General features: G+C 41.3%; 3 protein-coding genes and 1 long non-coding RNA gene across 8 annotated transcripts; 1 reads left to right on the plus strand and 3 right to left on the minus strand.

The window, feature by feature from the left end:
- Positions 1-11563: 11563 nt before the first annotated feature.
- SLC7A14 (solute carrier family 7 member 14) lies at positions 11564-128712 on the plus strand. 2 transcript variants are annotated; one of them, XM_059163490.1, is made up of 8 exons: positions 11567-11876; positions 71692-72148; positions 93689-93925; positions 95613-95830; positions 104066-104212; positions 106772-106980; positions 109260-110137; positions 121961-128712. In XM_059163490.1, exons 2-8 carry the CDS (start codon positions 71845-71847, stop codon positions 122281-122283), a joined length of 2316 nt encoding a protein of 771 aa, XP_059019473.1. In that variant the 5' UTR covers positions 11567-11876; positions 71692-71844; the 3' UTR covers positions 122284-128712. The 2 variants fall into 2 exon arrangements, with proteins under 2 accessions (XP_059019474.1, XP_059019473.1); XM_059163491.1 differs by lacking the exon at positions 93689-93925 and having other exon boundaries at positions 11564-11876.
- A 24676-nt stretch (positions 128713-153388) lies between these two features.
- On the minus strand, positions 153389-169058 carry CLDN11 (claudin 11). The gene is made up of 3 exons (XM_059163493.1): positions 168640-169058; positions 164064-164228; positions 153389-154675 (listed from the first exon to the last, which is right to left on the minus strand). Exons 1-3 carry the CDS (start codon positions 168863-168865, stop codon positions 154443-154445), a joined length of 624 nt encoding a protein of 207 aa, XP_059019476.1. The 5' UTR covers positions 168866-169058; the 3' UTR covers positions 153389-154442.
- A 17237-nt stretch (positions 169059-186295) lies between these two features.
- On the minus strand, positions 186296-215051 carry SKIL (SKI like proto-oncogene). 4 transcript variants are annotated; one of them, XM_059163497.1, is made up of 7 exons: positions 214648-215051; positions 211251-213030; positions 196758-196855; positions 194736-194968; positions 192059-192300; positions 191622-191777; positions 186296-190705 (listed from the first exon to the last, which is right to left on the minus strand). In XM_059163497.1, the coding sequence occupies exons 2-7, from the start codon at positions 212346-212348 to the stop codon at positions 190547-190549; spliced, it is 1986 nt and encodes a 661-aa protein (XP_059019480.1). In that variant the 5' UTR covers positions 212349-213030; positions 214648-215051; the 3' UTR covers positions 186296-190546. The 4 variants fall into 4 exon arrangements, with proteins under 4 accessions (XP_059019480.1, XP_059019477.1, XP_059019478.1 ...); XM_059163494.1 differs by having other exon boundaries at positions 191553-191777; positions 214648-215046; XM_059163495.1 differs by having other exon boundaries at positions 191553-191777; positions 214630-215046.
- A 1334-nt stretch (positions 215052-216385) lies between these two features.
- LOC131824876 (uncharacterized) lies at positions 216386-221839 on the minus strand. The gene is made up of 3 exons (XR_009351016.1): positions 221571-221839; positions 219154-219220; positions 216386-216637 (listed from the first exon to the last, which is right to left on the minus strand). It is a non-coding gene; the product is annotated as an uncharacterized LOC131824876 (long non-coding RNA).
- Positions 221840-245383: the final 23544 nt, after the last annotated feature.

The following is a 245383-nucleotide window of genomic DNA, read 5'->3' on the forward strand; positions in this document are numbered from 1 at the left end:
TTAATGAGATGGTATGTGGGGGTAAAATTTGATAAAATGTACAGTACTGAACAAATGCAGAGTGGTTCTTTTAAGAAGAAATTTAATCACAACTATCACTGTCGTCAATACGGCCGGCCCCAGGGGTATAAAAACCACGCAAAGCATTTGTCACCTTTATTTACAGACAACTTTAATGGGGTCAGTTAAGAATTTATAGGCATAAGACCATGATTGTTATGAGACATTTTTTAGGGACCAGATCACTTGAGACTGCATTTACCCAAGTATGTTCTACTGAATAGTAATCTCAAGAAAAAAAGGCTTCTATAGGCAATAAAGTGTGGAAAATTCTCCAGTGTTCTCACCTACCTATAATCTTTACTTTCTCCTGATAACTGTCTTTTCCCCACTCCAAGCCCATGTGGTTTATATGGTTCTAATCTCTTCTCCTAGAACTATAGTGGGCACTGGGCATAAATCAGCCAATTAGCACATTCTCCTTCCCTGAATTTACTGATTAGTAAAGGAATAGGCAAATGACATCAGTCAGTCCAATGAGAATCAGCCCTGGGACTTGTGCTGGAACTATTAAAAATAGTTACTCTCAGGGCACCTGAGCAACTGCCTTCAGCTCAAGTCATGATCTGGAGTCCCTGGATGGAGTTCAGCATTGGGATCCCTGCTCTGCAGGGGGTCTGCTTCTTCCTCTGACCTTCCCCTCTCATGCTCGCTCTCTCTCATTCTCTCTCTCTCTTAAATAAATAAATAAAATCTTTAAAAAAGAAATAGATACTGTCCTTCCACTGGAGTTGTTAGCCTTTTTCCAAAAAAAGAAAAAAAGAAAAGAAAAGAAAAAAAAAAAGAAAGAAAAGAATAAGTGAGCCTGGGGCCAGTGGTGGTCATTTGCCACCTTAGAGGAGAGCTTGGCTGAGGCAGAAGCTAACTCAGAAACAAGCAGACAAACACTTTGTGATGGTCTTTCAGCACCTGAACCTGGCTATATCTTTAGTCCCAAAATTTTCAGTTACTTGAGCCTTCCATTTAGAAAACCATTTACAAGAAAGATTGCAGAGGCCAAATCACAGCCACCTTCTCCTTACTGCTCACTCTATTTCAGATCACACCAAGGTGAACTAAATTGCTGGATACCAACTGACCCTCACTTCTACCTACTCTTCATTCACATATGTCATTCGAGGGTCTATATTTAAAAAAAATCTCGGGGCGCCTGGGTGGCTCAGTTGGTTGGACGACTGCCTTCGGCTCAGGTCATGATCCTGGAATCCCGGGATCGAGTCCCACATCGGGCTCCCAGCTCTATGGGGAGTCTGCTTCTCCCTCTGACCTTCTCCTCGCTCATGTTCTCTCTCACTGTCTCTCTCTCAAATAAATAAATTAAAAAAATAAAAATAAAAATAAAATAAAATTTAAAAAAATCTCAGTTCTACTAAGCAATTCAATTTTAGGAATTCTGGTTTTCCTCGTTTTCTTTTATCACAAAGGCCCATGTTAGTCCCAAATGACATCTGTCTTTCTCAAATCCCATCAAGTCAGCACCCAATATGTGTTAGCCTTTATAACTTTTTTTAAAGATTTTTATTTAATTATCTGAGAGAGAGAGAGAGAGCATGAGCATGAGCAGGGGATAGGGGGGACGCTGAGGGAGAAGGGGACTCCATGCTGAGCAGGAAACAGGGTGCCTGACTCAGGGGCACAATCCTAGGACCCTGGGATCATGACCTGAGCCAAAGATAGACGCTTAAACAACTGAGCCACCCAGGTATCCCTTTCATTTTTAAAAATCTTCTAGTTTTCTCAACCAGGCTGAAATCACCCCAAAAGATGCATTTTTACTTGTATCTTCCCATTTTGCCCAAATAAACATCTCTTCCAATAACTGCGTTAAACCAGCCCACGTCTTCTCAGAGAAGGCTTCAGGTCATAGCAGTCATTTCCATATCTCATATCACTGAAGATTATTTTACTCCCAACATAAACACAATACATAACATTTAGGGTTTCTTTATCTTGTAATTCACTTACCCAACACAGGGAAAGGATATGATTCTCACAATCCTAGTGCTATTCCCTTAACTAGACACATACCTGTCTCAAATCCCAGAGGTCATGTGCCTTTCTTGACCTCTCTTTCATGTTGACCATTTTTCTCTTGTTTTATGAGAATTTCACACCAGCCAAAACACTGGCATGTGTGACATTGGCCCAAGTTTAATACAGAGCAAAGAATTTGGGATATTAAGCTGCTTACAGAATTCAGAAGAGATGGGCACTTGCTGGTTAAACCAGCCAATATCAGCAACTGTTCTGGACAAAACAATTACAATCTTTAAGCTTTTATAAGATGGGATTAATTTTGTCTCAGTTCCCACAATAGCTTAAAGAACCTCTTCTGATGATACATTAATCGGTACAAATGTTTTCAAGACTAAACATAGTGAAAAGGACAGCAGCTGGTTCAGCCTGGGTAGGGGGCTTGGAGTACTGGCGAATGGGAGGAAAGGTATCAATACTGTTACTGCACTGCCATCATCATCATCTTCATCACCATGTCTTCATAGCAGAAGGTGGAGATTCGAAGGAATAAGAAGAAAAGACCAAGACTAAAAACAAACATCCTGGATGAAAGAAACCTTTGCAATTACTTATCAGGACAAGGTAGGGGTAAAGGAAGCAAACCTTATTTCTCACCATTTCAATAGAGATTCAAGCCTCTATTGAACATGGATATATAAACATAGATCAAAACAAGGAACAATTCAGTATATCTCCTATACAATAATACAAGGCTTGGCTAGATCATTAAAAGGGAGGCCTGTAGGGTCAGAACCTAGAAAGCAGTGAATTTGAGTCTGGTTCAAGACTTGGTCCCAAAAAGAGATGAATAGAGCACAGAAAATTTTTAGAGCTGTAAAAATACTCTGTATGCTATTACAGTGATGGATATATGTCATCATACATTTATCCAAATCCACAGAATGTATACCAGGAGTGAATCCCATGGCAAACTATGGACTTTAGGTGATAATGATATGTAGTGTAGCTTCATCCTTGATTAAAAAAAGAAAAAGTACCACTCTGGTGAGTGAGGAAGGCTATGCATATGTAGGGGCAGAGGTTATAAGGGGAATCTCTGTATTTCCTTCTCAATTTTGTTGTAAATCTAAAATTGTTCTAAAAGAATTCAGTCAAAAAATAAAAATAAAAAAGACTTGGTCCAAGGGCTAAGTCATATTTCAGGATCTGAAAGTTCATCAGTAGTTCCCCCAAGCCACATGGAGGTGTCCCAAACGGATCTGAACACAGAATGAAGGGCCAGTGCCTAGGGGGTTCACCCAATCTGAAGACAGAGGGCTGCAGTCCTCCAAGCACTTGAACATACTGACTCTTGCTTGAATCAACTTATAGGCACCCCTATACCTGATATGATGGACATAGAAAGCCTTAATGCAAGGATAACTGAATACTATAACATTTTGTTGAAGGAGAAGGAGTGGGGCAGCCAGGCTATAAATTCTCCCTCCCTGGGGATTCTGAAAACAGGTATCTGTGGTCATTGACTTAGGCTTTCCTCCACTAGGACCTGGAGGAGATGAAGACTGGAGCTTCATTGCCTTTTCTAAATTATCTCATAGCTTTCATCTACTGTGCTTGAATGCTTTACAGAGTCTTTGGTCTTCTTAAGAGCTTTAAGGAATGAGTAAATGGAATAAAATATTCTCATTTTCTAAAAGTCATTGAATTAAACAGGAGAAAGCTCTTACATAGCAGGTGAATACATATCTTTAAAAGGCTGACAATAAAATAATCACTGTTTTACACGATGGATGTTTACTCAGAGCATAGTAGTCTGCCTGCCCATTTCATGAAAGGAATGTGCTGTGGACATTCTTGACCCACTACCGATAAAATGCATCCTTTGCATGGTGGCAATAGCAAGGGTTGCAGAGACTGGAGCAAGCTTACAAATCCATTAGTGTGAGCTTCATTCTTCTTCCTGTATTTCTCTCTGGTGTTTATTGATTGTTTTGTATTCAAATCTGCTGCTGAGGCTGCTGTCTCTGTTAATAATGTGACTTTCTACATGCAAAGTTGGCTAAAAAGAGCGCCCCTTGATCCATAATCATTTTTACATTGCCTGTTGTAATGGGTCATTGGTTGATGGCAATAGCAATAAAATCGCAGCAGTTTATTGCTGTCTGGGGCTCAGGAACTCTGACGATGGGCCCAGGGACTCCTTCATTCAGCACGAACTTTTCCCCTTCTCATTGCTGCACTAGGTGTGACTGGTCACCTGGACTATTCCCTAGCTTTCCACAGGAGAACTCCATGACTCCAGGTTCATTGACTTGAGTCTATGGGAGAACTCTCAGAAGAAGAAGAAATCTGCTCCTATGCCCTCATTTTTCTGAAGAACAGATGAAGACTCAGAACAGGAAACTGCCATAGTTAAACCTACTCAAATAATTGGAGGTTGAGTCTCTTCAGTCTCTTTCACATTCATCTTCTTTTTACTAATAACATTAACAATAGCCATTGATGTTGAGCAACTGTATGCAGTGGGCAGTTTATGTATATTATTTTCATTCTTCATCATAACTCTGAAGTTGGGTATTATGACCCCTTTTTACATATTGGAATACTGAACCTCAGAGAACTTCAATGATTTGCCACATGCCAAATGCCACCTCTGTAACAACGGCTCTGACTCCCATGTCCCTGCTCCTTCCCATGATGACCTCAGCAGCACATGGGACAGTTCTAGACCACATCATTCTCAGGCTCCAGAGAAAGACCCCTCAAGCGGTGCCTGGGTGGTTCAGTCTTTAAGCATCTTCCTTTGGCTCGGGTCATGATTCCAGGGTCTTGGGATGGAGCCCTGCATTGGGATCCTTGCTCTGTGGGAAGCCTGCTTCTCCCTCTCCCACTCCCCCTGTTTCTGGTCCCTCTCTCACTGTGTCTCTCTCTGTCAAATAAATAAGTAAATAAAATCTTTAAAAAGAAAGAAAGAGAAAGACTTCCCAATATCCATGCTAGCCCTAACTATTACATCCCCCACCCCAGCCCACTTAGTGCTCTCCCCTCAGAAGAAGTTTGGCCTCTGGGGAGGACTGTATAATCCCACATAGTAACTACAATGACATCAGGATGTCATTGTCTGTATGTCTGCAAATGCCTACTGCAACAGTGCCAAGTCTCAGGAATTCGAATGTCACTGTGACCAAGTAATCTATTCTCCAGGACCAATCTTGCCTTGTTCTGTAAGAGTGACTTTCTTAGACTTCCTGGGAGACATTCTAGGTTTACAGCCTGGCATTGATTCTAATTTACTCTCTGTGTTGACCTTGATAAGTTATATAAACCCTCTGGGCCTCTGTTTCCTTGAGTGTAAAACAGGCTAATAACAGCTTGATGGGAATTTTTTGAGGACAAAATCCGTAAATGTCCTAATAAAGGGTCTAAAATTTTCCAAGCCCTATAGAAATGATCATTTCGTTTCCTTTCCTTTTTCTTTTTCTCTGGCCGTTCCCCCTCTTACACCATAACTTCTTTCCCTGACTGACCTCTTTCTTTTGATGCCCCTGCTATCACTGAAGTTTTCTGGCATCCTACATTCTCTACAATTAAACTTTCTTTTCTTTCTATGTGATACAGAAGGACCCGGGAGAGAAATGGACTAATGGTAGCCCTGTTAGCTTGGGGAGATCATGAGAAGAAGAGATCTCATCACAATCAAAAGATTGACATTAGAGAATCATGGATTGTTAGTGATAGGAAAACTATATTATTTGGTAGAGACTGTGAATGTTCACTGTTTCTGATTCTACTCTCATTCTAGGCAGATGGAAGTATTATTCCTCTCCAGCCACTCCTTGTAATTGCAGGTGAGTTCTACCCAATGGGTTGTGGGCAATGAGGATGTGCATCACTTCTGAGCCAGGGCATTCAGTTGCTGGTACAAGGTCCTCCAGCTTTGGTCCTGTGAACTCTGAAGTATCACATGTCGGTTGGAATGGGGCAACATAAAATGGCATAGAGTGACAACTGGAACAGAGCCCATGGTGACCCACAGTGGAAACAGAATGTCAACAATAAGTAAACTAATTTTAGGCTACTTCCAGTTTGGGCATGTTTGCTACCACAGCATCACCTACAGAATACAGCAATTCAAATTGGCTTTCCTGTCACTGCCCGTTGAAAAACGTGGGTTTTTGTTTTTTTATTTTTTTTCCTGAGTATCAAGTCAGGGACTTTACAAGTCTTTCAGGAAAAAGCACTAGGCTAAGAGGCAGGAAGCCCATGAAGTGAGTTTTAGTCCTGCCTTATCTACCAACTATAGGACCTTAGGTTACTCATAAACTCCAAGTCCTCACTTTCTTGTCTGTAAGCTAAGAGTTAGCATATCCCCAAACATGAGACACATAACACCACTGGTACTTTAGGTCCTTACTACTCAAAGAGTGGTAGAAGAACCAACAACACTAGCATTCCTAGTTGTATTATTAGTTGTATTCTACAACTAGTTGTATTCCTAGTTGAAATTGTATTAGAAATGCAAGTCCTGGGACATCTGGGTGGCTCAATTAGTTAAGCCTCTGTCTTTGGCTCAGGTCATGATCCCAGGATCCTGGGATCAAGTCCTGCATGGGGCTCCCAGCTTAGCGGGGAGTCTGCTTCTTCCATGCTTGCTGCTCCCCTTGCTTGTGCACGCTCTCTCTCTCTCTTTCTTACAAATAAATAAGTCTTTTTAAAAATAAAAATAACTAACCTGCTGCTAGGGTTCTACCAATTGGACTGGGAGTTTGTAAGAAAAGAAATGGAAGTCTTGGGTGGACCCAAGGATAATAAGTCCAATTCTACATTTTTAACAAAATCCCCACATAATTCCTATGCACATCAAAGTTAGGAGAAATATAGGGGCACCTGGGTGGCTCCGTCAGTTAAGCCTCTGACTCTTATTTTGGCTCAGTACATGATCTCTGGTGGAGAGATCACACACCTCCCTCTCACCCCTGGGGACTCTGAGCCCAAGGGGACTCTGTACCCGGAGTGTAGAGTCTGCTTAAGATTTTCTCCCCTCTCCCTCTGTGCCTCCCCATTTTGAGTGTCTGTGTGCTTCGGCTCTCTAAATAAATACATACATAAATAAATAAAGTTAGGAGAAATGCTGATTTAGATGGTACTAGGACTCAACACTAAATGGCGTATAATCACAGAGCGAGAAGTTATTCATGTTCCATTTATTTTTCAATCTTTCTGATTCCTTCATGGAGAAAGTCTCAGTTTGATGTCAATATGTCTTTAATACTTCTCTACAGTTGCTAATTTCCTTCTTTAATAAGGAGAAAAAAAGCCTCAGGTTTCTAGCCAGGCAACAGTATTTAGCTTGACTATAATAGCACTGTTTTATTTTCATTGTGTTTATTTAAGTGGTTATCTTGTATTTATGGCAACTGATACCAGCTTTCTATTTAAAGTAGTAATAGAAACCTCTTCAAAATAAATTAATTTAAGTAGAAAAGTGAATGCATTTAAGGAAAACATAACAAATGGAAAGAAGTGTTTGCTCTAATGTTTCCCCCATGTCAGGGAACTCCATTGTTTTGACTCTCCTAACTCCTCTCCACAGCTTCATCATTAGAGGACTTTATTCACTCCACATGGTTGGGAGTGGAAAAAGTGATGTATGTCATTGTAAATTTGGGAAGAATGAAATGAACACGCTTAGGACAGAATCCCCCTTCTTCCTCTTAGAATTTAGATACCCAGAGTATAATTACTCATAGATAATTGACTTACAAACTCCCAGTCCAATTGGTAGAACCCTAGCAGCAGGTTATTTATCCAATATACCTTTATCATGTGTCTATGACATACTGGGCTCTTCTTTTCTCCTCCGACTACCTAGAAATACCTCTCCCTTTGGATGGGTTTGGACTAGCCTCTGACCAGGCTGTTGTGGTGCTTTTGATTTCTCAGCTTCTAAATATGCTCAGAGGAAAATGCCAGTAGCATTGATGGACTTGGAACCCTTCCAGAAGAAAGAATCAGGTACTCATTATCATAAGTCATGAGACAAAAACCAGGGAATTGTTCTTAAGGCATCTAGCCAATTCCTTCAGAGCCTAACCATAATCCACCCAAACAGGTCTATCATGAAGGATTTTCATGATTACCCTGCTAATGACACAGAATTTTGGCAAAAAGCCCTTATATAAAAGGGTATTACCCCTTTCTTGCAGAGTAATCACTTTCATGTCTGGACCCCTGCATTTTCCTTTGTCAGTTCCCCACCATTCAATACAGCGGTGCCCCTTTACTCCTGTTTATAACACTCCATTTTGCTTTTATCATGGTGCTTATCTCTACTTCTTTGTTTTCTTGCTTAGAGTCTGACTCTCTCCCTTAGATTGTAAGCTAAAGGAGAGCAGGAGTCATCTCTGTATCGTTTGTGGCCATATCTCAAGTGTCTAGAACATGTTGAATAAATGATTCAACCCTCCCATATTCCAACTGGAATAAATAAGCAAGGATGTATACTTTCAAGGTCTAGTTAGCAGTCACTCTGTAGTGTCATTGCTGAACCCTAGAACTGAGATATGTATCAAGTTCTCCTACTATGTGTGACTCTACACATTTTTATCTACTGCCTTTCTATTCGTTGGCTCATTTATGCTCTGCCAACAGCTGAAAAGTATCTCCACTGGCTTATGAAGGCAACAGCCAAGAGGCAAAAGATAAGAGCTTATAAGTAAAGGAGTAGGACCCAAGGGAAATTTTATCAAGAAATCATTGTTAAGGTATAACCTTTCTATTGCAACCAATCCAACATCTGTTCCCCCAACCTCCTTTTTCTGCCCTTAGCTGGGTAAAGTTGATTTGAGTATTCAAAACTGGTTCAAAAAAAAATTATTCAGAGTGCCAGAGAAATTTCTGGTGAAACTATTCAAAATTCTCTAAAATGTATACTCATCAGAGTAACTGCTTATAAAAGCACCATTTTTGAGGCAAATTATTTCATACTTACTCTTCCATTTCTCATGTTTTGTCGTGACAACACAGAAGTGGGTAGGAGTCAGAGGCTGCATTTTACCTAGCCTGGACAATATTTTTAAATGATATGTTTAGAAGCATGAGTAGGCACCTTCCAGTCTTTTGCTCTCTCTAAATTTAAAGAGGCCTAGATTGATACTTTCTAAGGAATATTAAAAGGAAATAAACCAGATAACTGGATTAAAGTCTGTTTAAAGGTAGGGGAGCTTCCTCAGAGGTTTCTGGTTTGTGTGAGGATTTCATTGGATTTATTGGCAGTGGATTGGAGATTCATATCACCATTTAGGTGTTGATTAATAACTGGAAATAGCTCCTGGATGCTGAATATTTTTTATTTTGAAATCAAACCCATTTTGAATTTCTGACGCAAATCAATTTTACCTAGTAAAGACAGAAAAATCTCAACTCTACTGTCCTGAAATACAAGCACTAACTTATCTCAGATATTAAGTACTCAAAACCCCTGTGACTGTGGTGTTTTAAAAATGAAAGGCCAGGGGGGAAAAATGAGATTTAATCCAGCAATCCATCACAGAAGAGTGAAAAGGAAAAAGCACAATGCTCAAAACACCACAGCCCCTGAGTTGCATACACACACACAGATTTACAGAAATACATTCACATCTTAATAGGTGCCCATCTTATGACAAACCCTATCTTCCCATCATGCCTATAATGCATCTAGACAAATTCAGGGTTTTTTCCGTCCACATTCAGTCCATAATATTAACAGCTTGCATTTGTTTACCTTTTTTACCTTTTACAGTGTGTCTTCTTACACATTATCCCATTTTAGTATTACAACTATCTCACAGAGAAGGCAGATAAACATTCTAATCCCATTTTTTTGAAAGATTTTATTTCTTTATTTGAGAGAGAGAAAGAATGAACAGGGAGGGACAGTGGGAGAGAAAGAGAAGCAGACTGTCTGCTGAGTAGGGAGCCTTATGCAGGGCTCCACCCCAGGACCTGAAGATGGTGACCTGAGCAGATGTTTAACCAACTGGGTCACCAAGGAACCCCTCTATTCTCATTTTAAAGGTGACACTCTGAAAGCTTGAGTGATTTGCCAAAGACCATACAATAAGTAACAGGCAGAACATGCACCAAGACTCTAAAATTCTGATTATTTAACTCTATGACTTTCCTTTTATATTTCAGAGCTTCTTGGGTATCCCAGGAGGTTTGAAATACCCTGCAAGACTCTCATAATCTTTAGGGATGTCTCAAGACTTCAGATCTGGATCCAAGATAGTAATGAGCTTGAGCTAGGTGTACTTACCAAGACTGTCCTGGCATCATTCAGTCAGTTTTCTGGGGAGAACCAGAGCCTCTAAACTAAAATCCGCAAACTAAAGGTAGATTTGAACTGCTCTATCCTAGGGAGAGGGTATCAGTCAGCCAGTATTCTTCTGAAACACAAGTCCAGTGAATTTATTTCCAAGGGTAGAGAGTTACATTTCATCAGTATCCATGTATTTTTGAGGGCTTGGACCAAAGATGCAAGAATTCATGTGGGTAGTTCCCATCTATATCAGTCTACTCAGTGCATGTTAAATAATTCTTTCTCTGATGAGACCAAACATGCCTGGATTAGTACAATGTAGTCCTCATCCTTTTGAGTCGTAACATAGTTCTGGGATACTTACTATAATGGAACCAATGAAAAATATAAGTCTGTGTCTCTCCTGCCCCATTTCAGACTGGTTATCTCTCTAGCTAACCTCACCGATGCCCATCCCAATTTCATAGAAAATACTTGCATTCTGCTGGCACAAATCACAGTGTTATTGTTTTCTAAAATTTATTTTAATAGGGGCAAGGGAAGAACTCTCATTTATTGAGTTACAAGTATGTGTCCAGGACTGTGCTAGGCAATTTCAAGAAAATCATCGTTTAGAATTCTAACAGTCCTGTGAGGTGATCATTTCACAGATGAGAGAAGAAAGCATAGGAGTTAAGTAACCCAAGCTCACACAGACTAGAATTCCTGGTGGGTCTTCAAATCTCAAACCCACAGTCTTTCCATTCATAAGATGCTGAGAACCCAAAGATGAATTTGACCTACTCGAGTTTTGGAGAAGGAGGAGGGTCTTATCTTTTTTTAGGAAGAGAGATGAAATCAATCTCTCCCATCCCTTCTCTCCAGTAATGCTGGGGAAGTGGAATAAATTTAAGAGCAGCAAGGCTCAGCAAAGGAGGAGGGAAGCTTTCAGAGGGTAGGAAGCAGGTCTGGAGAACCTGCGTAGTTCAGCGCCAAGTCCAGCAAAGGTGGAGCTGCTGGAGGATGCCTTCTCAACACACTGACACTGCAGACTTCTGCCTGGCCCTGCTTTCTCAGGGCAGGGAACAGGCAAGGGGCCCCCTAAGCCTTAGGACAGCCTGAGATACCGGAAACGGCACCCGGAAGCTCAGTAGACCACAGAGGAGTTGAGAGTGACATAAAGCTGGGTGTGTGTGTGTGTGTGTGTGTGTGTGTGTGTGTGTGTGTACGCGCGCTCCCGCGCGCGTGTGCGTGTGTGCGCGCTGGGAGGCGGGGGCGTCTGGAGAGAGGCCTCAGCTCAATAATGTAATGGGCCGCCCACGTGACTCCAGGAAGGCGGAGACAGGCGAGCTGGAGTGAAGACTGACAGGCTGCTTGGAGGGAGGTGAGGAGGGGGTCGAACTGAATAATTGAGGAGCTGTTCAGCAGCAGCGGCTACCTCCTGCCTTCCTTTGCCACCGCCACTCCGCATCACAGTGGGAGAGACAGACTCTGGCGCTGTAAGTGCAGACGACTAGCCACCAGTCCCCGCAGCCTGTTAATCGCCTCCAGCCCTCTGGTGAGTTAACGTAACCCTTCGCCGCAGTCTGTTCCCCTCCACAAACCCTGCACCCAAATTAGACCCCCACTAATAGGATGGTTGCTTCTTGTTGAATGAACGAGGGAGCAGGAGCCAGAGGGAGGGGGGAAACAGGAACATGGCGCGGAGGCTGAGGGCGCCCTCCGGGAAGGGGTCCTTTGGAAGAAGGAAGGAGCTGGGTTGGGGTCTCTCTGTATCTGGCCAGGAATGGGGTCTGGACAGTGTCCGGGGTCTGGGGACGCCAGGTTCCGATTCAGGGGAGGCGGGGTTGGGGCAAATGCAGCCCTGGCGCGGCCGGCGTGACACAGAGGAGGGAGCTTCGAGCAGTGTCCGGGTCGCCTGGGTCTCCACAGATGCCGGGCCTGTCCTTTTCTCCCTGCCTTGTCATACACCCAGCTCCCGCAGCTAGGTTATGGGCCTCGGACTGAGCCCACGGAAAGGAAGGGACGTTTTTCCGGCCGTAGCCCGAGGGGAGGGCGGGGACAACGTATGTCCTTTTACCTGGGAGCAAAACTCTTCAAAAGGACTCCAGCTGAGCCTGATACCCAGCCTAGGCTGGTCCCCTCCACAAGGGGTATCTGTCCCCAGAGAGTGGTGATACGTGGCGGGGCAGCGAGAAGGACGTGATGGGAGAAATGTCCAGGGAAGATCTCTGGCCAGAGAGAGCAGCCCCGGGGAGAGGATTCTCGCCCGCACTTATTCACCCCGTCTGAGCTTCCTTTCTTCCCCCATCCCAAATACATCCGTTTCTTACAAATCCAGAGGACTAGAGTAAGGCAGTGTGGCCTCGCGTGATGGAGCCCCCAACCTTCTTCCCTCTCGAGAGTCACCCCCCCCACACACACACGTGTATTTTAGATTGTGATAGAAAAGTAAGATAGAAGTCGCCAAATGACTAGAAGCAAAGGGAAAACAGAGGAAAGACAGAAGGAAAACTAGAACAGCAGGGCTCTCTCCTCTGCTCCTGGCACTCCTCACCGCGCTGTCTGTGCGAGACTCCATTCAGAGTCCTGCCTGAACTGAGAGTCTTGAACTGGATGCAAATTCAGAGGAAAAACTTGGGAGGGGGAACAGATGGAATCTTCGGAGTGATGGGGCCAGCCCCTGGAAGGAGTTGGCCAAGGACCACAGAGTGTAAACCCGCCTATCCCCCTGGGTAAGGGGTCCTGAAGAACATCCTAGGCAGCAAAGCAGCACCAGGCTGGAGCGTGGGCCTGAGAGCGAGTGGACAGCAGGGGTGGGCGCTGTCCGCGGTGCTGAAAGTTCGGCGAGGCCGGGAGCTAATAACGCGGGAGAACTGGCGGCTCACCGCTTCCCAGCACTTCCCGCAGGCAGAAACTGCGTTAGAACCATGTAAGGAGGATCAGATGGAATAAGCAAACTGGAGAGACAGGTATAGGTGCTCTGCGTTCCGCGGTTCTGTGCCTTCCCCCGGACTCCTCTTGGAAGGAGGTACTCCGGACTTGGGTCGAGGAGCAGGGAGTGGGTGTCACTCCAGAATCCATATTTGCTAACTTCAGGTCGGAAAAGGATGGGTGGCTCCGCTTTCTATGTCTTCTGTCTGTGCGGTGAATCTTCCTACTGGCAAAGTGTTGGAAAAGCAGTTAGGTTGTTATTCTGATGAACACTTTTGTGGCTTTCAGGAACCAGAGAACTGTGAGGCTTCACTTTATTAATGGCGAGCCTGGGCTATCTATTCCTGGCTATGGTTTTTTCCTCTCTTTAGTACCCTTCCTTCCCTCCCCTCCCCAGATTGTTTACATCCTCTAGATATAGATCTCTAAGCAGCCCTGCATGGCTGTTTCTTTGGTTAGTCTTTTATATTATGGGTAAATGAGAAAGAATTGAACCAATTTGGGGAGGCCAAGTTAAGAAAATATTTACTGAACATCTACTATCTGCTGGGTAATATTACCTCATTCAATCTTCGTAATAGCTGCTAACTGTAAATATCACAAGGATAAGAAAAATGAAGTTAGATGTCTTGAATCTAGAGCTTGGATTCAAATTCAGGTCTGCTTAACTCCAAACTCCAAGCAATTTTCATGCCCTCATTTTGGCATTTGGCTTTGGATTGCTGTTATTGGAGAATTAGCAAAAGAATGCCAAAAGAGGAAGGTCTACTTTCTTTTGCACACATGCTACTCTCTTCCAACCCATTCCTCTTTAATCTGTTCACCTACCCACTGTCACTCACTCCCACCATACCAACTGCTTTTGTGCATGCTGATTGAGATACCACTCTTCACACAACTTGATATTTAGGATTACAGAAACAAGTTAGAGGACTAAAACAATAGGCTTTCCTGATAGAGCAACAAAGCTTCATGGGATCTGGAAGACTAGAACCCACAAGTGGTTTCATATTTAGAATTATGCTCTTGAGTTTTAGGGCTGGAATAACCGTAAAGATCATTCAGCATCATGCAGATCATTGTTTTCCAAGAAGGGGAATTTGGGGACCAAAAGATGATGATTAGTCTAAGTCTCATGATTGAGAAGTTAGAATTGGAATCCCAATAACTCGATTCCAAGGTCAGTGTCCTTTTCACTACCCTCGTGGTGACTCGAATATTTTTCCCTGCTTCTTTCTTTGGTTATTTTTGACAAGAACATTAGCATCAGTAAAGTACATTCAATAAAAGCCACAGATACAAATACCTAAAATACAAACACTTGTGTTACCTACATTTTCTTCTTATTCTTCCCTCTGATCTCACTGTTTCATTGCTGTCTGACCCAACGTACCTGACCCACCTTCAGCAACAGTTCTCCTTATGGTAGTAATTTGAAAATGGGGATGTGGCTATGACATTTCTCTACTTGCCTTCGTGTTGCCTGTACTTCCTCTTCTATGGTCTATTCCCCCAAAATAATTTTTCAAATAAATTATCCTAAGCATTTTCCTATGTTCTCACAGGTACTTGGAAGAGGCCTTAAAAAGATCCAGGCCGAATTAAATGATCATTAGAAGTGCTAATATCAATGAACTGTGAGGCACTATCCTAGGTCCTTTCATAAATAATTTCATTGAATCTTCACAATTCTGTCAAGTAGATAATTTCGTTAGAGGTGGTCCTACAGTTCTAGTCCACTCTAACATGCAGCAAATCTGATGTTCTATGTATTTCTTCTTGTTTCTCCTTCAGTCCCTAATAAAATCTTAACTTTATTAACTGGATTCTTGTAACCCTAATATTTGTACTGGCAAGAAGAAAATTTTTATATTGAATTGAATTGTTCTGTCCTGTTCCAATGTGTAAAGTTTAGAAACTCAAATTCAGCTCAAATGGTAATGTTCTGTTCTTTTATCTCAATATTTACCACATCATATTTTCCCTTCATTTGTTATCTTTTACTTAAAGGTCTCTATATACCTTCTTAATTTTAATATTAAAGATTTGCTTCAAACCCCATCTAGAACCAACTAAGGCACAATTCATAACTAAATACATAACTTCTATTATGCCCTCACAGACTGCTCCTGTAAGGATGTTGTTGCTGGGATGCTCTGGGCCCTGTAAACCATAATCTTAAACTGTCTAGAACCATTCTGCCCAATATGGTATCATTAGTCACATGTACCTATTTAAATTTTAATTAATCAACATTAGCATTCAATTAACTTTAAATCTTCAATTTTTTAATCACACTAGCCATATTTCAAGTGCCCAATAGCCATATGTCTCTAATGGCTACTTAATGGAACAATGTAGATATAGAACATTTCCAGCATTGCACAAAATTCTATTGGACAATGCTGCTTTGGAAATTGCTGAAAACATCCTCATGGGAAATGAGAACTTGAAGAACCGTGAAGAAGAAATAGGGATCGTGCTTTAAAACTTCTTCCAACAAAGGAGGAAAAGGTACTTGTAGCCTAGGACACCCCCAAAATCCCAAATAGACTCAAGACAATAAGTCTAGCAAGAACAGTACATGTCTCACTAAAGGAGCTGGCAACCATGGGATTTGCTTCATATAGATTCCATTTTACAATGAAGTGAGACCAGGAATAGGTCTTGCTAGTTTCCTGGGTTCCAGCTTAGAAATAACCTGGAAGTTCTTATTCAAAATTCAGGTTTTATACACACACACATACACACACACGCACACACATATACACATATGCATATTAAATATACATGTAACAACATTTATATATGTGTGTGTTTATGTGTTTATGTCTTAGTAAGTATGGTATGATAAATATAGAAAGAATACAGGACTTAGAGATAGTAGTAAGTGAGCCATTTCCTACTTGGTGACATTATATGGCCCTCTGGAGCTCCACTCCTTCATTTGTAAAATGGTGATGAGAATTGCTACACCAATCTCAAAGGGTTATTGTAAGACTCAAAATAGGTAAATGAAAGTCCTTTTCAGAGAGCATGATTGATATGTAATGGTTGATAATTCTTATAGATATTGTATAGTATATAAACAAATAGGGTAGTTTAAACTGAATGCATTTCTAAACACTTTTAATCCCAGATAAATATATTTTGTTTTTTCCCCATGTAAGTGAAGTTTATTTTCAGTGAGCTAGATGACTAACACTATCCAGTTATGAGTGGTAGGAAAACTATGATGTGCAGATTTCTAAATATGTTAAAATATGGTGGTATATCAAGGAATAAAATAAATTACACTTCACATTGAATTTGAAAAAACATATTTTGCTTTTGTTGTAATTTTTTTCCCTGAAAAGTAGAATGCTGAAGAAAAAATCTTCTTGGTTAATTCCTATGAACTGAAATACTGTTTATTGCTCATGGTTTACTTTATTTTGCCCTGAATATTTTCCTTTTTCCAGAAAAAAAAAAACCAAAAACCTAGAAAGTCTCAGTGGTTCTGAAACAGCTTTTACCCTTTAACTAACAGTTTTTTAAAATCGATTTATTTATTTGAGAGCAAGAGGGCATGAGCTAGTGCATGAGCAGGGGGAGGGACAGAGGGAGAGGGAGAAGTGGACTCCCTGCTGAGTGGGAAACCTGATGCAGGTTCAATCTCAAAACCCTGAGATCGTGACCTGAGCCAAAATCAAGAGTCAACCTGAGCCACCAGGAGCCCTTCTTTAACTAAAAGCTCTAAGTCAATTGCCAGCCATTAACCAATCATGACAATAGTGGTTCAGATAACAGAAAAAGTATTATTGACATTCTTCGCATGGATGGGTGAAGGAGATGATTTAATGAGCTTCTACCCATTTCATGAATTAATGAAAACAAAAATAATTCTATTTCATGCATTGATTAACCCAAAATAAAAGTAAAGACTATCAGTTTGACTGAATTCTTAAAGGTACATTAGGAATTCTGATCTTACATAAAGGGTCTCTACACCATCCCTTATCTAAAGTGAAATCTGTTGGGGGTCGTAAGTGGAAGCTTAGCTTACTGACAGGGGAAATTGGGAGGCCAGAAGATCCAGGGCACGATGCAGTTATTCTCTACCCCCTCTGAACCTTAATCCACATCTCTTATAGAACAAAGGGCATTGTGGTGAGGTCAAGGGGTAGTTACCTAAAGTGGCACACCTGTGTGCCAGTCATCTCTATTGGTCATCCGAAGTGGAGACCTCTGTGTGCCACTTCAGGGAAGGTCAGAGCAAGCCTTCCCGTATTCTGATCAAGACACACATTAACTTCTAAGGGGCCTGGAACACGGAGCCCTAAGGAAGTTCACTGTATGGGCACGAACGAGATAAAAGGCCAAAGATGGAGACAATGCTGTCAGCACTCCTACAACTTAGCTAACATTTACTGCCAAACCTGGCATCTATTGCCTATTCCTAAACCCTGATCTACAGTGTTTATAACTCAAGTAGGAGTGCTTTCTTATACCCCTGACTAGGTCAGGAAATTGCAGACAAAAACACAATCATGCCTTCTTTAATAGATTGTCATTTTGATACTTAAATATTTTTCTCTTATAACACAAAATTAACACAATGCTCAGGCATTATAGAAAATAAACCTGCAAAGGAAGCTATTCCATTAGCTGAGTCTTAACTGTATTATGTTTGCTATTAATCCTGAAAATTCAATGAAGTAATAATTTTGTTTATTGGGGGGACGGGAAGAAGCACCTGAGAAATCAAGCTGAGTATAGCTAAGGGCTATAGATTCTATCTCTAGTTCCAGGAGCTCCGGCAAGTTACTTCCTTTTCTGGAACCTAGTTTACCTTTATCCAGACTTTGTTAAGGCACGAGTGGTAATTTATAAGATTCTATGCCAAAGAAATAGCTGAAATCAGCCCCAAGTGTGCCATTCTCAGGCCTTTGTTGCATATGAAATTATATTACTAAAGGGAAAATTAGTTAGATTGTCAACTCTGGTCTCTAGTAGCTCATGCTGGCTTTAAAAATAGACACCTTTTGTTGGGAATCATGGTTTATTCATTTCATTGGAATTGTTTGTCTCTCAGAAGGACTTGGATTTTGGAAGGAGGAAAATACTCTACCTTGGAGCTGAAAAGAGTTTACTTTTCACTGTCTTTAGCTTGGGAGATTTCAATAATTTTATATCTCAGAAAAGGAAGAGAATTAACAATGTAGCTTTGAAATTTGTGCTGCTAACAAGCAATCATTTGCTTGATAAAATAACTGAGGCTTGTCCTATATTGGTAATCATGGGTGTTTGGAACTCCTATAGCATGGCACATGAATGCTCAATAAACATGTTGAATTAAGGCCATGGTTCAGGTCAGTTCATGTCATACACTCATCTAGCCAAGAAATGAGTATACGCTGTGGCATTTTCCTTTAGCAAATAAAACAGGAGATAAGCACAGAACATCATATCTTACCCTGAAAACCACACTTGTAACTCTTTTGGGAGTGTAGGTTGTGGTGGGCCAAGACAGACTGCTCCTGAGAATTGGGTCTTGCTGCTTTCCTCCAGGAAACAAGGGACACATTAGCCGATGGTCTCACATTTCACTGCGATGAGGCAACTCCATAAAGTCAAAGCTTAAATAGAGTTGTATGTTATTTTCCACTTTTACTTTAAAAAGATATTTATTATTTCCTTGACAAAGTATTTGACTGGTAATTACTATTGTTCCTAAATTCAGAAGGATCTTAGCTTAGAATTAAAGCACATGCATTAATTAGAGAGCTTTGACATCACAGTCTAGAAGATCACAGAATATTATCCTTTTCTGGGAATAATTGGGCCTTCCTGTAAGAGTTTTAACGGGTTGTTACTGACAAAAATGAAAGAAAAATCGATCATTCTATTCTAGCAAATCAATAACCAAATGCCTAGAATTAACTGACTCTCACTTGCTGAAGGCAAAATATTCCAACCCGATAAACTGTCCTACAAATGAGCAAGCTAGCTTCCATGGCCTGTTCGTGTATTAAATTGTTATTTTTCTTTGTTTCTTAAATAATTAGCAAATTTAAAAAAACAATTGCATTCAGGTGTTTGAACATTCTGATGACAGAATAGTCTTCATAATTATAAAGACTTAATGGTTCATTTGAGACTATATTTGCACAATATATTATCACATCAATGGTTTGTAATAATCACATAACCCAACTCTCTCATTTGACAGAGAAGAGCCTGAGAACAGTCACCCAAGTTAACAGCAAAGGCAGAAGTAAGATTTGAGCCTCCTCTCTCTCCATCCACTGCTCTTTGCAACTTTCAACCTCAGGCATATTTTCATTAGTCATAAAAACCTATTTGATCAATGAGGTTAGCCACCAAAATTTACCAGGGTGATTAGGAGTAGGAAAGTATATGTATTTGGATTTCATGGTGTCTCCATTTGCCCCTTCAGGTGAAAGAACTTCTGAGTCAAAGATAGTCAAGAAGTAGAAATTTCATGGACAATGAGCCAGAAGAAAAGCATCAATACCCCAGATCCTTGTGAGAATCTGGGCTAGGATTTAAGGGGCACATTAGCCCTTAAACCATTATCTCCATCATTTTCATCTCTAAAAGATTTGAATTAAATAATTTCAGATCCTATGAGCCCTAACATTCTATGGTTCTATGAAATGAGGCCAGGATTTGAATTATCCATATTCTGCCTCATTCAGCCTGCATAAAAAAAACAAATCAAGATTCTTATTTTTATACCATTACTTATTGGAGGCTCACATTTCATGCTAATAATTTACTCAGTAACAACAATAATAATAACAGCTCTAATGACCATAGCTAACAATTATTGACTTATACTTACTATGACCCTATAATGTTGATAATACTAATATCCTCATTTTACAGTTAAGAAACCTGGGTCCCAAAGTAGTTAAATATCTGCCCAAATTGATAAAACTTTGTGCTTTGTGCACACTGCCTCTTTGAAAAGCACTGGTCTCTCAAATAACTGATGGGCATCACTTATAAGCCACTTAACACACAGGTCCCTTTTCTGGGGGAATTACTGTTTTACCTATATTTTCTGGCTAGAACAGCAATCAAGAGAGTAAATAGAACTTCAGGTCTCTGGAGCTGATGAAGCTGTAGAGTGAGCTGCATTGTCTTTCTGCAAGACAGCTCTTGCCCTTTTGCAATCATGCCATTGATCAATTTTTTCAGAGGTTTCATATTGAATATCGGTGCTTCGCCAGCCGCTATGTGTATTGAAGACCATTCTGCTGTGTTTTTCCCAGAACATGTGGACTGCTTGCATTGCCACAAACACAGGGATGCTGGTGCAGGATTCAGCACCTTCTAAGGCCACAGAAGTCACCCTACCACATCTTCATTATTCAATGGCATCTTCTGGCTTTTGTCTCTAACTTTTTTTTTTTAAGATTTTATTTTTTTATTTGATACAAAGAGAGAGTTCACAGGTAGGCAGAGAGGCAGGCAGAGAGAGAAGCGGAAGGAGGCTCCCCACTGAGCAGAGAGCCTGATGCAGGGCTCAATCCCAGGACCCTGAGATCATGACCTGAGCCGAAGGCAGAGGAGGCTTAACCCGCTGAGCCACCCGGGCGCCCCTTGTCTCTAACTTTTTGACTCAAAGTAACAATCTAGACAGTTTTTAAGGTTGAGGAAGAGAGAGTTTCCAGAGTGTTACTTCCTGGTGGTGAGATTCAGTCCCCCAAAAAAAGACTAAAGCTTTCAAAATCGTGTGTGAAACTCATTTTCTTCTGAGTAAGCCTACCTTACCAAATTACTCATAAACACAGTACACCACAGTTCCCATCTATTTCACTGTAGATTTCAACAGGTACTAAATCTGTTCATGGACATCCTGCGCTTAAAATATCATATCTAATAAGTCAAGAATGCTCTGACAACAGCCTAGTATGTACATATATTTTATTCCAGAAATACAGGATTATATAATAATTTTTAAATATACAAATATTTGTTTATGTATTTTATATGCATTGTTTTATTCTTTATAAATTTTAAAAAAATTTTGAAGTTTTCATTTAAATTTGAGCTAGTTAACATACAGTGTAATATTAGTCTCAGATGTTCAATATAGTGATTCAACACTTCCATAAAATACCCAATGTTCATCACAACAAGTGCACTCCTTAATCCCCATCACCCATTTCACCCATCCTCTCCCCACGTCCCCTCTGGTAACCATCAGTTGGTTCCCTATAGGTAAGAGTGTATTTCTTGGTTTGCCTCTCTCTTTCCCTCTCTCTCTCTTCCCTTTGCTCATTTGTTTAGTTTTTTTAATTTCACATATGAGTAAAATCATATGGTATTTATCTTTCTCTGACTGACTTATTTCACTTGGCATGATATTCTCTAGCTCCACCCATGTTGTTGCAAATGGTAAGATTTCGTTCCTTTTTATGGCTGAGTAATATTCCATTGTATTTATATATACCATCTCTTCTTTACCCATTCATCAGTTGATGGACGCTTGAGCTCTTTCCATAATTTGGCTACTGTGGATAATTCTGCTCTAAACTTTAGGGTGTGTGTATCCCTTTGAATTAGTATTTTTGTATTCTTTGGGTAAATATCTAGTACTGTCATTGCTAGATTATAGGGGAATTGTCTTTTTACCTTTTTGAGGAAACTCTGTACTGTTTTCTGGAAAGGCTGCACTGGTTTGCATTCCTACCAACAGTGCAAGTGGGGGGTCCCCTTTCTCCACATCCTTGCCAACACCTGTTATTTCTTGTGTCATTGATTTTAGCCATTCTCACAGGTGTGCAATTATGTAATAATAATTTATATAATACAGTAATATATATTATGTACTTAATATATATTATTTTACATATTTTATATATTCTTTTATTCTTTAGCTCTAGTTCTGACTTGCTAAACTAGCTACATATCCCACCAATACCAAAACCAACTATAGAATGCATAAGTTTACTTCTACCTCTGTTTTTTCTAGATACTTTATAGAGAGTGGGATGGTTTAGGAGTCAGCTGAGACCTGGTTTCCAGTCTCCACTTTGAAATGGCCGTGAAACTTGAGCCAGCACCACTCACCTTCTTCTTTTTTTTTTTTTAATAATATTTTATTTACTTATTTGTCAGAGAGAAAGAGAGAGAGCACACAAGGAGGCAGAGAGGCAGGCAGAGGCTGAGAGAGAAGCAGGCTCCCTGCCCGAGCAAGGAGCCCACGCAGTACTCAATCCCAGAACCCTGGGATCATGACCCAAGCCAAAGGCAGCGGCTTAACCCACTGAGCCACCCAGATGTCCCATTCTTTAAGACTCAGTTCTATACCTATAAAATTGAAGTAAAAGAATATGCTCCTCATATCACAAGAAGGGCCAATAAGATAGCATTTGTTAAAACTCCTTACAAACTATAAAGTCTATATAAAAGAAAGAAATGGGGTTTCCATCCTTTCAGTCTTTCTCAGTCAAAAATAACTCTCAAACAGAATAGAACTCTCAAGTTGCTGATACCCAGTCTTAAAGTTCATAGTTAAGCCAAAATCTTATGGGTTCAGAAGACCTTGGATTGAAACATGCATGTCGAGAAAGTGATATTTATAATGTGGGAGTCCTTCTTCTTCTAAATCAATGGTTCTCAACCTGGAGCAGTGCCACCTCATTAAGGGGTATTTTCTATTGTCCCAATCACAGGGGATCAAAGGATGCTAAATATCTCGCACTAGGCAGGACAATCTTGCAAAATAAAAATAATATGACTCCAAAATTCCAACAGCTCTTCTTGCAATGAGAAAGAGTGCTAAAAGTAATGTGCTGTTCTTCGTCCCTAAATCCCTAATTGATATGGAGAGAATTTACTTTTGATAACCTCCCCCAGGTAAAATCCAGCCAGTCACACTCATGTGAAGTCTGCAGCAGCTCAGAAGCAGCACTGAGCTTTCTATAATTTTAAGAAGGAAAATATGAGGTTAGAGATCAATAGTTTTCAAACTCACCCTCAGAACCTTCTACAAGAATCCCCCTCTAACATCAGCAGAGGCAAGGTGTCCCAAGAGGTTAACATGCCATATTGCAGGGCTCAGACTAAAGGCTGGCATACAAGGACCCAAGATGGGTGAGTCATGGTTCTGAAAATCTTTGCAGTTCATTGGTGAAACACTGTGACTTACTTTGTGACGGGCTTGGGTCTAGCTGAGCACTGGACACAATCCCTCCCCTCAGCAACATTCTGACAGTCGACAGATATAATCTCCACTAAACATGTGTGCAACATATCAATATATGTTATGACATGTTATGAGGAAGTCTCAAGGACAGACCAGGGAACGATTTATGTCCATAGAAGAAGTACAATGGAATTGTACTTTGAATGATATGAAGTATTTCCTCATGTGGGTAAATAAGAGGGAAAGCCATTGTAGAAATGGGAACATCATAAGCAAATGCTAGAAATGTGCATGTAAATGACATTATGTGCTGGCTGATGTCTTAGTTAAAGACCTAGCTGGGAATAGTGGAAGGTCATACCGGAAAGACTGACGAAACTTGAATGCAGCTGGGAGGATGTATTTTTTTTTTTTAATTTTAAAGATTTTTTTTTTGTTGTTTTTGTTTTTGACAGAGAGAGATCACAAGTAGGTAGAGAGGCAGGCAGAGAGAGAGAGGAGGAGGAAACAGGCTCCCTGCCGAGCAGAGAGCCCGATGCGGGACTCGATCCCAGGACCCTGAGATCATGACCTGAGCCAAAGGCAGCGGCTTAACCCACTGAGCCACCCAGGCGCCCCAGCTGGGAGGATGTATTAATTCAACCTGAAATTTATCCTTCGAATAGAGTTTTTTATGAGTATTTTAAAAATACCACTGAATTCAGGGGTGGTTCTGGCCAACACCAGAATCATCAAAGTCTAACTTCATGCCTAGAAAGAACCTCAGAAATCATCCTAGCCTTCCCCTTTCTCTATATTTTACAGTTGAAGTAAAAAAAAAAAACCAGAGATATCAAGTGACTTGCCCAAGTTCAGCAGCAAATTAGTAACAGGACAAAAACTAGAGTCTTGTCTGTCCTCTTAGTCCATAGCATTTTGTCCTGCTCTGTGCTGCCTTCGGGAATTTTATTCATCATCTGAACATAATCCAATGTAACACATAATGTGATTATTAAGTATTTATGAAGCTCCAAGTTTTCCGTTGCTCGCTATTAAGATATAGTTCCCTCATTACAGCCAGATGATAGATCAGATCCTGAGCTGCTTCTACATGAGCGCATTTTCTCAGAAACACAGACAAACGTCATACCAAACACACGGGCATGACATTCTTCCCCCGCCTCACACGCCCTCCCCTGCCTCCTCATTTCAAACTGCCAGAGATTACAGAGGCACAGCCTGAACAAGAAGCCATCTTAATCTCCGGTGGTTCTGTAAATAATATGCTATTCATGCTTGCATATAAATAATCACAGCCTCTCTATTTTCTACATGAGGGATCCTTCAGAAAAATGAAGTTGCTTGCACACATAGCACATCAGAGAGGATTTCAGATCCGAGAGCATCAGACCTCTTTGTAACAGGTTTAAATTTTTTACCCATCTGCACACTCCTAATAATTTATCCAGGCTTGTTGTCTTAAATTTATTTCATAGTGTACTTAGTCTTAAATTTTATTTCATAGTCTACTTAATATGTGCATATTTAAGTTCTGAGATTGGTTATTCCCTACTTCTTTTTCTCTGGCCACCTTTCCTCCACCTCTTATTCAATATACATCCAATAGAAATCATCTAAATTAACCCATTCATTTTACACAGTGGAAACTGAGAACCAAAGAAGTGAAGCCACTTCTTCAAGGTTGCACAGTCTAAAGCAACATTGTGGCTAAACTCCCTGACTCCCAGGCTCATGCTATTCCCTCCACACAGCTGATCCTTTCTGAGGGTTTATTTCTAATGCTTTCTAACACAGCATTTTCCCACTCTCCACCACCCCATCCCCCAATTCATTGTAAAATTCCCTAAGGATGGATGGAAATGACTAATTACACTGCCCAGGAGTTCATTCCAAAACCTTATTTAGAATATCCACAACTTACCACCTCCCATACTATACTGGCCCATCTATCATATTAAGAAGCTGGTTATGGAAGAGCTTGGCACAGTTTCTAGTCTAGAGGATATATATACAATCATGGCCATTGCTCAAGTACAGATTATCACAGAGAACAGTGTGCCCCAGAGGAAAGAAGACAGGGTCCACGACTCCCATCATTTGATAATAGACCGAAGTTCATCCAAAATTCATTATAAGTAACAGGTTATTAGATTCATAATCCCAGAAACCAGACAATTGGGTGGAGTTAAGAAAAATTGGTAGCTCTCAAGAAAATGAAAAAAGACAAATCCCACACCATTTCTTCTTTAGGAGTGAAGTGTTTTGCCTGAATTGATCAGCATGGTGTGCTTAGTTTAGTGTACATAAAGTTTACAATGATACGTTTTTTGTTTTTAGAAAATCAATGGAATTCACACTTTCTGTTTAAATTCCTTCTGGTGAGTCATTTTAAGACAAAAAAACAAACCAAACAGGTGGTGTTTGAGTAAAAAGCAGAGAAATCCAAGAACTGGCTTCTCAGGGAGACTGTCTCACAGTCTGACCAGGCACATTAGGTAAAGAAACCCAATTTTGTCAGTTCTATCAAAAGCTCTCTAGCTCTGCAGAATCGAGCTATGCCCCCCAAACCCCAAGAGGCTGATTTGCAAATAAACGCAATGTGGTCAGGTGCGATGGCAGGAAGCTGTAGAGCATTTCCCAGGTCATTCCCTTCCTGGTATTAGGACAGGAAGAAAACTAAATGTGTGATCACAGATAAGCTGTATGCACCAAATAAGGATCAACAGCATTAGACAGACAGTCTCATGAAACGTCCTACCCAGGCTGCAACAGACAAAATTCTTTCAGATTCCACCCAAGAACACCTTTCAGAACACTGGAACACTTGTGTCCTTCAAGTGGACCCTCACAAGAGGGCCTTGTTTCCACATTTCCTAGTGCTAGAGAAACTTCAGTGAATACTTTCAGTAGGAGACAGAGACCATCTAGTCTCTGTGCAGTCCTCATCCTCTGTTAGGATATGCCTTCAGACATGTGAGGGCTTGTTAATTCATAGCCTATCTCCTATTAGTTACATGCTAGTCTCCTTTAGGGAGTTCTGGTAGATGTCCCAGTTTAACCACCAATCCATGAATAAACCGCCCTAGGATTTTTCTGTAAGGTTAGGTTAGGTTATTTCTGTAAGGGGCACATCTCTTGTACTTTGTGCTGGTTCTGTTTATTCTGCTTCAGACGGTACCATGATCTGACCTTGCTCTGAGAGCATAAGGGTCTGGTTTATCCTTGTCAGTAATCTCCGTGTATGGACTCTGACATTTGAAAATCTATCCGTTAGTCACTCTCAATACAGAAAACATTCATAGGTGGCTATGACTCATCCACAAAGTGCCAAGGAATCAACTTTTAAAGGGTTTAAAAAAAAAATCAGACAATTACTGCTGAAAGAGGTCAAATAACCATTTTAACTATTTTTATTGTCCCTTTGACCTGACTGGTTATCCTGGTGCCATGCAGGCACAAACTACACAGACAGTTTGGGATTCATTTTAAATTCATTTCTAGTCACACAGACTTTTGACACACTTTCTATTCCAGCATCAGAATACAGAGAAAAAAAAAAATCTGAATGAGTATAAACTATTGTGCCAGAAATAAATTCTTAATATAGACAACTAAAATATGCCTCTATAGAACTTCGCTGTCAAAATAGAAACAAAACTTCTCTGTTTCAATACTATCTTAGTGACTAGTCTGTGTTCTTCCTTTCTGCCCCCGAGTTATACTTATAAATAAATACTATAGTGCCATCGCACAGTACGTTAAGAAGCTGGTGAGAACTTGTCCTCTTTACATATGTGATTCCAATACGGCCAATTATTGAGTATTCTTCTTTAAGTCAAGAATAACAAGATAGGGGCGCCTGGGTGGCTCAGTGGTTGAGCCGCTGCCTTCGGCTCGGGTCATGATCTCAGGGTCCTGGGATCGAGTCCCGCATCGGGCTCACTGCTCAGCAGGGAGCCTGCTTCCTCCTCTCTCTCTCTCTCTGCCTGCCTCTCTGCCTACTTGTGATTTCTCTCTGTCAAATAAATAAATAAAATCTTTAAAAAAAAAAAATAAAATAAAATAAAAAAAAAAAAAAAAAAAAAAGAATAACAAGATAGCTACATCATAATACTTCTAAATAGAATAGCTCACATTTACTCATTTAATCTTATGAAGTAGGTGGGATTATCCCAATTCTACATATAATGACTATCACATTTAAATGACTTTCCCAAGGCTTTACAGCTAAAGAGCTTTAGGGTTGAGATTCAAATGCTACGCCTCCTGACACCAAAATCCTCCCCACTCAGGCTGCCCAACCACAATTTGAAAATTCTCCCTGAAAGAGACCAACCTCAATGTGTCTCATATGAGCAGATGGTTAATAAGAATGATCTTGCAGGTCTACCTTCATGGTCCTTCAGAGGATTAAACTTGGGGGTCCAAAGATTTAGTATGGGACTCTGGGCAACTCATATCTTTTTTTGGCCTCAGTCATTCTAAGAAATGACTATTTTCTAGAGAAAAATAGTGGCTCTTTATCTAGTTAATTTTTCATGCATTCAACAAATATGCTTAACACTGAAGCTACAATGGGAAAAAAAAAAACAGACCAGGAGCTGTTAGTAAAAATAAGAACCACTGTTTAGAATATTGTTACTAAAATAAAAAACAATACCAAGTTCCCAGTGCTCATGATATGGGAATCCTAGGATTGCATCCAAGATTGATTGTTTAAAAAAGGGGGGGGGGTGTTTGTTTATTTAAAATTTAATTTATTTATTTGACAGCAAGAAAGAGAACAAGGGGAGTGGCAGAGGGGGAGGGAGAAGCAAGTTCCCCACTGAGTAGGGAGCCTGATGTGCTGCTCAATCCCAGGACCCTGCCGCCAGGACTTGAGTGAAGGCAGACGCTTAACCAACTGAGCCACACAGGCACCCAAGAATTGGTTGTTTTGCTTTAGTTTTCACAGTCAGTGAGGTGATTTGAATTCTTCTCATGAAATTGTCAAATAAATAATATTTGGGGCCAAACTAACCAATTAATGCAAGCTATTACTTATAAAAACAGAAGCCTGGATCCTGAAGATTCTTGTGGATGGTCTCTGGAAGACAGATTTGCCCTAAAAGTATCAGTAATATAAATTGCATCTAAAGACTTAGTAAATTCGTATTCTAGAAATTCAGAGTTTACTTTCACTGCCCAAGGAACTCATTCCTTTCAGCAACAGCTAAGAGTATTTGATTGTCCCAAAGCAAGAACATAGTATAGGAAGACTAATAAACTGTAATGGGAGACTGACAGCAGAGAGATATTTATTAAGCAAAACAAAACAGGGGATTTGAAAGAAAGAAAACTAATTTGAAAGGCAATTTTCAGATTAAGTTTAATATTGTTGATGGACTAGAGTATATTAAGGAAATGTTGAATGAGAGAGGAAAAAAAGAAAATGAAGTCAATGAAAAAAAGGAGAGGGAAAGAAATTACATTCATTCTAAGGCACTTTTCCTTAAAATTAAGTTCTTTTGGGGCGCCTGGGTGGCTCAGTAGATTAAGCCTCTGCCTTTGGCTCAGGTCATGATCCCAGGGTCCTGGGATCGAGCCCCACATTGGGCTCTCTGCTCGGCAGGGAGCCTGCTTCCTCCTCTCTCTCTGCCTGCCTCTCTGCCTACTTGTGATCTTTCTCTCTCTGTCAAATAAATAAATAAAATCTTAAAAAAAAAAATTACGTTCTTTCTGAGTACTTCCTCTTTAAAAGTCATGTGGGAGATAATTTGCTGGGCAGTGAGAAGGGAAGAGACATTTCATTCCACCTAATCAAAACCTTTGCCAATATCCCAGACTTGAAAGTAAAAGGTACACCTCACACATAAACAGATAATTGGCTCTTTGTCAGTTCTGCATTATTCAATTTGTCACCAATTTTGTGAAAGGCATCATCACAAAGCCATTATCTAATGACCCCAAATGTACCAAGCCGAGAGGCCTAATTTATACACAGGGAACTATTTGGACTTTCAAGGTGATTTTCCCCTTAAAACATGGAACATTAAGTCTTTCCTAGCATAAGAAGAAAAAAAAGTGGTGGGGGAGCAAAAAAAAAAAAAAAAAAAATCAAGGAAAAACGACTGTCAGAAAATGAGGTAAATTTGCCAGCCTATTGTTACAGCTGAGCTTACGTGCAGGGCCAGTTTCCACCAAGAAGTAGGATAATATCCACTGTAAATGTGGATATTACTACATCACATCTCTCAGGGTGGTCCATTTTAACTCCACTTTTAATATTAAAGCAAAGGTTTCAGTGCTAACTGTTTTGGATTTTCTTTTTTTGAATAAACTATATAGTGATCCTCACCAACATTCGTTTGGGGCTCAGCTTTTTGGGGTTTTTTAGAGAAGCGTTTCATTACAAATTCTGTGGCTCCAAGATGAGTAAAACTCATCTCTCCTGGATCTCGAACACAAGACAAAAGACATTAGGCTCTAAGCCACAATCAGTGGGAGGTTACCGTGCAGAGGCATTGTGACCAGAAGAGTGACGGAAGTTTCCAACAACAGTGAGAAGGATAGATCGGGGAAACACAGAGAAAGGGTGGAAACAGAAAAGCAAGTCAGGAGATAAAACTGCAAAAAAATGTGCAAGAGAGGGGCACCTGGGTGTCTCAGTGGGTGAAAGCCTCTGCCTTCAGCTCAGGTCATGATCTCAGGGTTCTGGGATGGAGCCCCGAGTCAGGTTCTCTGCTTAGCGGGGAGCCTGCTTCCCTTCCTCTCTCTCTACCTGCCTCTCTGCATACTTGTGATCTCTGTCTGTCAAATAAATAAATAAAATCTTTAAAAAAAAAATGTGCAAGAGGAAAAAAAAAATTTCATAGCTACAGAATCAGAGGCCATTGTTGCTGTTTCTAGGCTGGTATTGAACCCTGTAACCCAAATCTTGTTTGAGATGAGCATAGCACCGAGGGGACTAGGGAGAGAGCACTCCTCTCTTCTTGGCTTCTCACCTGACATTAGTGGTCCCACTTTCTCTCCGCAGACAGAGCCACTCTCTGCTGGTGGTGAGAGGGTTGGTAGGGGTGGCAGCAGTGCAGAGAAAGGGGAAACCAGATAAGATTTGCATGCCTGGAACCAAAACAAAGCCAAGTGGAGAAGTGTTGCTGGGGAGTGATTCGCAGCCTCTCCAGCTGTGGGTGCCTCAGCTCACACAGGTCCTTTTGCTTTGGGGGGCCCAGAGATGTCTCATCTATAAGACAGAAAGTCTGCCATAGATAATTGCCATGGTTCTTAACAGCTAGAAAATTTTTAACTTCAGCAGCACATTATTAATTTAAAGATGCATTTCATGGATCATTTTCAATTCAATTCAATTCCAGGGTAGATCATTGCACAGAAGTCCAAAGCCCCTAAGGGCTTGATTTCCTCACTTTATTTTTCTGCCTTCCATTTCTTGTTTTTTTCCATTACTTCTCTAAGGCAGTACTTTTCCCCTCTTCCATTTTTTTTTCCTTCATTCTCTGGTGACAACAGGGAAGGGGCTGTTTGAGTAAGACAAGAAGCTGAGGTCATTTGTTTATCCACAGGACAAGGAGGACCCAGTGCTGAGGCAGCCCACCATTCTGCTGCTAAACCTCAGTCCTCCCCAGCAAGAAGAGAAAGTCTTACTCAGCCTCTCTTCTGACTGATTTTTTTTTTTTAAATCATTGCTTTCTCTGCCAAACTGCAGGCTCGCAGATGTTCTAAGCAACTCTCTCTCACTGCTGGCAGGCCAAGCCAGGTGATTGCTGTCACCCCGTTCTTGTAGGAAAAGTATTTCAGAGGGAGGTGATTTGCACAAGTCTTGGTGTGGTTTTAGCTTGGTGATAACCATGTAAGATGCCATGCACGCAAGCACACCCAGGGCCAGTATCCCTTCTGCAGCTGCCTCTGTTTAAACTTGGCCTGCTCAAATCCAGCAAGTCCATAGAGCCCGTGGAGGTCACACTTCCTAAGAAAGAACTGGACCTTGAATTAATCATCTTCTAGTCTCCCAAGCTACATGTGCATTTCAGAATCATCACCTCCTTGCCTTGCTCATCCCAGTGGAGGCTGAGCTCAGGTAGGTTCTCCCCTACCTTATCACCTTTCTTCATCCCCACCCCCAGCCCGAGCTTCTGCTTGAGTGACTCATTTCCTGCACTAGCCTGGTTTTCTCTGGAGACAACTGAATATGCCCTTGAAAGATGGGGAAGAACACAGAATTTCTTTCTGCTAGTCCTCAGAACCAGGGGAGGCTGGCGATTTCCTCCTAATGACACAAGAACTAGATTATTGATTACCAGAGTCCTTTAAAAAAAAATTGATTCCCAAGAGAGGCAATAATCCTACAAGGTGGGCGTGATCATCTCCATTTTTTAGATGAAGAAACCAAGACTCAGACAGACTATAAAACCATAATAGTCAGGGTGGGGACTCTAACACATGTCCACCTGACTTCAGAGGCTAGACCCCTATTACTTCTGTGAAATGGTAAACCACTAAAACTTAATAAAATAAAACCAAGGCAGACCTCTCAAGTCATGGAACCACTGCCTCTCACCAGCAGCGTGACCCTGGGCACATCTTTTGGGTTTCACTTTCTTTGTCCGTGAACTGAGAATGCTGGATCCAATTATTTCTTCCAGCTCCTGCACCTGGGAGTGTGCTTTCTCGTCCCTGTGTCTCTTCCACAGCAGCCAGCAGCTAAAATCTTACCTCAGCATAATAGATGTCTAACAACAGGAAGTGCCACTTCAAAGGCTCTGGAAGTGACTCAGATAATAATTCTGTTCTCCAGAGAGAACCTATCATTTATATGACTTCGGTTACCCATGGGTCAGGGCTGGCTGAGGTCACATTCACAGCTGTTTATTCTGTGGCAGGAATGCCTCATGGCATTCTCTGCTGACTTTGGAGAGAGGATCTGGGCTCAATAGTTGTTATCCCCAGTTTAAAGATTCAAAAGTAGTGATTCAAAAGTGAAACAGAGGAAAAAAATATATTACACACTGACTCATACTTTTTTAAAAAGATTTATTTATTTATTTTTAGAGAGCAAGAGCGTGCACGTGCAACCATGGGGAGGAGGAGAAGGGCAGAGGGAGGGAGAGAATCCCAAGCACGCTCTCCACTGAGTGGGGGGTCTGGTGGACCCCGTGATCTGTACCCCAAGATCATGACCTGAGTTGAAACCAAGACTCTGACACTCAACCAACTCAGCCACCCAGACATCCCCATTCCTACTTCTTATGTGAAAACCTATTACAAGAACGTGGTACAGGTAGATAGAATTATTTAGCAGCAAAGATTCTTCACTTTAAAAAAGGAATCACCAGAATTCCTCAATAGTGTATATTTAGTCTGAATATTAGAGACTGAATTTGATGGAGAAATAGATAATAGATCCAATGCTGACTGAATACAGATCATAATCAAAGGGGGGAAATGTGTTGTTTAAAGGGAGAAAATGATATCCTATTTGCAACAGTTTGCTTTACACACAACTGTTAGGAACCAGTGTTTGTTAAACTGAGGTGAATGTATCTTTTGTGTGGCAGGAGGCCCACTGGTGTAAACTACACAGGGGATCTGGGTGTACACTGGTAAGGGAAAAGAAAAGGAGGTAAAGACCAGATGTGAGTGAACCCCATTTCTGCCTAGAAAAGCATCATGGTGGCAAATGTTCTACTGACTTAAAAAAAAAAAATTGGAATGATGTTATTAAAAGGGATGATGACATTGGTGCAATTCTTACATTAAACAGCTAAAAATGAAGCTTTTTCTAAGCCATCTAGAATAACAGTAAGACTCCTTTGGTCAGTGTATTAACCATTAAAGAAATTCTGACAAGTGAAAATAATATTTCTATAGCATAGCCTGTAATAATGCCAGAATAAGTAATATTTCCCAGGAGGAATCAGGAAATCTTATTACTGCCTCCTGACCCACAAACAATAACACAATATCAACAACACCCATGGATCGACTTTTAATACCAATTTTGCACATGGCATTTCTTATTTAATCCATGTCTCAGTCCTGTGGGGGTAAACAGAGCAGATAGACTATCTTCATGTCGGAGACAGAAAACACGAGATCCAGGAAGGTAGAATTATTTGCCTGAAGAAACACAATTTTGCTATAATAGATTCATCTAAAATCCTGGCCTTCTGACTCCTTGTCCAGTGATCTCTTTACAACACCCCAATAAGATCTGAGGCTTAGAACACTCCCAACTTTATCAACTTAATTGGAAAACAGCTTATATATTTTTTGTGAAGATACACACACAGCAATTACCCAGACTGGTGAATCTGTAGATCAGAGAACAAATATTTGTTGCAGGAAGGTTGCTAGGTTTTACATTGCCTTGAAAAAGCCTAAAACATGGGTGATATGCTCAGCAAGCTAACAGTTGTGAGGTCTAGACTGTGAAGGGACTTGAAGCCATAAGATGTATTATCAGAAGAAATATTAGTAAAAATTAAGGCTCAGAAAATGAAGAGACAGAAGAGTCAGAGGAAAGAAATGGAAGCATGTTCTTACAGGTAAGGATGAGAGGAGGAAGAGTTATAATACCCAGGAAAGGGTACTGATGCGTAAGGACTTGGATTTGAAGGCCCATGTAGGAAAGACATGGAAGAAGGGAGTTGGAACTGAGACCCCTACATGAAGCTAGGACCTTCAAAGGACTTCATTCTCAGTGAAAAGGGGGGGCTAGAGAAACACTCCCTGCATCACTGATCTTCAAGGAAGCGTGTCCCTGCCCCAAGTTCTGAGTAAAGGACATACAATGTCCTGCACGAGAAATAAAAAATCTTAAGCCTTTCCATGTAAGGGTTTAGAGTCCAGGTTCATACTACTCACATGATATGAGACTCTCAAGGCTGAGAATTTAACATAAAAATCGAGCATGGGTATTTGTGAAGCACCCAGCAGAGGGAAAACGCAGAACAACCCTGGAGGGATGTACTTCCATAACCCAGGCTAGACGGGATACCCCAGAGAAAACAAACCCTGCTGAAGTTAGCTCACACACAAAAAGTCAAGAAACATACAAAATTCAGAATGAGTAAAAACAAAGAACTGAAGGTTCGCATTCCAAGAGCCTTATATAAAAGAAAATCTGAAGGAGACTATGAAATAAATGAGTTTGAAGTTATTAAAGAGCTAAAAGAAAGGGGGCAGGGAACCACAAAGTAAAAATAAGAGGTCATGAGAAAAGTAAACTGTTTTGAAAAGGAACCAATTGAATATTTAGAAATAAAAAATACGGTCCTGAAATTTAAAGCTTAAGCAGATTATAACTAATTAGAAAGAGGCTTGGTGAGCTGAAAGATTTTAAGGCAATTGCACAAGATGCATTAGAGAAAGATTAAAAAGCTAAGTATATGAAAATACCATTAAGAGACAAGAAGAATAAAATGAGAAGGCCAAGCATTTATCAAATAGGCATTTCAGAAAAAGGGATCAGAGAAAATTTATAGGCAGCTATGTTTGAAAACATAATGTCTGAGAATTTTCCAGAATGCTTAATGAAAGTACAATTAAAGAGTATTCTTAGGGAAGAAGGAGATTGAACCCAAAGGAATAATGAGCAAAGAAAGAAATTGGGAAACTTGCCACAAATCTAGGAAAGCAGCTACTTGTTAAAAATAAATAAACGAATGAATGAAAAATAAAGGATGATTATCAAGGCAGTGAAGTCTTGAAAACAAGGTGGGAATAAAATAGTAGGCAATAATAATACTGAAGGACAGGGGAAATTAGTACGAGTGAAAGGAGTTAAAGCACTTGTTTTTTTGTTTGTTTGTTTGTTTGTTTTTTTAAGATTTTATTTATTTATTTGACAGACAGAGATCACCAGTAGACAGAGAGGCAGGCAGAGAGAGAGGAGGAAGCAGGCTCCCTGTGGAGCAGAGAGCCTGATGTGGGGCTTGATCCCAGGACCCTGAGATCATGACCTGAGCTGAAGGCACCTGAGCCACCCAGGTGCCCCTAAAGCACTTGTTTTATGCAGAAAGTAGGCAAAGACACTGACCAGCTTCAGATTTTTAGTCAGTACTTACTCAAATGTTTAGTCAATATTTACTCAACATACTTACGAATATTTAAGTTAATATTTGTAACTTACAAAAGTAATATATTCTGTAGCAATAAAATAAGTAGAAGGGAGAATTTATTCAGTCTATAGAAACATCAAGGGAAGGGGGCAGAGGATGCAGTGAAGAAAAGGCACAATAAATACACAACACAGTACAATGGATATAATTCTAACTATTCCAGCAATCCAATAAATATAAATAGATTAAATGAACAATTTTAAGGTTCTAAGTTATTTTTAGTATTTTAGTTATGAGATATACTTGAAAAACATAAAAGCACAATAAGTGGTAGAAGGGGTAGGAGAATATAATCAACATTTTTCAAATTCTGATTAAAAGAAGCTATTGTGGGGCGCCTGGGTGGCTCCGTCAGTTAAGCCTCTGCCTTCAGCTCAGGTCATGATCTCAGGGTCTTGGGATCAAGCCCCATATTGAGCTCCCAGCTCAATGGGGAGCCTGCTTCTCCTTCTCCCTCTGTCGGCCACTCCCCCTGCTTGTGCTCTCTTTCTTTCTCCAATCAGATAAATAAATAAAATCTTAAAAAAAAAAAAAGAGGCTATTGTAGCTCCATTAATATCAGACAAAATAATTATAGGATAAAAACGTGATCACTATAAATAAAAAATGGTAATAACATAATAATAAAAGGAAGAACTTACCAGGAATATATATTAATTCTGAACCTCTATATCCCTAACAACATAGCCTCAAAATATGTAATGCAAAAATTGTCAAATGAATAAAGTTCCCAAATGTAAAAAAGTAAATTTTAAAACTTCTAGATCAATAGATAAGATAAAATCCTTATGACATCAGAAGAAAAAAGGATTTCTTAAACAAATCACAAACACACATACAAAACAGTAAATCATAAGGTAAAATGGTTAATGACTACATTAAAATCAAAGACTTCTATATAAGACACTATTTTAAAAAAAGAGAGATAAGCCATAGACTCATTATAGCTGTGTATTATGAACCACACATAAACTAATAGAATGCAGTGTAAATGTTAAAGTAGAAAATAAGACTAGCTCCCACAGCTCCTCTAATATGTAAGAATTAAAAAAAAAAAAAAAAAAAATGGAGGCAACTGGCCAGCACTGTTTTTTACAGGTCAACACTGGAGTTAAATGTGTGTGTGTATGTGTGTGTGTGATGGTGGTTATATATCTGACTGAGGCAATTTCAATGTATAGGCTAAAATAAAATAAGTCAAATAGATTGGCTGAATATCATTGTTTTTGAAAATTAAAAACAATGTCCAATAATGCTCAGGATTTTCCTGAAAAAACCGTATTACTATTTTTGAGGAAAAAAAATATTGTTATTGAGAAGACTTACAAATGCTAAGTGTCCCCCCCCTTTTTTTTTTTTGCTGAGCCACTTTTTGATCATACTATTTTCTTCCATGAACCAAAATCTTGCTCCATTATGTGCAGATTATGTGTGGCTCTGTAGAGAGACAGTGCTTGCTTTATCTGTCACGGAAGAGACTCATCTCCCAGTTAAATTATTTCTTTTGGCTTTAGAACATAGGTGTCATTTTAACCAAAAACACTTTTGCAGGACTCGAGCTGTTTTGAATAAAGAAAATCCAATCCCCAATCCCATAATTCCTTTTTTTTTTTTTTTTTTTTTTGTAAAATTTCTCTCAATGGCTTGAAGAAGTATGTAACTAAAGCATTACCTCAACTAAATTCTCTTTTAAAGCAAGCTTCACATTAGCTATCAGAAGTGGTAGGAAACTGTACAGGAGGTCTACAAGTCTTAAATAATTTTATCATCTTTCGTTTTAGTTTCTGAAAGAGAAACTGCATCAGAAAGAAAACTCTCTTTAATTTTTAGGATTCTGTCACCAAAATAAGTGCTTTAGTTGTAAGTCTCCTTGACACCATGATAAAAATATACTTTAAAAAAAAAGAAAAAGAAAGAAAAACCACAGACCTGGGGAAGATATATTCAATGTCTATAACTAAGAAAAGATTAGTAGAAATCATATGCATCTTTAAATTCCTTCAGATATACAAGAAACAATGTAGAAGAAAATGAACAATGATGTGAATAGGCAGGTCACAGAAAAGGAAAATCAGATGGTCAAAAGTTCGTGAAAAGACCCACTTGACTAAAGGAAGAATTAGAGAGATACAAATGAGACCATGGAAGCCATTTCAAACCTATCATATAAGCAACAGTTTGAAAGTCCAGTAACAAGAGGTGTTTGTGAAGTTACACATTGCTGGTGAAAGTATAATTTCTGCCCCCACTTTTTTTTTAAGACTTTTTTTTTTTTTTTGTCAGAGAAAAAGAGAGAGAGCATAAGCAGGGAGAGCAGGAGGCAGAGGGAGAAGAAAGCTCCCTGCTGAGCAAGGAGCCTGATGTGGGACTAGGTCCCAGGACCGTGGGATCATGGACCTGAGCTGAAGGCAGACACTTAATCAACTGAGCCACCCAGGTGTCCCATTGCGCCCATTTTAAAGAACAACTTGGCAAAATCTAGTCAAGTTAAAGGTCCCCCCAGCTTAAAGCCCAGAAGCAACCCCAACCACACATGTCAGGAGACATGTACCACAAAGATATTCACTCCAGCTCTGGGCTATTCATGGTGAAAAGAGAAGCAACCAAATTCGCAGCACTAAGAGAATGAATCAATAAACTAGTATATTCACAAGTGAGATACTGTACCTGAATTAAGATAGATTATTTAGACCAAGAGACAGGTAAATCTCAAAAATTAAAATTTGAGTGAAAAAGCTAGTATATACTGCCTAGTATAAATATTCTGGATATTTACAAAACAATAATCTATATGGATACAACTTGTGATTTAAAAAAAAAAAAAAAAAGTGTTAAATATCCATGGGAATGGTGCATAGGGTCTCTAGGATAGCCGCTCCCTCTGTGGAGGGAAGAGATGAAATGGCTGGGTCTTAGTTATTTACTTTTTGCCTTTTCTTTCTTTTCAGAAAGAGTGATCTAAACCAAGAATGTTAAATAGGACTGGCTATGACATTGCTCTCTATACTTTCATATATGTGTTAAATACTCGCAATTTTAATAATTTTATTTTCATGTATTTGGGTTTCAAGATTTCTTTTCTCAAGGAGAGGCACCGTGCTTGGTCCCATATCAGAGTAGGATGGTGTTGGTGAGCTTGGGGGGGATTATAGAAAAGTCTTCCTGACAATTCATGAGAGGGTGGAGTTTTGGAGGGCACAGTCCCATGGAGAGAGATGGGGATGGTAAGATCCTCAGGCACCCCAGGCAGGGCTCTTGCACACTTCAACCAGCCCTATTCTAGTCGTGCTTGTTTCTTCAAAGACTTAGGATCCTGGCAGCATCAGCCACAGGTGCTTCATACTGAAGTTCTTCCTCCTGGTTACTGCTGATCCGGATGGATGACTTAGCCAGGCCGAAGGGGAAACACAAACTGACCAGTCCTTCTCACCTCTGAAATGCCAGGGGACCAAAAGGGTGCAGTGGACCAATTGGTTATTAATTACACATTGTGTGAGACTGGAATTCTGAGGACAGAATCAACCCCCAGTGAGACCTCCCAAATTCAGGAAAGAGAGAGCTAAAGAGGAAGGGAGAGGGTGATGGAGAGAGAGATGTATGATGCCAGTTTAATCTATTTGCTTTTCTAACTCAGGTATTAGAATTTGTAATTTTTTTCAAAATCTGTGGCATTTAGTTAGAACATGGAGTAATCAGTGTTAATGAGTGGATTAATCCCTTTCTTGAATAATGCAAACTAGTGAGTATTCAGGGATTTAAAAAAAAAAAAAAAGATTTGCCAGAGAAAATGAGAGGAACAAAAAATGACTCTGTGAATGCTGCACGTCTTACATAAAAATAATTTAAAAGCTGTTAACAGTAGGCACATTAAAGTGATAGAGAATAGGTTTTTTCCCTACTTTCTAAATTTTCCATAGTGATAGTTAATTATTACTTTTATAATAACAATTTTTTTTTAAGAAAAAGGGGTAACATTGCATTTCTGACACCAATTACTTCTACTGATTAAAAGAAACATCTTTTCGGGGCACCTGGGTGGCTCAGTGGGTTAAAGCCTCTGCCTGTGGTTCAGATCATGATCCCAGGATCCTGGGATTGAGCCCCACATGGGGCTCTCTGCTCAGCAGGGAGCCTGCTTTCTCCTCTCTCTGCCTGCCTTTCTGCCTACTCCTGCCATGATCTCCGGCTGTCAAATAAATAAATGAATAAATCTAAAAAAAATTTTTTTTAAAGAAACATCTTTTCTGCTATCCAGAAGACAATTTTATTTTTCCTTTTTTTATTAATTATTTTTATGAATATATAATGTATTATTTGCCCCAGGGTTACAATTTTATAATCTCTTTAGGAGTTGGTTTTAATTTGGCAACAATCTACCTGTCCAAAAGAGACTAGAATCACATTCTGTATTCTCCCCCTGGACAAATTTAAAATTCAAAACAATCCTTTGAAACTACTAACCTGCTGTTTAAATAGGTCCTTTATCAGTATTAATACTCGCAATTGGTAAGAATGTATTAATTAGTAGTTTTGAGAGGTACAACTTCAGAAAGCCCTGCCTGTCGTTTGTGGGTTGTGTTAACAGACTTGCATGCCGTTGAACTCCTATATAAGCCTCCTAAAACAGTCACTTGTCCTGGCAGCTACTCATGTGAAAATCAACAACTCAGCTCAGCAGGGCCACACACAGGGAAAACTATTTATAACAAGAAGGAATTGTCACCCCTCTGTTTGAGATGTAAGGAGAAGCTGAAACCAGCCATTCTCATACTATAACCTTATACTTACAGCCAATGAAAAGCCCCGTCATGGAAACCCAACTTTGCAATTCTCCATTCAGAATGACACTGTAGGAAAAACATCATGTTTAACTCTGTCATTTGACATTTTTCATATGCAGTGGGTGTGTTTCCTATTTGAATTTCAGCCATGCAGCCTTATTACTGAGCTACTCACATCTACCATAGTGATCTGAAAATAAAACTGGCTAGTTGCCCAGATATCTCCGTGTACAAAACACAGTAAATTAGAAGTAGCCTGGGGATTTAGAACTTAAGAATTGTAAATCTGAAAGAGAATTTAAGTAGTTAACCCCTCCCACCAGGCTTTTTCCTAAATTGAGAATATCAAGGCTCAGAGAACTCTTGCCTGAATCTGGTTGTCACGGTTTCCCATTGACACTGACCACGGGACAGGGGACACTGAAGTGCCCTGGGGGAGCTCCTATATTCTCAATATGCCCTTCCTACCCACAGTGTGTTTCAAACCCAGTTTCTCCTTGACAGTCAGGATCAATCAGCCCAACCAAGATAGTAACCCCCTTCTTTCCCTTTTGACTCAGAGGCATGAGTCTTGCCTGAGATTTTACAAGACTATTCAGTGGGAAAGGACTAGAATTCAGGGCTCTTGCCTCTCAATCATTGGTAATAAACAATATTTCTTGATACCCTGCATTTTCTAAGCAAGTTCCACGGAGCATCTCATTTAATGCTTACGGTAATACTTTTGGGGAAGATGCTATTATTACCTCTATTTTACAAAAGGAAGATATCAAACTCAGATGTGATGAGTTAAGGTTACAAGCGCACACAGCTGGTCATGGACAGAGCTGGGATGTGAATGAAGGTAGTTGGACCCAGATTTCTGCTCTTATCCACCAGGTCATATACTCTTTCGGTCCACGTCTCCCAGTCCAATGGCATTTCCACTACACAAGCTAGAAGAGCAACTGAGTAAGAGAAGCCTGAGGACAGTCCCCTTCATCTCCTGTTCCAGCACTCAACTGACTCAGAATCCGTGCTCATTACGCATTTGATAAATGGGATTAAACTCTAGGTAACAATTGGGCAACTCCAGACTCCTGTTCTTAAAATCAATATGGAATGACAGAACTCAGGGAGAGTTACAAATGAAGGCTGAATGCAAACTTCCTGACCTGAAGCCATGAGATTTTAAATAATAAACAGGTTCATTTGTGAGTTTGTTTGAGTTTGTTTCTTTAGCACTTCCAAGAGCTGGGACTGGTGCTAAGCACTTCAGTAACTTGTTCCATATTAATTGTTCACAACAATTCTGCAAGACAGGTGCTATTATCTCCTCAATTTACACACAAGAAAACTCAGGTTTGGAGGACTGGAGTAATGTGCCCAAGACCACACAGCTAGTAAATGGCTAAGACAGGATTTTTTTTTTTTTAAGATTATTTATTTATTTATTTGCCAGTGATAGAGGGAGAGAGAGTGTGCAAGCACAGGCAGACAGAGAGGCAGGCACAGGCAGAGGGAGAAGCAGGCTCCCCACCGAGCAAGGAGCCCGATGTGGGACTTGATCTCAGGATGCTGGGATCATGACCTGAGCCGAAGGCAGCCACTTAACCAACTGAGCCACCCAGGCGTCCCTAAGACAGGCTTTTAACACAGGAATGTCTTATTTCAAATTGGGCATTTTACTATCATAAATACAAGATCTGTGTAAATCTAGCCATGTTGACTTTTTTCCCAAAAATCTCTTTATCAGTTGGTGAATATAAAGATTCTTGTTGGGCACTCCCAACACCACTCTAGTTGTTCAGAGTGGTCTTTGGGGCCCAGTGGCTAGAAAGAAGAAGCCACAAGGACAGTGACAAGCTCCCTCTCCAGATATGATTGGGCCCTTTCCTCTGAGGTACCAATAGTAAAGATGTAGGTAATGCCCAGGCAGCAAACATTAAAGGTACTTATAATATGGCCCTGCCCTCCTTAGCCTGGGCCCAGCTCAGCCTACTGCCTCTGTTGATAGAGTGCCTACATCTCTCCACCCTGTTCCTTGTGGACTCAGGCTCAGCTGAGAACTGCCCGCCGTCGCTGCATGACTTCTGTGAAAGTGGGCTCCATGCTCCACAGAATAAGCTTACCAGTGAACCCCCATAATACAACACATTAGAAAGTCTGGTGTGGCCTACACTGAGGAAAGGGGAAAAAAAAAGATTCATCCCTGAAAAAGCAGGGATTTAGTACAGAAATATACTTAACAGTATTGTGCTCCATAATCTACCTGGAAGCCACAGGAAAGAATAGACAGTGAGAATTCACAGGAAGCCCAACACATCTCCCCAGCTGATTAGGACAAAGAGACAGGTGAAGAAACATGATTCCTTGAGGTACCAGAAAGGCCTCATGAACACTGCTGTTTTGTTTTGTTTTAATTTATTTATTTTCAGCATAACAATATTCATTATTTTTTCACCACACCCAGTGCTCCATGCAGTCCATGCCCTCTATAATACCCACCACCTGGTACCCCAACCTCCCACCCCACCCCCGCCACTTCAAACCCCTCAGGTTATTTTTCAGAGTCTCTCATGATTCACCTCCCCTTCCAATTTCCCCAAACTCCCTTCTCCTCTCTAACACCCCTTGTCCTCCATGCTATTTGTTATGCTCCACAAATAAGTGAAACCATATGATAATTGACTCTCTCTGCTTGACTTATTTCACTCACCATAATCTCTTCCAGTCCCATCCATGTTGCTACAAAAGTTGGGTATTCATCCTTTCTGATGGAGGCATAATACTCCATAGTGTATATGGACCACATTTTCCTTATCCATTCGTCCGTTGAAGGGCATCTTGGTTCTTTCCATAGTTTGGCGACCATGGCCATTGCTGCTATAAACATTGGGGTACAGATGGCCCTTCTTTTCATGACATCTGTATCTTTGGGGTAAATACGCAGGAGTGCAATTGCAGGGTCATAGGGAAGTTCTATTTTTAATTTCTTGAGGAATCTCCACATGCTCTCCCAAAGAGGCTGTTTTTAAGTGAGACACCCATTTATTCGTGTATTCCTCTGGGCTCTTATAGGACCTTCTTGTTTTTCTCCTCAGTGCTTCAGTGGTTTTAATTTTACGTTTGAGACAGGAGTTGGGGAGAGCCTGATAAGTTATATTTCAGGAAGAATAATGTACTTCTTAAAATTATTTACCTCAAATATCTATGAACTGGCTTCCTTCGGTGTGTCTGTGTCTGTCTAAGGTGGGGCAAAATCAAAACTAGTTTCTCTGCATTTTCTGGGAAGTGCCCAAGTAGGCCCTGTGTCCAGATTCTGCCATTACAAACACACATGTAGAAAACAGGCTTAGACAGTGACTCACCATTTAGTATGCTGTTACAGAAAAAGAGAATTAATTCCTTCCTTGAAGACTAACCCCAATATAGCAAACTTGTGTGTCACCATCTAGAGCACATGGTGCCTACATGGTTTATTAAAATGTATATTACAGTAATAGCTATGATAATTCAAACCCACTATTACAAGGAGCCCTACATGCATTATCCCATTTAGTTCTCCCATCATCCTTGCAAAGTAGGCCTGATTAATAACATTTACAGAAGAAGACCTGAAATCCAGAGAGGCTAAGGTACTTTGCCATAGGTCACACAAAGGAGAAATTGAAGCTGGGGCTGATGGAATGCAAATCCATGGCTTTCCCAACTTGTCATATTGCCTCTCACCAGCTAGACCCAGTCATCATCCAGGCTGTAGGACATCCTGAGCACCATGGAAAATTAGCTAGCCATACCAGAAGAAAGAAAAAGAAAAGAAAAAAGCTATGATCACAACTATTTGTGAATATGGTATCTTAGATAAATGTTATTAGCTCAAGTCTGAAGGTATAAAAACCATAGCATGTCTTTGCTAAAAGGTAACATAATTCAATGCTTCATTTTACAAACAAAGGGAACTACTGAGGAAAACTGAGACCCAGGGAGGTGAACTGCCTTTTATTTTAACCAACATTTTAGTGCACCTGCTCCGGACAGAACTTTATGCCACTTTACGCAGGATAGGCACACATTTAGAAGGCAAGATAAAACAAATACTCCAATTATTAAAATAATAGGTAAAAGAGATGTAAGATGTCATCTTTTAGGAATCTATTTTAAGCAAAAAAAAATTACATTCATCAAAGATTTATATGTAAGCAAATTTATTTTAGCATTATTTATAACAATGATGATAAAAATGGATAGGAACCTAAATGTCTAACAACACCCAACAGTAGATTTATGATTAAATTATGACACAACTAAATAGTGGAACAGTGAATGAGGATTCAAATCACATTTTATAAGAATGTTTGAATAGTCTGAGCAAATGTCCAGGATATAATAATATGTAAAAACATAAGACCATGATATTGTGTGTACGGTTTGAGCATAATTTTGGACCATTTTGCACCAAAATGTTAACAGTGGCTAATTCTAGACAGTGGGATATGGGTGATTATTTGCTTCTTTGTACTCCATGCATTTTCCTACTGTCTACAATGAATATTATGAAAGCCTAACTTTCATAATTAGCTAAAAAAACAATATATTTTTCAAAGTGCTTGGCAGCCTTTTCACACGTTACTTTCCATCTAGAGACATCTGAGTGTCACAGAATATAAGACAGGAAAGGCACATTGTGACAAATAACTTGCTAAGGGTGTGAATTTCATTCCTTTTGCATTAAAGGAACTGTTGAAGTTTTCTGAACAAAGAGGTGATAACCAGGGTTGGCCTTTGGGAGCAGTGTCTGTGCTGGGGCAGAGGTTGGGGTGGAAGGAACTGAAAGCAGAAACTGATCTAACTTCCTGTTAGAAGTGGTCAGAGTAGCCGTGGCTCCTAAAGGCTGACATGAGTGAGGGCTGTGGCAAGGAAAGACGGGGTCATACCAGGGACTCTGCATGGACCTGATGGAGTTGAAGGAAAAGCCACCCTCCCCACCAGTGAGGAGAAGGAAATGCTGAATATCAGTTAAGGTGCATTTTCAACATGACATGACACCTTGGATTTCAGACTGAACAAATGAAACATAGACACAGAGGAGAATATGTTGAATTAATAACCCTTACAAAAATCATTTCTCCTCAGCTTAAGGAGCCATGAGCTGCCATCTGACTCAGTTAATTTTGTTCTGGTCATTCTGAATTGCATTACTGACGTCAAGCCTGGGCAATGCAGGATGTAATAGAATCAATATTCTAATCACTCCTAGCCATACCCAGCAGAGTCCCAGATGGAGAAGAGCTGACAAACTCTGCAACGGGTTTTGTTTATACTTTTCTTGGTCTTGCTTTTTTTTTTTCTTTTTCAGCTTTGAAATTCACAGTTTTCCCCAATGACTGACTATCAAAGCCACACCAAGGAGGGGTTAAAAAAAGAGGGAGAAAAAAAAGTTACTGAAAGCATGTACACCAGAATATTCACAGTGCCATCTGTAGGCAGTAGGATTCATGATGGTGGATGTTGCTTCATTTTACTTAACCATATTTTTTAAAGATTTTTCCAATTAATGTGTATTAATTTTGGAAAGAAAAAATTAATTTTAAAGTGTCAAGTCATGCAAGGAAAAAAATGATTAACAGTGGCTGAGGCATCAGAGCTGACACAGGAGGATTTGTGTCCAAGGTTGACTCCAGGGCCAATGTTTGGAAACTGACCACTTAAACATAGCAGTTGCCACTTCAGACAAACTTAGTCTTCCAAATGTTTCTTTGTAGGGACCTCTGCGCTATAGTTCCTTCTAGATCCCTAGGGCCTCCTCATCTCTCCATTGTCTCTGCTTATCTTCCACTGTCCTTGAATATCTTACATGAGACTTTTGGGTTTTAAACTGTCTCTTTACTTTATAAAACTAAAAGGCTTTGCCCTGTTAGAGAATTTCCAGTATTTAAAAGACTTTCTGTGGGCACCTGAGATCAAGCCTCCACATCGGGCTCTTTGCTCGGCGGGGAGCCTGCTTCCTCCTCTCTCTCTCTGCCTACCTCTCTGCCTAATTGCAATCTCTGTCTGTCAAATAAATAAATAATCTTTTTTAAAAAATAAATAAAAGACTTTCTGTTGTTGATGATGATAATGATGGCAGCAGGGGAAGGTGGGGGAAGAATGTTGATGTTTTGAACCAGGAGCTTTCTTCCCTATTCTGTGAAATTACACATAAAGACCCCTATCTATCTTCTCAAATAAAGGCAGGCACATGATATAAATAAATGGTCATAAATCCTTATAAGCTGCGAGGCTAAGCAATGTCTCAGGAGACCTGGAGCAGTAAGAACTTATGGTAGAACTGCGGATTTATTCTTTCAGTCAAAATTCCCTAACCCCAACAGTATGTCAGGCAGTGCACTTGGCATTGAGGTGGAGCCAGGGTTGCCCAGATGAATAAGGCAGGGCACTTACAGCAGTAGCAGAAAGAGAATTCAGCTCTTGCATTTCAAAATGATAATTGCTGGAATGGAAGTCTCCCAAAGGTGTTTTGAGAGCTCAAGGCAGGGAAGCACCAGCTGGAGTGAAGACCCACAGGTCTTCCCAGGGAGCTGATGAAGCTGATCCCAAAGGATGAATGTGATTTCCAAAAAGCTGTCAATGTGCCCAACGGAGGGACATTGTCTACTGGCAAGCCCAGTTCCAGAGGCCAGGTGGCATGCGGCATGAGGATTTGAAGGGTCATGGAACTGATGGTCCAGGTTGAAAATTTTGAGCTTCATCTCACAGGGCATAAGGAGTCACTGAAACTTTCAAGGAGGGAATAACCTAGAAAGACTCCTATTTGAGCCATGTAGGAGATGGGCTGAAAAGGCAGAGAAAGAAAGATACTGAAGAGTGCAGAAGGTAACTTTAGAGAAGCAGCTCTCAAATGTGGCATTAACTTTTTTTTTAAAGATTTTATTTATTTATTTGGCAGAGATCACAAGGAGGCAAAGAAGCAGGCAGAAAGATGGAGGGGAAGCAGGCTCCCCACTGAACAGAGACCCCGATGCAGCTCGATCCCAGGACCCTGAGATCATGACCTGAGCCAAAGGCAGAGGCCTTAACCCACTGAGCCACCCAGGTTGTTCTAGATATACACAAGACCTTTTAAATGTCAAATTGGTTGGGGCACACTGACATTTTGTTAGACTGTAGATATATTGCAATGGGCCACACTATGTGGAACTATGCCTAGTTCCACACTAGGAAGAATTGCCTTCCCTCTCTCATGACTTTCAAATGCCCACAAAACAATCATACAGGTGAAAGCCTATTAATAATTGTCTGAATCCAGAACATAATTCCATTATACTTGTAAATGTTGTATGCAAATTTTATATATGCTGTAGATGTACAGATCAATAGAATAGAATTGAGAGTTCAGAAATAAACCCTCACACTTATAGGCAATTGATTTTGTCAAGGACAGCAAGGCAATTCAATGGGATAAAAATAGTCTTTTCAACAAATGGTACTGGAGCAACTAGATGTCCACATGCAAAAGAATGAAGCCGGACTCATCTCAGATCACATACAATAATTAATGCAGGATGTATCAAAGGCCTATAGTTTTAAACTATAAAACTCCCAGAAGAAAACATAAGCATAAATCTTTGTGACCTTGAATTAGGAAATAGTTTCTTAGATATGACACCAAAAGTATAAACAATAAAAGGAAAAAAGAGGTAAATTAGACTACATTAAAATCAAAAACTTTTGCAATGAAAATGATGCCATTAACAAGGTGAAAAGATAGCCCATTGAATGGGGAAAATATTTGCAAATCATATAACTGGTAAGGGTCTAGTATCCAGAATATATAAAGAACTCCTATGATTCAATAATAAAAAGACAAATGACACAATTTTAAAAATGAGCAAAGGAGATGCCTCGTTAGCGCAGTAGGTAGTGCGTCAGTCTCATAAAAATGAGCAAAGGATTTGAATAGACATTTCTTTAAAGGAGATATACAAATGGCCAACAAGCATGTGAAAAGATGCTCATTATTTATCAGGGAAATGAAAATCTAAACCACAATAAGATATCACTTCGCACTAAGACAGTTATGGTAAAAAGATGGACAATAATAAGTGTTGATGAAGATGGAGAGAAACTGAATCCTTCAAATATTGCTGATGGGAATGTAAAATACGACTGCTGCCTTGGAACACAGTCTGTAGTTCCTCAAAATGTTAAACATAGATTGCCATGTGTCCCAGAAATCCCACTCCTACTATATAGCCAGAAGACTTGAAACCATATGTCCAGACAAAAATCTGTGCCCAAATTCTCATTACAATTTATTCATAATAGCCAAAAGATATAGATGACCCACATGGCCTCAACTAATGAATGGATAAAGAAAATGTGGTATATCAATGCCATGGAATTTTATACAGCCATAAATAGAATTGAATTTCTGATATATGATACCATATGGATGAATTTTTTAAACATTGTAAGTGAGAGAAGCCAGACAAAAAAGGCCACATATTATAATATTGTATGTATATAAAATGTTCAAAATAAGCAAATCCATTGAGACAGAAAGTAGATTAGTGTTTTCCGGGAGTCAGGTGTAGGGGCAATAGGCAGTAACTGCTAATGGATATGGATTTCCTTTGGGAGAGGGGTGGTAAAAATGTTCTGAAATTAGGTCATTGTGATGATCTACAACTCTGTGAATATGCTAAAAATTGGTGAATTATACTCTTTAAAGGACGAATTTTGTGACTTGGGTATTATACCTCAAATTCAAAAATTTATATGTGTTGAATTTTTCAGAAAAACAACTAACATACAAATCAAGGAAAGACGGTATTAGGTGTAGCCTGGAATTTTACATGAGTTGTTCACCATTTCACAAAATCACTTCATGCCTAAGCGCTCATCCATGGCGTCTGAATCACACTTGATCGTGTGTGGCTGTTGAGATCACAGGGACTCGAATGCTCGGAGGCAAGTTTGAGGACTTCCTTATAAGGAGCTTGAGCATCTATAATTTGAAGAGCATGTTTCTTATAAATTAATTGTCCTCCAGTTCTTCTTCATATTATGAGTGCACTGTATTGATTTTTCTTAACGAATACCTGTGAATTGGTTACATTTTCTATGAATCTCATGTGAGGAGAGGCGTAGGTGTGTGTGGTGCGATGTGTGCTGTGGTAAAAGGTGGCAGGGGGGCTAGAAAAATTGAGGTCCATTGACCTATTTTCAGATCACCCTCACTAAGCACACTGGTCACAAATACCATTTAATTGTAGCCCCAGGTCTTCCTCTTTTCCCCTCTGCACGTAAAATCGCCAAGAAGCAAAACCACAGCAAGCCCAGCTTTGGCATTTTCCTAGACTGAAGCTTTCACCTATTGGGCCTCTGCCCCTGAAATTATAAGGATTTCCTTGTAAAGAGCTTAAATTGCTTTCCGGTCTTCACTCTCATTCAGAGTCCCCCCGCCTCTGTGGGTATGGGAGGAAGCTGAATTTTTGCTGATTGGTCTACATATTTTTATTCCCTCACACACACACACACCACTCACATTTTTAAAATGTAACATGAAAGTAACCAGGGTAACGACTGTTTATTCTCAAAGGATGTGCTCTTCGTGTCACTGTTCAAACTAAGTGCCTCTCTCTAGGATGCCAGATGGGGATAACTATTAGCATTTTCAATTCTGAAACCATAATAAAGGTCACCCTAGGGACACTTAAACAGATGTCTTTCACGTGGGCTGAGTATAGAAGCTGTAGAGGAGGGGCGTGGACAGGCAGAGAGGGGCTGGCCCAGTATTCAGAAGGCCAGTGCCCAGGTCTACCTCAAGCTGTGTCAACACTGAATGAGTCACTTTCTCTCTACAAACTTTGGTCTTTTCATTTGAGAGATGGGGACATGCCTGCACTTCCTGCCTTACAGACATAGGACAATTGAATGTGAAAATTTTTACAAAGTGTTTATAAGGTATGTCTACTCATTTATTCTTACCTGTGTCCTGAGTGCCACCGACTTGACAGCAGGCCCTGAGTACCCAAGAGAGACACAGCTGTGCCTTCATGGAACTCAGAGACTAAAAGGGACACAGACTCTAATGAGTAAGGACACAATTCATGTATTACATGGAGTGGGGGCTCCAAAGGAGAAGTGCAGAGTGCTACGGAAGTTTACAGTTGGGGTAGAATTCAAACCCACTCATAGAACAGAAGCGACATGCAGACTAAGATCTGGGGATCAGTAGGAACAACCTAATCAGCGGTTCCAATAGTCTGGTCTATGGTTTTGTTTAAAATACTGATTCTTCCCAGAGATAGAGACTCAACAGCTCCATAGGAAAGGCTGAGGAGCTGTGTTTGTGCTTTTGTTTCTTTAAGGTTCCTACATGATTCTCACAGCCAGGAAGGGGAACAATTGAGCTAAGCAAAGAAGGGGAAGAACAAAATAGGCAATGGGAACAGCTATTGCAAAGACCCAGAGATAGGATGGAGCCTTGCTGCTAGATGCAGACCAACTGTATAGGCACAAGAACCTTCTGGAAGCTTCTTAGAAATGCAGAATCACAAGGCACTTGGGTGGCTCAGTCCATTAAGTGTCCAACTCTTGGTTTCAGCCCGGGTCATGATCTCATGGATCATTGGATGGAGCCCTCTGTCAGGCTCCCCCCACAAGGAGGAATATGCTTAGGGATTCTCTCTCTCTTCCCTTCCTCCCCCCTCCCCAAATAAGTAAATAAATCCTTTTTAAAAAGAAAAAAAGAAATACAGAATTACAGGCCCCATCTCAGACTTACAGAAGCAGAAACTGCATTTTATCAAGATGCTTACATGATATTTATAAACATTAAAGTACCCAGAAGCACTAAGTAGAAGAAGGCAAGAATTCTGGCTTACATGGCTTACATGTCATGGTGCTCTTAGCACCCAGCACATATTAGGCACTATGTAAATGCAGCTTGAATCAAGTTTTACAGATGCAGATTTTTGTTTTATGGTTTCTACCTATTTCAGAGACTGTTAAGACTGATGGGAAATGGGCACAGGCATGTTATCCTGGGGATCGTGTAAACTGATGCAATCTTTTGAGAGGACAGTTTGGCAAAGGCCTCATAACATCAAAGATACATACCCATTAACTTGGTAACTCCCCTTTTAGGTACTTAGAGTAAGGGATTATACAAAAGTGTCTGCAAAATATATGTCCACTGAGGCATTGTTTATTAGAGCAACACAATGAGAAGAGTTTCAATTTCCATTTAAAAAAATTAAACTAATTATTGAACATACATAAAATGAGCAACTCCTACAGTTCTTTAAAGGGGTATTTATCTACATTACTGCCATAGAATGATACCTCTGATACACTAAGTGAAAAAAAGAAAGATCATAAAATAATGTCTCAATTTTGTAAAAGTGTGTGTGTGTGTGTGTGTGTGTATGGATAAAAAAAAGAATACTTGTGTCTAGAAAACATTCTAGAAAGTCATATACCAAAATCGAATTCTTATCTCTAGTGGAAGGTAATGAGTGGTTTGACTTTGTTTTTTAGACCTCCAAATTGTTTGAAATTATTTACAATAGGTATAGATTGTTCTGTTTCTAAAGGATGGAAAATACTTTCATGTTCATAAAAGAAAAAACCCTCCCACACACTTCAAAAGTAGAAGCTACCTGTTTGGCTCATTGAGTCACTGCAGTAGACACTGAAAAGGGGGAAGGGAAGGAAAGGGGCCTCCTGACAACCTGAGGCTGCTGGTTGCTCTATATGTTGGTCTCAGCTCTGGCTGTGCACTGCGATCACCTGGGGAGCTCTCCAATTTCATCCATGCCAGGTTCCCACCTCAGACCAATTAAATATGAATATAAATATTTTTTTAAAAACAAATAAATATTAAATAAAAACTTGGAAGTGAGACTGGACATTGTTATTTTTAGAAGCTCCCAGGTGACTCAAATGCTTATAAATGATTTTAAAGAGTTGAGAACCCTTGGTAGTCTAGCTTGAAAGACCAAGGAGTCGTGGGCCTCATTCACTTGCATGTGATATTATTCATGGTGCTATGGCTCTCACCAGCAATACTAGTTCAAGTCCAGCCTTTAAGGTGAAAAAGAAAAATGACTGGACTCATGAAAAACTGATCCAAATCGCCTTCTAGAGCCGGCTGCCCATCTGTATGAGGGTCCTTCCATCTGATTGCTTTCTAGGTGGATGCACAAGGAAACAGCACAGTCTGACAGTGGGATTGCTCCAGGAAGTGGCTTGTACATCTGATTGGGAATAGAAAACTGTTTAAAACTACAGTGCTAGATGTCATGTCTTGAGAAATTATAAAATGCCTTCTTTTCTGTTGTGCTACCATATGAACTCATTCCCTCTAAATGAGTCAGTGGAAGTGAGAAAACTAACTTACGTTAATGTTCTGGGTTTCTAAGTACCATCAGATTGGCTATACTGGCATTACTCCATCATCATTTGAGATTCCCCAAGTCTGGGATCTGTCACAGGGCAAGTAGAAGAATCAAGGAGGCCCAAATACAGATGTCCTTTCTCTCCATTTTTATAATGTCCTAAAAGAGTCCTGCCTCTGTCTCTTCTCAAGCTGCTTTCCAATGGACTTTGACTTTCCAGGTCATTGGAAATACTGGTGTGCTCCTTCTCCACCCCCGGAAACATTAGATTCTGCCTCCTTCTGTCTGGGACCTGCGTGAGTCTTTGTCTCCAGATAAGACAGTGATCACATCTTGTGATCAGATGGGCAGACTGCTATCTGACAAGTAACAGCATTTCTTTTTCTTTGAAGCCAAAAAAGATTGCCTGGGTGCTTTTAAGCCTGGGTGCAGTATTTGAATTGGGTTTTTTGTTGTTGTTGAACAAAGTTCTGTTTTCTCTGTTCATGCCCAGTGGTTAAATTGAGGTTTCCTATTCAGATAATTCCCAAGTCACTAATGGAAGGTAGAAAAAGGCCAATCAATGAAATGTTAATCATTGAGAGATTACTGGGTACAAGACACTTGTCTGGCTCACCATGAGTTAACAGAAGGTTGGTTTATTCAAAACCATGCTTTAAAAAAAAGTGACAGTCTTCTAAACCATTAATTTAAGGTTGTATTTTTTTCTTTAATAATAGTATTTGCCAACATGAACCTAACAGGAAGAAGTTTGTTTTGGGAGTAGGGGAGCAAATAGCAAAGCTTGAAGTAGATAAAACTTTAATACTTTTAATCAAAGGTTGTTTGATTCTGCAGCATATATTTCATTACCAATGATGGGAGAATTGGGGTGGGTTGGAGAAAAGAATAACAGAAGATAAAGACAACAAAAGAATAGCTTGGGATCAGCATTCAAGAATGTTAACAATGAGTACACCGCTTACCGCTTACTGCTTATTACCAAGTTAAGCTATTACAGTTTGGCCAATTAGACTCTACGGGACCACACCCCCTCCCCCACGCATGTTGCATGATGTTCTGCTGCCATGTGCTACTCTTCTACTGTTACTGCATTCATAATAGAGGAAGGGAAAAAGGCTTTGATAAGGGTGAAGGAAGAAAGATATGCTTTCCGATCCTCTTTGGAAAGAGATGCAGAGCCAGAGGGCGGGGTGTGCATCTCTGGTGACCAAAGTATGTGGTGTTAGAGGCTGGCATCTTGGCTTTTCGACATTCTAGCTTCAAAGCGTTAGATAAATCCCCTAAATTTTCTAACACTCGGTGTCCTCTTCTATAAAGGATACCATTACCTTTCCGATGTTATTTTGGTAGTTATGAAGTGCAGGTTATATAGCTTCTAGCCACATGTGGCTATTTAAAGTTAAATTGATTATAAATACTATTGATATAATTGTATAATTGATATAAATGCAACTTAAATTCATTCCTTCAGTGGCACTAGCTACATTTCAATGCCTGATAGACCCATGTCGTTAGTGGCTACCAGCAAAAGCACGCATAGCAGACAGCACAAAGAACATTTCTATCATCACAGATCTCTACCGAACAGGGCTACTCCAGCTGGTTCACTGTTCTGGAGCTCCACTGCCTCCACTGAAAGCTCAGCTCTGCCATTTAGTAGCTGCATTCATTGCCCTGTGCCTCAGTTTCTCCCATTTAATGTGGAGGTGGTTAAAAATATTAGTGAGAGTAGTGTTATTGTAAAAGTAATACAGGGATGCCTGGATGACTTAGTTAAGCTCTTGACTTTGGCTCTTGACTTTGACTCTTGACTTTGGCTCAGTTCATGATCTCAGTGCCTGTGGGATTGAGCCTCGCATTGGGCTCTGTTCTGGATGAGGAGCCTCCTTAAGATTCCTTCTCCCTCTGCCCCTACCCCACTTGTACTCGCTCACTCTCACACTCTCTCTTAAATAAATAAATCTTTTGTAAAAGCAATGTGTGTGTGTGTGTGTGTGTGTGTGTATCATATAAGTGATGGTATTATTTAGGTGAGAATTACCCAAGATAAGGCATGGGCAGTATCTGGCACATAGGTGGAAATGGGCAAATATTTCTACCTCAGGTGTGCAAACAGAAGACACAGAGGGAAGACACTCTTATTTAAGTACTATGATTAAGTACTATGATTTGTATTTTAGGTATATCACTACTTAACATATCATTTTTAAGCATTGCAATAAGAAACCCTCTTTTTGTCTAGAAACAGAATAAGACTCAGAATCCAAAACAATAATGGAAGCTGTTTCAAACCTTTAACATGCCCAAGGGTAGTTCACCCTTTTCTACTTGGAGATTCCTCACAAACTGAATGGAATGGGTGTTCCGGTCTGACCTAAACCATAGGCAAGAAGGACTTACATGTTCAGCCCTTGCCTATGGGAGGTAGAACTAATTAAGCATTCTGGATACCAGGCTCTGAGTGCAGAGGCTCATTTGTTGGGATACTCTTCAGCTGCCAAATATAAAATGCAATTTGGCATATCTTTTTCCCCCACCTCGCTTGGTTCTAGAGAGATTGTGCTTCTTACAGATAAAGGACCATGTACTCATGGACACCATTGATGCAGAACATGGAGCAATGGGCTCTTCCTGTGCTGATTCTAAACAGCAGGCATCATGGCCTTCCATAGAGAAGGCATAAAGGAATAGGTCAGATCTGGGCGAGTGTCTTCTGAGGGAAGGGAAGAGGTCAAAGACACTAGGGCTGCAGGTGTACTAGCCTCGCTTGGCAAGCGGACTGTACATTTTCAACCTGAGCTTCAATCTCATGGAGGGCAACAGCCTCAGACAGGTTAGCTTCAAGCATGGGTCAGGTGCAGAGATGGCCAGATAGTCCAGGTGGACATGAAAGTTTGTAAACCACTGGATGCTCTACCTCAAGGATTATTTGTATTCTTGTTCATATTGTCAAGCAATATCTCTTTACACTTAGGGACCACTCTTTCAGCATGTCTCTTTACACTTAGGGACCACTCTTTCAGCAAAGACATTCCAGGCATCAAGACACAATGGTTTCTTGATATTGACTCACACCAATATATGGTCACACCGGAACCTCATTGTGTAGACTCCATATTGAGAACTAAAAGCCTACAAGCTGTAAAGGTCTTCTGGGGGATGTGTTCTTCCTTTTAAAATCTTATTACACTGGGGTGCCTGGGTGGCTCAGTGGGTTAAGCCTCTGCCTTCAGCTCAGGTCATGATCTCAGGGTCCTGGGTTCGAGCCCTGCATCAGGCTCTCTGCTCAGCAGGGAGCCTTCTAACCCCTATCTCTCTGCCTGCCTCTCTGCCAACTTGTGATCTTTCTCTCTGTCAAATAAATAAATAAAATCTTTAAAAAACAAACAAACAAATAAATAAAATCTCATTACACTGAATAAGAAAAAAAACCCACAAGAGTTTATTCTCAAAAATATGATAGGAGGTCACCGTCCAGTTATAAAACAAGATCTCGTCCACCTTGCTAAATCCAGTGAACATATTATAGCCTTCCTCCCTCTCACCTGAGGTGTCAGAGGCATTCATTGAGTCTCAATGACTGATAAGATCCAAAGAAGTGGAGATAGCCCCTAGGACAGGAGTTTAAGTGTGGCAGTAGCTAAAGAAGGTGTGGTGTTTGGGTGAAGAAGAGTGTTTTTACTTGTTTTATAAGATGAATATAGTAGAAATAATTAGAATTTTTACAACCGTTCTTGAAATTATCAGAATTAGTTGCCTTTGGGGGGTGATCAATATGGAAAGAAAGAAAACGAAGCTATGAGAAAGCAAAGTGATAGGACTAAGGTATTTGCTTTAGGGACTGATAACTATCTTTCCAGCAGGGAGGCTGTTCTGAGCTTCATATAGCAACTGGGAAAATCCCACCTCCAGGATTCTGGTAATCCAAACTTGCTGTGTGAAGCTGATTCTGTAACCAAGCCCAAACTTTCCCTGGGCCTAAAAATTCTATCTCCAAAGTGAAAATAATGGTAGTGATAACAGCTAATCTCATTTTATGGGAGAACAGATCCTAAAACAGTTTTCCGTAATAAAGATGCATAGACACGACATGTAACTACAGAAATCAAGGATATCTCTCCATGGCCAAAAATAAAATCAGCTCATCATTCTGGGAACGTCTGTGTTCTGTTTTGGTTTTTAATTAAATATTTCTTTTTTTATTTTAAAAGGATACATGCTGCCCACAGGGAAAAAAAAAAATGAAATAGAAATCATTCCTACCACCACACTTCGGTCCATATTTTTAACATTTTGGCGCATTGTCCTCAGAAGGAGAGAATGAAATTGGATCACACTCAATACTCAATGCTTTAGTAACTTTAGTTGATTTTTGTGTCATTAAATATTATTTTAGAATCACACTTTAATGATGCTTAGTATTTTATTCTTTGAATAGCTCATAATTGAAATCCATCCTTAGTTTTGGGCACTTAGATTGTCTCCAGTTTTTACTACTATAAATAATATTGCAGTAGATGCTCTTGAAAAAAAATTTGCCTCTGAATATTTCCACATGATATATTTACTTTCCGAAAACATTTATGACAGTTTATACTTCCATCATCAGTGTATGGCGATATCCCCACCATCAGGAATGAGTGGGTTTTTTTTAAAACCTTTGCCATGTTAATAAGTGAAAATGTCTCCCTTTTTTGGCATTTCTTTGAATACTTGTGATAATGGACATATTGTCTCATACTGTTGAACATTTGTATTTGTGTTAACAGTTGCTTTTTACTGTGCTCTATGAGGAATACATTCAAACGCAAGAATTTGCAGTCTGGAAAAATTTGAACTCAACAGTTTGGTAGCAAGCACTTTTCAGTTGAATAGCTTGTAGGTTGGAAATTCATTTCAAAGTCTCCAACTGAAACCTAGCATTTTTCTGTGAATTAGTGGTGTTGGCATTGAAAGATGCATCCCCAGCTTTCAGATTCCCTAAGGAAATGACTGATAACAGTCAGGAAAAGAATCTACCCCAAAGAAGAATTTTCTGGGCTGTGGATCCAGAAAATACTGAGGGCCTCCAGACTAACCAACCCTGCACAGACACCATTCTCAAAAGAGGCTCAGAAGTTAGACATGAATAGTATACCCACAGGGCAAAGCACATCTCTATTTTTCAAAAACATGTTAAATTCCCAGACTATCAAAAGTCTCAACTATTTTCCTCCCAGATAGGGGGAAAAAAAAAAGCAATAAACCAAACTAAAAAATATACTTCTATGGTGCATACTCTATAATTTAAGAGGTTTTTGCTGCTCTGGTTGGGAAAAAGATGAAGGTCTACCAGTTGCTGCATGGAACATCCATATCAAAAAGTACAACTCTAACCTTAAGTGGATTTTAATATTTTAATATTGTGTATTTCTCATTCAGTCTTCTCTTGACTTAATGAATAAAAAGAATCAAAAAAATAAAGAGACAATTTATTTATAATTAGACATATTTACTTATATAGATAATTTAGTTTCCCAAAGGGATTTGTGAAAGCATTCAACAAAAAGAATTTTCTCATTCGTAAAATCTGATACTTGGACCAGTTGATTTCTCAAGTTCTGTGTTCTGTGATTTTGTGCACAAAGAGTAATTAACAAAGAATATCATCTTACATTGCACTGATATCTCAAGATCGCAAGGATTATTACATACTGCTATTATAGGGTGCCTGGGTGGCTCAGTCATTAGACCTCTGCCTTCAGCTTGGTTCATGATCCCAGGGTCCTGGGACTGAGCGCCACATCAGGCTCCCTGCTCAACGGGAAGCCTGCTTCTTCCTCTCCCACTCCCCCTGTTTGTGTTCCCTCTCCTGCTGTCTCTCTGTCACATAAATAAAATAAAATAAAATCTTTTTTTTTAAACTGTTATTATAAAATATACCTTCTATAAAGAAATACTTCATGCCCAACTGTCTTTTAACCACTGTGGAGGAATTGTTAATTTACAGTACTTATTGATTACCTCGTATGTGCCAGTTTCTGCTGTGGTCACTAGAGATTCAGCAAAATACAAGATGGACAAAATCCCTACCTTCAAGGAGTTTACAGTCTAGAGGGAGAATATAGATAATGAAGACAGAAACAAATAAATATCAAATAGGGATAAATTACTCAAAAATAGGTAGATAAATGGACAGATGGATGGACAGATAGAACACGAGGGAAAGAGTACAAAAGACAGGGCTACTTCTAGCTTAGGTAGCTCAGGAGGGCCTCTTCTTGCAGGGCAACACCCCAGCTGAGATGAAATCGCGAGAAGGACAGAGCCACTCAAAGACCTGGAGCAGGAGATCCCAGGTCGAGAAAGAAGTGCAACTGCTGAAATACCAGTCTGCTGTGTTTGAAGAACAGAAAGGAGGACAGCATGGCTGCACCAAAGAGAAGGCTGGCAGAGATGAATTCAGGGGTGAAGTAGACACCAGACTGTGTAGGAGTTTGGAGTTCATTTTCTTTCAAAAATCGGAGGGTTTTAAGGAGTCCTCAAGTGTATAACAATCTGTGCAAGGCAATTGAAAAATACATGTGGACTTGGGGGCTCCGTAGGAAATCAGAGAAGAGGAGGCCCAAATGGTTAACACACATTTAATGGCAGATGGAGGACAAGTTGGGTTTCAAAAGAACAGGAAAATGTGGAGGGCTGCGGGGGAAAGGTGAAAAAAACAGCAAAAAGAAAGGCTAAGAAATGAAGTCATTGTAATCAGTGGGGAGACATACTGTATCACACTCGCTGGTCACTTCCTTGGCAGGTAGGAGCTCCTGGTGGAACAGGGCCATCTTCTTCCTCCTTCTGTTCCTGCATCTTGCCCACATGCTGCCAGACATTTACTGACATGCTCCAAGCCCATTGAAGCAGATGGTGTGTATTGAGAACAGTACACACAAAGAGGAGAGTGGGGCCGGGTATGTGGAGGCAGGCTTTGTTCAGAGCTGGAAGTTCATGGAGCATGGAAAATGACCTACATCGATTAAAATTAAGAGTCTGTGCACTTGTCTGTTTATGGCTGTATTACATAAAAATGGCCATTATCAAAACTTGAACGGTCCACTTGAAATGATCTGATTTAAAATGCAGACTCTTTAGAAGAGTAGAAATTTCCTTTGGGGACAGCGGATGGAAACTCAGAGAAACAGGTGACTGGTCTCTGGATACTGAATCCACAGTACAAAAGAGTCCTGGGTATCTGTTAAGACACAGTGAATGAAGAAAACTAAACAGTTTCAAATATGAGCTCCACCCCCAAAGGCACAAAGTTGGTTATGCAGTTGTGGATTTGTATTTAGCCTCTCTGGGGAGAGCAGCTGCAGGGATGCACCTACTGAAGGATTTTCCTGAGCAACCCTGGGGAAGCTAGCTGGTTTTCTTGTGAATAACAGCATTTGGAAGATTCCTGTAAGAGCCATGCTTCTCCAAACTGGGGGGAGGAAATGCCCAGTGAGGCCAAGCCACCAGGTAGAGTTCTGCTTATTTTCCTTGGGGATCATCCCAAGCCTGGCATGGGAGTGATATCATACAAAGAAAATACAGGTAGCTCCAATCACCTTCTTTTTTTTTTTTTTAATTTAACTTAATTTTATTTAAATTCAATTAATTAACATATGGTGTATTATTAGCTTCTTAAATGCGGAGCAGTAGGGAAGGCCCAGGGTGGAGGAAGGGAGACCCACATCACCACATTACCTGGTGCGTGGTCTTGGGTATGTCCCTTCAGTGCTCAGTCACCAGAACTGCCCATCAAAAAGTAGCTGAAAGTAACTGAGTAAATTACTCTACCGAGGGTATTCTTTTTTTTTTTAATTAAATTTATTTATTTTCAGCATAACAATATTCATTATTTTTTCACCACACCCAGTGCTCCATGCAGTCCATGCCCTCTATAATACCCACCACCTGGTACCCCAACCTCCCACACCCCCCGGCCACTTCAAACCCCTCAGATTGTTTTTCAGAGTCTATTGTCTCTCATGATTCACCTCCCCCTTCCAATTTCCCCCAACTCCCTTCTCCTCTCTAACTCCCCATGTCCTCCATGCTATTTGTTATGCTCCACAAATAAGTGAAACCATAGGATAATTGACTCTCTCTGCTTGACTTATTTCACTCAGCATAAACTCTTCCAGTCCTGTCCATGTTGCTACAAAAGTTGGGTATTCATCCTTTCTGATGGAGGCATAATACTCCATAGTATATATGGACCACATCTTCCTTATCCATTCATCCGTTGAAGGGCATCTTGGTTCTTTCCATAGTTTGGCGACCATGGCCATTGCTGCTATAAACATTGGGGTACAGATGGCCCTTCTTTTCACTACATCTGTATCTTTGGAGTAAATACCCAGGAGTGCAATTGCAGGGTCATAGGGAAGTTCTATTTTTAATTTCTTGAGGAATCTCCACACTGTTCTCCAAAGAGGCTGCACCAACCTGCATTCCCACCAACAGTGTAAGAGGGTTCCCCTTTCTCCACATCCCCTCCAACATATGTTGTTTCCTGTCTTGTAAATTTTGGCCATTCTAACTGGTGTAAGGTGATATCTCAATGTGGTTTTAATTTGAATCTCCCTGAGGGCTAGTGATGATGAACATTTTTTCATGTGTCTGGTAGCCATTTGTATGTCTTCATTGGAGAAGTCTCTGTTCATATCTTCTGCCCATTTTTTTTATATGATTGCCTGTTTTGTGTGTGTTGAATTTGAGGAGTTCATTATAGATCCTGGATATCACCCTTGAAAAACAAAAATAAAACTGAGGGCAGCACGTTACCTGATTTCAAGCTTTATTACAAAGCTGTGGTCACCAAGACAGCATGGTACTGGCATAAAAATGCACAAATAGACTAGTGGAACAGAGTAGAGAGGCCAGATATGGACCCTCAACTCTATGGGCAAATAATCTTCGACAAAGCAGGAAAAAATATACAGTGGAAAAAAGACAGTCTCTTCAATAAATGGTGCTGGGAAAACTGGGCAGCTATATGTAGAAGAATGAAACTCGACCATTCTCTTACACCGTACACAAAGATAAACTCAAAATGATAAAAGACCTCAATGTGAGACAGGAATCCATCAGAATCCTAGAGGAGAACATAGGCAGTAATCTCTTCGATATCAGCCACAGCAAATTCTTTCAAGATATGTCTCCAAAGGCAAAGGAAACAAAAGCGAAAATAAACTTTCGGGACTTCATCAAAATCAAAAGCTTCTGCACAGCAAAAGAAACAGTCAAAAAAACAAAGAGGCAACCCATGGAATGGAAGAAGATATTTGCAAATGACAGTACAGACAAAAGGTTGATATCCAGGATCTCCCGAGGGTATTCCTAAAGGAACAGTAGGCAAATATAGTTTGGGTTAAGTTTTAGTTGGTAATATATGCATATATATATACATATGGAACTCTGGAGAGAGAGTACAGAGAAAGCCTGAGCCAAGTATTTTCAGAAAAAGAAGAAAGAGGTGAAAGTATGCCACAGTATGGGCCTATGAAAAGATATATGTAAAGAGTTTGAAAAAAGGCGTGTGGGCTAAAGAATGACCCCTCCAGAGATGTCAACACCTAATCTCTAAAACCTGTGACTAGGTTCCTTTACATGATAAAGGGGATCCTGTGGAGGTGATCAAATTAAGGATCTTGAGGTGGGGATATTACTCCTATTAAATGAATGGGCTGATGTAATCACATGGATCCTTATTAGAGGGGTCAGGAGGAGAGGAGAGAAGATGCTGTGCAGCTGCCTTTGAAGATAGAGGCTCAAGCCCCATTCCTGATATTCTGTGCCTTGTAGTAGTTTCTTTTATGGCCATGACAGCTACCATTGAGCTAAGTGCATAGTAGAAACTCATTAAATACTTTTGGCAATGATTAATTTAATGCAATTTCTTAAATCTTTTCTAATGGCATGGAGAAATTAGCTGATTTTCTTGTGTGATTTGTCCCTTCTGAAAGAAGTGTTCACCCAACAGAATTTGAATAGTGCAGAGTTTTGCATTTTCCTGGGCTCTGGTTTTGTTCATATTGCCATATGTACAATAAGTAACACAGGATCCTGCCCAGAGACCAGAGCCCCTGGACCTGAGATCGGTAGGAGGGAAGAGTGGAAGGTGACATGAGGCTGTGAGATCCTCTCTGACTGGGGTGTTGGAGGAAAGATGTGGTATCTTAGTGCTTCTCCTTAGTTTTCCCACTAAGTAGATGCCAGTCATTCCCCTTAGAGTGTTTTCACAACAGTTTCTGCCAAATATGTACATAGATAATATTCTCTTTTGACAAACAAAGAAGAAGAATGGGAAATTTTAAAATCAGAAATGTCCTAGACCAGGTAAAAATAAATTATCTTCATAAGGTTAAATAAATAATTATATATACATATATATGTATCTAGCATTCAAGGTTAGAATGACTTCCCATTGTTTTGTTGTGCTTGGTGTCTCTCAAAAGCTGATGAATTTTGGATTTGTACTGGTCATTAAAGGAAATCGATATTCATACCTTTACAGAATTAATTGTGGAAGTACAGAAATGAGCAAATCAGAGTCCCTAAGTTTATATACCAGACAGATGGACTTCTACGCATTCCAGAAAAACTAGCCTCAAAAAAAATTTTCAATGCAGTTGCTTTGCCTAGTACATAGTAGTACATAGTGAGAGAAGTTATATTACTGTCACAGCTTTTCATATCTTCCTTTATAAGAAAAGTATACGACCTCACACTTTGCCATCTGATTTAACCTGTCTTCAATGACAGCACTCTACATCCCACCACATTAACTCTGAGCTTGGTCATGTGCCTCACCTTAACCCATAGGAAATCCATGGAGTTCCTGCTCTAGCCAAAAGCAGAATAAGCATCATACATTTCCACTAGACCCTCTTCTTGGCCTGTGCCACAAATCAACAGCCTGTGTTAGCTAGGGATTGCTCCTTTAGCCTGAATCTCATGTCTGAGAAGACATGCAGAGACTCGCCGTCCACTGTGAGGAAAAACCTTGAAGTCAATCCACAGCCCGGAGTAGAGTCATAGCAAGAGATAAATGTCGTTTTTGTAACGTATTGAAATTTGATGTCATTTGCTATGGCAGCAAAAGCTGATTAATGCACTCAATAACATTTTAGAAACAGAAAAAGAAACAACAGTATTTGAAAAGGAAGCTGAATGGAAACAGCATTTTTGCTTAGCTACTCAACTGTCATAGATCCAGACCCCTCTTTAGAAACATTCTAAGCAAAAAAAGCCAGCTGGCCTCAGGCTCCACATACAGTATAAATGGGGTAGCATGTTGTTAAGTTATACGGTAGGTGACCACAAGATACTTGAAGTGGGTTCGATCAATCCAGCATTTCACAAAGACTAACTGGGAAGATTAGTAATCTAAAGTCAGGAACCCTACTTTTGAGGTCGACAGTATCTCTGAGTTGATTTGTCAGGGACCAGCATTGTGTAACTTAAGACACACACAGCGCTAGACTGATCAAAAACATCTTCCTTACTGCTTTGCCATGGTCCCAAAATGTCAGCAATGATACACTGCAGCCTGCCCAAGAAGTATAAATCAAAATGTGACTGATTTAGAAGCTGTACCATGTGAGACACTGCTGATCACTGAAGAAATTGAAGATGTTTAGTCTGGAGAGGCTAAAAGTCCCAAGAGATATGTTAGTTGTCTTCGAAACCCTGAAGAAGTTTCCTGTAAGCAGATTAACCCTAATCTGTATAGATACAGAGAGCAAAACTGGGGACGACAGGAGAAAGCTACCCGGACACAGATGTCAATTCCATTTACTAGGATGTTCTGTTAGGGAAGACCCTGGGATCAGACACCCAGCATACCATTACAGTGACTGACAGGCAAGTGTATCCACAGTCAGGGTGCAAACAGAGAGCCATATCTGGTAAGCTTGGAAGGAACAGAAGAGCAACAGAAAAGAGGACCTCAGCAGAAGTTCCACCATCAGAGACTCTGGCTGCAGTAAGGGATGGAGATAAAGGTCAGAAGTGGAGCATGTTTTCAGGGACAGAGTGATGACTGTAGGTGAACACATCATGTCCTAGCCACCTCATGGTGTGTGTGTATCTTTCAGAGAAAAGTCAAGGGCATAAAAGAATGAGAAGAGATGTAACACCCAAAGGCCCAAGCAAATCTGCTAGGAAGCCCATTTTGATAGTGAAACATAGGAAAGGAGAAAACCATTCTTTACAAGCATGAGAAAGGGAAGCACAAATCCTTGGTGGGAAGGTCAGCAGCCAGAGGAAACCCAAGGGAGTTTCGGTAGAGAAAAGCTCTGGGTGAGGTCTGGGCTGCAGGCCAAAAGTCCTCCGAAAACTCCCTAGGGAGGTGAAAGCAGTGGGAGGGGGTGTCAGCAGTAGGGGACAGAAAGACCTGGTCAGGGAGCAGGGTGATGCCAGCTAGGGCTCTCAGGCCCTCACACTGTGTGAGGCACTGTGCTAAAATCTTCACACTCGTGAACTCCTCTGCTCCTTGCCACAGCCGATGAGCTAGTACCATTATTATCCCATTTTACAGATGGCAAAACTGAAGCACAGAAAGGCTCCATGCAAAAACACTTAGCTAGTAAGGGCAGAGCTAGCACTCAAACCCAGAGAACCCAGAGAACTCAACTCCTGAATTTATGTTATTAACTAGGAGCCAGAAGCTCAGCCCAGAGGAGAAGTAGGAGGCTATTGGGGAGGAGGGTTATCTCCAGATCCCAGGATACAGGAGTGGGACAGGCCTCAGAGGGCTCCTCCAGATCCTCCAGGTGGGGCTCATCAAACCAGGCACCTTTTAGTCGAACAGTAACCTCGTTTTGCCAGGGGACACTGATTAAAAGAATTTTGCAGCAATCCTGACCCCCCACGTCAGGGGCGGGTGAAGGGGCTGCTTCCATCAGCCCATGTTCCCTGCTGCTCCAGATGTTCCAGCAAAGGCTGGATAGCTATTCTCAGGGGATGTCACGGAGGGATTTTTGTAATCCCTTGGTGTATTTACAAAATCAAGCCAGAACGATGTTTGGCTGTTGACTGTTTTGTTAGCCTTCATTTCCTTCCTCTCCTCACTTCCAAAGTCAGGCTCCAACCTAATTCGATAATCCTACCTATTCAGTGAACTTCTTTTTTTGAAGATTTTATTAATTTATTTGACACAGAGAGAGACAGATCACAAGTAGGCAGAGAGGCAGGCAGAGAAAGGGGGAAAGCAGGCTCCCCGCTGAGCAGAGAGCCCAATGTGGGGCCCAATCCCAGGACCCTGAGATCATGACCTGAGCCAAAGGCAGAGGCTTAACCCACTGAGCCACTCAGGTGCCCCATTCAGTGAACTTCTAAGCCATGATTATTTTCATCCCAACACAAACCTGCTTTTACCATCATTAGACTTGGGACTCCGCTGAACCCTCAAGCACACCAGCAAACACCACAATGATGACTCTCCCCTCCCAGAGGCCCTGTAAGCCTTTCTTAGTTATCGCTGTGAAGTATTTTGAGAAACCTGAATAAAAGTGCTAGAGAAAGCACAACACACATTTGTTGCTCATCTTGGAAAGACAACAGCGGAGAGCTTCCAAAACTATCTTTGATTAACATAATCTAAGAGTAATGAATATGGAAATTGTCAATAGTCACTTAGAAGCATGTTTTCTCGTACATTTTGTTCTCTCCAGTAAATTTCCAACCGAGAAAGAAAATGCCCCAAGTCCCTGTTTGCATCAATAAAGCGAACACTCAGAGGAATTACACAGAGGAAAGAGAGCCCAGGAAGGAACGCTCACTACCCCCAACCTGTGTTCCCGTTGCTTCTCTGTGTTTTCACCATGCTTATGATTACCTATCAAATAAAAGCGGTCACCTCCCTAACAAGCCTGGTTCATTTCTCAGTGTCCATGCGACAGTTTCTGAGGAAGGCTGCTCAGACAAGTATCCCAGAGGGTGTCTCCAGACCAACAGCATCCGTAGTCACTACTTGCAGGAGACAGCTGCCAAGAGGCCCAGCTACCTGCCCGAACAGAGAAACAGGATGTACCTGTCTGACTTGTGGCCCCATGTGGGAAATGACAATGTATTAGGGTTCTCCAGAGAAACAGAACTAGGACATCTACAGATACATATGAAAATCTGGATTTATTACAGGAACTGGTTCCCATGTTACAGAGGCCGAGAAGTCCCATAGTCTGCTGTCGTCAAGCTGGAGACCCAGAAAAGCGTAATTAAATCTGAGTCTGAAGACCCAAGAATCAGGGTGGAGGGGCCAATCATATATACCCCACTCTGCATCCAAAAGCTCAAGGACCAGGAGCACCAATGCACGAGAATCGAAACTGAGTGTCAGCTCCTGCAAAGACAGTGAGCTCACCCTTCCTCTGCCTATCTGTTCTAGTCTGGCCCTCAGAGGATCGAGAGATGCCCACCTACATGAGGAAGGAGGACCTTCTTTCCTTGGTTTACAGAGTCAAAGGCTGATCTCCTCCAGAAACCCTATCACAGATACATCCAGAAATGTTTCACCAGCTATCTGGGCATCCCGTAGCACATAAAATCCGTCATCACAGGAAAGTCCTGGTTTTCCACACCCACCACTTTAGTCTTCCCTGGTGGCATGTGGACCCAACTGGGCCTTGCTAGAACCAACCAGGGGAGCCTTACAGAATGCCCATCTCCAGACCACACCTCAGGCCGGCTGAACGAATTTCTGGGGTGGGAGCCAGGCGGCAGTGTTTCTAGAAGAACCCCGGGCAATTCTAGACTTCAGGGAACCACTGCAAAGGGATCAGGAGATCAGAAAACTCTGTAACGATCCTTCAGAAAGCCAACATTAAGTCTTCTGCCCTGCCCAGACATGGGCCCACTCTCCTCATTTCTGACACAGGTGACCCGTGAAGCTGTACCTGGCCTCCAGATGGTTGTCCCCATCCCCCCATGTCCCTTGTCCTTGTGCACAGGCTGCTGTGTAACTGCTCTGGTGATGGTTCTCCGTTGGCTGGTCTGTCTCCTCAGAGGCCAGGCCATTCCTCATGCACCTTTTTACTCCATCTTGGAACTAACTTATCATTAGCACATGATTCTTCGGTTAACCTCACAGACACTAAGAGGAGACTTTTTTTTTTTTTAATTTTTATTTATTGTGTTACGTAAGTCACCATGAAATGCATCATTAGTTTTTGATGTAGTGTTCCAAAATTCATTGCTTATGTACCACACCCAGTGCTCCTTGCAATACATGCCCTCCTTAATACCCACCACCAGGCTCATCCAACCCCCCAACTCCCCCCCCCCGAAAATCCTCAGTTTGTTTCTCAGAGTCCACAGTCTCTTAAGGTTTGTCTCCCCCTCCAACTTCTCCTCTCCATCTCCCAATGTCCTCTGTGTTACTCCTTATGCTCCACAAATAAGTGAAACCATATGATACTTGACTCTATCTGCTTGACTTATTTCACTCAGCATAATCTCCTCCAGTCCCGTCCATGTTGATACAAAAGTTGGGTATTCATCCTTTCTGATGGAGGTATAATACTCCACTGTGTATATGGACCACATCTTCTTTATCCATTCGTCTGTTGAAGGGCATCTTGGCTCTTTCCGCAGTTTGGCTATTGTGGACATTGCAGCTATGAACATTGGGTACATATGGCCCTTCTTTTCACTACAGGAGCCTTTTAAAACGTAAATCATATCATGTCACTCACTTGAATAAAACCTCCAGCACTTCTCGCTGTGCTCAGAGTGACGCAAGCCCTGTCTTAACTCCGAAGCCCTCTGCAGGCTGACGCTGTAACTCAGGTGAGAGGGCCAGGAGGAAGGACATGAGTTCTCAAGCAGGTGTCCCAGGGCCAAGGGCTAGCACTATGGGCTCCTCGACTCCGGAGTTGTTACTGGACCTCTCCCGGCCTCCCCTCTAAAGGCAGATTTGTCGTGAGGATTAAATTAGCTGGCACACGTAAAGCTCTGACAAGACACTGGAGTCCTCCTCCTCACCACGCCCCAGCTTCATTCAGTCCCAGGAACGGGTCACACCCGCTCTCGCACTGGGACCACGGCGCAGGACCGCTCTCTCCTGACAGCTGGCACAACTGACTCCCCGTCACTCAGGGGCCTATGCCAATCCATGGCCTCATAGACCCTCTCTCACCCCTTCACAACTGCGGTTAGCTTGTGAGGGCCGCTATAACCAAGCACCCCAAACTGCGCATCTGAAAACCGGATATGTATTGTCTCCCTGTTCCGGAGACTGGAAGTCTGCGATGACGGTGCAGCAGGGTGACAAAAGGTGTGCTCCGCGGCGCTCTCCCAGCCTCTGGGGGTTTGCTGGCAGCCCTTGGTGTTCCTTGGCCTTTAGATGCATCAGCCTGGCCTCTGCTTTCATCTTCACACCTCATTCTGTGTCCAAATGTCTTCTTTTCACAAGGACACCTGTCAGAGTAAGTGCCCACCCTATTCCAGAAGACCTCATTTTAACTAATTACATCTGTAACAACTATTTCCAAATGAGGGCACATTCTGAGACCCTGGGGATTAAGACTTCAACATACGAATTTGGGGGGTACACAATTCAACATCTGATTTGCCCGTCATGTCTCCCTAGAATGATCAGATTTTATTTATCATCCTGCATATTGTGTTATATTCTTTCCTCTCTGAACAGCACTGTTTACGTTGTCTGATTTTTCTGCGGTAGACATCGTATGGCTTTATAATAAGAAAAACAATAAAACATAAGCTTCTTAAAATATTTTATTTATTTATTTGACAGAGAGAGGGAAAGAGCATAAGCAGGGGGAGTAGCAGGAGCAGGGAGAGGGAGAAGCAGACTCCCTGCTGAGCTGAGACACCCCTGCCACAACATGAGGCTTGATCCCAAGACCCTGGGATCATGACCTGAGCCAAAAGCAGATGCTTAACTGACTAAGTCACCCAGGCACCCCTAAAAAATAACCTTTTCGGGAAAAAACAAAAACATACCTAGTCCTTGCCTTGTGATTTAGGTGTTCATCACCTCGCATTCTAGATTGAAAGCTCCATGCGAGCAAGAACCGTGTCTTTGTACCCCAAATCTAAGACCACGCCTGGCACATAACAGATACTTGGTATATGCTGGCTGAGTCGAAATTAAATAGATATATACATTATTTCTCACAAGAGCTCAAGCAAAACAATTGTTCTTACAGACTCTCTGGTATATATGTGATACATTTTCTGAAAAATCTCAAAATCTTAGAAAGGAAGGAAGGAAGGAAGGAAGGAAAGAAGGAAGAAAGGAAAGATGGAAGCGAGGGAAGGAGAAGAAAAGGAAAGGAAAGGAGAGAGAAAAGAGACTGCGGACACTCTAGACTGCTAACTCTGCCATATACAATGGCACTATCCACATGTACTGATATTTAAGGTGTAAGAATTAAAACACAGCATGAAATAACACTATCAAAATTAGGAAGAAATCAAACCAGTAGGTCCATTGCCCAACCCCTGTAAACCAAACTGCCTCATGTTGTCTGATTATTCTAATTAGGTTGTGTTTGTAAAGCCTTTAAAAGCAGACAAATGTTACATTAAGCATTAAGTAGTATTAATTAATAATATTGGTAGATTACATGGGCTGGTACTTCTTGTAAATGTGAATGTCCTAGGCTGGTCAGCACCATAGTTGGAATTAATGTTCCGCTATACCTGAGCAGGTCTTTATAGAACTGTATAAAACTTCTGGTTTCCAAAGAAAGTAGCTTCATATCATCTCAGCATTCTCTAACTTGTCAAAACTTGGGAAATCATCTAATATAATAGTTCTCAGCTCTATGAAGACCAGCACCTCTTTTCTGTAATAAAGGCTTTGTTAGACCACCCCCTTTTAATACCCTGAAGCAGAATGCATGAATAATCTACCTGTATAGAACATACTTGAGTATGGAAAGACTCAGGCGGGCACCCAGAGAGCTGTCAGATGCTTTCACTGTATACAGAGTCACTGTCCGTGTGCTGCTTCCAAAGGGCAGGCAGGCAGTCACAGGTGTGCTGCATGGGAGATCCATGCGTGGTGTTGAGAGGGGGCCTTGAGTTCCTGAAGCAGTGAAGAATTCCTTTTTGATTCCAAACCAAAGAATTTACAATCATCCTTCCATTTACTCTATAGTTGGATTCCTGGAAAAGTCAATGTATATTAAAACCATCCCTGAAAACCCCATGTGTTTATACATAAAACTATTAGCATTTGGGTTCAAATTATCATGAGCAGAATTTTCACCTACAAGAATGTCTGCAAGATCCATGGAAAACTGGATGACACCTTCCCACCCAGTTAGCATCTCTGGGGCTCACCCACCAAAGCCAAGAACACGTCCTCTTCTTCAATCTTTGAGAGCAAAAAAAGGCTCAAGACACTTTTTATTTTATTTGAGAGCAAAGTTCCAAAACAACACTATGGGGTGGAATTGTCCCCCTTAGAAGTCACAAATCTAATTTTACATCTTTGTATTTAAAAAATGAGGATGTTTCTTCCCCCAAAGAATATGTCCAAAAATCACAGACCAGGTCTACCAAGGAGAAGCAGCAAGGTAAATCTTGGCAGAGCCAGGCCAGGTGAGCATTTTCCATGTGCCAGGCCTTGTCTTAGGCTCTTTTTAGATACTAATCTAATCTTCACATCAACACTAGGTGGAAGGTTTTCTTAACTCCATTATACAGTTGAAACTGAAGCACAGGGAAGAAGGGTGACTTCCCTAAGGTCCCTCAGCAGTAAGTGGCAGAGCCCTGACTCAGACCATCTTCTTCAGAATGACTCAGGGACAGAGTGCAAATGACAGACTGTTATTTAGGACCTGAGGTAACACACAGGAGAATACAACTCTCCCGCACTGTGAGTACACAAGACAGACCTATTTAAACGGTTCAGTATATCGACCTCCAACCAATGTCTCCAAGTGATCGTTTGTCCCTGCTTAGTCTCATCTTCTTCTTTCCTGTGTTTTTCCTGCAGACATTCATGCCCAGGAGAAGGCTGCTTTGGGTCCCTCTGGACCTTTCCTAAAAAGGAGATCCCTACTCACTAGATGAGTTCCAGAAGCACCCACTAAGGTTCCCACAGACCCTCTTTCGTCAATTGACCTTCACCGAAACCCTATCACGCAGGATGAGTGGCTTCCTTGCCTCCCTGGACCCCCGGCGGGTGCAGTGGGGAGCCGCCTGGTACGCCATGCACTCCAGGATCTTGCGCACCAAACCAGTGGAGTCCATGCTGGAGGGAACTGGGGCCACCACAGCCCATGGCACCAAGCTAGCTCAGGTGCTCACCACCATGGACCTCATCTCACTTGGCGTTGGCAGCTGCGTGGGCACGGGGATGTACGTGGTGTCTGGTCTGGTGGCTAAGGAAATGGCAGGACCCGGTGTCATTGTGTCCTTCATCATTGCAGCCGTTGCATCCATATTATCAGGTAAGTGTCTCAGTACAGTGGAAGGCCTGTGGAAAGTGCACTGGCCAGTCTGTTACTTCTCATCCCACTCCTCTAGAATATTCAGTGCTGAGAAGTATGAAGTGTCAGCAAAGGGGTCATCAGGCTCCTTTCTTGCCTTCACTGCCAGAGAGCTCAAGATTCAACTGTAATAGCTTCTTTTTTCTTCGGTTTTTTGTTACAGATAATTATTCTGGTGTCTGACCACCTCCTAACTTCTCATTCCCTGTAATGTCTTAATGGCTCCGTTTTTATCATAACTCTCTCTTTCAATGGAAGATAGGTCAATCCCTTTGTGGGGAGGTGGATATAGCTGGATTATAAATAATACATAAAGGCTAGGCAGAGTAGCAAAATGACAAGTCCTAAATCTGATATGATTGGGATTTGATGAGCCAAAAACTGGCATGGTGACCCCCAAGCAGGAGGAAACCAAGCTAGGAAATATAAAGCCATCATGAGAATCACAAAGCACCATCTGCCACAATCACTTCAACAGATTGTTTTCTACAGGGGTAGTTCAGCCATAGCTGCCTCTCTCCTTGGGAAAGAATCATAAAACTCATTTTTTTTAATATAATTTTTTATTTTTTATAAACATATATTTTTATCCCCAGGGGTACAGGTCTGTGAATCACCAGGTTTACACACTTCACAGCACTCACCAAAACACATACCCTCCCCAATGTCCATAATACCACCCCCTTCTCCCAAACCCCCCCCCCAGCAACCCTCAGTTTGTTTTGTGAGATTAAGAGTCACTTATGGTTTGTCTCCCTCCCAATCCCATCTTCTTTAATTTATTCTTCTCGTACCCACTTAAGCCCTCATGTTGCAACACCACTTCCTCATATCAGGGAGATCATATGATAGTTGTATTTCTCCGCCTGACTTATTTCGCTAAGCATGATACGCTCTAGTTCCATCCATGTTGTCGCAAATGGCAAGATTTCATTTCTTTTGATGGCTGCATAGTATTCCATTGTGTATATATACCACATCTTCTTGATCCATTCATCTGTTGATGGACATCTAGGTTCTTTCCATAGTTTGGCTATTGTGGACATTGCTGCTATAAACATTCGAGTACACGTGCCCCTTTGGATCACTACGTTTGTATCTTTAGGGTAAATACCCAATAGTGCAATTGCTGGGTCATATGGCAGTTCTATTTTCAACATTTTGAGAAACCTCCATGCTGTTTTCCAGAGAGGTTGCACCAGCTTGCATTCCCACCAACAGTGTAGGAGGGTTCCCCTTTCTCCGCATCCTCGCCAGCATCTGTCATTTCCTGACTTGTTGATATAAAACTTATTTTTTACATAAGGCACCAGGACTTATATATTGATAATTTGTGAAAAGGCTCCTCTATTTTCCTTTTCCTCTTCCCTACTTTTCTCTTGATCTGTGATCTACAGTATCTTCCCAGGAGTAGGTCAATAGATAATAATTTGAAAAAGAAGGACAAAGAAAACATCCTGCTTCTTGAGAGTTGTAAATGCAAAAGCATTTCGCTGGGGTTTTGGTGGCAGATCGTGTAGGTCAGCTCCTGTCCTGGCAGGGAACATCATGGCCTCGTCCGTTGCCTCAGCAGCAAGAAAATATATCAGGATTCCTGTATACAAAAGCACACCATCACAAGGGAAGTTCTACATGAATATTGTCTGTCTAGACTAGCCTTCATCCATAGGGGATGCACAGCCCAGGAACATACAACCAGAAAGTTTATATCATTTAAACTTAATGAGGGAAGTAATTCCAAACTGATTTTATTTATCTCTTGTCAAGGCTTACTTCCCTATTGGTTGTACAAGTATCCGTTTTCCTGAAGTCATCTCTAAGACGCAGGAATAGCCTAATAATTGAGGTTCCTTCAGAACCTATGTTTCTTATAGATGAAAATAAATTATTCACATGATGAATTCTGTGGATACTTCAAATGCTATTAACCCAATGGCAATCGTTTTCAAGCTTATTGGCAAAGAAACTATTTGGAGGAAAGTGCCAGATTCTTACTCACTATAAATTTATAGATCTAGAAGTATTAGCATATAGAACAAATTAACGATAGTAGGACAAAAAGCAGACATATAACCAGGGGTCCCACCGAAGGCATAGGCCAGACAGCTGAGTCCTGGCCAGTTAATGCAGATTGCTCACTCTCCTCTAGGTCCCTTCTGTTATGACCCTATCTCCCATTCCACAATGAGTCCTACAAATAAGCCACCCACATTTTATCCTTTGTAGTGTTACATTATATTTAGAAACAAGAACAAGGCTCAGTTGCATTCCGGAAGGCTGGCCCCTGCCAAGATGTTTGTGGCACTACATAGCTCAGAATTTTCTGCTGCTCATATGGAGGACAAAAGACTGACCCAGCCAGTGCTGTGCTGGGACCAGCTTGTGCCAGCTGCCAAGAGCCATAACTGTGCGCACATCTCCCTAATTTTCCATTGTTACCCTGAAATTGACTATAGTAGGAGTATTTACACCACAAAAATTGGCAAGTGCTCCCAACAGAGTCTGGTGTGTTGCCTGGTTTCAGAGAATCCATGGTTGAGAATTTGCCAGCACACCAATGGCCCAGCTCTACTGAAGGTCTTGGAACTGCCCAGTAGCTGCTGCCTTCACCACCGCACCAGACACCAAAACAAAACCCTACCTCTTTCCAAATCAAGGACCCCCCCCCCCCCCGCCTTTCAACATGTGGCTGTATCCATACATTTCTCTACACTAACTGAGGCCAGCCAGAATTCTCCAATAGCTCCCAGGCAGAACCCGGGCCAAAATAATTTGTGACAAATTTGTGCATATTTATAACACGTGCCTCCAACCAGGCCTCTCATTCCATAATCCCTTGTCACTAAACTGAGGGAAGTCCCCCTCTGCTATCTTCTTTCCACTCCTGTATCATCATCGCTATATTTCATCTCCCCTGACCAAACTTCCCATCACTTCTCCATATCACAATATTCAAACTCCCCTCTACCTTCAGACTTTTAAATACATGCTCCTTTCTCCTTCTGGCCTTACCAAAACCTGGCCCAACCATGAGGACACCATTGAAAATACTGAGAAAGTGCACTAGAACAGTAGACATGAAGCCAAAAAGCAGGATGTTGAAATTGAGATTTCAGAAGTGGTATAGTAGTCAGCAAAGTTAAGCTTAGACTTGGGGGGCGCCTGGGTGGCTCAGTGGGTTAAAGCCTGTGCCTTCTGCTCAGGTCATGATCTCAGGGTCCTGGGATCGAGCTCTGCATCAGGCTCTCTGCTCAGTGGGGAGCCAGCTTCTCCCTCTCTCTCTGCCTGCCTCTCTGCCTACTTGTGATCTCTGTCGGTCAAATAAATAAAATCTTTTAAAAAAAGAAAAAAAGATTATACTTGGATACGGGCTGGGCCACTGGCTGGCTGTGAGACCTTGAGCAAGTTCCATAATTTCTCTAAGCCTCAGTTTCTCCACCTTGAAAATGGTCATAATGATATCTCCTTCACAGAGTTGCTGTAAAGATTAGAGATGCCTGGGAGTGTTGTGGCAATGCCTGGCACATAGTGCTACATAAGCAATTGTTATTATTGTGTGCCAAATCCTGTATTTGGAGCTTGTTGTACATTATCACATTTAATACTCATAACATCTCTGCACCACACCTGGGTGGTGGGTTGAGCATCAAACTCTTGATTTTGGCTCAGGTCATGATCTCAGGTTCACGGGATCAAGCCCTGAATCACATTGGTCTTCACACTCAGGAGTCTGCTTGAGTCTTTCTCCCTCTCCCTCTGCCCCTCCCACAGGTCCGCTCTCTCTCTCTCTAAAATAAATAAATCTTTAAAATTAAAAAAATTCATAATATCTCTTCAAGGTGGGTTTTATTATCTTCAGTTTCACATATAAGAAAACTTAAATTTAAATACCAGAACCTAGATTCAAATTTGTTATACCAACAACATCTTTCGATGTTGGCTATGAATTTAAATCACTTGGGGAATTTTTTTTTTCCTAAAGAATCGTTTGAGGGAGAGAAGTCAGCTTTACTGATAAAATTACATACAATAAAATGTATCCTTTTAAATATACAACTTTATGAGCTTGACCGACACAATTACATAACTGCCACCACAATCAAGATATAGACGAGTTCCATCATCCCCAAATAATTCCTTCTTGTTATCTCTTTGCAATTCTCCTCTCTTCCACCCCCACCCCTGGCAACCACTAACCTGTTTTCTGTCCCTATACTTTTGCCTTTTCCAGAATGTTATACACATAGAATCATTCAGTATATACTCTTCTAATTTGATTTCTTTCACTTAGTATGATGCATCTAACGTTCACTCATATTGTATGTATCATTGGGTCATTTCATTGTATTTTTTAGTAGGATCCCTTTGCATGGATATACTACAGTACATTTATCCATTTACTAGTTGAATGTTGAACTGAGTTGGTTCCAGTCTGAGATCATTATAAATAAAACCATTACAAGTATTTATGTACAGGTTTTTGTGTGAACACAAGTTGTTAGTTCTCTTGAGCAAATACCTAGGAGTGGAATTATCAGATTGTGTGGTAAGTGTAGGTTTAACTTCATAATAAACTGCTAAACTCCTTTCCAAAGTGACTGTATTATTTTTCATTCCCACCAGCTCTACCTGAGAATTCTAGTTGTTCTGCTCCTTGCTAACACTCAGAATTGTCAGGTGTTGCTTTTTCTTGCTGCTTTGTTTGTTTGCATTTTAAAAGGTGTATAAAGGTGTATAATGATATTTCAATGTGGTTTTCATTTGCATTTCCCTAGTTGCTAATATTTTGAATAACTTTTTATGTGTTTATTTGCCATCCATCTTCTTTGGTGAAGTGTTCACATCTTTTGCCCATTTTTTAACTGGGTTCTTCATTTTCTTATTATTAACTTTTAAGATTTCCTTATATATTCTGGATACAATTCCTTTATTACATATGTGATTTTGTAAATATTTTCTCCTGCTTTGTGACTCATCTTTTAGTTTTCTATTAATTCCTGTATAGTTCCTTTTTAAAATGCTGATGCCCAGGCCCTCCCCCAGATTCTAGCCCTGGGGTGAAACCCGGGGAATGGTCTCTTTTTAAGAGCCTCAGAGGATTTCAATGTGCAGCCAGGGTTAAGAACTACTCTGTCATTGGCACCAAAACTTAACTCCTGCTTCAGCTATGACCTACAAAAAGAGAAAGCATATGTTAGAATATAAATTATTTGGCTAGCAGATTCTTAAGAGATTTTCTTGGTCCTATGGCATCATCTCCTGCGTCCTGCAAACTAGCTTATACCATGAAACAAATCTAAGACAGAGAGCCACTTCCTCTATAATTTGACAAGAGCCAAAGTTACAGGAACCTCCCAAGCTCCTCCTACTAATCAACATCATTACTGCCCACAGCCCTATTGCAGGTGGAGGGAAACTTATCAGAGGAAGCAGCTTGTGGAGCAACATTTACCTCGGTCCATAAGGTCTTATCTACTCTTTAATAGTTCAGCAGGTCACAACCAGACCCCATGCTCATACCAAACCTTAAAAAATCTTTGAATACACCAGATTAAATAAACGAGATAGGGAAAATGGTTTTTCTTCCTGGTTCCCACCTACAACCATATTGAGAGACCGAGGGACGAAAGCTGGATGGCTTCCAGAGGTTCTCTAATTCTGTTGACTCAGGATGAAACACAGAGCAAAGCCACCATGCCGGTGACATCTGGCCACTCAAAGCCCTACAAGCCTCCTACAACTTGAGTAAGGTTGCCTGCTTTGATTCTTTTTCTGAAGCTTATTTCCAGTTCTCTTTTAAGATTATCAAATTTGAACCTTAAATAGAATGTAGTTCTGAATGACTCCTAAGCTCATGCACATCCTACAATAACCCTTTAGTCCTGTATCTCAGATTGTTTTAGGAGGGATGAAGTGACAGTGTGCTTACAGGGCATCAGTCCCCAGTCTGATCCACAAAACCAGTGAGTTTCATCATTACTCATAAGAAATAGTTGACAAAAATCTAAGACGATGTGGTTCAGTAAAACTGTATTGTGTGCCCACCACCTACCAGTTCTGAGGCAGTCCCAAAAACAAATAAGAAATTTTTTCTACTCTAAAGGACCCATTGCTTATGGATAAAGATGAACACCCAATCTGATGGGTAAGTATGACAACTGTAGTAGCATTAATAGTAATAACAACAGCAACAACTAACATTTACTGAGCACTTACTATGTACTGAGAGTCCTAAGTGTTCAACAAATTATGTTACTTAACCCTCATATCAGCTCTATGTGATAAGTGGTGTCATTGTCCTCACATTATACATGAGAAAATGGAGGCTCGTAAAAAGTTTGGTAACTTGCTTAAGGCACCTGATTAAGAGGTGACAGAGCAAGGAATGGAGTGAAAGCAGACTGATTCCAGAGCCCACAAAATCACTTTGCTCATCTGCCACTGTATTAGCAGATTAGGGTCAGATCAATCACATACAACAGAAAAGCAAAAATGAGAAACAATATCACTTCTTTCCTGTGTAGAAAGAATCTGGAAGGAGGCTGCTATTGTGGCTCTGCAGTCATGGGGACTCAGACCCTTCCATCTTTGTGTTCTACCATAAAGGATGCTCGGCTTCCCTCCTTAAGGTGACTTCAAGATCCCAGAAGGCTGCTGGAGCTCCAGTCAGTGTATCCGAGTTCCAGAAGACAGGAAGGAAAACAGGTTGAGGCAGGTCTTTTCCCATATTTCTGTGTCCTTTTTAAGAAACTTTTTCATAAGTCCTTCTCTGTAACTTACATTGGCTGAAACTGGAACACTTGGCCACAGCAGGGGAGGGTAGGAAGTGTAGTCTTCTGACTGCATATATTGTCAACTCCAGTATTAGAGGAGCTCTGCTGAGGGGAAAGAAAGGAACTGTCTGTCACTCCCACATTTAGAGTGGATGCCCAACTTTTAAGCCCTCCAGCCTGCTGAGATCAAGTTGTCCTAAAATGTTTAAGTAGAATTGTCCCTGATTCCCTGTAATGTAGAATTGGAAAATCTAGAGTCCCCTTCAATATCTCAATAGGGAGTTGTGAAACTTACTTTTTCCTAGTTGTGCCAACTCTGAGTCTCTGTTCCCATGGAGTCTCTGTCTCTATCTCTCTACAATTTCATCCCTGCCATTCTCCGCAGACTATTGTCCCCTAACTAAAATGGCCCATCAGGATCATTCATTAAACAAAGTGGGTTCTTGGAGGAGAGACTTGGGGGCCAAGCAGGAAGGCCTGCCCCTCAGGATAGACCAAGAGATCATTCTGTCAGTGGAGAAGTTCAGTGACACAGCCAGAACCATGCTGTAGTAACACAGTGGGGAGAGAGTAGAGGTGGAGACATTGGTTATGCACGTATTGTACAGAACAGGCGAGAGATCACGAGCAAGAGTGGAAGGAAGCTTAGGATGGAGAGGGTGTGGGCATGGGTGGACGAGGGAGGGTGTGGCAGAGGGATAAATGCTCTCTCTAGCTGAGAAGACAGAACCAATGAAAGTATTTTTGAAATAATGTCATTAGAATAACAGACTTATAACACAGCTCTGGTGACAGAAAGTGAAAGTAGAAGCAGGAAAGGGGACACCACAGAACGCCACAATAAACAAATCTACGTGTCCAAAACACCACAGGGGAGCTCCCACATAACAGCTCCTTCCCATCCTCACCAACACAGTGGAGGGAAGAGTGATTTTATTTCTTTCCTCAACTGAGGAGGCAGACAGTCAGCGGTTCAAGTAACTTCCTGAGGGGCAGGTTGATAGTGGCAGGGTCAAGAACTCTCACCTCAGAATGCAGGATTCCAAAGCTCATGCTCTTCCGTTTCAGCAAGCTGCCTCTGGGATCCTTGAACCCAAGCATCTAAAAGGCAATTCAGGCCATCAGGCTGAGTAGCATTTTTCTTGGCATTCTTAGTTTATGGTTTGGCACTAGAATTTCTAATCTGTGCTTCCTGCCTTCTTCATTTGCTATTTGGCATCTTCTAATCCATCATCAGGTGAGACCATGGGAACCGAATCTCTGGGGAGGTGGTGAGGGGAGCAGTGCTCCATCAGGCAGATGCCTTTCCCACAGGCAGAGCTCCCCAGCTTCCTCCCTAGCTGGGTCTTCACAAAGCCTAAGCAGAATCTGCCCATTGCAGTATTCATCTCACATTGGATTCTCATGACCAAAGAAGATTTCTAAAGATTCTGTCTATTTAGATAATTTGCTAAGTTCCCTTGTTTTGTTTTTTGCAGAACAGACCATTCTCCCCTCCTCAAATTGACTAGAGCGATGAACACAGGACAGTTGGCCCTTTTGCATGGCTTTAGATAATCTGCTAAGTTCTCTTGTTTTGTTTTTTGCAGAACAGACCATTCTCCCCTCCTCAAATTGACTAGAGAGATGAACACAGGACAGTTGGCCCTTTTGCATGGCTAGTCATTCTCAGGGATCAAGGATCACACATTCATTCCACAAGCTTGCGTCTCATTGTTCACCCAAACATATCGGAGCTCTGCTCTGAACCACACTGGCTGTGGGAGAGGCAGGAACACTGAAAGGGTAGAGAGGAAGTGCAAAGACAAACAGATGCGTGCCAGTGTTCAAGCCTCTAGAAAAATAGCTCTCCAAAATACTGTCCAAACTCATAGCTCTATGTCGTAATATTGATAATGATAGCAACTACCCTCAACATTTATAAAGTCTCTAAGGTATAATTTAATAAGCACTTGGTAAATGTAAGTCATTATTACTGGTATTGTTTTTATTATTATTAATCCAATACTGTGCTCCAGGCACCATGCACTTAATGCTTTCAGTCTCCCTACTGGGTGACTATTAGTGTCCACATTTTATTAATCATAACAGCTAAACCCCTGGGACTTCTGACATGTCTGGCACTAGCTGCACACAGCAGCGTAACTCTTCCACCAAATCCTGAAAACTGACATTGTATATTTATTTTGCAGATGACAAAACTGAGTAACCCTCAGAGAGGTAAGGTGACTTGCCCAGTTCCTTAAGGTAGTCAGTGGCCAAGGTTGAATCTAACTTTGATTCTGCTGGCTCCAGAGGCTGTAACCCCCAAGCTGCCTCATGCAGACCTGTGCCCCCAAATTTAAGAGCTCACCAAAGGGAATCAGGCATATCAAGAAGCCCTTCCCTCTCACTGGGGTTTCAAAAGATCTTGTAGCCCACCTTATTCTATTGATGAGTTGAGCGGTTTTCTAGATCATAACTTTTATAACCCAGGTCATGAAAGTGCATTCTAAGCTCATTGTTTTCCTGCCACCTGTCAGCAGTGAGAAGGGTGTTGTTAAGTTCCTGTAAGCCTTCTACACAGAGCTGGATTGACAGCCCTGTAGGAAGGATGTCAATTACCAGTTCAGAGAAGGTGAGCTCACTTTAATGAAACTTTACAAGTCTCTTAAATTGATGATTCTGAAATGAGCTTTTCTCCAACAAACCAAGGGGAACCTGGGCTCCTTTCACATCTTCTACGGCACCTGGGAGAGTGGACAGCGCATGTCAAGAGCAGCTAGTGTGTTGTGGTAGAGACTGACCCCCTGCTTAGGGCTCAGCATCAGGGCGGATGTGCTGCAGAACGCAGGAAAGAACCCTGCAACATCCGTACAAAGAAACCATACAGGCACACGTGAAATCATCTTGAGCACTAATGGGGACCACAGGGCCTGAAACAGAAGTCAGGACACCCGAGCCCCCATTCCAGCTCTGTTCTTTGGCAGCTCAGGACATTTAGGCAAGTCCCTCACCTCTTGAATTCACTTTCCTTCTCCACAAAATGAACAGTTCAGATTCAATTGCCTATAGGAGAGTAAAAAAAGAACCCAGGGAGGAGAAAGATTTGTATAGACACATCCAGTGTCTCAACACACACACACACACACACACACACACACACGCACTTTCCAATCCCAGGTAGCACCAAGGTGCCAGTTGGGGTCAGCCTCCAGAATGGATCCAGCGCACTTCAAGCCTTGCTCTGCCATTTACTACTTGTGTGACTTGGGAAATGTACTTAACCTAGACCCTCCCAAACGAGTTTGCCAAAAGTTATAGCTGAGCTGTGATACTGATCCCTCACTCGGCCCTCGGCACAGCTGGAAGGTGGCAGAGGCCCTAGGCTTCACCGCTGCCTCATCCTGTGCATACTGACCTCTTCATCAGAGCCATCCAAAGGTGACCATTCTCTGGGTGTGTGCTGTGAGGTGGGAAAGATCGGGAAGTCCCAATAGCCTGTCTAGATCTTGGATTTGTCAACTGTAACTGGAAATAATAACAGCTTTGCATCAGAAGCATCTCATGAAGAGTGCATATGAAATGTGCTTAGGATAGCCAGTGTGCGTGACAAATGCTCAGTACCTTTTGCTCATGTTCTTATCACCACTCCCACACTATTTGCCGGCTCTCCAACCTAACAAGGCTCCATGTGTTCTTAATGCAAATGAGCATCCGTGTTTCAGATTCTGACGCCCCTCTGTGCATGCCTAGCAAAAGACCCAGCAGGCCTGCCTCCTATCCACACTTTTGCCAGATGAACTTTGTACAAAGAGCATTTTTTGGATCCTAAGGTATTTTCCCAAGAGGAATTCTCATCTCTACCAGGACAGCACAGTTCAAGACGATTGTGCTTCAAAACATGCAAGGAGGCGATGACTCAGAAAACAAGTAAATGAATACATATAGCTACAAATTGTGGTTAAGAGCTGTAAGGAAGTTAAACAGGCCCCCACGACAAAGTACACCTTCTGAGGAAGAGATATTTAAGCAGCCTCAACTCTGTGCACTGAAAAAGGTGCTTGAAATGAGTGAGGCATGACCACCATGAGATAAAAGAGGAGTGACACCAAGCATCGGCCCTCGCCCTAGGGGGGTCTGGTACGAAGCCGACTCAGTGCGCGGCGGCTCAGGAGATTTGCACATGCCCAGCGTCCGCTCTGTACACCAGTGCCCATCTTCACTTTGCCCTTCCTGCATATTAGCCCTGTCTGGGAAGAAGCTGAGATGGCACCCCTCTTTTATGGAGGGTGGCTCAGATCTCTAGGAATGTCCTCCACAGGGAACATATCCAGGCCCATGAGAGATCCGCTGTGTCTCACACTCCCAGACATCTGCAGGGAAGGCAGCCCATCCCAGGGGAACCCGGACCCCCCTGCGCATCAGATGGGTTGAGGAGTCACACGAGGGTTGGGGCATGCTGTCTTGGCACTCTGCTTTAACCCCAACCACAAAATCCTCAGGGCAGGAAGGAATGGCTTCGTCCCTTCACAGAAAATTCTTACGTCTGTCCTTGCTGACACCCTTTTCATCAGCTTCAGAAATGGGGGTACTGCCTACTCCTGGAGTGTGGTGAGCTGAAAAATATCTGGGTGCTTGAGAATCGCCAGCTGGCACGTTAGTCCTGTTCTGTCCTCTCTGCACAAAGCCTTTCTAGCCCAGTTGTCAGAATCCTCGAACAAGGGGCTGGAGGCCTCCTGCAGAAAGGCTGAGCAAGTCAATGGGAAATTTCTCTCCACCCTCACAGTCTCTAACTGGACCTGGAAAAGAGAACATATGCTTCCAGATTAAATATTTAGAACCTAAGAAGGAACTTTCCCGGGTTCTGATTTAGAAGTGAATTGGGCCCACAGAGGGCTTGGTCTAGACTTCAGATGATTTCTGATATCCCTGCCAAGGCTGAGCCTCTAAAACCGTCTGCCAACAATTCTTGTTTCAACCCCTTTGATCCCACCCACAAGGCAGAGGGTTCTGCATGAACAGTCAGGAGGCTACTGCTAAGAAAGTCTGTGCGGTTCCCTTTCCTCTTCTGTAATGATCGCCACGGCTCCCACTGGAGGAGGGTCCACTGCATGACAGAACAGTGCATGTGTTCCTTTACAGACCGTAACAAAGCCCTAGCAGGGATCACCGTTGCCGCTTTCCAGATGGGGAAAGTAACACTCAGTGAATTGGATGCCTTACTCAAGGCCACAGTTAGTACTAATTATAGTTGTCATTTAGTAAACACTTGCTCTGTGCCAAGCACCGGGCAAAGGGATCTGCATGCAGTATCTCATTTAGTTGTCATAAGCACTCTCGAGACCTCTCTCCAGAGACTGGGCGGTTTCTATGACACTCACTGCTTCTCCTAAAGCAGAGACGGGCTGCTGATGGTGGCCTCAGCATTTGCGAACAGCTGACCAGAGCATGAGATGAAAAACCATGTACAATGTGCCTAGCACAGGTAGATGAAAAAAAAAAAAAAAAAAAGGTGCTTTTCTCTTTTGTAACATCTTTTTCCCTCCAAGACTGCCTCTGACGTTGACCTAAGGTCACCGACATAAAAATGTTAGGAGCAGAGAAAAGGGCAACCCCAGCCCACCTGCCGCCACAGCAATGAAGAGGGACCAATCCAGGTCAAATGGGTTCCAGGAACAGCTAACCCTGTGGGTCATTTAGTTGAAAGCAACAGCATGAGCATTGTTTTCATCATCATTTGATAAAGCAATAAAATAAACTAGTGTACACTAATGATATTAAAGATAGCATGACCAAATGATACAATATTCTAATTCATCATGCTGTAGAAATTGTACCTCCAATGAGCTCTAAAATATTTTCACGGAAGGAGATATAGAGAAGAAAATCAACAGATAGTCTGGTCACATTTAATCAGTAAATTACTAAACTTCCTTGACCTGCCTCAGGGGTCACTTCTCTGACTATGAGAACTGCTTCCTTCCTTCCCATGTACGTGTTGATACATCAGTGCTCTGGTTTGGGGCCCCTGCAAACCCTCTGTTCCCTACCCAACTTAATTGAAGCCCTGTCAGGTTCTGTAAAGAACAGTGTCACACACACACCATGATTGTTGATGCTACCCTTCCCCTAAATACAGGCTCTTCCTGTCCACCTAGGGCCTGCTTTGACAGAAAAATTACAAGTGTCTTCTTAGACGCAAAAAGACGCAGAGAAGGGAGAGGGAGAGAGAGCCTGATGGATTCCTCCCGGGGAAAGAAATAGACAATTTTCTCCGCTAATCAAGAGTGTTGGGAAGAGGAACCGGGTGCAAGATGGCAAGCTCCCACATGCCAGGGGGCTGAAGAGAGGCTTCTGAGAACCCAGCAACCTGCTTCTCAAGGGGAACAGCAGTGACGGGGGATACTTCACTGCTTACCATCTGGAATTCGGTGTCACAAACAAAACAAATGTTTCCAAGAGAATTCACACTCTATTTCTCTCTGAGGTCCTGTGATTTCTCCTTACAGCCCACTCCCAATCCGCATTTAAGCAGTGCTACCAACCACCGCAGTATAGAAAATGTGTCTTAGCCCTGCTGTGAATTTATAAACAGAACAAAGATGTTGTTTTTTTTTTATTTTTTTTTAATTTTTTTTTAATTTTTTATTTTTTATAAACATATATTTTTTATAAACATATATTTTTATCCCCAGGTCTGTGAATCACCAGGTTTACACACTTCACAGCACTCACCAAATCACATACCCTCCCCAATGTCCATAATCCCACCCCCTTCTCCCCAACCCCCTCCCCCCGGCAACCCTCAGTTTGTTTTGTGAGATTAAGAAAACTAACAAAATGAGAAGGAAATGAGTAACAACCATCATGTTAAATGCTGTTTGGTGAAGACAGGTTTGGGCCTAATTGGTGGGGTGCACTGGTTCAGTCCAATGGCTGATTCCATCCTGTGTCTGGGAGATGGCAGCTAACTGGTATTCAGAAGTAACTGACTTCATGACTGAGAACACTGATAGATAATGTGTTCAAAGTAACTGCTCAGACCTGCTATCTGTGACCTTTGGCCAGTCACCCAAGACAGCCCGATTGACCCTCTGAGCAACACTACCAATGTTACAGATCCCAGACGTCTAAATAAAGATGCAGTGTTGGCACATTGTCTTCTTGGAGACCCCTCTCCACCCCTTTACTCATCTCCAGATACCCTCTTTCCCAAGGGAAAGTCCTTCTGGCTATCCCAAGACCTTACTTCAGAACTCAACTTTGCAGCTCTTTAAAGCAACACCTGCATTTTCCCCCAACCCCTGCAGTGAATATCTCCTCTGTTATTTTATTATAATTGTTGGTTTTCTTGTCTGTCTTGTCCACTAGAGCATAAGGCCCACAACAAAGGAACTGTGTTCTTCCTCCTCACCTCTAAATGTCGGAAAGCTAACATGGATGCGTAGAGATCGAACCTTATAAGTGTTCTGACTGGATGAATGAGTTGGAAAGTCCTAGGACTGCATATCAGTAGGCTTTGATTCTAGCCATTAATCTCTGTCATTATTCAAAGGGACAGCTTCAGGTCTGGGGCTCAGGCACATCAACCATCAAGAGAACAACCCCAATAAACAGTTGACACCTATCCCCCCCATCCCCGCACATGCTCAGTGCAACCCTGTGAGTCCACGGAAGAAGGTCAGAGCTTCGGGAAAATATGGGATGAGGGGGATCCTGAGCGGACCAGCCTCAGGCCTCCCACCCCCTCCTCAAAGAGAGCCACTGGTTTTACTTATTTTCATATGAGACTATCAAAAAGCACTATGTGCACAAAGAGGGTTTTACAACCAAGACAAAGCTTTAAAACTACAGAAGTAGACGAACTGGGTGGATTTTTTCAGCTAGATTCCCCCAATTTATTAAAAAGGTCTCACTCCCTCAATCACTTGAACCCAGTTCACCTTTGCAGACTCATCCTCCTCAATCTCTAGAGCAGCCCGCATGTGCCATTCCAGCTACCCCCTTCCATCTGCCTGAGACCACCCTTACCCATCTGGTTTTGCTTGGAAAAGCCCAACTGACCCTTCGATAGGTGATCAGAAGCTTACCCTTCATCCCGACTTCCCCAGCAATGAAGCACTGTGTTATCTAAAAACTGCTCACCCCCTTGGGCTCCCAGAGCACCTCATAAATACTATATGGTATTAAATACTGGCTATGTGGAATCATCTGTTTATCAAACTCTTTCCTGATTGGAATATAGATGCTTTAAGGTCAGGAGATCTCTGTCTCTGGTATTCATTTCAGGGCCTAACATCGTAGGTACTTAACCACATGTGTCACTTCGGGGTGTCTGGATGGCTCTGTTGGTTAAGCATCTGACTCTAGTTTTGGCTCAGGTCATGATCTCAGGGTCATATGATTGAGCCCTGCATCAGGCTCTGCACTCAGTGTGTTGTCTACTTGAGATTCTCTCTCCTTCTCCCTTTGCCCCTTACCATACTTGCTTTCTCTCTCTAAAATAGGATAGGGGCACCTGGGTGGCTCAGTGGGTTAAAGCCTCTGCCTTTGGCTCAGGTCATGATCTCAGGGTCCTGGGATTGAGCCCCACATCAGGCTCTGCTCAGCAGGGAGCCTGCTTCCCTTTCTCTGCCTGCCTTTCTGCCTACTTGTGACACCTCTCTCTCTCTCTCTCTCTCTCACTCTCTGCCAAATAAATAAATAAATAATCTTTTAAAAAATAAAATAAGATAGAATAATGTAAAATCTTTTTAAAAAACAACAATGGGTGTCACTTAAAAGAAACTAGGAAGTCAGAAGTTATTGTAGGAAAATGGTATGTTAGTTGATAGATAGGTTAGGGAATTAGTCAATAAGTTAAACTACCTGTTAGTGGGAAAGTGTCTATTTAAGTAGAGTAATTGGAATTCAAGTGTGAATAACCTCTAGATGTAATCTCTCCAGGTGAAAGTACACTTTAAAAGCACACTTTTAAAAAGTACTGGTGTGTAAACCTGGTGATTCACAGACCTGGGGATAAAAATATATGTATATAAAAAATATATGTTTATAAAAAATAAAAAATTAAAAAAAAAAAAATCAAAAAAAAAAAAAAAAAAAAGTACTGGTGTAGCTAATGGCTTTCTTTAGTGGAATGTGAAGGGAAATAGAGTTCTTGAATGGAGAAATCCTTGTCTTTCACCTACTCCCAGGGGGATCTTTCTCTTTTACACCTTCCTAGGATGGAGAAGATGGTTCTAAGAGAGTAAAGGAGAGGCAGAGCAGGCTATGAGTGGTGGGAGGCACAAACAGTAATTATTTTGACTACTGGAGGCATCATACTGAGCACAGTTTGGAAAGGTCAACATCATAGGTGGGCTCTCTGGGAGTACTTAGTGTAAGGCGCGTTGATTATACCTGTATGGGACAGAAGCACAGACTCTCTGAGTTGGAAAGACATTCACACTGAAAAGGACCAAATTTCTCATAACTCCAAATTATACATCACTTACGGCACTCAAGAGGAGATCAATAGAGAATATTTCAAATACCGAATCCCCTTGCTATCTTATCTCAAGCCTCTTTTCAATGCGTAATTCCTAAGTTTGACTTCTCTTTAGGCTGGCAGTTTGTCAATTTAACCAAAAACAGTCCTGGGTATAGAAATAAAACAATAGGGAAGTGACAAAATATATATTATAAACATAATATACTTAAAGAGCGGATCATTTGAAAAGGGTATCTGAGTTGCAGGCCATGAGAAATCACTCTGTTCCCTCTTGTTCTGCTCAAATGAATCCTCTGTATTTGTCAGGGATCAGGACTTGCCATCTCTGAACAGCTCCATTGGGAAACTTCCACCCAATGGTCTGCAGCAGGCGGTCACTCATGATGGCCATCTGTACCCCAACATTGCACTTCATGTTGATTTTCTCCAGGTATGCAATTACACTTTTGGAATCAATATGTCTCTCCCTCTCCAATCACTTGATGGTTAGCCAAGAGATACAGAATCACTTTGATAATAGCATAAGGGATATATGACTCAGAAGATAACCCCAGGGGAAGAAATTTTTTAATGCATTACTAAATTGAATAGGGAATAGTTATAAATTTTTCTCTCATTTAGAATAATGATTCCCCACCCTAGTATACCAAATTGACTTCAGATAATAAATACTTTGAAATTCTTCCTTTGCTACCTTAAAATACAAACTAGAGATAATGCTATCTTCCTACACAATTTTTAATAGATATTAACATTAAATTTTATTTTTTTAAGTTTTTATTTAAATTCCAGTTTGTTAACATACAGGATAGGGGCACCTGGTTGGCTCAGTCAGTTAAGCATCCGCCTTCAGCTCAGGTCATGATCCCAAGGTCCTGGGATCAAGCCTCACATGGGGTTCTCAGCTCAGCAGGGAGTCTGCTTCTCCTTCTCCCTCTGCCTGCCACTCCTCCTGCTTGTGCTCTGTGCATGTGTGTGTGTCAGATAAATAAATAAAATCTTCATTAAAAAAACATAGAGTGTAATATTAGTTTCAGGTATACAACACAATCAGGTATACAATAAGACTTCCATAAAACACCCAGTGCTCATCATAACAGGTGCACTTCTTAATCCCCATCACCTATTTAACCCATCCCTCCACTCAACTCCCCTCTGTAACCCTCAGTTTGTTCTCTACAGGTAAGAGTCTGTTTCTTGGTTTGTCTCTCTCTCTCTCTCTCTCTCTCTCCCTCTCTCTCTTTTTCTCTTTGCTCATTTGTTTTGTTTCTTGAATTCCACATATGACTGAAATCATATGGTCTTTGTTTTTCTCTAAAGACAGACACTGGGACTGTTTCCATAATGTGGCTATTGTAGATAATGCTGCTATAAACATTGGGGTGCATGTATCCCTTTGAATTAGTATTCTTGTATTCTTTGGGTAAATGCCTAGCAGTGTTGGATCACAGGGTAGTTCTATTTCTAACTTTTTGAGGAAACCTCCACTGTCTTCCAGAACTACAAACTTAATTTTTTAAAAAATCAATATGCCATGAGTATGGAAGTTAGATGAAAGAAAAGTCACTTCTAGTAAAAATAACATTTCATTGTACTTAACCTGAGGCATAAGCGCATTAAGAGACATAATGCACTTATCAGAAATCTGCTGTATTTACACAACTGCTGTTGTGTAAATGTGTAAATTTACGCAACACACAAGTGTGCTGTTTGATGTCCAGAGACCATGAGTCATGTTACTCTTGATGATATGGTTTTCCAAAATAATGGCCAACAATTGGGAAATTCCAAACAAATCACAAATGTCCCTCAATTTACCCAATTGTTGTAGCCCTGGAAAATTCAATGTATATAATATCATTTTTATAAAAATGTGTTAATATATAAAATGGAGATAGATTCAGGCTCAGAAATTATGCACAGGTTTTTATACTTTATAAATCTGTTTTTATAAACAGGTCCATTGGGACCCTCAGGAGTTATGGAAGACACAGGACAATGCCTCATTCTGTGGGAATGTCTAACATTCTGTTAGAATGTCTAACCACACAGGCTCCTCCCTCCTCAATGCTTCAGGTGTCCACAATCATCATGAGAATGATGGGCACCCCCACAGATTTCCAAAATGTCCCTAGGCAGCAATATCACTTTTGCTGAGAACTACTGGTTTGCTGTTTTTTCTCCAGGGCTGCCCCCACTGACTCAAATGACTGAAAGTTGATTCTAACTGTGAAACCAAAGAATGATAGCACTAGAAGGGACCCTAAAGTTTATCTATCTGGCCCCCTCCCTTTACCCATGTTAGGTAAGTAACTTGCCCTTAGATACTCAGTTATTAAACAATCTAGGATAAAAACCATGGTTTCCCTTTGGTTTTTCTTTTTTATTGAAAATAGAAAGATACCTTTGAATATGTCTCTCTGACACACCAGATATTTTTAAAAAGTTGAGTGATTGAAAATATTTTCTGGTTTTTTTTTCAGGACATTTGGGGTTGAAATCATTCCTCACCACTGAGCTTCAGTGTCAGGCTGGATACTCTCTAGTGCCCACTAAAATCCTGGATTCTTGCATGCAAATAAATCAGAAAGATGCAAAAATAAAATCCTTTACAAAATGTCCAAAAGACTGGCCTCTAGGAGCAGAATTGTCTTAGCCGGTTAGTGTCCAATTGGTTTTCCCACTATTCTTCCCAAACTCCAGCTATCAGAATCTAAGCAGGACCTTGGGAACTAAGTAACTGACTTCATACGCTCGTGCCCTGCGCAGGGCCTCTGGCTCTGCCATAGGACAGCAATGCATGGGTTCCTTCACATGACCTAAGGAAGACTTGGCTATTTGCCAACTATCCTTGGCGAGTGGGTTCTGATGGTGAATTGGGTATTTTTACATCTAATTTGGCAGATCAAATTAAGGAAAGAAACACTGATTGCCCAAACTTCATAATAATGGCTCTCCAAATTAAATTTAATGCCAATTTCGAAAGCACTGGCTGAGAAACTTCAATTTACAAGACTTGTGCACTATCAGGAGTAAAGAGGGTGAAGAGAAGAAACTCATAGGATATCAAACTTATTGGGTAAAGCTGTGGATCCTACACCAAAGAGTAGAATTCGGATTGCCTCCTAATCCTTTCCTCACACCACACTAAAAGGGCAACCTAATGTATATTTGCAAACCCAACTCTCTTCAGGAGATGAAAACAGAAAAGTTCCTTCAAGCATTCAAGAAAACACTATCAGGTCCTCATACTCAGCACTTATACACTCTTTCCTCACAGAAAAATTCTCCAGCCCTTCCTTCAGAGAATAACTCCTCTTAATTTTAGACTCATTCTAACAATTTAAAGAACAGGTGTTGAAAACAGCAATTTAGAAAAGGAGGTGGTCTGCCTGCTCAAGGTAATCCCTGTGACAGCAACAAAAAGAAACAACTGACAGACCTCCAGGAAGGAGGTGGAGAACTGTTTTACAAAGGGGCAAGGGGATCGACATAGGAATTCAAAATGAGGGGCCTAGAATGGCCTAGGTTATTCAGTGCAGAGACTGGTGGCTTTGCTAGCCCTGAGAATGTCTCCATATATAGAAAAATATAGTAAACGATGTAAGGGGGAAATATGCCTAATATATTTAGCAGCAAAATCTATAAAATCCAATGAAACAAGTAGAATCCTTGAGTGTCAGAGTTGGAATACCCTTAAGAGGACATCCTTATCTAATTCCTTTATTTTACAAAAAAGGAAACAGAATATAAAGGAATGAGCAGGGTCAAGGCAGAGTTGAGACAAGAGCACAGCCACGCTGGTCCAGTGCTGGTCCACACAGACATCCTGAGAGCTGACAGCTCTAAGGGGTAGGAAAAGAGATGTTGCATCAACTTTAATCATTCATTTGTGTCCTGGCTTCTGACATCTCTGCTTTAGCTTCCTTGCACTGATTTTACTTCCTGATTTGTGATGAGAGAACCTCAGTATTGGCCCTGAAAATTGGGACCAAAGGTCAAGTTTACCTTGAAATCCTTCCTACATCCCATTCCTGGTGTGTTTTCTTCAAGCCGTCCTATGTTTGTCATCTGGCTTGGCACCCCACCCGCTGGCCTCACACCCAGACTTCCCAGGATGATGTAGGAAATGCTCCCAACTCCCAGAAGCTTGGCATAATCCCAGTCTCTTCCTAATTTGATCTATAATTCCATCAAAGAAAGAGGGAATATGGTAGTGTTTTTCAATAGTAAGAGGAGAGCTTGAGAAAACATAGATTCCTGATCCTCATCCCTAAAATTATGATTGAATAGATGATTCTAGTGGAAGTGGGTCTTGACCCACTTTGGAAAACACATGGCTTCTACTTACCTCTCCAGGCTCCTCTGCCCTCAGTCCCCTCCTGCACACTCCCCTCCACCCAAGTTCTTCAGAATGCACACCCACCATGTCTTCACTTCATGTTCCACCTTCTTTGCCCAGTTAATTTTTCCCTATACCTCAAAACCAGCTGATGCACATGTCTCTCCTCTCTGCTTTCTGTATTCCCATATGCCTCTGTATTATTAAGTTTATACAGCCTCTCATGGACACTGACTTTTTGGTATATCTCCCCTTGAGGTCAGGTTCACGTCTCCCTTGCGATTTTTATTCCCACCATTTAGAACCCTGCCAAGCACATAGTGCGCCCCCTATAAATGTTCATTAAATTATCTTTTCCACTTGCTAAATTTCCTTGTTAAAAACTAGTCACTTACTTAGATTTGCATTTTTTTGTCAACCCCACCCCCCACATACAGTACAAAATTGTCACAGACAGCTTGAACCCAGGATCCTGGGATTCTCCTCATTCTCAAATGAGGAGCACCTTCCGTCTTATGTAAAAATGAAAGAGAAGAATGTTAACATAATGTAACCATGAAGTGCAGAGGTCATAATGACCTAGGCCTTCATTCAGCATCTCTGACACCTGCGGAACATCACAGAGACATATACAACAAATAGGAATTTTTCTAAATAAAGAACAGTTACCAATAGTTCATTAGAATTATTTCTGATGCCTTCCCAGACATTCAGGTTAAAAGTTTTTCGGAGCTGACATTGAAAGAAGTTAGAATTGGCCTTGAATTTTATGCCTATACATATGTAAATTTCAGGTGTTTGTTCTAAGATCGCAGAGGCTCCCAGTATTTCGTACCCAAGATGGTTAAACCTCTTGGTGAAGAGGTTAGCTCCTCTCCTGAAGTCCACCACCCACGTGTGCTTGTCCCATGCAGGCGTCTGCTATGCAGAGTTCGGAGTCCGCGTCCCCAAGACCACTGGGTCAGCCTATACCTACAGCTACGTCACTGTCGGGGAATTTGTGGCGTTTTTCATTGGCTGGAACCTGATCCTGGAGTACCTGATTGGCACTGCGGCTGGCGCCAGCGCTCTGAGCAGCATGTTCGACTCGTTAGCAAACCACACCATCAGCCGCTGGATGGTGGACAGCGTGGGAACTCTCAATGGCCTGGGTGAGACTGCCATGTCCTCTTACCCCAACCAGCAGACTCACCCCAACAAATAAATGGGTTCCCCTTTCAGGATTCCATTTGGCAAAATGTACCAAGAGCCTTAAATATGTCTTTTTTTTTTTTCCAAAGTAGTTCTGTGAATCTATCCTAAGGAAATCATCCTAATTTCCATAAAAGCTTTATATGAAAAGATACTTATCGCAGCCTTATTTGTAATTTAAAAAATTTAGAAACAGCATTAAAGATTCTACAGTGGAGGAAATGATTAAGTAAATTGTGGAAGCATATTGTGTAGCGATTAAAAGGATGATTAGGAAGACTGTTGTAATAACATGGAATCCATTTTTGATATGATGTCAAGTGACAAAGGATACATATTATATATACATCATGCTTATAACTATATAAAAATAAAACCAATGCAGAAAAAATAATTGTAATGAACTTCTCCAGTGGTTTCACCACATTTTTTAAGATTTTCATAAATAAGCATGTGTTAAATCTTAAGTGACAAAATATACTTTTAAAAGGGACAAAACGGATTCAAGTCTAGCAGAAGTTAAGGAGGGGCAGTGTGACTGGGTAAATACTAAATCATCAGAACTTCACAAAACAAAGACCAGGCGTTCCATCCATCACTTGCTCCCACTTTCCATCCTGATGTCTAACTTTACCCTCTCTGATATTCATGGGAAGCCAAACAATAGTTGAGGAAGATTGGGGGTCTTGCCCCCAGAACTTCCAAGTACAGTTTCGGTGGCTGTGAGCCACTCGTGTGACTTTGATGTCCCTATCTCAAACGAACTGATAAAAATGTTGAGCATCCAGATACCATGAGAAGATAAAAAGTATGAAGACCACACGTCTGCACAGTATGCTGATTTCATGGCGTATTTAGCTCTGGAAGGGCCTCCAAAATCAGGCAGTGCACACCCTTCACTTAACAGATGAGGTCCGGGGAACTGAAACATTTGCCCAAGAACACCCAGCTGGTCGTGAGCAAAAGTGCAACTGAGATTCAGGAGCCTCACAGCTGCGGCAATGCCTTTTTCCCTCTATAGAGGGCAGGAGTCCACTGGCCAACAGACCAGACCAACCAGGTGGGGGTGTGTCCACGGCTTCTTTTCTCTGCAACCACATACACATAAATGCAAAGAACACCCTTGTTCCAACAGTTTTCAAAGATACACATTTTAAAACTTTCTAAAAGTGAAAAGATTCCTGGAATGGAGTGGAAAATTTATGGACTATAAAGTGAACAACAGTGAAGATAAACCACTTTTCAAATAACATGTTAAACCCATATATACAGCATGAATGTCTCAGGACAGTTCTGACTTCAGGTGTTCTATGCCATGGTTCCATAGACAGTGTTGTCATTGTCATGTCATATAGCACAATTTTGGGTCCGGGATATCAGGTCGTCTTACCTACATACCAAAACCTTCCCATTTGCAAATAGACACTTGTGGGCCACAATGTAGACACATATGCACACACATATATACTTGCACACAAACACACACGTGGACACACATGCATGTCTGCACATACTTGCTTCTCCTCCCTCCATGATAAAGTGATCACCCTTGCCAGAGCTGAGATCAAGTGCCCTGACGGGGTGCTGTGAGTTTGCATGGCCCTTTTTTCCCTCTGGACAATGTTAACTCATGTCTTTGCCCCCTAGGGAAAGGTGAAGAATCGTACCCTGACCTTCTGGCTCTAGTGATTGCAATCATCGTCACCATCATTGTTGCACTGGGGGTGAAGAATTCTGTGGGCTTCAACAACGTCCTCAATGTGCTGAACCTGGCAGTGTGGGTGTTCATCATGATCGCAGGCCTCTTCTTCATCAATGGGAAGTACTGGGCTGAGGGCCAGTTCTTGCCCCATGGCTGGTCAGGGGTGAGTGCATCTCTAAAGCTTCATAAGGCTACTGCACATTCTACCTTCAGCCCTGTGGCTGAAACATATTTTCAAAAAATGCTGCTCTGTCCCATAATCTTCATGTCATCCTTTTCATCATTTTTTATCTGAATTTAATGGGAATGCTCTGAAGCGGTTCCCATATCATTTTTTTACTTGTTTCACAAACATTTATTGAGACCCTATTTTATGCAAATAACCATAATAGATTTGATGTTTTGGCCATCTGAAATATGCCTAATCCTATGTGAAGTGCTCTGTATGTAGTATTTAAGTGTCCTAATAACTTTGGAAGGAAGATATTTGTATTCTGGTCTTACTGATGAAAAACTCATGCTCAGAGAGGGCAGGGGGCTCGCTATTAAGCACACAATGTAAGTGGCAGAGTCAAAACCCAAAGCCAGGACTGTCTTACTCCAAAGCCTGTATATGAACAGCTTGGTCCTAGAGAATCCCCCTAGAGTATTTTCAGAGAGACAGATAGCCCGAAATAGGCAAGGCAGTAAAGGAGCCAGAAGAGCGGGTAGGTAGGTAAGGGATGAGTGTTGCCTGGGTATAGAACTAGGGGAAAAATAGTTTTTAAATTTAATCCCTAAGTTTGACCCAATGTGGAGAGCCCCATTAAGGTCTAGGTACAGTTGAGTGCGCACAGTGCGGGCTGGTCATAAATCCCACTCTAGTGGCATGGCTCATGGCAGAGAAGTCTACCTAGTGTGGTCAGAGAGTTGGCCAGAGAGTGGGCTGGACCAAAAGGACATTTTCAGATCTCAATCCCCTGATCTGGGTGGTGAGGTTTACACTAAAGAAAAATGGGAAGGTCAGGGGGCAAAATCTTAATACTGACAAGGAGTTCTAAATTGCGCCTGGATCCTTTTTCTGGTATGACAAAAAAATGCTTACTTTATTAAATTCACTGGTAAAATTCAACCACCTATTCCTTTCTTGAAAATAGTAGAACATAAGTCAGAGAATTTTGAGCTGGAAGAGATCTAAAGAATCACCTGCTGCTACCCCTCATCTAGCAGGAGAAGAAACAGCCAAAGGGAGGCACATCTGACTAGCCCTGGCAGAGAACAAGTCTGGGACTCCACCAGACTTGCTTTTGTAAAAAGCTCTGGCTTAGACTGGTTTCCCTCCAAGATGTCCAGGGACCAGAAATCTCTCCTGGAGAGCTCAAAATAACTCCTATTTATTCTGAACCGTGCCACACTGTTCAATGCAGAGAAATAAGCAAGAGAGCAATTCAAGCCAAGATTTCTAGTCTTCTGCTTATCTGTAAGAATTCCACAGTACCACAAATTTCATCCCTCCTCCTTAAAATGCATAAATCCTGAAACTGGTCAAAACCAGAAGAGACAAAGACGCTGTTGACCCCATTCTTGATCCCCGAGTCAACAATTTCTTCCAATACATATCGTTCCTTTCCTATCAAATAAAAGAAACAACAAATTACAAGAGTGGCAAAGAAAAAGTGTTTTTCCGGAACTCAACTGCATTTTTATCCTAGCACACAAAAACGTTCTCACCATTTTTTTTTTTTCATAATCTAAGAAATTTTGAGGTCATGGACTTATTGTTAAGACTTTGGCCAACAGCTAACTTCTGTGCTTTCGGATTTTCTCATTCATCACCTGGGAAAACTAATTGTACCAAAAGTTTGCCAAAACGAATAACATCCTGAATGGTTTCTTGGTGCACCTTGTGAGGTTAATAATAGTGATGCTTATTATCACTATTTACAGTTTAGAGTTTATCAGTTATCTATTAGGTGCCCAGCATTGTGTTCTAACAAAACTTTAAAGCAGGTACTGCTGTGCCCAACTTAACAGATAGAGAATCCACGGCTCAGAGAGGCAGAACGCATTTAGCCAGGGTCACTTAGCCAGTCAGCACCAGGGCTGAAATTCCTAGTTGGGTCTATGTGACTCCAAATTGCTTCCTATTACATGGCCGTTCCTTGCTTCTGACTCTTCTTTAAAAATGTAATAAGATAACTAATCCAACATGTTATGTTCTCCCTTCCTTTAAACTTTCACAAAGCCATAGAGTCTTAGAGTTAGAAGAAGCTTTAGGACATGATGTAGCCTCTTTTCTTACCTTCACATGGGAGTGTAAACCAGCCCAGACCAAAGTACATTGTTTACTAAGACATCATAGCAAAACAATTTGAAAACATTTTTTAATTACTCAGTTCATGTCTAATTTTCAAAAATCTAAGAGCTCACCCAAATGGCACACATTATAGTCTAGGCCCCATGTAAAGACTGGAAGCAGTTAATGTCTTCTTTCCAAATACCCTTTGTTCATGCTGAAGAAGATGAACCGGTCTTTGAACTGTCCCTCTGTCTTTGTTCTGGGGTCTTTTTCTCTCTGGGGGTCTCCTCTTCACACTCAAGGGCCCCATATCCCTCTTTGGGATAGTCGGGAATCTACCCCATCAAGGAAGGAACTAATCAAGGCAGACTTAGGGGCTCCTGGGTGTATCCCAGGTTTTCACTAGTTTTTGTAGCAAGAAAAGAGGATCAGAAGGCAGACATAAAAGAAAGGAAAGGAAGGATGCCATTCTTAACTTGCCATTATTTTTGTGACACATGCTTTCATATACACTTTTCAGGTAATCTTCACTAGAGCCCTGATTTCTACTTTTACATCAAAATACCTTAAGTTGAGGAAAGTTAAGGTTATAGATCTAGATCGTAATAGAGCTGAAATTCAATCCCAGTCCTGGCTGAGTCAAAGTCCTTATTTACTCCACTACTCCCCCGACCTGGGTTTGGACACATGAAACCAATTGTCTCTTTTTTGCACCTTCGACCTCACTAACCTCATTCCAACCCAACCTCACTGTCTTGAGTAGGTTTGTCACTGGCCACTAAAAAAGTTTGCTGGGATTTTGCCTTTTTCACTGCAAATTCATTATCCCTGTAGGAAATTCAAATATGTGTTCTAGTGGCTGTGACGAAAAGCATCAGCTGAGCACAAAGGATGGCCCAGTTTGAGGATGGTGCTGACTCATCCTCTTTCCTATCCGCCTGGCCTTGGGTTCCTCCGCGGTACATTTCCTCCCTAGCAAACTGGCCTGGACCTGTTCATTCTCAACTTTGTTTTTCTGGTAACCCTTCCAATCCAGTGAGGCCACTTTGGTTTTGGTTTGGTTTTGTTTTATTTTTAAGTAAGCTCTATGCCCAACATGGGACTTGAATTCATGACCCCAAGTTCGATTTTCATGTTCTACTGACTGAGCCACCCAGGAAACCCTAGCAAGGACACTTTGAATATGGATCCTAATTTTTAAAGTGTGACACCCTCTCATGAACATGTCATCTACCACGTTAACAAACACACTTGCTACTCTCTTACCTAACAATTGTCAACAACAAGGTGAGTTGCCTACTTGGCAGCTGAATGGTCTTCTCCTTAGGGAAAGCCTGTCCTCTACCCCTGACAAGGGGCCTAGTTCAGAGTTCTAATCCACTTCAGGTAGGAGGGGGTGGAGAAGATCATTGTGTTGGAGATGGTTTTATAAGGATACCATTACATGACTTGAAACACAATTCTCACGTACTTTGAAAGGGCTAATAATGAACAGTCTATCCTCTGGCCATGGACCCCTCATAAGCTTACTCTTTCCCTGCTCCAACCACATCCTTCCAAAGAAAATAGCTTAAGGAATGGTTTACTCACTTACAGGTTCTGGGTCAAATGCTTCTTTGGTCTTAAAGAGCTTAAGAACAACAAACATTTTTCTCTAGATCAAGTAACTGCTGGCCCTCTGCTGAACCCCTGCTTCCCTCTACAGTTCCTCAGCCCCTGAACATTGCTGGATGTGTATTCCCTGTATGTTATTTGTTCTCGATGATATCTTATGGTTTTTCTTGAACCAAATGAGACACTCTACCCGCACAAATAGCTCCCAGGAAAATGGTCCATAACAAGTATTTGTGGGGAATGCTGACTGCCTCCAAACAAAGGGAAAGTTGTTTTTCATGTTCTCCACAATTTAATTCACTTGCTGGAACCTATTAGCACATTCCGCTGTCACTGTGGACAGGGTGCTAATAGATCTGGAGCATGAGGGTGGTAGAAAACGCTATTAAAGTCAGAGTTTTGTCTTGTTACCTTGGGAGTGAATTATATAAAGGTACCTAATTAGCTCCTAGGCATCTGGCAGAATGGCCAACGCAGAGTATGGAGAGCTGCCTCACGAATATCAGTTCCACATAGGAGGCCAGCTTTTAGGGACTCCACACCCTGAATAGCATGCCAATAACGACATCGCTTGACAGCTAAATAAGCAGCAGCCAGCCCTCCAGCAACTGAGGCACATGCTGCTTTCCCCACTAAAGCTCTCTAAGGGGATGTGCTGATTTGCGTCACCCAGCTGAGAAGCTACACCAGCTTGACTTTGGAAAACCATTTCTGCTTATGTCATCAAATTAAAAAGTTAATTTTAAAAGTTGGGATAAAGCGCCAGTGAACCTAGAGACACACATAGACACACACTTCACCCACCAATTTCATTCGGAGATGCTCATTCCTAAGTGCACACACATTCTTCCATACTTGGAAGGAAATCCTAATCACAGATCCCAGTGGCCAGATCTGCGGTCTGGATAGAGCGAAGTGGAAAGTAGTTTTAGTAGTGGTCTTTAGGGTAGAGACACACCCATACACAGTTTCATTTCCTGGCTCTTTTGTATTCATCAATCAGGGATCATTTGTTTACAAGCAAGAAAAACTCATTCAAACTAACTTAAGTAAAATAGGTGAATTTATTTGCTAAATTTATGCTCTTTTCTTCGATAATCTGTTTATTTGATCTATGTCTTGTTAGATCAGAATCTGTTTGATCTTGCAGATTTGCCCCCCACACACACCAGATCCATTATTCACCCTTCATACTCTGTTTTATGCTCCAGAAGGAGAATAAATGGGGCCTTCACTGAAATCGTTTCATTCAAGCCATCCGAGTTAAATTCTGATTCCTACCTAATGCAGTGGAACCTCTAAACATCCTACCTTTGATCTGCCAGTCGTCCTTCAGTCATAATGGCTTTCCAGTTCTACATAGCAAACTCAGGCTGACAGACGTTCTCTCCGCAAACTTTCCGCCTCCATTCCCAACTTGACCAGAGTTAGTCAATATTCAGGTAACCCATAATTACCAGTAATTGCCATCTATTCTTTAAATTGTTTGGAAAATAGTAACATTTGTATCTTACAAAGAATATAAACACCTAGTAATCTTGTTTAATTTATTACCACAGTCAAGGTCACACGAGGTCTTGCAGTGTCCTCTAGACTCCAAGCCCCAGACGGTTAAGCTCACGGCTGTATCCATATCACAAAATGCCTGTCAAAATGGAGTAGTTAAATGGAGTAGTTAAATGCTGTTAGCAAGAGCTAATATTTATTAAGCACCTACTGTGGTCTATGACTGAAGTTCACTATATTATCTCATTTAATCCTCATAACCACACTATGAACTAAATACTATTTTCATCTCCATTTAAGAAAATGAGGCTCCAAGATTAGGAGCTTGTTCTAGGTCACCAAGCCTGTGTGTGACAGAACCACCCTCAGTTTGATAGTCCACAAAATCTGCTCTCTTAACCAAATCCAATGCCCGCCCCCAACACCCCCACCCTCTGTATGGCTTTGCGATTCCCTCTAGAGCCCACAGTATACTTCTCCTCCAACTGTTTCATCGTCAGTACGTCAAAACTATAAGGTGTCTTCCATGTCTTTCACTAAGTTTTCTTTTCATGTTACACATCTCTAGGTCCCCAGTGATTCCTCATACAGCATGGCTTACAGACCTCTCCTCTCGTTCTAGTGTAGACGTGCCCCAAAGTTCTTATTTAACACACTTCCACCCTCCCCCTTCCTCAGCAGTGAGGGCTGGCAATATCTATTAACTTTCCATCCAGAACCGACTACACCAAAGAGGCATCACACTGTCTCCCTGGGACCCCCTAACTGGGAGCAATACATCATCCAACTGATGGGCGTAACAGATCCATATGATTTACAGGAGTCGTGTGTGCACGCATGTGCATAAATGTGTAAGGGAAGAAGGATGTTAAAGGAAGAGAAAGCAGAGCCTGTTTTCTGGAAGCTGTCTTGAAGCAACACTTTCCTTGATGGGGGCAGTTTAAGGAGTCTGCAATCCCAGCATCTGTTCATCCTTAAAAACCAAAAACATTTCCTAGACAACTGAAAACAAGCATGTTTCCAAACCTGTGAACCTCCATGCACAATGAAGTGAGATCTGTTTTCTGTCCTTGACTGGAGATCCAAACACTTTCCATTCCCTGAAATGAAAGACTTACTGAAGTGAAATGAGAGTTATCTCCCCTCCCAGAAAGCAGCCCCTATAACCTGACAACAACTGCTTGTTTGAGAAGTTCTTCCTACCTGACTTATTAGAATAGACCAGGAGCTCTTTGATTGTTCTGTGCCACGTGCTCCTTGGCAGTCTGGTGAAGACTCTGAGCTCCTCTAAGAATCGTGTTTATAAATGAAGAACCTAATTACACAGGAATTAAAAAGAAATCAAATACATTTAAATATATTAAAATATAGTTATAAAAATATTTTTAAATTGTGATATAATAAAAATGTGCTTCTTTGGTGTTTTAAATATTAATATCTATGTCTAATAACTATCATAATTTGGAAGTAGCAACAAGCACAAACGATACTTCAACATCTCTAGAACAATCTATTATGGAAAAAAGATCTGATCGCTATTGGTGACACAGTCACAGGTACTGTCTGTTACCTACATTCATTATTAAAAGAAATGCTGATGTTCAGTCAGAGGTTAGTAAAGATAAAAAGGTAATCTCTTCCCAGCAAAATTCATAGACCCCCTGAGTTGAATGGACCCCAGGATAAGAACCCCCAGTTAGGAAACTGAAACTTTAGAAACCTGGAAGGGGGGAGACTTCTGACCAAAACTTGCTTCTGAGGTTTGAGAAGATCTTCAGTTTGTAATGTACCGGTAGGTTCCAGTACTTAGTATTTTGTCTTTTACTTATTGAGAAACCAGTAGGATAGTTTAAGAGTGAGAATTTGGACACAGTTTCTCCGCTTGGCACATGTATTGAATTTCAGCATTTATAAGCTGTATGTGGAGAAAAGAGGGGAAATGGTCTATTCTGTAACAAATCTCATTTCTGAACCCCTGGCTAGAGCTTGCATACTGCCAAGGCCCCTCACCCTCTACACACAAGCCTGGAAAAAGCTCTCTCACCTTCCCCTAAAAGGACATTCCCCAAGCATTCAAAGAGGCCTACTTTTTCCTTTCAGCTGACATTGCAAATGGTTAGGTGGGGGAAATATTAGTTGATTCCTTGGAAGAAAGTAACACTCTCATTAAGGGAAGATTTTCACTGACATCTTGACTATCAAGTCCCAACCACCCTTGGAGCCAGGCAGGCTCCTGTCTGACAGACATCCAGCAGATGTCACTGGATACTACCTCCACAGCCTACAGGGCCTCTTACCACACATCCTCTCCTGCCTTGTAGCCCAACTAAGTCACCAAGCCTCCATAAGAGCAAAAAATCCAACTGTCTCTACCTATGTTCCCATGAAAGACAATAGGATATCTGAAGATCTGAACATCTTTTATAGCATTTCAGATCTAGAAGTTACCACAGAAATGATCTATCGGGGCACTAATGGTAATTTGGGCAGGACAACTTCTTGTGCATTAGCATTTGAGCCCCATCCACTAAATGCTGGAAGTGCATGCCCCATGTCTCTGTGACCCTCACAAGTAGCTCCTTACATTTCCAAACATCCCCTAAGGGAGGTCACACAGCCCCTGGTTGTGGGTCAGAACCACTGAATGAAAATGAAGCACAGAGAGCTTTCATGAGTTCCCCCCAAGACATAGGGATAGCCAACTTATTGGTTTGCTTATAACCCCACTTATTTTCCAAAATGATCTGAATGTGTTGAACAACCCAGTTTTCATTTAGCCAGAATTTTCCTTATCTCCATTTTACACATGAAGGAATTGCCCAGGGTCGCACAGCTAGAAAGTACAGGAGATCAGAACTCAAGCTTTGAGCACAAGTTCCACTATGTTACTCCCGCTGCTGCTCAGGAATGTCACCAGACACGGGCAGTTGCTGGTACCGTGTGTTAGGCCCTTGTGCTGCCCTGACACTCTGAGTCTGAGAAATGCCATTATCCCACCAGGTACTGCAAGGAGCAGCCACGTGTTTCTATGCTTTCATCGGCTTTGACATCATCGCCACCACTGGAGAGGAAGCCAAGAATCCAAACACGTCCATCCCTTATGCTATCACCGCCTCCCTGGTCATCTGCCTGACAGCATATGTTTCTGTAAGTACTACATCCTTTCAGGACCATCCTGATGGTCTTTTCATATCTGACTTTAAAATGGAGCTCTGGGACTGGGTTACCTTCTGTCAGGAAGTGGTCCTTCCTTGTGCAATCTTGGTAACTGTATGTATGTGTCCACACATGTTCTATCCCCATCCACACGTGACAAGAAGAAAATCAGGACTGCAAACTGGACATGTGAGCAGCCCTGAGCCCTCACTTCACCCTTGGTCTCTGAGTCTCCATCCCCATTCCTCCCCACACACACAGGCTCTGGGTGTCCGCTGCTGCCCAGGGATGGTGTACAGGGAGTGGGCTGCTGTCCAAGGAGCTCAGATCATAGGCTGGCAGTAACGGGTGGGTGTGCAAGCAGAGGCATTGTGGACCTCTGTGCACCCTCCTCAATGCTCTTCTGTCTTCTGGGAACTTCCCGGCAGCGAGAGGCAAGGCTCTCCCAGAGTGGGGAGAGAGAACACATCATCCTCTAGAGACACTCTTCCCCTTAAATCTCAGAGGAAATTTCTTTTTGCTGTTGCTCCCTCTTTTTACACTGGCCCAAGCTTCTTTTTAAGGTTTTCTGACTAAAAGAAATCTTCAGAAGGAAGCCTTCAGCCTTGTCTTCTCAGGGTCACTTCCCTGAGACGATCTTCACACTCCTCCTGTGTCATTTGTCAGCTCCCATCCCAGAATTTCTATCACAGAAATAGTTCACTCACAACCAACATACCCCCCACCCAACCCCTGGCAATGGAAAGAACCAGTTGAGAAGCCAATAGGTATGTCATTACACCAATGCCCCAGGCCCTGCGGGTCCCACTCACTTCAGTTACCAGAAATAGGAAAGAGCCAGCAGCTGGGGACATGTCCTATCAACACTGCTACACCAGCTGCATAGCATAGGAAAAGTACCTTTCTCCCAGCAACTAAAGCAAAACAATAACATCTTTAGCAACTAAGGAAGCCAGACCAGTGGCTGGCTTGATCATGATGGCAAGCTGCAAAATAATATTGTCCTGGACACCAAAGGAAAACACAAGAGTAGCCTTCAATGTGGTTTATAAGGAATTCACCTGCTCCTCACAATTGTTTTATGGGTAGGTCAATTATCACCTCGCCCTATGCACACACACACAAGTGGCTTCATTTTATCCATACCCTAGTTATCCCTGCAGACAGCATGTTTAGGGAGTGATGTGGGAAGAGCAGCAGAGACACTCAGCTCTGCCTTTCCCCTCTTATTCCTCCCTCATATCCGTCTGCCTCCTCCTGGGGTCAACTCCTGTGGCGCACACAATAAAGTTAATAATCACAATTCCTTTCATAGAACAGCACTTTATAGACTACAGAGTACTTCTATGCATCTATCAACTTTTTGCCCATCCTGATATAATGTGAACAGCAGGCACAATGCAAATTGCTGTAGGGATCCGTCCCACTCTCCTCTAGCCCACCCCCGAAGAGGATGTTGCAAGTGGTGAAGTTGCTGGGAAACATTCTCTTTTACAACACATGGCCCTTACCCATGACTCAGGGGCTGTTCGGTGTTGTGCTGGTCAGCAGGCTGTCATCCCACCATCAGAAGAGCCAAACCGTGGCGCTGTGGTATTCCATCCTCCTGTCCTCCCTAGCAGCCCACAGCTTCGCCGGAGGATTTTGGCTCCTGAGAAATATGCAAAGAAGTGGTCTAGAAATGCACTGCCCTCTCCCTTTCAGGCTCTGAACTCCCTTCCTGATGCCAGTATTGGCCTCTGAGGCCAGGGAAGACCTGGCCTTATGACCGGTGGCTTCATGGCCCAGGGCCATGAGGAAGGGATGTTATGGCAGATTTATCACATACAAAGGATGTTATGGCAGATTTATCACCTATATTTATCACATAGGTCCTGGGAGCCAAGTGACTCCTGGCTAAGCAAAACCACAATAGCCTTACAAAACCAGAGTAGAACTGGGTTCCATCCCAGTGCCATAATTTGTTTGTTGGTCTGCTTGGCTCCTGGCACTGAGCTGCAGAGAAGAAATGGAAATATAAGCCCTTATCTGGGTCACATCTTTTAACTGGCTATGGATTTCCAATCACTTATCTTTGGAGTTTCTATCTCTGGTGTTCAGGGTAAAAGGGAGTATATAGTTAAGACTGTATAAGACCCTGAAAGTATAAAACAAATGAGAGTCTGGGCTATGTGGGCAGTGTGCCCATGGTCACTGCTAGGCCCTGGCTCCAGTGCCTTTGGCTGCCATTCCTTCCATCTGGTAATATCTGCCCTTCATTGGACTGTCAATGTAGTTCTGCTGTTGTGGGGCTTACATACCTGCATACTTACTCCTCAGTTATGAAAGGGCCCGAGAGATACTGAGGATCATCTCTCCAAGACCACTAAATTCTAATGGGAGGAGAAAATACTGAGACCAAGAGCTCTGGAACCCAAGTGACTGGTCTAAATTAAGGGCATATGCCAGGAAGTGGCAAATCCAACATCCAGATCTCTATTCTCCTGTGGAACATCCATCCATGCTGACCATCCTCTCTACCTCCAGCCATGCTTTCTCTTGTTTTAACAGGTGAGCATGATCTTAACTCTGATGGTGCCATACAGTGCCATCGACACGGAATCCCCGCTCATGGAGATGTTTGTGGCCCATGGGTTCTACGCTGCAAAATTCGTAGTGGCCATTGGGTCAGTTGCAGGACTGACAGTCAGCTTGCTGGGCTCCCTCTTCCCAATGCCAAGGGTCATTTATGCCATGGCTGGTGATGGACTCCTTTTCAGGTAAGGGCTATGCTCCATGAAATGTATTCTATTTTGCCATACCATACCTGTCCAGGGATAATGTCACTCACAGTCAGCCTGACTATAATTTTTTTAAAGATTTTATTTATTTATTTATTTATTTGGCAGAGAGAGAAATCACAAGAGGGCAGAGAGGCAGGCAGAGAGAGGGGGAGAAGCAGGTGCCCCACTGAGTAGAGAGCCCGACTCGGGACTCAAACCCAGGGCCCTGAGATCATGACCTGAGCCGAAGGCAGAGGCTTAACCCACTGAGCCACCCAGGTGCCCCAGACTGACTATAATTTTGATGTGAATGTAAGTTGCATAGACTATGGAATTTGTCACATACCCTAACAAAGAATTTGAGTGAAAGGAATATAAGCCCTGAAAGGGTCCCTCAGTTTGACTCTGGGTCCCTCAATCTAGCACAAACTAGTATGTTCCCTTAACTGCCCAATCCCTCTTGTTCAGCATTGTGTGTTACTTTGTGAAGATTCTGGGTGTCCAACTGTCACACTGGGGCGGCTTCCAGAGGGAAGGATCCCAGGAACATCTCAGGCCTGCCTTCAAATTGAGGCCTGGTATTGCCCATCTCCCCACAGCCCCTCTGAAGCCACAAACATTCCAATCTACCATCACAGGGAGGATAAGACCATTCCGAACAGAACCTAATATCAGTAGCAACAATGGATACCATTTATTGAATATTTGTGTATCCTAGGTGCTTTGTATACAGTATTTCAGTTAGTTGTCATAATAACTCTGTTTTGCAAATGAATATAGAAGATGAGTATACACAGGTGAAAATAACTTGCCCCAACACCCAGTTACTGAGTGGGGGGCCAGGATTTAAACTCATGACAGTCTGACTCCAAAGACCAGATTTTTAACTACACTAACATTGGCCATGAAGTGGCCAATCTGTCCATGGACACAAAGGGAATGTACCCCACCTCTTGGTTCCCAGTGCCCACCATATGAGGACATGCAGTGAAGGCATTCTTCAACTGCACGAAGCAAGGAATAAAGCATAGAGATCAAGGAGTTCTCAGGGGTATGGAGAGATCTCCTCAGGGACTTTCTGCCATCAGCTGTCATCTTCTGCTTCATTTCTTCTGCATACCCTCAAAGTCATCACAAGGTCCGAGCTGCCATGTTTGGGAGCTGGACTGATCCAGAAGAGGCCAATTATCATGGAGATGTAACAACTTCACACATCCAAAAGGGTTTTCTGCTCTCAAAGAAAGTTAAGTGGAAAAATCCCAAGCTCAGCCAACAGTCATGTGTAAAACACAAAAATAAGGGAAAGGAACCTGGATGGCTTAGTCAGTTAAGTGACCAGCTCTCAATTTTGGTTCAGGTCATGATCTCAGGGTTGTGGGATCAAGCCCCATGCCATGCTGGTCATGAAGTCTGCCAAGATTCTCTCTCTCCCTCTCCCTTTGCCCCTACCCTCATTCACACTCACTCTCTCTTTCTCTCGGAAGGAAGGAAGGAAGGGGAAAAGGAAAAAGAAAAGAAGGGAGAAATGGAAGAGAGGAGAGGAGGGAGGCTTAGGAGGAGAGTGAGGAGGAGAGCAGAAACCAACTTAAGGCCCACAGGAACTACTAAAATAGTACCTGCCATTCATTCACCTTTGTTGGTCTTCTCCAGTTGGTAACTGGCTGGATTTAGCTGCATCTATGAGCACATGTTCTGAATTGTGCTGTTTTGCCAGCTAAACCCCTGCACTTTCATTATAGAGCAGTGCTTCTCAAGATTTGGCATAAATCAGAATCCTCAGGAGGTTTTCTAAAGTATAATTTGCTAGGCTCCACGCCCAGAGATTCTAATGTAGTAGGTCTCTGGTGAAACCTGAAAATATACATTTCTAATAAGCTCCAAGGTGATACTGATGTTGCTGATCCATGGACTGACCACACTGGGTAACACAGGGAACCCCAAGCAGGTATGTGAATTCTCCATCCATCACTTCTTCCTAGGAAAGCTTGCACTTCAATTCAGGTTTCTGACATACTTCCTAAACTCAATCAACCCTTCACATCACATAATGAAGTAGGAACTTTAATAAAGAAGTTTGCCTCAAAACCAAGGCATTCAAGTAAATTCTTTTTAAATTATACTTCGAACACCAAATCCTACGGTAGGAATAGGAGCTGAATTGAAACCAGTGAATCCAGAAGTAAATTGGAGGAGCAGAACCAGGAGGAGTTAAACCACGTTAGAGTCTGTCACCCTCTGTAACTCACTGCTAACCCTCTGCTTGCCCCTCTCTCCAGGTTCCTGGCTCACGTGAGCTCCTACACAGAGACGCCAATGGTGGCCTGCATTGTGTCAGGGTTCCTGGCAGCTCTCCTCTCACTATTAGTCAGCCTGAGAGACCTAATAGAGATGATGTCCATCGGCACACTCCTTGCCTACACCTTGGTTTCTGTCTGCGTCTTGCTCCTTCGATACCAACCGGAGAGTGACATTGACGGTTTTGTCAAGTTCTTGTCCCAGGAGCACACAAAGAAGAAGGAAGGCATCCTGGCTGACTGTGACAAGGAAGTTTGTTCTCCTGTGAGTGAAGGGGAAGAGTTTTCTGGCCCAGCCACCAACACATGTGGGGCCAAGAACCTACCATCTCTGGGAGACAACGAGATGCTCATAGGCAAATCTGATAAGTCAACCTACAATGTGAACCATCCCAACTATGGCACTGTGGACATGACCACAGGCATAGAAGCTGACGAATCTGAAAACATTTATCTCATCAAACTAAAGAAGCTGATTGGGCCCCGTTACTACACCATGAGGATCCGGCTGGGCCTTCCAGGCAAGATGGATCGGCCCACGGCAGCTACAGGGCACACGGTGACCATCTGCGTGCTGCTGCTCTTCATCCTCATGTTCATCTTCTGCTCCTTCATCATCTTTGGTTCCGACTACATCTCAGAGCAGAGCTGGTGGGCCATCCTTCTGGTTGTTCTGATGGTGCTGCTGATCAGCGCCCTGGTGTTCGTGATCCTGCAGCAGCCAGAGAACCCCAAAAAGCTGCCCTATATGGCCCCCTGCCTCCCCTTCGTGCCTGCCTTTGCCATGCTGGTGAACATTTATCTCATGCTAAAGCTCTCTACTATCACATGGATCCGGTTTGCAGTCTGGTGCTTTGTGGGTAAGCAACTTCCTTTGGAGCCTTGAGCATTCCCTCTCAAGGCCTTGAACAGGCTTATCCCAAAATTACCTCCTAGCTGGACTAGGTTTCTCCATTGCAAGAGAAATCTGGCTGGTTCTACGGACACTTGCTTTCTGCATTAGAGTCAGTAAAGCCAGTTATGCCCTTTCTGCCTGTTAGGGTCTTGGTCTTTGGTTCTGAAGAATGATGCTGATCAATCCATCACTTTCCATCACCTCACTGAATACCATTACCGGACATTCTTTTTATGGATAATTAATTCCATAAAAAGTCCACTTAAAACGAATCCACATAATAAAGAGATAAAAATAACACAGTAAAAGTGAGAGTAGAAATGTTCAACTGGAATTCTACCTTGGAAACTAAAAATTATGAAACTAAAGTTTAAAAAAGCATTTTTCTTACATCGGACAAAATTAAACTAAAACACCAATCATGCCCTAATTTCTTTAACAAGGAGAGTATGAATTAAGTGTGGATTTTTTGGCATAATATTTCTGACTAAATTATACCATTTCACATCCCCACTTCATATTGACTTTTATAAAATATCAAAGACTTTTTCATTTTTTCCCAAGATTCTTTCTTCATCCTTCAGATATTCTAGTCATTCTCCTGGGAAGCACCTATCATGCCATCAGGCTTACTGATTTTCTCTTCTCCTGTTGGTAACTGATGTAACTCTGCCAGCTCCTCGACCGTCCACAACTTTGGGTGTAAATCAGAAATGCTCTCTCCAAATTCACATTTATTGCCTTCGAAAAGTCCTGCAGCTTTCCCAAGATTTTTAATCTCCCTTTGTGGATGATTTATATTATCACATGTTTCTCACACCTAACAAGCACTGATGTTCGTGAGATGGCTGGGGATTGGTGCTCATAATAAGTTGAGAGGGAGGTTTAAATGAAGTCTAACTTGAAAGTTCCTTAGTCACCCTCTTGAAGTTCCCTACACAGATTGTAGCCCTGAAGCCCCGTCCTCTCCTTGAAGTCAGGAATATGGGTGTTGAGCACCGCGTCCTCTGTGCCTAGAACACAGCATGTGCTTAATAAATACTCCTCTCTGACTACTGTTTCGATGAGAAAAAAAAAAACAATAGCTGGAAAGAAGCATGAGGAGGCGGAATTTAAACTGTAAGCCTGGAAGATAAGATTTACATAGAGGGAAGTAGGGGAGAAACAGTGCTCGGAGGACAGGGCTTTGGTCTTCCAGCAGATTCCTCACTGCTGAAGACCAGCCTGTGTCTTCTTGTAAGCATCCTGGCCCAACTTTTCACGACTCTAGGTCTCATCCTTTGTTAGGCTTTCAGAGGAGTTCTTGAGAGAACCTCACTAACTTGTCAGGGTTTTAACTACTTACATGATTTATTCACAGTTTCTCTTCTCCATTTAAAACTATTTCTATTGGAACATGTAGCTAACCAATGGAAAGATTTGACTAAGAAGGGAGAAATGTTTCACTCATGTATTTGTCAAATGACTGAAGGCATAGACATGAAGACACAGGCATTCATTCCTAGAGTGTTAAAGCTGGAAAGGACCTTCTCTATCTAGTACAGTGTTACCCACAGGGTGGTGACCAGTCTATTGATAATATTTGGGCTGATTTTAGAGAGTCTAGGAATGAATTTTTTTGAGTTTTTAAAAATATTACATAGTTATTATACATTTTCACACATACTAGAAAAAATAGATTTGCTCACACCAATCTGGTAATTATTTTTAAATTTAAAATGAGTCAAATTAAAAAAAAAAACATCAGTACTAGTACAGGTGCCATGATTCATAGTAATAATTAACACTTAATATAGCCCTTAGCACATACCAGCCATTATGCAAGGACTTTCCTCACATTAATGTACGTAACCCTCAAAATGACCTTCATTTTACAGACGAGGAAGCTGAAACATTTGACTGAGGTCACATAGCTAGAATTTGGTAAAGCCAAAATTAGCAGTTAGGTGGTGTGGGTCCAGGGATCGTGAGCACAGCCACTACACTAAGTACATGGTATTGAAATAATGGAAGTTGGAGAAACACCAACATCATCTATCCCTCCCCACTTCTCCATCTCTTGGTTTTACAGATGACAAAACTAAACTTCCAGAAAGTTAAATAACATTCTCAAGGTCAATAGGAATAATGGGAAGCTCTTGACAGGGCTATTACTAAAACCCAGTGTCTCCACGCTCAGCTCTGCACCTGGTACCGCCCCACCACAGTGCCCCTGAGCATCCTCCTTACTGGAACAGAAAGTTTGATAAGTAGTTCCTGCATATTAACGTCTAATGTCAGGGCTGACTCCGCAGGTGCACAACCTCTGCACACAGGGCCCCACATTTGGTCTAATGCTCTGCTGCTGCTACTGCTGCTTCCTTGAATTCTTACCAAAATTTTTTCTTCTTAACAACTTTTTCCCAAGAGGCTCTATGATCTCATTTTGCACTGGGGCCCACAAATTACATTACCAATTCTGCATTGTATCTGTGTTTTCTGGAGCACCAGAGGCATTTTGCAAAAGTGGTAAGGTGGTGGGGATCCTTGCCTTTGGAATCAAACCACCCAGGTTCAAATCACAGCTCTGCCACCTCTGTGTCTTGTGACCTTAGTTAGTTCACTTAGCTCCTCTGCGTTTCAGTTTACTCATCTGTAAAAAATGCAAATAATTCACTAGTCTTGATCTGGTTGCTCTTTGAGGCTTAGATAAGAAAAGGGATGCCTGGGTGGCTCAGTTGGTTAAGCATCCGACACTTGATTTCAGCTAGTCTCAGGGTTGTGATCTCAGGGTTGTGAGGTCAAGCCCTGGACCGGGCCCCATGCTGGGTGTGGAATCTGCTTGGGAGTCTCTGTCTCCCATTCCCTCTGCCCCTCCCTGCCTCTCCACTCCAAAAAAATAATTAATTAATTAATTAATTAATTAAAATTTTAAAAGAATATATTGGGTAAAGTGATACGGATTATTTCTCTCCTGCCCTTCTTTTTAAAATCTAAAAGGATTCTTGTCCTCCAGACTAGCTATCACATGCCAAAATACAGCATGAACCTGTTCTGACTCAGGTTGCCCTCCCAGTTATCAGGCAGAAGAAAACTCCCAGAGAGCCTTTTGCAATCTTGCTGATAGCATAAACTTCAAACCTGTTCCAGAAACGGATACTCCCTGACATGGGAGGAAATCACCCTGCAGCCTGGGGCTGCCCAGAGGGCACAGGAGCTCACAGCTCAACAAGTACCCAGCTGCTAGCCACCAATTTCCTTAGCATCATGGTCTTTGAAGACTGGTACATGAGTAAGCTTTGCCTAAAACAAAAATTCTCAATCTCAACTACACAGCAGAATTGCCTGATTGCTGAAATATTCTGTGCCCAGGATCCCCCCCTCAGAGATTGTCTCAAGTACTGGGCATTTTTTAAGGCTCCCCAGGTAATCATGAGCAGTCAGGTTTAAAATGATCTAGAACAGTGCTTCTCAGAGTTGAGTCCTCGACCAACAGCATCAGTATTACCTGGGAACTAGTTAGAAATGAGATTTTGAACTCCACCGCAGACCTACCAAGTCAGAATCTTGAGAGCAATTTAGGTTTTAACAAATCCTACAGAGTATTCTGATGTATGCTCAAATGTGAGAACCACTGACCTAGAGAGAAAAATAAGAAGATAATTAGTGAGCAGGATGGATAATTTAATTATAAAAACTCCCTGTTTTCCAAAAACAAATTTTTGCCCATATAAAATATATCTATCCCACAACCCCATATTGGCTTATAAAATTTTCAGTGCTCTCATAGAACAAAGATTCCACCTCTAAACTTCTGAGTCTCCAAAATGTCAGATTTTTCTTCCTAATTTCTCTATTCATAGTATAACTTTCCTGGGGAGAACAGAAGAGATATTTTTAAATGGAACTTCTTATGAAACAGCAGCTACTTTTTTAAAAAGATTTACATGGTTGAGCTGAGTCATAACTTGATAATCTTCTTGGGCACTTTTTTTTTTTTTTTTAATCAGGCTTCTCTAAATGAATCTTAATTACAACATTTTTCTAACAATGTTTTGCTAAGCTTTTGACCTTCAGATGAGCACGACTCATAGAGTAAAATAAGGCACAAGTCCCAACAAGATTACTCAGCACTTGTTTCTTTTCCTTCAGACAAGAGGAATAACACAAATAGCAAATGTTTGATAATCCCAACAAAATGAGCACAGAGAAGCCTGAGTTTTCCTTTCCTCTGCTGATGTGTTTTTGTAAAAGAACACCTCAAGGGGTTGGGCAGAGTCTCAGGGAGTCTGAAGCTAGCAGTGACCAATGATGATACTACTCCGTGGCACTGTCCAGCCCTACGGTTCCCTGTGGGACTTGGTTAAAAAGTAGCCATCTGGTAGACCAGCTCATGGGCCCCCTCACCTCAAGGGCTGCCAAGTTCTTGCCTGCATTTTTTCGGCCCCTCTGGGAAAGCAAATTCCTGTCTATAGATGTAGAGAACAGACAGTGATTTGGCAATGAACCTCATCAATCCTGTACTAAGACATAATTTCCAAAGAGAGGACATACCTATGGTCTTTACCTTTGCTATCATTTGAAAATCCTTTTGGAAATGGACTCAAAGCAGCCGTTGTCAAGAAAGGAAGAGGAGGGAGGAAGGGGGCTGTGAACTGGGGGCAGAGGGCATCAAGACAAATCAACTCCTGAGGATATGTCCCATAAATAAGCTTGAAGCTCTCCCTGTAGGCAGAGGAGAAAACAATTGGCAACTTCACCAAATAAATGATGCTCAAAGGGGGAAAAAAAACCATGAAGGCCGGGATGAGGACGGTAACATAGCCAGCGCAACTAGGAGTGTGGAGGGGATCCGCTACCGCCCAGGCTACCTGCTGGACGGGGCTGCGCATGGAGGAGGGGGCCTGGGGATCTCATGGCTCTATGCCCAGCGGCAGTTGCAGGGATGGCTCTCCTTTGAGACAAAGGAATGAAGGGAGAGGGGGCCTTGGCAGAGACAAAGGTCCTGGGGCAGGTGTGTGCAGCGTGCCTGGGACACAGAGCCATGACACAGTGAGCTCTGGGCACCTTTCCCTCAACATCATATTTGTAAGATTCATCCATGCTGTAGGTTGTGGTTAAGTTGTTGGTTCTCCTTGCCCGGCAAGCCTTCCCCCGTGAGAATAACACACTGTTCTCGTGCTCATGAACATTTAGCTGGCTTCCAGTCTGGGGCTCTTACAAATGGAGCTGCTGTGAACATTCTTGTACATGGTGTTTGGTGGACACGTGGGGTTTCTGTGGAGTTAGATGCGGAATTGCTGGCTTGGATTACTGGGTTTTTAAAAATATTCCTTTACAAGCTTGTATTCTGTCTCCTGGCCATTCTAGCCCCTCAAATTAAAAAAAAAAAAAAAAGGGTCCCCAGTTCCATTTTGCGGATGGGAGACTGAGGCATAAAGTCATGTGACTTTATATTTGATCTGTGGCAGAGCCAGGGAGAGAGTCTCCAGCGCCCCCCAAACCCCCATTCAATCCGAACCTGCTCCTCCTGGCCACACCAAACTAAACAAACCTTATTGTTATTCTAATCAACAGGGCTTGTGGCGGTATTTTAAAAACTAACCAGCAAAGTGGGAGTTGGTAGGGATTGCAGCGGGTGGGGAGGACACCTTCTCATCACCATCCCGTCTTCCTTTCCGCACTGGCAAATGTCTGTTTTGGAAAGCTGATCCCGGGGTAGTAAAAATAAAAAACGCTCTGCGCATAACAAAGTGCCTCAGTTATCTGCAGCGGGCAGGGCTTCCTGCTGGAAAGTGAGCCCCAGGAAGAGGCCGCTCCACCCAGCCTGAGGTCGAGGTCGGGTGGCCCTCCTCCTCTGGCCGCCGAGCCTGTGACTGTGTACAGAGGACAGGAAGCTCCCAGGGGACTCTGGAGATCAGGCAGCTGCTCCTTAGCCAGGGTTCAGGCCAGTGGGGTCAGAAATCTGCTGTTACTGTCCATCTCCAGGTCCCCCCCGGGCTCTGTGCAGAGCTGAGCTTTTGTTCAAGGTGTTTCCCCTTGACCACCTTGATCCCCAGAGATACCTCCCCCCTCCTCCCAACCGCCTCACTTGTAGGTTTGGGGTCATTTACTTAATTTGCCCAGGTGGAGCCACACAAGCAGAGTAAATGGGTGTGTTGCCCACCCACCCACCCCACTCCCCTCATGCTCAGGGATCCCAGCATCTGAAAGCAAACCTGGCATTTCTAACCCTTCCTGGCGGTGCCTGGGTGGGTTGGGAAGAGCCATCAGTTTAGACTCAGGAGATAGAAGTTCCAGCACCATTTCAGTCACTGATTTATTAAACAGGTCTTAACCTCTCTGGGATGATCAATGAGAAAGGACTTTTCTACAAAGGGTTTTACGATCACAGAGTGTTCTACCACATAAAGAAAGCCCATTAAATTGCCAAAGGCTTGATTCTTCATCTTGTCTAGCCTGAGTCTCTCTTGGGCACGTTCTCTATCAGAGAATATCTGTCTGGAAGAAAAGCCAAGGCCTCCTTTCAGGTATTTCCCTTCACTGCAAACAGCCTTTCACTAGACTCATTGCCATTACCTCGGAGAAGGCCTGGCATTCGGCCCGTGTGCCTGGAGAACAACCATGTCTGTTTTTCAAATACTGAAACCCTTCTGTGCCTACTGCTAACTAGTGGGTGCCCTAGGTCTCTGTTCTCCCTAACTCAACAACTCAAAAAAATAACTCCAGCCTAGCCAGAGGGTCTGCAAGACCCCCTGCAACACAAAAGCTAATTCCCTTCTGATTTTTAACACCACACATGCCTTTTGCGTATTAGAGCTAAAGGATGTATAACTACAAAGCAATGGAGCTGAGTTTTTAAGGAACAGCAGGATTAAATATGCAAATATCAATTAGCCTTCTCATTCTTGAGGCATGGTTCCAAATGACTTCTGCTTATGCGGAAAGCAAATCCTCTCTGAAAAGTAAAACTTTGCCGTGTGTAAGGGTTTATGAAAGAACATGATGCCCGTCCCAGTGACAAATAACAGTGCCTGAAAACTATATGAGGCAGTAATAGTGTCACTGGAGTGAATCTATAGTCTCATAAAGTGAAGAATTAGAATTTTTCCCCACGTGCTTAATAATTCAGGGAAATTTCAATAATTCTGGATATCAGAAGATACTAAGGAATTATTATCAGTGTTTAGATGTGATAATGATCTAAGTTTTTAAGTCTATTTTAATGATACGTACTTAATTATTTACAGATGAAGCATAGGATGGAAAGGATTTGTTTCCAAATGATCTAAAAACAAGGACTCAGGCGGGTGGGTGTCAGGCGGAAGCAAGTGATGAGTATTTGGGCTTCTTTATACTACTCTCTCCACTTTGGTACACGTTTGGAATTCTTCAAACTAAAAAGCCAAGCAAAATTGTTTTCAATCAGTCTATTCCTCCTGGCTAACCCTGGTAGGTGAGATACACCCTGGATGGGGACCCAAGGAGCCCCTAAGAACTCACAGGCCCAACACCATCCGTGTTGCTGTGGAAAATCTTTTTTTGTCCTATACCCCCGTTTCCTGTTTCTGAGACATATGTAATCCTAACCTCCCCACTCCCTGCCCCCCCCACACACTCACACACTCTCACACTCACACTCACATGCACATTCCCAAAAAGGCTGGGAGGAATCTAAACAAGATACCACGTATAATGTTTTGAACTCCTTGGGAGAAAGATACAGCATAAATCACGCATCATGAGGACCTCAGCACCCAGAAGTGCTGTGAAGTTCGGTTTAGATGATTCAGAATTCCCAGAATTCCCAGAATTCCCAGAATCCCCACAGATTTTTCAGAAACTACCTCATGCTTAGTTTTCTAAGCCAACTGAAGAAAGAAAAAAAAAGAAGCAGAAACAAAACACCCTGCTGCTACACAGGAGGCTTTTAGCAGCTCTGTTTACTCCTCCTACTCCTCGACACAAAGCCTTTGTTTATGTGTGACAGATGGTCGTCCATGCTTGTCTCCTCGCTCTCTCCACCTCCCTTCCACCCTCCCTCCCTCACTTCATTTGATCCCCTCTGCTGTTTTGTGCCCCTCCATTTTTCCTTTCCTCCAATCCTTGGTGCCTTACACCATTTTCCTTGAACTTACTCAAGGGCCAACAAGAAGCGTCAGGCAGAATGCCAGTCCTTTGCCCGGGCTGACCGTTGGCTGTGTGGCTTCCACCAGGCTGCACGCACACAGTCACTTCTTGGTTCAGACCACTCATGTTTTAAATATATATATATTTTTATATATATTATATATTATATATATTATATATAAATTATATTTATTTTTAAAATATATATATATATTTTTTTTTAATTTATTTATTTGAGATCGAGAGAAAGAGAGCATGGTGGAGAGAGGCAGAGGGAGAGAGAGTCTTGGTCAGGCTCCCCACTGAGCACAGAGCCTGACCCTGGGCTCGCTCCATCCCCCCCCCAGCCCCCTCCACCCTGAGATCATCACCTGAGCAGAAAGCAAAGAGCCAGCAGAAAGCAAAGAGCAGAAAGCAAAGAGCCAGCAAAGATGCTCAGCCAACTGGGCCCCCCGGGCGCCCCGAAATATATTTTTAAGGACAAAATAACACCTTTGAAATTATAGGAGGCTCAGAGCAAACATTAAAAGGCCCATAAATACTTACACGACAGATTTCCATGGGTTGCTTTTTCAAAGTCATCATAGTCAGTGCATTCAGGAGCACACGTTTTCCTCCGGATACCATCATTCCCCAAGAACAAAGAACGAATGCAGCCATAACCCCTTATTCAGGGCATACTGTGATAAGCACAGTCTGTAAGCCGGACCGAGCTTACAAGACTCTTCTCTCTCTCTGTGCAAATGCGGTTTCGGCCCTCAGCCTGCTTCTTTTTTTTTTTTGTAAAATGAAGGTACTCAAACAGATCTAGAGACTCTTTCCAGCTCTAAATATCTAGGATTCTATGAGGCTCTTCGAGAATTTCCATAAATCAGTCTACCTGACACCACCACACCTGGTGGGGGCAAGGGAAGATCTGTCAGAATAGATGTCAGACCATCTGGAATGATGACCTGTGTGATGGCAGAGCAGAGAGCTTAGAGGCAAAGGCGAAAGAAAAGAAAGGGTATTAAGTTCAATAGGGAAATAACTCACTTATAAATAGGGTCTGAGAAGGGGGTCAGATGGAAAGAATTGATATAATAGAGACAAAGCAGGAATCAGAGGCAGGATTTGACCCCTGCCTCAAAGCCTATGGGGAAAGATAGCAAAAATGGGCAAAAAGAGCTGTGTGCCTGTTGATCCCACCTGGTCTCCTGAAATTTATTCTCAGGTCTCAAACATGCTTCCAATAGAGGCATTCTCCAACCAAACATACTGTCCCTTTTAGAAGGGACCTTAACATGATGCCTTGTCCTGCACAAGGGTAATAACTATCCCCCATGGCTACTCCCCCCCACCCACACACACACAAGAAAGAGTAAAGATCCGTGTTCAGAAAAATGAAGTCGCTATTTGAGAGTAGCTACATCTGCAAATGATTAACTCTAGGATTTATTACCAATTAGGACTATAAATCTCTGCTTACTTTGGCTCCTAGAAAGTTGATTTCACTAGGGGATGGGGCAGGGGGTAAGGAGAAAGTCATTTGAAACAGAGAGGGAGAAATCCAAGTTGAAAAAGACCCACTTCAAATTCAAAAGGAGCAGGATTTCTCAGGCACCAAAGAGGGAAACAGAACAGAAGGTGACCTTGTGGTTCTGAGCAAACAGCTGTGCAGATGCCTGCAGGGTTAGCAAAGTCAAAGGGATGAGTGCCACTCAGAAGAGGGATTCTGGGGTTTGGAAGGGAGTTGTGTAACTGAGTGGCATCCAGTGGCCAAGCCCTAATATGGCCAGTGTAGACAACAGAGTACAGGTCTCAGGAGCTTTATGCTCCTGGTCTGAAGGATTCCCAGTATTAGCTGCCCATTTGACTCACCTGTGAAGCTTTAAAACATACCCATGCTAAGCGAAATAAATCAATCAGAGAAAGACAATTATGTCTCTCTGATATGATCTCTCTGATATGAGGAATTTGAGGGGGGGTCATGGGGGTTAGGGAGGGAAAAAATGAAACAAGATGGGATCAGGAGGGAAACAAACTATAAGAGACTCCTAATCCCAGGAAACAAACTGAGGGCTGCTGGGGGGTCAGGGGGTAGGGATAGGGTGGCTGAGTGATGGACGTTGGGGAGGGTCTGTGCTATGGTGAGTGCTGTGAACTGTGTAAGACTGATGATTCACAGACCTGTATCCCTGGGGCAAATAACACATTATATGTTAATTTAAAAAATAAAAGATATAATAAAGAGGGGAAAAAATAACCATAGCTATGCTTCGATCACACTGCAGACCCATTAAATTAGAATCTCTAGGGGTGGGGCTTAGGTGTAAGGGCCATTCAAAAACTCCCCAGGTGGCCCTCCAGCTGAAGTCAGAGTTGAAAGCCACTGCTTACCCATTTCATCCTCATGGAACCTCATGTCATAGGTGCAGTGACTATCATGAAGAGAAAATGAGGCACAAAGAAGCTAAGTAACTGGTCCGGGGTTACATGGCTAATAGTGATGGAGGCAGGATTTGAACCCAGGGCTCACCCTCTTAATCATCATGCCCTATGACCCCCCAAGGCTATGATTCTCAGCTATTTTAAACTCTGAGCCTCCCTGAGCTTTTCAAGATAGAAAATGGGGGTTGTTGAACAATGTTTTAATTTTATTTATTTATTTATTTATTTAGAGAGAAACAAAGAGAGCATGAGCAGGGGGGCAGAGGGAGAAGCAGAGAATCCCAAGCAGACTCCGAGCTGAGTGGACCCTGAGATCACCATCCAAGTGGAAACCAAGAGCTGGATGCTTAAGGGACTGCCCCACCCAAGGGCCCCTCAAACTATTTTTATACTTAATCACAGAAAAATTATAATAGAAATGAAATATTAGCCCTAATTAATGTTCCATATTGCCTAGGAAAACAAGTTTCTTCCCTTGGCTTGGAATGACATCAGCTAAGGAGGTTGCAGTGGAAATTTCATGCCCATCAGAAGTTCTCACTCATTCATTCATTCAACAAAGATTAAGTGCCAGTTTTCCGCAGAGTCTTAAAATAGAAGCACCTCCCTGGGCAGATAATCACACCGTAGGCGTTCCAAGGGCCCTAAGAGTGGCAGGCAGCAGACCCTTTGAGAGCGAACCGCTCTGAACGGCAGTAATACAATACTCCTTTGGTGAGTGAAAAATGGCGAAGTAAACCGTGGGGCAGTAGAGGTGCACTGCTGGGTGGGGGGATGAAAGATGGCTCCCCTAACGGGGGCGTGGGGTAATAAAACGCTGCAAGAAGGTTGGGGAGACACTGTGGGCGATTCACAAATATTTCAGTGGGGGCGGAAAATGCAAATTCCTAGTTGGCACCTGCATGAGTGTAGTGATACAGGGAGGTGGGCCAGAGGTAACTAGAGAGTCCACATTCTGTCTAAACAGGCAGCTGGCGCTCACCTCCCATCACACCTGCCATATAGGAATGTGGGAGTAGGGTCGTGAGACCCTCTGACGTTTCTTAGGGGAAGCTGTAAATACGGGTCGCTTCATGCCAGACAGCCCAGTTTTTAAATGACACTTAGCTGGAGTCTCTTCCAGACACGATGTAGACCAAAGAAAACACATCCACCGCGGACTCCGCTTTCACCACTGAGCACACCCCCCGCTGGTCCCGTGGATCCCCGAAGCAACTGCTTACGGGCCTGTGCCTCTCCCTCCCTGCAGGTATGCTCATTTACTTCGGGTACGGCATCTGGAACAGCACCCTGGAAATCAGCGCGCGCGAAGAAGCCCTGCACCAGAGCACGTACCAGCGCTACGACGTGGACGACCCCTTCTCGGTGGAGGAGGGCTTCTCCTACGCCACGGAAGGCGAGAGCCAGGAGAACTGGGGCGGGCCGGCCGAAGACAAAGGCTTCTATTACCAGCAGATGTCAGATGCCAAGGCCAACACCCGGACAAGTAGCAAAGCGAAGAGCAAAAGCAAACACAAACAGAACTCAGAGGCCCTGATTGCAAATGATGAGTTAGATTACTCTCCAGAGTAGGAGTAAACACACAAGAAATGTGTAGAAACGGTGGTGATTCCTTTTCAGTAACTTAAACCGTGGGCTAGAGGATGAAAACATTTTTGGCTCTCATTTCAAAAATCCAGCCTTCCCCAGAGTCAGTCCCCAGTCATAGCCTGTCATTTGCTAGTTTTGCTCTTCCGGATAGTTCTGTCGAAGAGTTTAACCTGGGTTTCATCACTGATCCCCTTGTTTAAAAAAAAAAAAAGAAGAAGAAGAAGAAGAAGCTAAACCAGAAGCTGCAAGAAATTCTGTCTTAGGTGTGACCATCAGAGCTGATGGCGGCAAGTGTTTCCTAGGCCTTTGCTTTGCTGGTTGAATCTTTTTGCTTCTTATGGAGACCCCAGAAGCAGGGGGCTCACTTTGGGGGCCACCCTGAGGCTGCAGCTCCTCCTGGAGATGTGCCAAAGCAGGTGGGTGTGGGTGTGGGCAGGTGGACGTGGGCACTTTCTCAGCAAGAAACGTTTGGTCTGAAATCTCACAAAAACGAATTCATGGAGAAGACACAGGCTTCTTTTTATTCACCAAGGTTCTCCCAATCTCCAAACTCTCACTTTAGGATCCAGCAAAGGTTAGGGACTCTGAGACCATTTCCCCCAGAGGTCTGAGAGCTACCCTAAGTCAGCCTTGCAGATCCAACAATGTGGTAAGAAGCACCATCAAAGCACTACTTGAATGCCCAGGAAAAAAAAAAAAAAATTAAAAAATCAGCTAACTATCTCTTGCAGTGAAGGCCAGAAGGGCACTGGCAGAAGTTAACTCTCTATCATACCTTTTCTTTTACCAGCCTCTTGGCTCCTGCTGATATCATGAAAGGGGCAAAGTCGGAGCATGATTTCATGGCATTATTATGCCTTGAAGAAGTAGGCCGTTTGTTTTCTAATCGGATAAAAATCTTTACAAGGAGAAGTGACCCAGCCACTGAGATCACATTGCAAATTCTATTTCAGATTTCCAAAATTATAAATTGCGTAGTTTGTTGAGATTTGCCACCGCGTGAGCCGCGGGGGCTTCTCTGAAAACAGAACTGTTGAAGCTCGGCTTGTGAGGTAATGGCATTCCAAGAGATCACATTTCACTTCTGAACCTTACTCTCAGATACGAGTAGCTTGCTTTTAGATACGTATTTTGTCTGTTCTTCCCAGAGCAGGTTTACCGAAGCCCAGAAAAATGCCTACCTGGTAAGGTCTGCATCAGGCCCTAAGAGGGGCTCTTAAAGGAATTTTCTTCTAAATAACCTAGGTGAGAGAATGTGTGGCAGGAAAAGAAACACACGGCTTATCAGTTCTACTCCTGGGTCCCCGGGATTCCCGCGGCGGCCCGCAGTCTTGCACACGTCAACGCGAAGGCACGGTGGCAATCAAGCTACAGTCTTTATGGGGGTTTTCTGAAAGGGGCGCAAAATAGCAGATTTCTTGCCCTCCCTCTCCTGGATCTAGTACTATGCCAAAAGTTTTCTAGACTACATCAACTAATGTGAAGTCTATTCTCTGTTGAAAGGTTGAGGTTCGTGCCATCTTGGCATACCTTAGGATTACAGACAGGAGGCAGAAGTCCATTTTTTCACTCAGTGAACAGTGACTGAGACTGTATCAAGTGCGAAGCAATGGGAATAGAACAAAGTGTAATATTCTGCCCTTGGAGGCTCCCAGGGCAGGGAATGAGCAGCGTTGGCATCTGACAAATGCAGATAAAACCACCAAGCCTGACAAGCCTTCCTGGCTGATGCCCTGGGCTTTAATATAGAATAAAATAGAAGGTCAATTGAACCTAGTTGTTGTTGTTTTTTTTTTTTTAAACGTGCTTTTAAGTAAATTGCATATTGCACCTATGGCCAACGAATGCCAGTAAATTCAAGTAACGCCTATTTTCTAGAACTTCTTTTCCATTCTTCTGTATGAATTGTTTAGAATTCTGGTTTCCTGGGGTCATTTTGTCAATGTAACGCATAGCAACACCATGTTTTTTTCTTCCCTAAACTTACCCCTAAAGATACAGTGCCTGGTCTGTGAAACACACCCTTGGGGATGAACTATGGACGAATTATCAGTAGTTTTTGGTGAATACAAAGTTTTTAACTAGTTTTGAGACTCAACAAGTCTGCCTAAACTAAATACAATGTGTGAAGCCTGAAATATCCAGATAGATGGCCGGGTGGGGGGGCTATATTCATTAAAAATGTTCAAAAAGAAATATGGGTGTAAAACAACAAAATCTTAACGTAGCTGAAAGAGCTCCCTTTCAGTAGTGAGTGTTAAGTATTAAGGTCACGATAGTTTGCTGGCAGATGTATGGAATTTCTGTAGCATGAGGAAAGAGAATACAGAGTGAACACCGTTGGTATTGATTTTGTGAAGACTCTATGAACTCTTCTGGTTCTGGAAACATTTCTCCCAGGTTGTATCTCCTTTCTATAATCTTGGTCTCTTTATTTCTCTAAAGTTAGACAACTCCCTAGCAATCTTAGTTTAAAAAAAAAAAATTAGTATAATAGAGAAAGTTTTTTTAAGTAAATTGACATGTTTTTGTTCATGTTTCCCAGCCTCTATGAAATGGTCCCAGGTTTCACAATGCAGTTTCAAATACTGTCAATTACTAGGATGATTATATTAGTGTTTCCTAGCAATTTTCTCAAGACCGCGTTAGTGGAATCACGTTAAAAGTAAGATCACCTTATAATTACTGTAGAAACTTAGCCTTCTTGAATGGGTCCAAGGAAGACCTACATTTTATTGAATTCTTCTCTCCTGCAGGAGCTTTTCCAGGAAGGTTTCATTGTGTGAATTAGTAATGTGAAACCAATTATGAACTTTTTTGTAATTGTATTCAATTTATTGGTACCCTGCTTCCTTTCAGAAGGATTTCAAGGTGGCTATTAAAAAACATATAATGCAAAAATAAGCGAGGAGCTTGGGTAAATAAAAACAGAAATAGAAAGGATAATATGAGGCTAGAGTGTGTTCAGTGCACAAATGCAAAATCTTGATATGCATTGCTAAATTTTCCAATGAGGTAGCAACTTGAAAAACACTGAAATTGTTGGGAAGGACAAGACAAAATACTCCTGCATGATAAGAACAAATCTTTCCCCATGAGGGCAGAGAACAGCATAGATCTTTGAAACCCACATACAAGCTCCAGGCTTAGATTTTGCCAGCTCCCCGTGCCTGGCATAGAGTGGGTGTTCAGTAAAGTATCTGATGATCAGATGGATGGCTGAATGGACAAATGAAAGGAAAAGGAAATATCACCTATTCAAGAATGTTTTGTGGAGTCTTTATCTGTGCTATGGTCTAAGACATGGGGGAACCAGGACATATAATATATATCAATAAAAACTATAGAGAAGGTGACATGTAAGATGAGGGAGTTACAATGTTCAACAAGAGTTCAAATACAGAAAAGACCTCCTTCTGCTGGGAAAAACAATAGCGAATGTAGTCCTTGCATGGAGCCCTGTGGAATGGGCAGAACATTTCCCTCAGGTGGAAATAGGGGAAAGGTTTGCCAAGTGGAGAATCAGCATGAGTAAGGCAGAGATGGGCTAACAGCAGTCTCTGACTAATAATGTGTACTGTGCCTCCTGCATGGGAAAGCAAGAAGCTAGTTTGAAAGGAGCTTATGATATACGCATGGTTGAGCTATGGAACAGTAAGAAATAATGCTGAGAGGGTGGCGATGGCTTATTCACAGACAGACTTGAACAACGAACTAAGCTGGCTGGCTCTCCTTGGGTGGGGAGGCACCAGGGAAATGATGAACGTATGAATCAGGGAGGACTGGGCTTTAGGAACCCAGGGCAGTGGCTTCATCCACTTGTGTAAGGACCTAACAGATCACGCACACACTTCGAATAGATTTAATATGTTAAAGGGGAAAAAATATCCAAATTTTAGCAATGTATGATTGATTCCTCTTTTGAATCCTGTCTGATTTCATCCTTAACCTAGGAGAAGCATAGTCATTTAACATGTAGACAGATAATACCAAAGTTGTTCACAGCCATTTTAAAGTTTTCAACAGTAACTTTAAACAAACCTACCTATTTTTTTCTAGCTAACTAATCTAAAAAGTAAAATCTTAGCTCTAGATTTTATTGAGCTTGAGCACAAGGCCACTTTGAACTGGTGAAAGGAATCAGATGATAGAATTCAGTGAAGAATCCAGTTCTACGGCTTAGTCACTAATGGCTAATCAAATGTCTACATCATGATCATGATCATGATCATGGGGGGACGGGAAGCTGTTGAGATTAACAACACATGTCTGTACATACAAACCCAGCAATTACTGGGAAACAAAACACAAGCTCCTCCAAAGAAATGTCTTTCCCCTATTCTCCTGAAAAAGACTGATAGACTTAATTTCCTTCACATCACATTGTTGGAAGTTTACCTTTTCTCTGCATTTTCAATAGAAGCTACAGGAGTATGAGAATCAGCCCACAAGACTAGTAGAAATGTGTGTCCCCTCTCCCCCGCTTTTACCAGGCACGGAGATGACCATGGAAGCTCATGGGTGGTCAGCTACAGGTTCACGTAAGTTTGTATCTCAGAACAGAGAAGTCAGAAGTCGGGGAGCATGTCCCAATCCTGGGCTGGAACCAACTCACTGAATCCGGGCAGAGTGAATGGCCCGCTCTTGGATGTAAGCTTTCAGGCTAGCAAACAATCCAGAGATGGCCTTAATTTCTGATGCTGGTGGAGAGCAGAGGAGCGAAGGAAACACACACTAGGGGTGTATGATAGCACTCCATTTCTATGCCATGTGGAACAAGACTAGTCAAAGAAGGTGTTTCTAACCAACATTTTTCTCGGAGTCTCGGTTTCTTCTGCATGCTTGTATCTCCCTGACACCGAGGACCCATTTGTCTTCAAGGGTCCTTTCGAGTCCCCAAGAGAGAGAGAGGCACCCACTGCTAACCACAGATGGTCTGGCCGTGAAAGAGCCAGTGCTTGTCATTAAAGAGCAGGCAAAGCCAGGAACCACATCCCAAACTACAGGAACCCGGATGTTGTTCATTGAAGGGTGGACTTCGTATTTCCCAGTTCCGTGGTGATGGGGAGCAAAAAGGCCCCTTTCCTGTACATAACAGTTAGTGCTGTGTCCATTTTTCTCTCTAAGACTCCAGGAGGAGAAGCTATTGTAATTCCTTTTTCTCCTCAGGAGCTACCGCTTTCGAAAATGCTTTCCTCCTCTTGCTTGGCTTGACTAACACACGCATCATTCTGAAATACCTAGGCAGCTGCCTTTTGTCAAAATGATCTTTCTTAGAAAATGTCCTTTTTTTCTTTTAGGACTTAAAGCCTAAAAGGGATTAGTGGAAGTTTTGCAGCCCACCAAAAGTGAACGTAATTCTGCAGTATCAACTAAAATAGTGTTAGAAACCATTAAACAGTATTCTACATGCGTGGAATTACGAAATTTGCAGAGAACGTTCACAAAATCAGCTTTGGGCTTGAAGCCTTCCGAAAGCAGGGAGCTGTAATTCCTTACCCTCCGAGAACTTATTAGTACATTCTGGTACAATATGGAGAGAAAATGGCTTTGTGTAAGAATGAAGAAACAGGGCAGCCTAGATTTTTTTCATCAGGGACCCCCTCTATGCTTTCTTTCTATGACGCTTTCCTAACACGGACACTGGTGACTTTGGCTTTTAAAGAGAATGTGGGTCATGTAAATTTCCCTTGAAGCACAGACTTTGAAGGACTGTGTTCCTTCAGAGAGTGAGATGAGGTGAGTGCTTCTTGCACATCTCCTGGTGGGTATCGGCAATTGCCAGTTCACGGGTCTCACTCATTCATGCTCCTGGAAACAAGAAGCTACACCAGAAATCATGGACTCCCCAAAGCAAAGACATGCTATGTTAATGCTACAATAGCGCATAAATACCTCAACTGTCTGGGCTGATAGAGGGGCTGCAGGTTTTAAGAGAGCAGATACTGTCCTCCTCCATGTAGTCACACCATCTAACGACAGGACTCAACATTCTAGCTTTCTTCACTGTGGAAAAGAAACGTCACTGTTTAATCCGTATCCAAAGTTCTAAATACAGCTTGTAAATTTTACTGACTTGTTTCCTTTTGTTGGGTCCTTGAGAAGTACAACTTGCTTTTTGCAGATGGTAATTTCTAGTGTCTTTCTCTGCTATATTTTTTGTTTTTGGTATGAAATTGCTGTATTTGTTAAAGTTTGTTCGTTCTGTGGTTTTTAATTCCCATTGGTGCACTGTACAATGGGGTGTTGTAGTGTATCATCAAGAAAGAAATAATATGCCGATATGTTATGGAGTGTGTTTTATTTTCAAATGACTCTGTGGTGTTGATGATATATTGATTTACCAAGATACTAAGGGAAAATTCTAAATTTACCAAAATGTGTATATTTTAATAAATGTGTAAAGCTTTATTGTGTGCCTTTAAATTTAAAAATGGGTTATAAAGAAAGTCAGAAACAAAAGTGTCTTACTATAAATCCATAGCAATGTAAAGCTTTTACACAGAAGACTACCAAAAGAAAAAAAAGAAAAGAAAAAGGAGCTTTCCCATATTTTGTTGACCTTAACCAGTATCTGAAGTCTGATATTTTCTTTCCATTCTAAAATGGAGAAGAATAAGTGAATCTTGCCTTAAATGTTTCAATTGTCCTTTGTAGAAAAGCCAGATAAATGAGCTCATTTCTTTTGGAACTAAGTGCATTACTGTGGAAAATTCATTTTCAGAATAAAAATATTTTTTAAATTACAGCTAATTGACTATTAAAATTAAAATTTGAAGAAAGTCAGTGCTATCCTACAGTTTTAAATTCACTTCATTTCCATGAAGAGAACAGAAGTTCTTCTTTAGTGGACTCTTGGGAGAACAGCAAGTGACCTGATCTCCTTTTGACTATTTTCTTCTAACATGGTCCCGGACTCTGTCAGGGACCCCCTCTACACTGCCTCCTGAATGACCCCATTCCCAGTGCCTGCTCCTAGGCACAGCCACACCCCTGCCCTGCACCCTTAGCACCAACCACCATTCCAAATCCTTGCCCCCATTCATTTTTTTTTTCCTTTTTTAAAATATTTTATTTATTTGTTTGATAGTGAGAAAGAGAGAGAGAGGGCACACACACAAGTAGGGGGAGTAGCAGGCAGAGGGAGAAGCAGGCCTTCTGCTGAGCAGGGAGCCTGATGCGGGGCCCGATCCCAGGACCCTGGAATCATGACCTGAGCCTAAGGCAGACACTTAACGACTGAGCCACCCAGGAGCCCCGCCCCCATTCATTTTAAGGACAAATCAGAGGAACATTATCTGCCTCCAGATAGCATTTGTGGTGGTTTCTTTTGACTTTTTGACCATATAGTGGTGACATCTGGAGAAAAGGTAGAGGTGTAGGGTCACATAATGTCATACCCCATGAGCTACAAAGAATCCGCCATGTTTTTATTTTCTCCAACACATTGCTCTCCTTTGCAAAGGGCTACCCGCCTGAGCAGCAAGGAGAGAAAAACAAACTTTAAACGCGTTAATTTGCAGAATCACAGTTGTCTTCCAGTTTACACTCCTTTTACACGATCGAGTCTCTTTGGGATAAACGCTCAGTCTTCTGGATTTCCTGCCCTCGCTCCCTCTTGTTCCGCTCCAAAATGGCATCTGGGAACAGAGCCTATTGAATCTCAAAGAAGCGAGGTTGTGGGGTGGAGACTGGGTTGTGGGATGGAGGGGCTGTGGGGTGGAGACTGGGAGAGTGATGAGAACTGGGGTGCTCTGGACCCTTGCTGCTGCAGAATGGCTATGTGGACGGCTCCCTGCATGAGGACCGCTGAAGGAAAAGTGACTCATCCAGCCATGTGGGTTTCATATGACATTCACTTCCAAAATCCACAAGTCTGGCTGGCCCTTAACCCCAGTTGTGAAGTTCCCTGCACACACATGCTCCTTTGTACGGTTCCAAGCCTCTGCTGGTCCACCAAGCCCTCAGCACTTTCATTTCAGAATCCACTGCATGCACTCTGGGACCCGGGGAACCAGGAGCACCACCTCGGGTAAAAGTATCCAGCTACTTCCCTCACTAATGATATGTGATCATTTCCGGACTCTGCTCATTGATGCTTACAGCCCATGACTGCGGCTTACAGCCTGTGATGTGCGGCAGCCGGCTCCCAAGAATAATCGTTAACTTTCATATCTTTGGCCCTGTTATATGCCCTGTAATTCATTCTTACTGGTGGAGGAGTTGCCCATTTGCCTATTTACAAATAGTCTCCAAGAAGAGCCACAGGACAACCTGGAACAGAGGATTACCAGGGTCAAAAGTAATTGGATTCATATTCCAAAATACAACCTCATTACATGGGTCTTAATGTTGAAAGGTTACTTAATGACAAGTGTTATTGAAGATGGAGAAGCTGGAATACTTATGCACTCATAGCAGGAATGTAAAATGATGCAGCAGGCCCTATGGGAAACAGTGTGGCTATTCCTCAAAAAAAAAAAAAAAAAAAAAAAAAGAATTGCCCTATGATCCAACAACCCAACAACACCACTTCTGGGTATATAACCAAAAGAATTGCAAGAGGGGTCTCAAAGGCATTTGTTTTCACAGCATTACTCACAGTGGCTTAAACTTGAACGCAGCCTAAGTGTCCATCAATGAATGAATAGATAAACAAAATGTGTTCTTATATATGTTTGTATATATGTAATGGAATATTATTCAACCTTAAAAAAGAAGGAAATCCTGGGCTCCTGGGTGGTTCAGTGGGTTAAGCGTCTGACTTCAGCTCAGGTCATGATCTCAGGGTCCTGGGATCAAGCCTCACGGCAGCTCCGTGCTCAGCAGGGCATCTGCTCATCCTTCTGTCCCACCCCTCCTCTGTCTCGCCCCCCTGCCTTCTCTCTCATGAGTAAATAAAAATCTTTATTTAAAAAAGAAAGGAAGGAAATCCTGACATGCTACATCATGGATAAACTCTGAGGACTCTATGCTAAGTAAGCCAATGCCAAAAAGGTAAAAAGACTATATGACTCCACTTATGTGGGGTACCTAGAGTAATCAAAATCAGGGAAGCAGTAAGAAGAACAGTAGTTGTCAGGGGCTGGGGTGGAGGGGAGAGCAGGGAGTTATTGCTTATGGGCTTACAGTTTTAGTTTTGCAAAATATAAGAGTTCATGAGATAGGGCACTTGGGTGGCTCAGACAGTTAAGTATCCCACTCTTTTTAATTTTTTTTTTATATTTTATTTATTTATGTGACAGAGAGAGAGATCACAAGCAGGCAGAGAGGCAGGCAGAGACAGAGAAGGAAGCAGGCTCCCTACTGAGCAGAGAGCCCGATGCGGGGCTCTATCCCAGGACCCTGAGATCATGACCTGAGCCGAAGGCAGAGGCTTAAGTGTCCCACTTAATAGTGTCCCACTCTTGATATCAGCTCAGGCCATGATCTCATGGTCGTGAGATCAAGCCTGGCATTAGGCTCTGCAGTAAAGGGGGACAGTCTGCTTGAGATTCTTTCTCTCCCTCTCCTCCTGTACTCTCTCTTTCTGGCTCTCAAATAAATAAATCTTTCTTTAAAAAGAGTTCACATGCTAATCGAGTTTTGGCCATGCAACAATATGAATGTACTTAATCCCACTGAACCATACACTTAAAAATGGTTAAGATGATACATGTCATGTATATTTTACCCCAATTTTAAAAATTGAAAAAAAAATTCAAAGGTTATTCAGAATATCAAAGCCACTTAAGAGGATTTTCTCTTAGGCCATAACTCGAAACCATTTTAAAAATTAAATACCGGGGCGCCTGGGTGGCTCAGTGGGTTAAAGCCTCTGCCTTCAGCTCAGGTCATGATCCCAGGGTCCCGGGATCAAGCCCCACATTGGCTCTCTGCTCAGCAGGGAGCCTGCTTCCTCCTCTCTCCGGCTGCCTCTCTGCCTGCTTGGAATCTCTGTCTGTCAAATAAACAAATAAAATCTTAAAAAAAAAAAATTAAATACCCTATTGAAAATGTCAAGGGGGCACCCAGGTGCCTCAGTCAGTAAAGCATCTGCCTTCAGCTCAGGTCATGATCCTGATCTCAGGGTCCTGGGATCGAGCCCCATGTCGGGCTCCCTGCCCAGCAGGAAATGTGCTTCTCTCTCTCCTCCCCATTCATGCTGTCTCTCTCTCTCTCTCAAATAAATTTTTTTTAAAAAGGATATGTAAGGGATCCCCATAACCTAAACATTAAGCTGACAGCTCTTCTTCATTTTATTTCCAACTGTGAGCAGTCCAGTGACTGGCAATGAGAGATCTTTCTGTGTCCAGTTCCTTTTCCTCTCTTTAGCCTACAAGCATCTCTTCTTCTACCCGAGGATAGGTGTTTTCCATTCTCACACCAGCCTCAATCAAATCAAGAAAATCTCTAAGCTATGAGGCTCAGAAAGAAAACCACACCCACCCCATCTCTATGCCCTAGAAATTTGAATTCTCCAAGCTTCTATTACATCTATGTGTAACCCTGATGCCTACCCATCAGAGCCATTTAGAGGGTTTTCAGAAAGGGATGAATCCTCTATAAGTCAGTTAACTGGCTGAGATAAGTACAGTGCAGGCTTTCCTTCTGAGAAGGGAAATAGAAATGATTTGTGATTCTAATTAACTTCAAACACAGCAGCAGGAATACAATTTGGCACAGAATCCAAAGAGGAAATAGTCCATCTAAATTCAATTCTGGTGCCTGGAAGACCTTAATTGAATTTCCTTCCTAGCAGAGACACTCCTCACAGGGCAGGATGGGGCGGGGATAGGGGTTTCCTAGTCCATGGGGTTTCCCTGTTCTGCGAAGCTCTGGACCCAAAGCAGCCCCTTGAATGTCCTGGAAACGGTTCAAGGTATGGATACAATGTCCTCAACTTTGTCACCCAGCTTTGTCAATCTTGTACAAAAAGGTGGAGATTGGGCTGACCAACCCCATGGAAAGGGCATGGGAAGGAGATAGGCCGTGAGCCTTGAGGACCAGCAGAGGGAGGGCACGTCTGCCCTATCTGCTCCTTGACGCCCAAACGCGTCCACTGGAAACAAAGTCTGACATTCCTCAATGAGAAAGAGATCTTTAAATGCCTCCTCAGTTAACTCCCCTTGGAAGAAGGAACACAGTGTCTTAACTCAAATCAGGTTGAGATAGGAATGACTAATACCAGTTTCTTCTCAGAAACTGGATTTTCGGGCGCCTGGGTGGCTCAGTGGGTTAAGCCGCTGCCTTCGGCTCAGGTCATGATCTCAGTATCCTGGGATCGAGTCCCGCATCGGGATCTCTGCTCAGCAGGGAGCCTGCTTCCCTCTCTCTCTCTCTGCCTGCCTATCTGTCTACTGTGAACTCTCTCTGTCAAATAAATAAATAAAATCTTTAAAAAAAAAAAAAAAAAGAAAGAAACTGGATTTTCACTAGTCATGAGAAAAGACTGTAATATCTCTGGGCGCCTGACACGGGGTGAGGAGATGCCAAGAGGTGAAATGACACCAGGGTCCCAAAGACACACTTGGCCCCATTCATTTCACAGCGTTGCTGACAGCTAGATCTGAACACATCAAGGCAGAAGACACCATAAGCCCACCCTGAACGGAAGCCCCCAAGATCCCTTGGAGGGGACAGACGGCAGGTGGGGGTGCAAAGAGGCTTGGACTGCCAGACAGAAACCTTATTCCAGTCTAGGATCTCCATGGATGGCTCTGGAAACTGTTTCCTCATCTGTAAATAAGAAGTTGACCTGTGATTTCTTTTTTTTTTTTTTTTTTTAAGGTTGTATGTATTTATTTGACAGAGACATAGTGAGAGAGGAAATACAAGCAGGGGGGGTGGGAGAGAGAGAGGCAGATTTCCTGCTGAGCAAGGAGCCCGATGTGGGGCTTCATCCCAGGATCCTGGGATCATGACTGAGCCAAAGGCAGACGCTTAATGACTGAGCCACCCAGGTGCCCCTGACCCATGATTTCTAACTTTCCAGACCGCTGCCATGAGAGCAGTGAACACACCTCTCTTGCTTCCTGCCTCACCTTGGCACCTAGGGCAGAGCCTGGGATGCAGGGGGCATTCACAGAATATTTGTTGAAGGGGTGAATGAATAGAGGTTGAGTTTTCCTTCACCCTCCAGAGGCCCTCCTACACTTTGGCCAAAGTGGAGAACAATTTCAATTGCTCTATTTAATTGACAATTCACCTCCCTTGAGATCCTTTAACTCAACTTTTTAGAAATTGATCCTAAGAAAATAAATCATCAGAGATATGGTCAAAGGTTTATGGCAAAGAATATATCTATGGGGCGCCTGGGTGGCTCAGTGGGTTAAGACTCTACCTTCAGCTCAGGTCATGATCCCGGGGTCCTGGGATCGAGCCCTGCATTGGACTCTCTGCTCAGCGGGGAGCCTGCTTTCCCCCTTTCTCTGCCTGCCTCTCTGCCTACTTGGGATCTCTCTCTGTCTGTCAAATAAATAAATAAAATCTAAAAAAAAAAAAAAGAATATATTTATAATTACAGGGGGGATATGCCTAAAAACCGAAGTCAACCTAATGTCCCAAACAGGAGTTCATTTAAGTAAATTAAGGGGTAACTGTAGAACTCAGTACAGCACAGCCAACTATAAGTGTGTTCACAATGTTTCATGACATGAGAATCTTCATTTGTTATTAAATTTTAGAAGTAGGATGCAAAGGTTATATGTGGTATGTTTTTAGTTTCAAAAATGTATGTATTTTATATGCATAACAAAAGATTTAGGAGAATATGTGAAGTGCTAACCATGGATACCTCTGAGAAGTCTGATTTGGGGTAATTTTGTATTTTCTTTTTCCTACCTCCTCTGTTTTTTCCCAAGTGTGCTTTAAAAAATATTTTTACTTTTATTTGCAGAAATGACTTTTATTTCCTATGAGGGCTTTTCCAAATATTTGCCATGTCCTAAATGGCAAACCAAGAAAGGACACAGACAGATTTCCCCCAAGCAATATAACACAGTAATAGAAGCTATTCTCTTAATGTCATGCCATAGGCATTTCTCTCTCTACATTGGCATGTATAAATTGAGGATGCTTCTATTTCTTCAGCAGAGGAAAGCCATACTCAAGGAGAGTTCATCAGCTTGGATACCTGGCTCACATATCCATTGTTAGGAATTAAATACTAGTGTCAATTGGTTCCAGATGTCAAGAAGATTAAAAGACATCATAATTTTGAAGGACAAATGCAGATATTTGCGTATGTAGTTGTAAATATTCAGTTTGATGCTTTTCCCGAGTAAAATGTGTGCCAATATAACTGTATGTTGCCTTGTGGATACTGACTGTCATGCAGAGAATGATCGATAATTATTTGCTAAACTTGATAGAATGGAAGTTCATCCACACCTGCCAAAAATATAATTATTTTCAAAATGTCCACACTGTTCATGATTTATAAATCAAATGTATCTTTCTCTAAGGTCATTCCTCTACTTAAAATCTCCACCGCTCCCATTTGCCAATAGAATGCAGCTCCTTCCAGCTAAACCCCAGCCCTGTCTCCAGTCGCCCGTCTAACCCTCCCCCAAGCATCATATATTTTGACCCCAAAAGACTCCTGAATGTGTTCTAGGCACATTCTCTTACCCTCTTATGTCTTTCTGAATGTCCTTGACCCTCTTGCCCACTGGGCAAACTCCCATTCATTCTTCAGGCTCTTCTCAAGGGTATCCCCTCTTTGAATTTCTGGGATTAAACCCCTGCCTTACCCACTCCTCCCCCAATAGCACATTCCTCTAACATTCTTTTCTTCTTAATGTATATAGCATTTTATATGTTGAATACAGTTATTTGTTTATATACCTCTTTCCTGCTATAGATCAAAAGAATCCAAAAAATATAAAAATATATAAAAAATATTAAAAAGAAAATGTTAAAACTATTTTTCTAAAAATTTTAATCTGGGTGGCTCAGTCGGTTAAGCATCCGTCCTTAGCTCAGCTCGTGATCTCAGGGTCCTGGGACGGAGCCCCGCATCAGGGCTCTCTGCTCAGTGGGGAGTCTGCTTCTCCCTCTGCCCTTCCTTGTGCTCTCTATCACTGTCTCTGACTCAAATAAATAAAATCTTTTTTAAAAAGGTAAATTTCTTTAAAAAAATAAAATTTTAATCTAAATAAAAGAACAAGATTAAGCCTTATATTCAATGGTTATAATGTACATTAACATACAATAATAATATATTCAATGTGTGAAATATAAGGCTTAATTTTATTTGTGTTCTATTGTATTAGGTGACTTTCTATGGATTATGTTGAGCCACATATTCATCACACCATCTCTCTGAGGGTCTAACGGTCATCTGGGTCCCGAAGGGCTTCTAAGACAGAGAACCATGGTGGTGGGGCAGACCATCCCACTCTCACAACCCTCACCATTTCATTCAGGTTATGATATTTTGTATATTACAAATACCTATTGAGGGGGATTGCATTATCTGTTTTATTAAAAATGACCCCACAAAAAGAGCTGGTCATTTTAAAAGATTCCTACAAAGAAATCATAAAATGGTCAATTGTGGCCAAAACAATGAAGCCGAAAGTACAAAAGTTTGCTATCTAACAAGAATTTAAAATACAGGGCGCCTGGGTGGCTCAGTGGGTTAAGCCGCTGCCTTCGGCTCAGGTCATGATCTCAGGGTCCTGGGATCGAGTCCCGCATGGGGCTCTCTGCTCGGCAGGGAGCCTGCTTCCCTCTCTCTCTCTCTCTCTCTGCCTGCCTCTCCGACTACTTGTGATTTCTCTCTGTCAAATAAATAAATAAAATCTTAAAAAAAAAAAAAAAGAATTTAAAAAACAAAGTACAGGGCACCTGGGTAGCTCAGTCAGTTGGGCATCTGCCTTTGCCTCAGGTCATGATCCTGGAGTCCCAGGATCCAGCCCCCTGTGGGGCTCTCTGCTCAGCAGGGAGTCTGCTTCTCCCTCTCCCTCTCCCTCTCCCATTCTGTGTTTTCTCCCACACACTCACTCTCTCTCTCTCAAATGAATAAATAAAATCTTTGAAACAAAACAAAATAAACATGGGCGCCTGGGTGGCTCAGTCAGTTAATCTTCCGTCTTGGGCTTTGGTCATGATCCCAGGGGTCCTGGGATCGAGGCCCACATCTGGCTCCCTGCTCAGTGAGGAGTCTGCCTCTCCCTCTCCCTCTGCCTCCCTACCCCACCCCATTGTGCTTTCTCTCTCTCAAATAAATAAATAAAATCTTCAAAAAGAAAAAAGAAAACAAATAAAAACAAAATAAACATTGTTACTCTGTGATCTTATAACAACTCATGAAGAACACTGCTTTTAAAGGAAATTAGTGCAATGGAGTGATTACTTTGAAAATGGGTATTTGGACACGTATGTGATTTTATTACTGAAAATAATATGTCTTACCATACATAGAGACAACTTTAAATTTTAAATCTATTTCAGAAATCTTACAAATGAAGAACCTCTATGGGTTTTCAAACACTTTCTTAGAAATATAGAAATGAAACCTATCTCATTAGTTTACAAAAACAACTAAAATGCATCAAGGAAGATGGAAAACTGCCAACTTTTAACAGGAATATTTGCAAAATAGACGCAGGCGGTTAACATGAGTATAATTATTGAGGAAGACAGTCAATAATATATTTTTCCTATATTATTCTGTATCCTCATAGAAAGTATATTTTTCAGCCAAAGCAGCTATTAAAACCAAACAGTAAAATTAACTGACCTAAGAATCAGACTTTTGAATATTTTTATCCCAGGATTAAAAAATGAAGTAGGTTCAAATTCATTGCTTTAATAAATTATTATTACCAGTTCAAAGAAAAGAGAAAATTGACATTAACAATGTATTTTCATAAATAAAATTAAAATGTTTTTTCATTTTTTCCCATTCTTTTAACATTTTTGTATACATCTAATACTGCACATAATACTTTAATATAATTATTCATCTGGGGAGATGTGTCCATAAACATATGTGCCTCTAGAAACAGGAGGTAGTTAATAAGTTTTGCAGAATGAAAATCTTCTTATAAGATTTAATACAGGATATAAAAAGGGTCCATGAATCCTATGCACAAAATCTGAAAAAATACACAAAGGGCTGGGTCTCCTAAGTAAGTCATGGTATGTTTATTCTGTAATAATCAAAGGGACAGAAATCGTCTCTAAAAATTTTGCTGTCCTAGAATTTAAGCTATACCACTGAGTAAAAGACAATAATGTGGCATTATATATCCAGCTACAAAAATGTATTAGAGAGGAATTAAATTTTGAAGAGTAGTCGCATTTTCTGGCAAACTCTCAAGATGTAATCATGATATTCACTTGACCAAACAAAGGCACATTCTAGTATTTTTCCTAAGAACACTCTAATTTGAATTTGTGAATATGATGAAATTCTCCCGTCTCCAGAAAATGCCCAGCCAGTTAGTGAAAAGAATATAGAGGGAAACTAGAGGTATTTTGGTCACTTAACCATGATAGAGCAATATAGGGCTTTAAAAAATGAGATTGAAACATGTTTCGTTTTCTTCTCTCAAATTCTGGGAACATTTTGTTTCCACTTAACAGATTAGCACAGGGATGCATTGGAGTTAATCCACTGTTGCTATGCCCAGATCTTCAACTTGCAGAACGTTCACCTACCTTCAAGTTGCAGAATGTTCACCAACCTTCTTGTGCAAAACCCACCTCTCCAAAGCTGCCCCTTCTCAGGGGCTGAGATTGATTTATGGAGCTAGGAGATGAGGTGAGCAAATGAGGTGGGGACCACTGGACCACTGTATGATGAGACAAAGCAAGCAGATTACAGGAAACAGTTTGAGGACAGATGAGAAGAATCACTACTCTCCCCTTGGGGGTAAACATATGGACCGCGTTAACTCTAAGTGACAGTACACGCTAAGGCGGGGATGGGTTCAAGGAGGGTTCAGACACGTTCATGGAAAAAGCTCTCTAATGAAAGTTAGGTGTGCTCAGGGGAAACTCCAGGGTTTGGAGAGGGACCCCAAGGAGGACACAAACCCCACTCCTCTCCTTCGAGAGCTCGCAGCTACTCCAGCCAGACACAGCCAGATTCTTTCATTCTTATCATGACATCAGAAATACATTCCAAATCCGAACACACAGAGGGAGTCTTTGATAGCTTTCTGGTCTTGGCATTGGGCCGCACCCCCCAGCCCCTTGGGCTAGAAGGAGAGGTACAGGACTGAAGAATCAGGACTCTAGACTTCCCTGCCATCCTAAAGCCTTTTTTTTTTTTCTTTTTTTAAACCAAAGTGAGGCCCTACTTCCCTTTTAGGAGTTTTGCTAGATTGAAAGTAGCTCAGAATGACCTCCTGACCTAGAGTGCTCTCTTCTTTAATTTTCAAAATTTAAGCCCAAATGGGTTCACTTCAAAAGGGCTCTGTATAAAAATCTTATTGTTTTCCTAAGGAGGTCTTATTGAGTGATTGATATTCTGAGGGCTTTCCAGCCCAATGATTTCTTTGCTAAAAACAGAGTGTACTCACTCATTTTGGTATTTGTTTGCAAACCAAACCCATAGTCTGAACCCTGTCCATGTCCCTGCTCCATCCCCACACTTCCCCATCTGCCCCATCCCCCTGCTGATCAGTAGTGGCCAGAGTGACCCAAACCTAGCTAAGGGCGCTCCCATGTGACTTTACTTTTTACATACAGATTATGATCTGTCATTCATTAGGACTTCAAAGCCTCTAAGAGTTTACTCCCTTCAGTAACTAATTCCCCTTATTTCCTGAAAAGTCATGTGTGGCGTGGTGGAGAATATGAGTCTACCTCTCCTCTTTCCAGAGGTACAAATATTCAATAGCCCTAATGCCACAGAGAAGTTTGAGTTCCCTTTATTTTCCAGTTGACTACAAATAAACAATCCCTTTCTAAGAATATTTGCTTTGAAAATAGGTCCAGAATTTAACTCTATTCCAAAACTAACATTTTCAGTAAGGAGAATATTTATGTTAAAGAATCTTGTGCTAATTTTGGGAATCCGTCCTTTCAATAAACAGCTTTCCACAGTAATTCACTCCACTTTCTTAGGAGGTAAATGACACTTGAGGGCTAGAATACTGGTTAATACTTCAGGCTTTACAGGCAGACTGCAAAGGTTAGAATCTTGGCTATGGAGCCTGAGGCAATTTATTTAACCTCTCTGTGCCTCTGTGTTCTCATCTGTAAAATGGGTATATGAGAACCCCCAATTCCCGGAATTGTAAGACTTAAACGAACAAAACATGTATGATGCACTCTGTTACCATTTTAAGTAAAATTTATACTTCTCTTTAATGTCCTGTGAGAAAGATGCCTATTTTTGACATTTTAATTCTGCCCTATTTTGTTAAATATAATTTAACTTCATTTCATAAACCCCAAGTATTCTGTAACAGTATGAGAACAGGCCTTAGCTTTAGAACACCTGGATTCAAATCTTGATACTAATAAGCTCTATAGCATTGGCTCTTTACTTCATTTCCCTGAGCCCTGATTTCTTCACATGGGAGAAAGGGACTGATACCTATTGTTGAATAGACTGATTTTTTGTGCCCCGTGAATTCATATGGTGAAGTCCTAATCCCCCAATGCGATGATGTTTGGAGAGGGCAACTTTCAGAGGTAATTAAGTTTAGATGAGGTCATGACAATGGAGCCCCTGATGGAATTTGTGTTTCTATAAGAAGAAAGACTAGGGGCACCTGGGTGCCTTAATCAGCTGAGCAACTGATTCTCGGTTTCCACTCAGGTCATGACTTCGTGGGTCATGAGATTGACCGTGCATCAGGCTCCCCACTCAATAGAGAGTATGCTTGAAAATTCTCTCCCTCTGAGCCACCCCCTGCCACCGACTCTCTTTATCTCTCTCTCTCTCTCTCTCAAAAACAAATAAGGAAGAAGGAGGAGGAGGAGGAGAAGGAAGAAGAAGGAACCATGACAGACTCTGGACTCTGGGAAACAGACTGAGGGTTACTGAAAGGAGGGATTGGGGGGATGAGGTAACTAGGTGATGGGTATTAATGAGGGCACGTGATGTGATGAGCACTGGGTGTTATATGCAACTAATGAATCATTGAACACTACATCAAAAACTAATGATGAACTATATGTTGGTTAATTGAACATAATTTTTAAAAAATTAGTTTAAAAAAAAAAAAGAAGAAGAAGGAAATCTAGAGCTCTCTCGTTTGCTTGCTCTTTCTTCCTACCCCATGAGGACACAGCAGGAAAGTAGCCATCCACAAACTCTTGCCACCATATTTCATACAGGGCTCATGATGCCCCATGCATACAGCATTCCAGTGGGCCCATGACGTATGGAAAGTCAGCAAGATTCAAAGCAAATTCAAAGGTGAGAGTGTGTAATGTCTATGACTAAGTGCCATGGTGTGACTGATGGTGTACCCCAAATATTCATATGTTGAAATATTAATCACTTAATACCTAAGTGATGGCATTAGGAGGTGCTTAAGTCCTGGGGGTGGAGCTCTAATGGGATTAATGTTTTTTATAAAGGAGGCCCCAGGGGGCTCCCTATCCCTTCCACTATGTGAGACAGCAGCAAGAGGACTTCCTGTGAACCAGGAAGAGGGTTCTTACCAGAACTCCCCCATGCTAGCGCCTTAATGTGGGGCTTCCAACCTCCCAACTGTGAGAAATAAATCTCTTGTTTCTAAGCTGCCCAGTCGGCCGGTTTGGTTATGGTGGCCTGAAGAGACTAAGACCTTGAGTAAGCAGGTGCATGGACCATCTCCAGAGGCCATAATTACCATTGGAACCACAACTCACTCCACATAGAAAGAAGGACATAGATCTAAAAAACTGAAATGACCAAAGAAACCCATCATATCCTTGTGTTAATTCCCTGTATTCACCAATCACTTCACACTGAAAATGATGACAGAGAGGGAAGGGGGAAATGGGGCAACTTATTGTCCCTTGGCATTTCAGTCTTTCCTGACTCATCAGGAACCCAAAGGTAGAGAGTGTTGGTAAACTGTGTGCATATCAAGAAGTAAAAACAAAAGACCGTTGAGTTAGCTTTGTGCAATGTTTCCACAGTTCTAATAAGAATTAAATACTAATACGGTATATGAGCTACCGAATACAAACTGTGGAATTTTGAAGTTTCTGCATAAAAGTTAAATGTTCTTTTTATTTTGTTTTGTTTATTTATTTGAGACAGAGAGAGAACATGAGTGGGGAGGGCAGAGGGAGAGGGAGAAGCAGGCTTCCCTCTGAGCGGGGAGCCCAATATAGGGCTTCATCCCAGGACCCTAGGATTGGGACCTGAGCTCAAATCAGACACTTAAACAACTGAGCCACCCAGGTGCCCCAAAAGTAAAACGTTCTTATATTTGCCTTTTTTTTTTTAAGATTTTATTTATTTATTTGACAGACAGAGATCACAAGTAGGCAGAGAGGCAGGCAGCAAGAGAGGAGGAAGCAGGCTCCCTGCTGAACAGAGAGCCTGATGAAGGGCTCGATCCCAGAACCCTGAGATTATGACCCCAGCTGAAGGCAGAGGCTTTAACCCACTGAGCCACCCAGGTGCCCCTTATATTTGCCTTTAAAACAGACATTGCACAATATAAAGAATAATAAGGGGTGCCTGAGTGGCTCAGTTGGTTAAGTGTGTTAAGTACCACATTGGGTTCAGCTGGGAGTCTGCTTCTGCCTCTCCCTCTGCCCTTCCCCACACTTGTGTACTCTCTATCTAATAAATAATCTTTAAAAAAAAAAGTATGCTAAAATTCATACTAGTAATTTAAAATTTTAATTTTTCTCTACCTAGAACATTAAATAACAAAAACAAGTCTAAAGAGAGACCATAGAAAAAGGAAAAAGCTTTACGTTTAGTTTTAACACTTTTTTCCTGCTTTTTCTAAAAAGAGCTCCACATTTTCATTTTACACTGGGCACTGCAAATGATGTAGCCCACCCTGAGGAAGAGTGTATTTCCCAGCATCTCCAGAGTCTAGATGTGGCCAATGACTGACTACAGTCAGACTCCTATGGCAGCTTCAGGGAACTCTCCTAGGACGCAGTGGACAAGGGCCTCTGCCCTTTTTTTTTTTAACCTTTTCCCACCTGCAATGGAGATGCTGACATCTAGGACCATGAGTTTAAGGGTTGATGAAGCTGTGTGTTGGAAGGATCTTTGGGGGCGGGGGGTCTGTGGGGAAGAACAACCATACTGGGCCAAGACGATGGCTTGCCACACTTTCGCAGTTGGTGAGATGGATTTCGTGAAATGACTCATGTGGTAGCATATTGCCTGTATGAGTCACTCAAGAGATGCCTAGATTTTTGTTTCTATTGTTCGTTTTTTAACCGACGGTGAAAAGAAACACTATTCTTCCTATTTTGGAAGCACCCTCAGCCCACCTACAGTTTCCAGCATGGAGGTCAATGGCTCCACTTTACTCTGTCCGTGGTACCTGGTCACACTCTTTCTGTCCGTGTCCGTGCCAGCTGACGCAGCTGTTTCTGAGGTACTATCACAATGCAAACTGAGTGCCAACACCTAGGGAGGAAGTTTTTAAGTCAGACTAGCAAAGAGTAACACCTTCCACTAAATGCTATCCCTAAAAAGACACAGTGTGCTCTTCTACAGAAGGTCTCAACGGGACATTATGCGGAGGCCTAGGGAAGGCCCTTTCTGCCAATTCCTCACTGTTCTGCTCATAATTAAATCAATAGACTTGATGTAGTTAAGGGATTGGCTGACTTTCAGCACCCATAAATAAAGGTGTGAGGCTGAGAGAAAACCTAATCAATACATCTTTACATATCAGATATTCTGCAAACACTTATCTTTAACTTGCACTAATGTGCGTCTGTTGGCATTTTATTTTCCTCTTTCAGGCAGGGTGTCAGTTTCCAGAGTAGATTAAAGATGACCATGATAAGAAGCTAACAGCATGCTTATTCGTGATGTATCAGACTGTGCCCCTAGCCAGTGAGTTATCTGAGAACTGGGACTGTCTCTGCTTATTTTTTATATCTAGGGGCTAATGCATGGCTGGCACATACAGACGCTCATTAAATGCTTAAGTAATTAACTAATTAACTGAATCAATGAATGAATAAATAAGTGATATACTTTCAGCAGATGTTCTTAAAATCTATTTTAGATGATCGAAATTCTAAGAGCTCGTAAATTTTTTTAAAATAATAAACAAGATTTCAAATCTTAATGTCAATAAACTCTACAGAAGCCCAGATCTTAAAACATGTGAATTATGTAGCTAGCATCCTACCCTAAAGGCCAACTTATTCAGAATTCTGTTCTATTCTGAGCAACACTGAGAATGATATTTTCATTAATAATAGCTTTATTGAAAATATAAATAGCTCTAGGGAACAATTTTAAAATTTGTAATAATTAACCCTCCAGGAGATTGTTCTTATAAAATGTCCCTTGTTTAGTGGTGACTGATTCCTTCCAGAAGATTCTCTAGATGAGATCACAGGGTAATAAGGTAGGGCAGGTAATGTAAAAGAAGTTTCGTGATTGAATAAACTTTTGGATATTGGTGAGTGTGATGGAAATATATTATTTTGGATTCTCTTAGCATCAATGTGTCCTTCTCTGGTAAAAGCACCTTAACTTCTATTGGTGAAACCATGCTCTTTCTCACCCAACAGGAAAAGAAACATACACAGAGCATATGACCCAGGCCTGCTCCAATTCCCCTAGCTTCAGCGATGGGCTCCAGAGCAGACACAAACCCTTGTAGCCCAATCAGATATTCCCTTCCTGGTATTTGAATCTTAAGCTGAGGGACAAAAAAACTAAACATAACTAGAGTTCCTTCATCCTAGCAAAAGAGCCCTTGTGAAACTGTCCTTATGCTTGCCTTTCTCGAAGTGTGGTTTTCCTGAAAAATTATGTCTTGTTCTCCAAAATCTCTTTTCTCTGCCCCATCCTTGTTTGTTTGTTTGTTTGTCTGTTTCATCTATCCAGAGTCTGTTTCTCTTACTCATAAACAAAAACCTTCATCTAAATCTATTTAATAAAAGCCAGGTATCCGAAGGGCATGTTGTGAAGCCTTGCATGCCAGGCTAAGGCATTTGCACTTTATCCAGTGGACAAAGGGAACACATCAAAGAATGTAAAGCCAGGGAAACACATGTTGCTGAGATTTGTCTAGATGTGAAGCAGAAGATGGGTAGAAGGAAGACAGGGAGGAGTCATCCAGGAAGGAGATGATGTAGTCTTGAGGCAATAAAGAGACAGTGAGAATGGACAGATAGAAGCCCCCCCCCCCCCGGTGGGGGGGGTTCAACCAATGTAGCACCAATGGGAAAGGAAATGGTCCAGAATCTTCTGGTTTGGGTTCTAGGGAACACAGTAAAAGAAACAACTTTGTCTCTGAACCTGAAGAGAACTGTGGGACATGCTGAATGCTATCAAGAGCAAAACTGGTTCCAGCAAGGAAGGTAAATTTGGGAATCTGTTTTGAATCAATATCTTAAACAAACCCGGAAGTACTTATTTGTGAAGTACTTACAGGCAGCCTTTCAGAGAATGCCTACCCACCCACCCCCTGCCCCCTCTCTGCCCTCAGCAATTTCCAGACTTTGATTCTCCCTAATCCTTGGACCTGCTCCACCATATTCAGACTCAACAGCTCATGTGCCCTGAGAACTATTTCCTGCCCTTCTCTTACACTTCTATGTACATTTCCCAGGCTCCTTTGACCTCTGCTGACTTCTGGCAAGTTTTGCCAAAGAGAAGCACTATTAGAAGACCAGAGGGTAGGAGGAAGGGCAAAACCAGAGTATTTCTCCTTCTTTCACTCTGCTTTGGTGCCTTCTTGTTAAAAACAAAAACAACTTTTTTTTTTAGTTTTTTTTTTTTTAATTTATTTGAGAGAAAGAGAATGAGAGCACACACAAGCAGGGGAAGGGTAGAGGAAGAAGCAGACTCGCCACTGAGCAGGGAGCCTGACATGGGATGTGGGACTGGATCTGAGGGTCCCAGGATCATGACCTGAGCTGAAGGCAGACATAGAACCGACAGAGCCATCCAGGTGCTCTGCTTTGGTGGCTTCTTGAGCGGGAGTTGAGTCTCCTCCATGGCCCCAGATCCCACAGAACAGCCCCTCCTTCTGTCTCAGCCCTTACCCCTAACCACAGCAGTCCCAGCCCTAACTAGATGGCCCCAGCTTCTGGGTTCTGGTCCTATGTCCCCTTCCCATTGCTTCTCCATCCCCTGCCAGTGTCTTCCTTCTACTACCAACTCTGTGTTACCTCATCATCCCAACTGGCTTCTCAGCTGTACCATATCTACAACCAGTTCCCTGTATTAAAATCTGTTTGTAATCCTAAAGTGGTTTCCATCTTCCAGAACCATGACTTAGCAGTTAGTTTTGAGGGGGATGGGGAGGGAGGGTGCATGGAAGAGAATGGTAGTGGCTGTGAGGAGGGTGTCTGTGGGTTTCAGTTAGGGTTAACACTTGTGATGAAACCACAGCCGTCCACCCTACATAAATCTACCGCAAGCAGCAGCCCAAACAGGAGACGGCTTCAGGCTCTGAGTCTAAGTCAAACCATTCATGGGGCGTTCTATTAGAGAGGACTTCTTTTTATTACAAATGACAGCACCCTAGCTCAGATTAGCTCTAACCAGAAACAATGGTGGTGGCTCCCAGGTCTCCTGCAACCAGACACCTGAATGCTGCTGGGCTCTCTACTCGCTATCTCCCTCTTCTGCTCTTTCTTTCCACTCCCACAGACAAGGTGCTTCACAAAGGTGAGGGACACTATGGCCACTGGATTCTCTCCTAGATGTGGAGGAAAGAGACTCTCTTTTAATTTCAGTTTGAAAAAGTCCAGGAGAGAACTGAGAACTTGATTGTCCTGACTTGGGTCAGGCATCCGTCTTCTGGACCTTTCACTGTGGTAAAGGTGTGCCATGCAGACCACACAGCTAGCAAGAGGGAAGGCACAAGGCCCAGAGGAAGAGGTGAAAACCAGCATGGACATTGTGGGAACTGTGCCTGTAACTACAGCCTCTGCCTCATCAGAATTCTTTGGGTTGCAATGGACAGAATTCAATTAAGAAAGTAAAGGTGCAGGGGAAGGGGGGTGGTGCTGGAGGTACCAGCTTGTGTAACCAAAGAGCATTTGTAAAACTGGCATCAGAAATGACGGAACTGGGTTCCCTAGGCTCAGTTCTTTTACCACTACTTGTCTCTGCATCTGGCTTCGTTTTCCCAGGTTCACTTTTCCACAAGGCTGGAAGCACAGCTCTGAGAACTTGCAGTCTCACGTCATCCCGCTCTGGTTGTCCGAGAGGAATGTGCTCTGACCCCCCAGCTCCAGTAAAGGATGGGCTCCAGTGAGAAACCGTAACTGACTGAACCTGAGTCAGGGGCATGCTCCAAGACCAGGGAGGAAGGGTTGGGTGAGACAAAGGAAGACCTCAGTCTCATGGAATGGCTAGTTCAAAGAGGGAAGAATTCTGGGGCACCAGGGTGACTCAGCCAGTTAAGCATCCGCCTCTTGATTTCAACTCAGGTCATGATCTCAGGGTTGCAAGATCAAGTCCCTCGTCGGGGCACTGCACTCAGAGGGGAGTCTGCTTGAATCTTCTCTCCCTCTGCCTCTCCCCTGACATGCATGCATGTGCTCACCCGCTCTCTCTTTCTCAAATAAATCTTTTAAAGAAAGGAACAGTTCCCCCAAACCACAGCCCTAGGCAAGTCCTAGGAAATGAGAAATGACTCCCTAGAATATGGCCTTGGGTAAATCACCAACATTTGTGGCTTCTGGTTTCTTCATCCAACTAGATATTCTTCTAGTACCTACATTCACTGAAGCTTTTTCAATGGTTCTAAAACTTTGGGGGTACATCAGAATCACCTGGGGAGTCAATTAAAATGCAGATTCCCAGAGGTACCCGGCTGGCTCAGTCAGTAGAGCATGTGACTCATGATCTCAGGGTTGTAAGTTCAAGCTCCACGTTGGGTGCAGAAATTACTTAAAAATAAAATTTAAGGGATGCCTGGGTGACTCTGTCTGTTAAGTGTCTGACTCCTGGTTTCAGCTCAGGTCATAATCTCAGGGTCCTGGGATCAAGCCCCGGCTCGGGCTTCACATTCAGCACAGAGTGTGCTTGACCCCCTCCCTCCTCCTCTCTCTCTCTCTTTCAAATAAATAAAATCTTTTTTTAAAAAATTTTTTAAATAAATAAAATATTAAAATTTAAAAAATAATAATAAGTGGTAAAAATAAAATGCAGATTCTCAGGCTCCCCCCCACACTGTCTCTGTAGGTCTGGGATAGGACCCAGGAATCTGCATTTACTGAATGAGTCTTATGCTGGTGAACCCTATGCCATACCTTAGAAATAATGAATGCAATGGTTTGAGATCCTTGCTTAGGCAGTCTGTGACAGAAGCAAATATGAGCTGTGTTCTGGCTCAGGAAAGACCAATATGAGAGGGGAAGGATTTCGCACAGCCCAGAACTGAAGGAAAGAGCAACCCTCCCGCCCCCATATCGAGCTGCGGACTGGAATGGTTGAGGGAGGCCCCCTAACTGTGTGCTGAGAAGTTCTGCTCTGCACATGGAAGCCAAAGTAGCACCAAGGGAAACACCCAAAGGTCCCAGGCTGCCTTCATCCCCAACAGTCCTGGGCCTTTTCATGCCTTTAGAAGCTCTGCTTTATGTGCATTTTTTCTGACCCTTTGTCAAAACATAATAAACAAAAGCAGTGCAAGGGAACCCAGGTCAATTCTCTTTGTAGCATATGCAGAGGGTTAACCTTTAGAAAGTTTGGGGTAAAGGCAAGTGATTCATTTTTACCATGCTTTATTGTTGCTGTGTCATGTTTAATAGATTATTGGACGAAGAGGGCTGGCAAATACAACAAGGAATAATGATTCAGCAAGCCATGCTCCCAAAACTTCCCACTCCTAACCAGGGTGTCCCAACACAAGGTCTCCTGGAAATAAAGGCTCATGTCTGCACTCCCTATAGACCAGAGTCAACTGAAGCAGAATTTAACGCAGAAAGCTCCCCTCTCATGCCTTTTCTCCCATCGTGATCTGGAATTTTTCCGTTGACTTTTTTTTTTTTAAGATTTTATTTATTTATTTGACAGAGAAAGATCACAAGTAGGCAGAGAGAGAGAGAGAGAGAGAGAGGGAAGCAGGCTCCCCGCTGAGCAGAGAGCCTGATGCTGGACTTGATCCCAGGACCCCGAGATCATGACCCGAGCCGAAGGCAGAGGCTTAACCCACTGAGCCACCCAGGCGCCCCCAGTTGACTATTTATTACCAGTATTTCTTTGTATAATTCCATATCAATATAACTGAAATGTTAAATATCTCAAATAAGTTTTCTCAAACAGCATTTATTACATTGATAAACTACAACCTATTACAAGACCTGGGTCACTCAAGGCGCCCCTTTATCAAAAAAATGAACTGGTCCTAAAACACTGGCTGGAATATGTGACCTGCCATTCCTTCCTAGGATTCGATCTATAAGGGACCATTCGTGTGTATGTGCCAGACTTACCTAGAAAGATGTTCGTGGCAAAATTGCTTTGAAGAATTAGAAAGAAACCGAGATAACTGAGATATTCTTGGGAAATGCTTGAGTAAATTACTTTGCATCCAAACAATGGAAGATTATGGAGATAGTAAAATTTTTGTTTCAGAAAAGCATTTAATGATATAAAGAAATGTTCTCTACATATTAAATTTTTTTAGAGTAGATTACAAGCTATATGTATAGTATGTTAGAGATTTTTGTTTTACAATGAAACAATGGCCATTGTTTCATTGTATATATATATATATATGTATATATATATATTTATATATATATATTTATATATAAAATTGCTCTAATGATAAAATGATGGGTAATTTTTTTCTTTTCTTGTCTCATTTTTCTTTATAATGAGTATGTATTACTCCAGGTGCGAGGCTATGCCAAGAGCATCTCCCGAGAGCTTGTTTAAAATGCAGAATCCCAGGCCCCACCCCAGATCTGCGGGCTCAGAATCTGCATTTTAACAAAACTCCCCCACCTCCACCCCCGTGATCTGTATGCTCGCTATAGTTGGAGAAGCCCAGCTCTCTATAACTCAGCACAAGAGAAAAAACTGATTTAAATCAAGAAAGGCCCTAGGCCATGACAACTGGATGCCCTTTGCTATTTGGAAGTGAATTCTGAGGTAGGGCAGAAGCAGTTCCCACCTTCCAAAATCCAGAATCCTCTAGAAATGGCTTAACATTTCCACGTTTTTCATTTCAACAATGGGGCATGGAGCAGTGACAAGTCCCCCCATCTCCGTTCCCTCCCCCGGCCACAGAGCCACAAAGCCTGAGCTCTGAGCGTCTGCGTGAGGGAGAGGAACATAGATTCCTCAAGAGCTGCTATTCAAGCCATTAAGCAGCATGTGCCAAGGCTACCCCCACAATTCTGGGTCAGTCTCCATTAAGCCGCACATCTGGCTGTCACACACTCTTTTGTGGGCACAGCTCAATGGCAGCACTGATGCAGCCTCTCCTCAGGGCCAGCCCTACAGTGGCCTCCCTGTCCTCCCAGCATGTGATGTCAGGAGCACAAATGTCCTGCCAAACATTTAAGATGTTGCAGTTCACATTGTGTACATTGTATAGAGAAACACTGACGGGCAGATTTGAAATTAAAAAAAAAAACCGCACACGCAGGGCCAAGATACAACCAAACTTTGTTCCATTGTTGTTCCAAACCACCAATTCAGCACAAATATGTAACTTGTATTCGTTAAGTACACAATCTTCTCTTTTTCTGTTGCGTTGTTGTAACTGGCATCCCTAGATACAGAGATTTCCTTGAAACATTTTTTCTCTAGTTTGGTGGCTATCATATTCTTGGAAAGCATGAACACAACCAGTTCATTTCAACCCGAAGATCCCCTGCATGTAGTCTCTTCAGAAAAGGCCAAAAAGGGAGAAAGCTGGTTGTATGTCTCAAACTCATCTCTCCTCCAGGGACCATCAAAGCAGATGGGGGGTGGTCAGCTGCACGATCAAAAGGCATGAGGAAGAGGTCCTTCCCTCACTGTTGCTCAAGTGGGGCAGGAGGACCATCGCATCAGAACCAACAGGTATGCAAGCAAAATGCAGATTCCTGAGTACCAGCCCAGAATGACTGAGAGGTCTCTGGGGGTTAGGAGAATAAACCTGCATTTTATCTGACCTCTAGCAGTGAATCATAAATGAGAGTAGGAGGGCTTCAGAATTAGACAGACTTAAATCCAATTTTACTCCCCTCAGGGGCCCTATGAACTCGACAACCTGAACTCTCTACTTCCCATGTTCTTCTCTATACAGTGCAGACAGTGGGGAAGATTAGAAGTGTGAAAGTCCAGACACAACAGGTCCTGAGAGTGTGAATTCCCTTTCCCCACTTATTCAAGTAGAGCACATTGGGTCTGCTCTTTTATCTGTGATGAGGGGTCGCTGTTTTCCCCGGGCGACAATTATTGTCACTGTATCACCAAGTTCCAGTGGAGCTCTACCAAGAGCAGATAAAATCATCAAGACTGACTCCCTCTTGCTGATGGCTGGAGTGGAACCTGTTGTTCTATAGCTGCGCTCTCCAATCTAATAGCCACTAGCCCGTGTGGCTACTGAGCCCTGAAGTTGTGACTAGTCCAAATGGAGACATGCTGTAAGTGAGAAATACACATTGGAACCCAAAAAACGTAATACAAAAAGAAGGACATAAAATACCCCATGAGTAATTGAGTACATATTAAAATGACAATATTCTGGATATACTGGATTAAGCAGAATATATTAAAATTATTTTCACTTGCTCATCTTTAGCCTTTTAATGTGGCTTATAGAAAATCCTAAATGACATATGTGGCTATATTATATTTCTACTGGACAGTGCTGTTCTGGAGGAAGAGCTACCCCGCCCTCCCTCCCACTCTAGCACAGATAATAAGACCCAACCTTGTAGTTATGACCTACAAAATGGGATTTCCGAACTAAGTGGGCAACGATCAGCTAGGAGAGATTTGGAGTGTCTCTTCTCTCACTGCACAGAAAAGTGGGCTCATGTAGTGTACATACCCCCTCAGGTGAGAAAGCAAGCAGCAACCTCAGGGAACGGGGCAGCTGACCAAGTACATACATCCTTAGGAGAAGAGAAGAACCATCTGAAACACTTGAGATTCAAGCCAACAATGCTAAGGAGAGGGTATGTGCTGCCTTGTCCACACCCCCTGTATGCTTTTGCTCCATTCAAGCTCACAGTCATTACACCCTGACAAGATTTTATTAGAGCAAATCCTCCAATACAATTACATGACTTATATCCTTATAAAACCTTATCATAACTAAGCCAACATTTGGGTCAACATGAAGACTGTCTCTTCTGCATAAATAATTTAGAAATAGTTATAATCACCTAATGTACTCAAATACCTACCAAAATGACTAGCCCAAATGGATATTTCCAAAGAGGAAATGTTTGCCTATTACATTATCAGCTAATGAAATTAATATTTTCAGAAAAACACCGCCAAAGTAGATTGTAATCTGTGTTTTTTAGAGCAGATTCATAACTTAATAGAGTTTCTGGAATAGAAAGCAAACAAGAATTAACTTGATGTGTCTATCTTTGTCTAAAATTTCCAAACATCTATGTGCATATGTTTGAGGAAATTACATATAGATATCATCACCAAAATATCCAATATAGGGGGTTTGTTTTATACTTTCCTTTATACGTAGTCAGTTTCTTTACTAAGTGTTCAAAGTAGATGAAGGCATTTATCTGTGTAATGCTAGGGACTTGGTTTCTGATTGTTAATGTATGACCTAAAGTTGATCCACTAAAGAAACCTACAGAGCACCAAGATTTCACGTTTATAACCACATAGGACCACCGTGGTCCTGTGAATAAGACCAAACGTTTTTATTCAGGGAGCCGCAAAAATGCCTTGTTCCTGAGTCACGACCAGGTTCCCTATAAATTACTAGTAGAGATTAATGAAATCGGTGAAAATTCATAGATGGCCCCTCTGGACACGACAGAATATGGAGGTCACTTTTGCACACAGTCTGTTATTTTATTGCACGGGTTTCACTTAAAGAACAAAATGCACCATCATTGTTTGGAGAGTTTGGGGTCTTGGATACTGATACACTACATCAGTGTTTACACCCATAAAGCCAAATTCAACAGCATGATTTATGTTAAACAACACCACTGCAAGATGGCTAACAAAATGAAAATAGAGAAGGGGAAGAAACTTTAAAAATGTGTTAAGTTGAAGCATATGCAAGTGTAGGATTAAAAAGTACATCATACAAACCCAGAAATCAAAACTATTTTGTGGTATGTCAGTTAGAGTTATATTCACTTGGACTGTTATTTATCACATAATTAAAGCTTATTTGGTTCATTTCCTTCATACTGATGAACTGAGAATTTCAGGAAAACCATGGTTATAAAAATGATCAATCTTGAAAAAGTATGTACAGATAAATGTAAAATCACAAACTAAAAAATATCCCCACCCTCGCCCTCAACTTACAAAAGGGAAGTTTCCCATGGAGGGAAAGTTCCACAATCCCTTCCCTCCCCACCCCACATCCCCGGTTCTATTTTTCTCTATCGCTTATAACTAAATGACCTTGGAGCCGAAGAGGAGGGAGCGAACAGAGAGGCATATTTATGAGGCTCCCATTGTCATCTGTAACAGTTTGAAAAGTGTCTTTTATTTCTCTCTCTACACTCAATTCAGCAATGTTTACAAGATATTTAAAATTTAAAGAAAGAGAGGAAATATATATACATATACATATATATGTGTATATGTATATATATATATAGGTGAACAACAAAGGAATGCCCAAGAAAAGAGCTATTAATGGGCAAAACCATGAGAAAAGTGTGTGGGCATTTTCTGAACTTAAGATCTCTTTTAACGCAACAAATGGGGAGGGGGTATTAAGACTAAAACATGCCAGATGGGATGCTTTTCTACAGCTTTGGCTTTGGAGCCTGGCAGTGGAGTGGGCTTCCCCCGCCTGTGGCAAGCAAAACCGGGGCCACGGGCCCGGGATCTGCAGCACCTGGGTAGGCAGGCAGCAGCCCTCTTATACGTGGGCACTCTTGGCATGAGTCGGGGAGCTGGAGCCCGAAGAGTAGTAGAAGCGGTTTTCACCAAACGACTGGGCATCTCCAGCGCAGCAGACGATGACACAGCCACCCACGAGGCACAGCACAGCCCCGATCCAGCCCGCATACAGGGAGTAGCCAAAGCTCACGATGGTGGTCTCGCGGTGGGCGCACACAGGGAACCAGATGGTGGCGACGATGGCACAGAGAGCTGGGGAGACAAAAGAGAGCTGTGACCGGGCATGCCCGTCCCACACCAAACACAGCGGGCAGGCTCCCCTTCACTCTGCAGACACGCTCCCTTAGCTTCCAGCCAACTGCAAAAAGCTCCGTACACACAGCTCTGCTCCCAGTCCAAGCCCATAGGTTTGCATCTGTTTAATGCGCCGATCCAAAGCTGGGTCAAACTGCTAGGTCCTTTATTTTTTCAACAGACACCAAAGAACTCCAAAGTTAAAGCCCAGAAATAAATCCCTGAAGCCAAAAAATGGGTATTTGCGTTTACCTACATATCTTCACTTTATGTATCTATACTTAGAATTCTATGATGATGCTTACCTAATCATATTATAATTATTCTTTACATGCCTATTTCCCATGCCAAGTCCTGAGTTCCTTGAAGGCAGGGGCCATGTCCTCCTTATGCTTGTAGACTCAGTGTTTACCTCACTCTGAGGCACAGAGTATGTGCTCACTACACACCGGCTGAATGACTAGATGGCCTGATGTATTCGGAAATGAGAAATAAAAGGATGCCCACCTCATTTTTCCACTCTGTTTTCTCAGTTTGGTCAATTCATATTACAAAGACCTTGAAGAAGCTCCGAGAGTTCTCTTGCTGTGGTGGACTGTTGCCAGACATCAGTGGAGTATCGGCTAAGAGTCTGAGTTTGTGTTACACTGCTTGCAAATACACAAATAATGCTCGGAGTAAAAGAATTCACCTGTGCAAGGATTTTACGGTGATATCTGTTGTGATGAGTCACAATGGCAGAATTTTATGGTCTTCCACCAACCAGTCTAATTTTCAGACTTGGTTTAGGTTTTAAAGAGCAGGATAAGAAACAGCTTCTGCATCATTTAGTTCTTCCTCTCCTCCTAAGCAATGTAGCAAAACAAGGACAGGCAGGAGCCTATGAAAATGTTAAAAAAATATTTAAACCTCTACACAAGCATTGTCACATAAGGTAGCCACAAGCGACATGGGCTCTTAAAAGTTTCTCATGGGGCTAGTGAGATCAAAAAACTGTGTTCTGAATTTTAATTAATTAAAATTTAAATAACCCCATGTGGCTGGTGGCTAATGGGCTGAAGAGCACAACTCCAGACAAAGGAGCTCCATCACATCCTGTCATCTGATTTCTCACAGCCACAAGCAGGAAAGAAATTTTAGTTGAAGCTTGAAATGGGGATGACCCATTAAAGTTGGCAGATCAAAAAAATAATGGTGATGAGGTTGCCAATCATTAGCCATAGAGCCTTCGATAAATTCAAGGCAGGGCACTGCGACATTTGCTACCTGGAGGATCCTTGTCACTTTCAACTCAGCAAGCGTTTCTGATGGAAATCAAAATTTGATAGAATCACTCACCCTGAGTGATTTTCTGACTGACCTCTACGCCCACAGAGAAGAAGTATAATTTTTCTTTAAACAGAAGCACTCAAATCTAACAGCCTCATCTATTAGTTCTAAACTGAAGAGAAGATTGAAGTCTTACCCACTTTGAAAGACCTCTTCAGCCATCTTAGTGCATTTGTGTAGCTTGTAAGAGGCTCTTGTTGACAATAAAATAAGCCCACCCCACAAGCTGGGCATAAATACACATACACAGATGTGATTCCTATTATTAAAAAGCATAGATCCCTAGTAGAAGTTAGAGGAAAGAAAGCTAATTTGGGGGGTTTTAGTTGCTCAATTTGACTTTCTAAGAGCCAAAATTCACTCCATTAATCATGAACTATTCACTACTTCAGAAGTTCTTATAAATTACCTAAGAAGCAAAAATCTATCCATATGTTAATGGCTTCATTTTTTCTTAAAGAGTAAGAACAATCATGCCACGTTCTGTAATAGGTTTGTATGAGATACTCTGTGGCGATATATTGTCCTTCCGTGAACGAGTGTTCTCAAAAAGACCAGTATCAACTGAATCTTCCTTTCCAGCCTAGAGCCTCAAACGCCTGAGATACAGGGAAAAAGTCTTTTTCTCTCTTCCTCCAGCCACATATTCCAAATGCTTCCCTCACTGAGAATGCCTTGGCATACCCTCAGCAAGACACAGAGAAAGAAGAGAAAAAAAGTCTTTTTCTGAGTCAGGACAAGAAATAGAAACTCCTTTAGAGTGTTTCAGCCGGAGAGAACTATGCTAGCTTCTTCACATCAATACACAATCCAGCTACATAACCCTGGACCCCCAAAGGGGGGCTCATTCTGCTTGAGCAAAACAGCAACCTAGCAAAGGTTTCCAAATACCCAAGCTTGATTAGAAGGAAAAGGTGAGGAGGGAATAGCTGAATTCCATAGGAAAAAATATATATATCTGATTTCCCAAACAACTGATTTGGTTCAATTCAACTGATCTTTCCCATAAACAATTAGCCTGGTTTCAAAACAGCTTCTGGTTCAAATTAAGTTTTATATTTTTCAGTTACTTCATATTATACATACAACACACACACACACACACACACACACGCACACGCACAAGGATTCCCCACACTTCATGTAAACCTAACTCAAATGTAGATTTGCTGCAGATTTTATAAAATAAAGATATATATTTTTATATATGATCTGTATATATAAAATAAGATAATAAATTGCCTAGTTCTTCCCCTCTTCTTAAGCAAAATAATGAAAGTATCTTCACATGGGGAAAGAATCAGGCTCAATATTCCAAAAATAATCATCAGCCTTGATTTCAATTGTTTTAGGGATTTTGTTAGATTTTATTCTAATGTAATTCACTAGAAGAAGGAAACATCAGGAAAATGTCTGAATGCTTAAATAACGAAACTAAAGGACTGAATGGGGGAACAGGTGGATGGACGGATGACAGTCTCATTTCAAGTCTACTTTCCACTTCAAACACATCAAAACTGACTTTCTAAATCATAAAACTGCAATGTGACTTTAACACACTTAAAGTTACACGCTCATGATTTACCTCATTAAAGACTTCCTTCTTTTATAATCCATGCAAAACAAGGCAAACGAGCGGCAGCAAGGTCACATTATTTCCTAGTAGATAAATGAACTCTGGGTGGATTCCTGTGGCTCTCAAAGTTGAACCACATCAAAACCACTAAAAGATGACAGGCCGCCACACAACATGAAGGGAAATGAGAGGTTCGCTGGAAACAGTGACCTTCAAGTGAACTCAGAATGAAGAATGTTTAGAAACTAAAAAAGAAGAGTTTACTCAATTTTGGCATGGTTTGAAGGGAAAGGGGGATGTTTTCATCAGTGAAGTTAAAATGCAAGTTAAGTCATTACTTAACTAAAAGATGTGAAATATTAATAAAACTGGCAATAATGTTTGGCTTTTTTAATGATATAGAAGGCTGGCTAGATTTATTTCTATTTGCACACACACACACACACACACACACAGAGTTTATAATTCTTCTCCCAATTATTTGGAGAAAATAAAGAAAATGCTTTCCTAAAAAAATCAGTTATCCATAAGGCAAAGAAAATTGAAGAAAGAAAGAGAATCTTTGTTGCTTTTCTTTTCATGTCAGCACGATGTATTTTTTTTTTAATATTTTATTTATTTATTTGACAGTGAGAGATCACAAGTAGGTAGAGAGGCAGGCAGAGAGAGAGGAAGGGAAGCAGGCTACCGGCTGAGCAGAGAGCCCGATGTGGGGCTTGATCCCAGGCCCCTGAGATCATGACCTGAACCGAAGGCAGTGGCTCAACCCACTGAGCCACCCAGGCTCCCCAGCACAATGTATTTTTAAAGTAAGTCTCTAACAGTAACTCAGATTTTTCAATCTATTTCTCTTCTTCTACCTTCCAAAGATGCAACAGTTAACCGCACATGGGGGTGGGGGGAGCAGGAATCTGTCATTTGGGAGGGAGCAGAAAGTGAAAATTGAGAAGAAGGAGGAGGAGGAAGAGGAAGAGGAGAAAAGAATATTAAAGAAAAGAGAAGAGAAGAGAAGAGACAAAAAGAAAGGAAAAGAAAAGGAGGAGGTGGAGGCGAGCAGAGAAGAAGAAGGTTTCACCGTGTAGATACAGATTTTTCCAGACTTCGTGCTCTCACAAGTAGAACTCGCTGCTCTTCATGGAATAAAACTGTTTGCCTCTTTTGGTAAGTTTCAAATAATGTAATACAATGTGTTCATTAGTTCATAGAATATAGCCTTACTAAATTAACAATGATCCTCATGTAGCCAAACACAGAAAATAGTTGGAGAGGGAACTGTAGAGCAATGAAAGGTACTTGCAGCTTTTTATTTCTTTAGGGATTAGATGACATATAGTAACATAGTTAAATAAACGTGATGAAGTTAAATAAAATTAGTAAATGTGTGTTTGACTTTCAAGGCAATTTAGAGAGAGAGGGAAAGACTGACAAAGAGGTCCAAAAAGGCAGAAGAGCCCAGATTCTGTTATTTCTTCCTTTCTCCAATGAACACCTCTGATTTCAGGCTTTGTCACTTTCCAAGCTAAGAACTCACAGTACCTTTGAAAGCATTATTTCTAGCACAAAGAAATATTTCCATTAAAATCACATAAATTATTCTGAATGATATAAGTAATACTGGAAGAAAATCTTCCTTGATATTATATCTGAGATTTGCTTCAAAAAAACTCTGGGGACTGGAAGAAAAAAAACACATAAATGAAACAGATTAGCCATGAGTTCATTATTGAGAATGAGTTTGGGTTATATTATTTTTTCTACTTTTGGGTACATATGAAATTTTCCACAATAAAAACTGTTTTTTACATCTCTCTCCCAAGGCACCTGGGTGGCTCAGTCATGATCCCAGGGTCCTGGGGTGGACCCCCATATCAACTCCCTGCTCATTGGGAAGCCTGCTTCTCCCTCTCCCACTCCCCCTGCTGTGTTCCTTCTCTCACTGTCTCTGTCAAATAAATAAAATCTTTTAAATAAATAATCAATCTCCCTCTATTTAAACATTTGACAATGCACTTATTGCTGCCTTCTACAACTGATGCTATTATCTAAATAGCAACTAACTTTAGCTTTGTTCCAACTAACTCAAGGCAACAAGTAAAGATTTCTAACAAGCTATTGGAGTCACATTTATTTGTTGTTTCCTGATAATCTGAATCTAGAAAAATTTTAGTTTTTCTTTTTTCTTTTTTAATTTGTGATTCTCTAAATTTTGACTTAAGAAAACATAGCTGCCAAAGGACATACTCCTCTTACACAACAACTTTTATGAAGATCTAATATTTAAAACAATCATGAAGTCAATGGAATATTCGACGACATTATTTTCCTGGCCTGCTGTCGACATTTTTTCCTTTTATTTCTATTTCACACATCATTATCTTTTTTTTTTTTTTCCCATAACTTTTTTTAAAAGCTGGTCCGATGGTTATTTGTTGTTTTTTTTTTTTGTTTGTTTGTTTGTTTTTAATCACAGAACTTAGGGATGGGAGAGACTTCATAAAGCAGTTAATTCTTCCAAGTGTACCGACAGGGCCATTTTAAGGCACAACCATACTAAAGATGCCACAACCTTTCCACTACCTATATGAAATTTGATTTACATTATGAGCTTGTTTGTGTAAAGCTAATGAGTTTAGAGAAAGGCTCTTTCCATCTCTTCTCTTAAGACTCCATCCAGGCTTGAGGGCATCACTATTTACTCCAAACTGAAGGGTGGCTTTTCCTAGGACATCTGATTCTGTGTGCATGACAAGATCAATCTCTCCCACACTTGCACACACCCTTTATTTTATTGCAATTCCATTACTGACCTGTAAGTTCCAAGTTAAAAACAGCTTTTTTTTTTTTTAACAAAATACGATTCCTACGGCCATAATTTGAAAGAGGAGGAGAGAAATGAGAGGAACCCACGGAAGGAGGAATATATACTTCCTCTCCTTCCATTCCTTACCCCGTCTCCCCAAGAAACACCCCAATCAAGTACTTTCTAAGTCACAGTGAAGTGAGAATGAGATCAGACCAGAACTGAGCCTGACCGTTTTTAGGTGGGTAGTTTAACATGACTTCCTATGATGGGATAGGCAAAAAAACTCCCAACTATTTATTGATCTGGTTTTTACAAAGCAAACAATGGAAATGTCTCCACTAGACCAGGAGAGGACCTAGCATTTCCAGGAATAGCTCCCTGACTCTTCTGACCAGTGTCATGTATGGAGATTACCCCGCAGGAATCAGACATGATCAAAAGAATACTCAATGGCCCTCTGGGTTAGCTCTCTATTTCCTCTACGGTTAGAGGACTGATAACAGTAGCGATGATAATAGCAACCATTTGCTGAGGACTTACTATGTGCCAGACACCAGGCTAAATAATTTGCATACCTCCTTACACTATTCTTACCAACCTCAGATATAAGCATTACCTCTTTTCATATAAAGGCTCAGAGACATTAAGTAACTGTCCCAGTTCACACAGCTGCAAAGTAGGAGATCTGAGATTCCGTACAGTTGGTCCCACTCCCAGTGATAAGATAAAGCAGCTCAGGCACCTCCTGTCTTGGTAGGGGCTCTTAAAAAGACACCGATGAGATTAGCCTGGATCCATCCTAGCTCTGAGGAGTCCGCTACATCAGGCTCCCATTCCTTCCCCCAAAGCAGGACCAAATCCTCACACCATTAAACTTAAAACTATTGAGAAGATAAAGTTATTGTACAACAGACACGATTTTTTAAGCTTGTGGAAAAATAAAACTTTTTAGGGTCAGGAAGAACTGACTTTAATTAATAGTGCATACAGTTTCCATACCCAGATTAGCTTCGGTATTGTTTTCAGTGCCCAGGCCCCAAACCCCCAGTGCTGCCCAGTCCATTTTGGTCAGGGACCACACCTCAACTGGGGCATTACTGGTGACCCCTAGGATCCAACAGGGGCCCAGCACTGGCTTCCCAGGGCAGGCATTAGAAGCCAATCCCAAGCAACACAAAGGGAGCTTTCACTCACTCTAGCTCCTCCCACCCACTGCCAATAGGGGAACTGAGGCACTAGGCTCCAGAGAAGACCCAGAGAGGCCAGCGGGTGCCATGACTGGTTCCAGTCAAAACAACATCCAACCTGAAGGCAAGCCGTGACCCACTGAGAAATAAATCTGACAGGAGCCATCCAAGAGGCAGCAGGTAACACTGGAAATTCAAAGCTACAAGAGGGTAGTGTGCTCACTCCATCCTAATAGCGAGTGGCCAGAAGGTTGCAGTTGCCCTGAGAAAGTCCGAGCCCTCAAAGGCCCTCCATGTGTTCACTCCAGGCAGTAATGGGGGACTGAGGAACTCACATCACTGCCGGTCCACCTCACGTTCCTCTCTACGATTCTGTGCACGTATACCAACCAACCCACTCGGAAAAGATAAAAAAAAAAAAACTTTAATTCAGCTAGGAAGTTTCAAACAACTGGTTGTTATTGTTCGTTTGATAAGCCTCATTACTCATTCGGATGATTCAGTTGTTTTTAGGGTTTTTTTGAATACCAACTCATCCATACATACTTGATTTTAGATCTTTATTTTCCACAGGGTTTGGGTTTTTTTTTTTCTTTTCCATATATTCTCTTAGTGGATATTCTATGACTCTCATATGGAAGGCCAGAATTTCTAAAAATGAACAGCTAACCCAACAGATTCACCCGCTGGTCTGGCATCCTCAGAGACAGAGAGAGCCTAATGTGAGGCAGGTAACAATGGCAACTGCCTAGAATGAGAATCCTCCTGGATTCCGCACACCAATTTACGTGTAGAGCTTTGTTCTAACTGTTGGAAAGGGAATTTGAATGTAAAGATCTGACCTCCAAAAACACTGTGACAGAGGACCCTGTGAGTTAGGGGAATCACCTGACACTGATTCTGTATTCCCTATGGCGCTCCCACACAGATTCTTTGTGCCTGGAACCAAAATGTCCATGCCCAGATTCTTCTCCAGAAATGACAGTGGTCCTCTGGTCTTTTCACCCCTGTTGCCCAGTCCCACACACACCCACACAAGCCCCTCCTCTGAATTCTCTGTGGCTTCACAAGTCCCTGAAAACCTCCATCCCTTTGCAGTCTTGTGAAATAGCACCCCTCCCTCTCACGTCCCCTTACCTCACCAAAGTCACTGTGGCCAACCATTACTTAGTGGCACTGACCCATGTCACGCTGACCCTTCCCCTTCAACATCTAGTCTGATACCAGTTGGGGGATGGGAATTCCTGGACTCAGGAGAAGCTGACGCTATGCCTAACCCACAGACAGACCAGCTGCTGTTCAGGAATGTATCAGTGCACTTTGCAACAAGAGCTGGTGTTCTTAAAATTCATGTCTTCTATTAGGACTTAAGATGTGCTGGCAGAATTAGCATTCAAGAAAAAAGTAGAATGAAATGAAACCACTGAAAAGAGCAGAGCTAGAAGGATCCTCCCTAGGTTGTTAAACCCTCTGTGTGCAGGTGCAACCAGGAAAACTGAGAGAGCTCATGCCATTTCCTCGGCCTGGGGCCGTCCCCCCATCCTCCCTTCAATCCATGATCTTGACTACCTTCTCTTCGACCCTCAACACTCATCACTGGGGATCTCCAGTCTGGCTCAGGTTCCTTCCTATGTGTGTGCACACCCTCTGCGCCATTTTTAGATGAGCCCATGCCACACTCTATCGAGATGTCCAGGGACACTCAAAACAGAGAATGCCTTTCTCCCCCTGTGTCCTCAATGCCAACCATGATGCCTGGCCCTCAGATGCTCCATGAGTCCTTACTGAATAAAAGATTAAGGGACACCTGCCTGGCTCAGTCAGTAGAGCATGTGACACTTGATCTTGAACTTGTGAGTTTGGACCCCACACAGGGTGTAGCAATTACTTAAAAATAAAATCTTAAAACAAAATAAAATAATTGAATCATCAGTAGTGATCTACCACCCTCTGCATCTTTCTTTTCTCTTGCCCTCCTCTTTCTCTACTCTTTCTTTACATATTAAATGAAGTTCTCAACTGTAGCTACAAATAAGAATCACCTGGAAACTTTCAAAAAACCCACTTTGCTTGGCCTGATGCCCAGTAATTCTGAATGCTGGGATCTGGGCAGAGGTGTTCCCAAGAAAGGGATTCCACTGTGAAGCCTGAGTGGACAGCCACTGTGTCACTCTCTTCTGTCCCCTGGTCTCTCTCTTAAGTATACCCTCAAAACCCTTTTTTCCTTTTGCTTTTTAATTTTTTTCATGTCCAGTGACTCCTGCAGACATTATTTATCCCTCTGCCTCAACAACCCATGAAACATAAAGAGATACACATTACGGGGGGTTTTCCCGGGTGGATACACCCAGCTGCCTTTCCCATGCCTCTTGAACTCAATGAAGCAGCAGCAAGATCTGAGATTCATCGCATTCACTCCAAGTTGGGGAGCTACATAGAAAACTCTCTTACCCAGCAGAATGAGCAGCACACCAGCCAGCTGAGCCCGCCTGTACTTGGCCACACCGGGCTCATGGCCCATCCGAATGCAGGGGAGAACCGTCAGCAGCAGGAGAATGGCAGGCAGCCCCAGGACCGAGGCTGCAATCATCAGGGCTCGGCAGGCCTGGACATAGCCTGGACACAAGAAAATGACAGGAGCATTAGCCAAGGGTCCCCTTGGAGCCTACACCATGGCTCAAGGGAATTCAACACCATCCACCTTCCTCTGGCTGCATTCCAGGACTTAGCATGTAAATGCTGTCGAAGATCACTTCACATCTTCAGCATTTTTTTTTAAGATTTTACTTATTTATTTGACAGAGAGATCACAAGTAGGCAGAGAGACAGGCAGAGAGAGAGCGGGAAGCAGGCTCTCTGCTGAGCAGGGAGCCTGATGTGGGGCTCGATCCCAGGACCCTGAGACCATGACCTGAGCCGAAGGCAGAGGCTTAATGCGCTGAGCCACCCAGGCGCCCCACATGTTCAACTTTTAAAGTGACCAACAAGGGAGGCAGGAGGCTGGAGAGACTGAGTGGAGACATCTGGCTCCCAAGATCTAAGGGGCCAAGAGTCCAACTATACCATTACATCACCTTACCATTACATCACCTTACAAAAGAGTCAGATTAAAACTCAAGCCCTCCCAGATGCCTTCTGTGATGATCTGTGCTGATTCCAGCCTGCTCCTGATACGTTCTGCCTGGGTGACTGCGGGCAAGTTACCAAGGGCTCTCCTCACTGATCATGAAGAAATGGTCGTAGTGCCTATATCTCTCTAAAAGAATTCAATTAAGATTAAATTAGTTAACTCATGCAGTGTTTAGAACAGTGCCTGGCACATCTGAAGTATTCCAAAAAGATTAGCTATTAGTATTGGTGTTATTTCTCTGTGGCAGTGCCGTCATTTTATCTTCGGGTGTACGAGGTGATTTTGTCCCTAACCATGTGCTTTTAATTCCCATTGTATATAGTATGTGGTCCTAACTGAACTAAACTAAGACTCTGGATTCCTCTCTTGGTTTTTCCCCCGATGCTGCTGTGCTCATGAATCCTGACGCCTGCTGATGGTCAGGCGCCATCTCCTGCCTCAGCCAATCTCCTGGGCATGTTTCCACAACCATCGGCCATCACTTTAAAGGCGTCTTTCCAGGGACACCTGGGTGGCTCAGTCGGTTAAGCATCTGCCTTTGGCTCAAGTCACGATCCCAGGATCCAAGGATTGATTACACATCAGGCTCCTTGCTGAGCGGGGAGCCTGCTTCTCCCTCTGCCTGTTGTTCCCCCTGCGCACGCGTGCTCTCTCTCTCTTTCTCTCTCTCTCCCTGACAAATTAATAAATAAAATCTTTACAAAAGGAAGGAAGGGAGGGAGGGAAGGAAGTAAGAATAAAAGGCATCTCTCCAGCCCCCAAAATTCCTAGAGGACAGACACCTGCCTTGGTCTTCGTGGAGCTAACACAGTCCCACAGCAGATGATATAAACATACAACTATGAAAAAAAAAAAATACAAGTATGAACGAAGGAATAAGAAGTTGAATAATAAGAGTGGAGCAAAACCAAATGAACTTTATGCTGTCATACAAAATGCCAGGTAACAACTTCATTAAGAAACAGATTACAATATGTGCAATATTTATGTGAAATAAATCTGACAATATACTGGCAGAATATGGCAGACTTAAATGTGTTGTTTCTCATTAAAACACTCTCCCTCCTCCCAAAAAAAAAAAAAAAAAAAAAAAGGAGGGGGTTGTATTTGTTGCTCTCCCTTTTTCCACTCAGAGGGAATTAGGGCTAGTGGCCTGGGGGAGGTAAAGTTAGAGACCAAGCCAAAAATGAGTCCCGATTTCTGCCTCACACACACAAGACTCTAGTACCAAATCTGGCCAGCCTGCCCTGTGCACTAAGCCCCAACTGCAACACTGTCTTTTAGCAAGATCTAGTTTGCCAGAATTCAGGGTTACTCTTCTAGCCACTGCCCATCTCAGCTTCTTTAAAATGAAAGTTAAACAATCAATCAACTGTCTGTTGACTTGAAGACCCCCCTAGGGAAGAGCCAGAGGATTCTGCGGCAGAACCTCTGACCGAAGTCCAGTGCCCCTGCAGCTTGTAGGAAAGCCAAGGTGAACACAGGAGGTTCTGAAATTCATGGTGCAGGCTATGTACTCAAGGCCAGGGCCACGTCTGAAAAATCAAAGATGGAGACCAAGATCTGTTCCTATAACCACCCAAGTACAAGGTAGGGGGATAGCAGGAAGGATTAGACTCTCCCTAAAATGTACTCCATCTGTAGAATGGTCTGTTCTCTGAAAATAAACCACTTGACTCTGAATGCTCAGGAAACTTATCTTTGGGGGAAAGAAAAAAAGAGTAATTTTATGCCATGCCCAGATTTTAATTAAAAAATTACAGCAGCAATTTATGAAGCTTCTACTATGTCAAGGGAGGTTTACATTTCTCATATCATTTAATCCCCCAAAACCACTCTGAAAGAGAGGTGGTTGGTTTCATTTTGATTTTTAAAGAAGACAACTGGGGTTCCCAGAGATTACTAGTAAATTGTTCTAAATCATCCAGATGATGAGCATTGGCTCCCAGAGTCTAACCCCGGTCTACCAAGGCTGCCATTGGGTGAAGGTGAGTGCAGATCTGGGTTCCCGGGACCTCTGTCATTCTGAAAGTTCAAAATGGAGTAGAAGCGGTGCCTATATGGCTCAGTCAATAGAGTAAGTGACAACTGATCTCGGTGTCCTGAGTTTATGACCCATGTTGGGTATAGAGGTTAATTTAAACAAACAAAAAAAAACATTTTTTTTTTATTTCTAAGAAATGGAAAAGAAGATAGTGCTTGGCAGGACTGACATGCACTGTGTGCACCAGCTGTATTCCAGCATCAGTGCCTGGTACAGAAGATGCAAAGAGAGCAGGATGACATCTCTATCCTTAAGGAATTTATAATGTGGTACAAAAACTTGACTCACAATGAACAAAAAGTCAAAATATGCCCTGATGATGATAAGACTCAAATACTAGGACAGCAAGGAGGAAGGGGAGATTGATTCGAGCTCCAAGGACTGGGAAATAGGAGAAACTTGTGGGGAGGCTTAAAGTGGGGAACAAAGTCTCCAGGGAGCTAAAGGCTCCCCCAGCAGATGGCACAAAGCCAAAGCCTCCCAGACTGGCATTGGAGCTCAGTTACTCCACTCATTAAGGAAACTAAAATAGGCCTTTAACCAACTGAGCCTTCCAGGAGCCCCAATTTTTTTTTCAGGATAGGCCTTTAAATGGGTACCATCAGGATGCGGGGGTGGCTCAGGTGATTGTCTGTCTTCAGCTGGGGTCATGATCTCAGGGCCTGGGATGGGGTCCCCCCAACTAGGACCCCTGCTCCCTGGGGAGTGTGCTTCCCCCTCTGCCCCTCCCTGTCCCTCCACACCTCCCCTAGCTCGGGCTCTCTCCCTCTCTTGTCTCTCTTTCTCAAAATAAATAAATAAAATCTTTAAAAATAAGTAAGTAAGTAAATAAATAAATATGCACCATCCTCAAAGGCTAGCAGGAGAGAAGGCAAATCGTGTATAGGTTAAATCCGCTGGCAGGGCAGAGATAAAGAGCAAAACCCCGAAGGGGAGCCTGCTACCTAGCCAATCACCCAACTGGCTCAGGGTTACATCTGAATTGAAACCATTGCCCAGAATTGTTCAAGGAGAAGCAAGTGAAGATGGGGGGCTGGGGGGAGCGCCAGCTGGCGATGGAGGGGTGGAGGCCAGACAACTCTCTCCTCTTCCCTCTCAGAGACATCTAGATGGGAGCGAGCGACCCACGGCAGATCCCCCCACCACCACCACCGCAGGATGAGCGCGCCCTCCGGGAGGCAACACCCTTTCCCTATCAGACTATCAGAACCGAGAGGTGCAGACCGGGGGAGGAGAGCGGACCTACATTTCCACTGCGGGGGGCAAGGGGTGGGGAAAGCAAGACAGGCCCCCGGGTCCACTGACTGGCATGCACTGGACTGACATGCACCAGGGAACCCACCTGCTGGGAACTGGGAGGGCCGGGACTCCTCACCAGTACCACGAAGACCTGAGAAACTCGGCTTGCTACTGTTCAGATGGCTGGAATGCTAGCTTTTCCCTTCTCCTCGTCCTCGTTCTGGGTGGGATCTAACTCAAAAGGAGGGAGGGGGGCTTACAGTTCTTCTGACCCACTGAGGGTGGGAGCATGGGGTAGGTGGGTGACAGTTATTAACATGGACAGAGCTCCAAGTATGTGTCCACGTCTCAGTTCAGTAACTTCTCAGGGTGGCTCAGCCAGGAGCCCTACTATCATCCCAAATTCCAGACAAGAGAAACTGAGGCTGGGAGAAGTTAAATTCAGGGCTACCTAATCCCTTTAAGACATGGTGGGACTGAAGGTGTCAAAAATGTGTCCATCAAGGCCTTAAAACGTTTCTGGGATACGTTCCTGGGAAACGTCAAATGCACCCATCCCTAGTCTGTCCCGAGGATCAGGGTTAGGAGCAGCCACTCAGAGGTGGGGTCCTTACCCGGCAGGATGAGGATGTCCACCAGGGGCTTGCAGTGGTACAGCCCCGTGGCCATGACGCAGTCGGCCCACAGCCCCTTGGAGCCCAGTTCGTCCAGCTTGCGGCAGGTGGGGATGGTGTAGCCACAGGTCACCACCCAGTCATTAGTGGACGTGGTGACGATGATGCCGATCCAACCCACGAAGCTCGTGACGAAGCCCACTACCTGCAGGCACGTGGCCACCATCGTGGCCGCCACCCTGGCGTCCCCGGGCCTAGCCCCTCACTAGCTGTGCCCGCGCCCGGGACCGGACGGCGCCTGCCCGGGTCCTCTCTCCCCTGCGCTCGCGAGCGGCTGACCGGCGACGGCCGGCTGCGGGACGCTGGAGGCGGCGGCAGGCCGGGAAAGGCTGAGAGCCGCGCTCCGACGGCACTACGCGCTCGGCGGGGACAGTGGCGCGGCTGGGCACTGCGCCCCCGCCCCCCTCTTTAAACCCCGTGGACCCGGCCGGCGAGCGCCAATCGGCGACGGCCCGGGCGAGCCGGCCAATCGCGGGGCGGGGCCTGGGGTGGGATGTACGGGGAGCAGGGTTAGGGAGGGGGGCGCTGAGGCCTCGGCGCTCAGCCCCGCGTCGCGCGGCCCGGGGTTGGGAAGTCAAAGAATTCGTTCCAGGTCCAAGAAATGGAGAGAACATCAGGCGTGGGCTCTGTTTTGCTGCAAATTATTTCTCTTCTTGCCGCCCGTCTCACATCTCTGGCTCTGGGTCTCGTCTTCGCTCCGGTCTCCTCTCCTCCCCATTCGTCTGCCCGCCCAGCTGAGAGCAAGGACTGGCGTCCTGGAAAGGGGGCCTGGTCCAGTTCCTCTGCCGCCCAGGAGAGTAACAACGGATGAACTGAGAATTGTCCTGAGAAACAGAGGCGAAGCGCCCAGCATTCCAGGGATACTAGAGGAAAGAAAATGATCCTTTACTGTGGGTGACAAGCGTCACAGGTGGCCATGGCCATAATACCAGTGTCGATAACAATAACAACTTATCCAGCTGTACTGCCATGTACTGTGTGCGTGCGTTTATATTCCTGTATCACCTCATTCTCATAACTACCCTCTGTGATAGGAACAAATGTTTACCCGTAATAGGCGTAAAGAAACAGCATGAGAGATTAAATTGCCCAAGGTCACTCAGCTAGGAAGAGGGAGAGGTCTTGGGCCCATCTCACTTTCCCTGGTTAACCATTCCTTGGCACCTCTCCTGATTATCACTAAAAGGCTCAAGTTCCCCATTTGACACATTCAAAGCTAGGCTGACTGTAAGTTAATATTTGCGCTCCACCGAGAGCTCTGCCTAGCCTAGAGTGAGCATGCTAGGAGTGTACTTATCATCACTGTCACCTTTAAGCCTCCTTCTCTCTATGAATCAAATAAGACCCATTATATGTCCGGTTTTTTTTTTTTTTCATGCAGAGAAGTCCTTCTCAGCTGTGTTTACATTAAATGGTTTCAATCCCCTTTGATACATTTGGCATATCTTATTATATCCCTCTATTAACAATCATGAGATCTAAAGATGAGGAGGGTTTCAGCAGACACAAAAACTTCCTATTCAATCCTCTAAATCTAAATCTAAGATATGGATCATAAATCACAGCTACTAAGCTTTCCCATATCTATGCTGGGTGTCAGGGCCAATCACTGTCTTCTAGGGAAAACTAGCCTGGAAGAAAGCCCAAAGAAATCCAACGCAGGAGCAGAAAAGGCTGACAAATAGATGACAGAGCTTCAAGCCGGAGAGCTTGAAGAACACCCGGAGAGCCCAGTGGTAACAATACAGACTGGGTGCCTGGCTTCAGATCCTGGCTCAACCACTTTCTAGCTGTGACACCAAGTTGCTTCATCTCTCCCGGCCTCAGTTTTCTTATTTGTAAAATAGGGATGAAAATAGTGGCTACCCCATGGGTTTCTTGATTATTAGGTGAGTTAATATACATACAGAACTTAAAACAGTATCTGGTACAGAGTACATGCTCAGTAAACCTGCATAATGATTCAGAACTCTTGCTTCTGCATCTTATGTTCTCCCTGCATTCATACAATTTGATTTGTGGAAACTACTGTACAAGAATATGTCTGTTTTTTGAGGAAGCCGTTGTGTTTGGGAGCATTTTGTCACCTGGATGTTTTCAGATATTTCCTCACAACATTTTAAAAAGAGAGAGAGCACTTTTGTATTAAGAACAATAGAAAACATAAAACCCATGCAACATCAATTCATTGAGAAAGCAACTGTGAAATCTGCACTCTTGTAACTCCATTAGCATTTAACGTTCTAACAGTAAAGATTCAACCAATCAGAATTTAACAATGTTCAGGTCAACCACAGGTCACACACTCAGAGGTATTTGTAAAGCCAAATTTCAGAACTCAAGACACTAAATGGTAGAAAGAGCTGTCAGGTTGTTAAGATCTTGGAATGGAACCTCCTGAATTTATATTCCATTTTTATCTCTGTGTTGTCCCTTAACCTATGTAATTCTCCGGTACTCCATCTATAAAGTGAGAATAGCAGATGACTCATAGGGTTATTGTGAAGGTCAAGTGAGAGGACTTATACAAAGTTTTGTATATGTATATATACATACATATACATACACACATATATATTATAAATGTTAACCACTGTTAATATAGTCATAAGTAAAATGGATCAATGGAAAATATGAATTGCTTTTGATAAAGACTAAAGCTAAAATAATTGGGCCATAATTATCATTATCTATTAACAGAAGAGAAATCCTAAGATGAATGTCTAAAGAATCAGATGTACAAAAGGCCACTGAAGGAAGACCAGCAAAGTGTAACCTCTTTGAATAAATTAGCCACAAATAAAGAGAGAATCTGTCCCTTGGAAAGGAAGTAGGGCAGCATGGACGTGCAGGAGATGGTATAGTGGCGAGACTCCAAATTGCTATGTACAGTGAAGTCCCTGAAGCTATTTTTGCTGAGGAACTTTTCCAAAAATCATCCAAATTCCTTGGCTGTGGTGACTTTTCTCCCTGAGACTTCCTTTTGATTAAAAAACGACTTCCCACATAGCATAACTTAATAAACTGATCTTCCTAGTCTACCACAAACCCAGGTACCATTTTAGTTACAAAAGGCAGTTTCTCAGAGTCCAGTCACCCCAGATAATTGTCAACAGTGGGTCCCCAGTACTGTGAGACAAGGTCTATCCAGTAAATTTTCTCTCAGAAAACTTTGTCTTGCCAGCTCCTCACATTTCGACTGTATAGCACAGAACTAGTGACATAAAGCTGAAATCCCATTCCAGGTCTTCCAACCCTAAGTCCAATATTCTTTCCATTATTGAAAGTGTAAGAAGGATCTTTCCTTCCTTAATCTTATTCAAAAATAGGGGTGCTTAGTCGGCTAAGTGTCTGCCTTCAGCTCAGGTCATGATCCCAGGATCGAACCCAATGTTGGGCTCCCTGTTCACTGGGGATTCTGCTTCTCCCTCTCCCTCTGTCATTCCCCCTGCACATGCTCTCTCTCTCTCTCTCTCAAATAAATAAAATCTTTTTAAAAAAATCTTATTCAAAAATATGTAAAGGAGAGCGTGAGAATGACGGTCACTGACCTAAACCCCACAAGTGTACTGAACAAAGAAGACGGCCTGGTTAACTGTTCTTCTATCATTTCCACCTGAACATAGTCAGTCACATGCCTGTGATTCAGTTAGAGCATGAACGCACATGCCTTTGGCAAGCGGGTCTGCCAACAAGCAGCAAAAGCCGACCTAGAAAGCAAAATTTGGGCCAAAGGAGTGAGCTTGCAGCGACTACTAGTGGTTGTCTTTTATCATTGCATGGTTGGTAAAAAACATTTTCTGTGTAAAGTAGCCTATGAGTTGCAGAGAACCAAGATTAACAGCAACTTCCCACATGCCAATGCGCAGTCATTAGCCCCAAATGCAGTATACACTTCTCTGTAAAAAGCTTTCCTCATAGGGATGCCTGTATGGCTTAGCTGGTAGAACCTGCAACTCTTGATCTCAGGGCTGTAAGTTCAAGTCCCATGTTGAATGTAGAGATTACTTAAAATCTTAAAAAAAAAAAAAAAAAAAGTTTTCCTCACATATTAAGAAATATGCTTCTCTTTAGAAAACCAAACGTGAAAACATAGGACATATACGATACCACTTGGATGAGATTATTCATTTAAAAAGTAAATACTTCTAGTAGGACCCCCTTTAAAAGGATAATTCCTCTAGTTGTAACACAAAATTTCAAAGACACACACATTTTTAGAAATATTGTAGCACAAATTCATAGTGTAAACAAATGTCTCCAAAATTGTAAGCAAATGTCTCCAAAAAGTCCATTCATAGACTTTAAATGAAATGCCTGTGAGTTTGGGGGTTTTGTCTATTTTGTTGATCACTGAAATCTGAGTGTGGCCCAGTGTCTGGCAGACACAGAGGCACTCTGTCCATATCTCTTGAATGGAGCTGATTGAAATGTTCTCCCAAAAAAGGAGAGACTTCATTTGGCCTCCAAGTTTCACTAGGATGCTGTCTTAGTCTGTCCCAGCTGCCATAATGGAATACCATAGACTGGGTGGTTTATAGACAACAGAAACATTTCTCACAGTTCGGGAGGCTAGAAGTACAAGATCAAGGCACCAATCAGCAGATTCTGTGTCTGGTGAGAATCCTCTTCTTGGTTCATAAACGGCAGTCTTTTGGCTGTGTCCTTAGATGATAGAAGGGTCAAGGGAATTCTCTGGGGTCACTTTCGTTAGGGCACTAATCCCATTTAGGCGGCCTACACTCGCGTCACCTAATCACCCTTGAAAGATTAGGTTTAACCGGTGATTGCAGGAGGACACAAACATTTAGTCCATAGCAGCTGGGAATCTGAAGAAGAAGAAATCAGGAGGTAAGGATCGGAACTGGTGTGAGAGCAGGTAAGAGGCAGACTGAAGGCCCTTTGTGGTCTCAGTACCCACCTGCTGTGCTTGGTAAAGAAGAGCTTTCTCCAGTAAGGAACGTGTGCTTCTCAGGTCTCAAGCAGGACAATCTCTGATTACCTAGAGATCCTGGCTCAGTCAAGGTATCTTCACTGAGAGCAGAGCACTTTCACAAAGTTCTTCCATCTAGAATTTCGACTTCAGCTACTGGGGGTAGGGGGGTTGCCTTTAGGGTCCCATTTCTTGGCCTGCGTGATGCAATTAAAAACCATTCCTGCAGAGGCCATTTTATTCCAGATTTCCCCTCCTTCCACTTAAAGATGAAGCAAAATAATGAAAGGCTGCATCTGGATTGTTAGGTTTGAGCCCTTTCCAGAATGTTTTCTGTCCTCTGCCTTCAAACGGCTATTCATCTGCTTCTGTATCAGAAGTTTCAGAATACACTGGACGCTATAAACTCATATGTCCTAAAGACCAGTCGCAGTCCATATTTTTAGTTCAAACTGGAGATCGCATTTTTCTGAAAGTAGAGTTGTCATGAAGTATGTAAGTAATAAAAGAAAAATGAGACAATTGACTCGAAGTCCACACTATTAAATTCTCTTTGAAATTAAATTCTCTTTCATTTACCCACCTAAGACATCAAAATATAGAGCAATTTGTCAAACTGTAAATCTTGCACTGAAGAATGTATGAGTTACAGAATAATCAAAATCATCATGTATCCTCTTGTTATTCATTCAATACATGATATTAGATTATAAATTACGTTATCAACACTATACTGTTCCATAAAGAATTACTAGAAGAGAAACCTGTCTCAATTGTACCAATTATTTTCTTTCAATTTTTCATTAGTTTGTTACATAAAGTTTCTACTTTATGAATTATCCTGAATGAGAACATTCCTGGACACTAAGATCTAAGGGAGACATTAGAGCAGGTGGTTAAGAGCACTGGGTTGGAATCCTAGCTCCATCACTTACTAGTTACTTAACTAGTTGAGCAAGCTATTTAACCTTTCTGTTAAGTTATTCTGTTTAGTAACCAATATTCTATTTCTTACTAGTAAAATGGTATTTAAAATAGTAATTATTTTACAATAACCATGATAATTACTATATGTAAAATCCTTGGAGCAGTGCCTAACACATATAACCACTCAATTAATATTAGTTTTTATAAGTAGTTAATCAGCTTGTTTTAAACCTGTTTGAAACAGCATAATCTTCATATAACAAAGCAGTGAAATTCAAAACATTTCATAATCTGGTAGCAGATGAACAAGAATTTGAAAGGAAAGCAAACCGCATCTGTTCTCTAACTAAAGGAGAGAAGGCCTTTTTAACAGCCAAGATATTTCTAGCACTTTGCTCTTTTTGTCATTAAAATTTAACAACTAGATACAATTCCTTTTTAATTCTACCGTTGGTAATATTTTTGCAGAAATTAGCTTGGCCACTGGAGGGCTCTCATGGTCTCTCATTAATGCTATATAAAAGTGATACAATAAAAACAACACAAAGAATGAACGCTACAAAATACTAATAAAACATGATATAGGGACACCTGGGTGGCTTCATTGTTTGAGCATCTGCCTTTGGCCCAGGTCATGATGATCCCAGAGTCCTGAGATTGAGTCCCACATGGGGCTCCTTGCTCAGCGGGGAGCCTGCTTCTCCTTCTGCCTGCTGCTTCCCCTGCTCATGCTCTGTCTCATTCTTTATTTCTGACAAATAAATAAATAAAATCTTTAGAAAAAAATTTTTTAAATATGATACATCCTTTCACAAAAGTAATTCAGCAATATATAGCCAAAGGCTTTAAATACGTATATTCTTTGTTCCAGCTTCTAAAGGTCTACTAAGAAAATCGTTAAGAGTGTATTCAATTCGGTTTTTTTTAAAGATTTTATTTATTCATTTGAGAGAGAGAGAGAGAGAACATGAGCAGGCAGGGAGGATGAGAGGGCAGACGGAGAGGGACAGACAAGCACAATCCTAACAGAGCAGGGAGCCTCTTTAGGGACTGCATCCTGGAGACACTGGGATCATAACTGAGCCTAAGGCAGAGGCTTAACCTACTGAGCCATGCAGGCACCCCCAGTTTTTCAATTTACATTTCAATTAAGTGTTCAGTTCAGAAGCAAATATGTTGGGGTGCCTGGCTGATGCGGTCAGTAGCATGTGACTCTTGATTTGGGGGTCATGAGTGCATGTCCTATATTGAATGTAGAGCTTACCTTTTTTTAAAAAAAGTAAACATATTATAAAATATGAATTTCAAAATGCAAATCATTAAATTGCATTTAGAAATATCTAGACATCCAATCAAGAAATGGGCAGAAGACATGAACAGACATTTCTGCAAAGAAGACATCCAGATGGCGAACAGACACATGAAAAAGTGCTCCATATCACTCGGCATCAGGGAAATACAAATCAAAACCACAATGAGATATCACCTCACACCAGTCAGAATGGCTAAAATCAACAAGTCAGGAAATGACAGATGCTGGCGAGGATGCGGAGAAAGGGGAACCCTCCTACACTGTTGGTGGGAATGCAAGCTGGTGCAGCCACTCTGGAAAACAGCATGGAGGTTCCTCAAAATGTTGAAAATAGAACTGCCCTATGACCCAGCAATTGCACTATTGGGTATTTACCCTAAAGATACAAATGTAGTGATCCAAAGGGACACATGCACCCAAATGTTTATAGCAGCAATGTCCACAATAGCCAAACTATGGAAAGAACCTAGATGTCCATCAACAGATGAATGGATTAAGAAGATGTGGTATATATACACAATGGAATACTATGCAGCCATCAAAAGAAATGAAATCTTGCCATTTGCAACAACGTGGATGGAACTAGAGCGTATCATGCTTAGCGAAATAAGTCAAGCAGAGAAAGACAACTATCATATGATCTCCCTGATATGAGGAAGTGGTGATGCAACATGGAGGCTTAAATGGGTAGAAGAATAAATGAAACAAGATGGGATTGGGAGGGAGACAAACCATAAGTGACTCTTAATCTCACAAAACAAACTGAGGGTTGCCGGGGGGAGGGGGTTGGGGAGAAGGGGGTGGGATTATGGACATTGGGGAGGGTATGTGATTTGGTGAGTGCTGTGAAGTGTGTAAACCTGGTGATTCACAGACCTGGGGATAAAAATATATGTTTATAAAAAATAAAAAAATCAAAAAAAAAAAAAAAAAAAAAAAAAAAAGAAATATCTAGACAGTTGGAGATTGGTTTTTAAATACATACAGATATATTTGGAAAATCAATGCTGAAATAACAAGCAGTTCCTTCAGGTAGTAAGATTGAGGGTTCCTTCCCTTGCGCTTGTTCTTTAGGCATTTTCCAGTTTTCTGTAATACGCATGAGTTGATTTTAAAATAAGGAAATAAATTTAATTTTTTAATTTAAAGTGCTTTCAATATTTTTAAATATCCATTACCATAAGGATCTATAAACAGTACTCGTGTCCCTATATATTATGTGACCATCCTGATGATTATGTCACTACTTCACTGACAGTCCTTTTCACTTTTGGAACACATTCCAAACCCTTTAAGATGCAAGAGCACACACACCCTTTGTGAACAACCCTCTCAGCAACTTCTCCCTTCCTTTTTACAGCCCCCCACTCCAAGTAACAGCCATACCTGTTATAATGAACTTTCTAGCAGTTCCTCATAGAAGAATGCCACACTTTCTCATTCCCTGTGCTTTATACCTGCCCTTCACCCTATAGGAAAGGACCTTCTTCACGCAACTATTTTCCAGTCACCCAAACTAGTTAGCTCAAGAGCTTCCTATGACAGGAATTTATGTGCCTTTTCCTTTGAAGTTCTGAGGTGTTCCCATAGCACCTTTTGTATGGTTATATCAAAACATAAATTACTAGCATTATACTGTTAAGATTCAAATTAAACTGTGTGACTTGTTCTTTCATAAAGTATAACATTGTAATCCTTACTATCCGAAAGTAGATCCTTCCACCTAGAAGGTTTCCCAACACAGCCACAGCTCTTCCTCCCCAAATTCCCATCTCTCAAAGTTCTGTTCAGTTATCATTTGAAACAGGAACACTCCTTGCCTGTCATGTTAGGCTAAGTGCACTCTTCATGTTCTCCTAGCCCTCTGTATAGAACTTAGACATGCTGCTTTGAAATGATCCATTCAGATGTCTGGGAGTTCCTCCAAGGTAGAAGTTGTGCTTGACTCATGCTGATAGGTCCAGTATCTGTGTCAGGCCAGGGCAAACAGTAATCATTGCTATCTAAGCCAAACACCTCCCCTTAAAACTTTCCAAATCAAAGTTCTAGCTATAATGTATGCAACTCTGTGGTTTCAACCAAGATTATTTTGGTTATATGTATATTTTATTATAGATATATTATTATATTATTGGTTATATGTGTATTTTATATATATATATATATATTACCTATCCTGTGGTAAGCAACCTCTAAGATAACTCCCGGTGGTCCCTACCTCCCGGTATTCACTCTTGTGTAGTGCCCTCCTACACTGTTCCACAGTGGGTCTGTATGAACAATAGCATAGGACAGAAGTCATATATCACTGCAAGATCAGGTTATAAAGTGTCTATGGCTAAATAGGACAGTGGTAAGTCAAACAATGAACCTGGATGCTCTAAGCTCTCATTCTCCCACAGAAACATTTAAAAAAAAAAAAAGAAAAAAAAAAGCAACTGGCAGCATCAACTTTGTCAGTACTCTGGAAAATAGCAAAAGCTTTAAGCAACCAAGCAAGCACCCAATTAAAAAAAAAAAATCTTCTAAAATGATAAGAATGTTTGGGGATGTTTTGTTTGCCCTTTTTATCCCCTCTCTAGTGTAGAAGTAGTCTTGATCTTAAAGCACCAGCCCAGTTTCCAGATCCCTCCCTTGAACAAGAGGGAGCAGAGAAAACCTTATTTGAAAATCATCATGTACATCTGGGGCGCCTGGTGGCTCAATTGGTTAAATGTCTGCCTTCGACTCAGGTCATGATCCCAGGGTCCTGGGATCAAGTCCTGCATTGGGCTCCCTGCTCAGCAGTCTATTTCTCTCTCTCCCTCTGTCCCTCTGCCCACTTGTGCACTCTCTCTTTCTCAAAGAAATAAATAAAAATCTTTTAAAAATGAAAATCATTGTGTACATCTGTTCTGACTTGTCTGGGAATACTTGAACTACTGATGAAGTTTCTCATCTTCAATATGCCTGATTTGGAACTTAAGTGGAAAAAGCAGTGGGGATTGCTTATAAACAATGCAAAGGTGGACTACAAATTCACAGATGCCTGGCACAAGAGATAACAAGGTAGAAATGAACACAGACTAAGTACTGAAGGAGAAGCTAGGATGAGATTCTTTGGGAAATTAGAACATTCAAAAGCAGCTCTGTGTGTGAAAGCCACACACGTGCCAGGCAAGTTACATGCCCAGAAAAGATCCAAGAAGGCCTTAAACTTTCATTTTGGGCTGACTCCTAGGATGAGAGCAAGTATAGCTTAGTGTTGAAGGAGTGCTCCAACACAGAGTCAAACTGCAAAGACTGGGAGAAATGCTTGTACTTCTTTGTTTGCTTTTGTTTCTCTTTTTATATTTTTTGTGAGTTTTGTTGTTTTGTCTGTTTAGCTCCTGACATTCAAGGAAATCTTTCAAAACATTAGCTGAACATGAACTAAAGGAACAGCTACTTCAGTGACCACACAGAATAAGGAATAGTCTGCAAAATAGTGTGGAAAAGTCAACCAAGAAATTTATATTTGGCAAAACTGTCCTTCCAAAATAAGGGAGAAATTAAGACATTCCCAAATAAACAAAAACAGGAAATTCATTGATACTAGACCTATCCTACAAGAAATACTGGAAAGAATCCTTCCAATTGAAACAAAAGGACACTCAATGGCAACATGACACTTTAAGAAATAAAGATCTCCAATAAAGGTGAATTCTTGGACAAATATAAAAGTCGATATTATTGTAATTTTGGTTTGTGGTTACACCCTTAGTTCCACATGATTTAAAAAAACAACTGCATTAAAAATAATAAATCTATGTTATTAAGCACACAATATATAAAGATGTAATTTGTAACATCAATAATAATAAAGTGGGGGAATTTAGTGGCATAGGAACAGAAGTTTATATGCAATTGAAGATCAGTTGGAATCAATTCAAATTAGATTGTTGTAAGTTTAGGATGTTAAACATACACCTCATGGAAACCACAAAGAAAGTGTTTACCGAACATTTTCACAAACAAAAAGGAAAAGGGATTCCAAATATGTCATTACAAAAAACTCAACTAAAAACAAATTAAGGCAGTAATGGAGGTAATGAGGGACAAAAAAAGTAGCAAAATGATGATAGTAAGACCTTTCTTTATCAGTAATTACTTTGAATATAAATGGATTAAACTCTAATTAAAAAACTGAGATTGGCAGAATGGATTTTTTTTTTTTTTAAGATCCAAGTATATGCTGTGTACAACACACTTTAAAACTAAAAATACAAACAGGTTGAAAGTGAAAGGATGGGAAAAGATACAGAAATACCTCAGAGATATGTGGGCTCAATTCCAGATCACCCTGATGAAACAAATATCACAATAAACTGAGTCAAATGAATTTTTTGGTTTCCCAATGCATCTAAGACTTATGTTTACACTATACTATAGTCAATTAGGTGAGCAACTCCATTTTGTCTGGAAAAAACAATGTAAATACTTTAATTAAAAACACTTCAGAGTTACCTGGGTGGCTCAGTCAGTTAAGCATCTGTCTGTGGCTCAGGTCATGATCCCAGAGTCCTAGGATTGAGCCCCTCATTGAGCAACCAGCTCATCATGGAATCTACTTCTCCCTCTCCCTCTGCTCCTCCCCCTGCTAGCGCTCTCTCTCTCTCAAATAAATTTTTTTTTTTTAAAAACCACTTCATTGCTAAAAAATGCTAATCATAATCTGAGCTTTCAGTCAGTCATAATTACTGATCATGTCACTACAACAAATATAATAATAATGAAAAAGTTTGAAATATTGCAAGAATTACCAAAATGTCACTCAGAGATGTAAAGTGATCAAATGTTAGAAAAATGGCACCAGCAGACTTGCTTGATGTAGGGTTGCCACAAACCTCCAATTTCTAAAAATCGCAATATCTGTGAAATGCAATAAAGGTTCAATAAAACAAGATATGCCTGTAGTCTGTGAAAATAGTAATCAAAAGACAGCTGGGATAAATGTGCTAATATCAGATGAAACAGACCTTAAATCAAAAACTGTTACAAGAAACAGGGGATATTATATATTGATAAAAGGTGCAGTTCATCAAGATGATATAAGAATTGTAAACATATACGCACCAAACAACAGTGTCCAAAATATATGAACCAAACATTGACAGAATTGAAGGGAGAAACAGTTCTACAATAAGAGTTGGAGGCTTTAATACCCTGCTTTCAATCATGGATAGAACAACCAAACAGAAAATCAATAAGGAAATAGAGGAGTTAAACACCACAATGAACGAATTAGACCTTACAGATATATACAAAACATTCCACTCAATAACATCAGAGTACACATTCTTCTCATGTACATATGGAATTCCCCATGATAGAACATATGTTGAGCCACAAAATGAGTCTTAATAAATTTAAAAAGATGGAGCTCATGCAAATTTTCTTTTCTAATCACAATGGAATGAAACCACAAATCAATAACAGAAGGAAAATACACAAATTGGAAAATAAACAACTCAACCTTAAACAACCAAGGAGGAGTGCCTGGATGGCTTATTTGGTTAAGTGACCAACTTTTGATTTTGGCTCAGGTCTGATCTCAGGGTTGTGAGATCAAGCCCCATGATGGACTCTACACTGAGCATACGGTCTGCTTCAGATTCTGTCTTTCCCTCTCCCTCGCCTCCCCCTGCTCATGTTCTCTCTCTCTCTAAAAAAACAAACGTACAAACAAGGAGTCAAGAAGAAATCACAAGGGAAATTAGAAAATAGCTTGAAACAAATGGAAAAAAAGAAAAAAACACACAACACTACATACCAGAACCTATGGGATGCTAATTAAATTTCTATTCTAAGATAGAAATTTATAGCTGTAAAAACATCCATTAAACAGAAAGAAAGATCTAAAATCAATGACCAAACTATAAATCCTGAGGAACCAAAAAAAGAAGTGCAAACTAAATTCAAAGCTAATAGAAGGAAATAACAAAGATTAGAGTGGAAATAAATAGAGAAGAGAAAAATCAATAAAATCAAAGGTTGGTTCTTTGAAAAGATCAACAAATGAAAAACCTTTAGCTAGATTGACTAAGGAGAAAGACAACTCAAATTCCTAAAATCAGAAATGAAAATAGGAACATCTCTACTTATTTTACAAAAATATAAAGGATTTTAAAAGAACACTATGAACAATTACATCCCATCAAAATAGATAACTGGGGTGCTTGGGTGGCTCAGTCATTAAGCATCTGCCTTCAGCTCAAGTCATGATCCCATGGTCCTGGGATCAAGCCCCATGTGGGGCTCCCTGCTCAGCAGGAAGACTGCTTTTCCCTCTCCCTCTTCCTGCTGTTTCCCCACTGCTTGTGCACTCCTCTCTCTCTCTCTCTCTCTCTCTCTCTTTCTCTGTCAAATAAATAAATCTTAAAAATCCAAAAGGAAAAAATAGTTTTAAAAAAATAACCTAGATGAAAAGGACCGATTCCTAGAAACAAAATCTACCCAAAAAACAACTCATTTAGAAACAGTAAATTTGAATAAACTTATAACTAGTACGGAGATTAAATCACTAATCAAAAACCTCCCAACAAAGAAAAATCCAGGGCTTCACTGGTGAGTTCTACCAAACACTGAAAGAAGAGTTAACACCAGTCTTTCTCAAACTCTTCCAAAAATTTGAAGCCCAGAGAACATTTCCTAACTCATTCTATGAAACCAGGATTATCCTAATACCAGGACCAAAGACATTACAGAAAAAGAAAGAAAGAAAGAGAGAGAGAGAGAGAGAGAGAGAAAGGAAGGAAGGAGAAAGAAAGAAAGAAAGAAAGAAAGAAAGAAAGAAAGAAAGAAAGAAAGAGAAGGAGAAAGAAGGAAAGAAACTCCAACTAATATCATTTATGAGTATTGATGCAAAAACCAACAATCTTAGCAAACTTAAAAAAATACAAATGCATCAAATTAACATAGTGTACACCTTAAATTTACACATTGTATGTCAAGTATATGTCACTTACATAAATATATTCACCACAAGCAATGGGATTTATTCTTGGAATACAAAAGCTAGTTCAACATACAAAAACCAAGCACTATAATACATCACAGTAATGGGGGGGAGCACATGATCATCTCTAGCACTGCAGAAAAACCACTTGACAAAATCCAACACCTTGTCATTATAAAAACACTTAATATCTTAGATATAGAAGGAATTTCTTCAAGTAAGCCATATCTGAAAAACCCACAACTAAAAAAAAGGGGGGGGGGGAGAATCCACAGCTGATATCATACACAATGGTGAAAGACTGAAACCTTTCCCTCTCAAATCAGGAACTGAACAAGGATTCCTGCTTTCACTACGTCTATTCAGCATAGTATTGGAGGTTCTAGTTAGAGCAGTGAGGCAAGAAAAAGAAGTAAAGCCATCCAAATTAAAAAGGAAGAAGTAATTTTTAGATGATGTGATCTTATGTGCAGAAAACCCTAAAAATTCCACACAGTATAGAATTGTTAGGGTTAATAAATAAATTCAGACAAGTTCCAGGACACAAAACCCACAAAAATTAACTGCATTTTCTACACACTAGCAATGAACAATCTGAATGGAAATTAAGAAAAATCCCATTTATAATAATCAAAAGGAACCAAATATATAAGAATAAATCTGAGGGGAAATTCTTGTACATGGAAAACTACAAAATATTGTTGAATATATATATATTATATATATAAAAATGCATATATATATTAATGCATATATATATAGATATATATATATCTATATATATATAAATGCAAAGCTATTCTGTGGTCATGGACTGGAAGACCTAATATCATTAAGATGACAATACCATCCAAAGTGACCCAGACTCGGGAAATCCCCATAAAAATTCCAATGGTGTTTTTTGTAAAAATAGAAAAACCCATCCTAAAATTCATATAGAATATCAAGGGACCCCAAATAGTCAAAACAATCCTGAAAAAGAATAAATATGGGAGACTCACACTTCCTCATTTCAAAAATTGCTACAAAACTACAGTAATCAAAAAAGGGTGGTACAGGCATAAGGAGAGATACATAGACCAATAGAATAAAACAGTCCAGAAAGAAACGTTCTCATATAAGGGCAGTGATTTTGGACAAAGATGTCAAAACCATTCAACAGGAAGAACAGTTTTCAACAGATGATGCTGGATATTCATGCACAAAAAAAAAAAAAAAAGGAAGGAAGGACGAACGAACGAACTTAGAAATTGGACCTCTTGGGCGCCTGGGTGGCTCAGTTGGTTGGACGACTGCCTTCAGCTCAGGTCGTGATCCTGGAGTCCCGGGATAGAGTCCCACATAGGGTTCCCAGCTCCATGGGGAGTCTGCTTCTCCCTCTGACCTCCTCGCTCATGTTCTCTCTCACTGTCTCTCTCAAATAAATAAATAAAATCTTTAAAAAAAAAAAAAAAGAAAGAAAGAAAGAAAGAAAGAAATTGGACCTCTTACATCATGTACAAGAAAAAAAAAAAGAACTTAGAAATTGGACCTCTTACCTTAAATCATTTACAAAAGCAACTCAATGTGGATCAAAGGCCTAAATGTATAAGCCTTTTTAAAAATATAAAATTCTAAGACGAAAATATAAGAGGAAAGCTTTCTGACATTGGATTTGGCAATGATTTCTTGGGTAGGATACTGAAAGCATTAACAGATAAAGAGAAAATGGGTAAATTGGACTTCATCAACATTTAAATGCTTTGTGCATCAAAGGACATTAAAAGTGAAAAGACCACCTACAGAATGGAAGGAAATATTTGTAAATCATTTATTTGATAAAAGATTAATATCCAGAATATATGAAGAGTTCCTCTAGCTCAACAAAAACAAATTATCCAATTCAAAATGAACAAAGGACCTAAGCAGACTTTCTCCAAAGATATACAAATGGCCAATAAACACATGAGAAAATGCTTAATGACTCAGCCATTAGGGAAATGCAAATCAAACCACAGTGAAATAACACTTCACAATCATTTGGATGGCTATTATTGATAAAATGGAAAATAACAAGTGTTGGTGGGAAGATGAAAAAACTAGAACCCTTGTGCATTACTGGTGGGAATGCAAAATAATGCAGCTGCTGGGAAAATGCTTGGTGGTTCCTCAAAAATGTTAAATGTAGAATTACCCAATGATCCAGCAATTCCACTTGTGGGTGTATACTCAAGAAAAGGCTCAAAAGCAGGGACTTAATCAGATACTTGTAAGCCAATGTTCATAGCAGCATTACTCACAAGTTAAATGTGGGAACGACCCACACGTCCATCATCAGATGGATGCATAAACATGATATGCACAGATATATAACACTTATATTTACAATAAAATATTCAGCCATAAAAGGGAATGAAATTCCAATACATACTACAACACAGATGTATCTTGAAAATATCTAAGTGAATGAATAAAATGGAAGTCAGACATAAAAGGACAAGTATTTTATGATTCCACTTATACCAGATACCTACAATAGATAAATTCATAGAGACAGAACATACAATAGAGGGTATCAAGAGCTGGGAGTGGTGGGTAAAAGAAGTTGTTTAACAGGTACAGAATTTCTGTCTGGGTTAACGAAAACCTTTTGAATATAGTGGTGATGGTTGAACACTGTGAATGTAGCTAATTCCATTAAATTACTCTTAAAAATAATTTGCCTTATTTTATGTATATTTTGCCATTAAAAAAAAACTGGGAGGATAGAATAATCAGATTCTAGGATGGCCCTCAATAATCCCTTCCTCCTGGTCCTCCATACCCTTGGTAATACCCTCCAACTGCATATGGGCTGGACTTGTGACTCACTTAAGAGTCTCATTAATAGAAGAAACTGGCATCATTCTCTTTTGGATCATTCATTTGGGGGAAGCCATCTGCCATATTGTGGGGAGCTCCATGGACAAGTCCATAGAGGAGGAAAGTGAGCACCTGTCAACAGCCATGTCAATGAACTTAAAAGCAGATCCTCCAGCTGTCAAGCTTCCAAATGACTTCAGCCCTAAATAACATAGTAACTGCACACACACTTGTAAGAGCTCCTGAGCCATCACTCTCAGCTAACCTGCTTTTGAGTTTCCGACTATCAGTTACTGTTTGAGATATGTTATTTCAAGCAGCTATATTTGGAGTAATTTGTTACACTGTAATTAATAATAATACCAGAGGTGGGAGTAAAGGAGTAAGGGAAAGAAGTGAAAGCAAAAGACTCTATATCATGAAAGAAAATAATCACAAAATGCTGGTATGTTCTATACCTGAAATATTGCATAAAATTTCATAATTTGTAATTTAAAAAAGATTTCTCAAGTTAATCACTTAGTGTGTAATGACTAATAGATTTGAAGGAACAAAAGGAGAAAATGTCAATCTTAAGGGACAAGAAAGTTGAGCTCACACAGGATACTAAAAGGGCTTCAATCAGTTTTATTGGCATTAAAAGTTTTATTCTGAATTTAATCCACAATCTATACAAGTTATTTACAAGCCATGAAAATGGAAAACAGCACAAAATACAATTGAGGTATAAGCTGAGAGCACAGTATGTCATGTTTCAATAAATATAATTCAAAATTTGTAAACTAAGTAACCAGATAGATGAGTCTTGTTTTATAGTAAAACCATATAAAATATTTATTCCACGTGAGGTAGAGGACAGTTTTGTGTGTCATGTGATGCAACCAACCACAGCAATTTAAACCATAAAACTGTACATCATTGGCAAAATTTTAAATTGAATTGTGGTCAATGTAGTCAACAACTTGTTTCAACAGTTGCAGAACAATTTTACTTACTGCCTTCACAGGTTAGAAATTCAGAAATAATTTAAGACTACTGTGTTGGCTTAAAATTATCAGGATAAGCAAATACTTCTAACAGGATGGTTAAAAGCAAGTATATTTTATTTCTCCCAAACTATAATTCCCCCAAAGTTGTCCTAGATTAAGCAGTTCTTTTAGCAGGACTTTTTTACTAGAACTACTTTAAGTATGCTGTGCTTTATTTTCAAGTGAGGTATCTATATTGAAGAAAAAAATCTTATAAATTTCTTTTACATTCAACTAACTTAATATACTATTTTGTTTTCTGGGCTTAATTTTTAAATTTCAGTTTTTACATTTGATCACTTCCTAATTCAAAACCAGTAGCACTATATAAGACATTTAATTCTATTACTAAAGAAACAAGCCTCAGACTGCATTACAGTTTTAGAAGCCATCTAAAATGGAAAGATCTTCCAAAAACAAAACGAAATGAAACAAACAAAAAACTGTCCTTTTAAACAAGATGTAATATAGAATACCCATATAAATTTCTTCCAGTAATGGAAATGCTTCAGTATCTTATAATAGAAAATAATTTAAGCTGTTTATTCAATCCCACAATGTATAATACAGCAGTAATGTGTCCCTTATTGCTGACAGCTTCAGTTAAAAATTAACAAGTAGTTCTAAGCACAGAAACAGATGTACAGTATGAGCACAACTTTTCATTACACTGATTTTTAATGTCCTGTCGTGCAGATTAAATGTGTAAGAGCAAATGAAAATGCGGATTTTCCCCAAGGCAATCAAATCAAATCAAATCAAAATAAGTCACTGAGAAGAAAAACTATAGAAGCTGATCAAAAACCTTCAGCACCAGCTTGACAATTAATTTTAGGGAAAAACCTTGAACATATTTCATATTATTGGGGTTTCCTTATCATTCTACTTTCCTTCAAACAGAAGCCAGAGATGTGCAAATAAATTGGTTGTTTTGTCATGACTTCTAAAACCTATGGATGACTTCCAAATATCATCGTACTCGTCTATTTCACCTACTTTAGTAACTGGTTTTTAATTCAGTATGTACAAATGATTTTATATCTCAACTGGTAATATATGTTATAAAATTAGTTCAAGAAGCATAAAACATCCTGACTCTCATGGACACAGAAATTCAAGCAAAAGAATATGCTTTACAAAACCAAAGCACAAGCCAAACTTATGTTGTTGGTCAAATCCTTTCATAGTGTTACAAGCTGCATTTGTAATATCAGGCTGGTTTAGAGCTTCTTCAATGACAGTAGGTTTTACATTTACTACCTTTATAGATTTGGTGCCTTTTACTCACAACAATTAAAGTACAGAAACTATCATCACCCATCACCCAGTAAGTTAATATTCTATCTTTTCTTCCTTCTTAAGATGCCCTAGCACCTCTGATAAGCCGTTCCTTTAGTGCAGCTTTTTAAAGTAAATATTTTTATATTTTTCGTAAAAAGAATATTACAAAGTCTGAGGAAAAATCTGCTTACCTAATAAATTGGCACACAAAAACTAACACCAAAACAAACTTTAAGCTAGCAACCAACACACAAAATGAGCATGCAAAGAATAGAAGAATAAGTTTATATGGATAGTTCAGCAGAGGCCACTTTTAAAGTATTACAAAACCTCTCTATTTTCAACCTATGTGGTGCAGTTTAACTTAAAATTACTTTTAACTAGAATAGGTAAAATATTTACAACTGTCTAAAAAGCTCTATTTTCAAGGAAGAAGACAGAAACCTATGGCACATCAATGTATCTTCTAGAAAATGAAGACTACACAATTTTATGTGGCAAGTTTTCCTAATGCAAAGGACTAGAAAAAATATTTCTTTACTCAATTCTAACTTAAGAGTTTATGATAATTTAAAGATGGTTAAGCACTGCTTAGAGTTTTAAAATAAACTATCTCAAAGATTAAGCAATGTATTTTAGAAGTTTTGGGTTGAAACTTAAGTAAGCTTGTCATTTACATAAGCACAAAGATTTTTTAATATATCAGAAAGATGAAATTATAGGGGTTTGAGTTTGTCTCCCAAAAAGATTAACTGTGACACAACTAAAATGAACTTTATCATAAAATGTCTTTGTGATTCTTCTTTCTCCAGATCTAAATAAAAGATATTAGGAGGGTATATCATTTTTAACATTTGTTCCTCCTTGAGGAAACCAAGAATCAACAAATTAAATTGGAGGGTAATATAGTAAAATTTAAATGGAAAATAGAAAATACACATTTACATCACACTCTAGTAAAGAAACTATACTTTGAGAAGTACAAAAATTCTTTTAGGATATGTAAGTACCATTAAGCGAAATATGAAAATAACTGGCTAAATGATAACCTACTGGTTTTTGAAGTTTTATACCAGTAGAGCATCTATCGTCTACACTGGGAATAGTATACAACCTTAACTCTAACTGATTTATTTTAAAAATAAACTTAGCTCTCAAGTAATTTCATACAGTACCCTACATGAGAACATAAACATTAAATTCCTGGAATAATGATGTCAATTAATGGTAGCTTCAGGAAACTTCCTTTAAAAAATGCATACTAAGAACTTTACCTAGTATCTTTTAAGCCAAGAATTAACGAATATGAAATTTGCCATTAAAGAATGACAGACTTTTCTGTGCAAAAAAAAAGTGCAGAAGATTTGTCCCTCCCCCTAACTATGGAATTCCTTTGTCTTCTAAAAATTATCTAAAAACCTTTTAGTAGCAGAACTAAACTTCCCTATATTACCTATCATACACTACCAGCTGACTGTAAATTCCTGATTTTGATATTAAGTAGTAACTGAAAACGGTCCATTTGTGCAAATATTGATAAGACTTAACATTTAAACATACAAAAATCCAAAATAAACGTCACGGTGTTTAATATGTTACAATTTAAGGAAAAAAGAACCCATTAAGGAAAACAGATCCATTATATAAATTTCAGTAAGACCCATAACTACATATAAAAACTGTACAGGAGGATTATGGATTGTATACAAACTGAAGTACATCAATGGTATCAGTTTTTCTCAAAAACATTGATATTTTCACACCTCTATTAACAACATAAACAAAAGTTCAAAAATCATTACATTTTATTCCCTCTTCTAAAGTTGCTACATAAAAAAAATTCTAAATAAAACCACATGTAAACCAAAAAACACATTACAACTGCTTCTTGTATTTAACAGCAGTATATAATAAAGTATGTTATTCTTCCTCATTACGCCTATGGGGTGTGCTATAACCTCATCAATGAAATTCCTCTTTTGACAAAATGTCTCTTAGGAGACATTAAAAAAAAGAGAACTGGTGGAAACTCATTCTATAATATAAACAAAAGAAAAGCAGATTTTATGTGTAATGACTATATCAATTTAGAAAGGAGACTGTGTTAATGAAAAACATGGAGATTCAATTCCTTCAGTAGCTCCATATATCTGAAATATGGAGCCACCATTATATTAAAATTGAGTCTGAAATATGGGTAACAAAACTGACCGCAACTATCCATCACACAATGCAGCTTTTAAAAAGTATACAACTGCTAAATTTGCATTTGAAATATAGGCAGATTATATAATAGTTCAAACCATATAGTACTGTTTCTAAGCTGGCTGAAAAAAAGAAGTACAAAGAAACATACATTTTCATTCATTTGGAAAATGTAAAAATTTATGTACTAATATATAATCTCTTCACTTTCTATGATCTACAAATGGATAGGATGCCTAGTTATCTTCATGCAAACAAGTTATTCAGAATTCAATAACCAAAGCAAATAAACAAACAAAACTAAACCCTGTTGGGAATACACAGATGAATCTCTTTAAAGGTTTCTATTCTTTCGCAGTCTTAGATGATTTCAAAATTTGCAACTTTAGCTCTTTTATCATCATCTCTAACTTTTGTCTTGCCTCCCGTTCCTGTCGAAGTTCATCTTGGAGTTCTTGCCTATCAGCCTCAGCATGGTCCAATCTCTGTCTCAGTTCTGCCAACTGTGAGATTTAAAAGACTGTGTCAGTTTTCATTGTTTTGTTTTTCCATTTAATTTTCACACCGTGGCGAAGATCTACTTTCAAAATTACTTTTTAAAAAATGAACTACATTTGTAACTTCATGCATATACAATCCTTGAATATCTAATAATATTCATCCAATTTTGACATAACATCGAATGGGGGGGGTCAAGAGAACTAACACCTAAAGCACTTTCATTATGCCCTACAGTTTAGTATACCTCTCAAACAGCCTGCTCGAGTTAAGGGTTATTTGTTCATCTTCCCCAAGTTGTGAGCTACTATTCATTTTTGCTCAAGTGCTTTTAAACATTTGAACAATTCATGTCTGTTAATTTGTTGATTTGAAAGCCCATATACTACATTAAGGTAATTTAACATTTGACATTCAGAGAGCTAGAGATTAGCAATTTGGGCAACTAAAATACAGAAACCTAATGAAAGTTTAATAAAGCAATCAAATTCAAAAAATCTCTTGGGGGGCACCTGGGTGACTCTTAACCATCTGCCTTTGGCTCAGGTTGTGATCCCAGGGTCCTGGGATTGAGCCCTACATCAGGCTCCCTGCTCAGCTGGGAACCTGCTTCTCCTCCTCCTTCTGCCTGCCACTTCCCCTGCTTGTGCTGTCAAATAAATATATAAATGAAATCTTCAAAAAAAAAATCATGTTGGATGATACACCATAAACTTGTGTTGAACAGAATTTTATATATTTTGAAATCTTGCCCAATGAACTGAACTTGACAAAAAGTAATTTTAATAGGGAAGGTACAGCTTCAATCTCCACACCGAAAGGGCAACATTACACAAACTGAGTCATTCTTACCTGCGCTGCATATTCAGCCTCTTTGTCTTTTTCTAAATTTGAATCACAGGTACATTTTTGCTTCATTACCTGCTCTAATTTTTTCTCTAAGTCTTTCTGTTCAATATAAAATTCTTCCATTCTATGAGCATGTTCATTCTGCAAAGATTCAAGCTCTTTCTGTAAATTCTGCTGTTCTTCAGTGAGTTCCTTCATAGCTTTTGAACTACTCAACATTTCAACTTCCTGTAATACACAGAATCACATTACAATTTTTATTTTATTTCCATCATGCTAAAAATTTCAATACAAAAAAAAAGGGCAGAAAATATCTAAAATTCAGCTGTCACATCAGTTTTATATATAAGTAATTATCTTGAAAAAACTATTTTCTCTAAAAATTTGAAAGAAAATTGCTTATGAGCATAGAACTCTAAATCTTAAATACATTTAAAACCTCTCTCTTCATTTTTCTTGAGAATATGCAAACGTATCTTTATAATAGACTATCACTTTAATAATTTTACCATCTGAAGTTGTTGCTTCTTCTGCAAAATTGAGTTGAGTTTTTCCTGTTGTTTTACATAAGTTCTCATTACTTCTTCCATGATCTTTCCCTTATCATCCTCACAAATGATATCTTTGACAAGAAGTGGAGATGAAGCTGCAGTATCACGGTCTATTCCTGCCTTGCTTGTGTCTCTGATGAAATTGCAAGTGGCAGACTCGGGTTTCTTTTTACTTGTAGAATTATTGGAGATTGATGGATCTTTGAAAAGCAAAAATGAAGTAACAAAAAGTGAGCATCACTGTGAAAAAGTCACTAGAACCCACAAACTAAATGAAAAAAAAATTCCTTTTACTAGTGAAATAAAAAATAATGAAATAGCTAAGAATAAATTTAAGAAAAGTAGTATAAGACCTATTCAATAAAAACTACACAACACAAAAGATCTGAACAGATCCAACAAGACACAAAAAGGTACTCAATATCATTAGTCATTGGAGAACTGCAAATCAAAACCATGAGATATCACTTTATAACCATTAGGATGGCTATAATCAAGAGAGACAATAACAAATGTTGACAAAGATTGTAGACTGGAACCCTCATCAGCTGTTGGTTGAAAGAAAAATGGTATATAGCTGGTTTGAAAATATCTGACAACCCCTCAAGATATTAAACATGACCCAGTAATTTCACTCCTAAATATACACCCAAGAGAAATGAAAACAGGTCTATGTTAAAACATGTGCATAAGTGTTCATAGCAGCATTATTCATTACAGCCAAAAAGTAGACACAATTTGGGGCACTTAGCTGGCTCACTTAGTAAAGCATGTGATTCTTAATCTTGGATTCATGAGTTCAAGCCCGAAGTTTGGCATAATATTTAGTAGTAGTAATAAAAAAAAAGGGGACACAATTCAATGTCCATGAGCTAATAAGTGGATAAACAAAATGTGGTATATTTATCTATAAAATAGCAGAATATTATTAAACCATAGAAAAAAAGTACTAAAAAAGTACTAAAAATATGCTACAACAATAAAAGGTCACATATTATATGATCTCTTTCATATGCTATGTCCACAATAGGCAAATATATAAAAACAAAAAATAAACAGAGGCTGGGGAAAGAGGAAAATAGAGTGTAACTTCTAATGAATCACAGGGATTTGGGTGGCAGTGGGGGGGGGGGGGGGGGGATGAAAATGTCCTGAAATTAAATAGCTGTGACTGTTGAGAATTTACTGAAAGTCACTAAACTGTACACCTTAAAGGGATACATTTTATGGTATATGAAATATATCAACAATTTAAGTCACTAGAATTTGGGAAATGAAATATAACACAAATATGACATAAGAGTACATTACTAATTATTGTTTACCATATTTAAATTCAAAGAAAGCTGAACTTCAAAATTAAAGTACAGAAATCGCTCAAAGAATCTCAGCTATCTATGAAAACAGTTAAATGACTAATGGACACTTTAGCTACTCCAAGATAGCTGAAATAACTGTCACACTTGCCTAAGCTGGAAGCAAAGCTCTGCTGCTATGTAAAGGGTAAAACAGGCAGCATTTGTGTAGACATGTCTCCTTTGCTCCACAGTACTTTAAAAGGCACTGTAACTAGGCAGATTTTTTTTTTTTTTTAAGATGCCCAGCCAGCAGTCTGCTTTTTATACCATCTGCCAGGCTCCCACACCTATTGAGTTTTCGATCTTTGCTTATCACATGGCTAAGTTTCCCTGAGTCCTATACCTAACTACTCTTATGTACTTCTTAGCATTATTTTTTTTAAGACTTTTATTCTTGGACATCTGGGTTGCTCAGTCATTGGGCATCTGCCTTTGGCTGGGGTCATGATCCCAGCAGCCTGGGATCAAGCCCCATATCAGGGTCCCTGCTTAGCGGTTAGCCTGCTTCTCCCACTCCAGCTTCCCCGGGCTTGTATGACAGACTATCTCTGTCATAAATAAATTAAATCTTTTCAAAAAAAATTTTTTTTAAGTTTGGTTGTTTTTGTTTTTGTTTTGAGTAATTTCTACATCCAGCGTGGGGCTCAAACCCAGAGACCAAGAGTCACATGCTATACTGACTGAGCCAGCCAGGCACCCCATTACATACTTCTTAGCATTATAAAATGGTTTCTCAGTTCAAAGCAAATTAGAAAGGGCCTTCTGAAGAAAACTAACAGCAAAAAAAGGGCAGGAAAGGAAAAAAACCAATCATGCAAAAACCACTTACAGTATGAAACCATGTAGACTACATATCTACAGCATTAGCATCTATAGCTATAACTGTTCTAAAAAAAAGTTTAGGAACTAAGGTTCTAAGTAGTCACTCAGAGTTTTGAAAGGTGCACTTTTTTTTTAAGATAAAAGCTTCAACTGTCTGGAACACTCGCTTAAATAGAAATCCTCTTTGTAAATGCTGAATGAGGGAACCTGGGTGGCTCAGTTGGTTAAGGTTAAGCAGCTGACTTCCCCACAGGTCTTGATACCCGCTCAGCCGGGAGCCTGTCCCTCCCTCTCCCACTTCCCCTGCTTGTGCTGTCTTTCTCTGTCAAATAATAATATTGTTCTTAAAAGAAAGAAAGAGAGGAGAAAAAAAGAAAGAGAAACAAAGAAAGAGAAAATGCTGAATAAATGTGTTTAAGTATATGATTTTAAAAAAATTTTTTCTGAATACTTACCTAAACGGCTATATAATTCTCTGTTTGTTTTTAAATCCATTTTCTCCTGTTCCTCCAATGAGACATCTGGGTAAGACGCCAGTTTTTGATGTTTCCCACTACTATGAGGCTTCTCTGACTGTCTCGGTATAGATTTACTTGCCTCTGACTTTGTGACCTCTTTAGACTGGGATACAGCAGAAGTAAGGGACACATTTGGAGCAACCACTTTATCGCACATGTATAAGTAGTAGCTACAAACAAAGAAAGGCAAAATAAGATATATAACACATTTGGGTAAAAAGCAAAATACATTAAATCTATTTCTATGGTTAAAAAATTTTATACTAAAACAGACAAAATAACTCAAAAAATAAGGACTGTAAGGGTAGGCATTGTGGGGAACCCTGTGTATTGTGTAAGGCTGATGAATCACAGGCCTGTACCCCAAAGAAATAATATATTATATGTTTATGATTTTTAAAAAAGAAAATTAGATCATAGAAAAGAATTCTTTAAAAATTCAGTACTTTAGACAATAAGTGCAAAATTATGAATAATTTTTATTATATTGCAAAAATTTCTAAGCACTGAAGAGACACTCACTGGCAAAGAAAATTACAGTCTCATCTCCTTCCCTCAAAACCACCTGAGACTAAAAGCATGAAGCACTTTAGGGCTGTTTAATAGCCCTGAATAGGTAAGGCTTATGCTAGAAAGAAAACAGATCAACGCTACTTGAAAAACCATTTTCTTGACTACCACCCGTGAAAGCAAGGAATCCTTGCTCTTTGTTATAGAGGCTGATTCAGTCCCATACTACAAGGCTATGCCCTGATTCACCATAGGCCCAATGAGTAGCTCCTGGGGCCTTTCTTATAGAGCACTCAATACCACCCAGCTCCTGTTCCTGGGCAGTCAGTCCTACTTGTTTCAAACCCCACACAGCAGTCTTCCCAAAATACATTAGTATTTCCTAATTTGATTAAAAAAACAACAACAAAACTTCCATAGTGAGTTGCACAAAACTAAGACTGAAGGGATAACTACCAATTTTGCTCAAAGCTCACATAAATTGTTCAGCAGATTATCTGAGAGACCCATGGAATAAATTTGAGCTAGATACTGAAGCACTGTATTATTAGCTATAACCTGCATAACCTTTAGCCAGAAGATGCAACCATTTAACTGATGTACTACATAATACCTTAAACTCTAAATGCTCTCCTCTTATATCTTATTTTCTTTATCCAATAATCTATATTATTCCTCTTTACTAATTACAAGAATTCTGAGGATTAAAAACTCTGTATTCTGCTAAGAACACTGACAGGTTTAATAATGTCCAAAGACTTACTTCAAACACAATAGGAATGGTAGAAACTGTGCAAATGTAAATTAAGACTGCGATTCTTCATCACCATATTTGGGGGGAATATATATCTACAGCACTAAAAATCTAGAAATCAATGAACAGTTTATCATCTAAGGTGCATTTTTATTAAAACTATGAAACTGGATTTTGAGGGATGTGGCTACTATGAAACTTCTAAGTTTCAAAAAATTTGTAAAACACCAAAATTGCATACCAAACTCCTGAAGAGTTGGTTTACCTCTTCTAGGGAAGCAAGGAAATTAAAGGAAAACTTCCAGGGGTAGGGGGAGGGTGATTGGGTTATGGACATTGGGGAGGGTATGTGCCAAGGTGAGTGCTGTGAAGTGTATAAACCTGGCGATTCACAGACCTGTACCCCTGGGGCTAATAATACATTATATGTTAATTTAAAAAGATATATATATAAAAGGAAAACTTCCAATTTTTACTTTAGAGAGAAAAGGAAATGACAAGTTCCTAGAAAGAACATAAAAACATCAAGAAAAGGTTATCTCAAATATTCAATGCAATTTACAATTCATTTAACAAGCCTAAAACTAAAAAATGAATTCTCAGGAACTAGAACAGTACCTGACATATAGATGTTGAATAAATGAATGAACAAATGAATGAATGAACAAACAAATGAGCTAATAATACTCACTTACCTGGGGTGTAAAAATGAATGTGTCTGAGCAACATGCTCACCCTCCTGCTTTATAACAGGGTACCATGACTGTAATTCCATTCCTGATGGTGTATCTATCTGTAGAAAAATGCAGAAGGGAAAAAGTTCATTGAGAGAAGATGTGATGGTTAATTTTTTATGTCAGCTTGACAGGGCCAGTGCATGTCTCTGGAGAACCCTAATAAAAGGTATATTATTTGAGAGTCCTCTGCTAACAAGGCAGCCTTCCCTTAAAGTACCAAATGTAGTCACTAAAAATTATATGAATTATCCTATCACAGAAACAACTTTAGTATGCATATTAACATGGACTATCAAAAACGATTTCATAAAACTTCATACTAAGAAATCTATTTTTAAAATCCATTATAAGGGCATTTGGGTGGCTCAGTCAGTTAAGTGTCTGCGTTCAGCTCAGGTAATGATGCCAGGATGCTGGGATCAAGTCTGGCATCATCAGAGTCCAGTATGGTCGGGGCTCCCTACTCAGCTCAGCAGGGAGTCTGCTTCTCCCTCTCCCTCTGTCCCCCCACCTCTGCTTGTGCACTTGCTCTCCCTCACTTGCTGTCTCTCCCCAATAAATAAAAATCTTTTTTTAAAAAAATCAAATTAAATGAAAATTAAATAAATAAATAAATCCATTTTAAATAGTACCTTGCAAATGTACAGCATCAATAAGTGCGGATTCTTCTTGCTGTGACAATCAGCTAGAATGTCCCCCTTCCCTACTGTACTTGTTAGTGGATTAGATAACATTCTATAGCAATAAATACTTTGCCAGGGGAGAGATGTCACGAAGATGGCAATACAGGTTGTTCTTGACTTCACACTCCCTCACAAGAGAAAAAACATCTATTCAAGAACAAGATACCATAAGAGAATCCTGTAACATGGCAGTGTGGAGTTGGTGAAGCTGAAGCACCCCACCGCACCTCAGAGACTGAGACAAACTGCATTACAAGGATGGATGTTAACTGAACCTGCTGTGGTAATCACTTCACAATATACGTAAATCAAACTATCACGCTGTATGCCTTACACTCATACAGTGATTACGTTGATTATTTCTCAGTAACACTGGAGGGGGAAAAATGTGGACAGACAGATAAACAGGTAGATTTATAATAAAAGATGTATGGTGGAATGTTAAAAAAAAAAAAAAAAGTAAGAAAGAAAAAACAAAAATTAGAAAGACAAGGGAACCCAGTCAGAGCCTCACAGAGTAACCTGAGTGGAGAAGACAGGGTACAACATCCAGAAAGACCAAGGCAAATCAAGTCAGCAGGTCAGAGAAAGCTGCCCAGAGAAAACTCTACAGATCTGAGGTGGAGGATCCACCTCAAGAATTCAGCATAAGCACCTGAGCAGCACTCGCTCATGAGGAAACTCCTTAAAGCTGAATCCTGCCTTTCTCTGGACAGCTGATATGGTCACTGATACAATGGAGGTAAAGAGCTGTGGAGACCAAAGGAGTAGCAATTTTATCCTAACATGGTAAACTCAAATGGCCATTATTCACTCCACAGTTCTCTACCAACTTGGCTGAAACACTGATGGGACTGCATTGCACATTTTACCTTCCCTCCACACAGTCTCACTTCCACTCCCTTCCTTTAGCAGGCAAAAAACAACTCCCCAACAAACACCTTACACACCAAAAAAAAAACCCACAAAAAATAACAAAAAAAAAAAAAAAAAACTTCACCAGGTTAAACTTGAAATTACTTTGCTTGCTAACACTTATTGGTAAAACACATTTCCTCATAAACTACACATGTGAATAAAGGAAAAGAAGAAACTAACTGGCTACTTAATGAACATCTATCTACCTGATAAGAACTTTATAAACCCTACTTACTTTTTTTTTTTTAAGATTTTATTTATTTATTTGAGAGAGAATGAGTGAGAGAGAGCATGAGACAGGAGAAGATCAGAGGGAGAAGCAAACTCCCCAAGGAGCTGGGAGCCTGATGCGGGACTCGATCCTGGAAGTCCGGGATCATGACCTGAGCCGAAGGCAGTCGCTCAACCTACTGAGCCACCCTGGCGCCCTAAACCCTACTTACTTCTAACAAGTACTCCTTTATTAAATGGGTATCGTTAACTCCATTTTACAGATTAGTAAACCGAAGTTCAGGAACTGAAAAAGAAAAGAATAACCTGTGACTACGAACTTCTCCCTTATTTTGGTTTGTTTTATATGGCCTCTCCACTACCACCAACCACCAGCACTATTATGCACATGCACAGTATTTCAAGTCACAGTAATTACCCTGTTATTTTTGAAAAAGAATATCTTAAAGGGGGACAAGACACAGTAGAGAAGGGAGCTAAAAGGACATAAGGTTTGGGTGAGCAACAAAGACAGGAGGTTAATGGACAATCCCAATGGAGTAAGAGAGGATGGAATTGAGACTGAGATAAAGGAAAGATGAAACAAAAACGAAAGCTGGATATTCCTCTGAATGTCTCCTGGTAAGATGTGGGAGAAATGACATCCTCATCCAATAATCCATAAACACAGCACTCAGGGGACAGCCACTAAATACTAAGAGGTTAGGAAAACTATTTTGCCTGATGTCCCAATATTCCAGTTCAGAACAAAGAAACTACATAAAATGGAAAAGAAACAAATCTCCAGATGCTAAGCAGTTATGATTAAAGCAAAATCAATTCATAAACTGTCCACCATTTGACTGGGGATACCCTTCTAATGGGGGAAAACAATTAGGATGAAGAAACTCAGGAGAAGCCTGATAACCCTTGGCCCCAACAAAATGGGTTGAAAATGAAAAGGAAACCACTTCTGCAGCAAACATTATATGTAATTTAATCAATCAGGAGATGATTTAAGACCAATGAAAAGCCAAAAATAAAAATATGGTAACTTCAATTGGTGGTAAACGTTAAGAATGAACAAGGAATTTGAAAAACTAACGAGACCACAAGATTAAGGAAAATGATGGTATTTTCAAAGGATTTAAACAGTTGATTATTCAGTGAGGGCCTCTAGGCTCTATACAGTTAAAAAAACAAACAAACTCAGGCGCCTGGGTGGCTCAGTTGGTTAACTGTCAGCCTTGGGCTCCGGTTGTGATGCCCCACTCCCACACCCCATACCCCCATTCCTGGCATCATGCCCCACCCGCATTGGGCTTCCTGCTCAGTAGGGTCTCTGCTTCTCCCACCTCTGCCCTTTCCCTAACCCCCCATAACAAGCTCTCTCTCTCAAATAAATACAATCTTAAAAAAAAAAAAAACACTCACAATCCAGATCAATTATTCTAAATAAGTTCAGAATCTGAGGCAAAATCAAATGCTTATTCAGAAAATAAGCCAATCACTTGTTCACACAGTTTCTCAACCTATAGTCCAGTTCTACAAGTAAATTAGAAAGGGTGGATGCCAGGCAACAGCTGATAGCCTAAAGAGAGGAGAATTATAAGATCCAAACACAAAACCTGATTCAAAAAGCAAGACAATCTGAGGGCTTTATCATAGGCCAGGACAAATAATTTAATATATCTCAATTGTCCCCTACCTTCATCACAACACAGTACAGTAACTGATGTTTAAGAAGTCTTGAGTTAACATGACATAAATTATAGTCTATATTTATGAGATATAAATAGTACACTGTATACACATACACCATAACTATATACCTACCACATAGACTGAAAACTAAGACATTTTAGAATGCATTAAAAAGGTTAAAGTTTGGGGCGCCTGGGTGGCTCAGTGGGATAAAGCCTCTGCTTTCAGCTCACGTCATGATCCTAGGGTTCTAGAATCGAGTCCCACATCGGGCTCTCTGCTCAGCAGGAAGCCTGCTTCCCTTCATGTCTCTGTCAAATAAATGAATAAAATCTTTTTAAAAAAAAAAAAAAAGGTTAAAGTTTTTGGGTTTTTTTTAAGATTTTATTTATTTCGCAGAGAGATAGAGAGAGCACAAGGAGGCAGAGTAGCAGTCAGAGGGAGAAAGAGAAGCAGGCTCTGGACTGAGCAGGGAGCCAGAACTGAGCAGGGGGCCTGATATGTGGCTCAATCCCAAGACCTTGGGATGGTGACCTGAGCTGAAGGCAGACACTGAACTGACTGAGCCACCCAGGTGCCCCAAAGGTTAAAGTTTCAAAAAAACACTTCTATAAAGAGTAGCTTCCTCATCCAGAAAACTCACTTAGGCAGAACATTTTTCACCACAACACTGTATAACAGGAGGTGTTTACAAGCATGGATAAGCTCACTCTAACAGATCAATGAAATAAAACATCAGCTTGAGTTAAATGATAATTTCTTTTCTAGAAGTCATTTGTTAAACTCATTATTTAGAAAATAAAGCTCCACTTTTTTTTTTTTTTAAGATTTATTTATTTATTTATTTGACAGAGAGAGAGATCACAAGTAGGCAGAGAGGCAGGAAGAGAGGCAGGCAGAGAGAGAGGAGGAAGCAGGCTCCCTGCCGAGCAGAGAGCCCGATGTGGGACTCGATCCCAGGACCCTGAGATCATGACCTGAGCTGAAGGCAGCGGCTTAACCCACTGAGCCACCCAGGCGCCCCTAAAGCTCCACTTTATATCACTTTTATATCCAAAATAATTCTAGATGTACTGCCCAAGATACCAACTGTTTCCAGATATTTTAAATTCAAATTACTAAAATTCACTTATATATTCAAAATTTTTTCGATTATAAGCTGGAATCCCCAATCTTCAAAATAGCAAGTTCTAAACTTCTTCACCCAAAGATCTTGACTTGAAATCTGAATCAATATTAAAAACAAACAAACAAACAAACAAACTGACTCAATTTTGATCACATTTCAAAACTCTACAGCCAAACTCAGCATATCTTCTTACTTCTCAGTCTTTAAACTTCAGATGTAAATAATAGCTAGCATTTTAAACATCCATCCCTCTCTAATTTCTTTCCTTTATTTTCTAATCTCACCCTATCCTACTAAAAAAATCACAATCAATAAATTCTAAAGAAATCTTCCTTAAAGATCACTTAGTGTAGTCCCCTAGTCAATGTCTGAATTCCCCATTCAAAATCCCTAACAAGAGGCTATCAAGCCTCTGCTTCAATTGCAGCTTGAGGTCAAGGACCAACTTCCTTACTTTTGTATTTTCAGTACCTAGCACCATGCCTGACATATAGTAGGAACTAATAAATATTTGCTGAATGAATTCTGAATGACAGCTTAGCTCATTAATTCCCAGAGTGGCCTTTTATCAGGTTACTCCACTACCCTGAAACTGAGAAGACAGTTTCTTTCACACTCAATACCCTTCTACTCCATGAGGTACCAAAGAAGCTCAACCATTTCTGGGTCATATTTTTAGAATCAGATCTACAAATTAAATAATATAAATGATAGGGAAATGTACAACACTGACCATGATAAACTGTTGGGATTTAATTTTATCCAACATGTGGTAAGCCATAAACACATTTATAACAACTTATCCTAACTGTGTGTTAAAGACAATTAAGAAAAACACATATTATACAACAGAACATTCACAGGCATGCCAGATTTTCTCATCTATTCTGCATTTGTGTCAACATACAAATTAGGTCTTCAAAAAAAGAACAATATAATTAAATGGCACAGCAGTAATGCTAGCACTGATCAGGAATAAAAATTAGATACCAAAAGATACAAGCATCTATTCCCTCTTATCTTACCTTTAAATGTAGGAAAACTTCATTCACTTTGTATATTTAAACATTAAAATACATTACTTGGCAAAGGAGAGAAATAGATCCCTTAGCATCTAAAGTTGGAGTCTTAAACATTTTAAAATGCTTTTATTGCCCAGCTTCCCTATCATTATCTATCATAAAATGAACAGATGGCATCCTCATCCAAAACACATAAGAAATTTTTCAGACAAATTATTTCATTTCAAAGGTTCTTTCTCTAAGTCATAAAACAAATAATGTCTATGAAAGCAAATTTTAAACAATCCCAAAATGTATAGAAGAATTCATTTTAAATAAGTAAAAATCAGGAAATGTTTTATGAAAATTTCTCTAAATTTCAACTGTATTATGTAGGCATGAACCTTTGATAGACTTCCTAATAAAGAACAACTGTATTCTGGTAGTACACTGCTTATTAGTCTCACAATGACAAATAATTCAGAGAACTTGATTTCATTTACCAAAAAAAATAAATAAATAAAAATAAACATTTAGTTGCCACTTTCTAGACACAAAACAATCCTACCCACTCAGCACTATTCATATACAAACCCAATTTATACTTAAATCAATCAACCAATCAATCAATCAATCAATCAAAACCCTTTACAATTCCTAGACTTATCTCTGATAATAAGCTTTGCTTTTAGGTGGCACTCCAGTTTTTCATTACAATATCAGATTAATACTATCTTTAATGAAAAACAAATATTAATGAACTAAAGAAATCAAGGCAATACCTCAACATATTGGTGAGACTTCCAAATATCACCAAAAGTCAGAATTAAATTTTTTCAAATATGTGGAAAAATTATTTTTAAATACAGAATTTAGAAAGAGCTATAAAACATGTAGATTAATTTTTACATTGTGGTGTTCAGAAGACAGTAAGCATACAAAGAACTAGCAGACTGGTAAATTTAACAGGTTACCTAATGATGTGCTTATATAAGAAGTAATACATAATGCATATTAAATTATCATTACTTTGTACAAGCCCAACATAAATCATTAGCAACCTTACTAAACACATGACTGAATACATAGCTAAGCAACAGCTCCTTAGGTATAAAGTGAATATACCCGCCAGGGTCTTCTTACTGTGTTATTATAATACTAAGACATTCAAGTGGCCAATAAACGATTTCAGAAGGACACAAAGACACCCTACCACACAGCTGCCAACAACTCTTACTGAAAGAAATTCAATCTCTCACTAAAGGATCAGCTTTCCTCAATACTTCCAACATGTTGTGAATGAGTGTTTCAACAACTGAAACAGGAATAGTGCTACAAGTAGCAAATAGCTACTTAGAGAGATCTTTAAGACTAAGCAAGGCTTAGTCTTGTGCCTTGCTTCCTTGTAATTATTCAAATTAATCAACCCAATGAAAACTGAAACAATAAGGGCACTAACTGCCCAAAAACAGATCTTCAGGAGTTATAGGAATGTCTGCTACTCCCTCACACTGAAAGATACCACATATCTCACAAAGCCAATTTTAAGTTTAAAGTGCTGAAAAATGCTCATCAGAAAAACAAAGACTCACATTTTTATAATGTGCAACTATTATCTTAAATCCTTTATGGAAACAAAACCACGTGAAGTCCATGTGAAGTAGCATGGTATCACGCCCATTACAATGTGAAGGAAAAGGAGCAAACTGATAAAAAAATCCTGTTAATAAAATCCTGGTACTTTTAAAAATAATTTAAGTTTATTTATTTATTTAAGTAATATCTACACCAAATGTGGGGCCTGAGATCAAGAGTCACATGCTCCTCCAACGGAGTCAGTCAGGAACCCCTAAAAATAATATTTTTATATTGTAATTCTACAGTGTCCAATCCATTTAATATTACAGTAATTTAGCAATCTCCATGTCATATACATATTTTCACTAAAATATCTGTATAAATATAAGGTTTTGTTTTTCTATCCCATTTCAGCATACATGCTTTCAAAAAATGATCTCAGATTATTTTGGTCTTGAATTAATGCATATTGACAATATCAAAATGTAGATTAATTTTATTATATGCAACATAGTCCATTTTTTATTTTACTCTATTTCATTTTATTTGAATGTGGATGACCCACTAAATTGATTTCATAACCCTCCTGGCCCTTCTCAACCGTGGTTCTCAAGAGACAAGCCCAAATGCCCCAAGGCATCCATTGTATGCAATGAATTAACTTCACTCCAAAGCATTTAGAAGGGTACTATATACCATCATTGGAAGAACTGATGAAACCATCACTCAGGTAATTTTATGTAGGGCTTAATTCTCCCCTCATGGCAGCCCAGATGAAAAAGGCTGAATGAATGAAAAATTGCAATTTGAAAAACCTTGCTCTAAGTGAACTGTCTAAAAACAGGTCCAAAAGTATTATTTCAACAACTGGTCCTGTATTTAATAACACCTGTGTACTGTGCAGGTGCTTTTGCACAGATTTACAAAGCATTACATATGTAGAGGAATTATCACTCTATGCTGCAAGTATGAAATTTTTTCTTTGCACTTGTTTAGGATTTACTACAATGAGCCTATACTATTTTAATATTCACACCAAAAAAACTTTTTAACATGGAATAAAAGCCGTAGTGTTACCAAAATAAACTGCAGTGAGTTTCCTAAACTTTTGTGTTCCTTGTCCCCAAAACCCAAAATATGCACTTTCAGTGCTATTTGAAATCTCAAAATAAACTCAATACCATAAATAAAAACAAAATGCTACTTGCTTTAAAACTAACCCTGGTTTTCTCCTCGAAAATCACTGGTAACTTTATAGGGCTAGTAATACTTTTCATTCAGTTATTCAAACCTTTATTAAACATCTACCACATTCTAGATTCGGAAACTAGAAGATAAATTCCTGCCCTCAGGGGCCTGCATTTAGTCTTTATGTACATATTTCTGTGACCCACTTCTGAGTCTATAAATCAAAATGAGTTTTACAGGGTGCCTCGGTAGCTCAGTCGGTTAAGCTTAAGCAGCTGCCTTCAAAGGCTCAGGTCAGGATCCTGGGGTCCTGGGTCCTAACACCAAGCCCAAAAGCCCAGGAGTTGGGCTCTCTGCTCAGTGGGAAGCATGCTTCTCCCTCCCCTTGGCCTGCCACCCCCCCTGTTTGTACTCACTCTTTGTCCAAAAAAAAAAAAAAAGCAACTTTATATTCTTTCTAGTCATTCTTCTGCCTAGAATGGGGCTGTAATACTTTATTTAGTGATTGAGGCAAACCGCAGCTTAAGAAAAGGTTTAGAATTTAATTATATATTTTCTTTTTTTGCTTTCTGTTGTCTAATAAAATCCTTAAGTTTTTTACGTATGAACCTTCATTAGACTAAAATTCTGCTTGTGGACAAAATACAGGTTCCTGCCATTCCTAGAGCTATTCCCAAACTAGTTCTACCTCTTTACTTGAACAAACTGGGTTCTGGCTCCATAGTTTCCTCTCCCAGAATTCCAAAGGAACTGAAATTAACCCAATTCTTGATTCCTTCCTTGTTCTTCCAATGGCATAAATTATGACATGTGCACAACTATGAGAACACTATTGGTTGCCTCCACACTGATTCAGGTGTGCCCTTTTTCTTCTTCCTTTTTTCCCATTTCTCAGACCAAAAAGAATAAATTCCTAAGTTTTTTATCAAAGCCTTTTTAAAAATGTTAACATTTATAACTGTTTTATTATTTTTTAGTGGTAAAAACAAATATAGGCTCTGTATTTTCTAAACCATAAGGGGGCACTATTCCCAAAGCCATTCTAAAGATTTCATTTAATAGTCCTTAACATAATTCTTATAACAGACCTGTTTCACACTTTTCTTCTCGCATAACTTTGTTTTAGTAAGTAAATATCCAATAGTATAATTACTGTGTACAAATAACGAAGAGTGAGATACATCTGAACCCAATACTCAGTTATTTTATTTGTATTAGAAATATATTCCTATAATTCTAAATTAAGACAAGAAGATATATGGGGAAAGGAAAAGTCCCCAAATACGTATTAGTAAATATTTCAATGATAGTTTGAAGCACCACCCTGCATTCCTAGACTCTTAACTTCAAAGTGCTTTCACTTCCATTCTCTTACTGGATAAGTTATCTCATTCAACAGTTTATCTGCAAATTATATATGTGTTTATTTCCAGATCAAACCATCATTAAAAAAAAAAAAAAAAAACCCTCCACATATTCTGAAATATAATGTTGTTTTTCAAAAATCTATTCAGTTAAAAAAAGGAATTTGCTGAGTGCATCTGACATGCCAAGCACTAAACTATGTTCTGGGAAAATAGGAAAAAGATAGTCTCTAAACTCATAAAGTCAGTTATTAATTTTAGAAAGTTAAACAAAAATATTCATACTGGCACCCTATATGAGCACACTTTATCTGATGCTAACCTTATCCCCACTTGATCAAAATTTATGCTAATCACAAAATGCACAATCTATCACTGATATATCAAACAAATTACCACCAAATCTGTCCCAACTATTACTAGAACACATTTTGTCTCAAACTACTGTTTGTAGTTGCCCATTCTCTCAAGTGTATTTCCTCACTTCATTTAGGTTTGGAATAAGAAACGCACTTCCTCAACAGAAGAAACAGTTTACAAAATGGGAAAATTTTTTTCTACTATTACTATTATTCCAATGACCTCTGCAGAAATGATGAACTGAAAGTAAAATGCAAAACTAAAAGTAGTAAAATGTTTAATGGGTTTTAAGAAACAATTTTGTTGATACCTTTAGGTCATCTATTTGCATCACAGACAATCTGTAGGGGTTTTTTACCCCTAGGCAGAGTAAAACCATATTCTATTACTTAAAGAGTTGTCAAGTCTAATTGTTAGAAAGCTAAATTTTAATTTAAAAAAATATATATCAGGGCATGGGGCACCCGAGTGGCTCAGTCCCTTAAGCAACTGATTCCTGGTTTCCTCTCCCATCATGATGTCATGGGTTGTGGGATGGAGCCCGACTCTGGCTCCACGCTCAGCAAGGAGTCCTGCTTAGGATTTCTCTCTCCCCGTGCCCCACCCCACCCCGTGCACACAGGTGCACATGCCCTCACATGTGCACACACACTCTCTCCCTAAAATACATAAATCTTTAAAAAAAAAAAAAAAAAACCATAAGGGCATACACCATCTTAAAGATTATCTGCCACATTCTGTAACAGTAAAGAACCACCTATGACTACAAGTGGACTTTTCTAGTGTGCTTAAAAATATTCTTAAGTATCACCCTTCAAATTTTATTTACAAATAATCAATTTGCAGGGTGTCTGGATGGCTCAGTCGGCTAAGCATCCTACTCATGATTTTGACTCAAACCATGATCTCAGGGTCATGGAATCAATCCCTGCATCAGGCTCCAGGTTTGGCATGGAGTCTGCTTGGGATCCCTTGAGATTCTCTCTGCCTCTCCCCACTCACACAAGCTCTCTTTCATTCTCTCTCTCAAATAAATAAAATCTTTTTTTAAAAATGGGCAATTTGCTTAGCAATCTTTTTTTCCATAGACAAAAATGTATGAACAACAAAATCAGACTTAGATCAAATAAATAATACTCACTGAAGATTTGGAAAAGAAATATGACATTCTTGTATACATTCACACACTGTAAAATACAAGAACCATATTTCTAACAAAAAGCTCTGGTGATATACAGAAATAAATAGTTTAAGAACACCATGTTGCAAAGCCACCTAGGCAGTTCTAAAATCAAATGTGTTTCTCGTCGTGACCTGAGTAATAAAGAGTTCAAAATATACCTTTAATTTCTACAGAGCCAGTTCCTCCTTAGAACACTGACCTTATACCACTTATTTCACCCATCTAAATATAGGTACTATGCAAATTAAATGTAGTATTAGTCATGCAAATAGTTTGGTGATCATTACTAATATAATTTCCATCCTTGGAAATAATTTAACAGTTGCCACATTTCAATCAACTCCTATGGAGTTTCCTAATTTTGTTTTTTAATCTAAAACAATACTTTGACTACATTAACTATATAAACATATTGAATTACATTAGTATTCATACTAAACATAAAGTTCTTTATATGAGAGGTTAATTTATTTAGTATATTCTACTATTTAAAAAAAAAAAAAAAGCTTGTCTTGACTTTTCAAACACGCTTCCTCTAGGTCTATTTGGTTTGTTTGGCAACCAACTCACTGACTCAGAGAAGATAATAAAAAATGTTCCCCAGTCAAGCAGATCTCCTAGCCCCCCTCCCAGTTAAATACCTGAGTCTATAATTCAAGTTAATACAGAGGTTATTAACCAATATACTAAGAGAAATTGATAAGAAAAGTTAATGTTTCTCAAAATTAAGTTTCTACTACTAAGTCTGCTTTAGGAAAAAGCACTAAAAATTACTAGACATCAAGTCTGAAGAAATGCCTCATTCTACCACCCAGTAAGTTATACAACCAGAACATGTGACCCATCTAGGACTGGTTTCTCATGAGAAACCTCACTCACAGACCTTCAAGCAAGAACTACCTCACAAAGTTTTAAGGAGTAAATTTTCAAAACATGAAGTGACAAGCACAATAAACCACTTAAGTATGTATTACACGTGAACCGAAAAAGACTTCCTTCTTAAAGATTTGATTGCTAGAAATTTTCTTAAATTCCATTAAATTGCTTAAAATTCACATAAAATTGGAAGAAATACACCAAAACACTGAAGTAAATCCTGCAAAAAGGTAACACAGACAAAAGGTGGGGGGGAAATCTCACATCTTCCCCCCAAAAAAATTATTCAAATTAGTAATTTCTGAGACAATAAAGGACTACATCCAGATGAAGAATGGTTTCCTTTTTACCCAAACCCCAGCACATTCAGTTTAAGTAAATTCACATCTTCTTTTTAACCTTTATCTTGGTTCTCAGATGTTCTTTTCTCACGAACATAGAGCAGAAATATCAGGCAAAGTAGTTTATCCCAAAAATGCTTATGTCAGGGGCGCCTGGGTGGCTCAGTGGGTTAAAGCCTCTGCCTTCCGGCTCAGGTCATGATCCCAGGGTCCTGGGATTGAGCCCCACATCGGGCTCTCTGGGCTCTCTGCTCAGCAGGGAGCCTGCTTCCCTTCCTCTCTCCCTCTGCCTGCCTCTCTGCCTACTTGTGATCTCTGTCAGATAAATAAATAAAATCTTAAAAAAAAAAAAATGCTTAAGTAAGAGCAATGAAGACTGGAGCAAGGACAGGCGGCAAATAATGTGGTCACCTATGGACAGGTAAGGGTAGAGCCCCTAATTAGCTTAAGGCAAGATATCATAAATATCAAAAGGGCATTCCACATTTAGAGAATTTCCAAGCACAAGCCTCAGCGTGGGACCAATCCAGCTGTGAGCAAGTCCAGCAGTTTGAGAAGTGGCTTGAAGTCAATCCTGCTTCAAAATCAGTCAATAAATGCACATGAATAATATAAACTTATCTAGGAGCCACAGGCAAGGAACTCCAAAGCGCTGACCCTTTGGAAGCAGCAAGTAGCAAACTCTCCTAAATTAGAGTCTAAAATTACCTTCTTGAGCTTCAGAAGCAAATCGCAGTTTTAAAACTAAACTGTAACTAAATTTCCCTCAAAACGTTAAAGGTACTATAATAAAGCACTCAACACCAAATCTAGCCCAAGCTCTAATATTGCTGTGAATAAGCTTCAGTCATTTAATACGCCTCATTCATTTCTTCTGTGAAGTAGAAAAGGCAGAGATTATTTCAAGAAATAAAACTAATAGTGGAAAATTAGATTCTTAAGATGAAACATGGCCAATCTTTTGTTGTAGGAATCAAATAAAATTATATATGTAAAGGCTCAAGAACAATGTTTGCCACGTTGTAAGTATTAAACAGTGCTAGCAGTATATTGGTTTTAATCAAGTAGAAAAATATATATAAAAATCAGATCAACAAACTGGATATTTAATAACCCGTATCTTGTTTTACCCAGACATTCAAACTCTTAGAATGAAAATCTTAAATACCAAATAATGTGGTGGATACATAATGTTTAAGATCTCTTTGTTGACAGGTTTTTACATTAATATTTAGTTAAAATAATCTTTTTATTCTAGCTGTCAGTTTTTTTAAGTTATTTCTTTAAAGAAAAAAACCTTGCTTACTAGAACCACAAATTCTTCAGATAAATCTGCCTTAACCATTTATTTTCAATACCAAATAGCCAGATATAGAAACAATGTCAGAAATCCGAGATCTACCTTTGAATAATGCTGTTTGAAGCCCACAACCAGAATTGTTTTGGCTAGCTATTATACCATTTGCAAATGGAAATAACACCAAAGTGTAAATTATCTTGAGTCTTAGGACAACAACAGATCTAGTCATCAAAAAGCAGGATGTGTGAAAAAGAAAGAGAACATGACTTGAGAAAGAAGCCCTAATCCTCCACTCCCTGGCTATATAATCTTGGGAAAGCCACTTGATCTCTGAGCCTCATTCTATTTATCTGTAGAATGGGAATAATCCTAATTCTTACAACAGGTTGTTCAATTCTTCCAAATGAGCACACACGGAGGAGAGCATTTTATAGCTTAAAATGTGTAATACAAACATTATGCATTACATAGATCAGTATTTTTTGTTATTGTTGCATTAGCAGCAACAGTGTCTTAATGCACAGGTTAAGTAATAGTCTAAATTTGGAATTGATTTCAAAGTAAACCACTGCCATTATTCAAAATTACTATTTAAAAAAGCAAAAACAAAACTTGCCTTGGATTGAGTTCTCTTTCCATTTCTCATGCTAAATTTCTCCTTCATTTCTTCTAAAATTATCTTCAGTTTCTTTTCTTCAGGTGTCCCTAAGTATTTCTGGTTTACATGAAGATAGCAATGCCATTTGGCTGACTCAAAGCCCCAGTGGCAAGTCCTTTTGTCAGGTGATCTGTGAGAATGCATCACAAAAGTCTGGGGCGCAAACATTCCACAGCACTCCAGACACTGAATACAGGGAGCATCGGGCTGAACATAAAACTGGGGTGCAAATAGACCCTGACATTTGCCCAAGCATTCGTGTTCCACTTCAAAGGCACTGCCAGTTTCCTTTAACTGGGCCAATGAGTTTTTAGCAGGAAGTACACTACCATTTTGAGGAAAAGTGCGTGGCCGCAATAAAGCATTACATAGTCTTTGTGCATCAGTTAATGTGATCAGCCCACAGGATGGGGCATTGAATGGAAGTATTCCCAGGACCTTTAAGATATGAAGCTGGTCTGAAGTACACCGTGAACAATAGATGTACAATTCATCACACACTGTATTTATTTGCTGGAGTGAAAATTCTCGGAGTACCGAATTTAAGACTTGGGGCAAACAGAGTCTCTTTTCTCCTCCAACCTGAAAGCAAGAAATAGACTCTCCTTCCAACACAGTCTGGGTGAGTTCTGTGGAGCTATCAGAAGGGATGAGCAGTGGGCCAGGAAGAACCTGAGGAGATGGAAGAGGCAGAAATACAGTAGGTGACATGCTTTCTTGGGAATATCGAGCAGAAAATGCTGCTGGTCCACCCAGGGAGCTCTGACTACTTAAATGGAATTGCGCCAAAGTGTGTTTCAAACTGGGATTTAAATGTAAAGGTTCAGGCACAGAGGCACAGGTTCGCTTGACATGTTCCCCATCAGTTTCCATTGGCACTTCATAGTCATCCAAGTGTTCCTTCTTTACTGCTGGCATCTTGTTGATCATCATTTTCCCATTTGCGTGGATGTCTGTCATCATTTTTTTCACTGGAGGGCCGCCATCATCTCCCATCCCATTCAGTTTTTTATTTGTGCCCTGAACCAAGGAAAAATTTGTCTGTAGGTTTGCCATGGCTAAAAACTGTTGTGTTAAATAAATAAGTCTGAAATTTGCATTGTTCTTTAATCACTCATTTGAAGAGAGAAAAGCAATGCATATCAATACTTATGGCAATTACTCTCATAGAAATTTAAATTTTCAAAGAGAAATCTCCCTAAATTACTCAATAGATTTTGCAACTTTTATTTTGTTCTGCTTCTACTCTAGTATAATTTCACTGCCAGTGCTATAAACTTTCTTCTTTTGTCTCTAATAATAATATAATAGTGAGGCACACATCTGAGGAAGCCTGTTTTCGTAATTCTTCAAATATACATTAAAATAAACTTATCAATTCTCTCAGTTCAAGAAGTCCAGAATCAATGCAATGGTTTGGTTTGGTTTTAAGCAAAACATGTGAAAAGCTTATGTGATTACTTGTGTCATAAACCGTAGACACAAACACAGATCAAAATGTCACATCCAAATTTAGGTTTTGGCACCAAGGACACCAAAAAAGGGGGAAAAAAGGTATCTTCTCTAAAAGTGATGATCTTGTTGGTCTGTGTTAACAAACTGAAGGCTTGTATAAATCCTTGCACCAGTAAGAAGAGCTTCTGACTCCACTTGAACTTCTACAGTTAAAAAATGATACCTAAAGAAAAACTGCCTGGGGAATCTTCATGGATTACTGTTCATTCTTCTTTTAATTAATCTAGAAGAGAGCGGGGTGGGGGAGAGTTACATTTGAATTTGCTCCAGAAGCTGAAGGGTTGGTTTGAAACTAGTTTCTTAATCTTATACCCAGTTCAATTTTACCAAAGGTGACACTTGAGCAATTTCTTCAAATCTAACACCAGTTAGATAGAAGAACTTCATTTAAACAGGAAAGCAATTTGGAGAATGAGTAATGGGGGCAATAATATCCCTCGAAAGAAAAAGGGCTACCTCAACTGAGAACAGGGAGAACCTTAAGTAGATCATCTCACCCAAAATTCAGTACCAGAGGCTTTCTCAGTTATGCCATTTTAATGATAATAATCCCTTACTACATCTCTTAATATAAAACAATATATACCAGTTTCATCCCCCCAAAAAAATCAGATACAAGTTAACATATCTACCATATGAAACTAAGTTACAATTTTAAGTGCATTAATTCACCTAGTCGGTGTACGCTATTTTTCTGGAATGACTGTAGGCAAAAATTAACTTTCCCTTTAAAAGGTGGGTGAAGTGGCTTAATGGAAGCCAAAAGCTAGACTCCACTCCTGGGAATCTCCATCCTTAACAAGACTAATCCCGGGGAAAAAACACAAGGCAGACAGACCTCACAAAGAATGCAAATGGAGGAAGAAGGAAAAAGAAAAGATTCTTCTTCCACTTCCTTCTTTTCCGAAAGAAATTCGATAAATAGAAATTTTTGCCTCCCGAACTCCCAGCAATCTACCTTAAAATATACCCTTAGGGCTACGGACCAAGGCCACCAGCCAATGTTCTGACTTTCGCCCACCACAGGAACACCTCAGCGAACGAAGGCTGAGAAAGAGGGCAGGAGGCATGACCTACAGTGGGGGAGCCCCCAACCCTGAAATCCTCGGCCCACGCAAATCCACCCACCCATCACAAACTCGAGGGGGAGGACGGAGTGGTGGGGGGATATGGGACGCTTAGGCTGTGCAAGGGGGGGTGTGGGAAGTGGAGGAAGAGGAGTCCCCCAACCCCCACCCACAGCCTCGGGACAACCCCAAGTGCCCTCCAACACTGTCCCACTGCGGGGGCCGCGGGGAGGACTGTGGAAATCCCCCGCGTACCCTCTCCCCGGGAAGTTCTCGGGTGTTACCCCAGCACCCCTACGGCTGCACCTCCCCCGCCTGCCCGGGGCCAGAAGGGAGAAGGGTCTGCGAACGGGTGGGGCGACAAGTCGGGATCCTCGCGCCGCAGGCAGCCGACAGACGCCGGGGGCATCCCCGAGGAGTGCAGACAGGCGGCTGGGAGAGGGTGGGGGAGTGACGGGCGTCCGGGTCTCCGGGGTCCCGACGGCTCCGGTCAAGTGCAGCGCCCTTCCTGTGTCCGCGCCCAACGCCTGGGGTTAGCGAAGCACGAGCCGCCCTGGGACACCCGCCCTGCGCCCCCTGTGGCCCCGACCCCACCCGGGACCCGCGCATCCGGACCCCTGACTCCGGCCTCCGTGCCGGGAGTAGCTCGACGAGCTTTGTTAACTCCCCACTACCCCGAGCACCGCCGTCGGGCTCCCCCGAGGCCGCGCGCCCCTTGCCTCCCGCCGCGCCCGCCGCGCCCGCCGCGTCCTCACCGCGAGCCGGGGCCGCACCTGTGCTAGCCGCCGCCGCTCGCCCGCTCCCTTCGGCTGTGCCGGCGCCGCTCCGAACCCCACACACATCGCTACACACAGCCCTCTGACGTCACCGAGCCCTCGGCCCGCCCACGTCACTGCGGAGACACACGGCTTCCCGCAGACGCCGCCGCCGTCTCCGGCCGCCCGGGGGAGAGAGAGGGCGGCGGGGAGGGGGAGGGGTGGGGAACGGAGCCAGCGGCGGCACCGCGCGCGCGGTCCCGCCGGCGTCGCCGCCGCCACCGCCTCTCGGCTCCCAGCTCCTCGGGGACGCGCGCGCCGTCTGGCCTATTGTGGCTCCTCAGGGCTCCCAACTCGCCCCGTCGCCTCGCGCGCGCGCCCCTCCCCCCAGGCGCGCTCCCGGCGCTCCCGGCGCTCCTAGCCCCGCGCGCCGTCTGGGCGGCTGGCGCACGGCGCTGTCTGCGGTGCACCCGGCGCAGACAGGATGTTCCCTCCCCGCCCCACCCCCACCGCCACCCTCCCTCCTTCCTTCCTCGAGTCGCCCAGCCGGCTGTCTGGGGCCGCCACCGCCCCGCCCCCGCCCCACCCGCTGCTCTGTGGTGACGGGCCAGACCCGGGGGCGCCCTGGCCGCTCGGCTGCCGCGCGACAGGGAGAGAGGGGGCAGGGCGGCCGCGCGGTGCACTGTGCGCGACCCCAGCTGCCAGCAGGGCGGAGGTAGGGCCCGCCCGGCAGAGCGCCGCCGCCCGAGGTCAGGCACGGGCGACCCTCCCCCCGCGAGGCCGCAGCTGGGCCGCCCCGCCCCGGAGGCAGCCGGGTGGCGGCCGCCCAGCAGCGCCCCGGGTGTGGGCCCTGCTCCCCGGGGCGCGCCGGGGCTGCCCCCCGCCCCCGCGGGGCCTCCAGCCAGCGAGCCGCCCTGCCAGCTGCCTACGCTCCGCCCCACCTCGGCGGCCCCCGCCTCGTTCAGGCGGCCTCCGCCCAGACGCCTTCACCGGGCTGACCTCCATCCGCCATCCGGCCGGGCTAGAGGGCTGGCCAAAGTTCCGGCAAAACCGAGAGAGAACATTTCTGTCCCTACTTCTCAGCCTCCCTCCTCTCCCCTCCCCACTAGGCTTCTCCCTCGGTTTCAAAACTGAGCTAGAAATTACAGGTTTCTACAGTGTTTACTGAGGGCTTATTATTTGGTTTTTGTTTTAGAAGGGAACACGAAATGAGATGAGGAAAGGTACGACCTAGGAGCTTTTGGCTTTGACCATCGGGCGAGCAGTGTGGTCTTCCTTGTTAGCGTTCCCAGGATAGCCAATTAGCATATTAAACTCTACCGAGTTGCTCCGTCATATTTCGAAACACCAAGAAATCCCCTTTTCTCCACCCCACCGCAAGATCAGGAACCGAAATAGTTCACCGACTTGCACTGCACAGAATTCAAAGGACTCGAGCTTCGCCCCTGGTTGGTTTTTTTTTTTCTTCTTCTTCTTTTTTTTTTTTTTTTTCTTTTTTCCCTTTTCGCTCCTTTTCGTCCAGTGTCTCCTGGCTTTACTGCTTCGAGGTCGCTCCTACGGGGTCCGCATTTGGAGCTAACCGACTGGGAATAGTCCTGTGCTCATAGATTTTTTTTCCCCTCTTTTCCTCCCAGAAGGCCTACCAGAGGCTCACAAACCTCTCATTCGCCCCACTCCCACGTTCCCTTCCTTACGCCCCCCAACGCCGTGCTCCCGGGTCGTGCCCCCTCGCCCACCCCCCACCTTCCCCTCCTTCTTGACTGCCTCCTTTGCTGAACATGAATAATTCCGCAGCACTTCCCATCTGTTATTGCCATAGAGACAGAAGCTCGGCAAAGATAATGATGTTCTGTGCAGAGCCAGTGGGGGGAGAACAGCATCTGTGAGTCTGGGGGATAGATTTTCTAACCGCGAGAATATTTAGAAGGCCGGCTGCAGATCCAATGTGGAAGACTGGACAGTCCTGGGACTTGGCATCCGGGCAACTCGTGGCACCTGGCTCGTGTCTCTGGAGAAGAAACAGTTTTGGGGAACCAAAATGACAATTTTTTAAAAAAGTGATTCTAAACTGCAATTAATGACAAATGTTTAGTAGTCGTTCGATCAGCCATAAAAACAAATACTTGCTAGCATGACCAAAGGCCTAAGGACCAAAATAAACTGGACAGTAAATAGACTTTTGAGAAATCGAACGCATTATCCCCTCCACTGTTCTTTTGATTTGTTTTCCCCAGGAATCTGTTTTTTGAGGGAAGGATCTTTTGTGCCTGTTATTTTATGTACAATAGTTTGAGAAATAGTGACAGGCAAATGTAGCTAGAGCCAATCAAGCTTTGAGGGCATTTTTTTTTTCATTATTCATCAAAGTACAAAACGTACCAAATTAAAATTCACTTTACCCTTGAATTCCCAAGGTCTCAGCCTCAAAGGTACAGGTTTGAACACAAGTGAAACTAAACAGGGTATATTTACACAGTTCTGATGCAGCTGAGGAGGCTCTTCCTAAGCCACATTTTTGCAGGCTTACTTAAAGATTTTCAGGAATTATCAGCAAAATTGTATAATATGAAAAAAACACACAGAAGCAGATAATAATGGTTCTTTATCTCAGAATTAAGTAGACACAGAGAATACAATCCTTAGAAAAAATACGCACTGTAAGGTAATGAATATTATAATTCCCATATACTGATGGTCTTCATCAGTGTTGAAAAGTCACCGCAAGTATTGGTTAGTAAATAGCTAGTAGATAGGTTTCAATTGCCTCCTACCTCATCCTGCTCACTGCCAGTAGGAACTAAGCAAGACCACTGTGAGAATGTGTGCCTGTGTGCATATAGTGTGTGCAAATGATTGGAGGGAGGAGCCGCCTACCCGTTGTCTCATCTTCCACTAAGCAGTCCAGCTAGAAGATCCAAACTAATTGCTACTAGATGGTCTAGAGTTTCTTCTTCATTCGTTATGACCCTCTGGTAATAAGAGAAACCAAGAATTCAAAGACTAGTTCTGACCTGTGACCTGATACATGATTTGGTGCAAATGCCTTCCTCTTGTCTCCATGTACCCATCTATTGATAATGACCTACCAATATTAATTACGAAGAATATGAAAATGGAAAGGACAGGGTAAAGTGCAAACACTCATTGTAAATTAATTTTATTTTCATGAAGGAGGGGGAAGAAACATCAGATAAACGTTAATAACGGAGCACAAAAACACTGGCTTGTGTTTTTGTTTACACCCCTTTGTGCTCTTTTCCAAGGAAGAAAAACCAGTTGTAGCTTGATGGTTCTAGTGCCTCTTCTCCCGTCTCCCTTGATCTTCAACAAAAAAAAACTTGTTTGACATATTTTCTAGCAGCAAATCAGATGCTACAAGGTCCTTCAGTTTCACAAAAGAATCTCAACTATTTCCTTTTCAACCTTATTTTTTTCTGTAGCTTTTCATTTATTTCTACTTGTCCGAATTATGATGGTTCTGATCCTCTTTAACTTCCTCACAGCCCTCTCATCTTTTTCCTACCTATCCCCTCTCCCCTACTCTCCTGCCCCTACCCCCACCCCCCAGTGCACTTTAAGCCCCATATTAGTTTAATGCTACTGTCCCTGCTGGTGCAAAAATCCTTCCCCTCATTGACTAGGCTTTTTCTTCTTTTTTTTTTTTTTTTAAAGATTTTATTTATTTATTTGTCAGAGATAGAGGGAGAGTGAGAGGGAGAGAGAGCGCGAGTGAGTACAGGCAGACAGAGTGGCAGGCAGAGGCAGAGGGAGAAGCAGACTCCCTGCAGAGCAAGGAGCCCGATATGGGACTCCATCCCAGGATGCTGGGATCATGACCTGAGCCGAAGGCAGCTGCTTAACCAACTGAGCCACCCAGGCGTCCCTAGGCTTTCTCTTCTTATCTGCCAAATCAATACTATGCCTACAAGATCCTAATCCCCATTTTCATGTCTTAAATAAGATAAGAATAGATGTTTAAAAATTATTAACCTCCTTTTCCTGAATAGTGTCATGCAGCACTTTTTTTTTTTTTTTCTGGATTTTAACTTGGGCTCTGTGAAACTGGAAGGGAAATATGAAGAAGAAATCAAAAAGGAATAGCCAGAAAGGGTAAAAGAGAAAAAGATCATGTTAGAAGAGTTTGAATTTTTAGCGTATAAATTGCAATGAACCCTAAAATCAATGTAATGGACACATGGAAAGTGTATTTCATTGTGAATTCTAGGAATTTCATGAGTGTTTAGAAAGTGTGGCAAAGTTTGACTTACTGCAAATCAGAGACCTTTTCTCTTTTTCAGGGAAAAAAGTCATAATTAGCCCTGTGATATTGCCAAGCTAAGATTTGAAAACTGCGTAGTGCTAGGACTGTAAGTAGTTCAAAATGCTTCACATTTTCCTATGAAACACAGACAAGAAATTCCCTTTTTAACAAAAGAGAAGTTGAGGCAGAGTTTAGGTTACAAGCCTAACCACTAGGCTGATAAGTGGCAGAACAGAGGTTAGTAGGACATGCATTTGACCCACCATCACTGGCGTTTCCATTCTTCATTTCCTCACTCTTCTTGGTTCTCAGTCCCACATGCTGTAAAGGCTGTCAAATTGGCCAAAAAAATCCAAATATTGAAATTTACAGGTAGGTGCATTGTACCAAGCTTCAGAGAATATTTATCATCACCCACAATAATACTGTTCCTTCCTATGGAGTAATGCTCTGTGATAGTCTACTCTCTATTCTGAATCTTTGAATTTCAATTAGCTACTAATACATGCAGCCTACAGTTTAGGAAACAATGCATTAAAGAATAATAGCCAGTGTTAACATTTATATAGTATTTACTATTGCTAGGCTCTGTTCTAAGCATTTTAAGTATAACTCATTTAATCCTCAAAACAACCCAATAAAAGAGTGGCTATTATTACCCCATTTTACAGATGAAGAAACTAGCACAGAGTTATGCTCAAAATCATACAGCTAGGTACATCCTTCCTCTTCAAATTATGAAAAATATTATCTACATGATTTTCAAATCTGAGTTCTATGTAAGACCAATCTGGAGGTAAGAAATAGGATTAAGGTTTATGTTATATGATTTGAAGGTCACAGAAGATTCTATCGTCCCCACTGCCTTTCTGACATAGTGTTTGAGATTCCCATAATATATTATTTTCACTAATATTCAGGTTAAAGTGCAAATGTATTACATAGAAGGGAATAAACATTATTATTATTATTAGTCTCTATTATTATATAATTATTAATCTCACAACACTGTCTCAAGTTAGGTAATATTACCCCTACTTATCAGATGAGAAAACTGATATTCTGGGTTTAGGTTATATCTTTGCTCTGTTTTGCCATCTATATCAGATTTATTGGTCACACAGCAGAATCCTATTATAATGCCACACAAGATAAGGAAACTTTGATTAGAGGAGGACATAGAAATAGAAAGTATTCATGTATAGCTCAGGAAGGGAAAGCGCAGGTAAAGAACCAAAGCAGGGAGTTCTGGGCCACCAAATGGTAGACTGAGAATTTAGTAGCTTCGCATAGGGTTGGCTGCCCAGCTATGCGTCTTTTCCTGGCTCCTATCCCACTTCCTCAACCACGTGGCTTCTTCAACTACGAATGACCTTCCCTGCAAACCTAACCAACTGGACCCAGAATAGACACCTGAGCCAAGCTAGACCAATGAGCACCTTCCCAGAGGGGTTTGGAATGAGCACTAAGAGAGTTTAGCCCCAGCCTGGCTGGTGTACTGAATGGAGAAAATATAACCTCCAAAACTTTTGGTGGTCCTGCTGCCATATCGTGAGTGGAAAAGCAGTGTAAGCCATCTGCCAGAAGAAACCCAAATGAGGCAGGTGTAAAGAGGAGAGTGGATAGAGTGCTGATAAGACTCAAGGTTTAGGCTCCAGTGTGTTCCCATGCTGAGCTATACTCCTGTCCTTGGATGCTCCTGCAACCCTGAGCTGAATCCACTCTTAAGCTTGAGCTAGTCTGAGTCCTCGCAACCTAGAGTCAGAAAGAAGTGGAAGAATGGGGTAGTGGCAGAAAAACCTGTCTGCTTCCGTTTTACACAGCTCTGGACTTAGTGTTAACTACTAAATCTCACTAGACTTAGATTCACCAAGAAAACAAAAAACCAAACAACAACAAAATATCTATTAGAACACCCCATCTGGGACTCCTGGGTAGCTCAGTGGGTTTAAGTGTCTGCCTTGGGCTCTGGTCATGATCTCAGGTGCCTTGAATGGAGCCCCGTGCCTGGCTCCCCACTCAGCGGGGAGACTGCTTTCCCCTCAGCCTCTGCTGCTTCCCCTGCTTGTGTGCTCTCTCTCTCTCTATGATAAATAACTAAATAAGTAAATCTTTTTAAAGAAAGAGGGGGATAAAAAAAACTTTAAAAAATGGGGAAGGAAGGGGGAAAGCGGAGAAAAGCAAAAACACTATGAAGACATAAAATGGTTCTCTGGGGCCTCCATTGGTTAAGAGTGTGACTCTTGGGACACCTGGGTGGCTCAGTCATTGGGCCTCTGCCTTCAGGTCAGGTCATGCTTCCGGGGTCCTGGGATGGAGTCCTGCATGGAGCTTCCTGCTAGGCTGGAAGACTACTTCTTCTCCCACTCCCCCTGCTTCCGTTCCCTCTCTCGTTGTCTCTCTCTCTGTCAAATAAATAAATAAAATCTTAAAAAAAAAAAAAAAAAGCATGTGGCTCTTGGTTTCAGCTTAGGTCATGATCTTCCAGTCCTGGGATTGAGCCTATATTGGGCCCAGTGCAGAGTCCGCTTCAGATTCTTTATCCCTCTTCCTCCCCCTCCCCCTGTGCTTCTCCCCACTCTCTCTCTCTAATAAATAAAATCTTTTAAAAAATAAAGAACAAACATAAACATAAAAAATAAAATAAAATAAATGGTTTTCTGATCAGAATAAAATTTACCTGACGGCAGGAGCGCTGGTCTGGCTCAGTCCATAAAACATGTGATTCTTGATTTTTAGTGTTGTGACTTTGAGCCCCACATTAGGTGCAGAAATAACTTAAAAAATAAAATCCTCAAAAAAAAAAAAATCTTCACCTGATTGCATTAACAAGCCTACAAAATAGAGATATCCTTCAGAAGGCATAACTGGTCAGGAAGATTAGCAAGGCTCTCTCAATTGTGGAGATGAATGAATGCATCAGCCTTGAGGTATCCAGAGAACAAATTGTGTTCCTTATTCTGAAGCAAACTTCTGATTATACTTGAGCTTCCCAAACCACTGGTATGTGGAGAAGTCCATGTCAGTGTAAATGTCCAGTTCCTTTCTGACTATAAACAAATGCCTGCTATGCTGATTGTGCGCACCAGATGTTGTGAGTTTGGTTCAAGGGAACCGGCTCACAGACCAGAGTCAATCTTATTTGTTGACAAAATCAAGCAGCTGAACCTTCGAAGCCAAGAACCAAGTTCTAATTAACCCAGATAATGCCAAAAGGTCTATCCCTAGGAGGAGGCAGCCAAATGGCCTCCCCACACAATCCTGACGTGTCCCAGAGACTTGTCCTCGAAATATTAATTCCTAAAGTAGAATCAGGAGAAACACCAGAGCTCCTCAGTGGATTCTGGGATGGGCCAATAAGAACAGGAGAACCAGAGAGATTAGGAATGGAAGACTGTGAAACACATGAGTTAATCAAAAAGGATGGATAGTGGGGCACCTGGGTGGCTCAGTAGTTAAGCATCCACTTTTGGCTCAGGTCTCCGACCCAGGGTCCTGGGGTCAAGCCCTGCATCAGGCTCCCAGCTCTACGGGAAGCCTGCTTCTCCCTCTCCTGCTCCCCCAGCTTGTGTTCCCTCTCTCTCCTCTCTCTGTGTCAAATAAATACATAAGAGCTTTATTTTTTTTTAAAGATTTTATTTATTTATTTAACAGAGATCACAAGTAGAGAGGCAGGCGGGGGGGCGGGGGGGAGCAGGCTGAGCAGAGAGCCTGATGAGGGGCTTGATTCGAGGACCCTGAGATCATGACATGAGATGAAGGCAGAGGCTTAACCCACTGAGCCACCCAGGCGCCCCTACTTAAAAGTTAAAAAAAAAAAAAAAAAAAGGATGTATATAGTAAGAGAAAGCAAGGGCCAGCAGCATTCTTGTTAGGGAGGTACTGGGTTTGAAACAGAGTTCAAGTTCTTCTTTAAGATACATTCAGATCTGGGGTGCCTGGTTGGCTCAGTCAGTGGAGTGGGCGAATCTTGATCTTGGGGTTGCAAGTTTAAGCTCCACATTTGGTGTGGAGATTACTTAGCAAATGAAATCCTTAAAAAAAATTTTTTTATAGGAAAATTTTTTTAAATATAAAATTTTTACTTTTTTTTTCCTCTCACCCAAAAAGTACCCATTAAGTCCCCAAAGAATTTTTGTCAAAGTGGGGTTTGCCAAGCACCTGCACCAGAGTCATCTGAGGAACTCATTAAAGATCTAGACTCTTGGGCCCCAGAAATACCAAATTAGAATCTCAGGGGTTGGAACGCGGCAATCAGCAATTTCAATAAACATCCAGGCATGTCCCTGCCTTCTCAATTCTGAGAAGCTCTCCACCCAGGGAAGTATAAAGGAAAAGTAGAAGGGAGAATTCTTCTACCTGAACAACTCTGGCAGCAGAATCAGTCAGAGCGGCCATAGGGGCAGACAAGGCAGAATACCAAGGCAGCATTCCCAGAGACAACACCCACGCCCACTTTCCAGACTCTGTCAGGGGTACGCCCACACTGAAAGCAGGTTTGGCTTTGTGTGTGTGTGTTTTGATCTATTACAAAATTTGCAAAATTAAGTGAAAAAGAACACCTGGAATGTTATTTTTTCTATCCTCTGGATGCTAGCCTCCCCTATGGCAGCCAAGGGGCCCTCACCTTTTCTTGAAGAAAAAAAATTCTAGGGCACCTGGGTGGCTCAGTGGGTTAAGCCACTTCCTTCAGCTCAGGTCATGATTTCAGGGTCCTGGAATCGAATCCCACATTGGGCTCTCTGTTCAGCAGGGAGCCTGCTTCCCTCTCTCTCTCTCTGCCTGCCTCTCTGTCTACTTGTGATCTCTGTCTGTCAAATAAACAAATAAAATCTTTGAAAGAAAAAAAATTCTAGAGATATGACTGTTTCCCAAAACATAACATTAAAAATCTTTCATCACAGTTTCACAGAAGCATGAGAAAGAGAGCAAAGTGGTAAGGCTTCACCGTTTTTGTGAGCTGATTGCAGAAGTAAAACTTTTATTTCTTTCATGTTTACACACATGGAAAGAAGCAGTATTATATTCTTTGTGTTCAGTAAGTGAAATAGTAAGAGATGAACATATGGTAAAAATATGTCAGGACAGGTAGTAAAGTTAAAATTTTTCAGATCCTTTGACTTAATAGTTATTCTTCCAGAAATTTATCTTAGCAGAGTTAATGGACAAGTGCAAAAAGGTATAAAACGAGGATGTAGGGCGCCTGGGTGGCTCAGTGGGTTGGGGCCTCTGCCTTAGGCTCAGGTCATGATCCCAGTGTCCTGGGATGGAGCCCTGCATCAGGCTTTCTGCTCAGCGGGGAGCCTGCTACCTCCTCTCTCTGCCTGCCTCTCTGCCTACATGTGATCTCTGTCTGTCAAATAAATAAATAAATAAAATCTTTAAAAAAACCCTACAAAACAAGGATGTATATCAAAGTGGCTTACAATAGAGATTGGAAACTTCTGATATAAAACACACCAACCATGATGCCAGCAATGCCTTCATCCTCTTAACAGAACCCATCGTGTTCACGGTCTTTTGCTGTGATCTAGACTATTCCTTGAGCAAAGGGTGGTCACTGAATGGATCAGGAGTGGGGCCCTGAATCATAGGCTGGCCAATAATGTAGCTTAGCCTGACCCAAAAGTTCTGGCCCAGGGGCGCCTGGGTGGCTCAGTGGGTTGAGCCGCTGCCTTCGGCTCAGGTCATGATCTCAGAGTCCTGGGATCGAGTCCCACATCGGGCTCTCTGCTGAGAGCCTGCTTCCCTCTCTCTCTCTCTCTGCCTGCCTCTCCATCTACTTGTGATTTCTCTCTGTCAAATAAATAAATAAAATCTTTAAAAAAAAAAAAAAAAAAAAGTTCTGGCCCAGAAGGGTTGATACTAATTAATTAGGCCAATTAGCCTTTCTCCTTTTACAATTTAAGAGAAAAATACAGAACTAGCAATTGGAATCGACATACACATTTTTCCTTATAAATAAATTATAAAGTTATATATTAAAACATCAGGCAATAAAATGATTACTTAAAAATATGCTTACTGTAAGTATGGAAGTTATTTTCATAAGAAAATATTAACAACTCTGTTGTTTCATCCATTAATGTCTTGACCATTTATTTACCAGTTAAATTAGTTAGAGTAGGTGGTCAACATATTCTTTCAATTGAGAGCATGGGAAATAAGTGTTGATAATAAAGTCTTACATTCACCAAGTTAAATATCTTGGATTTTAAAGCTTGCTAGAACTGGCCTCTGTGGGATATGAATATTGGCTCTGTTACCAAAATCAGAGACTGGATTTCTAATGAATAGGTTTTCTTTACACAGGTAATATAGATTTTAAAGAAACCACATGGGCTCATTAAAGTTTAATATAAATGTGAAATTACTACCCTGAAGTTCCATTAGCCACTTTGTTGATTTTTAAATAAATCATCTTGTCAAATAAAGCTCTATATAATATTGTCCTCGTGTGCTCTAACACTTTCTCCTGCATGGACAAGTGCCAGGCAGTCAGTATATTTTACACATTTAAAAATAGATAAAATAAACATGGCATTACCATGATTTTAGGCAAAGGGAGAACAATCTGCCAATAACTGTTACAAAATTATTCAGTTGTAAACAATCATCCATAACTTCTAAGGCCCTCCATGAAATACACACTGCAGGGTGGCCCATAATAATTCCCACAGGCCTCTAGGACCTTACCAACCCCACGCCTGCTTGGATGTTCTATTGAGACCTGTACCTAATCTAGAAGATCTTCTGGTGTCACCTCTCCACTTTTGTCTTTGATGCCAACCATAACACCTGCTCCACTGATTCTCCGCATATCAAAATGTCAGAAATACACAACTACTGTGAATCAACTGTATCCAATTTCTGCCCTTCAGGATATAACCTCTCCATTTTTTAATTCTTATCAAAGCACAGTTTTGAGGAATGCTATTCATCAGATATTTCCTGGAGGACTGGAAGGCTGTTTGCTCCACTAGGCATGTTATATTTTTCCCCTCCCAGATTTTTTTCCTGGGATTAAGTCAAACCATCAGTGTTCATATTTAAAACAAGGAGAGTTCCCTTCCTTACCCGAATTTGGTATTATGCTCTTCATCTGTGTAATGGATATTAGAAGACAGAGCCACCTGTCCTTCATTGGTTAAGGATGACGTGGCATTTCCTTCATGAGGACCCATGAGAGGTATTTCCGTTGGGCCTCAGCTGCTTTACTTCTGTCTTACAAATACTAAAAAGGTTATTAACCACATCCCCCCACCCCCCACAGCCAGTTACAAGTTCAGAATCAGATTTGTAACCACATCCGGTCACAGTTGTGTGTTAGCTCTACACCTGGTTTGATTCTATTTCTCACCTTAAATTTCTCATTGTTCTCATTTCATCCATGAGACAAGGAAGGAGGGAGGAAGAGGGAGCGAGAAATTGGGAGTAAGAGAAAAAGAAACTGGAAGTTCTGGTTAATTCATGCCACTTCTCAGTTCCTGTCACATGCAAATATAAGGGTAATGTCTACTCTATAATTACTAAGATGACTTTCAAGGTATTTGTACAAAGAGGGCCTCAGAGCTAAGAGAGAAGGCAAAAAGTTACTATTTCCATTCATCTTGTCCACATGATTTCATCGGATGATTCGGTTAAACAGATATCTGTTCCATTTACTTCAAATCACTTAGAGGATTTAAGGACACCCTCAACTGGAACCAGAAAATCCTCAAGCTCCCAGGTAGCCTCGTACCACCACCAAAGTTCTTCAGAACTTTGACTTACACATGACATCCTTTCATTTAGCTTTTTTCATATCTCTACCTTTACATTTTCAAAAAGGAGACTCTCATGGGCTCAGAATATCTTTCTCAGCCAGGCTACTCTGGTCAGGCCACGCCTGGGAGTGACATTCCTGGGCCATGAAACCAACTTTAACCTAACTTGCTGGAACAGAGGTTCTGGGCATTAAAACATGACTGCCTAGAAGAGCTTTTGGGCAAGACAACTTCTTTAGAGGGAAGGCAAACAATATCTAGTATAGCATGAAATAATTAGATAAGAAGTCTCTCTCCCCTCTTAACATCTACTAAAACTGGGGCCAGACTTTAAAGCTAGCATCATTTCCCAGATCTTTTGTGAAGATTTGCCTGTCTATCTCAGCCTTTCCTAATCTCATGGTCATTGATATTCACCGTATTATGTATTAGAATGTAATTTTATGATCTTAGTTCATCTTCTGTATTGAAAGATCTGACAGAGCAGGAACTGCATCTTATTTATCATGCCCATGTCCCCCACAGGGTTTGGTATGGTTCCTTTACATGGTAGTCTCAGTAAGTGTTTGTTCTTGACAACACAGAAGTTGATATGGTCAGCCTTCCTATTAACCCACCACATGAGCCAATAATCCTATCAGCAAGATCCTGAAACACACCAAGACCCCCAGTTTTTTGTAATACTTTCCTACTGCAGGTATTTCTCTAATATTTAGGGAGAATCTCAGAATTATCTTTTTTTAAGATTTTTAAATTTATTTATTTTTGAGAGAAAGAGAGAGAGAACACAATGGGTGGGGGGCAGAGGGAGAAGCAGACTCCCTGCTGAGCAGAGACCCTGTTGCAGGACTCGATCCTAGGACCCTGGGATCATGACCTGAGCTGAGGGCAGATGCTTAACCAACCAAGCCCCTCAGAATTATTTTTAAATTGAATAAAAATCAACTAATCACAGAGAGGAAAGAAGCAAGTTTCCTGCTTCTTTCTTGGGCCCTTAATCCTCCTCCCACTGCCCTTTACTCCCTTACAGTGTCCAGCAAAATCTCTGGTGACTGCAAAGTCTAGACATGCCCTTTGCCTGTGAGTATAAAGGATGCCCTTTGGAGCCAATCGATGTGGCCATAGCCTGTTAGTCCTGACTGGGGCACTTCTGACTCTCACCAGGATGGATTTCCTGTCTGGCTGACACCCTTGGTATACAGATTCTTATCATTAGGTCAACATAGACAGGCTCCCTACGGGACGCCCTTTTTCCTGGTCCTGCATTTCCTACCCATTCTTGCTTTGTCAGTTTGATAAGTGAAATATTTTTTAATCCACTCTGACGAGGTACTAGCTAGTCAGAGTTCTCTGTGGGCTGTCAAAGAGATGGATATGGCTAAAAGTTATACTTCCAAGAATAGTCTAGATTCAGCTCAAGTACGGGATAAGGTTTAGGTCTACTGTAGGGATCGTGAACTTGACGAGAGGCTATAGCTTAGACCTGTGTTCTTGGGCTCCAGTGTTCACTCTCTTTCTGTGTGTCATTGAGTTTGAATGCTTTCGGATAGAGCATGCGCTCTTCCATGTACCGTGGCCCCAGTACTTCCAAGCACTGGCCCTGGCACACACTTTTACACTCAGCAATTACTACCATTCACAGTGCTAGCTACGCTGGCTCTTCCTTGGCTCTGAAGACCCAGCCTGACTCCAACGGCCCGCACAGAGTAGGCTCTGTGACAAGCCACAGGAGGCCTGGGCATCTACACCAGCTTTCTGACTCCATTGTAAGGAAAGCCAGTCCCATGGAATAACGGTTGGTGGGACCAAGAAGACAAGCAAAAGAATAAGCTTCTCTTTTCTCTAGTATGTACGTCTAAACAACAAGTCCTCTTAAAACACAATCACAACACCAGTGCCATACCTTAACTACTTAATAACAACACCTTAATATCATCAAATATGTAGTCAGTGTTCGCCTTTCCCTGGTTGCCTGATAAAGTCTTGCTTGGTGGCTTGTTTTAAAAGTGAGTATGACTGAATCAAGATCCACCTCCTACACTTGGGTGTTTCTTAAATCTTTGAGACTATAGGTACTCCTTTTCCTTTGCCATCTATTGGTGGGGGGAAAAAACTATCATTTGGCCTGTGCATGTGCCTATATTCTGATATTGTTGACTGCGTCCCGATAATGTCAATTTTTCATGTCATGTAGCCTCCATTTTCTTTGATAATGGTAGTAAAATCTAGAGACTTGATCAGATTATGTGTGATTTGTTGACAAGAAGAGTTTATTGGCCATATTGTATACTTCCTATTTATATCACCTGAGACACACAATGTCTGCTTGACTCTTTTTTTTTTTTTTTTTTTAAAGATGAAGATCAATCATGGTTTTCAGCCAATCGGGTGTTGTCAGCCTGATCCATCTATTATAATGTTCCCCATCAATTTTCAACAAATGCTTTCAGAGGCCATTGATGAGCATTGCCTGGATTTATTATTTTGTTAGAGGTTGCAATATCATTTACTCCTTCTTCATTTATTAGCTAGACTGTGTGTTTGGAAGAACTCTCCCTCATGGTCTATTGGTTACCCTGAGGTATAGGGCTATTTTTCTGCTTTTTGTTTTTCAGAACAGGCAGGCTGTTCACCTTTTATCTACCAGTTTTCAGGAGAATAAGCATCCTCCAAAGAAGACCAAGAAATATTTTAGCTTTTAATCTTTGTGTCATTACGAACATGGATATTAACGTATTTTCCATATCTCAATCTATTACAGAGTGTTTTTGTTCAAAATGTTCCACTTTCAACATAAGGAGCTGCTTTGGTTCTTAGAGGTGAATGACCCACATTTGTATAAGCATTTACTTTCCAATATGTCTAAGAGCTACTTTCCAGAACTTATAAAATGACTTGTTATGAATTACTTAAATCCAGTATTTATAGACCAAAATGTGTGTGCTATTGGGTGTAAGAGGACTCTGAGTTCCTCTACGAAGTCTGCCAGTGGTGATGATGGTTGGAGTCCGCTTCAGCTGGGAGAAGGAACTTCCCTTCTGTGTGTCATTGGTATTGTACTGCTCACTCCTCATGGTTTTCAGGTGCTGCTGTTTCTGTGTGGCTGCTGTGACTTTTACTCTACAAGACTGAGGTTGGGAAATAGCATATACCTACTACCCGACAAGCAGCCGTCCTGGAAAAATGATCTGTGCTTTTTTCCAAACCACTCATTAAAGGGGGAATAAATGAATAAACAAGAACAGCCGCAACAATGATGACAAAAAGCTAGAAAAGATAAGGACAAAGGACAGAAAGATGAGACTGATATGGGAGGGAAGCCCCAGGTGACAAGTGCGTTCCAGGTGAGGCGAGTGCAGAAGAATGAGAAATGACAGAAAATGACACATTTCCTAATGGTTGAACAAACAAACCATTTCCTGATGGTTGAACCCTAGTATGTCGTGTAATGTTTGAAGATGAACAAGTGATAAATGGGTATACGGAAAACTCAGCAAAGTTGTTTTGGTTTGTGTGTTTAGGTGCTAACTCTAGAAAAAAGTCATTTGAGAAAGGAAATCACAATATATTACCTGGCTCTGCAGTGAATAAAATTGATGTAGTCATAGTAATATAAATCCTCTATAAATAACCAAAATTGTGAAATTGTGCTGTGTGTGTGTGTGTGTGTGTGTGTGTGTGTGAGAGAGAGAGAGAGAGAGTGTGTGTGTGTGTGTGTGTATGTGTGTTTGTGTAAGGGGGTTGAACTTTTGTCTTCCATAGGAAGCAGTCCTTAGATTAAAATATAAAACTCGGAAACTTCAGAAGTAGTATGAATTACCTTATTTAGAATTATGGAGGTAAATGTGGGAAGAAACAGCTAAAAAAGTTGAAGGTGGTTGTTCCTGGGAAGTGGGAATCTAAAGTGAGGGGGTGGGGTGAGGGACTTTTATTTTCATTTCTATTTGACGTTTCAAATTATGTAACTATGTACATTTATAAATTGAGATATTTTTCATTAAAAACTTCAGGGATACCTGGGTGGCTCAGTCAGTTGAGCATCTGACTTCGGCTCAGGTCATGATCTCGGGGTCCTGGGATCGAGCCTCACATTGGCCTTCCTGCTCAGCAGAGTCAGCTTCTCCCTCTCCCTCTGCCCTTACCTGCCCCCTTCATGCTCTCTCTCTCAAATACAGAAATCAAATCTTTAAAAAAAAACTTGTCACATTTCTATTTCAAATAAGTCTACTGCCAGAAAATTAATCTCTGTCATGATTTGGAATCCTTCTCTCCCTAGGGTCATTCAAGAGTCCCAGATGGTCTAGTGTATTCTTAAACACATGGGCAGGTCATCTGGTCTCTAGTGCACATAGTTTCCCATGCAATGTCCAAGCCCATGATGTCTTCCATTCTTGGCCCAAACTTGGGCAGAAGAGTCTTTTACTGCTGCCTTCAAATCTTAGCATCTCACTACACTTGTCATCAGTAAAGGTCTTGTCACCTCTGGGGGGCCCTGTGTGGAGTGGGACTCCATTGTACCGACTCATAGAACCTGAAAACATAGACATGGGCACTGGCTCCTTCTCCACTTTCTTCTTTCCTTTCCTTCTCTTCTTAATGAACTTTGAGAAACTCAGAGCCTGTTCCTCTTAACTATAAGGATGGGGGTAGGAAGGGGGGTCGTGGGCGGGGAGAATATCTGCCTTGGTCCCTCCCCCATAATCTTTGATTTCAACAATTGACAATTTTGCAATCCTATGTAAAGTTCTGTGTACAGATAGCTTCAGGGCTAGATCTCACCACCTCTCACTTGATCCCTCCTCCACTTGCGCTCCAACCAACAAACTTCAGCTGCTAAAACTGAGAGGAGCCTATTGCTAGCAATTTTTTTTTTTTAAACTCAAGGTGTAACATTTGTAATACTATACTTTGGTTGTACTTGTGTAATCTGTGTATTGTTTCAATTTTTTTTGTAATTTTGTTTCTCTCCCATTATAAGCATCCAGTTCCTCTACTCCCTAAGGGAGTGTGATAAATGGGTCCTTTGCCTCATCAAGAGCCAGTTCTAAGATAGCAATTTTCAAAGGGGCATGTGCACATCCCAGGAATACAAATGGTGATCAGTGGGGTGTGGGAAGACGATGCTGAGACTTTTATTCATATGTCTTCTTTCTATTTTTGTATGTTTTCTAATGTACATAAAGGAAACTTCTAACAAAAAATTTACATTTTGGGAGTGCATTCTCAAACATTCTTTCCTTGATGAATTGTTGTTGTTTTAAGATTTTATTTATTTACTTTGAGGGAAAGAGTACAGAGAGAGAGAGAGAGAGATACACACCCCCCACTGAGCAGGGAGCCTAATGTAGGGCTTGATCCTAGGGCTCTGAGATCATGACCTGAGTCAAAGGCAAACGCTTAACCGACTGAGTCACCCAGGCACCCCTTCATTGATGAATTGTGTGATCTAGGATATTTGAGAGTTATGCTCTAGGCCAACACTGTCCTACAGAAATGTAATGTGAATCACAAACGTGAGCCTCGTATGTAACTAAGTATTCCATAGCCACAATTTCTTTTACATAAAAATATATTTATATTATATTGTACTTAAATTATTATATTATATTTAAATATAAAATATATATATTTATATAAAATATATCTTAAAATATATTTTGTTTAACACATTATGTCTAAAATATTCTCATAGCAACATGACATAAATATAAAAATTATTAATAAAAATGTTTACACTTCTTTTCTTACTAAGTCTTTGAAATCTAGTATGTAGTCTACACTGACAGCTCATCTGAATTTGAACTAGCCTAATGCTCAGTAGTACATGTGGCTCCTGGCCAGCGCATTAGACCATGGAACTCAAGGGCATCTGACCGGACTCTAGGAACTGCTTTTAAGGTGGGGACCTCGTGTGGTTAAGACAGGAGTGCGCCTACTTCTATCTGCAGCACACCCAGGGCAGTAAGGAGAAGAACACTAGTTCATGGAGTATCTGCTCTGCACTTCAAGCATGTTTCCATCTATGTTTCCATGTCACGTTCTGGCATCATGTTCAAGATAGAGACTATCAAACCTTATGAGGTGAAGAGACAGAGACTTGGATCATGGCACTACTTAGAATCCCAGTCTTCTTCATCCAAAGCCCTGAACGGCAGATTCTTCTAAATGGCACTCTGTCCGTTCCTCTACAAGCTACGGAACTGATTCCACTCACGGTTGTGTAATGCTGTTACCTACTGAGAATGCTTTCAGAGAGCGAGTGAGCAAAATACCATAGGACCCCAGGGCAGTCAGGATTGCCCTCCCCCACCCCTGAGAGAACAAAAACTGAAAATTCTGCTACGGGGCATTCTCCTGCCCTCGTAGACTCTCCAACTGCTCACTGTCAGATTTCCTAGCAGAGGACTTTCCTGGCTGGGGCTCCTCTATGTGAAGTCAATCTGCAGTAAATTAATTAAACACTGGATTGATTTTCTATTCTCTGGGGTATTTCTAAAAGGGTTATATTCTTGAGCCCCCCTTCTCTGAGTTAGTAGAACATTTCCCTTTTGGAGATGTGATACTTGGAACTGTCTCACCATCCTCCCACCCACCCCGCCCCCGGTATCACCCCCTCCCCATCAGTTGGCATAAAATCCGACTCCTTGCCTTTCCCCAAAGATGGTGGTGGCAAGAAAAGGGGGAGGGAGTCCTGCTGGTTTTCAGGTCATGTTGATTTAACACTTCATGATTTATGCATCCTGTCTTGTCTTGCTTGTAGCTTTTCATTTTTGCATGTTGCTAAATACCTTGCAGGGGTGTTGTTCCTCTTAATTAGTTAATGTTTGCAAGGCACGTTACAGATGAAAGTGCAGTGTCAGTGCTAAAGATGAACACTGGGTATCCTCAAGCTGTCCTTTGTCTGCACAGGAATTTTTGTTGTAAGACAAATCGTGAAAGATCGGCGTTGGAAAAAGGCTTGGGTGTTCTCTCCTGAACTGTAGATTCTATTAAAATATACATATTTGGACAAGGGGTGTTAGAGAGGAGAAGGGAGTTGGGGGAAATTGGAAGGGGAGGTGAATCATGAGAGACTATGGACTCTGATAAACAATCTGAGGGTTTTGAAGTGGCGGGGGATAGGTGGGAGGTTAGGGTACCAGGTGGGGGGTATGATAGAGGGTACGGATTGCGTGGAGCACTGGGTGTGGTGCAAAAATAATGAATACTATTATGCTGAAAATAAATAAATTAATAAAAAAATGAAAAAAAAATGTACATATTTGGGAGTCAAGAGCCACAAGAAACACAGGGCTATTTGCATTCACACATTTTTCTGACCCCGATGTAACAGTGCTCTCCCCACTTAGTCAAAGCGTTATGATAGTGGGGAGTGAGTGAGAAAACAACTTTTCTTGTGAATTGTGCTGCCTTATTGGTAGACCCTCCACCTTCCTGATATGTACCAAGCAATAAGTCATTTTTGGGTTCAGTGAGTGGGTGACTGAAACAATGTAGCTGTATCTTCAACGTGTCTGAGTAGGGAAAAAGATTCATTTAAAATTACAGCATATTAAATTAAGTGTTGAGTAATGTTTCGCTAAGAAAAATTTTTAAATACCAGTTTCATTCGCTTTTGTGAACATAGTCACTAAAACTGACTGTATCAAATTTCTAAATGTGTAAAGAATCCTCCTTATGAAGGTATTGATTTCAATGACCCATCTTTGAACACAAATAAAAAATGTTTTCTTTTAGAAGATTGAGTGGCTTTCCATTCTTTATTATTTCTTAATCCTCAGCCTTGAAGCTAGATTATATTTTAGAATAAGAAAACTGCTTGAGGGGGGTGCCTGGGTGGCTCAGTGTGTTCAAGTCTCTGCCTTTGGCTCAGGTCATGATCCCAGTATCCTGGGAAAGAGCCCCACATTGGGATCTCTGCTCAGCGGGAAGCCTGCTTCTCCGTCTCCCACTCCCACTATTTGTGTTCCCTCTCTCACTGTCTCTCTCTCTCTGTCAAATAAATAAATAAAATCTTAAAAAAAAACAAACACAAAAACTGCTTGAAATGGAACAGAGAAAGTTGCAGGGTTCTATTTTAACAGCAATGGTTTATGAAAAAGGTGATTTGGGGGGTACTTGTCATTTTTTTTTTAATAAACAAAAAATCATGTGTAAACTTCCAGCCAAAAACTTTAGATTCCCCTCACATCCGCAAAATGGCTATTACCTGCAAGTAATTTACAGTTATGTGAATAAATATTATTTTTGCTGATCCAGATTTCATGTTAAGACTCTGGCAAATTATCCTTCAGTTCCACTGCTTTTCAATGTAAGAAAATCTTAGATTTATTTTTAATAACCAAAATTCCTAAATGTTCCAACAAGATCCTCAGTCAATGTAAATTTACATAATTCATCTTCTTCCACTCAACTTGTTTTTCTATAATTAGCGCAGCTGTCACCAGGGAGCCACATTCTTGTGGGCAGGTAGCTATGGGTACAGCAGGCAGGCTTCAGTCAAACATTTCCTTTTAAACCATCCATCAGTTTTTTCCTTCATTCCCCATTCTTTAAAAAAGAACTCATTTTCCACGTAGCAGATTCCCCTTTTCAAATTTTGGCTATTATTCCTTAATTTACAATTCCTTCTCCAGGTTTGCTTAGCCAGAAGATACAAAGGAGTGTGTGAAGAATTTCTTGATCAGGTCAACTTCTAGCCTGCGTAGATGGTATTTCTCTTTATAGCTGCCATATTTTTATCGAGACAGATCCTCATTTCCACATGTAGTTATAATGCTGTGAAAAGCACAGGCAAACCACAATATAAGTACAATGACAAAGCAAGATCTAGAATAGTACAATAAATATCTAGCTTTACATCTTTCTAGCATATATAGTCTTTAAACTGTTTTTCTTTTTAGTTTTTGGTAGAATCTTCCTCAGGAGGGCTATATAGTTAGCCTACTCTGTTGTCTATTCTGTCATTGCTTCATCTGTAAGATTTATTTTAAGGGCTGAGTAGCCAATGCTTAAGTCATCTAAAGCTTCACTATAAAAAGAAACCCCTGGAGCACCTGGATGGCTCAGTCGGTTAGGTGTCAGACTCTGGATTTTAGCTTCGGTCATGATCTCAGGATTGTGACTTTGAGCCCCGTGTCAGGGTCCATGCTGAGTATGGAGCCTGCTTGGGATTCTCTCTCTCCCTCTCCCTCTGCCTCCACCCCCATCCCACGCTCACTCCCTTTTTGTCTCTTTCTCGGTCTTAAAAAAATAAAAGAAATAAAATAGAGTAGCTGAGATGTTATATTTTAAAAATTTTTCCCTTAAAATAGTAAATGAAGGAAGGAAAAGCTAGTATTGATAGCATTTAGTGAGTGCTAAGTATGTGCTAGGTGCTGAGGAGTAAACAAAGAAGTATGTATGAGCCACAACACTTAGGTCGTAATACTCATTATATCTAGATCAAGGGTTTCTAACTTAGATAGGGAGGCAGGTGACAGGTCACCTACATTTAAAAAAACAAAAAACAAAAAAACCTGGGTGCCTGGTGGCTCAGTCCATTAAGTGTCTGGCTTTGGCTCAGGTCATGATCTCCAGGTCCTGGGATCCAGCCCAGGGTGGGGCTCTCTGCTCAACAGGAAGTTTGCTTCTCTCTCTTCCTCTACCGCTCCCCCAACTGTATTCTCTCTGTCAAATAAATAAATTAAATCTTAAAAAAAAAAAAAATCTCACCATTACAAGGCTGTTGACATATGTGCAGGGACAGATGAGGATTCTTAGTGAGCGTATTTAATGTCTACGTCTTCTGAACTGCTTGGGCCACAGAAGATTTCCAGTTAGGGGAGCTCTTCACAGGAAGGAGGCACGAGGCCCTCGGCCCTAGGCCCCCAACACAGACCCAATGTACAGCTTGGGAGAGCAAAAAGCTGAGTGTGTTTGAGTGTGAAAGAGACAACTTCCAGAAAGCCAAGCCAGCAACTGGCCTGGACGGAGGTCAGATGGAGGTGAGGAGAACAAAGGAGGAGACCAAAGTGCCAAGCCAATGGGCAGCCTTGAACGACAGCGTCCTGGGCACAGGGCATCGGCACAAGGTCTAGGGCTATTCCCTGCATTAGGCTGTTCTCAGCCAAGCCACCTGAGCCTTCCTTGAAGAAGGAAGTCCAAGAGGGACGTTAAGAGCTGCCATCCCCAGGAACCAAGAGGGACTGTGCCGGTGACCCTCTGACTGTCAATTCAGGACTTCCCACCTAATCTGTCTCCATGTGAAACATACACTGAGGTCCCTCCGAGGGTCCGTTCCGGACCTCTCATTCGCCATGACTCAGTCTGAAAGAAATTCTACTGCAGCATGGTGGAAACATCTACTTGCCTCTTCTTCCTCGGCGTGCAGCTGGCTGGGATTCTTCAGCCTCCCTGGTTTTAGGAAAGGCCAAAGGACTGAGTTCTAGCTGAAGTAATTCGAGCCTAAGTGAGGCAGGCTCCATCAGGGCCTGGGCCAAAACACCTCCTGTGAATGTACCTGCCTGCCTTTCCCCTTCTGATGGTTGGAAGACGGCAGACCCGCCATCAGCCTGGGCCCCTGAATGTCAATGGGAAACAGAACCCCATCCTTCCAGATGGGGTCTTCCAGCTGCAGACCCAGAGCGTCTGCTGTGGACTGTTAAGAGAGGAAGAAATAAACTTCCCTTACCTTACAAGTCTACTGGTTGAAGCCGTGTAGCCTACCTTCAAGAAATACTCAGGGAGGCTTCAGATTCACAAAGGCCCCAAAAGGATAGTCCCAGAGAGGATGCCCCCGAACATTGCCTTTATATGGGTCATGTGTATGACCACCCATGCATACACATAGAGACTGTTTCCACAGTAACACTAGGTCTACTAGTTTGCTTGTCTGTCTTTATTTAGAACATAGAAGATCTTTCCCCGTGTACATCGTTTTAGAAATGGCAGTTAGGTCCTCACACCTAACACTTACTTAACCTAAAAGACCAAAAACACTAACTCAATACAGTCCACCATCATTTATAACATCTCTGTCTGATGTCGGAGAGTGAAGAAAACAGGAAATTGAGAAGGGGAAATCAGACGTGGTTTCTGTTAAGCTCACATTAATAGAAAGGGCCTTGGTAAGATTACTCCAGGTTTTAAAAGAGGGCAGATACTCTGTGAAGGCCCAAAGGCCCAAGAATCATGCAAGCAGAGTATGAATCTTTTTTTTTTTTTTTAAGATTTTATTTATTTATTTGACAGAGAGAGAGATCACAAGAGGCAGAGCAGCAGGCAGAGAGAGAGAGGGAAGCAGGCTCCCTGCTGAGCAGGGAGCCCAATGTGGGGCTTGATCCCTGGATGCTGTGATCATGATCTGAGCCACGCAGGTACCCGCGGAATATGAATCTTAATCATAGACCTGGAGACGGAGCCACAGGATACTAATCCTCACAAGGCAAACTCTGATTTTTTTTAGTAAAAAAGGAATTTAGAAGCCACCCAAAACAAAACAAAGCAAAACAAAAAACAAAACAAAAGCAAGGCAATTGCAATTCTTTTCTGTCCCCACAACCCCAAAATGCCTGTTTCCTCTATTCATCTGAGCAGCAGAGATGGGATGTGGGGTAAGAATAGTAGTTAACTCAGGGTGCCAGGTGGCTCCGTCGGTTAAGCATCTGCCTTCGGCTCAGGTCCTGATCCCGGGGTCCTGGGATCGAGCCCTGCATCAGGCTCTCTGCTCAGTGAGGAGTCTGCTTCTCCCTCTCCCACTCCAACTGCTTGTGTTCCTGCTCTTGCTCTCTCTCTCTCTGTCAAATAAATACATTCTCTAAGAAAGAAGGAAAGAAAGAATAGCAGTTACCCACGTGATAAAGGAGGTAGGTTAAGGATGGGGGGTGGGGAATTAAAGGCGGCTCTGAGTGGGACGTTCTCTGCTACCAGAGAGCACCCATGGAGAACAATTCCAGGCCTGTGGCCAAGATCCTGCAGTCTTGTAAGCTTCGAAGGATAAGGATTCTAAACTAGAGGTACAAGGCCTTTCTTTTCATCCCCACATCCCAACCCTGTGAAATCCTGTTGCGAGTAGCCTGGAGTATAGAACCAATGAAATATTCTTCTGGGTTCTGCAAACATGCACTTAGAAGAGCGCTCCACACCTTGGTCCACAGCCAAGCACCTGGGGTACTACCAGGAGGCTGAATGAAAAGACAAAGAACGCAGCTTTGGGGAATCATTGAGCCGGAGAGAAAAAAAGATGTTCTCTCCATCATCATTTCGTCTCCCCTGAGAATTGAAGCCTTCCTCTGTGGGTCAAGAAGAAGAAGCAAAATGTCCTATTTACCTTAAAGTCAATCCAGCAGAGGTTCTTGCATCAGGGAGAAGAAAGGAGGCAGAATTAAGGTCCAAGTTTCCAGAACAATATTTCCCAGATTTGCCACCCACGTGAGACTTGACTCTAAATAGCTTTGGAGTATTTCTGAGAGTCAGATCCGTCCTCAAAGTATGAAATGTGCTGCCACTGAGCCTTTTCAATAGGATTCACCTGGTTAAGGCAATTGAGGCCGTCTATAAACTGAAATTCTCCTCTCCTAAATTCTTCCTACAAAGTGGAAAACTCATAATCAACAAAACCGGTCTATGTTTTGCAGCCTCTGTAGTATTTCAGGAGGCCCTTTTCCCCAGATTTCCATCTTTTCCTGAGAAATTAAGGGTCTTGTCTAAAAGCTTCCGTTTATATCAGTGCTGGGCAATCCCACAAAACCCCAGAATGATTCACCTTCCCAACCGTAGCAAAAAGTTTCTTTAGCCTAGGTCAGCATTCAGTGTGTGGGGGAAGGCCTTTTCCTAGCTCCACTTTCCAGTCCCTGTAAAAGCTTAAAAACCATTGACGTGGTCTCTTCAAAGTCCTGGCTCCTTAGCCCCCACTCTACTGTAGCAATGAAAGTTACTCTGATGATCTCCACTCAGAGGGAAACCATCAGCCACTGGGAGCTTCCTCTTTCCAGTAATGTTTGTTCATTCACTCGTTTATTCACTCATTTAATAAATATTTCTGGAGGGTCTGTGTACCAAGCATTGCTCCAGGTGCTGGGACTACAGTGGTCAGTGAAACTGACATGGCCCCTTTCCTTGTGGAGCCCCCAGATTGGTGAAAGTGACAGATGATAATAAAAGAAGCCAACGAATGGGACCGCCTGCGGGGCTCAGTCGGTTAAGCGTCTCCCTTAAGCGTTAGGCTCAACTCCTGATTTCTGGTCCGGGAAAGGAAGTAGCCCTGAGGGTAGAGAGAGCAATGTGCCAGGGGCCAAATCCTCCTCAGGTGACATGGGATAAACAGGAGGGCGTTATCAGACAAGGAGGTCAAGCCATGGGGCATGAACCTGGAAGAAGTGGGATTTTCCTACTTGGGTGGAGGAGTCATAGTAGGCAGTGGCATGAAGGAACGGGAAGAATGCTGGCCCCTGGGCTGGGAACCATCTGGAGAACAAGCAGCTTCTACTTCAGAGTGTGGAGGGAAAACAATGACTCCAGGGGAGTCAGAAGGAGAAGGAGAGTACCATGAATAGGTTGAGAGCTTTGATAATGTTCATTGACCTAGGATCCCAGTGGGCACTGGAGAAATGGTAGGAGGGTAGGGAAGAGGGAAGGTTGACTTTGGGAAGGGTGAAAACAGAGAATGGGAAAGCGAGGATGAGGCAGGTTACCTCTCTGGAGTCACATGGTGGGCGGTCGGCACAGATCACTGGCATACGGGCACTGTGAACTCCAAGAGAGCTAAAAGAACAAACCCTCGCAGTCACCTAGAGCATTAGTGATAGGTGTGTTTTAGAGGGCACCTTGAGTTTCCAGAAATCAGCAGCATCCTGGACTTCTTGATCTGAGGGTGTCTGAGCTGGGGAAGGAGGCCAGACACAGGATTCTTTCACTGGGCAGGCTCACACCCAGTGTCAGATATGGGAATAGTTTCTTCTTTTTTTCCTTTTCTTTTTTTTAAAGATTTTATTTATTTATTTGACAGAGAGAGATAGAGAGAGAAAGAGAGTACAAGCAGGGAGAGTAGGAGAGGGAGAAACAGGCTCCTTGCTAAGCAGGGAACCTGATGCAGGGCTCAATCCCAGGACCCTGGAATCATGACCTGCGGCAAAGGTTATGATTCCAACTGAGCCACCCAGGAGCTCCTGGGAACAGTTTCTGATGGACTACCACACAGCTCTACCTGCTTGAAAGGAAGGGGTCCTGGCCTGTCTATAGAGTAGGAGGCTCAAACTATGGAAAGACAGAGTACAGCATCACGTGAAAGGCTGGCCAACTTGAACTGACACAGTTGCAGAGAATGGACTGAGGTGTTAAACATACCCACAGAGATGGCCTTTGAGTCAGCAAGACAGCATTTTAAAAATAGTGTGTTCGTTGTGTGTAATTTCTCAGAAGGAGACAGATTTTAGTGCAAACTTTGTATTTATATAAAATCTCTTGAGAAGCAGTAGGCACCGGAAACATAGGGAGTTTGCTTCCTAAATCTCCATTTTTTTTTTTTTAATCTGATGAATGGTGAAAGTAGCCCATATTAATACAGGTTAGTGGTTCTCAAAATTTAAACCGAGACTCGTCTGAGATGCTAGTCTCGGGTCCCACTCCAGAGACTTCAGTTTAGTAGGTCTGGGGTGGGCGGCACTGTCAGAAGTTTCTTAGGATTGAATGCAAAAATGTTTGGCATAGACCTGGCCCATGTTAGCTATTAAAATCAGTAAATAGTATTCCTTTCTGGGTGGATTCAACGTCGAGGAGCAACTTTCTTTGGGAAATTCAACTTCCTCTGGCATCAGTGAAAATCAAGCATAAGTTAAAACACACACACACACACACACACACACACACACACCAAAAAACTCATGCCAGACCTCATGATAAAGTACAAGCTTTCACCTGTCTTTTAAAAAATGCAAAGGAATTCTTATACTTCTAAGAAAACTGTGCAAGTGGACAGTCATCATACTTCCCAGTTCCTCTTACTACCAAGTTACAATGTGCAGATTACAAAGTGGTGTCTACAACACACCGTCTTAAAAAAGTTGTCGATGAAAAAGCCTGTGAAGGAGAAGGTGTGAGGTTGTTTAATGCAACTTACGGCACATTGTACAAGCAGTTATTTTGGGCAATGAAGTAAATACCTGCCTAGAATTGAGGCATGGTGGAAATTCATTTTCAACAGGATTAACAAGAAAATGCCTTTTCTTGGGGCATCTGGGTGACTCAGAGGGTTAAGCCTCTGCCTTCGGCTGAGGTCATAATCTCAGGGTCCTGGAATCAAGCCCCTCATTGGGCTCTCTGCTTAGTGGGGAGCCTGCTTTCCCCTCGCTCTCTTTGCCTACCTCTCTATCTACTAGAGATCTCTGTCAAATAAATAAATAAATAATCTTTTTTTTTTTTAAGCCTTTTCTTGGCAAATTGATGCTTTCAACCCCTTACCTCCAGTACAAAAGTGTTTCGTGTTTTTGAAATAGAAACAGAGTCAAAATTTTTCTGAAATCATGTTTTTAATGGACAATCTGAGTGTTTGTAAACATTCATGGGTTAAATCTGTGAGGTCATGCCATATCTGATATAGAAAGTTCCACAACTGAAGAATCTTGGATTTTATTTTTGCTGAATTTCTTGGTGTTTAAATGACCCAAAAAAGCCCTCATTTTATTTTCAGCTGAAGGTACCCTCCATAGAGGGGGGAAATGCCCAGGTAGCATGAGATGTGATATGACTAAATCCTTGCTTGAATTATTCCCCGGTGCCTGGCACATAGTAGGTCCTCACTTGTGTTGAATAAATATCAAAGTTCCAACACCCAGAAGGCAAAGCACTTTTGAGAAAATTTGCCAGACTCCTGAGTAACATATTTGAGATTTCCTTCAGAAGAGCGGTTCAAATGTTGATTTCCGAAAGTTCTGTAAAATCACAATATCCGTTGAGCACCGATGAAATCCTGGAACCTCTTGCTCACTGGCCTGCGGTGGACAGACGGCGTCTCCCAGAGGGCTGAGGTGACTCTGACCTTGATTACAGCAGCAGACTGGCCCCTGGTGGTGGTAAAGGAGATAGAATCACCATTGCAAGAGGCGGACATACTGCCCTGTGTTTTGGACCTCGCTGCCTGTGGGAGAATGTTAATTTTTGTTTTAATCGTAGGAAATATCCCCTATCTAAAGGAATAACATGCATACAGACTATTCTTTTGAACTTACGCCAACTTTTCTGAACGAATTTTTTCTTTAGATCACAAAAAAATTTCTCATAATAAAATGTTTCTAAATCCCGCAGAATTGGCAGAGTGTTAGACACACTGTAATGCCTCCAATAAATAAAATCAAAAATTTAAACTTAAGGATTAATTTAGCAAAATGTCAAGTCTTTGCCACAGTGATTTAGATTTTCCTCATTGAAATACTGTTTCAAAATGGGTAAACTTTCGAACTGTTCACAAATGCACATCCTTTCGTGATCCTCAAGTTTAAAAACCTGACTTTTAAATTAAAACCTAGAATGCCTAGAAAGAAATGTTGCTTAGAGAGAAAATGTTCTGTTAAAGGCCATAAAATGTGAGTTAGAATAGTTCCTGTACTTAACTACCTTTACCTGATTTTCCCCTAAATATGTTATGAATGATGTAAAAAAGTAACCAAGAATAATTACCCACATTGCAGACAGTTTATAACATGTCTAAGTTTTAAATCTCATTTCGTGTCACTACTTCTAGAAACCCAGCATTTACCTTTTATGGAAAAAAAAATAGCAGTATCTAATTTTTCAAGGATTTTGATAGATCTTTTCATTCAACTGGCTCTCTTTCCTAATGGGTTTTCCTATAGAATTAGAATATTCTTCTGATCAGCTAAACTGTCAATGAAAAGCTAAAGTTCTTGGGGCACCTGCATGGTTCAGTCAGTTTGGGTCTGTCTTTCACTCAGGTTGTGACCACAGGATCAAGGAATCTAGGATCATGGGATCGAGCCCCACCCCACATTGGGCTCCCTGCAGTGGGAGCCTACTTCTCCCCCTCCGCCTGTCACTCCCCCTGCTTGTGCTCTCCCTCTCTGTGAAATACGTAAATAAAATCTTAAAAAAAAAAAAAGCTGAATCTCTCTCAAATCTCAAATCCAGCTGGCATGGTTTTTTTTTTTTTTTTTTTTTTTTTTTAACTTTTAGACATCCTATAAAAGATCAGGCCAAGCAATCACTTCACTCTTAGAAAAATTATAATTTCATTTTCTTCAATAAAAACATTAAGAATAGTAATTACAGTAAAAATAGTGTTAATGTCAGTAAGGCACAAATGGCTACATGAAGGTGGACTGACTACCGAAAATCACTCTTAAATTCTGAGCCAGATTCATTTTCATCATAAATTTCAGAGATGAATTGTACAAAATCCAGTCTAAGCAGAAGCATCCAACAATTTTCTCTCCCACTCCCATTCATATTTCTGGGCACAAGAGCCAAAAACAATCAAATATAATATATGAAAGCATGTATGTATATATATGAATTCTTATTATATATAAATGAATTTTCTGTATATTTATGAATTCTGAAAGCTTTGTGGAATCTACCATAAATATGAAAAACGTCTTGCATAAATTACATACGAATGTCAAGTAAAACTCAAGACAAGTTTCCCTGGTGAAGATGAAAACTATCACAACTGTACATACTGTATATTTACTGCATTTATTTGGTTCCTCTCATTGGTTTCTTTGTTGTAGACATGAACATCTTTCTCAGTGTGTCCACGCTCCATCTTGAATGTCAAGGCCAGAGATTCTTTTCTGGCATCCAATAAACTATGGATACAAAGTACATGGATTATCTGGGTTTTAACTGATCCTCGAAGTGCTAGGTCAGAGGGTAAATCTAGGGAGATAGGCCATCAATACACCAGATTGACTCACTGGTAGGTGTTGTCCAGAAGCTAAGCTGCTGAATTTTAAAAACTGGGGATTGGCTTTACCTTTCAGGGAGAAACCGGTTGCCTCAGTGACCGCCTTACTGCAGTTTCCCTAAAGCTGCAAAGCTCCTCTCTGGACTCTGCTTTGGGATTTTACTATCTCAAAGGAAACAATCAAACTCATGATTTGATACTGGGGCTAGCTTGAGCAGAACTTCGTTAATACCACCTCTAACTCCATTTTAAGCAAGAATTGAAATTAGGATAAAATAGTAAAACACAGGAGATGCGGGGTGGCTTAGTTGGTGGAGCATATGACTTGATCTTGGGTTTTAAGTTGGAGCTCCACACTTAGTGTAGAGATTACTTTAAAATAAAACTTTTGGGTTGCCTGGGTGGCTCAGGTCATGATCCCAGAGTCCTAGGATCGAGCCCTGCATGGGGCTGCCTGCTTAGCGGGGGGATTGTTTCTCCCTCTCCCACTCCCCCTGCATTTGTTCTCTCTCCCTATCTCTCTCTCTGTCAAATAAAGAAATAAGATCTTAAATAAAATAAAATCTTTTAAAAAATAAAATAAGACACAGGAGATCAGTCCTTGGTGCTTTTAATATACAACCCCTTGCTCTCTGACAAGTCCACTCAGGGAAAAAAAGTAAAGGCACTTAAGATTTCATTCTCCTCGTGAAGGGAAGGCGACATTAAGCTGTGGTAAAGAGGTTTGCTAAGTGTGAGGCGCCGATCTCACAGCTGTTATCTACAGACACCAACTACAACCGAGAAAGGACAAGTTCTGGAACTTTAGACCACAGTGCAACATAATTT

Source organism: Mustela lutreola, chromosome 2 (genome assembly GCF_030435805.1).
Source record: "Mustela lutreola isolate mMusLut2 chromosome 2, mMusLut2.pri, whole genome shotgun sequence".
Classification (NCBI taxonomy): Eukaryota; Metazoa; Chordata; class Mammalia; order Carnivora; family Mustelidae; genus Mustela; species Mustela lutreola.

What these genes read in the sequence shown, in the direction of transcription:
- SLC7A14 (XM_059163490.1), top strand. Translation starts at nt 71,845, where the DNA reads ATGAGTGGCTTCCTTGCCTCCCTGGACCCCCGGCGGGTGCAGTGGGGA. An exon ending in GGGAACTCTCAATGGCCTGG is followed by an intron (nt 93,926 to 95,612) that starts GTGAGACTGCCA and finishes TTTGCCCCCTAG; the next exon opens with GGAAAGGTGAAGAATCGTAC. An exon ending in TGCCCCATGGCTGGTCAGGG is followed by an intron (nt 95,831 to 104,065) that starts GTGAGTGCATCT and finishes TTATCCCACCAG; the next exon opens with GTACTGCAAGGAGCAGCCAC.
- CLDN11 (XM_059163493.1), bottom strand. Translation starts at nt 168,865, where the DNA reads ATGGTGGCCACGTGCCTGCAGGTAGTGGGCTTCGTCACGAGCTTCGTG. An exon ending in GGACATCCTCATCCTGCCGG is followed by an intron (nt 164,229 to 168,639) that starts GTAAGGACCCCA and finishes TCTTGTGTCCAG; the next exon opens with GCTATGTCCAGGCCTGCCGA. An exon ending in TGTGCTGCTCATTCTGCTGG is followed by an intron (nt 154,676 to 164,063) that starts GTAAGAGAGTTT and finishes TTGTCTCCCCAG; the next exon opens with CTCTCTGTGCCATCGTCGCC.
- SKIL (XM_059163494.1), bottom strand. Translation starts at nt 212,348, where the DNA reads ATGGCAAACCTACAGACAAATTTTTCCTTGGTTCAGGGCACAAATAAA. An exon ending in CATTCATTTTTACACCCCAG is followed by an intron (nt 194,969 to 196,757) that starts GTAAGTGAGTAT and finishes CTTTGTTTGTAG; the next exon opens with CTACTACTTATACATGTGCG. An exon ending in AGAAGCAACAACTTCAGATG is followed by an intron (nt 191,778 to 192,058) that starts GTAAAATTATTA and finishes TGTGTATTACAG; the next exon opens with GAAGTTGAAATGTTGAGTAG.